At 31.2% G+C, this 246400-nt stretch overlaps 22 protein-coding genes, 8 long non-coding RNA genes and 1 other non-coding gene across 48 annotated transcripts; 12 read left to right on the top strand and 19 right to left on the bottom strand.

Moving 5' to 3' along the window:
* Window positions 1–3521: 3521 nt before the first annotated feature.
* LOC135145335 (deoxyhypusine hydroxylase-like) lies at window positions 3522–8934 on the bottom strand. Its single transcript, XM_064077442.1, has 7 exons — window positions 8808–8934; window positions 7651–7759; window positions 7359–7483; window positions 6706–6853; window positions 6335–6417; window positions 5949–6075; window positions 3522–3580 (listed from the first exon to the last, which is right to left on the bottom strand). Exons 1-7 carry the CDS (start codon window positions 8883–8885, stop codon window positions 3522–3524), a joined length of 729 nt encoding a protein of 242 aa, XP_063933512.1. The 5' UTR covers window positions 8886–8934.
* Window positions 8935–24403: 15469 nt separating this feature from the next.
* Window positions 24404–24962, bottom strand: LOC135145353 (uncharacterized). The gene is made up of 3 exons (XR_010283422.1): window positions 24893–24962; window positions 24645–24814; window positions 24404–24592 (listed from the first exon to the last, which is right to left on the bottom strand). It is a non-coding gene; the product is annotated as an uncharacterized LOC135145353 (long non-coding RNA).
* A 641-nt stretch (window positions 24963–25603) lies between these two features.
* LOC135145336 (phospholipid-transporting ATPase IA-like) lies at window positions 25604–28917 on the bottom strand. The gene is made up of 15 exons (XM_064077443.1): window positions 28771–28917; window positions 28250–28429; window positions 28082–28201; window positions 27898–27985; window positions 27593–27732; window positions 27373–27510; window positions 27190–27265; window positions 27050–27137; window positions 26926–26993; window positions 26772–26869; window positions 26625–26717; window positions 26352–26538; window positions 26040–26284; window positions 25791–25985; window positions 25604–25729 (listed from the first exon to the last, which is right to left on the bottom strand). Exons 1-15 carry the CDS (start codon window positions 28873–28875, stop codon window positions 25604–25606), a joined length of 1947 nt encoding a protein of 648 aa, XP_063933513.1. The 5' UTR covers window positions 28876–28917.
* Window positions 28918–29039: 122 nt separating this feature from the next.
* LOC135145354 (uncharacterized) lies at window positions 29040–30026 on the bottom strand. The gene is made up of 4 exons (XR_010283423.1): window positions 29970–30026; window positions 29833–29919; window positions 29700–29772; window positions 29040–29152 (listed from the first exon to the last, which is right to left on the bottom strand). It is a non-coding gene; the product is annotated as an uncharacterized LOC135145354 (long non-coding RNA).
* Window positions 30027–58905: 28879 nt separating this feature from the next.
* LOC135145350 (uncharacterized) lies at window positions 58906–61645 on the bottom strand. 3 transcript variants are annotated; one of them, XM_064077456.1, is made up of 11 exons: window positions 61578–61645; window positions 61394–61529; window positions 61138–61329; window positions 60994–61077; window positions 60350–60920; window positions 60151–60279; window positions 59784–60092; window positions 59562–59729; window positions 59394–59507; window positions 59168–59342; window positions 58906–59110 (listed from the first exon to the last, which is right to left on the bottom strand). In XM_064077456.1, the coding sequence occupies exons 5-11, from the start codon at window positions 60452–60454 to the stop codon at window positions 58914–58916; spliced, it is 1197 nt and encodes a 398-aa protein (XP_063933526.1). In that variant the 5' UTR covers window positions 60455–60920; window positions 60994–61077; window positions 61138–61329; window positions 61394–61529; window positions 61578–61645; the 3' UTR covers window positions 58906–58913. The 3 variants fall into 3 exon arrangements, with proteins under 3 accessions (XP_063933526.1, XP_063933527.1, XP_063933528.1); XM_064077457.1 differs by having other exon boundaries at window positions 61394–61483; window positions 61578–61621; XM_064077458.1 differs by lacking the exons at window positions 60350–60920; window positions 60994–61077; window positions 61138–61329; window positions 61394–61529; window positions 61578–61645 and having other exon boundaries at window positions 59784–60126; window positions 60183–60247.
* A 13658-nt stretch (window positions 61646–75303) lies between these two features.
* On the top strand, window positions 75304–76413 carry LOC135145370 (uncharacterized). The gene is made up of 4 exons (XR_010283427.1): window positions 75304–75381; window positions 75431–75672; window positions 75787–76034; window positions 76284–76413. It is a non-coding gene; the product is annotated as an uncharacterized LOC135145370 (long non-coding RNA).
* Window positions 76414–78263: 1850 nt separating this feature from the next.
* Window positions 78264–81451, bottom strand: LOC135145359 (thioredoxin-like protein 4A). The gene is made up of 5 exons (XM_064077468.1): window positions 81387–81451; window positions 81045–81176; window positions 80883–80985; window positions 80215–80357; window positions 78264–78333 (listed from the first exon to the last, which is right to left on the bottom strand). Exons 1-5 carry the CDS (start codon window positions 81432–81434, stop codon window positions 78331–78333), a joined length of 429 nt encoding a protein of 142 aa, XP_063933538.1. The 5' UTR covers window positions 81435–81451; the 3' UTR covers window positions 78264–78330.
* Window positions 81452–84536: 3085 nt separating this feature from the next.
* On the bottom strand, window positions 84537–98315 carry LOC135145337 (uncharacterized). Its single transcript, XM_064077444.1, has 7 exons — window positions 98241–98315; window positions 98060–98131; window positions 95258–95327; window positions 92513–92569; window positions 91604–91781; window positions 91380–91549; window positions 84537–84767 (listed from the first exon to the last, which is right to left on the bottom strand). Exons 1-7 carry the CDS (start codon window positions 98306–98308, stop codon window positions 84537–84539), a joined length of 846 nt encoding a protein of 281 aa, XP_063933514.1. The 5' UTR covers window positions 98309–98315.
* Window positions 98316–103660: 5345 nt separating this feature from the next.
* Window positions 103661–107812, bottom strand: LOC135145351 (flavohemoprotein-like). 5 transcript variants are annotated; one of them, XM_064077461.1, is made up of 16 exons: window positions 107680–107812; window positions 107571–107583; window positions 107452–107502; window positions 107309–107397; window positions 107147–107248; window positions 106960–107099; window positions 106821–106900; window positions 106314–106379; window positions 105735–105808; window positions 105566–105671; window positions 105443–105510; window positions 105278–105372; window positions 105134–105194; window positions 104447–104585; window positions 103829–103930; window positions 103661–103780 (listed from the first exon to the last, which is right to left on the bottom strand). In XM_064077461.1, the coding sequence occupies exons 2-16, from the start codon at window positions 107581–107583 to the stop codon at window positions 103686–103688; spliced, it is 1281 nt and encodes a 426-aa protein (XP_063933531.1). In that variant the 5' UTR covers window positions 107680–107812; the 3' UTR covers window positions 103661–103685. The 5 variants fall into 5 exon arrangements, 4 of the variants coding, with proteins under 4 accessions (XP_063933531.1, XP_063933529.1, XP_063933530.1 ...); XM_064077459.1 differs by having other exon boundaries at window positions 105434–105510; XM_064077460.1 differs by having other exon boundaries at window positions 105434–105510; window positions 107571–107619.
* Window positions 107813–110846: 3034 nt separating this feature from the next.
* LOC135145367 (uncharacterized) lies at window positions 110847–112153 on the bottom strand. 2 transcript variants are annotated; one of them, XM_064077475.1, is made up of 6 exons: window positions 112076–112153; window positions 111661–111822; window positions 111538–111603; window positions 111372–111435; window positions 111080–111319; window positions 110847–111025 (listed from the first exon to the last, which is right to left on the bottom strand). In XM_064077475.1, the coding sequence occupies exons 2-6, from the start codon at window positions 111818–111820 to the stop codon at window positions 110941–110943; spliced, it is 615 nt and encodes a 204-aa protein (XP_063933545.1). In that variant the 5' UTR covers window positions 111821–111822; window positions 112076–112153; the 3' UTR covers window positions 110847–110940. The 2 variants fall into 2 exon arrangements, 1 of the variants encoding a protein (XP_063933545.1); XR_010283426.1 differs by having other exon boundaries at window positions 111372–111603; window positions 111672–111822.
* Window positions 112154–116628: 4475 nt separating this feature from the next.
* LOC135145371 (PRKR-interacting protein 1-like) lies at window positions 116629–117483 on the top strand. The gene is made up of 4 exons (XM_064077481.1): window positions 116629–116877; window positions 116949–117049; window positions 117114–117215; window positions 117281–117483. The coding sequence occupies exons 1-4, from the start codon at window positions 116679–116681 to the stop codon at window positions 117383–117385; spliced, it is 507 nt and encodes a 168-aa protein (XP_063933551.1). The 5' UTR covers window positions 116629–116678; the 3' UTR covers window positions 117386–117483.
* A 1179-nt stretch (window positions 117484–118662) lies between these two features.
* LOC135145372 (uncharacterized) lies at window positions 118663–119163 on the top strand. Its single transcript, XR_010283428.1, has 3 exons — window positions 118663–118734; window positions 118799–118924; window positions 119011–119163. It is a non-coding gene; the product is annotated as an uncharacterized LOC135145372 (long non-coding RNA).
* A 176-nt stretch (window positions 119164–119339) lies between these two features.
* On the top strand, window positions 119340–119976 carry LOC135145319 (uncharacterized). The gene is made up of 5 exons (XR_010283409.1): window positions 119340–119426; window positions 119480–119592; window positions 119652–119737; window positions 119798–119846; window positions 119905–119976. It is a non-coding gene; the product is annotated as an uncharacterized LOC135145319 (long non-coding RNA).
* A 491-nt stretch (window positions 119977–120467) lies between these two features.
* On the bottom strand, window positions 120468–122701 carry LOC135145338 (ubiquitin carboxyl-terminal hydrolase 39-like). The gene is made up of 13 exons (XM_064077445.1): window positions 122566–122701; window positions 122403–122504; window positions 122205–122277; window positions 122010–122104; window positions 121837–121916; window positions 121729–121785; window positions 121577–121673; window positions 121385–121516; window positions 121231–121313; window positions 121053–121173; window positions 120759–120994; window positions 120591–120694; window positions 120468–120537 (listed from the first exon to the last, which is right to left on the bottom strand). The coding sequence occupies exons 1-12, from the start codon at window positions 122699–122701 to the stop codon at window positions 120647–120649; spliced, it is 1260 nt and encodes a 419-aa protein (XP_063933515.1). The 3' UTR covers window positions 120468–120537; window positions 120591–120646.
* Window positions 122702–129856: 7155 nt separating this feature from the next.
* Window positions 129857–130302, bottom strand: LOC135145324 (uncharacterized). Its single transcript, XR_010283411.1, has 3 exons — window positions 130144–130302; window positions 130005–130079; window positions 129857–129952 (listed from the first exon to the last, which is right to left on the bottom strand). It is a non-coding gene; the product is annotated as an uncharacterized LOC135145324 (long non-coding RNA).
* Window positions 130303–135127: 4825 nt separating this feature from the next.
* On the bottom strand, window positions 135128–138860 carry LOC135145332 (uncharacterized). Its single transcript, XR_010283419.1, has 4 exons — window positions 138774–138860; window positions 137001–137079; window positions 135323–135399; window positions 135128–135205 (listed from the first exon to the last, which is right to left on the bottom strand). It is a non-coding gene; the product is annotated as an uncharacterized LOC135145332 (long non-coding RNA).
* A 2734-nt stretch (window positions 138861–141594) lies between these two features.
* Window positions 141595–146525, top strand: LOC135145360 (corepressor interacting with RBPJ 1-like). The gene is made up of 11 exons (XM_064077469.1): window positions 141595–141641; window positions 141719–141754; window positions 141856–141950; window positions 142554–142728; window positions 144074–144153; window positions 144525–144576; window positions 144899–144980; window positions 145301–145368; window positions 145793–145871; window positions 145921–145990; window positions 146057–146525. Exons 1-11 carry the CDS (start codon window positions 141612–141614, stop codon window positions 146430–146432), a joined length of 1143 nt encoding a protein of 380 aa, XP_063933539.1. The 5' UTR covers window positions 141595–141611; the 3' UTR covers window positions 146433–146525.
* A 12949-nt stretch (window positions 146526–159474) lies between these two features.
* LOC135145347 (dynein light chain 1, cytoplasmic-like) lies at window positions 159475–159958 on the top strand. The gene is made up of 2 exons (XM_064077453.1): window positions 159475–159513; window positions 159606–159958. Exon 2 carries the CDS (start codon window positions 159632–159634, stop codon window positions 159899–159901), a length of 270 nt encoding a protein of 89 aa, XP_063933523.1. The 5' UTR covers window positions 159475–159513; window positions 159606–159631; the 3' UTR covers window positions 159902–159958.
* A 5401-nt stretch (window positions 159959–165359) lies between these two features.
* LOC135145325 (uncharacterized) lies at window positions 165360–165836 on the bottom strand. The gene is made up of 3 exons (XR_010283412.1): window positions 165675–165836; window positions 165553–165585; window positions 165360–165493 (listed from the first exon to the last, which is right to left on the bottom strand). It is a non-coding gene; the product is annotated as an uncharacterized LOC135145325 (long non-coding RNA).
* Window positions 165837–170883: 5047 nt separating this feature from the next.
* LOC135145355 (uncharacterized) lies at window positions 170884–176087 on the top strand. The gene is made up of 30 exons (XM_064077464.1): window positions 170884–170991; window positions 171040–171091; window positions 171148–171280; window positions 171494–171541; window positions 171612–171700; window positions 171755–171856; window positions 171911–171973; window positions 172040–172157; window positions 172225–172328; window positions 172385–172465; window positions 172521–172646; window positions 172713–172865; window positions 172918–172988; window positions 173043–173244; window positions 173300–173411; window positions 173464–173562; window positions 173615–173751; window positions 173807–173843; window positions 173893–173978; window positions 174040–174097; window positions 174154–174269; window positions 174335–174457; window positions 174516–174736; window positions 174794–174948; window positions 175014–175141; window positions 175198–175381; window positions 175475–175574; window positions 175629–175729; window positions 175777–175915; window positions 175963–176087. The coding sequence occupies exons 3-30, from the start codon at window positions 171268–171270 to the stop codon at window positions 176048–176050; spliced, it is 3054 nt and encodes a 1017-aa protein (XP_063933534.1). The 5' UTR covers window positions 170884–170991; window positions 171040–171091; window positions 171148–171267; the 3' UTR covers window positions 176051–176087.
* Window positions 176088–176096: 9 nt separating this feature from the next.
* LOC135145356 (mediator of RNA polymerase II transcription subunit 23-like) lies at window positions 176097–177778 on the top strand. The gene is made up of 11 exons (XM_064077465.1): window positions 176097–176350; window positions 176407–176490; window positions 176545–176626; window positions 176686–176747; window positions 176801–176909; window positions 176962–177077; window positions 177129–177201; window positions 177257–177344; window positions 177403–177467; window positions 177531–177591; window positions 177642–177778. The coding sequence occupies exons 1-11, from the start codon at window positions 176293–176295 to the stop codon at window positions 177699–177701; spliced, it is 858 nt and encodes a 285-aa protein (XP_063933535.1). The 5' UTR covers window positions 176097–176292; the 3' UTR covers window positions 177702–177778.
* On the bottom strand, window positions 177700–179202 carry LOC135145357 (5-amino-6-(5-phospho-D-ribitylamino)uracil phosphatase YcsE-like). The gene is made up of 8 exons (XM_064077466.1): window positions 179144–179202; window positions 178931–179003; window positions 178718–178871; window positions 178589–178666; window positions 178270–178373; window positions 178097–178214; window positions 177954–178028; window positions 177700–177843 (listed from the first exon to the last, which is right to left on the bottom strand). The coding sequence occupies exons 3-8, from the start codon at window positions 178860–178862 to the stop codon at window positions 177773–177775; spliced, it is 591 nt and encodes a 196-aa protein (XP_063933536.1). The 5' UTR covers window positions 178863–178871; window positions 178931–179003; window positions 179144–179202; the 3' UTR covers window positions 177700–177772.
* Window positions 179203–190930: 11728 nt separating this feature from the next.
* On the top strand, window positions 190931–192262 carry LOC135145369 (serum response factor homolog A-like). 4 transcript variants are annotated; one of them, XM_064077478.1, is made up of 5 exons: window positions 190931–190972; window positions 191302–191436; window positions 191500–191617; window positions 191667–191824; window positions 192135–192262. In XM_064077478.1, the coding sequence occupies exons 2-5, from the start codon at window positions 191305–191307 to the stop codon at window positions 192180–192182; spliced, it is 456 nt and encodes a 151-aa protein (XP_063933548.1). In that variant the 5' UTR covers window positions 190931–190972; window positions 191302–191304; the 3' UTR covers window positions 192183–192262. The 4 variants fall into 4 exon arrangements, with proteins under 4 accessions (XP_063933548.1, XP_063933549.1, XP_063933547.1 ...); XM_064077479.1 differs by having other exon boundaries at window positions 190936–190972; window positions 191299–191436; XM_064077477.1 differs by lacking the exon at window positions 190931–190972 and adding an exon at window positions 190993–191088.
* A 1087-nt stretch (window positions 192263–193349) lies between these two features.
* Trnaf-gaa (transfer RNA phenylalanine (anticodon GAA)) lies at window positions 193350–193423 on the bottom strand. Its single transcript has one exon. It is a non-coding gene; the product is annotated as a tRNA-Phe (tRNA).
* A 2946-nt stretch (window positions 193424–196369) lies between these two features.
* Window positions 196370–201422, top strand: LOC135145334 (methionine synthase reductase-like). Of its 5 annotated transcripts, none has more exons than XM_064077437.1 (21): window positions 196370–196440; window positions 196500–196577; window positions 196630–196710; window positions 196788–196851; window positions 197000–197117; window positions 197647–197764; window positions 197999–198088; window positions 198431–198529; window positions 198576–198655; window positions 198712–198800; window positions 198855–198943; window positions 199000–199078; window positions 199756–199931; window positions 200189–200285; window positions 200337–200382; window positions 200445–200494; window positions 200587–200764; window positions 200868–200978; window positions 201027–201107; window positions 201181–201245; window positions 201301–201422. In XM_064077437.1, the coding sequence occupies exons 1-21, from the start codon at window positions 196375–196377 to the stop codon at window positions 201378–201380; spliced, it is 1935 nt and encodes a 644-aa protein (XP_063933507.1). In that variant the 5' UTR covers window positions 196370–196374; the 3' UTR covers window positions 201381–201422. The 5 variants fall into 5 exon arrangements, with proteins under 5 accessions (XP_063933507.1, XP_063933508.1, XP_063933509.1 ...); XM_064077438.1 differs by having other exon boundaries at window positions 199765–199931; XM_064077439.1 differs by having other exon boundaries at window positions 198594–198655.
* Window positions 201423–203926: 2504 nt separating this feature from the next.
* LOC135145349 (uncharacterized) lies at window positions 203927–205777 on the top strand. Its single transcript, XM_064077455.1, has 4 exons — window positions 203927–204140; window positions 204409–204560; window positions 204627–204867; window positions 204924–205777. The coding sequence occupies exons 1-4, from the start codon at window positions 204035–204037 to the stop codon at window positions 205775–205777; spliced, it is 1353 nt and encodes a 450-aa protein (XP_063933525.1). The 5' UTR covers window positions 203927–204034.
* Window positions 205778–205924: 147 nt separating this feature from the next.
* On the bottom strand, window positions 205925–209260 carry LOC135145322 (uncharacterized). 4 transcript variants are annotated; one of them, XM_064077431.1, is made up of 17 exons: window positions 209202–209260; window positions 208711–208827; window positions 208262–208360; window positions 208113–208208; window positions 207911–208058; window positions 207745–207854; window positions 207565–207659; window positions 207179–207266; window positions 207028–207100; window positions 206866–206972; window positions 206763–206816; window positions 206637–206716; window positions 206438–206573; window positions 206312–206386; window positions 206200–206253; window positions 206084–206130; window positions 205925–206033 (listed from the first exon to the last, which is right to left on the bottom strand). In XM_064077431.1, exons 5-17 carry the CDS (start codon window positions 207914–207916, stop codon window positions 205957–205959), a joined length of 1002 nt encoding a protein of 333 aa, XP_063933501.1. In that variant the 5' UTR covers window positions 207917–208058; window positions 208113–208208; window positions 208262–208360; window positions 208711–208827; window positions 209202–209260; the 3' UTR covers window positions 205925–205956. The 4 variants fall into 4 exon arrangements, with proteins under 4 accessions (XP_063933501.1, XP_063933503.1, XP_063933502.1 ...); XM_064077433.1 differs by lacking the exons at window positions 208711–208827; window positions 209202–209260 and adding an exon at window positions 208497–208515; XM_064077434.1 differs by lacking the exons at window positions 208711–208827; window positions 209202–209260 and having other exon boundaries at window positions 205946–206033; window positions 206205–206253; window positions 208262–208437.
* A 301-nt stretch (window positions 209261–209561) lies between these two features.
* LOC135145321 (endoplasmic reticulum chaperone BiP-like) lies at window positions 209562–211811 on the top strand. The gene is made up of 3 exons (XM_064077430.1): window positions 209562–209644; window positions 209816–210572; window positions 210629–211811. Exons 1-3 carry the CDS (start codon window positions 209598–209600, stop codon window positions 211763–211765), a joined length of 1941 nt encoding a protein of 646 aa, XP_063933500.1. The 5' UTR covers window positions 209562–209597; the 3' UTR covers window positions 211766–211811.
* A 1619-nt stretch (window positions 211812–213430) lies between these two features.
* LOC135145368 (choline-phosphate cytidylyltransferase B-like) lies at window positions 213431–215063 on the bottom strand. Its single transcript, XM_064077476.1, has 10 exons — window positions 214981–215063; window positions 214855–214918; window positions 214686–214796; window positions 214466–214526; window positions 214242–214332; window positions 214081–214189; window positions 213912–214024; window positions 213765–213854; window positions 213636–213701; window positions 213431–213574 (listed from the first exon to the last, which is right to left on the bottom strand). Exons 1-10 carry the CDS (start codon window positions 215056–215058, stop codon window positions 213446–213448), a joined length of 912 nt encoding a protein of 303 aa, XP_063933546.1. The 5' UTR covers window positions 215059–215063; the 3' UTR covers window positions 213431–213445.
* A 4274-nt stretch (window positions 215064–219337) lies between these two features.
* On the bottom strand, window positions 219338–221669 carry LOC135145362 (programmed cell death protein 6-like). Its single transcript, XM_064077471.1, has 8 exons — window positions 221531–221669; window positions 220879–221213; window positions 220740–220814; window positions 220362–220438; window positions 220090–220230; window positions 219826–220029; window positions 219702–219769; window positions 219338–219423 (listed from the first exon to the last, which is right to left on the bottom strand). Exons 2-8 carry the CDS (start codon window positions 221192–221194, stop codon window positions 219411–219413), a joined length of 894 nt encoding a protein of 297 aa, XP_063933541.1. The 5' UTR covers window positions 221195–221213; window positions 221531–221669; the 3' UTR covers window positions 219338–219410.
* A 9355-nt stretch (window positions 221670–231024) lies between these two features.
* LOC135145339 (polypyrimidine tract-binding protein 3-like) lies at window positions 231025–234886 on the bottom strand. Its single transcript, XM_064077446.1, has 8 exons — window positions 234860–234886; window positions 234146–234288; window positions 233923–234042; window positions 233729–233875; window positions 233563–233643; window positions 232788–232988; window positions 231245–231350; window positions 231025–231172 (listed from the first exon to the last, which is right to left on the bottom strand). The coding sequence occupies exons 3-8, from the start codon at window positions 234038–234040 to the stop codon at window positions 231025–231027; spliced, it is 801 nt and encodes a 266-aa protein (XP_063933516.1). The 5' UTR covers window positions 234041–234042; window positions 234146–234288; window positions 234860–234886.
* Between the last annotated feature and the right edge of the window lie 11514 nt (window positions 234887–246400).

Genomic DNA, 246400 nt, shown 5'->3' on the forward strand with positions numbered 1-246400 from the left:
AAAGCAAAACGTCGGAACCTTCGACTGTCCCATTTTCATTTCACTTTTAAGACATAGATTCAGATAGTAACTTATAAAAATAGCTTATGTATCTATAAGGAAAAGTAAAATGTTGATTTTTTTAAAAAAGATAAATTTTTACTATTTGCGTAGCGTATTCTTAATATCTCTCTCAAAAGATAATATTGTCGAGAATAAATTATCCCACTTCGATCTATTTTTACAAACTAATCGCTCAAAATTTTTTAAATGTCTATCCCGTAAAGAAGTCGGAAATCAGTTTTAAATTAAGATCCTTATTTTAAAATCACTTTGAAAACTTTCAGTTTGAATAAGAAGCATATACCTATATAAGACAAAGTTAATTGTAATAAAATCTTAACATATTTGTAATTTCAACCTTTAGGTTCCTACCCTAATTAAAGTTCAATTTTATAGTTTATCTTTTTACACATTTCGATCTAATTTTGACCATAACTTCTTCCTAGTAACATTTTATGCCGGAAAAATGTTTTCCTTCTTAATATCTTAACTGTTTATTATTATAGCCTTCAACTTCAGGTACTAATTCTTACTAAAAGCTATATGTAACCTTAACAATTACCTTACAATTAAAGTTGCTTTTCTTAAGTTTTTAAGTTTCATTAAATGTGTAGTGTATATTCACAGTCCACCTAAAGAGTTATGAAGCTTTCAAAAAAAATTTTATCTAAAGTAAAGTCGATTTAATACTGAAAGCCTAGAGCAACCTTGATGTCTCCTTTAAAATAACGCCCGGAAATGTTAACGCTCAGTTAAGATCAGCGCCTACCTAAATTATAATTTTTAAAAAAACCTCTTTCTCTTAAGACTCTCCAAAGTACCATTCCAACTACATTTTAAAAATTTTAGACGCTACTTTACATTTAATAATTAAAGCATCCTAAATTTTTACCATAGTGTCAATAATAACTTTTTATAGATCCAAAAATATACAATATGGGTAGCGCCCCCCCCCCTTTCTAATTTACAATATCAGAAAGGTATTTTTCGCCTGAGAATCTTTTTGTTTCACTCTTATTGCTCTCTTCACTTTTATTAATACTGGATACCTAAGACATCTTCCTGAAAGTGAAATGTTAAAAAAAAATTATCTTTAGATCCTAATTTTTACTAAATTCTCGTGCCGCTTGAAAGTTTAATACTAAGTAAAAAGTTGATAAATAAATTTTAATACTTTTAAAATACGAGATGCAGTTCGTGCCCTTATTGTTCACCTCAAATATATTAAATATAAATTGCTATAAAAAATTTACAATGTCTCTACTTTCTTTAAACTAATCAGAACGGATAGCTAACGCATCTAAAATATTTCTACCTCGCCTTAAAATATCATATAAGTAAATTATAAAAAAAATAATTTTACTAAACTTAGTGATTACTTGATTTTCTACGAAATTTAACTGTACTTATTGCGTAGTAAATCTTTAAGTACTTCATTAAAGTAAACCGTCAAACATAAGCTTATGATTTAGTTTTATTTTACAACTCATCTTCACTCATACTAATACTGATTGCTTGAAGCAACCTATTTTTCTACCTCAATTTAGATCCAAATTTATACATTGTTGAAAGCATTCAAAGTTTTTACTTCTATGTAAGGCGTGAGATGTAATTTTTTTTAAGTTTTTAAAAAATTAGTACGCAAATTTTCAGAAAAAAGACAACTTTTAGTAAATGATTAATGTACCTTTATATTATCCCTCAACTCTCTCTAAAAAAAATTTTTTGTAGAAAAAGTTTTCAAGGATATTAATAATAAATGATTAACGGATCTTCAAAGTCTCCTTTGTTATAAGAATCTAATTAATACGGGATGTTTACAATATTGCTAAAGTTCATCTCAATTTTAAAAGTAAGAAATAAATTTTATTACTGAAGGCTTAAAATTTTTTTAGTGTGTATCTCAACTTAAATTTTAAAATTTAATTTTTTATAGAATAATCTAATTAACGATTTAAACAAAATCAACCGTTCTCAATTTTGACTGTAAATAATAATTTTTTCTGTATATTTTATTACTAACCAGAAATATTTTCAGTTTCTCTCTTTTTATAAAATATAAATACCTTGCTTATAAGAATTTCGTTTTTCTTCTCAAAATAAAAGATGAGAATGAAATTTTCTACAGATTTATCCTCTAAAGGGAATGCGATAAATGTTTCTTTTATAATTTCTTTCTGAATGCTAAAAAAGTTTTGTTGATCATCTCAAATTAAGTTATGAGAAACAAAACTTATTACAGATTTTAGTACTGAATGCTTAAAACATTTTTATTGTTCCTCTTAAAATATAAAATAAGAAGTACATTTGTTGCAGAATATATACAAGAATGTTATTGTTCATCTTAATTTTCTTGTAAGAAAAAAAATTAATCATTGAGTGCTTATATAAATTCAATGTGAATCTTAAAATTAAATTTAACTAGTAAAAGTAAAAAAAGTATATGTGAAATCTAATGATTAAAAAAATAAGAATTATAATTTTTTTTAAAAAAGTATGAAAAAAAAAATTACAGAAAAATAAATTCAGACTTTTTTGATTTACCATTCAAAATTATTTATAACAAATTTATTTTTTATAAATTTATTTTCAAATCTTCTATGAAAATTAGAGGTAATAAAAAAAATTTTCAAAAACTTTTTTAAATAAAATATTATGAAAGAAAAAAAAAACTTTATACAAAAATAAAATAAAATTTCAAAACATTAAAAAGTTTAAAAGAAATTTAATTAAAATAACAAAAATTAAATAAAAAAAACGTTCATCATTTTTGTCACCAAAAAATAATAAAACTCAAAAGAAAAACTATAATTGTATAAAAGAATTAAAAAAAAACTTAACAAATTTTTATATGAAATTTAATATAAAGCAAAACAAGAAAATAATATTATAAACCCGAAAAAAATAAAAATTATTAAAAGAAAACTTTTAATAATTTTTTTACTAAAGTATTGTAGAGTCCAAAGGGACGAAGGAAAAACTGTGGGGTTATTTACACCTTTACTGACGAGTATCTAAACCTTTATGCCCTTTAGAATTAATTGTAAACAAATGTATATATATATATATAGAGAGAGAGAGAGATGTACAGACGTGACTAAACAAAAAAAGCACTAAAAAATTAACACGACTGCCGGTTTATTTTTTGTGAACCTTCACTATATACTAACCACTAAGCAATGAAATAATCAATAATAATAATCATAAAATTGCCTAAAATGGTAATTTCCGTTAAAACTTATGAACTGGGATCTTGTTCTCAACAAAAACTGTCAACAAAATTTTCACGAATAATACTGAAAAGTTCATTAAAAGAAAAAATATTAAATAAAAATTAAAATTTCTTCACCAAAAATATTTAAAACTTCAGGAAAAATGTAAAAAAAACTTTTATTACCGAATAAAAAGTAAAACTCAAAAGTTTTTATGATAAATAAAATATTCATAGTATTTTTTATACATAAAAACAACGTAAAAAGTTAAGAAAAGTGGTTCAAAGTATATTCAAACTCTTCAGACTTCCCATATTCATACATATCTACTCGTGAAGGATAAAAAAAGTTAATAAAAAAGTAAAACTATAATAATAAGAAATAAAAAAAATAATAAATATAAAAATAAATAAATAAACTTATAGAAAATATAAAAAAATATTATAAAAAATAAAAAACTTTAAAAAATTTATTAATGATAAATAAGAAAAAAATTAAATACTTTAAATAATAATAAGTATTATATTTTTTAATATAAATAAACAAAAACTGTAAAAATATAAAACTAAAAATATTAAATTTTTATTATAAATTTTGGTATAAACATAAAAAGCCCAAAAGTTTATACAAAATTAATACAAATATAATAACATAATAAATAAAATATAAATAAAATATAAACTTAACAAATTCAAAAATATTATTTTACATATAAAAAGTAAAGATAATAAAAAAATAAACAAAAAAAATATAAAAATTTTATATAAAATTAATATATATATATGATAATATAATAAAAAAATATAAGAGTGTAACACTTATATTAAAAAATATTAAATTATATATAAACAGTAAAAAAAATCAAAAATATTAAAATTTTTATAATAAATTTTATCATAAATTTAAAAAAAAAACTCAAAAGTTTATAAGAAACTAATAAATAATATAATTAATAAAGAGAAAATTTAAAAACTTTAATTAAAAATAAATTATAAATTATAAAATAAAAAATCAAATGTTTTAATAAAAATATAAACTAAAATATAATAAAAATAATAAAACAATATTTATAATATAAACCATCAAAACAAATATTTTAATAAAAATAGTTTACTATCAAATTGTTATTAAAAAAATAAAATGTATATATTATTAAATATAACGAAAAAAAAAGGTGATCCAGTTATTTTCCCGTTCAGGGAAGAAATACCAAAAAAAAGGTGGTACATAAAAGCATGTGCAATGGCACGCGGGTTGTGATACGGACATGTGGTAAATAACAAAGGGCTATGTACCACGTGGTTTAGGGGATATATTAAAGTTTACTAAGAAAAGTAAATTGCAGTATTAAAAATTGTTAAAATTATATTCAAATTATTTTATAACTTCTCTTTAAATCAATTTGCATAACAGAAAAAAAAAAATTTTTATAATAAAGCAAAATTTCTTATAATAAAAAGCTTAAAAAAATTAACACCAGAAAAATATAAAGACTAAAGACTAAATATTTTCAATTTTAAAAAAATAGAAAGTCAAAGATTTCTGATAATAAAATTAAAAATATTTACTAGAAATAAATTGATAAACGCAAAACTACTTTATAATAAAATATATAAAATGTATTAAAAAGTACTTCACCCACAAAGTGATATGATATGACTATTCCAAATTTCAATCAAATTAGTAAAAAATATACTAAAAAATATATTTTTCATAATAAAAAAATTACAATGTATGAAAATGATTAAATTTAAAAAAATAAAAATAAATAATAATACAAATTATTCTAAATTTCAATAAACAATATAAACTTTAAATAAATACATTTTATAATAAATATACAAAAAAATATGAAAAATAATAAAATATTCTTAATTTCAATAAACAATAATATATAAAAAATATTAATGATGCTGTTGTTAAAAATTAATATAAAAAATAAAACTTTATTCTAATTAATTACTCACCAGAAAATAATAAAATGTAAATTATTCTACATTTCAGTATTCATTAATAAAAGTTAATAAATATAAAAATTTGTATCAAAAATAAAAAATTATAGAAAATTAATATAAATTTTTAAAAAAGCTTAAAAATATATTTTAATATTGAAATATAAAAAAAAGTATTAAAAAATTTTTCACTACAATATAAATTCTAATCCATATAAATATTAATAAAATATAATAGAAATAAAGTTTTAACGATATAAAATTTTAATATAAATTTAAAAAGCTTTTTATTAATATAATAACAATAAATAAGTATTATAGAACAATAAAAAAAATAATATAAATTTATGGATAATGAATTAATATTTCAAAATATTAAAAAGTAAATTTTTTTATTTACGATAGTATTCAGTAAAAAAAATATTACACCCGAAAAGTAATAAGAAAAAAATCTAATAAAAAAAATCTTCTGGATATAATTACTACTAAAAAGAAAATATAAAATAAATATTAAATTCAAACAAAAAAACCACAATTAGGAATTAATTAAAAATATAGTCTTAAAATTCAATAAGAATATAAAAAATTATAAAATACATAAAAAAAACTTCAAATTTTTATTAATAATATCAGTTTTGACTAGAAAAATTCAATAAAGAAATTAAATAAAGATTAATAAATTTAGTTTTACAATTTCATTAAATTAAATAATAATAAAAAAGTAAAAAAAAAATGTTCTCACCCAAAGCCACGTGGCAACTTTCTCTAATAATGCGTGGATGGTGCGATGCAGAAAATTCCTTTAGTAAAGTATATATCTCTTTACGGGAAGCAATAGCGCCAAGCGCTTCAGCAGCCTCGTGTCGCACCTCATTTTTAATAATAATAATAATAATAATGAAGAAAAGTAAAAAAACAAGTATATATAACAATAATAATAAAAGCATGTGATTTAAAGCGGATCCATTTTATTAAATGTCGCAATGAAAAGACAAATAAAGCCCTCGAAACAAAAAGGGGCCAATAATAATAATAAAGGCTTGCGGCTTATAAATAGACCCGATTTCAAAACGGATGCCAGTAAGAAATAAATAGTGCTCATTAAACAAAATGGCGACGATGGCACACCATAGGATGCTCGGTGTCGTCGCGTAACACATTCATTAGCGACTGGACGGCGTACTCGCTTTGAAGTTGCCCAAATACAAAAGCTATTATTATTTTTATTATTATTATTATTATTATTATTATTATTATTATTATTATTATTATTATTATTATTATTAGTATTAGTATTATTATTATTATTGTTGTTGTTGCTGTTGTTGTTATAATTAATACTAATTAATATCAAATGTTTTATTAGTATAGTTGTTATTATAATTATTAATTCTTAATATTATTTCTATTATCGTTTACTATTTATTTATTAGTATTATTACTATTTATTATTTATTACTACTACTGTTATTACCGTTTTATTTGTTCATTATTAATACCAATCTCATGTTTAAATAAGGCGCTGGAATCTTTGAAACCCTCAATAAGAACCTCAACAGCTTCACGAGTGCCGATATTCCTTAAAGAAAACATCGCTCGGTAGCGGCTAAACAGCGGTTGGTTGGTATCCATGAAAATACGAGCAATCTGAATAGTTGATTGGTCAATATTATTGTTTTTTTTATTTATATTACTATTTATTAACTATTATTACTATTGTTATCATGTTATCAATATTACATATAAATATTTTATATATACATGTAAACTTTATATAATAAAGACAAAAATAAACAATATAAATAATACACTGCACAAAAGTTCAAAGTCACCAAAACTATAAATACTTTATACTTATACTTTATGTAGTATTATTATTATATTTATTACTACTTTTCATAATTACTAACTTTTTAATTGTACGTTAGTACTAGTATATTTATTACTACTTTTCATAATAAATAGCATCATATCCTCATTTTCACTTCAAAAAAAATATAAATCTTCAAAAAAATTTAAAAATATAAATAAACAATGACCTCAAGTTCGTTAGAAAATTATGATTTCCAATTTTCTAACTTTTTATTATCAAAGTGTTAATATTTTCATTACTACTATATAAAACATTAATACTAAAAAAAAAAATAACAACCTCATCAAGACCGGCAGCATTATCAATTTTATTATCAAGAGGAGGAGCGGGATCGAGCGTCCCAAAGACACTCACACTTGACTTTTCTTGGTCGCTTTGTAAATCCGAAATCCATTTTAAATAATCTAAAATAGTTTTTTATTAGAAAAATTGGCAGAAATTAGATTAGATAAAAAAAAAAATTAAAATTTAAATAATAAATTTTAAAGAAAATACAAAAATTTGAAAGTTTAGTAAAATTTTTTTAAAAAAAAATCACAACTAAATAATTCAAAATGATTAAATTTCATACCGACTGCAATCTTGCAAGTTTCCGCCAATTCCACGCATTCGCTACTCGTAAATCTTCTTAAAACCTCTATAAATTTCGGATCGCGAAATGCAGCGAGCGCCTCGGCTGCCTTTAAATAATAAAATTAAGAAAAAAAATTATAAACTTTAGTAAATCTCTAAAAGATTTAAAAATTCTTAAAAAAAGAAAGTTTATTAGATTTAGTAAAACTAAGAAAACTTAAACAAATTTAAAAAAATTTGATTAGTAAATTTCTAAATTATTAAATAAAGTCTTCAAAATTTTAAAATAAAAAATATAGCAAACCTATAAAAGAGAAAATTGGAATCTAAAATTTCTTAGTAAAAAGATCAGTAAATCTCTATAAACAAATATATAATTCCCGTCTGAAAACAGCCTCTTCATTAGTATCAAAGTTTATTTTTCTTTACATTTTAATCTCTAAAAAATCCAGTTACAATCTTTTAAACTTTTTGAGAAAAATAAAAATAAGTATTATATTAATAATTAAATAAAATCTTACAAACTTTTTTTTAAAAAAAGTATTAAATCTCTAGGGGTGCTTTATATATTTCGCGCCCAACAATAATTTTCCTTAAAATATATTTTTTTTTGTTAAACAAAATTTATTAAAATCATAAATTTTATAAAAAAACACTCAAAAATAAAAAAAAAATTTAGTAAATCTCAAAAACTTCAGTATAGTCTAAAAAATTTTGTTAATTTTAAGTAAATTCCCAAATAGATTTACAACAGCCTCGTGATTATAATCTTAAAAATCCAGTTAAGATTTATATTTTATATAATAAAATCAATTAATCTCTAAAAATTTAAGTAATTAAAAAAAAATTAAAAAGATTAGTAATTCTCTAAAATTTAATGACATCTAGAAATTTATAAATAAAAATATATTTAAAGTTTAAATAAAACTTTAATAACTTTTAAAAAAGATAAAAAATCTCTTTAAAGTTTAAATAAAATCCTTAAAACTAAAAATAAAAATAAAATAAATTATTATCTACATCATGTCTAAGCACAGCTTCATAAATAAAAACTCTAAGAAAATGAATTAAAGGTTTAAAATTTTTATAAAATATCCCTTAAAAGTCTACATGAAATCTCTAAAATCTTTAAAATCTCTAAAAAAAATCAACAACTTCATGTCGGACAACAGCTTCTTGAGTGCAATCTTCAATAATCTTAATGAGGGTCGGAATGGCGGAAAAATGCTGCATTTGCCCCAAACAATAAGCAATTTCGTGTTTAAATAATTCTGAAGAATCTGAAAAGCCTAATAAAAAAAATTATTTCGTAATTGTTTTCAACCAAAAAAAAAAAATTATTTTCCTTTTGATATACACTTAACGGCCTCCTCAGTTTTTATATTTTTCAAAGTAAACAAAGCGCGAAACCTTGGATTTATCCGTAGAGTATATTATAAGAAACAATAGAAAAATATAAAAAACATTTCCGTTATATCAAAAATAATATTAAATAAATAAATAAAATAAAACTTATTTAAAGCGAATTACAACATTAATATTTATTTAAAGAAAAAGTAATTATAAAATTTCAAATCTAAAAACCAGATCAAAATAAATCAAATGTATAAATTCTTTTTTTTCAAAAGAAATACAAATTTGTAAAAAAAAAATAAAAAATATGAAATATTTAAAAAATCACAGTTGAATTAAGTATAAAATTTCAATTCAAATTTTAAAATTAAATTTATTTTTTTAGAAAATCGTATATATCAAATATTTAATTAAAAGAATCTAATTTATTACTAACAAAATTGAACAAAAAACATTTAATAAAAAAATTAAAGTAATTATAAAATTTCCAATCATAATTAATAATAATAAAATGAACACTAATTAACATTTTCTTAATAAAATCTTCAATAGACGTGTTAATACTGAAGCTAAACAATTATAATAAAATAATTAGAAAAAATTACTGATAATTAATAAAACAAATTTATACTTGATAAATTATGTTATCAAACCAACTAATATTGATAAAAGTTATAATTATGTTTTAGATTATAACTAAAAATGTAAATAGAAGGTGAAAAGTAATAGGAAATAGTAAGTTATAATAAAAATCTAAAAAAAAATTCACTTTTTTAAAGTTGACTAAAAATTTAAAAGAAAAATATATTAATTGTAAATCATGAAACAAGAAAAAAACAAATTAATACTTAAAGGCACGATTATCAAAATAACAAATTTTTACAAAAAAAAAAGTTATTTAAACTTTAAGGTATAAAATAAAAGGTAAAAATAATTATAAATAAAAATTAAAGTTTTTTAAATCTAAAAGAGAAAGCATTATCACAAAATAAATTTATACTTAAAGGCACAACTAGAAAAATTTCAAAGCTAAATTTTAAAAAAAATTAGAGAATTATATTTATTAAATAAACCAAATATTAATAAAAATTAAAAAAAAAAATTTATACTAAACAATAAAGATGAAAATAACAATTACACAATATAAATTATTATTAATTATTATAAAAAATTATACTGAAAGACGTAATTAGTTACGTAACAAAATTCCTAAAAAAAGTCAAAAATTATAAATATAAAATCATCCAATATTGATAATAGTTATAATAAAATGAAAAAAATTAAACTTGTTATAACTTATACTTATAATAATTTTACTCTTAACTTAGATAATGAAGAAACAATAATAAAACGAAGCATTAATAAATAGGTAAATAATAATACTTAACGAAATAAAAATTTGTTTTAAATAAACCTAAGTTTAAGTAAATTATAAATTATAATAAACATAACAAATTATACTAGAAGACAATTATTATATTTAAATAGAAATTTTTATAAAAAGGTTAAAGACTAATTGGTAATAAATACAATTTTATGTGCAAACTAAATTTTTATAATATACTTTTAAACCAGTAAAAAATTATTTAAGTGAAGAAGTCTATAAAAATTTAAAAAAAAAAAATGAGTTTACTATAACCTAATTAATATAACTTGCCTTAAATAAAGAGGATAATTCTCATCAAGAAGTACATGAGATAAATGTTCCAACGAACTATATTTACTTTCGCCATCCATTCCACTATAAACCATCTTTAGACTGGAAAAGTGATTTTATATGAATACAAGTAAACGTCAAACACGTGAGGACTTTATACTATCAGAAACGCCTCCTTTGTCCCAACTTAGAGTAAATGTAAGCTTAAGTAGAATTTTTATATATAAAGCGTATATTAGTTAAGTAATATTTGTTAGTTATTTATCATTATTATATACCAATACGTCATACAGTTTGGGTAAATAAAATTTTCCAACTATTTTATTAAAGAATCACCGTAAGGTAGAATTTTTTCAAGTAAAGCAAATATTAGTTAAGAGCCGATTAATAAGGGATTATTTATTATGTACCAATATATCATACAGTTCGAGTATATTAAATTTGCTTGCTAAACAGTTAAAGAACCACTTTTACCAAATAAAAATCCCTTTCAATATATTTTAAACCAAATACTACTAAATTTTTAACTATCTTTGTCCTAAGCAACGATTAGTCAAGTAATATCTGCTAGCCAAATTTATAAGAATTATGTATTATACAAAAATATTATATTAATTTCTTTATAGTTAGCAGTACAAGCTAAAGGAGAATTTATTATTATAAATTGTAAACTACAAATAGTTCATTAATATTTGCTGGCCAAAGTACTAGAAGAATACCTTTATAAAAAAAATAGATAGTCTCTATAGTTTAAACTATAAAAACAAATCTTGTACAATTGGTAGTACAAATTGAAGTTGAGCTGGTTATATCTTAACCATTATTCTTAAGCAAAAATGTTAACTCGACAGTTCATATTAATACTACAAAGTATAATATCCTTAATTTTTTGCATAATTTTATTAGTATTACCGTTGTATGAAAGTTCATGAACCCCTTTGTATATGCTACTATAAATTTTAGATATAGCAGTTGTGTATAAATAGACTTAATCTATCCTCTATACAATTCTTAAAAAAGTTTTACAGGTTTATTATTTGCATAAAAAAAAAGTTAAATTAAAATTGGTTGACTTTTTTTAAGTCATGGACAAAACTTTACTACATTTAGCTTTCATATGCTGTTATTTTTCTCAGGAATTAAAAAAAACTTTTTGATATTTTCCGCTATTACCAAACTTGTGGATAGGCCTATATTTCTTCATCAATAACAATTACTTTCTTTTATATATTATTATATTTCTTATAAAGGTATATCATTACTACTCAACCTATATAAACTTTTCACTCTATAGCAAATAGATGGGCCTTCCTTTTAATAAAAGTTTACCACTTTTTATAAGCGGGGCGAAACATTCTAAATTGTTGAAAGTACAAAATTATTTTATTAGATGTCTCCTTAAATAAAACTTCAAATTTAGTAAATTTTATAAAGCCAAAAATCTTAGGCACCGATGGCATTTATATAGGGAAGAAACTATTTACAGATGACTTTTTATGGTGATCGTTAGCCCTCGGTCAGAAGTTCAGAAGAAGTTGAAAAGTAAATTAAAGCTAAAGTTCAATTCGTTGGTATGAGTACCATAACGAAAGGTTTTTGTTCTATTAAAAGTTACCTTATAAAACTTAACTACAAATAAAACAATAGTAATAAAATAATAAAAATATTAAAATTATAAAATTACTTAATATAAAATTTAGTATATACATATAAATATTTTAAATAGAAGTAAATTAGAAAGTTTAATGTAAATTTATATATACTTACTAATAAAAATAAAAATGTTATATAATTAATATTTACAATATAAAAAGAGCCTTTCCAACCCTCTGAAATATAAAAACCACCTTAAACGAGGATTTAATAATAATAAATATAACTAATGTTGTATAGTTTAAAAAGTGCGCTAATATAAATAGCGAAAAGTTTAAAGATTGCAACGTCTCCTGATCTCAAAGTTATGTTTGTACGAGGTAATTATTGGGAGAGCAACTGCAAAAGAAATTTTAATGCTGCAACACCACTTTATCACTAACTCCGCCGCTCGGTACCAGTATAAAAATTTTAATAAGCTAACCTCTCACCAACCAGTTTTATTTTAATGTTTAAAATTTACTCAATCTACATGCTATTTGAAACATAAACGTAAAGACCTCTTGATATTGGTTAAACTTGAAATTTTGCATTGTCATTTTTTGTTTATCTGAAGTATATATAGAGAGATTAGCAGTAGTAAATACTCACAAGTTTTTCCTCCGTTGTTATCTTTCTTTTTATTTTTCTATCGCTTGTTTTGCTTGCCTTCTTATTAAGCGCCGCAGTGCAGTTCCTCGACGCGAAGGGCTAAGTGTTTGATATCTATTGTGCGGTTTCCTCCGAAGGTCACAGGTTTACCCTCCGTGCCTTGGTTTGCCTTGTTTTGCCGTTGCAATGGCGACATTATAGGCCACTATTGCACCTATAACTCAGACGAGCGCCGCCAGAGGACCAGCTGTATGACCTAGTTTTTACGATCCTTTACCTGATGCTTTACTGACAACTGCTAGTCTTGAGAAACCGTTAAACGAGCTAAATTTGTTGACATTAAAAGCCAGCAATACCTCCTTTAGATTGTCGCCATACTTTTTTTCTGGCGCTACAACTTCACTTATTTATAGTTGAAGCTTGACTTACTTGCACCTTTGGTAAACTGCTAAAATTTTTGTTGTCAGTAGAGAGAGGCTTTACGACTTCACACTTTCCATCCTTGACATGGGGGTTACACAATACCAAGAAACTTATTAAAACCACTAGCTCTCCGTAATGGTTACAGGTGTACTTCATATAATTAGGAAATTAGTACCGCGAGCGTGAGCAGCAGAGGAAAGTGTGATCGAAAGTATCCGTCCTGCGAAGTCTTGAGTAGCCAGAACAAAGCTCGAGCAAAGTAAAAAGACAAAAAGATACTCAGTTGAGAAGTGAGCTGGAAGCTCCAAACCCGGATGTGAGCGGATTCTTAAAGAGAAATCTAAAGTAAACAAGAACTTACTGTAGTTCCAGCGGCACGCAAAAGTCCCGTAAGCCAAAAACTAAGTCAAGCGGTAAACTTAAAACGCAGTCTACTTTTTGAGGGGAAAATGAGCCTGCTGGAACTAACCGAATTGGGTTAAAGCCATATATAAGATGTACGCATTAAGCGAAAGGTACTCAAAAAAAAAGTAGACTACATTCGTTAAAATAATTATTAGCCTCTATATGTAAAAGTGTAAGGAAGTTGCAATAAAGGTAGCTACGTTGAGAGATACTCAACAAAGAGTAGTTCACTGAAAAAAAATGTCAAACTACGCGTTTGTGAAATAGTGAAGTCGGGAGCGCGTATATAAAGGTTGAGAAGCCAGGTAAACTTCCTGCATGCTTACAAGTCTCTAAGTTAGAAAACCCCGTGAACCAGCCTGGATCAATAATAGAAAACCGATTTCTTAAATTTAAAGTGAAATAGATTTTAGAACAGCATAAAAAAGTTTATCATCCTCCACAAGATGTAGTACAAAATTGGGTTTCTTATAAAAGAGTTAACGCTTGCGGCCCCATATAAAGCTCCTGGTGCTATCAAATCATGAGTTGTCATACAGGTACCTTTTCAGAACTAAATTTTAGAAGGAAGATCTCGAGTATACACAATGACTACAAAAGGGAATTAAGCCTAATACTTTTGAAGAGAGGAAGTCGGAGTAAATTTAATTTTAATTGTAACTATTACAAATACCAGACTACAAAACAGACAAGAGATTTATCACTGCGAGATGCCAAAAGTGGAAATCCCCAAGGGATTGCTATGCTGTCCTCTTCACCGTAAAGATAATATAAAATCTATAAACACCAAAAAACAATACTTTTACAGCCTCAGTTTAATAAAATAGTAATAAAGGGCAGCAGAAAACCCACTTTTGCTTAATACAAAACGAACTAAAATATAAAGATAAGAGAAAATGCAGTCATAAATTTTTCTACAAAAACAGCGATTATAAAAAATCTACAAAATTTATTGATTTTCACTCCATTGATTCTATGCTATAATAAAATTGTTAAAAGGATTTAAGGTAAAACTTCAGAATATTCTCTCTTGGTAATGAAAATTATTATTGTTAAGAAAAAAATTATATAAAAGATTACTATCTTGTAAAGAGTTACGTGTAAAATTTTTTAATTAAAAAAAAATTTATTTTTTATTGGAAGAGTTATAATTAAAAATAAAGTCAAAATTGCTTGTAAACAAGTTCCTTGTCTTACTACAAATATAATAAAACCTTATAAAAAAAGACCAATCTATTTTAATATCAGATAAATACCAAACGCTATGTGCAAAAATATAAAAACTTATAAAACTTTCAATTCACCAAAAACTTTTACGAATTATTAGCCAACGGAAATCTGGTTGCTTTCCAAGTTCTGTAGAAGAAAAAGAAGTAATTGAAATTTTCTAACTAACGCCGCAATAAAAACAAGCACGTCTGAAAAAAATTCTTGAGGAAAGTAAAGCGAGAATCCATGCAAAATTTTCACTTGCAATAGTTAACTAAACTTTAAATCGAACAGGTAGCGGGATCATTCAAGCGCATGACCTTATAATATGCCCAATGCTACTGCTTCACTACAAAAAAAAAAAAAAATTTATATACAGTATATAAATTTGCTCAATTCGAAAACGAATTAAAGTTAGTCAAGCTACAAGCAAAGTAAAAATAATTTCATGGCAATCTTTTCAAAGGAATATAGAAACAAAATAAATGTTATATCTTTAAAAAGCTTAACTTCGAAGTGTAAGAGAAAGATTTAATGTTATTTCTATGCAAAAACCTATAAAATATTTAAAGTAAAAAAAAATTAATAAGAATTTTTTAAAGTCAAAAATTTTATAAACTTTGTCAATTTTTTGTGGGCTCAAAAAATATAATAAGTAGTCTTACTTAAAAACTTTTAGAAAAAAAGAATAAAAGTAACAAGTGTGCAGCCGAAAAAGAACCTTAAAAAAAGGTCAAAGTTGAATGAAGCCGATTGTTACTCAATTCTCTAATAGAGTAGGACGCTTTTAAACATAAAGAGACTGACTAAGAAGTAAACTAGTTATTACTAGAATAACTTATTAAGACACCTATTATTATAACTCTGTAATAAAAATATGATTACCATATAGGAAGCTTAGCAATAGCTTAAAGGGTTGAAAAATCAACTAACACCTATATACATAGAATTCTAAAGAGTATAGCAATAAAAAAAAAAATAATAAAGGTTTTAAAGAAGTACAATTTTTAAGCAAACCTCCACAACTATAAAAAGGGAAAGAGCTAACTATTTTAATTCAGAAGTTTATTAAATAAGTAAATATGAGTTCCTTCTACTGCAGTCTGTGGCAAACAATGTGACTAGAAACGAACATTAATTAACAATGAGGCCCAAGGCTAACATAATGTCAGCACAAGGTATAAACGTAATGATAGTTCCATATATATTAACAACTACGAAAGTTAAAAGTATGTTACTAAACGAAATATTATGAGCTAAATGTTAAGTTACAAGGTTATAAGTTCCTAAAGGCCTGTACGTGATCTCTTCCCCAAAAAGTGAACTAATTGTAACTCAATTCTCCATCCAACGAAAGCAGAATAATAGTTAAGTAACATAAAAGTGCAGCACTGAGTGTCAAGAAAGTCTTATTCATTATGAAAAATCAAAAAACTTGCAAATTTTTAAAATTTTTAAAAAAATCACATCGTTGTTAATTAAGTCCCTTATAACATTAAAAAAATTTTAATAAGAATCGACACCCTAAGCGCCATAATCACTAAATTAAAAACACTAACACACGAAATCAACGTGTTACCATGAATTTCATATGCTTTTTTCTTTGTTTACTCAATCCTTCTTTAAAGAAATGAACTTACTGGATACTGCTTAACCATTTATGTCATTCAAGTTTGTGTCACCACCAATGTTCTCTCCTGTTTTACGTTGGTTAAAAAACACTTTTTTAAATTATGAGTCAAGTGACCAATCAAAGGATCTGGTTAAGCTTTGAAGTATGCAATAAGATTATTTATATTTTGCGAGGAACCGCTTTTAGTTAGTTTATATTGTGTTTAAGTAGTTGCACTCGCCCTAAGCCGTTCTCGGGTGCGTTGTGAAGCAATTCAAGAAACCAATTTTCGTCTACCTTATATAACCGCCCTAGTTATGGGTACTACAATATAACTTCAAGACTACGCACTGGGAGAGCCAGAATTAAAACTTTTTAAAATGTGGAAAATGTTTGTATAGACCATAAGCTAATAATGTTTCTCCCCTTTAGGATCGGGGCTACTACAATAATATATTTACTACTTCATTCAAATTTTCTGTTAATAACTTGGCTCATATTTAATACTTTATTATTTTAACTAAGTACAGTGGGACCTCTGCCTTCCTATTATAATTTTGAAAACTTTACAGTAAAGAATAATAAATAATTAATAATTCGTCTAACAGTATCTGCAAATGCAGAGACAATGAATAGAAGGCTAATATAACTAAAAATAAAAAGTTCACAACTTTTTTGGAAAGTTAAATCATAAATACACACGTATAGAAAAAATGTTCTATAAGATTTCAATTAATGAGAATGCTTTAAATGAATAAATTAAATTATTAATTAATTAAAGATAAACAAATAAATATTAAACTGGGTGGTTTATTATAACTTGCCCGTGTATGAAGAGCTCAGCACATGGTCACTTAGGTTTTTATCCTTTTTTTTTAAAAAAAAAGAAAAAATAGTAGCTTCATAGAGCTTATTTAATTCATTTCATAACATTCAAACAATATAAAATTATCTGTGTACTGTTATCATTAATATTAAAATCTCTAAATAACGCCTTAATTTAAAACGGCTTGATGAAAGAAAGAAAAAATTACATATATCTACATTTATCTTTGAAATTGTAAACGCTCCTATACTTTACGTTGTAATTTTGCAAGGTTAAGACTTATAATCTTCAAACTATTTCATATAAAAAAAGTTCTGTTGCACACAAATTTCGTGTAGATATTTTTTGATTCTAAAATTTAATATTAAATAATGCTCAAAATATAATTTGTGTAAAGTCAAAAAGGATGCAAAGAGTCTAGTTTTCATCATGATCTATAATTATATTAAAGTTGAACTGTTTGCGCAATTTGGTACCTTACCATTTGCTGCCTACGTAATGGGTTGAAAGTTTCTATTGTGTTTTTAATGTCCTTTGTTGTTATGGTTTCTTTTTAACCTTTAATCCTACTATCCTTACACTTTCTAAGTTTTTTTTTAAACATAAAAACTTCTAACTATTTGGAGTTTCTACTACATTTTGAAAGAAAACTAATAACGCAAATACTAAAATTTACCTTAACGCGATACCTATGATGAGGAAAACGCTTATTATTTTCTCTTGAATTAAAAATTTTTTTTATCTCACATCCCATAAGTAATCCATTAAAAAATTATTCTGTTCTGCATATTTCTTAATATATTGCAACTTTCGTTTTTTTAACTTTTAAAAAATTACTTTTAGCAATATTTTTATTGGATGTATTATTATTAAAAATTTTTCATTACTTTGATGAATATAGTTACTATTACAGTACTATTAAAGAAACCATCATATTACCGTTTTTTATATTAATTACATGTATGTTTTATTTTAAATATGATCACGTTGTACTTTATAAGAAAATTTTAATAGATAATTGACCTTGATTAGATTAACTTTCTAAACTCTGCGTTTTTTAAAAGTATATCTAAAATGGTTACATGGTGTCTATCTCTCCACGCATTGAAAAGAGAAGGTAAAAAAATGTTTTTATAAATTTGACATCATTAAGTCTTAGTATTTACTCAAAAAACTTAAGAGCATATTTAAAAATTTTGATGTGATATTAATATAAAGGTTTTCCTCTATTAAAAATAAGGCAGAGCTAATAGTAGAATCCTTAATTTAATAGAATCCATAATTATAATATTTAAAATCTTAAATTAAATAAACTCTAACTTCTTAAATATCCTTCTCTCTATTTCATTAAGTTTTCAAACATATGCCTTTCAGAAGATGACCAGCCTAGAATTAACTAACTTAAAATAATTATTATAACTTAACTGTATGTAGGTGAGTCACTGCAACATTATTAATTTTAAAATCTGTAAAACAGCTACTCCAGATTTACTAAAAGCTACTAACAACCACCACTAAAATAAAATGTAATTATAATATTATAAGTTTTGCACTTCATTATAAGTTAAAATCTGATATAGAAAATCATAAACTCAAAAATACAGAGAACAATTTTAATTTCTCTACTATAAAAAAACGGATAACGTCTAGTAACTAAATACAAATTAGGTAAGTTTTCAAATTTAAACGCGCTTCCAAAAGTAAAAAATTTAAATATTATACAAAATTTTTTTTGCTTAAAGTAGCAACGTTATTAAAAATTTTAATGAGCAACAAAATTAGTTACCATATTGATAAATTTAAAAAAAAATTTTAACTTAATCAAAAATTATTGGCTATAATTAATGACTCTTTACAGGTATTATTTAAAATATTAAGATATGCTGGATTCTATAAAGTAACAAGTTGTAAGAACTTTCCGAATAGATTACAATCAAAAAAATATAAATAGACACCACACACTACTATTCCGCTAGGCATTACTATCAGAATGGATCGTCAAAACCAGTCACACCAGTCACACCAGTCCAACCCATCTTCTGCTCGAAACCAGCAAAGCAGCAACACTATGGGCGATAAATTGTCGAAAGCTGGTCAGGTTAGTGAACTTTGTATGATGTAAAACAGCGTTAGTCATGCTTTAAATACTTTTACGAAACAGAACCTGAAGGAAGGCAATTATCAAGGCGCTAAAGAAGATATTAAGGGCGCTTTCCATAGTCAAGGCAGCGATCAAAGCCACCCTTCTAACTAAATGGCTATTTAGCTTGCTTCCTATACAATAAAGTTAGCAAATATTACGTTTCTTTTTTTTTTTTTAATTAAGCTCTTAATTTTATGCCATTAAAAGATGAATATTTTTGTAAAGGCCGAAAGTTTTAACTTTTGTTTTGAAGACTCCTCAACTAAAATTCTCAAAGTGCGTTACATAAGTACCGCCTTTTAGTTATGTATTCAAATTACATCTCAATACTGCGTGAGTGCATAACTACCGATGTCTACCAATGCTATAGTTTGTAAGCCTTGGCCTGTATCCTACGATTTTTTAAAAAATATTGACGGCGAGCCTGCAAAGCTGAGCTCTTCTAATAACTATAGTCCAACTTTTTGGCGTAAGGTACAGTTAAGCTCATGCTAGCGCTTATAAAAAATTATATTAGCTATTCTAAAAAGCAAAGCTCGTTTGATAACTATACTCTTTAACTTTTTTGAGGTGCATTTAAAACAAAAAAGTTTAAGACTCAACCCGCTTCCGTAATATTTCACTGCGAAGGCTTAGAATGTCTCTCGATTTGCTTTTGCCTTCATTCAAAGGTGTTCATATTGAATCAATTCATAAAGAACTTAGATTGTTCCAATGTTGGTTGAAACAGTCGAATACGCAATCCAATCTTTGTACCTGAAAAATTAAAAGTGTAAAATTTAATTGAACGAAAATAATTTAAAAGAACTATTGTATCTAGTTAAGTCTTAGCTCAGCACCCGAGAAGTTCATTGTGGCGAGATAAATAGCGCTTGCTTCCTATAAATGATGCAGTACCGTATCTACTTATTGTACAGCAGAACTATTATCAGGAAGCTCTCTTTCGAGCTTATATAATATTGTAGTTTCATTATCTACTTTTGAGACAGATGTTAACAAAACTTTTCCTCAAAACAGTGCGAAAATGAAAAACCTTAATTATTCTCTACTTTTTAAAAATCTAAACAGCTGGTCGAAATCTAAAATAGATCCTAATTTACTACATCACACATAATGCTGTAAACTTTATTTCAGCTTTCCTTTTTCATAAGTTGACTTTAAGGTGTACGACACTGATATAAGATGAGAAATAAAAACAGGAAACTGATTACACTTACCTCCAAACCCTCCAGTATATTGCATTAAGGAGATACTTAAGTTTGTTTCTATCTCATTATATGTAATAAACTTATTTATTACTGCCATTTAATAATATATATCTAACTTTACATTGAAATCAGTGACTTTCCAAATCTTTCTTTAGTTTTACCAAATAATTATGTTTTTACTTTGGACAGAGTTATTATTTTACTGCTGTTAACTTTCTTAAGGTTCTAGATTGTTCAGTATTTTATTGCTTTTATTACTTTCTTAGAAAATACTGTAGTTTATTTGACAATTTGTATAAATTTTATATAATATTTTTTTAATTCATTAGTAACAAAGTTTATATAGTGCTAATCATATAAAATTAACAATTGTATTATTTAAAAAATTATAGTTGTTATAAGTAAGATTTTCACTACAGCTAAACCCCTTAAACGTTTTCTTGATCTAAATTTTCTTTACTTTTATGTATATCCATTTTGGTTATTATATTTTAATTATATATTACATAGCTGTTTTGCCATAATTGTTAAAGTATCCGTTTAATAGGCGAAACCACTTAGTATTTAACGAACAAAAATTCGAAATTATTATAAAAGCTATTAACGAACGAAAAATTTACTGTAAAATAAATTAATTTTTCGTTCTTGATAAAATTGAATTATTATAAACTACAGTTTTCGAATTTTTACAATTTTTTAAGGAAACTTGATCTATTAACTAAATTTTGTTAAAATTTAACTTTATTTTGGCCTTTAGCTTAGCTTTTACCAAAGTTTGAAACTCCAATTTCCTTTCTTTATATACAATCTCTAAAGGCTCTTTGCTCTGATACGAATTTTGTTTAGAGTATTTTACATTTAATATTACTAGACTTATTTAGAGAGATTGTATTTCAACAAAAAAAGTTCGCGTATACTTCTTTTTGTTTTTAAAAAAATTGGGATCATATTTTTTAATTTTTAATTTTTCACTATATAACTTGTTACCTTTAAGCGCTTTGGTCTTAATTTCAGTATTTAATATATAAGCTTCCACTCAAATTACTTAATTGCTTTTTTAACATAAACTTTTAGGTGTTTCAAAGTTGTGTAATTTTGATATTTTGTGAATTCTCGAATTTTATTAAAAATTGAGCCTTTACACAACTTTTGTAGTTGTTTATTGACACTATAACTAGTTTAAACATATTTTAGCGTAAAGCCGACTTTTGGTTAAAAGTGATTTTGAAACTGCCAGAGTAGAGCACTGCACCCTCTTTTTAAGCTCAGTATTTTTATGCTAAGGGACATTTCTGTTTTAAATTCTTTCCACGCCTAACTTCAATTTAAATTATTTTCAATATACAAACTAAATTTATATAATTTTCTTTTAAAATTATTGCTAAAGATTTAATAATTATTTTTAAGGATTATCCAGACCAGCATTTGGAATTCCACCTTTTGATTAACATAAGAATTTGTCCGCTCATCCTTTTTTATATTTGCTCAAGAATTTGTTTAGAGTACGTAAATAAATTTGGCAATTGTATTATCAGTTAATCCAAAATTAACTTATCCTTTTAATCTTAAACATACTAGCAAAAACTTATAATGCAATAACACGGTGTTATAATGACGCTCCTACGAAACTTCCAAACTTTGTGTTAAATAAACGCAAAATTAACTTTAATCAAAAACTGCGTAGTTCTTACTATATTAATCAGCAAACTAGGTTATAAATTATTTATTTTTTGACACTTTAAGGTCAATTAAAAAAAATTTACTCTTGAAATTTAGTGTTTCAATAACAGTAAAACTTTATTTTAATCTTACAATGTAAGTTATTAAACTTTAAATAATTTAGATTTTTTATATAAAATTTTTTCAATATTTTACTATGAGTTAATAAATTTGTACTGTTCTTCTGTTTCTACTAAAATTATAATTGCTATTGATATTTTACTAACACTAAAGATTTTTGCTCTGTAGCTTAGAAGCGAAAATCTTCTGTGCTTTACTCTATAACTAAATATTACCAATACTTTAAAATAAAAAACTTGGAAATTAAATACTACTAATGCCTCAATCACCTTTTAGATTAACATGTGCATTATAACCTTTACAAAGTTTATCACTTACAAAGTATGGGCTTATTATTTTTGTTAGTATTCGATACTTTAACAATAGTATTATTGTCCCTCTAAAATCCACCTTTACCTTTATAAAGTGCTATTAGTTACAAAACTTAAAGTTTTACTTTTTATATATATTCATTAAAAAAAAACGTTTGAAAAAAATGTTTTATTCGGAAAAGTGCTTATTCAATTCAGTAGGGTGAAAGAAAACCATTTATAATTCTTATTAAATATTATGTTTATATAGAAGATAAACATTTGCCTAAATAAAATTCGTTTATACTTAACGTTGAATCATAGTAAAATTGCAGTAGATTAAAAAAAAAAATTATGTATTATTTTCGCCTGTAACCTTATTTCAGACTTTTTTTTGAAGGGACAATACGAATAGCGTACAGCAATTACATATTTAATAAAACATTATCACTAGCCGTTCATTCAATAGAAAAACTAAATTTTTGAAAAATCTGTTACCGCTATAAATTTTTAAAATTTTTACTTAGATATAAAATCTTTTTAAATTGTAAAGGCTAGAATATTCCCCTTCTAGCTTTCTTCTACTATGTTACTTTTTATTAAAAACTCTTCCAGTATTAATAAAGTAGTAACTCCTTAATTATAACCCTTTTAAGGTTTCCGTTTTGCTTTAAAGTTGTAACTTGAAAAAACAGAGTATCCCCCCTTAGGAAATCACAATTCTACAAAGATTTTTATATTTCTATAATATATATTCTATTTTAAAAAAGGAGCTTAAGATTTTAAAACACAGAATGCTTATTTGCTGTAAGAGAATTTTTTATTCCAGATATGCCCTTCCTTTCACTATATAAAAGAAAATTAAAATCGGTAAAAAAGTGTGTGGTACACGCTACTCCCCATCTACTTTTTTGTTTATTATAGTAGACAATTTTTTTTGGCATATCTAAGAAAGCTAAGAGTAAATTAACAAAGTTTTAAAAAAACGAAAAGCCTTTTTAAAAATATGAGGTAAGGCCAGCCTTAACTTATAATATAAAAAGTATAATAAAAGCAGAACTATTATTTGAATAAGTGTATAGGCCCAATTAAAAATTTACCAGAAGAAATTAATCGACGGAAAAATTTAAAATAAGCTTGACTTTCCTACTTTGCAAAAGCAGGGCATAAATTTTTAATATCTTTAGTAATATAAACAGTCTCCTACTTGAAAACAAGGATTTCAGGTTTATAGGCCCAAATACAGAAGTTAGTATGAGAAAACAATTGTAAAGAATTAAAAAAAACTTGCATATTTTGCAATTGCAGAGCGTATAAACTCTAAAATCTTGGAAAATATATATTTATTTATTTGTATTAAACAGCTATTCCAGATTTATAAGTCAAAATAAAAAGTTAGTATAAAAAAAAAAAAACAAAGAACCCTAAAACAAGCACAAACTTCCTATTGTGCAAAGACAGTAAAAAAAACTTAATTTTGACAAAAATTTATTTAAATTTTTCAAGAAAAACATCAATTCATAAATCTACAAAGCACGCGAGAAATAGGTAAAAAATATATACTTTTTTATGTTAACATCCTGTTGGCTTTTCTTTAGTAGTATCGTACGCGCGTATGATATCCGCTTGCCCAAAACTTTTCCCTTCGCGTTCTTCCTGGGAAAAAGCGTAGCCCCGCCAAGCACGTGTCTTCAAAAGAGGCAATTTTTTCAAGGCGCGCTGGAACGAAAAAGCAAAACTTTGCAGTGCGGGATCTCGATGCAACCTTTCCTATGAAAAAAAATTAAAGAGAATAAATAATAAAAAACGTCACGTGTTCAACCATTTCTTGTATCACGTGGTAGTCAGAAGGGAAGAAAAGCCGCTGGATAACTTTCCACACAAAATCGCGAGTGAGAGCAATACAGGTGACCAGAATAATAGTATAGTAAAATAAAGCACTTCCGAATAACTTATACTGGGCTCCGTGAATACCGCTGGCCACAGTATAACCTACCAATAGAGAGGTGGCGTTACAAATGTTTTAGCAAGCAGGACCAATTAAAAGGATGTATGCAAATATGCAAATACCGAAGCTGGGAAAAGCCGCGCAGTAGATAAATAGAAACGCGACGTACACAAGAACACTCACCCAAATGCTGATAAATTATTTTGTTTAAAAACGAACAACAAAAACTTTAACAGAAATATTATTATTCAAGTAATTATTTATACTTGTATACATAAAACAAATTTTTTATTATATAAAAATTTATGGAAAAATGTTTTTTATACCTTTAAAGTGAATATTAAATTTATATAAAAGGGAATAGGAAAACCTAATATGGGTGTAAACAGTCCACGAGTTGAATATTAGCGCAGCTTTTAACGTTACCTAAAAAATAGTGTTACAAATATAATAATTATGATAATAGTAATAATGATATTATAAATTTTATACGGTGAAAAAAACTGAAGTGTATACAGCGGTGGCCACAGTCCAGTGATCGGCCACGTGCCCGTTTTTTTGTATAATTTGGTTCTGATAAATACTAAAAGTCAGTAAATATATTAAAGCGGACTGACAGATGGCGTTGGTGCACCTGTTAAAGTAGATTTATTATTATTTTATTATTATTATACATAAAAACTCACCATTGCCAAAAAACATATGAATTAAAAAAGTGCGAGTGGATGCCACTTTGGTATAGTTGGGGAATTTTCATTAAAGTTGATGCTCTCAAAGTTCTTCGCCGTGTAAGTTTATATGAAATGTAAATAAACACAAGTGTTGAAGCCAAATTAACCAATAAAAAGTTTTAATTTCACGTGGGATAACCTATCAAATATCCCCATACAGAGCGGAGGAAGCGCTGTAAAGAGAACGTTGTAGAAGGCCAGCATCCACTCATCAAACAGGATTTGGCCCTGCAACAATGCAGAGTTATAGTGAAGTAACTCGCATACGAAAAAGCAGTCGAGCGAATACCGAGAAGCCATTGGCCATAGCAAACCAGAACTGGATTATGTATAAACAGATGTTCTTGTAAAAGGTGTACAAAACCACGTGAGCGATCCTACGGTACGACAGGTTCCCGTGCACGAGCAAAAGGCGCTTCAAAAAGCGGAACTGCGCAAATGAGTAGTCCGAGGCGCGCGCTGCTTGCAGACCCTCTTTGCCGCTCTAGATAGCTAGGGCATGAAAGAGCAGCACTAGATATACAATCGGCTAACGCACAATGCCTACGCCCACGTGGGCAGTCTGGAGCATGGTGACGTCATTGGCTCCATCTCCGATGGCCAACGTAATGGCATTGGTGGCTCCCCGGACAAGCTGGACGACGTGCGCTTTTTGAAGGGGAGACACGCGGCAGGCAACCACCGAATGGCACTTCAGCGCGAGCGTCACAAAAAAGTATTGAAGGCTCCCTTCCATGGAATATGCCAAAGAAACGCCATCAATGACAAGAGCGAGACAAGATTCTGACAAACAGGAGAAAAGGTATTTAGTAGCCCCGTGCCCTAGCAAATTACAAACGCAAGAAAGAACCTGGATTGGGCCGTTGGCGGTTACGCATCATCTGACGCGCATAATTAATATGATTAATCAGCCATTGATGGGTTTCCTCCCGGGTGCGGGTGTTGCATATCAGTAGGTCTGATTGGTGATTGAAGAGCTGGCTGGCGTATCCAATGTTGATGGCCGTCTCTTGTTTATCTCCGGTGAGCACCCATACCTTTTAAAAAAAAAGGGGCGATGAAAACTAGAAGAGCACTAATAGAATAGCGAATAAATCAAATATATTTCATTAAAAAAAAGAACTTTTATTCCCGCCGACAGAAGAGCCGAGAGTGTTTCTGGTATCTCTTCCTGGAGCTTATCCTCAATAGCAGTGCAGCCAAGAAGAAACATTTCCTAATATAAGGATTTCGATTTTTTCATTATTTTAATCAACCAATCAGATAATACCTTTTCTATCTTTTCGCAGGTCTGAGCAACCTCTTGTTCTCTATCGCCCAATGACCGACAAGCACTGTCAAAGTCTTCACTCCATTGGGCATACTCGTCTAACGTGGAAAATCAGGTGATAGCAGGATTATTAGTGAAACGGCCTTAGAAAAACCTTCTGAAAGTTCCGCCACGGCAATGCAGAGAGTTCGCAGTCCTTGACTAGCGAAGTACTCTAAGTGGCTGCATTATTCATTATAGTTAGTGTTACTCTTTATTATTGTTATCATTATTATTACTTTGCTGTAGCTTCTAAATATGGCTGGTCAGGCCCGAGCCTTTCAAATATAACATTATCGGCGCCTTTGCACATCAAAAGTATTCTATCTAATAAGTTTTATAATAATATAGTAATAGTAACATAATAGTTGTAACAAACTTTGCGGAGTGCGAACTATCACGGACATCCTCTTACGCGCAGAAGTAAATTCACATACTTTTAAAATTTCGTAAACCTTCAAGTAATAATAATAATAATAATAATAATAATAATAATAATAATAATAATAATAATAATAATAATAATAATAATAATAATAATAATAATAATAATAATGAAGACTTCGTCGTGGCCAAGAACGTTGATGATGACGTCCTTAGAAGTTCGCACGTTAAAGGAGAAGCCCAAACTTTTAACGCCGGAAACTAACGCGCCTTCGTCGGGAGACTGAGCTTGGTAACCAATTGTACCCGTATCATTCTAATAATATAGAGATTCAGTAAAAATAATGAAAAAAAGGGAATAATTAAGGCGACAAATAGGGGTATTTATAGAGATATACACGATGAACTTCGGGAATGACAGTATGGCAGACGGCAAGATTAGTAAGGAACTGGCGAATCACAGAAGCGTTGGGCGCTGTACTGCAGAGATCGTTAAGGAGTCGGGGATCAACAAAGTCGTGAATATCAGAGCGCAGCGCTATTTGACAACAAAAAATTACGTCCATGGGCAAGTAAGTACAATAGTTAATAAACCAGTCGTATTACATTAAAAACTAATAATAAAATGAAGCATAAATTGATTAACAACCGATCATCTAATACTTAGATAGGAAGAAATCGAATAAGAAGCGAGAAGAGGCACCTCCTTCTTGATCAAGGTATTCTGTTGGGACTCCCTCCGGAACTTTTTCGCCAGGAAGTATGCCATACATTTCTCCTCCAATGGAACACTACGAATCACGTTGTCATACACATATATCAATTTTTTTAATAAGTCGGAATAAATTATTATAATACGCATTATTATAAAAACAAAATTTACTTACTTTCCTGAAAACCATAACGTTCCTGGTTAGCGTCCCCGTCTTATCAGTAAATATATACTGCACTTGTCCAAGTTCCCCATTCAAACTCGAGGTCCTGACCGAGGCAGGCGTATCGGTTTCCTATAAGTGTGTTATTATTGACCTTATCATTATTATTATGAGTCGCACCGCATCGTATAATTCTAAATCCTTAGCGATCAACCACGTGGCCTGTACGTACTTCACGAACTCGAGGATAACTATCAGCGAAATGGGAACCATATTGTGGTACAGCACAATAAACGAGAGAAAGCGAAGGAAAAAGTTCCCCCCGTTTACACGCCCAAAGCCGAGATAGTAATGCTTATCCTGTATGGAAAAAAGCAGTACTGAGAAAACTTCTTTTTACTATTTATATAAAGTTTTTATATTTTTTAATGCTTATTATTATTAAGTTTCAATATTTTTATAAGCTTTTTAAAATAATTTCAATGAATGCTTATTCTGCAATAGCAACTTACAAATTATATTATTGTACAATTTCTACTATAAGGCAGTACTAGCAAAGTTATATAACATTTAAAGTTTTTACAGTTTTCTATGCTTCTTATTAACAAATCAAGTACTGTTTTTTGTACGAAAAAAGTAATATTAAGCAAAATCTCAAGTTTCTACAGTTTATCTACACTTTTTATATTTATAAGGAAAACCCAATTTTTTTTTATCCACGTTTCCGAAAAAATAAACGAGATGAGCGCCATTAGAAAAAGCATCAGCGTAATAAACAAAATTTGCTTGTTAGTAGCGTCGCCCATTTTGGACCGCTTTGAGGAATAATGTTTTGTATTTCGTATCAATTTAGAGTCTTTTCCGGTATAAATAACAGCGCCGTAAGCCCACTAAAGAAAGGTTTCTTTATTATAGACGAATAGCAGCGGCTGTAGAGACGAATTTCAGTCAATGCCTGTGTGTTGCGGAGTTGGCAGCCACGCAGCAAAAGTTGCTCGAAGCGGAGGGGCGCACTCACCAAGTCACCTCCAGAGCCTTTACACTTAAAAACGCCTTTGAAACTGTTCAAGTGGTGGTTCGGTTCTGCATTGTAATAGCAAATATAGATAATAATAGTAGTAATAGTTTAAAAAGATAATAAATAATATTATTAGACTTAAAAATAATATGTAATAAAAATAAAGTCAACTAATAAGAATAATAATAAAACAGTTTATAATAATAAGCATTAGTAATAGTCTTATGCGATAATAATGATATAATTAACAATATAAATAAGAAGTCAAGTGTCTATAATAATAACGAATAAGCATTAATACTAGTATTAGACGGCTTAATACTGAATAAGAGTAATAACAATAGTCTTAGGAAAATATATTAAATAATAAACATAATAATAATAGTCTTAAATAATAATAATAGCCAAAATAAATATAAATAACAATTTCTAATAATCTTAAATGATAGTAATACATATAATAATAACCTAATGATAATAATAAATATTACAAAAATTGTAACTTTTATAAATCAAAAAAAAACTTATTTATAATAAAAAAAGAAGTTTTATATAATTTTTTCTAATATTTCTAAAAAAAATAATTCTAAATAGAAATAATAATAATAAAACCTTCACAATCTATTAATCCACGAAAAAATCGTACGTCCCCCGAAGTCACTAAGTGAGTTGTAAGCGCACAACCCTATTGGATAATAAACAAAAATAATAATTATAAGTACTACATAAATGTAGTAAGTCAGACTTGCTTATATTTCAAGTTGGTTTCGCCGTCTATATTGGAGGTTTCCACGTAACAAGCGCCATTGGGTTCTGAAGATGACAAGAGAACCTGGAAAACGATTGGTGGAAAACAAAAAAACGTGAAATCACGTGCGCTACCAAGTCCGCTGGAAACAACTCATCGGTAATCACACGAACGATATCTCCCACTCGAACCTGCACAAAACGCAATAAATAATATAATTCCTAACTACTTATTAATGTTTCCTATAATTTTTTATATTATAAATACTTACTATTATTTTATATTTTTAAATTTTATTTACTTTTTTATTTATTTATTTTTTAAATCAACTAAATTTGGTTAATTCAAACAATTATTTATTTAAAAATCTAAAGGATGAGTTTCAACTTATGAATCCTCGATGTACTACTAGTAATTTATCTAACTTATTTCATACTAATTTTATACAAAAGTATTTCCTTATAATTGCTATAAAAGATTTGAGTACTGTAGTAATATCCAAATTCACTTACTTTGCTCCAAGCAATTGTCTGAAATGCTCCATTTCGAAAAGTTCGTATAAGCCGCTTATCGACTTCCTTATCTGCCTGATGCCGTTTCTTTTTTTAATAAATGTATAAATTAATTATTATTTTAAAAAACTTTTACATAAATTTATTAAAAATATATATTTTATTACGTAATCTTCCAAAATTTCTTTAATTGCTGTAATACCCAAAACGACTAGTAGAGGAATAAGAGTGGACCAACGGCCGGTAGGAGAAAGATCGGGAATTTGCTATTATATAAATTTATTAATAGCCCAATTTTTATTTAATTAATATTTAAAGCTAAATTTTATAAAAAAATTTAAAGAAAGACCTGGATTATGATTATAAAGGCAAAGAATAAGTTAACATATAGTGAAAACTGTTGAAATAAGAACAACGGAAGAAAAGTTGAAATTGAATATTTAGATGTTTTAACAGAGTTGTTAGGAAACTTGAAATTATCGTTGAGATCCTTAAAAAGTATTATTATATTAATTTGAAATTCTAGTTTTATAGTTAGAGTAAATAAATACGGGTTCGTTAAGGTAAACAGTACGGTGCGCCGCAGAGGGTTTAGAGTAATACGAGTCGCTTTCAAAACTTTCTGGATTTAAAATTTTTTTAATAACTTAATTATATCGTAATTCCAATGAAAACTTACCACCACTCTGGAAGCGCTGATATTGTTTAGACGTCATATGACACAAGATTTAATACTAATATGAAGAATGGCGAAAGGTAAAACATTACTCTTAAACGCGTTTTTTTTTAGCCTTTAAGATTTTTTATTACAAATAACAACCTTTAAACTTTTCAGTTGTTTCCAAATATGACAGGCCTTTAGCGAATAGTGGGAAATAACCAAATAAAGGCTTAACCTACAATTAAATAAGTCATGTTGCCTTCTTGAATTTGAAGGCAATAGGCATTGTCTTTCTATTAGTATAAATGGCACGCTATAACTCCATAAGAATTTTTGGGGGCAACGAGTAAACCATCAAAATCGGGGAGAAAAAGGAGCCACCTCGGTGTAAAAATGCTCGTATGCTGAACGATAGGTTTTTTCAGTTTCTCTGCTAACAATTTTGTTGTCGCTCTTTAAAATGTACCCACTTACTATTTGGCCTTAACCTGCTGGTTTTGCAAATTTTTGCGAACCGCTTTCCCTCTTGTTATTTTACAACGTACTTAAAGCTTACTATTAATGTCTCATCTTTAGTTACGTTTAAGCAGTATGTTTCTTCTATTATTCATGCTCTTTGCACTTTATGTGTGCGACGTACCCCAGCCCGGTCATCTTCACACGCAGGTCGCATTGTAAGGAAATACGGCAATTCGCTCCTCGGCAACGTCGCCCCTCTCTAGTTACGATCGCTAAGTTGCGTCGTCGTTGGAAACTCACTATTAAAAGTCAAGCCCTTTTCACCATTGACAATGTTATAATGACGACCGCCACAATATCTTTGTATTAAAACTTTGAACCTTTTACTTTGTTGCGCAACAAGCAACACATATATGTTTAGTGTATATGACCAATCATGATCTACACCTCTGCGTTTAATGGTCCGTTAAAATACTATACATACACGCATATATAAAACACGATAAAATTTTTTCTAACTCCCAGTATTTTTTTTATTACATTTTTAATACTTTACATCAAAAGTTCCAGCTTGAATCTTTGACCACCGTTTTCCGATGCACTGCTATAATCAATTTACGAACAAAACAGGCGGAAGAGCTCAGTTAAGAGTCATGGGACGACGCACACTATTCGCGTCAGCCAGTGCGGTTCGAATATTTGTTGTATTATCATAGGGGTTAGTGCTGAAGGTTAAAAAAAACCAGGTGAGTTTCTCTAATCCATGCTCAAATTTATTTGTACTTATCATTAGGTTTATAGTTTAAAACTTCGATAATCATTGACCAGATTGAGTATATGTAAATAGCACATATTTTATAAAACTGTAAAAGAAATAAATATTATGATGAAAAGCTTACAAGTTTGTATTACTATTTCTTTTAAAATCCTAGGCCTCCTTGTAATAAACTACTAATAAGTCCTTTACAATATGTACATATATTAATTAATTTTGGCAAATTAAATAATTAACTCGACACAAACACGTCCGGAAGTGCTAAGTTTAGGAAAGTAACGGTACGCGAAACCCTACAAAAAAATGTTAATTTAGAAAATTTTAGGGCAAAAATTATTACCAAAAAGGAAGCTCATCAATTAGCAGAACCGAAAACTTAGGGTTTAGTGTACAAATCTGTTAATAAAGTAACCCTTAATAGCTTAAATTTGTTTTTTCCTAACTATCACGTTATAAGCATGAACTTGTGCTCAACGGAAAAGTACAAGCGGGCAAGCTCCCACATCATTGAGTTAAAGACCTAAAACTAGTTATTACCGCACGTGAATTAAGGGGAAGCTTTTACTATGCATTAAGCGAAGACCGTTTGTGTTGTACGATAATGACTTCAAACCAGCTGCCTGGGCCTACTTCTCTTTAGCAATATCGTTTATGTTACGATACCACAGAATGAATGGTTGCTCCTAATTAACGAGCTTTGGTTTGGTGCAGTGATACTATACATCGCGGACTACAGGATGAGCCGTTGCCCCACAATCTTTAAAGCAATGTCGTCGCCTTTTAGGAATGCATAGCCGGGCACATTATTATATCTTAGCGGAAGGACTTACTTACAATCGTGGAACGGTGTACAATAACAACCTTCGCTTGATGCGGTAAAGTGAGAGTTGAATAAATGAGAAGGGCACATGAAAAAGTATAAAATTCAAACTTAATATTTTTTGTGGGGAGACAAATTTTTTATCAGCTCTAGTAATCGAAGTTGTTAACTCATTTAAGTACTAGAAAACTTTATATCACAATCAATAAACTTGTTATGCTAAGGTGCTTTTCTATCTTGATAATTTATTCTTTGTTTTTATGTATATATAAAGGAAAGTTAGGATTTAAATAAACTACAGCCGCCCTCGTCCTAAAATACATTCTACATTTGTTAATTATGAAACCTTGTAGGGCAATAGAGCTATTATACTGTACTTAAACAACTTTTTGATATATATATATATATATATGTGTAGTATAAGGCTTTTGGATAAAACTTGATACGCTAAAATATTTTACTTAGGTAAAATAAGCGCTTTTTAAGATTTGGCACATAAAAACCATAAGGGTATAGAAAAAAATAGATTTGTTATATGTGAACTTTTACGTTTCGAAGAAATTTTTATTGGCCGTAACAATGAGCTACTTATCCGAATAACACTACAATATATGTAGTGTTAGGGAACTTGAGCAGAGCCCGTAATTCTTTCCTTCTTTAAGTGTGCGTAAACAAAACTTTAGAAGATTTAAAAACCCTTAAATAACTCAAATGTTTTTTTTACTTCATTAACTTATCTAAATCATACATAAATATAAATTTTATAATATACTAGTTCTATAAGCAAATGGTTTAAATCAACAGGATTCAACGCAATGCAAAACATAAACATAAACTCATCAAAAACGGTTTTATTTAAAACAAAAACTGGCGTTATTAACTTGCATAGCGACACTTTCCATAAATGCATTTATTTGAAAGAGCTATAGTGAAAAGTAACGAAAGTTAATGCACGCCCAAATGAAAATAAGTTTTTAGTATTGCGTAAGTGCCAACTCTATTAGTTATAAATATTAATAGTATGCAGGCATGTGAGCGGCGTATACTACCTCAAAGACGACGTACCCGTTCGAAAGATTAAAAACTATAGGGTATAGTGACTAGTTCTGCCTTTCCCTTTATCGTAACAAATTACGCAAAGCGGGCTTCAGAACTAACAATATATAATGAACAATCTTTTCACTTCTGTACCGGATGGAAGATTAACAAATGTGAAGATTATTAAGCTAATGGCAACGGGTTTTATTAAGATAAATTGCATATTAAAAAGAAAATGTACTTTGCAGAAACCTTTTAGATGAGCGCAGAGTTCAATGGACAGTTTTTCCATTGAGCTATGTTAATGATTTCTTTGAATATCAATAATAAATAGACGTGGAGGCCGCTGGTCGTAAAGATAATGATATATGGGAGCGAGTACTTGAACACGAAAGTTAGGTCATGGCTCTCTTAAAGTTTAGTAAAATGTCGGTAAAGAAAGTTAGTAAAGGAAAAGAACGATAAAGTGAGAAGCTAACGCCGGTTTTAAAGCACATGAAACCGTCTTAAAAAAAAAAAAGGAAGGGAAGAGCAGCCTTCTTCAATTGATAATTATTAATTTATGTTATATACCTAAAATGCGATTCTTTTTAAACCATTTGATATTCTTTATAAAAGAATTTAAAAATGAGTGGGTAATAACTTGTAGTAAACTTGCTTAGTAGAGAAATTTTAGGTACGTTCGTACACAGTTTTTGGACTCAAGATTTAGTTTAAAGGCTTGCAATCGCTAGAAAGTCCCTCATTTTTCTGAATCCTTCCGTTTTCTTTATAAATAATTTTATTAATTTTTTACTTATGTTTATATTTGTTTCTTTTATATATATTATATAATTTTTTCTAGTTTTGTTATCATTAAGAACTTATAAAACTTTAAGGCTTTTCATTATAATAAGAACATAATAAGGACCTAACTACTTTTAATATATATATATATATATATTGTTTGTGAGAAAAATATTAATTTGAACTTTACATGAGAAAAAATAATTCAACTTTTAGAAGAGACAGTTTTTAAAAAATTAATTATACAAATTAAAACATTGAGAAGGATTTTTACTGTTAGATTTTAAGGGAAATAACTATTAATGCTATTAGTAATAGACAGTGCATTTTTTTTGCCTTGTGTTCCTTTATTTTTTTATCTTTAGTGTTTTATTATTCTCTTTTACTTATACTTCTATATATTTTTTTATATCACCAATCCTTTACCATTTTTTATTAGAATGCTTGTTAGGTAATCATTTTGGATACTAATAATGCTACATCATTTACTTAAGAAAGTTTGAAAAAACTTACCTCTAGTAGTTCTCTATCAAAACGTTCTTTCAATGCATTAATCTCCATAAAAAAATATATAAATATGCAATTTTTTTCAAATTAGACTATAAAATATTCAATATTAGTGTTATTTTGATATACTTATACTTCTTTAGTTTACTGTCTAATTTTTCTCTTTAATGTTTATACTTTTAATAAATACTTTTTAATATTCTGTTAATAAAAGTTTAATTCCTTTCAGCTTTAGCCCTATAGACCAATACAATTGACAGCTGACGAAGAAGCACAATGCAAAAACCGAGCTGGCTGATTTTATTCAAAAAACATACAGATATATACAGTATGAAAATAATGTGAAAACTTTAAGAATTGGATATCTATGCTTATAATCTAATAGTTGACAGCTTATCTGTTCAGGGACTGTTATATATTAATTACCATTTAATATAAAATAAACAATCAAAATAAGCTATCAAGCAACAGAGTGCAATTCCAAAAACTTCTCCGCTTGACTTTTTTTTTTAGCACTGCATACTACGGCCGGTCTTTTTGAGACCTTAAGCTGCTTAATCTGAATTCCCCTCTTCTGCAGGGGTTGGAGCACGTGTGCCCACTAGTGTAGGCTCTTTAGAGAGCTATAATGACTACCTCGAAGGACTGAGTAAGCGGAAAATATCGTGCTTGGACTCTCGCCTTTCGACCTAGTGTAGTGGAAAACCGCTAAAACACCACCGAGAGAGGCGGCCGTAGGTACAAGACCCGAGGCCACCTGGAGACACCTGCCAACAGCACTAGAAGCTAGGCCTCCCCGACTATGAGCTCCTCATCAGAAGGGAAGAGCTCTTTTTTCCGCTTTATTATAAGAACCTTACACTATATGTAAACAAGAATTAAGATTAAATAGATTCTTATGGTTATTATCTTTCTGTAAGATCTCTAAGTTAAACCACCCAGTTTTTATATATGAGATCATAGGGCTTATAAATGCGGTGCTAGGCGTAGTATTATTCAAATAAGCTCACAAGACGCCATGGTGGGTGATTTTTCAATAAATAATAATGTTTAGGAGCAATGTTGGTTCCATTTTTTAATCTGGCGGAATCTAAAATTATGTTGCCCGAAACAATAACGAGGAGACTTGACAAGACTATTAAGAGAGAAAAAAAAGTTATACGTGAACATATCTTTAAAAAACTCTTAATGATATTCACCAATGAGTAACATGAAATGAATCTACAAAGAATTTTTGTCCATAAGTTTTTAGGGATCATTAAAGCTACCATATTCAGGAGTGTTAGATTTAAGGTCCTTTTGAGGGCGATATATACGTAATGCGCGCTTTGAATACAGCTTTAATTTTTAAAAGAGAGTGCTGGGCAGTTGGGTAAGCCTGTTCTACTTCTTTTACTGTACAGCGCTATAAATTAATCGCAAGTTTTACACGAGGTTAAAACTAACAATTTATAGAAAAACTCAGTGAAGACCTGGACTTCCCAGCATGGTCGAGCTTTTAAAGTATTAAACCTTTCTATAAATTTCGGACTTTGTCCACCTATAGAATTTAATCAATGCCGTTATCCCGATGAGCCATTAAAATAGCTTATTCAACTATATTTAATAATAAGGAAAGAGTTGAATATAAGGAAGGCCATCGTATAAAATTAAATAGTATTTTCTTTAAATGTGTACTCCATGAAGATATTCTTTAATTTGTGTCATAGTCGAAAATTAAGAATACTCTATTTAATTTTAAACAATAATTAAAATAATTACTTTATGGATAATAAAAATATAATATTTAGTAACTTCTCTGCTATGTGCGAACAAAGATTATGCAACAGCCTCATGGGAACTAATTATGTGTTAATATAATTCCAGTACGAGTCAGCCGCAGTTACTATTTTTTTTTTTTTGACTTTGTGTTAGTGCACCTGAGAGTTTAATTTAATAATATATTATAATGCATTTTAACTTATTTATAATTCTACCTTATATTGCTCTGGGATCTACAAAATACTAATGTATATCAACTCCCTTTGTAAAGGATTTACCACCTCTTGAAGTCTATTACTGTTTTTAACAAAAATTTTATCGGGCATACCTAAAATTTTTTAAGTTGATCAGACCTAAGCTTTTTCTAAGCTTTTTGTAATGTAGTTTTATTGCTTTAAAACTTTAAGAAATGGACGTAATAATGATTATAACCCGCTTTTAACTAAATTTAAAGCATTAATAAATTAATGATAACTTACACGTTTGGTCGTAGATGTTCCTTAGACCTGCCTAAGTTTATTCTAGTACTGTTTAAAATTTAAAAACAAGTGGCAGTAAGAGCCTAAAGTAATAACTGAAAACTAAAAATTATGATTAATTCTTTTTTTATAAAGGAATAAGTATATTTACGGTGGTTGAGAAAGCTTCTCAGCTACGATTTGAAGGTTCACGGTAATGGGAAAAAGGATTACAAAGTTTTCTTGAAGTCTTTGTATTGTCATTTTGACGTATATAAGCGACTATAAGTATAATGGAGGGCGAATTCTCTATAAAAAAATATTTTTCATAGGAAGTATTTATCCCCATCGCATTATCCAAAGAAAAAGGTGTCTCCTTTGAATGGTTAGGCAGTAGAAATAAACCAAAAATTCATCATCTTTAATTAAGGCGTTTAATATCCTGTTATTAAGTTTTTCATGCAATTTATTATGTGTAGCGCAACAATAAATGTAGTTTAGTAATTTTGTCCTCTTTAATAATAGATTGTACTTTGTAAGGTTATTCTGTTAACAAGTTATTTTCATCTACAAATAAAGCTTGCTTAATTAAATACGAAGAACTTAATATTTACAAATTAGTTATCGTACTACTTATCTTATACATTATTTTATATATACCTAGTTAAAAGGCATCCTTGGCATTTCCTACAATATTTCCTAAACTAGATTTTAAGTAATCTTGAAAAAATTGCTCATTTCTTACATTTTTAAATAATAATTGCTTCACTTCGAGTTTGCTAAGTTGAAATTTATATTTTTTTCAGAAGTCGTGACTTTATATTGTGACATAATATCGCCTTATATTTCTTATAAACGACATGTGCGTTCGTTACTATTTTATTAAAGTTTTAAGCAACTTCGCATCTTGCACCAAAAAAACTAGAAACTTTGGTACACGTTTTCGTTGGTGACTTGTGTGTTTATTTTTGGCAAAGTCGGAACAATTCCTCTTTCGAGCTATTGCCTAGAGAAAAGGGAATCTTTTTTTTGTTAAAAGCATTGAATATTGTTAATTTTTTTTTAGGTATAGGATTCTCTACGTTCATTCCCCCCTCATGTCAACTGTATTTCTCCAATTTTTAATTTAAATGGCATTTTGTCGATTTTCTTTGCATAACAACCAAACTCCGAAATTACAGTAGAAGGACTTACATGGTCGTTATCCATAGGCACCTCAACCGAGTACAAGAATACATATTTATTAGGAACATTTATACCGTTACATTCTTAATATTTCCCATAGTCTTCATTTAAAACCAAATCCAATTTTTTAAGTTCTTCCATGTCTTCTTTAGAACTTCTGTAGAAATACAGTTCCCTTACTTATTTTTAGTGGGATATAAAAGGATTTATCCTCAGTAGATTTGGCGATTAATACATTATACTTTTCCATAACTATTTGTTTTTAAAAACCTTTACTAAAGGGAAAAAAGAAGAAGCTTGCAAAGTTATATTTATATTTTTTTCGATAATCCAGTAGCACGGAGAAAGCCGAAGTAGCCCATAATATTATCTTCTACCTCCCTTTTAAATTTGTAATACTTCAAGCATTCCTTGTCTTTGGGAAAGGAATTCGTGATGATGCTACTAAAAGATTTTCGTAATTAGTTTGGGACTTTATTTTTTCTATTCTTTCCAGACAATCCTTTAATATTTTAGCAAACCCTAAGCCAGTTGCTATAGTAAAAGCAAATATTTCTGAAGTATATATATAAACTAACTATTTCTTATTAAAAATGAGAGGAAAAAATAAGGTCCTATCCTTAACTGGTCATAAATACCTTTCAAAGATGTCTGAGAGTATTTTGAAATTTGCTTCTAAAAATGGCCTTCATAAAGCCTACTTAACTTTAAACGGACTAGCAAAGAGGTCATTTCGTAATTTTCAATAATTAACTAAGAAGGCCCGATAAAACTCTTAAAAGATTGTAAACTCCATCAACAACCTTGATACCTGTATATTTAGAAATAATGTTTTTTTACCTTTATAAAGCCTATTCCCTGTTTTTATTTTAAAACAAAATAGCCTCTTAAACAATATTTCCATTATATACGCATTTATACGCTCTTTATGTCTTTCTTCTATGTTAAGTTTGGTGTTTCTCATTACAACGTAGTTAAACCAAATTGGATCACGTACGATTTTACGTGGAGTTGAATAAGTTGAGTTTCCGTGAACACTTGATCTTGAGTTATAAATTGAATATATTCGTTTTAAATTTATATCGTCAAGCTCTACCCATTCTTTGCCAACAATAAAATGTAAATGATTATCAACTGGTATTTTCCATACACTCTATGGGTGATAATTTACAGTTCTCATTTCTTTTTGGTAAAGATAAGTTTATTTTGGAATATAATGCCACTTGTTCCCTTAATTTCTGATAACATTCCAAGTCATCGGATGGGGCATCCCTTTGAAGTACAGAAAAGGGAAATAAAATTTTCATGGGGCTTAGTCACCGATACATCCTTGGAAAGCTCTACCCACTGCCCTTCGGTGGTTCATACTAAAGGTGAAATAAAATCCTCACTTTCGAAATACTTCTAGCATCCTTTTCTATTGTCAAAAATTAGTTGACGTGTCTCACCTCTTAAGTTTTCTATAGAAAAAGTTTTATTCACTGAGCATATGCTTACTTGCAACCTAATTTCCTTTACTATAAAAATACCTCCTTCTTCAACTATAATACTATTTGATAGAAGATGACTCTACTATCTTCATTAAATAACCATCTATGATACTATTGTGGTTGAGTAATTGCTTTTATTTGTAACCTGTGCTATTTTCTTTTTTTTTAAAAATAAGTATTCCACCATCTTTTCTCTGATTATAAGGGATAAATGAAGCCCCAGAGGTACTTGTTTCACTACTTGAAACATTCTCCGTTTTTCACCATATTTTCTCCCTTTATAAGGTATATGAATAATTTCTACCACCTTTCAAAAAGACCTATTTTTTCCCTTTACCCTTTGTAATTTTATAATAAACTTGGCTTCGGGTTCTTTGTATGTTTCCAGCTTTCCCTTCCTTTATACTAAAAGTATATAAAGCCGATATCGGTTGTTGCGTCTTATCAACAAAAAATTCTATAATTCCTAATTTTATATTTTTTTTGTCCTCTCTTTAAGGCCTGCCTTTCTAGCAATAAAAACTTTTTCTTACGATTAGCGTCAATATTTAGTCTATTATTATTATCGTACTAATAGGAAATACTTATTGCAACTGCTTTACTAACCTCACTTTCTTCTAGTGTACCACATTTTGATTCCAAAGTAGTTAATTCAAAGTTTTTTTCATTGAAACATAAACTTTTGAGGATTTTTAAATTATCTTTTGTTATTTTTAATAATCCAGACATACTAGGAAGCAGAGAAATTGGGATAAGTAAACCAAAATTAAATCTATTACCAAAAGTCGCTTCGTGGGGTGTTAGGTCATCGATACCCACCCCATTTTCAAATCAGAATTACTCAGAAATTTTACATAAAACAGAACACATTCAGGACATATGAGAGCATACGGAAAGAATAAACCTAAAAAAGTTGTGGACCCAAGATAGTATCGCCCTTACTTTTTTACTAAACGTTTTCTGTAAGCTTAAAAATAAAACTTGTCCTTTACTGACGAGTGCACTAAGAACAATTAATCGCTTAGAGCAATTGTACTTAGCTGTTTGAGTCGGCATGAAGATTGTCATTAACTTCTCCAGTATAGAAGTAGTTGAAAAGTGCAGTCTTATTTTGCTTAGCCAACCATAAAAAAATTGGGAGCAAAGCTTTTTTCTGTTTAAATTTACTCTTTGTACGGATAACTAACCATGTTTACAGGTTAGTCAAGTTAGTAATTTTGTGAATAAGAGAAGAATTACTCAGTATATAAAGAAGGGTTATGTTCACCTTGTGACTCAATCAAACACGCGATATCAAAACTATAGGCACCGTGTTTATGAGGAGTGGTATATGAGGTCCTCAAGCCAAAATTCCATTTAGCATAGCAAAGCTCAAAAAGTAGCCACTCCCTGAGCTAGCTGGTGGAGAGGGGCCACTTTTAGACTCGAACTTTCTTCCTTGACTTGAGAAAGTAGTTTATGTACAAAAAAGATACGTAAATGTTTTAAAAAAGGCAAGGTACTTTCATAGCAATACTTTTCAAGATATTTTTAATATTTCATCGAAGTCAAAACTTTTTGCAGATTTTTAACAGCAGCAGGAGGTGTACTGAAAAGAAATTTGGTAAAGGCATTATCTTTATCGAGGTAAAAATTGCTGAATAGGTTGATGTAGAAAAATTGTTGCATCAGTAAAAACTGAGTAGTCAAGAGATTCTAAAGGAAAAATCATAACGTGTTTAACAAGTTTGCTAAGACTTCACACGCTTTCTTACAAATAAGTCGCTCAACCGTTTTATATAATTTAATTAAAGGAAGACCTCCACTTTCATAAAAAACAACCTCCGTAATAGACACAGAGGAGTTACATCGAAGAACCAATTTTTTTTCTTTTCTACGCTAATCACTTTTTAAATAACGGCTAGGCTTAGCTCTTGCGCTTTTAAATCTACTCTCTGTGAGGGAGTTTTTCAAACCATTTTCTACGTCTATTTGAAAAATAGCTGGATAATAAATAAAGTAATGTACTTGGACTTAAACCTGTGAATGTTCTAATTTAAGTTTATTGTATTTCATATTCCAAAACGTTCTTTGCCTTTTGTAAAGGGGACTGGAACACTACAAAGAAATGAACTATATAATAATAATAATAATTGTAGATAGTAGGATAAAGCTTTTTTGACTTCATGAAATATTATCAATAACAGCATTAAAATGGATTCAAGGGGACAAGCCCCAATAAAGTTTAGCTATAGTTAACATTACAAAATTGAACAAATAAGGCAGGAAACTCTAGAATGCTAAAGATTAAATGTCTACAATCTCGGGATGTTAAGTCTAAAATAACATACTGTTTTTATTTACTGCTGGTAGTTTTATCCTCTTTAATAAAGGTTTATCGTTTTTTTTCTCTTTGTTTTTAATACATAATCAAACAGCTCCCAATTTTTCGTTTTGACAATTAAATAGCTCTTGGCGAGACATTTTTATAAAATTAGCCATAAATTAGAAGTAGCAAAAATATGCCAAATATATATAAAAAAGAATCTTCACACGTCCCAGTTGAAAACTCGGCTGATCAGATAAATTTTTAAGGGTTATACACGAGCTTTACAGTGAATAACTAACTTACGCAAACTTAACATTATATGAGCTATTTATAGGGCTTGGAGATATAATTTTTAACTTAATATTGTGCAAAAGAACTTGAAGACCTAAGCGATATCTTAATTTAATCTTCCATTTCCTTCTATAATATCCCATCAACACAATGGTATAAACTTTTGTTTATGCCTTGAACCCCGATTATAGACGACTGACTAGGGTAAAATAGGAACTACAACTTAGCTAAAAAAAAATTTAAGTCATAACAATGGGGTCTTAAGTGTAAGTGAACTCAATAACTTCAAACACCAGCTAAATAGGGAAATCATTAAAGTATAGTTTTTGAGTTAAATCTAGCTTAATTCAACAACTCGAACAACTGCAGAAGACTTGCACAACGCCTAAAAGTTCATTGAGTGCAATAATGATTTGATCATAATTTTAATCCTATTTACTTAATAATAGCAGGAGCCCACACTAGCGTAATATCCCCTAAGAAGTTGTTATTACTGTTATCTCATTCGCTAATTTAAATACTTATAAATTTAATAATGGCTTGATTCAGGGCCTCAAAAAAAGGAATACAGTAGTAAGATTCTTAGCATTATGTTCTATTAGTATAAATAAATATGGCATAGATAAAACCGAGGCTTGTTACTTGAGTAAGCATTGGTTTTTATATCCTGATCTAGCTTAATGGTGAAGAGCGCGCTAGAATTTAGCTTTAAGTCCGGCTTCAGCTTCTACCTTACGAAATATTTGATAATAACCATCTAATTTTAGAACTTATACAATAATATCACTAAGTCAGTTTGGAAAAATATGTTAAAAGTGTCCGCGTTATATTGGACAATCAATGACTTAACAGATAACTGATTTAAGATAGTTAATTTAAACACTAAAAACCTGTAAGTGGTGTACTACTATAATTTTAAAAGATTTTTTTTTACTACTTTTTTTATTGGCCTAGCTGTATGTGCAAATTGCAAACTGAAAAAAAGAATATTAGTTTTACCGTCTCCTCTTAAAAAGGCAATATTGGCCAAGTTAGTACGATAAAGGATCGTTCCTTGAGAGTAGCAAGGGCGAAAGCAGACGATACAACTGTTGTAATAATGTGATGGTTAATGATACTCTGCTTCGCCCCTGGGCTGCTGATACAGTTATACCTTAGCTATAGTAAGAGGCTAAATAACCTTGAACTTTAGTAATATCTGGCTAAGTAAATGGCTGCATTAGTGTTAATTTCTTACACTTAAGATCTGCCTAGATAATCGAAATTGGATACGAGGAGCTAAATAGTGTTCTTAACCAGTATACTTATATATATGTGAAGGGTTTTCAAGTACTCAAATATCGTAATGCACCAGAGCGCACAAGTTATCTAACACAATGAAAAGAAACTTAGAAACTACCGGCAAACGTATAACCTACTATGTAATATTTATATTGTCAATATCACTAAGTTACACTTCATGACTTTTGAGATTGTTAAGGTACTGGAAAAACAAATATAAATGATACCTTTTCGATCAAACTCTTAGTGCTTTTTCATGTCTAGACGCTCTGGCATCCTATATTTGTTAGTGATAACATAAATACTTAGAGCTGTAATCCGAGATTTTTGGATATGTGAATTAATGCCAAATTACAAAAAAAAAAAACCGAATTAAGATAATAACGAAATAGTAAAAGAATAATAAATCAAATTAAAATTTTTAATAATGCTAAGAAATTTTAATTTCTAGGTATTATATAACTGAGAATAAATATATTAATAGCTAGGGCAGAAAAGTCTTAATTAAGACAATTATAAAGCGCGCTAACAACCACATTACAAGTGGAAAAGTTAAATTTCAAAATGTTCCTTTTTTATGCTTGCAATTTAAATTACTTTTTAGATAGCCAGTTAAATAGCGTATTCTCGAGGTTTACATCAGAAAGAATTAATATATATTGATATATTAAAAAGAAATGGCGAAATTAAGTTCTCTGCGCAATCTTCTTTCCATTTTTTAACGTGGTTTGTGTGTTACGATATTTTTAATTTACTTATTACTATTGATGATGCGCTAGTTTACTATTTTACTTCATAAAATATCCTTGAATGGATATATTCTTTTCCTCTTACCAAGCTAGCTATATATTTTACCTAAATATATCATGTTGGTAGAAGTAATCCCCTCTCCTTTATACTCTACACCCTTATATAGGTATGCACAGCTATATAACCCAAACAATTCTAATTATAAACTATAAATATATGCGGTCCCTCTTAGTGCTTCTATCTTTTGTCCTCCGCCCGTTTATAGCTTTCAGATACTCCACCCTGTAGGACTGTCTTGGCCTATAGTCCAAAGCAGAACAATAGGTAATATTTTTAACGCATTCTACTAAACGCATTCGGCGCACAACCAAAGGCTTAAGTAGCGAAACTTACTTCAAAAAAACCATATATATAACCCCACTCGATAACAAAAAAAAAGTTGGGTAATGCATGTGTTGGCTGCTTGAGTAAACCGTGCCTTTATGATATCATAGCAGTTAAATATATTTAGCAAATTACCGTTGAAGGAGGGTGTCAATGTTTTCGAGGCTAGTTCTCTTATAAAATAACATCTCAAAGATTTGTGATTTTTTGTTACTATGTTTTATCTATACGGCGGACTTATTTATGCATAGCGATTAATGAAATGAAGATACTCGCAATCGCTGTAGCACTATTCTTGTTATAACCTGAGCTAAGCTTATAAGGTTTCATGAGGATAAAAGCGCGCTATAAAAATTTGAAACGTAATAATAATTAAACTCAAGGCTAAAGAATAAACGATAGGCATAAAATATTAAAAGAACGATTGTGGGTAAAACTAATTATCAAAACGCATACAGAACAACTAAGAGTTAAAGCATAAAAATTAAGGACAAAAGTAAGGAGGTGATTTATTATAAAGAATATTAAAAACTAACTATTTATTTATCTTAATAAAAATGCTGGTGTCTGCCATATTAAGTATAAACTACTGATCCCTTAGGACTATAAAAGTTCTCTATTTAAACTTTTTGCTAGAATATTACATCTACAGTTTTGGGAAAAATTAGTATAAAAATAAGTTAAGAATATGTGCATAATAAAAAAAAAAATACTAAATATCACAGTATACAGAAAAACACTTAAAATACAGTCCAATACACAAAACCCCTAAATTTTCACAAGAAAAAAACGACCCGTGAATAACCCATTCAACTAACCTGAGAATTATCCAATAAAAAATACAAGAAAAAGGGAAATAATTTTTCTACCATATACAAAATAATTTGACCCACTTTATCAAATAGACACAAACTAAACAGAAAAATTTTATAAAAACTAATCTGGGTTCAATTAATTTATTATAAAAATATGGAGGCAATTTTTGATCTTTGTAAAGGTATATATATATAGACCAAAAACTAGTTAATAAAGTATTCTTTCCTTGCTCTCGTTTTACTTCTTTGATTTGTATCTATGTATTTATTTTATCCGCTACCTTATTTTACTTAATTATATACAATACAATACGTTTATTTAATTAACTCTTTTAATTTATTTTTTAATAACATTTTCTATAAAATTTTGACACTTACAGTTATCCAAAGGTTTGGTAATGACTGGCCGCCAAAAGAGGCCGCCCCCATTTGAAGGCAATTAATCTGTTATAAGGGTACACAAGTTTGACGCACCCCAAGCTCTTATAGCCAGGCGTAAAGCGATTCAGTAAGCCTTTTTCCTTTTTTTATTCCACATTCTAGTTAGGCACCAGTAGATTTAAGAAATTCCATTGAAATGTGTGCCTTTGAGAATCGAACTCGTGTCCCTCACAGAACATTGCACTCTTCACCTGTAGAATTTAACCGCAACTACAAAAGTGAGATTAACTCGTTGATAGGGTATATGAGTTCTACAAACACTTCAAGGTATCTTACTAACCAACAATTGCACAGAAAATTGTGTACTTAGGGAAAACCGTTTTACAAATAACGGTTAGTCTAAAAATTTTTAGTTACATTTTAGTTTTTGCAATCTTTGCGGCTTTACGCGTTATTTACAACTAGGCTATAATAAAAACTATCGTTAACTAAGTTAGCAATAAACTTCTAGGTGGTTTAGTAAGTAAGAGAGCTCCAAAATTTTATAAAAGGCTATGATATAAAGTTTTTAATGATAAAGATTATGATGGGGTATGCTTAATTATCGTGCTCTTTAGCCTGCCAGTTTATAGATGAAGTTCGAGAATTGCAAAATTAAGAGATGAAATATACAAGAGAAAATTCGATGATATATTAGAAGGAAGGAGGAAGAGTGACTGGTGTTGAGTTTAGTTAAAATTTTTAGTTGTAAACTTTGCTCTTCCTATATGCGCTTTATTATTACCAGAATGATACTACTGTTATCAGCCTAAAGATCCTATAATAAAAATTAAGAAAAGAGTTAAAATCCTGTTTGGAATATACATGTTCTCATGGATGTATTGTAGCGTTTAAGATCAGCAAGAAAACTAACATCATAGGCAAGTTGAATTAGCTAAACTACTTAGGAATGCGCTAAAAAAGGGAGAAAATTAAAGAGTTAAAATTTATTAAAGGGTGAGTGATGACTTTAGCAAAGTAAATTTCCTAATAATAATTAATCAAACAGTCATAAACAGCAGCTACTTTTTAAATGTTTAAGGAAAAAGAAGACGTTACTTTATTTATAAAGCTATATTGTAATAGAGTGATAGGTTGACCCAGTATTCAACGCTTTGCATCATGGTGTGAATTTGTGCCCGCTGGGCACAAAGATACTTATATTTGTGTACACTGATAGCCAGATCTAAGTTTATAATTTTTCATTAGAGAAAAAGGTAATTTCGTAAAGTTTTCCATGATGTGAGAGAGTAAGGTGCTAGAATGCACAAAAAGTAGATTCGAACCTGTAAGGAAATAAAACCTTTCAAGAATTAGAGAAAACGGAGATTTTTTTTTCTGTATTTGCTAAATTATTCCAAGTGTTCATCTTAATGCTATTTTTTACTATTTATAAGCAGCCTGGTTAAAAAGTATGAGATTTAATCGGGACACTGAGCTAAGATTGACGTAGATCAAAGTATTAATGATTTTAAAAAGCAGAGTTTGTGTTGCGCACGTTAAAGCGAGTGAGTTAATTTTACATGACACCAAGTAATTAAAAGGGGAGAAAACCCAACGCAGCGTTATAATGGGAAAAACGATTATGTTTAACCTTCGTAAGTTTTTAATTTAACAAAGCGAAAGGGAATACAATACTACTAATCGAGAAGCGTAAGCTGTTGTCTAATGTGCTGGTAGATGGAGTGGGATAGGTTAGTGGTTGAATCGGACAGTAATAGACTAAAATCTACCAAAATCTCAAATAATATGAATATTCCCGAACATTTTACCGAAATTTCATAGATTTTGTGTATAAAAGCGATACAAACCCAAAATAAATTCAACCCCTATTCTTTATTTCTTTGTTTCATTCTTTACGTTATCAGGGCCTAACCGTCACAAGATTAAGGGTCTTCAGCTACATTTATACGGTTCCTTTTTAATCTTTTCTTTCAATTTTTGACTATATATATTATATTTGCATATAAATCTTATTTCTCTTTTCATATATATAAGGTTTCCTAAATTAATTTTCTTCAGATTTTTTATTTATCCGCTAACTTAATCTTTTATTATCCGCTGGCACTATATATTATATTTATAATTATACGTTACCAACTCAATTCTTTTCAACCCGCAACAGCAAGTGGATAAATTCTACAGGGTTCTTCACAATTAAGACAGTGGCTAACAGACATGCAGTTAGCATTAACTACTCAAGGGATCCAGACATGTTCTTTTTCTCTAACGAAAAATTGGAAACCTGAATTCATTTAATTCAAGCTAATTAATTTGATTCATAAGGCTTAACAATGAGTATTAGCATTTCCAGCTGAATCAAGTTTTAAACCTAATTTGCCTAGGCTGAGCAGTCGTAGTCAGTTTATTCACTTTATTAACAAATACTGACGAAAGCTGCTAAGTTGCATAGTACACTATTCTGGTTGACGGTGAGTACCAAAGATGAAAGCCGCTAGAGCAAGAACTTGTAATGAGTGATGTTTACTTTACACTACTTCCTTTGTTCCGAAGGATGCATGCTTAGTGAACTTTCGGAGCTATGTATGTAGTATAGTACTAGTATCATACTAGTGCACTAGTGTCGCGGCTCTGGCATAGCGTACTGCTTTGTCTTGGCTACGGTGCCGGTGCAATGAGTGCTTCTCACTCATTGGTACTAGTACTATTAGTAGTGTATAGTACTAATGTTATATATATAACCGCGCCGCTCCCTAGCGACTGTTGGGATACCACAGTCTATCCTAAGATTAAGTCAAGAAATGAAGAGTTGCGAGTGACCGCTCCTAAAGAAGTGATTCCAAACGTTAAAAATGCAGTTGGAAGGAAGTCACTCGTAGCATTCATGAGCAAAATACATGAACTATGGCATGCAAGGAAGAGGGATGACTAGTCCGGACAAGCCAACCTTTTGGACCACATTTAAAGTCAAATAGAAGAATAGTGCACAATCAAGAGGTTTTACCTCGTTGAAATTACAAACTTACATAGAATCATAGCTCTTGCCCAAAGAGTTGGAGAAAAATTTAAATACGATGTTATATCACTAGAACAATATTAGAGTAATAATCCATAAAACTAGGATTATCGTTATGCACTAAATGCTTTATTACAAACGGAAAACAGATGTAAAGTTGAAAACTACCCGTATGCTCTTCCCTAAATAAATCCAGTAATCAACATACTTACATGGGAAAAACAGACTTAAAAAGTTTTTTAAAGACGAGCGCCATCCTTCAGAAGTTTTCATGTTCAACAAGGTCTCAATGTCCATATATTAAACAAATTTTGTTAAAAAATAGGTCACATTGAAGAGGCATGTCTTAATAAAAAATTATAGCACAGTGAATTATAACTCTCCGAATTAATACGAACTAAAGGATAAAGTTGGTTGTTAATATTGAAGCCAATCTTCATTTTAGAAAAGATAGAAAATTAGTAAATGATGTCCGATAATATAAAGACGTTATTAATACAATAAACCATAGTACTGAGGCTTACCAAGTCGACTTTTTGAGATTTTTAGATCGTGGTAAAGCTATTAATGACAAAAATTTTAAACATAACCTGATCTCTGCAGGTAAAATAAAAGAAAAAAAATAAGGGTATGATATCTGTTATAAAAAATTATAGAGTCTTTACTAATAAGAAAGGCAAGGTTATTACTTAAGGTGGAAAAGAGAATGACTTATTTTTTATAAACGGTCATGGCTACAATAATACAGCAACGACCACGACGTTTGATACCATGAAGTCTAAGTCCATTATCCCTAGAGAACACTTCAGATAAGGGTATGTCAGCTATCCTTAAAAAGAATTTTTTCTGGTATATCATATTTTAAAAATCAAGACAGTGAAATTTGCCAAAAAAGTAAGATGAAGAAAAAAAAGTTAATAAAATAAGCGAAACTGGAAACCAACTTTCAGGACAATTAATGTATGTTAACAGACCTTATATATTGGGATATACCATCATATGAGGGATAAAAGTATGTTATAGTCGCACCGGAAGCTAGTTCTAAACGAGTCACCATTATCTATGCGTAGTCTAAACATAATAAACTATCTAATTACGCAATAGGTTAAAAGATGCAAAAAAAATAAATGGAACTACCACAGCTTCTGTAATTGAGAAAATAAGAACCGACAAGGGCAGGTGAATTCATATAAATTTGTCCAAGAACTACAATATGGAGGTGTTAAATTGTCAATAGTATCTAAAGGCACACCGCAATACATGCTGAGTGAAAGAAGTATTCAGACTTTGTGTAACATGACTCGTTGCATACTAAAACAGCCTAAATTACCAAAAGTTTCCTGGAGCGAAGCTTTATGTGACGCAGTCTACATATTAAACAATCTGCCAAAAAGAAGGAAAGAAAGTCGCCTAATGAAATTTTTGTATTTAGAATCAGTGGACTACGTTACTATACACCTCTAGATTGTAAATCCTGTTTTATGATCCTGGTTTTAAAAAAAAAATCTCAAGATCGGGCTCTTGATGGCCTTCTTCTTTCCAAACCGATAGATTTTACTAAGGATGGATACACTATACCTAATTTAACATCGGGGAAAATCGTAAGATCTAGATAATATGTTTTGAAGGCAGCTTTCCCTTTGATATTGCTAAATACCCCCTTCATTCTTTCTTAAAGTATTGTGAAGATTTTATTTAAGGACAACAACTTTCCTGGCTACTATTGACACTACGATGCAACATCAAGCAAATAATACAACTAGGGAAGATATATCGCATCCTGTACAAGCAATTTGCGATAAAAGTATTTTAGGAGATATTAATGAAAAGACAATTCATAATTTCAACTCTAACATCAACAACTTAAACAAAAGTAATAATAAAGATTATAGTAAAATTATAATAGTAATAATACTGACAATCATAATAATATTAATAATAATAATATTGTTAATAGTAATAATTATACTAATAATAGGGATAATAATAATATAAACGATAGACATTACAATACTTATCCCAATGAAACAGGGACAAACAGGGAGATAAGCAAAGGAAAAGGAAAAGGAAAATCTCTGGAAAATAATGACCATAAGTTCCTCAACCAGGTATATACTCTTGTAATAATAAACCTTAAGATCATCTAAAACATGAAAACAAATATAAAATGGATATCATTAAAATTAAACAGGAAGTTTAACTTAAAAACAAACAAACCCTGAAAAATATCAAATTGACGACATAAAATGTTGCAATCATGAAGATCACTCATTTTTAAAGAGATAGAGGGTAAATCAAATAAAAGAGCTTCTGAAAATATCGACACTCAAACTAAAAAACAAAAAACTAGTAATAACTTTTCGGCACAAGCTTTTATTTAACATACAATGAAGGCATGCAATCGGAGAATAGAGATAATTATCTAGAAGCAGCTAATAAAGAGCTTGAATCCTTGCTTTCTCATGATGGATTTGATCTTTGATATAAAGCTTAAACAATGATATTTTTCATTACATCTATGTGGAGGTTTCATGTTAAGTCAAGCAATCAGTTCAAAGTGAGCTGATCGCATGCGGATAGCAACAAGTGCCTGGTACCGGCTATAAAGAGGTTTTTACCCCCGTCCTTTTCAACTCATCATTTCGATTACTTATTACCACGGCTAAAATTTACAAAAACCTATCCACAGAAGTTGATATGGCCACAGCCTTTTACATACTAAATAATTACAAAAACAGGTCTATGTACACATACCGCAAAGTCTACATATGATATTAAACAAAATAAATTGTCAACTAAAGAACCCCTTCTTAAAGAACACTATAATAAAAAGGGAGTGCGCGTTAAAAGGATTAATGTTCTTTGTATGGTTTAAGAGAGCTAGCTAGACTGTTTAAAAAAGACTTAGCCTGCACACCAAGAAATATGGTTTTTATCAAAATAAAATTGATGAATGCATTTTCTACTCCAGCAGTTTTGAATAAACAATTATAAGTATTTAAATTGATGACTGCATATTAGTTGGAGATTGTGAAAAATTTCTTTCTGATTTGAAAAAGGAGTATAATATAAAAGCATAGAGAAAAATTTTTAAAATTCTGGGGATTAATAAAATAGATAAAAAAGATTGTTGCTTAATAGAGCAAACGTATAACATAGAAGAACTTCTCAAAATTCTTAATTAACAAAAAATATAAATATACATTACCCTTACCCACCTGTACTAAAATTAAACTCCCTACTGGTGAAGCAATAACACTGAATATTATGGTTTAATCAGATCTTTACGTAATATTGCTGACAGTACTAGGCCTAATATCTCTTTTATGCGACATCTATGCTGACCGATTCCTCCATTGCAACAATGAAGTACATATGAAATTGGCACTTAAAATTCTTAATTACTTATATCAAGCAAGAAACCTTTCGCTTCATATAAGTGTAATAACTATTTTGATGACAGTATCTTAATTGAGTGCTATTGTGATTCCTCTTCCCCTTGCGCTGACTCCTACGACTATAAATCACCAAAAGTTATATTATTTTAGTTAACGGATCCTATGATATGATTTTCTAATTGAACCTAAAAAATATACTTTAAGAACTATTTCCAAACTATGAATTAAAAGTAAAATTTTATACTAACAACGAACCAGTAAAAGATATAGTAAAAGTTGATGATTCAAACAAGAGGGTAAGACATATTGACATAGCTTATTACTACATTAAGAAAGAAGTTCAACAAGAAAGTACTTACATAGGATATAGGCCCTTAGGACTAAATCTGGAAGACATATTTACAAAGTCACTCTCATCTCAAAAAAATAATTTCTTGATAACTGCTTTGTTGGAAACTAATATATGATATGGAGCTATAATAGACTAAAAGCTACCTAAACCTCAAATAATATGTAATTAAGAATACCCCTGACTATTTTTAATTTCCATTCCCCCCGAAAATTTCATGTATAAAAGCGCTACAAACTCAAAATAAAGTTAGCCCGACACCGTAGACATAGAGGTGGGCAGCGCTTCTGATATTGTTCCTCTATTAACGGAACGATCATCTACTGCAGAGTTTCCCCCTGCTAATTGGTAAAGAGAAAGTGTTCCTCCTAATACCAATACCCTTTGCGAAAAATAAAAATGGCCTCTTCTTATACCAGTCGGCGATCCAACGGTGCCATGCTCCCGAGTTCAAGAGATACCCGGCTTGTAATTATATATTTCCGAAAACAGCTCAAGAATACCGTGGGGTCACAGCGATAATGCGCAAGCAAGAATTACAACATTTTATTTTCAATTACCCGAAGACAAGCCACACAAATTTGTTAATCGTGAAACTTTTTGCGAGCTACATATCTCCACCGTCGAGACGGAATCTGCGCGCGCAAGGCATCACACTCCTCCAGTGGCACGGATGTACACGAACACTGTCAATGGCGAGTGGAAGAAGTGTCCATTACCACTAGTACTGGCGCATATACTAAGAACGGTGCAAAAAAAACTTTTAGAGGTGAAGACTAGTTCCCATCTTCAGAACAAAATAGAACTTCGAAAAAGCAGTCGCGCTGCCATTGCTGCCAAACCTTTGGTCATCTTGCAAACTTTTGCTCTGCGGCACCTCAATGCGTTAAATGCGGGGAGGGTCATTTAGCCGCAGAGTGTACCGAATCACGAGGCACATACCGCTAAATTATCAAAGCTGCAAATATTATTCGCGTAAGAAAGCCAACCCTCAGCAAAGTTTACTTCGTCGGCACCAACTACAAACAATACTGTTTCCCTGGGTGTCTCTTACGCTTCTTGTTCGAATACAAAACCTCATCAAGTTTTGACAATGCCCCGTTAGGTTCTAAAGCCCTTGGCCGCCCTTCTGCTGCGAAAGCTGAACAGTCGCTGCCAATAATACTGCGGAATTTAGAAATTTTAACGACGAATTTATCCAGCATAGAATCTGTGAAAGGACTGTAATATGTTGCAATGGTATCTAAGCCAATGACGCGCCGCCACATTCGACTCCTATTCTGAAATGCTAATGGTGTTCAGAGTAAGAAGCACGAGCTTCAGGAGCTGTTACCACGAGAAAGTATTTAATGAGTTCGCCATCCACGAGACGCACCTTCTTCCTAATGTCGTAATAAATTTTTGTAACTTTGTTACTTATCGCCAAGGCAGAATTGGTGGCTGCGGCGGGGGTGTGACTGTCTTGGTGAAACGGAGTGTGGTACCTATGTCAGCTCCACAAAGTGTCAAGGCAGTGGGAAGTCCCCTATGTATGGCCGACCAGGGGTCCGTGTCTGTAATTACTCTCTACAAATCCCCTTGGAAGCTACTTCCCCCTCCGATTTGGACGCCATTCTTGTGCGGGCCTCTTCTGCTGTTTTGTGCGGAGATCTTAATTGCAAGCACCTTTTATGGAACAGCCGAGCCGATAACTCTAATGGCCACAACCCTGAGGCCAATGTTAATGAGCACGGGCTGTGCGTGCTAGGGCTTCAGCAAGCAACACACTTGGCGGCACAGACACAATGATCGTACTGGATATTGCCATACTTAGAGATATAACATCTCTCTACGGCAATTGAAGCGCTCCACGTTTCTCCGACCCACACCCCTAGTTATTCACGATTTATGGGAGGAGAACGCACCAAAGACCATTACCCATATTTTTACGGACTGGGGCAAATATGCCAATGGATTAGGAACCACGCTGCCGCCACGTCCGCCAATACCATCCACCCCGCCCTGCCGGATGATGCTGTTGCCCTTTTCGAAACAGCATTGTTCATGACTCTCACTATTGCCACGGCCGCCTGACGATCTAAAGAGACTTTCCTCTTGACTTCGACGTCTTATCCGAGTGGCCATGTTGCAGAGCGCCGAAGACAAACTTGCGCTTAATCGACTGCACTGGTGCATAAGAAAGAAGTTAATGACCATTTTAATAATAAAAGGGGGCCAACCTTCACCATATGCCAGAATTAGGTGCTCCTTTTGGAAATTTGATAAATGGATTTAAAATCGGGGGCTTGTACTACTTTCGCCCCTTAGTGAAGGAAATATGATGACCGAGAGTGATGGAGACAAAGCTTCGCTTTTCGCTAATCTCTTTGCTTCCCAAAATTCGCCAGCTGCTCACTTAACTGCCAATAATGCGCTTTCTCAGCTGAGTTTACCCCCTTTCCGATGTCTACAAACCACTTAAGCTAGTTTCTGCTCGCAAGGTTCAAGCGATTGTCGAAGCGCTATCCAAATGAAAGCTTCTGACCCCGCTGGCATCATTAGTAAGATGCCTAAGAAACTGCCATTAATAGGGAGGAATTATCTGTACCTCTGGTGCCGACTTTTCTGATGCTGCCAGACACTTAAATGGAAAAAGTCACTAGCAAATAAGGACCCAACAGCCTCTTGAAAGAGGTCGTAAAAGTGGGTTAGACCGTCTTACTGCGCGTCTTAAAGAAGTTCGTTGGCATTGAAAAGCCTTGCCGGAGTTTCAGTTTAATTTTCGGCAAAGGCACTCAACGTCCCAGCAGCTCTTCCGATTAACTGTATTATCACTCGCGCTTTCAACTTTAAAAAGGCAACGGGCGCCGTCTCCCTCGACGTTGAAAAAACATTTGATAAATTTGGCATGAAGGTCTGCTGCACCAACTGCGCTCGTTACCCGTCCATCATGGCCTTTACAACGTGCTGAAGTCATATCTATATGGTCGCGTCTTCAGCGTGCGAGTGGGAGATACACAGTCATCGCTGCGATTTCTGACAGCAGGGACCCTACCTCTCTCGCCTTTTTTATTTGCAATTAATTGAGCAACATGGTCAGGCCGTCCAATCCACACGCACGAATCGACCTCCACGCCGATGAAACGGCCGTTTTCTCATCTTTGAAGTCTCCGGCCTTGCTATGCAAGCCTATAGCATTATCTTGCCACCCTTGCTGTCTGGTGCCGTAACTGGAAAGTTTATATAAACGCGATGAAGAGCAAAGCTAAATTAATTTGAGTAAAACGCGTCTCTTGTTTGTGCCCTTTACCTTTGATGGTGTGAAGATTCCGCGTTGTTCCCAAGCGAAATACTTGGGAATCATCATCGACAACAAAATTTCCTGGCTGTTTTACGTGAACTATGATGTGTGGCTAAGGATAAGGCAGTAACCAAGGGCTTTACCCTTTACTTTGCGGCAAGAGTAAGCTTTTCTGCGAAACAAAGGGCAATTGCATTTGTCTTACATCCAGCCAATAATGGCATACCCTCTGCTGCTCGGACCTACGGCTCCATGTGATAATGTCGGCACTCCAAGTGCGAAGAAAAAAATTGCTTCGTGTTTTGACCAAGGTGCCGCGTCTTGGGAGAAATGGTGCTCTTCACTGGGGCCTTCATCTGGATCCTTTAAACAATCTCTTCCAACGCCATGTCGTGGTCCTACGACAGGTTCACCAGACACACTAATCCCCTGCTGGTGAGCGAAGTTGTTTACGAGTCATGAGACGGGGCACGTTATCGCCGTCCATGTGACGAGCTTAAGCGCTAGTTTTTATATTTTTGTTAATATAAAAAAATAATGACACACTGGGTGCTATTTGTGATATGTCTGCGATCACTTCTGTTTGAGAGCTCCAGTAATCGAAGTTTTTAACTCGATCGAGCACTAGGAACTGTCATTAATAAATAAATGATAAAATAAAGTCAATCCCTATTCTTTGTTTTTTGTTTCAATCTATTAGACTTTAACGGTTTAGTGTGGCTCTGTAAATAAATTCATTGCTAAGTGTGAGAAAGCACACTGCTTCTGGACTAATATAAGCAGGTAATTAGTCTTATAAGTCTAAGGCAAAGAAAGTTGTGGCGTTTAAACAAAGAATTACAGCAAGATACAAGTGAAAATTTTAAAAAGGAGTAAAGAAACTTAAAGAAGATTTTTTGAAATTCATAAAGGATAAATACTATAACAGATAAAGCGGTTAACATTTAATTTTATATAATAAAATTTATAAATAATTCCATCCTCAAATAAAGCTCAAACATATTATTGATAAGCGGAGATATCTTTTTAGTGACTAGAGATGGCCTTATTCAAAGAGGATCTTATATGTTGTTTAAGAAGCCTCCCACCAGACTTATACCTCTTATTCCACTAGGATTTACTCCAAAAGATCTTAAGTGTCTCCTGAATTTCGGATTAAAAAAAATAAGATAAATATCTGATAAGCCTGAGACTTTTCTTTAACCGTGATACGTTGAAATCTCGATAGGGTTAAGGGCGGGGTTGTGGACTTTATTAGATAATTCTCCCTTTTTTATTAATAGCATCGACTCTGCTGACGTTTTCCATTGCCTCCCTAACCAAGTTGAAAAGAATATAACCGTGAAGGTTAGAAGCAAGAGGTTTTACAATACTTTAAACAGTGCAAGTTTTAATCAAAAAGAAACCCATAAGGGTTTAGAAAATACTTTTTGTTACGGTCTAATAAAGGATGCAATAAACAATCTAGACGTGTTCATGCTCCATTTAAAAACCAAAATAGAAATTTTTAGGGTAGAATTAAGGGATATTTAATTAAATTATTTTTTTTTTATAAAGTAAAAAAACCTCTTCTAAATATGAGAAGGAATTTTTTTAGTCTCTAATTGATCACTACCCTTAAATTTTTGGCGGTAGCCGCTAGTGGTCGGAGCCTTGTTACGAAGATTGAAGGGCGGTTTCGTGCTAACCCCCCCCCCCCCCCCGGGTTGTGAAGGGCCTAAAAGAATTAAATCATGTTCATAAACTAGTTTCTAGTTCTCTTTTTAACAGTGCTCAATAGAAACGGAGAGCTTTAATAAGACACTTTATAGGGTCATTAGTACATTTCTTGTCAACTTTATTAATCATAAGTAAATTTTAAATCTTTTAAACTGCAACTGATATCTTTAGTTATTTATAGCTAACCTAATTATTGTAAGGTATTATAAACGAATAAATTTCAGCAGTTATGCTATGGTAGATACTTGCAATTAAAAATTTTAATTATAATAAAAATTATTTTTTAATTAAAAGCTTTGTAAAGTTATCATTTCAAATTTAATCTATTTAAAATGTTGAAAGAAATCTTCCGTTACTACTAAACAATATAGGAGTATAAATAATGGGATGGCGTGGTTACGTGTAAATAAATTCTTTTTATTAAAAAAAAAACAATTGTGAGCACAATAGTTTCTTAAGTACAATATTAGTATAAGATTATAACAAACTATCTATTAGTGATCAACGCATTTTCTTTATTCTAAATTTTTACAAAAAAACCGTCAATCGCAAATTAAAGGGAAATGTCATTATTTGAAAGTAGTAAAAAATTCTCGTAGCCTTAAAAATATTCAAAGTGACTTAAGTTCAACCTTTATTAGTATTTACTGATTATTATTGATTATTAGTAAAACTGTTATTGCTACTGTTAGATTTGAGAGCAAGTCTTTCACCAACGTATCTAAGATACTCTTGCACGGGAAATTCTTTATAACTAACTGCCTCGATAGACCCAAGAACTAAATTATCTAGGGTGGATGCCTGAGCAGCTTCTGAGAAATCGGTTTCTAAAGATCCTCCAAACTTTTTTTCTATTATATATGATGTTATTATTGTTAAATTAATTGCTATAGGAAATCCATAAGTACCGAGGTTGCCTTTATCCACAAACTCGAAAATCTTATCCGATTCGTCCTTTTCCAAAAAATGTATTTTCTCAACCGTTTTAGGACCCAAACTCCCTTTAATAAAATTCCACACTTTCCTCATAGCGTATGGCGTATTTAAAAGAAACACTCTAGCAAGAATCTCGGGCATGCAAACCTTGCAATAGCCAGTAGCAAAATGCAATATAAAAAAATAATACGAAAATACATTTACAATAGGAATTATGGCTGGGATCATCTGGTACTCTACATTTTTAAATATACTAAAATTACTGCAATCAACCAACACAGTAACTTTCTCACTAGGTATGCAATAGGAAACCTTATAGTAACAATAATAATAACATTAGTAGTAATATAAATAACAATACGAAACCAAATCGGTGGCGAACGTTAACAAAAAAGCAATAGTAGTAGAGTCTGTTTGACGAGGAATAAAACGGGAAACATCTGCAACTAAGCACATAGTCTTGTCTTTAGCAAGCCCGTTAAAGTGGATGCATCCCATCCGGACAAACTTCAATATATCTTCGACTTTAACTTTCTTCATACAATTCGTAAATAAATACTTAAAAACGTTAAAGGAAATTCAGCGCACCTTTTTTAATGTTTGTCTTATTGAATAGTTTTCCTTATATAGATTTAGAGCTACCGCGTAGTTGAAAGATCGGGCTTTTAAGAACCGCAATGCCGTCACAGCACTAATTGAAGGACACAATAAAGTGGCTCTGGAAGTGGGACTTCCGTTGTTTGAGTTCTGACGCATGCGGAAAAAACTCGCTGGAAGAAGTTCATCTTGATGACCATTCTCCTGATGAAAGCGGTTCACCTCATCGACGAACGAGGCCACCATCTCCTTTTGCTCGTAACTCAGATCCTCCGGCTCAATAACGGTGTCGTCAAAGACCTTCATTGGGGTGCTAGTCAACTCAAAGTTGCTCCTTTTTAAAAGGAAAGGCAAAGACCTGCTGCAACACTTTCCATTTGGAGGCTCTACCTTTATTAGATTCCCCTCCAGAAACTTGTCTTCTTAAAAGTCGCTCAAAATGGAACTTGTAAACCACCTCACCCTTCGCTACTTCACTCCTTACCATCTTTTAGGCGTAACATGAAAAAATAAGCAATAAAATGCAGCTAAGGAAGATTAAAAACTAAGTAAACTACCGTTTCTTCTTCAACGCGTCTTAGGCCGAATGGGAGGTAGCTGGCTACTAACTGGTAGAAACGTCCAAAGCGGCCCTCATAGCAACAAAGACCGCTCGAGTTCATCCACCACTGGAAGAGTGCGCACCCAGCGAGCGTGAGGCAAGCACCACTCAAGCTAGCAGAGAATGTTTGAGCAGCGTAGCGCCACAAGAGGCAGAGCACCAGCAAAACGCCTGCACACGCGCACAACAACCACAGCAGGGAACTCCAATGCCGCCATGCTTCGGGAGAAAACCACGTGACACGGAAAGTTGCGGACCTCAGTCGCTCGATAGTGCACTCAATGGAAAGTCCCGTTTGCGACGCGACTTCACTGGCAGATGTAAGGGAGGAATGCTTTTCTTTTTAGAAAACTTCATGCACGAATGTATTTTTTTAAGCCCCTGTCTGAAATTATGGGAGGAGGAAAGGGCAGCTCGATGCTCGGAGTTATTATCTTTAGCCTCTGAGTCAAAAGACGTAAGTGGCTTTAATAGGCCATTCCCTATAACGGCGTACACTTTTTCAAGCAAGAGTTCGTTATCGGATTCTTAAAATTAATTATTATAAAAAAGGTATAATTATAATTTTAATACAAAAAATAATTTTTTAAAAAAAAGCACTAAGAATTAAAGAGTGCACTGTGTTGTTGCTAAGCCACACTCTTATTTTGCTTTGTGGCCGTAATTTTAAAAGAATACAAGAACCTGCAGTAAAAGTGTTTGTGAAAATACGTATATGAAAAAAAAAAAAAATTAAAGGGATACCCCAAGGAACGAAAGAGGCAGCCAAGATTTCTTCCTCACCTTCGTTTTCCACAGGGTTGAGGACAGTCACAGAGTTAATGTTGATGTATTTTACGGTTTGAAGCGTTCCTGCCTCTTTAAGGAGAACACTGAGCTTGCTTAGCCAAGTTTCACAGGTAAACCAGTCAGAAGCACTGTACTGCCACACCTTGCCTTTTATTATTATAAAGATCTTCAATTAAGTAGGCGACGTGGTAGAAAGAAGTAGCCTGTCTACCATTTTTTAATACCACTTCAAAAGAAGTCACAGTTTCATCTGATTCACTTACAAAACTCTCCAAACTCGAGAATTTTAAAAACTTAGTTTCTTCAGATTTAGTCGAATCCGAGGTAAAAGGTAGGGTTTTAAATAACTAAAATAACAATTTAAAACAAGAAGCTTAAAAATTGAGAGAAACTACACGATCGATTTGGTTTAAAGGTATACATTTGAAATCGTAAACAGAGGAAAAGTTGCACAAATAGAGGCTTGTTAAAACAACAATTTGTTGCCTTCAAAGTTACAATATTTAAAATAAAAGTTATAGTAAAAAATCTATAAAAAAGGATAATACTTCCATATTTTAGAGTTTACTTTTGTAACCACAAAATAGTTAACAAGATATACTTCAATGTCATCATTATAGTGGAGTATAACATCAGGAATTACTGGTTTTCGTTGGTTGTGTCTTATTGGTGATAGTAAATAATATAAGTCAGTTATTAGCCAAGGTAAAATTAAGCATCTAGCCTTATATTTTCTTCAGTAGGCGCCTTAGAGGCTATGCTAGAGAAGAAATGCGGTTTTTTTAACTTAATGCTTCCTGCAAAAATCTTTTCAAAAGAAGGGTTCTTTAAAGACTTATCTTGTTCGTTCGTCGGGGAAGAGTTAGTTTTTTTAACTAAATTTAAATTTCCTAAAAAAAAGGGTATGGTTAGTGATCATTCCTATAAGATTAATAGAAAAGCAGAAAATAGTTTTGTAAAAGTGCGAAGATCTAAAAATAATAAGCTATTCAAGGAAAAGAAAATTTATAAAAAAAAACCATTTAAAAATGCCATAGTTATAAAGCGCCTTTTTTAACCTATAAAGTTTTGCTTATAAAATACTATAAAATTAATACAAAGTATTACTGTACAAAAACATGCGCTATCGTATATATAACTAAAATTATAAATAATAAGGATCAGTAATTTATTTATATATAAATGGAGTCTCCTGATGCTCGATCGAGTTTGAATAATCGAGCTCTTAAACAGGTTTTTAGCCGTCCACGAGTGCAAGGAGTGAAATATATTTTGCAATCTGATGCTAAGGCGTATAGCTTTGTAAATTATTAAATTTAGGAGTTTCTATTCTCATGCCAATTTCCCCAACCTAGCTATTAAATTTCCTAGTTATTCTTTTATCAAGGGCAACTCTTTAAAGGAACGAGGCGTTCATACTAAGTTGATATACTACGGTGATGTTACGAACAAACAATCGTCTTTAAGTTTGAATTCAAAGTTTTAATACTGGTTATCAGCACTTTTAAATCTTTAGGTAATAAAACTAATTTTTCATAGTATTATTCTATTAGGGAACAGTACTAATATACTTATTGTTCCTTCAAAACGTTATATAAGACTAGCCATAACGCTCGGTTTTCCATGCGAGGTTTCTTTAAACGTCATATAAAGATTCAAACGCAACTTAGGTACTTCGATGTGTTTAATATAGTGAGATAAGCATTTTTGTGTCCTTTAAAGGTTCATTATTGGCAACTGTGTTGGGTGTAGGCGTAGTCGAAGTGCATCTGGGGCTTATAGCTTTTTCCTTACGCCTAAAAATTATAGAATAAAATCTTTAGCAGTGTGGAGACTGCTTTAATTCCCTAGAGTTATATCGTAAAGTGACCTAAAAGATCGTTTCATCCGCGGTCTAAAGTTAGTGTTTTTCCTGAGTAAATCTGTGGTTGGCAATATGTAAGGTGACCAACAGGGCGCCCCAAAGATGATTAGCTTTTGGACGTAGGGTTATCTTCACTTGGTCAAGTTACCCTCTACGATCCCAGGTATTGTTGGGTGTCTTTTCTAGGGCTCTCTAGATTTCGTTACTCTAACTAGTGTAACTGCTAACACTCGAAAGCACTTTTTACTAGTAAGTGGACGGGTAGAGAAAATAGTATATTTCCTCAAACTCCACGTTACTTCGGAAAGTTCTTTGTGTTCTTTGTGGCTCTAATATTCACGTTCAGAAATGATTGCTCTTAAATTTTATAGTAAACTCAACGCCAGCTGAAGTCCTTTGGAAATAGCTAGCTTCCTGTGACGGGACGGTCTCAACTCTCCGTTAATAGCTTACTTAGACTTGCCTCGCTAGACGACTTTCCTCTAACTCTCTAACCTTCATTGACTTTTTGTAATATCTAAATTTATTCTCGATGCTTAGGCGTCGTTTGATTACTAGAGTTAATATTTCTCGAATCAAAAGCTCTTACATACGGGCAGGGGACAGCTATTAAAATAACTGAAACTTAGTCGAACTTGCTAAGTTAGTAATTTAGACGAGATTATAGGAGTCCTTAGTTAGGAGTGATACCTGATGAAATGTTTTCTATTCCTTTTACTTAAGATGGGCGTCCGTCGCTTTTTTCTTTTTTAGGTTTACTGCTTGTGCTTGTTCTTTTGATAATTAATAAAATGGGCTTTTCTCTTCTGGAAGCCGACTTGCGAAGGACAAATGCTAATTTATTAGGTATTACTGAACAGCTGCTTAAAGAGCTTACAGCTGTGAAATTAAAGTTAGGAATTATTAAAAACGAGATTAAACGACGTGAAGAGCCAATATAAAATTCTATATTAAAGTTAATAAAGCTAATCCTTATTTTTCTCTCTAAAAAACGAGCCTTAGAAAGAAGAATTTTTTTTTAAGAAAGTGAAGAAAATACTTTTATAAAAAATGTCAATAAAAAAATATATAACAATAATTATAACAACAACTAATAATACATAAAACGTATATAGTAGTAAAGGTGAAGAAATTTAGTAATAATATTTTTGCAAATAACCTTAAATAGTAAAATATTAGTAATACACAAAAAACTTTATATTTAGTAAGAGTAACGAAGACACAGTCATGCCTTCCAGAAAGCACGAGGTTAACCTTGACTTAGGGATGGACAACACCTCTCAACGCCCGAATACCTCCAGCAACTCCAAGCCACCTCCCGCGGTTGCATGTCTATTCAGGCGAAAAATAACATGTAATTCTCTGCGAAAAACACAAGTGGAGGTATCTACGGTACCGTTTGCAACGGCGCCAACAACATTCCAAAATCCAGGGACACAAGACGAGGAATTATAATATTTTTAGCAACAGCAGAAGAGTATCAAGTTATCACAAAGCTTATGCGTGATGAAGCGCTATCTCATTTTACTTACCAACTACTAGAGGAGAAGCCTTTGAAGTTTGCCCTTAGCGGACGCCCAAACTGGCGAGGGGGGCTTACGCACGCAAAGCTTCTCACCCCTCCGCATGGCAAGAAGGCACCCGGTGTACACTGCCAATGGTAAACATACGAAGCGACCTGGTGTTAGTGCATAGAGGTGTGATCGACAGAGTTGTTTATCTTCAGGTTAGCGTGGGCTCTCCGAGAGAGTAAGCGAGCCACACAGTGCCACCGTTGGCAGGTCTTTTATAAAGCGCAAGATTATTCTCTGCGGCCATACAATGCGTTAAATTTGGAGAGGGTCAACTGACTGCCCAGTGCACAAAGCACTAGCAAGTCTTCCAGTTGTGGTAATTGCGATGAAGTGCACGAGACCAACTATTGTGGCCACCCCCGAAGATCTACACCATCCAGTCAAACTGCTCTATCAACGCACCTCTGCAACGTTTTAAGGTAATCTCCAGGACTGTAGTGTGATATAAATGCCATATCTGCAAAGCAATGGGGCGGTTGGATTTTCCTTCTAATTAGCTAGCCGATGAATCGCGTTGATAATTGCAGCTTACAAGTCCCCTGAAAGGCGTCACTTAATATCTCAATTCTTGAGGCACTTTTTATAAGGTTCCCTCATTTGTTGTATTTGGGAGCCTTGACTGCAAGCATGCCTCCTGGAAGAGCCAAGTTGATAATCCAAACAACCGAATCCACGAATCTTATACTGACGAGCGCGGAATGGGACAGATTTATAAAATATAGCCTTCCTATATATATTATAGATCAACGGCAATGGAAGTTCTTTAAGAACTCTCCTCGGACCATCTGCTAGTTCTGCTCGATTTGGGCGACAAAAAGGAGTTCCCGAGGTCATATATCAGAATTTTTACGGGCTGGCTCAATTCTCAGAGCTCTATATATAACCTTTATAACATCTTTCGCCTTACTCTGGACTTCCGCCCTACTGACTTTGCTGTTGCTGAATTTGAAAGTGCTTTTACCTCGGCGTACCATACCGCCACGAGAACACGCGAAGTTGAGTTCGCCCTAACCGCTTGCCAGGTGAATTAACGGCCCTTATCTGTGAGTGAGTGTCCACGGTGTTACAACCCCCTGAAGTTGAATTATCCTTAATACACTAGACCGGCGCATTAAGAAAGTGCTGTTGGCGCACCACACTCGATTGTGGGAGACAAAAATTAAGTAATATATCGGAATATAATGGTAACCGTAGCTTATAATGAATTTAAAAACCGAGCGCGTTTACTACTACCCACAATGCGAGACGGTAGTTTTGCGGTGGAAATTAATGCTGACGTAGCGACACTTGTTGCTGACCGCCTCGCTAGTTAGTTTGTGCCACTTGCTTATATAGTTGCTGATGAAGTGCTTTCTAAATTCAAACTTCCGCTGATCTCGAAGAAAATAAGCCAATCACCATAGTCAAATTATGGAGGTTTTAGATGCTCTCCCGAGGTTGAAGGCCTCTGGCCCTCACGGTTTTACCAACGTGATGTTAAAGCAATTAGCAATGGTGGTGTTAGAACGTCTACGCTGCATCATCAACTCTACGATAGCTCTTAGCATCTTCCCATTGCTCTGAAAGACGGCAACTGTAGTGATGCTTTCTTAGACACAACTTATATTTAGGACAGATGCACATTCTGCACAAGTAACAATCATTTTCGCTAAAAAGAATCATGAAAATAGAGAAAAATTGATAAATCTCGGTTATATACCACAACAGCTTAGCAGTAGAGGATCGCCCAAACAAAGGAAGTGAATTTATTATTTTGAGTTTAAAACAAAATTAATAATATACTTCTTAGCTCAGTTTTCAAGGACACACCTCAATACATCTGAGTGAAAGAAGTATACAACCTATTTTGAACATGACATTGTCTCTACTCAGACGGTCTAAACTTTCATTAAATACTGGTGTGAGGCTTTGGGTGACTCTCCATATTTATAATTAATAACATCCCTGAACAACATATTCATGACTTCAAACACCGAAAATCAGAATCGTACAAGCCTCTAATATGCAAGGTTCTAGTATACGACAATAGGTTCAAGCGAAAGTTCGAAAATCTAGAGTTTGAAGCTATACTGATAATGAGTACATGATACTAAATATACTTAAAAATGTATTATTAGATCAAAGGACATCTTTTTTTCTCTAAAAAAAATCTGTTCGGTACAACGCTTCGACAGCCTGGAATCAACAAATAATAACTACTACGTCATAACTTAAAGAAAATTCTGGATTGACGGGCCTTCAATAATACAGTCTATCGAGGTCGCCTCAAACACTCGGGATCAAAACAGAAAGCGTGTAAACCGAGAAACGAAAGAAATAGATAAAATTGACACGACAAACCAATTCTTTAGCACACCCAGCTCTTATGATTCAAATACAAAACATTTACACTCGAAAGCATATGGTATTGGAATAGATACTATAACGAATAATAAACATTTCTATCCCCTATTATGACCATAATACAAGACCTATACATTCAAAGTTGAGTAAGAGGAAACTGAACCCCTCTTACGATTACAATACGAAACTTTTACACCCTCAAATAAATGATAAAGTAAACGCCTCGATAAACACACCTATCCCTTTTACACAAAAGGTAGATACAAATGATTATAATTAACAATTGGATAAAACAAAAACAATCCTCTACCCCGGAAAAGTAACTATTAATTTCTTCCTTACAAAGGTGATAAAGAGTATGCGACTGGCAAAAGAATACTTGAAAGAGCACGATAGCATCCAGAAACGGATTCCCATGTGGGTACATATAACTTTAAGGCTACGTCAACCAAGGCTTCATTCATTTGGTGTTGGCGCAAGCTAATTCAATATAAAAACTTTTTCTCTTATTTTCTCTTTAATGTTACGTCAACGCTATAAGCTAACCCTAAGAACTAAAGGTATAAGAGCTAGAAATAACACTTGGTTAAAAGAGAAAACATCAAAATTTTAAGAGTAAAAGATGTCAGACATGGCGTATACTAACCTCATCTACGAATGACTTCCGCATTTCACCGTTGTCTTGAACCGAGACGAATACAATTACTACACTATTCTCCTCCCTGAGGATAAGAATCTTGAAGTTCTGAAAGGGGTGCTTTTACTGAAATGAGCACTGACGTAGTCAAGACCTGGTGGGAGTTTCATCTTTTCATCCCAAAGATGTAATTCGCTAGCAAAGTTACAAAAACAAAAGTTCTTTAGCTTTAATTTTCATTAAATTGCCTGAAACCGAGTCAACCATCTATGACCCTAAATATCATCGTGTACCCCCTTACAAAATAGTGGTCTAATTGGGCATTAGGTCCGCTGCCAACTATTGGGCGCATGCCTAAGTACCGCATATCAGAATTTTTGTGTAAAATGCGAAGACAATCAACGACTTTAAACTTGGGGAAAAGTCAAATCTGTTAAACCTCTCTGTGCAAATTGCCAAGGAGAATACACAGCCAACTACAAGGACTGTCTATCCTACCCTGAAAATGTACCACTTCCTAAAGTAAAGAAAAAGGAAGAACCCAGAGGTTCAATCAAATATCATAATTTAAAGTTGCTGGTTCTAGAATACTTAGAGGGGGCCAGGCCTCATTGCAAATTTAAAAGGCACAAACTTAATCAATGAAGTGATGAATAACTTTGTTCCTCATTAACAACAGAATTACGTGCTCAAATTGTAAAATATATTAATGAACTGTTAAAAAATTTGAACTATAACCCATGACTCTACCTAGAGCACACAACTTGAGGATCTTAGCCTGGAGTGCTGATGGCCTTCGCACCAAATTGCGCGAACTCCAAGGGCTGGCCATGAGGTTAGAAAATAAGAAATGCATGTTAAGCAGGACCACAAATAAACGCTGCCAACTTATTATTGCATAGTAAAGATAGGCCCAACTCTGGGCATGGCGGAGTAGCTTTATTCATAAAAAAACTTTTCGGTTTTAAGACTGCAAGAGTTAAATTAAAACTTAACAACCATAGTGTGATTCATATTCTTTCAGCCTATAAACCTCCCTACAAAGGGTTAGAAGGAGGTATATCGATACTGTATCCTCTGGCTCAAAAACAGTAATTGATGGCGGAGACCTTAATTGTGAATATCCTCTTTGGAGCTGACTTGCCCGAACTCAAATGGAGTCGTTATTGTAAAACTGGCAGAAGAAAGGAATCCTTGTGATAGGTCCCAATGGCCCAACTCGTTATACCACAAATTACACAGCCGAGGTGCTCGATAATGGCCCGATGAAGAACATATTATACTTCACTTTCCTATAACAACGTTGTTGAAATTCTATGCTGACACAACCCTGTTTTAATCACTCTTAAATATATTCCCTACTATTTACTAAAAACGGTGCAAATAACGAATTTGTCTATCTTTGAGGGATATTTGTGAGGACGACCTTTTCTTTTTCCTTGTTCTTTCATCAAACTATAACCTTAATGATGCACTAACGCAGATGAAGTTCCGTAATTTTTGAGCCACACAAGCGTGCAAACATTACAAAACCCTATCTTCGTTTCACCTCTGATACTACCGGAAAAATTGCCGCACAATTATCAGCAGGAAGCGTATGAAAAAAAGTACGCACTTACTAAATCCCAGAACGACGAATGCCTTTTGAACGAATTGATTTATAGGGTTAAAAGAGATATGCTTATTTTTTTACTACAAAAAAAAAACTAGGGAAGACAAGCTTAAAAAAATTTAAAAGCCTCCGACAATATGGAAATTAGCAAAGGGGTTGTAGAACAAAAATAACCTCCGCCCAAACTCATAAACTACTACGAATGCCACACCGTTTATTCCTCGTTAGACCAGGCTATGTTTAGAAAATCCCTCAACACCCACTCCGGTTCCTCTTTTCAAAGTGTTAACTGCGCTAACTTCTCCGTTTTACCTACTCTTCCCTACACCGGTGTAGAATAGAGGCCCGATGACCTGCTAGCGCTTACCACATTGGGAGAAATTACTTGAGTGATAAGAACACTTTCCACCAAAAAAGCGAGCGGTCTAGATGGTTTAACTAATCTAATGCTTAAACATCTTTCATTAAGTGCACTCACTTACCTTAATAAATTGATAAACATGTTTCTTAAATGTGTCCAGAACGCTACCATGTTAACATGGTCCTAGAGACAACCGCCCTTAGTCATTCAGTTTAAGATATTGCCCTGTAATCCTACTATCTTGTTTCCGAAAAATCGCAGACCGCTTATGTTAAAAAGGTTACAGAGTTTTGGGGAGGAGTTCTAAGTTCACCAATGTACAGTTTAACTTTCAAAAGGATCATTCCACCACTCAAAAGGTCTTGAGACTTTCTGAGCACGTTCCTAAAGAGTTGAAAAAGCTACAATTCTTGTACTCTTAGATGTCGGAGGAACCTTTGATAATATGGCGCAAAGGATTAATTTTGAAGGACAAACTATAATATTCTTTCGTACCTGCTTTTTTAACTGAATCCTTTTTTAAAAGATAGGAAAAATTTAAAGTCATGATAGAAACCCTAACCGCCGATTCGCACTCTCTCGTTGCAGGCCCCCCACAGGGCTCTTGTTTTTCCCCCTCTACTATTTTCTATCTTTACTTCTGACAAATCCTACAAAATAATTTTCTTCGGCAGTATACCAACGCCCCGTGCTTTCTAAGGGATTTGCATCTGCACTGAGACTGTAAAATTGAATTAATCACGAAATCGATGAATAACTTCCAGAAAAATGCTTTAGCAAATTGTTATCTACATTAATAATTTCCTACGATACTCGGTATTATACCAAACGTAGAAACCCATGCACCTGTTAGCCCCCCATTTTAGCTGACAAACTGAATACTTAATACTTTATTCTCTACTACTACCAATAATATAATGTTAATAATAGTAATAATAATTTTAGTAGTAATTAATAATAATAATACATGATAAATTAAGGTGTTTAATAAATAATAATAAAAATACGTGACGACCGCAAGTAAACTATATTAGGGCGAAGGTCAAGGAGACGATTCAAACTCTTTACCCTTTACTTTGTACCCATAGCAAACCCTCGTTGTACAATAGATGATGCTTGGATGTGTGATGTATCCGGCCAATCATGACATACGCGTCTACTGCTTGGGCCTACAATTCATTGGCGATAATCTCTTCGGTTCAAGTAAGACAAACCAAGCTGCTACGCCTTACGACGGGTGCGCCAAGGAAAAATGCTTTAACTTAAGTGGCACCAACTAGTTTAAAATAATATCAGAGTATAGCAAAGATTTAGTAAAATTTAAACGACAACCTGGTGAAACCAAAGTCTAGGATCTCGAGCCCTGGTGTAAAGTATCTCAGATAAACCGATTTTTCTTCGACCTAATTCTCATTAATAGTTGTAAGCTTAGTTAAACCTTAAAAACCACAAGCAAATAAGCCTAAAATTAATCACAGTGGCTAAAAGGGGGATATAATTACAGAAATAGCTTGGAAAGTAACCATCAAACAGCAAGAAGGGTTTTTATAAAGTTTTTCGGCCGATAAATAATTGTAAGCTCGGTATGTAAAGCCTTTCCATCAAAAATAAAAGTAAAAGTAAATTTTCCAAAGGAAAAAATATGTTATAAAAACCTCTACTGCGGTAAACAAAGCCATGTTTGCTAACTCTAAGAGATCACAAATTAGGACCTTAGATGCGAGTGGACGACATGCAAACCTCAACACGGATATTGGGGGTGCAATTCCGCGCGGGATTGGGTTTTGAGGGAACCGCGAGCTCAACAAAATTTACTCGTTTCGTTACAGCCTGTAATTAACAGGAATAAAAAATTAAGTCCTATTTTGTATTTTGAAGGTTCCCTTTAAATTATGCACACCTTTCAAGAGGAAAAATTATAAATAAATAATTTAGCTGAAAAATCCTATCCTAGTTGGATGCTTTCCATTCCTTACAAGGTAGCAACATTTCATAAAACTTCAAGAAAAATTTTGAAATAAAAAGTAAAAAAAAAATCGAAAGGTTACGGTGCTAAAATTAATCATTTGGTAAATAGGACTTCAAAAAACTAATATGACTAAGGCGTCGTCATTCGTACTAAAGTTTTCTGCCGTTGAAAACGCTCGTTCTGTCTCGATGCTCGACGGTGGAATTGTAAGAGGGATGGGTAACCATTAAATTTTTTTTTCCCCTTGATGGTGATCTGCCCCCATGATATTATTTCCCTTATGAGTGCATCCGAATTTTTCGGAGGGCTTTTATTTTCTGGTTTAAAGAAGTTTCGACAATAGCCATGTCAAGCTGTTTCTTAATCGACAAATCCTCTATTTGTGGAATTTTTCCTGGCTTCATTCTCAGCATTCTGTTGGCTTTAAGATAAACGTCAACAAATATTTCTATTGTTTTCCAAATATTATATTTGATGGACAAGTAAAAACCTTAGGGTCAACAGATTTTCTTTCGAACGCTTTCGGATTATGAAGAAATATTAAGACCAGCGTCATTACAGTCCTTCGTTCAGTTATTCCTTTTTTAATCGTTGTAGATAATTAATTACTCAATTTATTCATTTGTTGGTCCAACTTTTTTTTACTCCAAACTTCAGGTTGGGTTCGGCTGTTAATAAATTCGCGCCGCGCCGGAGAACCTCGACGCTCCGAGTTGAGAAATTTAAACGCGCTAGGGATATTTTGGAGTAATTGCCACTCCAATTCACCAAAACTTATATTCGGATGCAACTCTAACAAAGCTAATGTAACACAGGTCTTTAGCTTTAAAAATCTTTCTACCATATCGTATAGACTACACCATCTAGTCTCACAATTCAATTTCAAACTTATTTCTCTTCCAAACTGATCTTTTACATCAATATGCAAATAAATATCATTTTTTTAAAGGAGATTTTCTGATCAAATTTACAACTTTACGGAGTATTATTTATTTTTTTACAATATTCTACCAATTCCGTTAAAGAAACTTCTTTGTTTCAAATTCGGTGAATGCTTCGTTGTCCGAATCATCCGACGAAGAATCCTCCTTTAAGCTTTCAGTCTCGGTTTCAATTTATTCTTCCACTTTATCGTTTTCTTTTATTTTTATTGTAAAGAACATCTAAGACTGCTAACTGAAGAACTGGAGATGACACAACTGCTGTTCTACAAGAAAGACACAACCATTCATTTAAGCAAAGTGAAAATTTTTTTAAGAACTTCTAAACTTTTAACTCATCGAGAGCTGGCTCTGCAATTAGCAGTTTACCCATTCCTATCACTACACTAGCACCATCATTACAAATGGCTACTGTATCTTTTTCGAACGACAATTAAATTGCGATAATATCCTCTGCTGGCATTTTCCATCCGAGTGAGTCCTAAGTTAACAAATATGAATTGAATTTTTGATATAGCAATGAACGTTAACATTTGAAGAGCGACAACGTTGATGAAAACCTACGATAAAGGTTATAAAAACAATTTTAAAAAAAAGGGAGGGGAAGAAATACCTATGGTTTTGGCGATGCAAAGCAAGAATTTCCTCAAACATTCCATTTTTAACGGAATTTCTAAGAGTACGCGCTGTATCCGGTGAGCTATGCCCCTATTTAACGTATAATTTTATTAAATCTATCGAAGTAATAAAAGATCTACGTAGAAAACCACCTAGTGCAACCATTCGGGATATCATCTCAGTGCTTTCGTTTTTTATAAGATGGAAAAAATCCTCCAATTTTTTTTTTTTGGATTAGTGAGTGATGTCGGCTCAACAAAATTGTCCTCCGTATTTCTAGTTCGGTCCCTTTTCAATACTACTGGAAGATGTTATTTTTCTTGTAATTTTTAAATTGTACTTATGAACGGTTTTCAAACGAGTATATAATCCTTTTGCCCATCCAGCACTCAATTTAACAACTCCGAACATTCCTTGCACTTAGCAGATTTTTTATTTGTACTTTATAAAAAATAATTCCAGGAGGATGCTGGGCTCATGAAATGAGTGCACCGACAGGTTTCTAGTGACAAATAAGTAGAAAATTTCTACTTTCTTTTCTCCCTTCTAACGAAGGGGGAAATATCGCCAACTCGTTTTGACGATGTTGTAGTATATTACAACTACTAAATTTAATACAAACCCCTGACGTTGTTGAAATTACGGCGTTGGGGGTTTGTGGAAGTAATTATTTTCTTTTTTTTTTCACTCAACGTAATAAAAAAAAAAATAAGTAACGCATCCAATATGGGTTAAAAGTTTAATTTTTAATTCGAAAATTAACCAAAGTGTAGGTTTATTTCGCATAGTAGGCTATTATTAAAAACACGTGGCGGACGATACTGAAAAGAACACGGTGTTATGAGTCATGAGCGCGTCTAAGGAGAAAACCATTTAAATTCACGATAGAAGAAATCTAAAATTGTTTTGTGAGAATTCTGCAAAAATTGATTAATATAATAAAACATCACAACTTTATTTTCATTCCTGCAAAGCGCGGGATCCCGTTTGCATTTCCTATGGGAAATGGAACAATATTAACTCTAAACAAAAGATTTAGAAGTAATTTATTATAATAAATAACTAGAAAATCAGTAAAAAATATGTCGAAGAAATAAAAAATTATATATTATTTAGTTCAGTAGTTCTGAGTATTTTACGCGTAGGAAAATCAATGTAACGGGTCGAAATTTTCATCACCGTAGCTTATACTCTAAAAAACATAATAAACTGTTAAAAAAAAAGTAGACAAGAAGTATGTCAGTACATTTTTTGCTTTGCATATATTGAAGTTAAAAAGGAGTGCAAATAAAAATCTAAATAGTAATAAAAATAAAATAGTAAAAGAAGAGTTGCATAAATCCGCGTCGGGGTTTGCAGTCTATTAATCTCTGTTCCTGCATTTGTAGTTACTGTTAGTATGTTTAAAAAACTGCTTATAATAAGTTGAAAAGACCTCTTTAGGTAAGTATTTATTATAAAATGGTCATCTGTTTTAGAGCATTTTTTTCTTAATTTTCTTATATATGCCCGTTCGGTCTTTAAATAATCTTTAGGTTTAGTAACAAAGCAGACGGCTAATTTAAGTTCGTTTTAAAAAATTTCACTAAAGCAACCTCCTCTTGGTTTTTCATGTATTTTTTAATGTTTATTGCACCCGAACACAAAGTTTTGAACGTTTCTAACAAAATTACTTATGCTAATATTAATCAATCCTATTTTGTTTTTAGCTCTGCTCTACTTAGAAATTTAGAAGTCTTACTTAGATCTAAATAACGTTTCTAATTTTTGTATTTATTACAATATCGACTCCATACAAACATTGCTAGTTCATCTGCTCGTTTTACTATATTTTAAGTTTTATTATAAAATTAAGTGGATTGCTGAAAATCGAAAAAATAATATTAAAAAATTATTTTTTATTTCTATGCGTATGCAGTTTTTTATATAAAATTATAAATTTATTTATTTAAACGTAATGTCGAACACAAAAATTAAGAAAGATATAATTAAAATTTTTTAATATATGCATTTCCTTTTATTTTCATTAGGGAAATTTTTTTGTCAAGCTGGCTTTCCAAAGTACTAAAGTAAAAAATCTAAGATTCCCTTCGAAAATAAATTCCTTTTTCAAAAAAGTGCGTATTTTAATTAAATATAGAATTTGCAAAATTCCTGTTTATTGGTAACTCTAATGGAATTAAAAAAGCAAAGAAACAAAGAATGGGGGGAGGGGAGTCCAAATTCAACACACGCATTGACGCAAGAGGGCCCTGGCCCGCCTTCGTGAGAGACCTTTTTGTAAGCCACGACCTGAGTATACTTACCACCACCAACTACTATTCTTAAGAGTGTCGCGGCGTCGTGCAGTGCCACCTTGTAGAGCAGTAATATAGCGTCCGACCCAAGAGGACTGAGAAAGCGGAAGACTAAACTAAGTTCCGAACACCCGCCGCTACCACCAACCAATGGGGGAGGTGGCAATCTCAGGCACAAAGACCCGAGAAGTCACTTGGAGATACCGGCAAACCGCTACTCCCCGACTCAAGCCCCCCAGAAGCGAGGCACTCCCGGGGCCCCACCTCGGTTTAGGTTTGTATCGCTTTTATATAAGAATATATGAAAGTTTCGTGAAAATTAAAATGTTCTGTTATATTCATAGTATTCGAGCTTTTGGTAGTTTTAGTCTATTAAACCTAAACAAAGTTAGGTTTTATCGCCTTGCTAAAAAGTCCAACTTTCCACGTGTTGTATGTAAGTGTAATACAAATTTGTTACGTTTTAACATTAATTCGTCTCCAATAATTTTATATTTTTTAACCTTGCAAATCACGCGGCCACTTCTATTTGTTGTTGTTTCTCAACCCTCTTGTGTCCGACGTGTTTTTTTTCAGCGCTGACGCATTTTTTGCTTTTTTCAGATATTTTAGTCTGTTTTGCCCTTAGACTTTCCGGTAAAGTTTTTATTATTTAGCTAAAGTCTTTTTTGTTACTTCTTTGCTCATGTTTATATTTTCATAGATTTTGTTGCGCATAGTTTATATATTTTTATTCATAATTGTTTTTTCACTTATGATGTAAACCGTCTTATTTCCTCCTTATCACCGTGAAGGGGATATACCATCTTTCGGGACTGAATATTTATTTTAACATAGAGTTTTTTGTGCATATGCTTCTCGCTCTCTACTTGACTTATTTTTTAGGTTGCTACTTTTTTTTGAAGGCTTTTCGACTGCCGAGGAAAGTTCTTTACACCTGGACACTAGTTTAACGGATTTAGATACTATTAGCCTTTCAATCAGATTAATGTTCTTTTTGGTTTTTAAATTTTTAATAAAGCGACATTATCAAATTTCAATTTTTTAGTGTTACTTGACTTCTGTGTGACTTTTTAATTCTTTAAGGCATGTTATAGTTTTTAGTCTACTTAATTTTTTTTTTTTGGAGACCACTAATTGTAAGGTTATATTTAATTTATTTGGTGCAAGTTAAAATAATATTTTTTTAGCCCTTTTTAATAGTAACAGAATTCTTTTAGCTTTTATGTATATGCTTTGTCATATATAGTTTCAGTTTATTTTATAAAGGAAATTGATAGCTATACATCCCATAATAAATAGGTTAAGCGATACTTCTGCATTTTTTATTCTATAAGTCATTAACTTGATAAAAATAATTAAAGATCTGTTGTATTTCTGATCTCAGTATTCTTTACCTTTTAAGACGTTTAAAATTTTTAAAGCTACAAAAAAGTTTCATATCACTTAAAGACAATAAATTATAGTAAAAGGTAATAAAACTACGAATATTTACTTTTAGTTAACCCCTTTTTAGTATGTACAGCTAAGTGTAGCGTAGCCTTTTTAACTAAGTTTTAAAGGTGAAACTTGTTATGCCGCCTTTTGACGGTTTCAGGCTTATGTTAATGAAATGTAAAATTAAAAAAAAAAATATAATTTTTATAAAATAAATTCAGAAGGAAAGTCTAGATTAGCTAAGTTATAAAGAAATTATTATTCTCGTGTCGGCCTTATGGATTCTGTCCGGTGTTAGTTGTGCGTAAAACCTTAAAAGAGTATAAAAATAAAAATAAGTTTTCTATTTCTTTTAAAAACTATGGGAATTTTATAGCTGGGCTTTATAGATAAAATTAACGATCTCGTGCTAGGCTCTGTGCATTATGGCTTTTGCCACATAAGTGCGTTTAATAAAGACTGAAATAATTTTTAATATAAATTAAAAGAACGCGAAGAAACTATCAATTTTTTGCCAGCTTCTTAAAAGTTCTGGATTGTGGGGATTAAACCTGCTAATCGCATAATTAAAACTGAAATTAATTATAAATTTTCTTTAAAAGATTTAATTTTTACAGGCTTCATAAGTATTAAATTTTACCTAATATATTTTTATAAAATTGAAAAAGGTTGCGATCCTGCTTATGGTCACTGAAAATATGAGAACAAGGTGTAATAAAATATAGAAGTTTTTATTGAAAATAATTTAGAAAGAGATCCGTTAGAGTCTTTCGGTTTTATTTTTTAATTTAATTTATTTTTCATTTCAAAAATTGTTCATGTATAATTAATTCTGCTACTCGAACGATGTGGGGAGTACATAAATTTATTATTAAATAAGGAGTAACAAAAAAAATAAAAATAAAAATAAATTAACTACTTAGAAAAATGTTCAAACATTAAAAATTTAGAAAAAATAAATTATTAATACTAACAAAAAGTGAAGTTAAAATAATTAAAATAAATTGAATCAAAATAAAATTCCGCTTAATTTCGATTTCATAAAAAAAATTTATATAGAGTTAAAGATAGAGTAAAATTTACTTTCCTGCTCGTTCTAAAAAAAAATAACACCGAGTTATGTAAAATTTTATATATTGTTTAGTAATGGTCTCCTTCGTTTTACTGAGAAATATGTGCATAAATATGTAAAACGGTTAATATTAATTAAAATCTTACATACTATATTTACAATAGAAGGCTTTAAATTTTTTTTAGGAGCTTCACTTTGTTTATTATATTATGAAATCTTGCAACTTTAATTGATTTTTAAAAAAGTATAAAATCATTTATAAGCTACTATTCATGATAAATTTATAAAAAAAAATTGTATAATTTACATATAAGCAAAAAAAAGTAATCTTTACTATAAATTTTAAATAAATTTCCGTGTAAATGAATGCAGTTGTGTAGCTTCCACTATGTTAGCGTGATTTAGAGAAGGCCTCGTTAAATTTTACTAATTTATTAAAAAATATTAGTCATTATAGAAATTAATTTTATAAATATATTTAAATAAATCTTTTAAATAACAAAATTTTAAGTATAATATAAAACAAAAAAAAATATATTTTAATCTACAGAACATATCCAATAAGAAATTGAAAAGAAAATCGATAAATTGTGTAAAATAAAAATCTAACTTATTTATTACTAAACAATATTAATTTAGTATAAATAGCAAAATTTCAATAAATAAAAATTAATAAAAAATAAAAAAAATAAGTAAAGTCAAAATCATAATATTATAATTCCAGCAATAAAAATGAAAAGGAAAAAAATTTATAAAAATCTAAAAAATAAAAAATAAACTAAAACAAAAGTAGTAATGCACTGGTCAACCGGTAAAAAAATTATACATGCATAGTAAATAAAATATTGTGCAAAATTTAAACTGTAAAAAATGAAATACTTATAAAAAATTTTATTTCCATTTTTTTAATAAGTAAAGAAAACAAATTATAAGCATGAATAAATTATAGATCAGCTCTGATAAAATTTATTTACAAGAGTTCAAAGTAAAAATTATAAATAACAAAAAATCTATATATCTGTAACTAAAAAAAAATATATTAAATCAAAATCTTATATAAATTAATTCTATGAAAATAACCAAATTATTTTTACGGAAATAAAAATTATTTTTTATAAAAAATTTAAATAAAATATTTAATTATTTATACAATTCAATATAAATTCAAAAAAAATTATTAAACAAATATAAATATTTTCTAAAAATTAATACTTTCCAAGTATTTATTCAAGTAAGTTTTGAGTAATTATAAAGACAACAAAGTAAAAAAAAAAATTATTGATCAGCACTTATTCATACCCCGGTTCATAATGAAAAATATTTTAATAAATTTTACCTTCAAAAAGGAACTACCGAAATTAAGATTAATTTAAAAACAAAATTATATTTAACAAAAAATAATTTACGTTAAAAAAATTTCAAACTAATAAAAGTAAATGTAATTTAATAACAATTAACTTGATAAACCAATTTCTAATAAAATTAAAAATTTCCAAAATTTTAAATATTTTAACGCAAGTATGCGGAAGTGCAAAACTATTTATGTAAAAAAAAATATAAATTTAAAAATAATGAATTGAGCCAACAAAAGAAAATTCATACTACCCATAAAGTAAAAAAATCTGAACCAAAGGGAGTAAAAAAAACAAAATATTTCTATAATTCCCAAATTATATATAATTATATTAAAATTTAGAAGCTAAAACTAACTTTTAACAAAAATCCTTAAAATACTACAAGCTAACAACTTTTTAAATACAAACTTATTTCCTATACAAATATATCTTTATTTAAATTACCCCTTTCTTTAAAAAAATTTCCTCAGCGAATAAATTATAACTTAATTTTTACATAGAAATATTATTTATAACTTTCAAAACAATACGTTCCAATGCAACCGACAAAAACTAAATCTATACTTAAAATCTTTATAAAAAAATTTCTGAACAAATTAAAATTTGCTCTTCACGAAAATAGTAAAACTTGTATATTAATAATACCAAAAAGTACAATTAATAAAATTCTCAAGAAATTCCATCTAAAACTTCCAACAAAAACCAAAATTTTAATTAAAATCAATGATGCTTTAATGAGAATTCCTTAAACAAACTAAAATTTCCATATAAACCTTATAAAATAAAAATTCTAAATTAAATTAATTCCAAAACATTCAAAAACTAAAATTTTGAGTGAAATGTTTATAAAAAATTTAAATTTTCCTAAGCAGACTAAAATTTTCTCAAGAAATTTCAATCCCAAACATCCAACAAAAAGTAAATTTCCGAAAAATAACAAGTGGCGTCGTACATATCGATATTTAGTTGAATAGTCTTTTGGACTAATCACGAGGCCTCTACCCTTCCGAGCGCCGCGATACACGACTTCAATGATGTCGATCATTTCTTGTTTGTCTTGAATCGCCCAATTGATTTTATTATTATTTCCAGTACCTTATAAAAATGTTAAAAAAAATAAAAGTAAAAAAGTAAAAAATATATAAGAAACGAGGAAACCTGTGGAAATTATTTATATAAATTTATATACAAATATGTCTAATAAGTATGATTATTTAAAGGCTATAAATAGGCTTAAAAAAATTCAAATAAACATAAAGTATCATATAGATGTTAAGAAAACAAACTCTACAGTAAATTTTTTATTTAAAAAAAATATATTTATTAAAAGGGATAATGATAGCTAAAAATTACAATAATATATTTTAATAATTAAAAACTTTACTGTAAAATGGTAATAAAAAAGTTAATAAAAAAATAATAAATATTAAGTAATAACTGAAATAATAAGGGAAAATACTATATAATATATAAGTAGTTTATAAAATTTAATAACATAAATATTTAAAAAAAAATAAAGGATAGAAGGAATCAGTTTTAGAGAAATATAAAAAAATTTATGGAAACATGAAAAAATACATAAGAATTTTAATTATACTTTCTCGTATAATAAGTAAAGACCTAAATCAATCATCATATGTTTGTTCCTATAGAAAAACATTACAGTGCATGGATCGTAAAGTTCGTACATTTTATTAAAATCCGGCGTTTCCGTAATATCAACCTATTATAAATAATTTCAGACAGAAAAAGTAAAATTGTTAATCAAATAAAAGACAATACCACATAAATAACAGCAAAGTTTTTAACTTTATGGGCAATACCGTATAAAGTTTCGTCCATCTTCATGCATTCGGGATCCCAATCGTGACCGAAACGAACCACAACAACTCTTTCCTCTTCGGACAATACGGCCTATTACATATATAATATATGGGGCATTAACTTCCTTATTACTATTAGATTATAGTAACTATAATATAATAGCTTTTAATAAAGATCTTTCCCCATCCGTAATGGTCTTTAATGTTTACGTACAAAACTTACATAAAAAAAATAACCACTACCTATAAAAAAGTGGAAAATCTTTTTTTACAAATAAAAACAATAACCATTATACTTAACCTGGTCTACTTGCCAACCGTTTTTTAAATGAGGGAGCATAAAAGACATGGCGAACGTACAGTCTTTAAAAAGAAAAAGTTAAATTATTTAACTATCAGTAGAAGACTTAAGGCCGCACGTATTTAAATATTTCATATAACATGTGATACTCATTTGTTAATTTGAAAATCCCGGTTCCTGGTGCTCGGATCTCAAAAAACTTCGAATACTCGAGCTCTCAATCAGGAGTGATCGCAAACTCATTACAAAGTAGCTTTCTCGAAAAGGTGGCCTTATTTTCTTGACATTGAGAAACAAAAACTAAAGCTTAAGAGAGTCACGTAGAGGGTGATAAACGAGCCCCGTCACATGACTTGTAAATAAGTTCACTAACTAGCAGGGATTAGTGTGCCTGGGTAGCCTGCCGTAAAGGGCATTGCCATTCCGTTGGAAGACGGCATTTAAAGGGTCCAGCTGAAGGTCCCGACGAAGAAATTAATTTCGCAAAGACCATGGCGCGTTTCTCATCACGCGCAATTTGTTCTGTCGCACTTGAAGTGCCGACGCTATTGCAGTGGAGTCGTAGGTCAAAGCGCCAGTCGCGTACGTCAGTAATGGCTGGATGGAAGACATGTACAATTGCCGTTTGTTTCGCAGAGAAAGCTTGCCATTGCCGCATAGTAAAGAGTATAGCGCCTTAGTTGCTGCTTGACCTTCGCTACTAGATAGTCCATGTGTGATTGCCAGGAAAACTTGTTTTCAATGAAGGCTCCCAAGTATTTTGCTTGAAATCACAAAGGAATCTTCACGTTACAAAAGGTTAAGGGCGCCTACAAAGGGATGCTTTTTTTTAGTAATTAAAAGCGCTTTGCTCTTCAACGGTTTTACATAAACTTTCCAGTTACGGCACGCCAGTCAGAAAGGCGTCAAGGTGGCGCTGTAGATGCTTGCCTAGCAGGTAGGAGACTTCGCCGATGGGTAAATGACCATACCATCGGCGTAGAGGCGATCAGTGTGTGTAAATCTGATGACAAGAACGCGTCGCTCGTGTATTGCAAATAAAAGGGACAGAAGAAGGGATCGCAGCGGTGTGTGTATCTCCCACGCGCATAGGCTGAAGACGCCGTCATCTAGATATGACTTCAGCACGTTGTAAAGGCCATAAGAATTAATAACGAGCGCAGCTCGTGCAGGAGACTTTAATGCTAGACTTGATCAAATGCATTTTCAACGTCAAGGAAGACATGCCCCATTGCCTTCGTAAAGTTAAGAGCGCAAGTGGTTCGTTCAGTTAAGCGGAGGAGCTGCTGGGTCGTTGGGAACCCTTGCCGACATCCAAACTGAAACTAAGAGAAGGCTCCCCGAGCGGCAACGACCTCTTTTAGACGGTGCAGTAAAATGGCCCTCACACACTTTGGCGATCGCTAATAGAAGAGAACAGGTCGGTACTTGCTAGTTGCTGATTCCGGTTTAAGTGCCTTTGGCAGCATCACAACGGTCGCCGTCTTCCATCAACTCGGAAAGGTACCGAGAAAGACTACAGATTTTACTCGGAGGTACAGATAAGGCATCCCTATTAATCGCAATTTCTTCAACATCTCATTAGTAATGGCGTTGGGGCCAGGCGCTTTTCGAATTGGTAGCGCTTCAACAATTGCTTGCACCTCAAAAACGTTAACTAGGTCAAGTGGTCCGTGTACCTAGGGAAGAAGGAAGCTCATCTGTTAAAACTTATCATTGGTAGTTGAGTGAGAAGCTGGCACATGTTAAGTAGGAAGGAGATTAGCGAGAAGCGTAGCTTTGTCTTCATCACCCTCAGCCACTATCATATATCCTCACGAAGAGGTAGTAGTACAAGTCCCGATTTTTGCTCTTTTTAACTAATTCCCAAAAGGAGGAGGAGCGCTACTGTCGTCTCATTCGAATATATAGGGCAGCTTGGCCTCCCATTTAATGTTAAAATGAGCCTTTAGCTTCTTTTTTATGCACCTGTGCAGTCAATTAAGGGCATGTTTGTCTTCGGCGCTCTGCAATAATAGGGCCACTCTGATAAGACGTCGACGTTGGCAGAGAAGTCTCTTTAGTTCGTCAGGCAGGCGATTGAGGCGGTACGTTAATTCACGAGTTGTTGCGGCAGAAGAGCAAGCCACGTTCATTGCACCTTCGAATAAGGCGATAGCATCATCCAGCAGGGCGGATGTAGACGGTAGTGACGCACACGGCGTGAGAATGGTTTCTAAAACTCAGCAAGTTTTTCCCAGTTGGTAAAAAAGCAGGTAATAGACTTCGGTGTGTTTTTCTCGTCGCCTGATTCGAGAATAACTGGAATGTGATCAAAGGACAGGTCGTGGAGCGCTTTAATTGCCGTTGTAAGATATATCTTTTAGTGTGGCGATATCCAGTAAGTCCATGGTGCCTGTAGTCGCCAAGTGTGTTGGTAGCTGAGAGCATAGTATGTCCAGCCCGTGCTCATTAGCATAAGCCCCAAGGGGTGTCTATTCGAAATTTCGGCTCGACTGTTCAATGAAGGGTGCTTGCATCAGAGCCGCACAAAACAGCAGAGGAGACAATCGCAAAGATGGCGTCCTAATAGGAGGGCTATAGTAGATTCCAAGGGGATTTATAAACAGCGATCACAGACAGATCCCAGGCCTCCACAGGGAAACCCCCGCTGCCTCGAGATTCTGTAGAAGTGGCAGAGATATCGAGTGAGGTTGAACGCACCGTTTCACCAAGATAGCCACGCCCCCGCCGCCTACATCAATCCGGTCTTGGCGATACTTAACAAAGTTGCAGAGGTTAAATGCGACTTTAGGAAGGAGTGCATCTCGTTGACGGCGCACACATCAATTCATTCACGTCGTAACAGCTCCTGGAGCTCATGCTTCTTACTCTGAACACCATTCGCATTCCATAATAATAGTCGAATGTAGCGGTGCGTCTCTGGTTTGAAAACAGTTGCACAAATTCTAGTCCATTCAACAGTGTCAAGCATGCAGGGTAATTTCGTCGTTAAAATTGCTAACTGCTGCTGTAATTTCTGTGGTTTTTGCTACCTTAGAAATTAACGGAATAGCGGGCTAGTCTTAATGCAGTTTTGTCCGCAAATGGGACTCGTAAGAGACCCCCGAAGTAACGGTTTTGTTTGTAATGAGCACCAACGGAGTAGACTTAGCGGACTGACTTCCGCGGATAGTATTTGCAGCCATGATAATTAGCGGTGTGCGGTCGACCGCAATTTGCACAAGTAGCAGGACTATCTCTTGCTTTCGTACCTAGGGCTATCAACCGGCCCTTGCCCCATTGAACGCATCGGGGGACCGCGATGCAAAGCTTGCGTCCCCCAAAAGGTCTGGTAACGCTGGTATTGGCCAACGCGATTACCCTTCCGAAGTTCCTCCACTCAAATTTGAAGATGAGAGATAGTCTTTAGTTCTAACACCTTTTGTCTCTCAGTTCTGTGTGTATGTACTAAAACTGGTGGTCAATAACGCTTCCTACGATCGCCATTGACGGCGTCTTTCGTGCGCCTTCGCTCAACTCGAAGGGGTGCGACGACCTGAGTGCGCAAATCCCCCTCCACAGTTGAAAGATCGAGTTCACAGTAACTCGCGGATAACAAATCTCAAAGTTTTTTCTTCAGGTAGTTGATATGTAAAGAATTGAAATTCCTGATCTCGCATGCGTGATCGCTGTTATGGGGCGGCAGTCGTTAGCTCTCATAGGAAAAATCTTGATTCTAAGTCGGGTATCTCTAGATTGTGGGATATTCACGCCGTTGGTTTCCAAAAGTTGATTTAGTTAGGGCCTCTTTTGTTTTTCGAATAGATTAACGGGAGGAATATTGCTTTTACAAGATCCCGTTTCTTTCAAATATTTATTTTCTTAGGAGCAGTGCCAGAAGCGCTACCCATCTCAATGTCTACGCTGTGCTGTAAAGCTTTTACGGGCTTTTCCAAGTCTCCGTAGATTTCACCACTTTCACTACTCTTTTTTAAGCTGTTATTAGTTGTTACCATAGAAAAAACCTTATAATAATAACTTTTTTTCTAAAAACAGCCGTTTAATACCTTCAAATAAAAAACAAACATAAGTAATAGTTACTGTTTTAAGTTGTTTGTAAGTAAGCAAACAAGACAGTTAAGCACTAGTGGCTATCTTATAATAACAGTTAGTATAAAATCTTACTCTAATTAAAAGTTTAATAAATATATTCAAAGTTAATAATAAGTTGGTGTTACACTATAGTAAATCTCTTGCTACTTCAAAGGGCTTTAAACTAATTTAAAAAATACAAGTGAATAATTCAAGGTAAAATTAAAAGTTTAAAAGCCAGAAAAAATTTATTGCTTAGTAGATTAAACAAATAACAGCGTATATAAAGGACAAAACTTTCAGATCTTTAATAAACTTTCCAAGTTTACTTGTTGATAATTGTCGGGTGTATAATTGAAATTAGAGCCTTCCATAAACATAATAACTTTAGCCAAAGGAGTTTCCCTGAAACCATCGACTGTTACAAACATGTGGTAACTTACCCAAACCCAGGAAGTTAACAGAAAACCCATAAAAACATCAATGGTGTAATGAAATTGTACAATCAACAAAAGAATCATCGAAAAAAAGCTTAAAAACGTTGTGCAGAGTTGAGTTGAGATATTATAACGGTAGGTAGTCCATAACCAAAAACAAACAGTAAAAATAATAGTATGTCCGCTAAAGAAGGTATCCCCACAAGTAGTTCTAAATCCTAACAAAGCTAGTAAAGCTTCATAAAATATGTTACTTTCCTTTTCCCGCCGGGAGCAAAAAGGTTGTGGATTCGGGAGAAACGTTAATAATATAGTAATAGAGCGTAATATATAAAGTGTTCCAATAATCAGGAGTACTCTACGCAAAACAACAATTTTCTCCTTGAGTTGTTTAAACAAGAAAAAACGAAACGCAATCAGCAAGAAATTCATCAACACGCATAAATCCGCAAAATAAGGACGAAATCTAAAAAACTTTGTGTTTTCACGAAAGAATTTCAACACGGGATCCCTCAAAGTCAAAAAAAGTTTTACGCTTCCAAAGAATTTTTGAGAAGAATCGGAGTTAAAGCTAGCAGCCGAAGAAAGATCTATAGGGTAAAGGTCTCTGTGTATAGGATCGCTGAGAGGTAAATCTGTAAAAAGCAAAGGTTTATAAATTTCATGCTCAGCATTAACCACTGACTCTACGGAGTTATTCATCAAACCATTTTCCATAAGGTAAAAGGTTATGATATTTTTATTATAACGGTCGGCCAGTACATTACTTATACATACTATGTAACAACATAAAAGGGTGTATAAACCAGCTACAAAAAGAAGCTTCACATCTCGAAAAGTAACCTTGTCCTCATCGTTAAAAAGCATAGCCAATAATGCAAAATAGCTCGGCCTGCTCTGAAAAAGCCAAAAAGGCGCCGCTGAAAACTACAGGCGTGACCCAACTTTGAAACGAAAGTGGCTGACTATATATAAAATGCAGCCACACTGATGATGCATCAAAGGGAGACCGAGAGTTTCCATAGTCAACCCCTCAGTCTCATATTTCCTCAGCCAATCCCACTTAGGCGCTCGGGCACTGTTGTCTTTTTACTTTTAAGGCCAAAAAAGATATATAAAAAGGCTTATAGGTAAAAAATATTTATTTAAAAATCATATAAAACCTAAAGAACTCATTTTACATGGTTAAAACAGGATATTTTTACTTATGCCTAGAAATTTGCGACGTTTATTATCAAATTTGTCTTTTTTAAAGAAATAATTTTTTGCCCAGTTAAAGTTAAGCATATTCCGCTTTTGGCTTAAGAAAACTTTAGATTCTTTAATTGGTGTTCAAAAAGCTTATAAGATTATTACACGTGGAAAAGTGATACAAAAGGAAGGTTTTAAATAAAAATATTCTACTTATAGACTTTATCATATATTGGCCTTAATTTTAATAAACTACTTTCGACTTTTTGAGAGAAGCAGTATATGAGCAACGTAATATGGTGCTGGACTTTAATTTTTCATGTTTGTGACATCTATAATTATAATCTTGCTGTGGTTTTAAAGGATTTTTGAGTAGTTTGTATATATTCTTCTCTATTTATTAAATACTGAGCTGTCATTTTATTTTATTTTTTTTAATTTGAATTAAAGACACCAAATGTAATTTAACACCACTGACTCTTTGCTAATAAGTTAATATAATACTTTACTCTTTCCTGATTTTTATTATCCAAGGTTAACCACAATTTTTAAAAGGGGCGTTTTATGCTTTAGTGTAATCATTGACCCACTGCACGCATTGTGGGCGTGAAATAATCACTAAAGGAGAAAATTTACAATACAATGGAACCATTAAAAACTAGCGCCATTTCTGACAAAAGTAGGAATAATTTTTTTTGGTACGGATTGTATACTTTAGCTTATATGGAAAATTTATAGTTTTGCCGTATATACGTCAATTTTGGAAATTATATGAACTACGCCAAATAGTATTGGTTATTAAGGAAACTAAGCATACTGCGCTTAATTTTACCTTGCATTTGCACAGATCTTAACATTAAAAACTGCCTGCTTTATGTCTAGCTGCAATTTTTTGTATCTTACTAAGTTTAAATCTATAGGGTTGTTAAACCACTAGATGAGAAATTATTTTTAAAGCATTAAAGGTACTTCTAAACAAATTATAAATGAAAAAATAAAGAATACTAAAATTAAGAAATATAAAATTGTTATGGGGAAACGGTTACTTTAAATACTCACCGGATATAATACAGAAAGCAAGGATATACAGTAAAATATGCATACAAAGGAAGAGCATGTAATGCCAAGTATACTTCTTTTTGTTTTAAGTATTATTTATGCTTACCGCTCTCCTCATTACTTTCGAAAAGAGCGCTTGGTTGTTCAGAAATGATTGTACTTCCGTGACTTTGCTCAGTATCTGACTGTAAACTTCAGTAACATTATAAAATTATTACCTTGAGATACTTGTTTTACTGCAGGGTATCACCCTACGGATTAATTCTTTTTTTAAACAGTTAAATAAAGAACCAATATATAAACCATGATAAAAAAATTTTATGCTTACAAAAAAGAACTTAATTGGAAAAATACTAAACAAAAACTATTCTTAACATACTATATATGTATCTTCAGGATCAGAGGTTAATTTAGAATTATTTAAAAAACTAACTTCACAATTATTTTATTTTTTACTTCGATATCATGAAAACTTAAAATTTTTCCAAGTTATGATTTTTATGCGGCTAATGATTTTTATTAAATATCTGCTAATTAAAGAATTTCAGTTCTGTTAAGAAAAGCTTTTTATTCTTTCGCTTTAAAATATAAGCTTAAAAAAATTACTTGTACTTTAGATTATACACACAACTCTTATAAACCGCATAACCCAAATATTATTTATTGCACTTCGCCATCGTACATATATGTAGTTCATTCCTTATTTGGTTTATAAATTTAAATTGAACCTGTTATATTATAAAAAGGTTTTTTTTTGCTTTGTTTTCTTAAAAATATAGCATTATGGCCGTCTATTCTAGAACTTGCCCATGACTTTAGCTTTCTATTAATAAGTTATATTCTTATCTCTTCATTAAATTGCAACTTTCTAATTCTTTCCTTTTTTACTTTAGTGTGAAGTCTGCTTTTTCTATATCCCGTTTCTGTATTTAGTTAATTTCATCAGTACTTAATTAATCTAGTTAACGCTCCTCTTTTTGCAAAGAAGACAGAAATAGTTAATAATAGAATATTAGTATAACTTTTGCAGGCTCGCAACGAGGATAAATAAAAGTATCATAATAAAATGCTGGATTCAAGTATTTATAATCACTTCATATAGTTTTTAACTCTTAAGGTTATAATTTTATACGAAGTACAAGGCGTGAGGGCCTTCTCGGTGCTGCCAGTTGAGCACTACAGGATTGTTATGGTTTTAAACTAAGTTAAGCCAATTATAATCCACGCCCCAGCATTAATTATTAGTAAAACTATTACTGATTTCCTAGCGCTTATTATGATTTTTAATAATTATATTATTATTAATTCTTTACTTTTATTACGATAACTATTAATATAATTATTTTTTTTGGAGTTAAAATCGTTTTGCCTTTATGCAGAGGAATAGAACTGTACCGGTATTAGTTATAATTAATTAAAAAAGTAAAAATTATATATATATTTATTATTTATTTTCTTATAAATGATATGAAAAAGTTTTAAGATATTTTATTGCATTAATATTTCATATGAATTAATATATAAATATAACTTATATTATTAAAATTTTATTTTTTTAATTATTTTTAAGAAATTTTAATTTTTTCCATTATAAAAAAAATTAAATGTTTATAATTTCTACTTTAATTATTAGAATTTTAGTTATATTATTACTGTATTATAGAAATTATTAAATTTTTTATTATATTATTATAAAGTACATAAATAATATATTCTACTTTTTTTAAAATTTTAATATATCTATTATTATTTTAGAAAAGTTTTAATTTTTTAATTTTATATTATTTATTATTATAAAGTAAATAAGTATCAAAAATTTTTACTTTTATTATTAAATTTTATTTTAAATTTTATTTAATGATTATTTATTATTATAAGTTAAATAAATATTTGTAATTTCTACTTTATTATTATTATTATTTAATTTATATAATTTCATAGAAGTCTAAATATATTAATTTATTATTATATATTAAAAAAAATATTCATACCTTCTACATTTAATCTATTATTTGGCAATTTTATTAAGTTTATTATGTTTTTTCTTATATATAGAGCTTTCTCGCATTATAAAGAAACACAAAAGCCCAGTAAAGAAATTTTATAGTATAAGAAATCTTCAACGTAATGAAAATTCGTATAAAATCTTTTTAAAATAATCAAAAAAGCTAAAAAAGTTTTTTTAAAAAAAAAAAATTCCTAAATTAAAAAATTTAAAATATAAATCAATAAATTAAAAACTTCCTTTAATTTTTTTTTTTGATAGTAAAATGTATAAATATTATAAACAAGTTTTTTATTATTTCTTATTTTAAGTCTAAAAATTTATATTACTTTAAAAATTATTAATTTTCTTGGAATTTATAATTTAGTAATTTTTGTAGTTCTTTATAGTAAAAATTATTTTAATATTTTTGTTGTTTGTCACGCAGAAGTTTTATTATAATAAACAAAAGATATTATGTTTAATAAAAAAGGAAATATAATTATTTTAAAATAAAAAATTTATTTCATAAATATATTAAATTAGGAATATTAGAAGAAAAAAAAGCAAAAAGAAATTAAGTTAAATTTTTTATTATAGAGATGCACTATAAAAACTAATAATAAATATATTACAATAAAATATTCGCACTTTTCCTACAGATTTTCAATGTAATTTTTTTTTGACAAAAGTAAAAGTAAGGATCTAAAAAGAGTAAACTTCTCGCGCATTTTGGCTAAATTAAAAAGATTGTATATAAAGAGAAAAAAAAATTAAAAAATTATTTTTCTACAATGTTCATTATGTTTGCCGAAGTGAATGAATTCATATATATATATTAACTTTGCAAGACTATAATATTTTATTTATTCTCCAGAATTTCATATTAAAATAAATTTTAACCTTAAAAGGAATAGATAATATTTACTCTCTTGAAGTTTAATATAACGTAAAAAATTAACTAAGAAAAAATATAAAAATTTTATTAAATATTTATTTTACCGAATTAAAAAAATATTATATTTATAAAATATAACTTTTCTTATATAAATTCTGCTGAAATATTATAATATTTTTATATAAACAAAAAAATTAATTTTTCAAATATTATAATTTATAAAATTTTTATTCTGCAAATTTAAGGAGAATATGAAGTTTTAAACAAAAAACTTAAAAAAATTTAGAAAATTAAGAAATTTATAAATTATATAAAAAATTTAAGGGCCCAAAAAGATGAACACTTTAAACAGAAAATTTATGAGATTCGTGAATTTTTGCTTTCTTCAATGGTTTGGTAGTTTTTTTCTTTCGTTTATTATTAACTTGCGAGGGCGGAGAATCGTTTACAACTTTACTTGCTTTCAAAGGTTCCTGCTTCGATTGGATTAAAAATGGAAACAGCTCTTTTTTACTTTTCCCTAAAAAAAATAATGAAACCAAAAATAAAATTTTAAAGCAAAAAAATAAAACACGTGTGCAGCAAGCGGTGCAAACATAAAGATGATCCGTCGTAAAACACGTGCAGGAAGGACACGTGGTTAACCGACAAAGCGAGCAACGTACGATCCGATGAGATGAACGCAAGGCGGAGGGCAGCAAAACTGGTGCAACTTGACTTGAATTTAGATTATTCGGAAGCGACGGATCGTACTAAAAAAATTAACAAATTTTTAAAAAAGGACTTCAGATCTGCAATAAATATTCATAAAAATAAAAATTAAAGTATTTCATTATATATAAAAAATTATTCATTATAGAAAATTTTAAAAAGGAACTTATTAAGTAAAAAATTGATCTACCATTAAAAATATTGTAAATTTTACTATTTATACATTTTATAATAAAATTATAATTAAAAAAAAAATCAAAGTGAAAAGAAAGCATATAAAAGTATATGCATTTCACTCTAAATTAGAACGAAAAATACTCAATTTCTTAATTAAAACTAAAAAAAAACTATTTATTAGTTAAACATGACCTAAAAACAATAGAAGTTATTAATAATATTTTTAAAAAAATTATTAATTAATAAAGTAATTTTATTAATAATATATGAATTCCTTAAAAAAAATTCTCCTTTTAGTAAAAATCAATTTACAAATTAAAAAATAAACTATAAAATAATAAATGATAAAATAATTTTTTATAATTTTGTTTATAAAAAATTAAATTTATAATAAAAAATGGCAATCACTAAAGATATTTTTAATATTACTTTTATTAAAACAAAATTAAACAGCTAAAAACTAAACAATTTTTCTTCTAAACTGAATAAATTTTATAATAAAATTTAATTTCAAATTTTTAAAACTAATTTTTATTTTAATTTAATACTAAAAAAAGTTTTTTTACAATTTTATTCTGCATATAAATATAAAAACCTGCAAGGAAGTATCGTAAAACAAATGCTCCGCATCCAAAACTAATGTTGCCTTCAACTAAAAAATTTAGAAATTTCTTATAAAAAAAATTATAAAAGATTATTTGTAAAAGTATAAATATAAGAGATTATTGTTAATAAAAGTGTTATTATAGAAGCCATAATTTTATAAATTTAAGAACTGGAAAAAAAATTTAAAATTAAAATTCTTTATTTAATTATTTATAATCAATAAAATAAAATTTTCATTTTCATATATTTATTATTATAAAAAATAAGAATTGAGATATAAATTTAAATAATCTTTACTCTTATATAAATTAAATTCATTACTTTCATAAAAAAATAATTATAAATATTTTTAAAAAATATTATAATTTTATTTAAATATTATGAAATTTAAATCATTAATGCATTAATAAAAAAATTTTATATTCATTATTTTCCCATATAAAAGTTATAATAAATATAATAATAAATAATATATCCCTAACATTTATCAATAATACAGGTAATGAATATTATAATAATTAATATCTTTCTTTACTTTCATATATAATAATAATTAAAAAGTAGAATGATTGTAATCAATTATGATGATTGTATTTAAAAAATAATAATATTATAATGGTTTGTATTCATTATATCCATTTACTTAAAATTATTATAATTAGAATAAAAAAGTAATAGTAGTATGATAATTTACACATTCATTACTTTTACATATAAAAATATAATAAATAAAATAGTATTAAATAATAAAGTATATATTATTTATACAACAAATAATTTTATATATAAAACTCTTTACTAATTTAAAAAAATAATAAATATACAATTTCTTTATTCTTTTCATGTATATATAATAACAATAATAATTAAAAATTTTATTATTTTTACAAAAAAATAAAAAATAAAAAATAAATAGTATTTCTTTTCTTCAATTATCCATAATAATATTCAATATTAATAACTCATTTTAAGTCATAATTTTATTAGATTTTATATATAATTTTTTGAACGATAATGATAATCCTAATTTATATTCTTTACTTTAAATAAAAAATAGTAAATAGAATAAACATTATAATTTACATGTTTTCTACTCGTGAAATAAAAATGATGATAAATAAAAATTGTTAAAAAATTTATATATTAATAACTATTAATAATAAAAAATTATATACTGGTTACTTTTAGATATAATGATAAAAACAGTAAATAAAAGTTATGCTATGCTTTTACAATTTAGATAATTATTTTGTTAATTATAAAAATGGAAATGATAAATCTTAAATAACAAAAATAAAAAATTACAAAAAACTTTTTTTTCCGTTAAAAATTTATAGCGAGTGTTTAACGGTGCGTCGCATGGGGGGGGGGGCTAACTTTTACTGCATTAGTTTTATAGTTTAACAAAATGTTTTTTTTCTGAATTTATTATGCACAATAAAATTCTTTTCTAAACAATAATTTTTAGATTAAAAAACAAATTTAAAATATAATATATTAATAATAATAATAAATTTAATTAATTGTAGAAAAATTTTTAGGTTCAGAATAATTATTCTAAAAAATTTATTAGCAATAATAATAATTATTATTTTTTATATATAATTTTTAGAATTCAAAAAGTTTATATAAAATATATAACAAACAATCATATTTAAAAATTTATGATAAATTAAAATAATAATAAATTTCTAAATTCACAATAAACTATTATAATTTATTAGATTATAATATAATAAATTTATTTTGCCATAATGAATTATTAATATATATTATAAATAACGATGATAATATTAAATTTAATATTTTAAAATTTATTTTTATATTTCAAATGATTAATTTTATAATTATTAATAGTAATAATAAATTTATTTTTTTATTTAAATGTCAGAATAAAAAATTTTAAATAATAGTTGTTTATTACTTTATGGTTTATTCATTAGTTTAGAGAAATCAGTTTTGAAATTTTAACAATAAACACATTTTTTTATAATAAATTTTAAATTTAAAATAATTTAACTTTTAATAAATAATTTATTATTGCAAAATAATTGATTTCAAAAAATTATTTTAGATAATAATTTTTTTATAAATATTATTTAGAGATTATTATAAATAATAATTAAAAAGGATAATTATAAAAATTATAATGAATGATAAAAGATTTTTTATAGTACTTTAAAAATTATTTCATATAGTAACAATAATAAGTAAAGTTCATTTAGAAATTTACTTAAAAATAATAAAATAATTTTTTTAATTTACTTCTTTATAAATAAATTTTACATTTCAGAAAAATAATTTTAATATTTATTATAAATTAGGAAAGTGATAAAAATAATAAATAGTTCGTTCAGTTTTTATAAATAATTATAGAATAATAAATTTTATAATTTACTTTAATGATAATAAACTTTTTTTTAGATTTTTAAAATAATTTTTAAAAATAACATTTATAATTTATTATGAATAATAATAATAATTTATAATATAAAAAAAAAATTAGTCTCATTTTAATATTTACTTTAAATAAAACAGGAATTTTATATTTATTTTTTAATCAATTTATAATTTCAGAATAATTAACTGTTAAATTTATTTAGATAATAATAAAATTATTTTCTTTATAATTACTCTTAAATTTCATAATAATTAACTTTAAAATTCATAAATAAAAATAAAAATAATGATTTTATTTTTTTATAAATAATTTTTAAGTTGAACAAAAATAAACCTTTTCTTTAAGGAGTTCTGAGAATCCGTACTTAAACATGAGAGCGCCTGGCCCATACAAAGAAGTGTACCTTAAAAAAATTGAAAATTTATAAAAACATAAAATATGGATTATCTTTTATTATTTAATATTAAAAAAATAAATAATGAAATTAAAAATTATCTTTTATTATTTAATATTAAAAAATTAAATAATGAAATTAATAAAATATATAAACATAAAACAATAGTATAAATTTTATGACTAAGTATTTACAAAATTATATAATAGTTAAATTTAAAGAAATAAAGAAAATATATAAAATAGAAAAGATATACTATTTTAAGTTAAAAATTATAACCAGAAGAATTAAAAAAACTTCAATAAAAATTTAAAAAGTAATTTAATAGAAAAAAGAAAAACTATAATCTGAGAATTAAAAAATTGTAATGAAAAATATACAATAAATTTGATAATATAATAAAATTTCTACTAATAATATAAAAATTATAAAATAATACATAATGAAAATAAAAAATTAAAAAAACTATAAAACATATAAAAGAATTTTTTATAAAAAACAGTAAAAATACTTCTAAAACCTTTAATATTACCAAATGAACTTTAAAACAAAATTTTAATTCGTGATGTAAAAAACTTTTTATTACTTATAAAATATATTAGTCCCCCAAAACCCTTCTTAAATATTATAAAAATATTTTGAAATTAATAAAACTTTTTAAAAAAATTCGGTGCCATAAAAAACTATGAATCTGCAAAGTAATAAAACTTTAAATAAATTTTATAATTAAAAGATTAATTTCGTAAATACACATTTATAATATTGTGCGGTGCCGCTTATATATATAGTACTAGTACCTAGTATCTACCATAGTATAGTAAATACACTAGTATCTAGAAGCCAACACCGAATAAAAGTGCTAGTTCCATAGACCACACTAAAGCCTCCAGGGAGATACTAGAAACAAGTACTAGTACTATAGAGACGATAGCACCGCCGACACAACAGAGCGAGTCCAAGTAGCAAAGCCAATAGAACCCGAACCGATTCGAGCCTAAGTAGCAAAAGCCACAAGTACCCGAACCGAGTACCGACAGCTAGTGTCTATACTATGATTAAAAAATATAATACATAGAAAGCAGTTTCACATCAAGTAGAAAAATGTAAAACGAGCATTTAAAAAAAATAGATCAAACTTTATTATATATCTGAAAACGTTTCCAACTATATAAAAGTTTATTGAGAACCAATAAAAATTTTAATACCAAAAATTTAAATCTACTAATAAATAGGACTTCAATTTATTTATAACATTCAACTCATTTACATATAAGATAAACTCACAAATATCTGTTTTAATTTTAAAAAAATTGTTAATAAACAAATCTCTTTTACATAAATTTTTAATTTATAAATAACTTTTTGCAGCATTAAGTAATTATAATTAAAAAAAGGTTCCCTGAAAAAATAAAAAATACAAATTTTTTTTAAATATAATAAAAACTTTATTAATATTAATTTATAAAAAATTCTAATATGTAAAAAAAGAAGTTAACAATAAAAATTTAAAATTTTAATTGCTAAAAACTTGAATCTACATAAAAATAAAACTTTTAACTTCGCCAACTTTTTTTAGATGAAGAAAATATAAAATTGTTTTATAATAAAAAATATTATATAATAATAAATAATTTAAGAGATAATAAATCTAAAAATTTATTTTTAAAAACTTTCTTCTTATAAGAAATATTAAAAGTTAAAAAAAATTATAGCAAGAAATTAAAAAGTACATTATATATCCATAATCTCTATTTAAAAAAAATATATTGTCAGGGTGTAGCATAATTTATAAAAGTTCTAGCATTAAAGTTTTTATGATTATTATAAAAAAACCTTTTTTATTTAATATATTTCAACTTAAAGATAATTCGAAGTTCCATCAAATTATAAAATTAAATATTATATGTAAAAGTTCGAGTTATTTATATATAACCATTATAAAAATAAAAAAAATTGTGATGTTAATCTTTTTTTGTTATAAAAAAAATTATAATTTGAAAATAACTTTAAAGTTTCATAAAGTTAAATAAATTACTTTTTATTAAAACTAATATTATTTAAAAACTTTTTCATTATTAAAAATATGAATTTAAAAAAATGGAAGTTTCATAAAATTATAAGATTTTATATATATAAAAAATTTAAGTTATTTATAAATATTCTTTATCAGAAATACAACGAATGTGTAATGTTAATCTTTTTTATGAAGAAAATATTTTAATTAAAAAAATTCAGAATTTCACTATATTATATTTTTATTTATTTAATATGAAAGTCTGAGTTATTTAAAAATATGCTAATAAATAAATAATAACTTAAAGTATTCAAAGTTTCCTATTAATGATTTATTACTTTTTATAAAAGTTGAGGAGTTCAAACTTTAATATAATAAAAAAAAATTTTAATTTAAAAATACTTTAAAATTCATAAATTGTTAAGTTAATAATTTTGTATAAAAGTTTAACTTTTATATAAATAAAAAAATTGGAATTTAAAAATAATTCGAAGTTCCATAAAAGCATAAAATTAATAAAAGATTTCAAAAATATGCTTTAAAATTTATTAATTTATGAAATAAAATTTTCATTTAAAGATTTTATTAATTTCTCAATAATCTTTAATAAAATTCAATTTATTCATTACTTTTTATACTCCTCAACTGTTTAACTTTATATCACCATTATTATTTGCGAAAAACATATATATATATATTTAAGTTTATTGCTTTTAACTTTCGTTACTTTTTAACTTGCATTTTTATATTTTTGAAGATGAGACCTTCAGCCCTACCATAAGAATCTTTTAATTCCAGCCTGCAAAGAAAAATAGTTGAATGATAACTATAATAGTTCTAATTATAATAATATTCAATTTATAACTAATGAATTTTAAAATTATAAAAATTTATTATAATAATTAGACCATCTAACTTTCTTATTATTAATACAAATCGGCTGCTCAAATAGAAGATCAGGAGAACTCAAATCCATTTTATAACTTCGAATTTGATCTTCAGAATAAAAAGGAATTTCTTTATTATAAAAAACAGAAACAACAAATTAGTATAAGAAACTATAAAGACCATAAATTATATAAACAATAAATTAAATTAAAAAATTTTATTATACGGCATTAAAATTAATTAACAAACTTAAAAAAAATTAAAATATATATAAATAAAAAATAATACTGATAAACAATTAACAGTTTTAAATTTTTATTTCATTATAATTTAAAAAAAATTAGCCTCAAATTTAGTATATAAAATTTAAAATTTTACAAATTTTTAATGGAAAGTTTATTAATAAGTAATAATTCGTAAATTTGGAATAAAATATATAAGTCGTAAATAGTGTAACTAATAGATTTCTCATTTATTCTGGCTTCACTAAACATAAATTAAAATAAAACATATATTTCTGGAATTATATTTATATAGAAGTTCAAAGGAAAGTCAAAATTCAAAAGATAAACTTTAATTCAATAAAAAAAATTTGAATAACTTACTTGAAAATTTAAGAATAATTAAAATTTAGCAAAATTTAATTGCAATTAGCACAAAAATATTAAACATAAGCGCAAAAAATAAAATAAACTTATAATAAGTTTACGTATAAATATTCCTTACGGAACCAACAAAAAAAATTCTTAAAAAAAAGCAACTCAATCAACATAACAGTTCATAATAAAAAAAGCTATTATAAAAAATCTAGAAACGAAATAAATTTAAATTACCTAGTTTATTTGAAACTATAAAAAAATAGTAATTTTAAATTTACAAAGAAATCAGTAAAAAAAAAAGTCACAATTAATATAAATTGTATAAAAGTACAAAAATTAAGTAAACTTAAAAAATTAAATAGGTATTCGTATAATTAAAAATAAATAGAAATTAAAAAACTTAAATTCCTAGAAAAAACCTAAAGATAAAAAAATAGACTGAATGGCTTTTTCAAAATGTATTGATGCTTCCAGTAAAGAAGAATCTAAAGAATTGACCTAAAAGACAAGCCTTCTAAAAAAAATCAAAAGATATCAAGTATTAAAATTTACTATATCGTTCTCGGCAGCCAAAAGAAATTGTTTTTTATCCCAATCATCAGTAAAATTCCTCAAACTAAAAAGCTAACAAAAATTAATACTAACAAATATAGAAAACTATAATAACGTTTACTCTTAAAAAGAAATATAAAAAAATACTTTTTTAACGTCCCCTTTCGAAAAACCTTTTTGTAATAAAATTAATCTTAAACAAGTTAAAGGAGGAGCGTCAAACTTTTTACTTAAAAATATTATGTCTTTTCTATATATATAAAAAATTGTTTAAAAATTACTTCTCTCTTTGAACTAAAATAAAGTAAACCTTTGCGAGTAGAGCTCTACTAAGGAAGTACGCAAAGACATTAACTTACCGTACTGAGTTATATTTTTATTAAGCAGAAATGTTTTACGTATAGACAAGGCCTATAAAAAAAGATAAAGGAAAAATGAGAAAAATTGGAAGACTGCGTTAAAAATAATTAACTCTATTGAGAGAGAATTGTATAGAACCCTTTTTAAACATATTTTCTATGTTCCGAAGCTCAGAAGCGTTAAGCCTGCCGTATCCTCCAGCCTTATAAATAAAAAAACTTTATATATTAAGAAACATAACAAACTAAAGAAAACTTGAGGAATCAAAGTCCTCAATAATACACTTTTAATCCACCTTAATTAAATGTTTAAGAACAAGACGTTCAGAACAAGGGGTAACCCCTACTTCAGAAAATGTAAAAATTTTCATAGTAGCATTATTATTTCCATAAACTTCGTATAGTAGTAAAAAATTGTATTTTTTTTAATAAAGAAATAAATTCTTTCTTAAATTTAAAAAGTTCACTCAAAGTTAAAAGAAGCACGTGAATTAGTTGTGATGGAAATGAAGGGGACGTGCCCCCTCCCAGAGAAGTAAACCAGCTATTTTAGTTCTTTTTTTTTTTATACGTTATAGTCTAGAAATATGAGATAAGAGTAGTGCATATACAAACGCAAATATTGATATTAAATAAAACTTATATTATTAATATTATTAATTCTTTATACCTTATTTATATATAAAAATACTGCAAAAGTAAAGTAACCCAACAGAATTAGAAGAAACAAAAGTTTTTAGATAAATTAAAAAATTAATTATTATATCCTCTCCGCTTTATAAACTTTATACCCTCACATTTTGCTAGTGCTGTATTTCTATATAAATTTAAGGGTAATACTATTGCGCCCATATTGAGCGTTCATTATGGTTTAGTGTGATATTGTAAGCTCTTCGACTACTCTTCAAGGCAATCACTACCTCCCTTCCCCCTCCACAAAAAAAAATTTACCGTCTCGACTTTCATTTATTTGCTCCTTCACTTCCTCTTTGTTAAAAAAGCCTTCTCACTTTAAAGCTTCTAAGAGTAAACTCAAGACAATTATAAACTTTTTAAAATTTATTATTTTAGCTACTTGCGTGACCCTACATAAACTTTTCAATTTGTACTGACTTTAACTGTATTTAGCTTAGAATCAATTTAAATAAACATAGACTATTAGCTTAGATATGACAAAATTACAAAATTTTGTGACTGGCTTTCGCCTGTAATTTTTAAAATAAACGAGAAAACTAATGTTCTTGCTTCAACGTACTTTTTATCGTCTTTAATTATTTTGGTAACTGTTTACTTTTGCGCGTGGAAGAAGGTAAAACACTAGATCTTTATTCCAGTACAAAACCTAAACTCATATTTCTCACATCGACTTTGCCTTACCCTCCGTCTGTAGGTACGCCTCCTTTAGTAGTTTTATACTTAAATAATATCACGCATGTCTTTAAAATTCGGTTCTCAATAGCCCTCGTTCGCGCATTTCAGAAATCGATAGATGCTCATCCCTAAACAATTATGTAGTTATAAAATTCGTACAAAAATTGGCTACGATTTTATACTTAGCAACAATTTTCTTTAACTCATTTAACATTAATACTTGCATATACGACTATCGTAGTACTACCGTTATAAAAAAGGGAACATTACACCTGTAAAACCCTTTTAAGAATTTGATTCTCTAATAAAAAAAAATATTAATTTTTAGTTATAAGGAAATCATTTTAAAAGTTGATCTTCCCTTTATACTACAAAGTACATCCCTCAAAAATAAGGCACCAAGTTTACAGATAATTTAAAAGGAATTTTATATAATAAAAAGTTGTCTGCTGCCAGTTTTGTTGGGGTATTTACCTATCACACAAATAAGCCATCACAAATTCACATAGTAAATCTTTAATTTTGTTCCTTCTAGAAGTCTTTATAACTACATACATAACTGCTGTAGTTATTTAGAGATACTTACAGTAACAATTTTAAATTTACTTTTCTCAGCTTACTTAGACTCTTGGTGTTAAATAGAATGCTTTAAATGTTTAAAAAAAATATTACAAATTAGTAAAATTCCAATAATTGTGGTCAAAAATTTTAGTATTAGTACGGCTTCGTTAGGCGTTTTAAAGTAGAAAAAAGATAGTCTAGCGACATTGTTAGTTTATGACATTAATTGCGTTTTATTGTCCTATATATTTTTAATTCGTTACTATAATGGACGTCGACTTTAAAAAACTTGGCAAAGGTTCTTTATAAGCTGCAGTATATAAAAAACGGTTTAATTTTTCTTCCTCCTCAAATTATTATTTTATTATTTAAATTTCAAGCAATGTAATACCGTTTATATCTATTTGATATTTTCATGCAACAGCATAAACCCACAAACTAGATGGTGATTCTATTTTGAATTCAGTTGTAAACCCAAAAATTTCTCACCTTGAAAGGCAATAACATCATAAATGGATAAAGTAACGAGTTAGCTTTTTATTCTTATAGAGCTTTCCAGCAACATTGTCATCCTTGAAAAGAGATAACTAAGATGGTGTTCGCTATAAGACAAACTAATAACAAAGAGGAGACCTCATTTTCTAATAACTTTATATAAACTTTATAACAATTTAAAATCATGTGTTTTGAAATGTCTTAAACCAGTTGCAAAGGATGGCTTCCTGTTAGCTCTATAAAGTTCGAGTTCTATTTGAGCGTAAAAAATAAAAGTTAAATTATTTAGGTGGCTTTAAAAAAATTTGCAAGGTTATAACAATTATTTTAATAAATTCAATTGAAAAAAATAAATAATTTCTTTTGTTGAAAGACAAACAAACGCCCTTAAACAAGTAGAGACCAGGCTTATTTTCTACATATGGGAGAATCCAATCTCTTTCATCCTTCGCAGGGTACTGGCCACCCGCTTTTATCTGGAACCGTGCGGACTTACGTTGATCAAAGCAGTCCATTATCACTACGACTCTCCTCGGTCAACTTCCCCCCCTGATCCCTAGTGTTTCAAGCGAGTTAATCATATTCATAACGTACTGTGTTTGTTTTTGTGTTTGATCATTCTTTTGGAGGTGAGATAGGGCTTACATTCAAATAAGAGTATACTATTAGATGGTATAACCTTAAGATTAATTATGTATTATTAATTATGTATTAGATTACTTTCTGGTTTAAGCAATAAGTAAAAGCTATAGAAAATAACCTTTTTATATAAGTAGGGATTTTTCTAACTGACTCTACTTGGTTAGGTTATTCTTTGGATAAAGGCATAAAGCAACGTATTCAAGTCATATAAGATCTAGTAATCTTGAGCCGTTACCTAGGTCTAAGAGTGATAACCTGATAAGGAAAGTATCTTCCTCTTGGCTTAACTATAAATTTAGTTCTTATAAGATAGAGTCACCTAAGAAGCGAGGACTAGCTGATAATGAACCGCCTTTTTAAATAGACGAAAGTCAGCATGCTGCAAAAACTCTGAAAATAGAGAGAACAGGGTTGTAACCCAAGATGTTTGGAAGGTTCTATCCCTTCGGGTTATGAAAAGTTATCGTATTCTTGCTGGTCTGCATCAGTACTGCTTTTCTTTAAGCGTATCTGAAGATATGTCGTTGATGTAGTAAAATTATTGCTTGCGCCTTGAACTATTTGTGTCTTATCCGCGGGTCCCACGGCGCCTCGGAACTAGGCAATGTGTGAAAATCAATAACTAAACTCAGTGGAACGTACAAAAGTGGTATCAAGCTTAGAATAAGTATTACGTAAATCGGAGGTGATAACATAAAAGTTTTTTTTCATTAATTTTTAAAGGCATTTCGCCCTCTAAAGGCCTAGTAGACTCCAAAGATTAATTATTTTGAATTTCAAGAATTTTAAAATGAGCAATACAGAACCGGGAAAGAATAACTTGATCGTCGTGAAGAATAAAGATTTATAAAAATAATTTTTTTTTATTAATAAAAGCTTTTTCGTCCTATAAAGGCCTGGTAGGCCCAAAGTATTCGTAATTAATTTGATCTTCAGGGATTTTCCATTTGAGTAGTTGTTCACAAACCATTTTCATGTATCCTATACAAATATAAATTTACAATCTTTTTATGAAAAAAAATAAAAAACCTTGTGGTCCACAAAAAAAGTAGTGGCAATCTTTATTAGGCAAAAGCTTATCTAGTTTAGAGGCATTTAAAGTTTTTGAGGAAAGTCTAAGCGGATCGTCATCTTTGAATTCACACGAGTATATGATAAAAATTAGATATATGATTTTGTATATTTTTAATATTTTATATTTTATGTAATAATTAATAAATGTTATTATTTGTTATTTCTTAATATTAATATTATACAAAAAATAAAAATAATAATAACAGAAAGAATTTTTTTAAATTTTAGTATTTTAACTATATGATTATATATTACAAATTTTAAGTTTTTATATAAAAAAATTATATTAATAAATAAAATATTTTCTTAAATATTTCAAGTTTAACACTAAAAACTTTCATTATTAATTATTAGTTAACATTATTCTCATATTATATTTATAAAAAAACTAATTTTTGAAATGAAGAATAACTATTAAAAATTATTTTGTAAAAAAAATTAAATAACATTGAAAAAGATTAAATAATAATATAAATAATAAAAAGTTAAATAACATTAATAAAGATGGATAGCAATGAAAAAAATTTATAATTTATAAAAAAAATTATAAATAGAAATCTGATTAGGATTTACACAAAAACACGACTTGAAGATTAGAATGTTTTTCTTCTGAAGCTACAAACCAATCATGCAACGCTTCTACATCCTTATTTCGGTTAGAAATAATCACCGTCACGCTTTTTTTCACGTTATTTTTTAATATAAAATCAAGCTGTAATAAAAAGATTGGCAGTAAAATTTTATTTCAATAAACATTAATAAGATAGAAATGATAATAACTTATAAATTTTTTGTATTTCTTAAATTTTTTTAAATTTGTGTTATTAAAAGCTTTTTTTAAATATCACTTAAAAAATAAAATAAGCAGAAAACTACTTTATTTTAATGCGACTGATAATATTAATAAATCTTGTGCCCTTCTTAAACGGCTAAGTTAAGTATGGCAAAAGTCATTGTTACTGTTTCGTGTGAACAAAACAATATCATAGATTATAGTTTGGTATAAAACTTTAAACTTACTAAGCGAATAGTCTCTCCAGAATTTGAATTAATAAACTTTTAAAAACGAATGCAACTGAAATAAACTATTTAAAAAAGGCCTCGTGTTTGAAATTAACTAACTTTATTTCTAAAATCAGAGTTATATATAAATTAAGAGTAAAACTCCTATGACTTTTCATTAATAACTAAGAAAAATAAATAAGACGAAGATAAATTCTTGAGCATTAAAATTTTCTTTCAAGATGAAGTAGCTCCTACCATTGCTACTATAGGCGTTAATCCAACACCAGCACTCATTAGTACAATTGGCTTCTCATCGCTTTATAATACGTAATAAATATTTTAATAACTCGTGGGAAAAAAGTTATAAATTTGCTATGATTTAATAAAACGTGAATTGACTTGGCGTGGTTGTGATTAAAAGTAAAAACTCCGCTGGGAACTCCAAGGAGTACTTCGTCATTGACATTTATGTGATCGTGAAGAAAATTAGACACCTAAAATTATATACAAAGCGAAAGTAAATTTAGTAAAGATACAAAAATAAATTAGAATGGCCTTTAATACAAGACCAGGCGGGGCCCCTTTTTCGGCTGGCTCCTGACGTCTTACACTAATGCGATATTTATTGTCGCCTTATACATTATATAACCTTAAATTAAATAATAAAATCTAACTGAAAAAGATAACCAGCCGCCTTAGAAAGAGTATAATTTCTGCAAGCTTTAACTTTTTCCGTACACAATTTAAGCGCTGTGTATTGGCCTGGCTTATAGTTAAGTACAGGCTTTCCATCCTTTAAAGGAGGCGCTGTTTAGGTTTTATAAAGATTGAAGAAAAGTGTTTAGATGCCTTTTACCTTCGATTTTAGATAAAAGGAGGTAATTACTGAACTCTCTTTGACTTTCCTGGCAACGATAAAAGATCGCCATCCTTATTTAAAAATAAAGGATAAATTTATAAGCAATAGCGAAAGACATTCACTGCTTGTATGAACTTTTAGTAGCACCTAAATTATTCCTTTTTTCATGGCACTTATTACGACTTTACTTAAGAATTTTACTCTAAAATTAAAAACTATAGCTAAAGCTTAAAAAAATAAAAAAATAAAAGTTTACAAGAATATAAACTTTTTAGAAAATACTAGTAAATAAAAAGTTTCTCTAATAAAAAAAAATAAAAATAATATAGAACAAAAACAATTTTAATATATAAATTAATATTTATAATATAATTCATATAACATTTCTAAATAAAAATAAGTTTATTAAAAATATAAACTTTTGTAGAAATTATTGAAGACTTAAAAATTATAAATTTTTTTTATGAAAAATATGAAAAACAAAACTTTATTTTATAATATTAATAAGCGAATTATTTTTTCAACTAATGATCAAAAAGCAGATACTACAAGAATTGTAACGTTACATCGCTTTACCTTCCCAACCTCCAATCTGAAGCGCCTTGTTTGTACGAATTTCGTTTTCTCTTTTAATAAAAATGCCTAAGCAATTAAAAAAAAAAAAGAAAAATTACAACTTATATATTAACAGCTACTAAAGATTCTTATTGTAAAACACTAGCACCACATTTCATTCTACTGTTCGAAAAGTATTAGCTTAGAGATGTTTAATATTAGCCAATTACTATTATAACTATACACCAGCCCCCTTTAGTTTATACTAATGAATCTTTAAAAAAAAGCATCTCTTCTTTCGTTTCATATTATGGGTTAACTTTTATACAAATATAGACGCCTTGCTCAACTTAGAAGGCCGCCCCTCTAAGTTATTGTTTTGCAAGCTATATATAAATAAAGGTAGTCAACTTAGCTACTTTGTAAAATAGGAATGAAGTTGGCATTTCACAAGAAAGACAAGAAGTCAGTTTTAATATATGTTTAAAAATTTGTTTAAAAATTTGAATGAAAACTTTTTTGTCTAACCAGCTAAGTGAAAATAAGCTTCTTTCCAAGCCTGCAAGATGGGAATGGTTGCTTTCTCTCCCAGCACTTTTTTGATTGCCCTAATAAAAAGTTCCAACTTGGATTCCCAGTCATACTTTATTCAACTGTTAAAAAAAACCACAAAAGATTTTCTCCCACAATAGTATAGTGTTCTGGGAGAACAAAAAGTGAAACATGTTTTTGTGCGACTGATTCAATTGCTTTCTCCAATAATTTTAAATTGTCAATATTTTCAGCGTAGTTATACATCATGCAAGCCTAAAAAACTTTTAATGAACCACCAAGCATCTCATCGTGAAAAGTACTAAGGCTCTTGGTTGATGGGCAATTTCGTTCTTTATTTCCAACTGATGAGAGGCATTAAATAAAAATCGCAGTTCGGCATTCTCAGATAACATTTTATTATACTATTATGTTAAAGTAAGAGTAAAAATAGGTTGCTATAACATTGGTGGTTATTTATACACCATGGTCTTCGTAATATCATAACCAGTTTTAGCTAAAACTGGCGCTGTTGATTTCACAATATTAATGGTGGTTGAGCTTAGCTCATTACCTATTGCATTAAATAATCATTTAATATGTAAAGTTTCTAAAAAAAATTCCTTACAAGATATATTCCTTTTGTTAACTCTTGTTACTAAGACAACTCTTCTTATCGCTTTTGAATTTAGTATAAAAATAATGTTGACTCGTTATTTACTTTAGTAATCAACAATATAAAGGAACCTTTGCTTAGCATCTGTAAAAAAAAAAGTTAATTTATTGCTTTTGTAAACTATTAATAATAATCACTGTATTTTATTCATTTCAACAATATAAAAATATTTTATAATACCTTCGCTTGGTAGTCGTTGATCAAATCAAGATTATTTTAGAAATGAGCCTTTATAAAGCACGGGTTAGCTTATGCGCTGGATATATTTTTTATAGTATAACTTATTTCTGTAAACTTCTTACTTACAGCTTATAAGTAATGACTTGAAATAGAAGAAATATGTTATTCTATTACTTCTCATATAGAAACCTATATATATTATTTATCCAGCTATAAATTAAACGCTTTTTTTTTTTAACTTTATAAGGATCTCGATGAACATTGGTGACTTTGCAGCTATCTAATTAGACCACATTAACCAGTTACAAGTATTAAAAAAAATAAACAGAGTCGATTTAAAACGTACTAATGAGTTATCTATCATTATAAACTATAATAATATATCCTTCAATAGTAAAAATAACTTTTAGTTTTTTTAAACAAATATAGAAAGCTAACTCTTGCAAATTTTGCATTTGAAGATTTTAAAATGTGTCCAGGAAGGGGGCACGTGGAAAGCATTGGGCAAGCATATTACCATATTTAGGTAAATATATATGTATCATACAGATGATCTGCACGCAGTCTCTTATCTAAAGAAAACGGGGAAGCCCGGTTGGCCGGTATCTCCAGGTGGCCTCGGGTTTATGCAAGACTCCCCTGGTGGTAGTTTTCAGCGTTTTCCACCCACTTGACCCAAATGGGTGGAAGTCCGGGCATTCCTCGCTCTTCCAGTATTTCCGGACAGTCATTATATCTCTATAAATAGCGCGCACTGGTGGACTCCCTTTTTTTCGGTCTTTGGTAGTCTCGTATTTAATTCGCCCTCATAAATTCCGAGAGTGGGGAAATTAGATTAAGCGGTTTAAAACTCTTTCGAAGACCGGCAGATGTCTCTCGTCTTTTCTTTTGGGTACAGCTGCAGTACAGTTAAATAAAATTGCTATCTCTCTTCATATCAATTTATTGTTATAAGTGCTACAGTTAATTGGAGAGACTACGCGAGTGGGGCTCATGACCAACAACAACAAAAGTATGTGCAGGTTTATAGTTTGTTCACTGTACTAACGTCTACAACAAGACTTTATATATGCGGTACTGCTGTCATTTGTAGTGAGAGCTGGCCAACAATTACTTATGATAAATTTTGTTCAGTACTTAAAAAAGTTTTATAACACTATAGTCACTCGATCTCTAATGTATGGGTCAGGGTTAAGCAGTACTGCGAACACTTTTGTACCTCGACTTCGTATACAAAGTTATAGTGATTCTCTTGGTAGTACTAAACTGCAAGAGAATAATCCGTAGGCTGTAGGAATACCAGAAAAATTCGTTTACTGCTTGATCAATTGATATAAATTAGCGAGATAAGTAAGGAACTGTTTTTTTACTAGATTATCCATATAAACTAAAACTGTTATATTGCGTGCCACCTAAGATAATAAATTACAATTTTAATAATAAACAGTTTTTTTTAATGTTATTCCTATAAGGTTATTACGAGAAAACTAGTGCTTAGGCAATATTTTATGAAATTTGTAAGAACTTTTAATAATATTAAGGAAGGGGTTTAAAAGTCCCAATAGCTGAGTCCCGCCAACTCCAGATTTAACTTTCTATGGAGTTGGAAGAATAAATAATTTTATAAGGAATGTTCTGTAAAGTCAAAATGCAATAATTTAGTAAGGTAAGGAAGTGTATTAGGGCTAATTCCTTAATAATTGATTTCCTGTCCCCTTATTGTGGGCGTCCAATTTTTAACGTGCTAATAAATTAACAGATAATATGCTAAAGTCCACAACTAGCTATAATTGGATTTTAAAGGGTTTGTACACAAATTTTATTTGGCTAAGTTACAACATCGCGAGTTCAAGGAGAGTCAGAGGTCAAAGTTAAAAGTGAGAGGCTGTGTTTTTAAGGTACGGTGTCCGGAAAGAAAGTTTGTAAGCTGGATGATATAATACTCAACTCACTATAGAAGCCAGGAGCCTAATTTAAGTGTTTGATTAAGAAAACTCACAAGAATATTATGCGTTCAGTACACCAAACAGGAAAAGGGTGCACTGGGCAATTTTTCTTTTTTAAATTCGTGCACTCGGGGGGGTACCACAACTTAATAAAAAAGCACGGTTTAAAACTTACAGAAGCAAAAGTAAGAAACATTAAAAATAAATTTTAAGCTTTTACGGAGATGTAAAGGGTTAAAAAATACTAAAGAATTGACAATGTATACAGACGTTAGACTTCAAGAGCGCTTTATTTGTTCTAATGAGAACTTTTAGGCAAGTTTTTGTGTAAACTGTACAACAAGAGGTGTGACCGGTTATCTATTATTATAATACAATGAAACTATAACATAATTGAAGCATGGCTAAGTCTACTAGCTAAACTTTGCTAAGAAAAACAGTTCTACTAATTTATTACGCTTTCAAACAAACAATAGTAAAACTTTTTCGAGCTTTGACCTAATTCAAAGTTAGCAGCAGCTTCTCGAAAAATAGTATATGTAATTCGGTAGGAAAACTTCCGCACAAAATTTATTTTGATGTATGCTTGAAAGTAAACTCAGATATAAGTGTAAGAAACCATCCAAACTGGCAAAAATACAGCATAGATAAAGTGCTTACCCTTTTTCCAAGTGATAAGTTTTGCTTCGGAAATAGAGCAACTTTAACTCAATATTTTGTAATATGTCCGCGTTTACAACTTTCTCGGTTTTATTACTACAAGGAGAAAGACTCGATTAGTATAACTCTTATCTCACTCTTTAATTACAGGATGCGGCAATGGCCGGCTTATCGAAGTTATCATTACAATTATCCAAGTAATTCATAAATTACATTGCTCAGAGAAGCTACATTGAAACAAAAACAAAAAATAGGACCAGAAACAGGAAGACAGTTGTAGTTAACCAGACAGTTTAGCTGTACTTACAATCTTTACCAAACAATATTGTTTACCTACTGTTCAATGCTTTAAATATTAAAAATGTACATTTCATTGGTTTCTATAAGCAGTCTTGTTTCCTCAATAAAATAGCAGTATAACTTTATATATATAATTTATATTCGTTTCTTAATTAGACCACACAATTTATATATAATTTAAAAAAAACTTTTTTAAAATAAAGCCATCAATTTAATAGTTGCTTTAATTTTGAAACAATACAGCTCTTTATTATACACAAGTTTCAACCCTACCTTGAATGGTTTACAAATCTTCCAGTAGCAACTATTCAAAGATTTATTAGTACATTCAGGCATAACACCAACCATATGAACTTCAAGAATCACTCTTTCGCCAGTCAGTAAGGAAATTACCTACATTACTTACAGTATCTTTTTCTTCCTTATTCGTTAAAGATTTTCTAAAGAACATTAAAAGAATTAAATTTAAGGACGCTTAACTTTTTTTTGTATACCTTGGTATTACCAAGCCAACAACTATTTGACAAACAGCACAAAACGCTCCTATACAACAAGGGATGACAAACAACCAATCCTTCTCTACCGCGCCCCAAGCCATCCAAAGACTCAAATCCACTAAGTTAGCAAACGCAAGAGGCAAGTAAACGTAGATGGAATTCATCTCCTTAATTATTTTAATGATGCGTGAAAAAGGAGCTGCGTAGAATATGATTGAGTGACAGATACATACGTACCTAAAATAAATTTTTCTCAAAAATAATTAGTGGTCAAAGGAGTATAGAATACTCTATAAACGGTTTTCTTCTCAAAAAAGGAAGTAGCATACAAGTGCAAGAGATGGAAAAAAGTTCTATAATGAGAAAGAAAAAAAGAGCTTCCGTCAAGATTAACAGTTTTTTAAAGGTACAAAGGGAATATACGCCTAAGAAACACCACAAGGAGGCACAAAAACCAAAAAAGGAGCAAGCTATAAGATAGAAATTAAACGGTTCCTGCGAAAACCCGTAAATTAGCCAAGCTAAATAATAAAAGAAGTATATTAATTTAAAAAAACTTAGGCCGAAAGCCAACTTACAGAATGAGTACCCGCAGAGTGAGACATATGTAAGCGGATTCATTTCATTGAATTTTTCTAATTTCCTAGCTTTATAAACACCTGGTATGGAAGACCCGTACATTATGCTGGAGGTTAAAGCTCCTAAACCAGGCAAGACATGTTTTAAAAACGTCTCCATTGCTAGAAATTTAAAAATTATTTTATCAAAAATTAATACGCCTATGTAAACAATATTACTTTTACGTAAAAATTAAAAGCTACGATGATTATAAGTATTGATGATTAGTAGACACAAAACCAATTAGACATATTATTTGAAAAAAAAAAATTAAAGAGGAGATGCAAAGTATACCCGTTCAACAGCCTGTTAACAATAACGATTAAACAAAAAAAATAAACACACACACAAAAATTATAAAAACTCTAAACTAACTTTGCGCTACGCACAACTCCTTAGAGTCAGTTTCGACCAATTATTCAGGCATAATACAAAACTTACAAGAAAAAAAAGCCTAAACAACCCAAACCCAAATATCTTTTAAGTTTGTTTATTGGTTTCATCATATAAGCAAATGCCATGCGATTTTCTTTCGTGGTGAGCAAACGAACTGATTAAATAAATAGTTGATTGGTGGACCGTGAATCGGCTAGGTGTACGTGGAAAAAAACTAATGTTGGTTCCTAAATGTTTACTTAGTTTTATATTTGAGCTTATTAACGTAAGCGCTTTATAATACAGAGAATTTATTGTTATAATTATAATAGTTTGCTTGGTACAGACAAAAATATTAAGTTTGATATTATTTTACCACTTAATTTTTTATTGATAAGCAGAAACTTTAATTTTTATTTTATATTATTCTTGATCTTTAAACTTGGACTTTTTTTAGTTTTTGTAGGCTTAAACAGGTACTGAATCCGAAAGAAAACGATTTTTGGAGTTTTTTACTTGGGTCATTTTTAATAAGTGGGAATATTAAGAGAGGGAAAAAATCAATATTTTGATAATTACTTAATAGGTGTGTTTGAAGGTCTGGTTTATTACCATATTTTGTACACATATTATTTTTTAAAAAAACATACTCTTAACTAGTAATCTTGATAATAGTTATTAACCTTTTAAAGTTTTAACTAATAGAATAACAAGTAAATAATACTTTTTTTATTAATAATAAGTACAAAAGCTGCTCATAATAAACTATAAATTTTTATTAGTTTCTTCCCGAGAAGCAATACTGTATTTGAATTTGCAAAAATCTGTATAAATTTAAATTAATTTGTTAACCTGCTTTTTAACTTTTCGATTACAACCACATATTACCGTCTGAGGTTAAAGTAATGAAGAGTATATTCGGTTGTTGTTATGTTTATATTGAAATCTAATGCCTTTAAAACTGAATATTCTAATTTGTTTAAATTTTCCACGGAAATATCCGGCATAATCTGAATTTGAAATACACAATATCACAAGAAGTGTTTAATTTGTTTATAAAAAAGATTTAAAGTTTGGTCGTTAGTTATAAATATTTTATGATAAAAAAGTCAGTTTTTTAATAAACAAAGTCCCACAGGGCAATAGTCGCTAATCCAAACGGCTTGATCTTCCCATACCTTAGAGGCGACTAACGCTGAGCCAAGAATCTACGAAACAATTTAATAAATTTGGACTTTTTCAAATTATTGGAAATCGTGCCATTCGCTTATAGCTTAAAGGATGAAGAACAAGACTGCTTGTCACAAGCCGAGTAACATATATCATCGTCACAAGTCCGATATTGGCTTTCAGAGCAGCAACTTGGAAAAAAGCTAAAAGAAATTTAAAAATTTCAAATATGGTGGGCGTGATTTCGAGTTCCTCCTTCGCATATTTCTATGCAATTAGCGAATTGTTTTTAAAAAATTATGGTGAAAACATAATATATTAAGAGTTAATTTTTAGATATTTTATGCATAATAATACTGTTATAGGGCATTTTTTTTCGTTGAAAATTTCGTCAAAAAATAGTGAATCAGCTTCATTAAAACGTAATAAATAAAAATGGCCGTAAAGGGAAACCGCTATACTAATTGTTTAAAAAATAAATAAGTAAATTTTATTCTAGGCAAGCGATAACCTTAAAAGTGTTTGTTCCAATTCCGGCTGTGTAGCTGTCTGTTTGAGGAAAGTAATATAAAAAATAATAATTTCACGACGTTCCTCTTTCTGAAGCCTATTCAAGTTAACATCACTACTGCTCCTTGTAAGGTTATTATTAACACAAAAATTTTTATTATAGTCGCAATTGTTAAATTGGTGTATATTATTTATTGAAGTAAAGTCAAGTTTGTTTGAGATAGCGCTTAAGGTTCCGGAAAAGTTAATTTTCTTTTTAAATTTGGAACTTTTCAAATTATTTATTTGTCTTAAAAATTGTAAGCAAAGGGTAAATGATTTTGAACAACTTTTAAGGAAAACGGAGTCATAAAAGGCGGTAGAAATATTCTTGTAATATGTTAGCTCTATCCAATTTTTATTTTTTGTTCCACCTTTAACTCTATCACTTATATGAGGAAGTGTTGGAGATACTCTAACTTTTGTTTTTTCCAATGTCGTAAGTTCATAAAACTGGTTATTTAAGTGAGTTTTGCAACTTTTATATGTATCCAGGCTGCCTTAAAAGGTAAATAAGTTAGCCTACTTATTAAGAGGTAAGTATTATAAAAGAAAAGTTAACTTACTGGAGGAAACTGAAGAGTTTAAAATTTTCTTTGCCCGATTCTTGCTGCTAAGATTTTTTGGTATAGGATTACTAATACTTGTTTTATTTCCGCAAGGAGCTACAATTAAGTTTTCAATACCACTGTCAAGATCAGGAGAAATCTTAAGCTCGTTATTATTATATACACACGGGTTAGTGTTATTATCTAAGCCAACAATATTACTCCTGTTTTCAAGGTTAATGCAGCTATTTTTGTGAAATTTAGAGGAAACTTCAGAAATTGGATGCAAGTAACTATTTCCACGTTGAATAATATATTTTTCATTTTTAAAACTATTAGTAGAGGAATTTTTCCCAGATGTACAGCGCTTGTTAGACTTAGAGGAGTTGCTGCCCATGCTTCAATCTTCAACTACTATTTATCGTGTTTCTATTCTAGTTTAATAATTTTTTAACTCGGTTAGGATGAGAATAAGGCCATAAGATTAACGAACGAACGGTAAAAATTTGCCAGTAGTTGAATAACAGATAAAAGTTGACCGAGCTATGCACAACTCCCCCCTATCGTTATTAAGGATTAGCCAAAAGACGGGTATGGGTAAAATTAGCCACCATTCTGCAATATACACAGGGAAACTATGTGTATACTTCTATATTTGCAAACTTTTTTTTTTAAAATTTATAAAGTAGTAAAGACGACATGACTACTGCTCTCTAGTTTAAAAAATATACTCATTTATTGGTTAATGGAGGTCAACTTGACTTATCCTATACTTTTTTTTCGCAGTGTGGAAGGTAAAATTTCGTTCGGTTGCTTGTCTATCTGGGTTTCTCACAATAGAGATTTCAGCAATTGCATGGAAGATTTATAAAGGACATCCGCGAAGAGATTAATTTCAGCGCAAACTGCAGAAAGTAAATGTCATAAGCCTGTTCGGATCTTATTTATAAGGTTGCATGTGAAACCATCATACCGGACTTGAGAGCCGCGCGTTAATGCTCTTAATTACTGTGCTAAGGCGACAGCAACTTTCAACTTCAGTATGACTTAACTTATATAACAACTTGAACTCGCCACGCCGTTGATTCGTGTATAAAAGCAAGCTTTGAAAAATAATTTTTTTATAGAAGTTTATTAACTTGAGACAGCATGAACATTTATAAGGGGCTCACTTGCTTATTTTTTACGCAAGCAACCTATCTACTAAATTTACAGCAGTTTCTAAGTATTATGGTGGCTTAGCAAAAAGAGGCAGGTCCGGCTGAGGGAAAACTTCGCTGTTTAGGTACTTATCCGGGCTTACTTGGAAGACATTTATTAGATTAGATGGATGCTGCGAAAGGTTAGATAGACTGTAAGCAGCTGAATGGGTTTTTTCCCTTCATGGTGAAAAAAGTATCATGACAATTATAAGGTCATACTAACGCTAACTTTTAAAGTAATAAGACAAAGCGCTACTGGAAAACAATTTTCACTAAATTTAATTTTTTTTTTACTAGTATATTACTGGTCATAAGCACAGCACATCTTCACTGCTCGAACTCTTTGACCCCTTTAGAAGAGTTGTAAATTTCGTAGTCCGCGTACCTGTTTATAAAGAACAAATAGTCGAATCCCACCCCAAAATAGGTAAAAATAGTGCTTATTACCCGGTTATGTTCATTATTCAGACCGAGTAAAGTCGATCGTAAGTATGGTCTTAAACTAGTTTCATTTTAGTCAACATTAATAATACTTTTAGTACATAATCCTACGAGGAAGGAAGATAACTTTAACAATGGAATGAATTAAACTCGCGCAAAGAATCGGGAAATTGCATAAATAGCGTGCCCAAATCGATCATACGAGAGATAAAATTAAAAAAAAAATTATATTAATAACTATTAGATAATGAATAAAATATATATGTGTATGTGATATTTTATATAGATATATAGACTTTTAATTATATACGATTCTCTTTAATATTTTGTATTTAGTAATTATATTATTACCTAAAAATATTAATATGCAATAATATATAAGCATTATAAAATTTTTATATATGCAAATTTAATAAATATTTCATTTATATTTATGTCATTAACAACTTTTTTGTATTAAATATATTTATTCGCCATTATTATACGTGTTATACACGTTAATACTTGAATGCTACAATTTATTCAAATTTTTGCCTCAACAGAAGCTGATTAGTAATCATTAATTTGTTTTAAAGAGCGGTGAGTTTAAGCAACCTCGTGTTGTGCCACTAAAAAGGGCTCTTTTCCATTACTTTGAAGACTACCGGAAAATGTGCGGATGCAAGGACACATAGTCTACAGTAGATGTAGATTATGACAAGCTCTCCCAGTAAAAAAAACGTTAAAGTTTGGGCCAAGTCCACGGCACCTCTTCCTAAAACTGTAACCGAGCTTCACAAATTACAAATAGAGACGATGATGAAGAACATTGACAAACCCATTCGCATTCAGAAAATATTGCCTAAAAATTTAAGTTTTTCAGAACCTAAAGAATTCTTTCGAAATGTTTCAGGTTCCTGTTGATCTCACGATTCTTTTTAATCGAAAATCAGTTCTTTATACTACAACTTTTTATATGAAAAGGCTCTAGTGCTGGTGCGGGTAGCGGTGAGTTCCATGTTTTCCGTTCTACGAGGCAAAGAGAGATGAGAAGGCAACAATTTTTTGAAAATTTACAAAAATCTGTTCGTTTTCGAAATATTTACGTCAATTATAAGAATTTTATATATCTTTATAACATTTTTTTAGGAAGATGCTGCCAAAGAATTCGAAGAAAGAGTTAGTAGAAATAAGGAACAACTAGAGAAAGCGGCCGCTAAGAAGAGAGTAAAGCGCTTAAGAGTTAAAGCTGTTAGTTTTAGTATATGATAACTTTTATTTATTTAGTATAGCTAAAATAGAGTGTTTGTTTTTAGAGAAAGCAACAAAAAGCAATTATTAAGTGCAATTCGTCTTTCACTGTTCAAGTTGCCGACGGGCAAAAACCTGTTAAACCTTCAGAAAAAGAAAACAACAGTTAGCTATCTTTATAGTCGTCCAGTTGCACAACGTTACCTCATACCGCTCGTTAAAATATCTGCTTTAATGAGCCTTCATAGGTTTTATATGCCTTTTTTATTTTGTTTCGTTACACCCGCAATTACAATAAAAGCTGTAAACTAACTTATTATACCTGTCGGGTATAGTCACACCGCTACTTTTTTGTTTAAAAGTTCTACTGTATACTGTACCTAATCGGAAATATAAAAATTTTTAAGAGAAAGGTTATTCTTAAAACTTATTACGGTTTATTGTAAAGCTTACGCCTTACTTGAGCGAGCTTATGTCAACTTTGTTTACTTTTCTCGGGTAACGTAAAATATTTGCGATGGTGTAAAGGATTTTATATTAACTTGCATGCGCTAACCATAATCTTTAAACCTTTTTTTTACATTATTTGTAAACGTTATTTTGCAGAGGTGTAATATTCTTTGGTTTAATTATACGTAATAACACTACTTTGTTTTTAACTGTAGGCCAGCAGTTTACCGTATACTATGTTAACTTATATTGAACCCCTTATTTTTGTATTGCTATGAAGAGGCGTACAACACATTGTTTGTAGAAAAAAGCAAGAAAAAAGGAAAACAGAAAGAACATTTTTAAGGTTGCGCCGCGGAGTTTTTGACAGCGTGCTTTCGTAACTTTTTCTATTTCCATAACCATTTTTACGTTCAATTTTGCCTTTACTCCACCACTCTTATACGGCTTTTAACCGTCTGAAGACGCATAAGTAAAGCAAAACTTACTATCAGGTCTAAATTCTGAGTTTGTTGTACCTTATATCCCATCAGGAGGGGCTTCATAACATTATTTTAATAAAGAAATTTTGACTTACGGTCGTTAACTCGCTTTGTTATTTATTTCGAGTCGTCTTTTGTTAGTATGATCACCTAATAGCAAATAACTTACTCTATTTTTTAAAGAAAAAATTGATCAAACAGAATCTATCAGAACTCAACTATTAACTAGTACTTAAGCTTTTCAAAGTTCAATAAATTTAAGTTAATAATATTACGCAATATATAAAATTAGTTCTATATTTATCGGAAAGTCCTTATACTGATAATTTTCAAAAAAGCAGACTAGCTGTAAAATGGCTAGAAGATGACCCACTTATCCCGTAAAAGTAAATAAAACCTACTCGATAGTATCTACTAAAAGAAGTCGCACAAAAGCCACAGTTTTCCGGCAAAGAAGCTGGCCAACCATATCGGGGTAAAGCTAATGGTCCAACGAGAAGACCAAACTTGTTTAAGAACCTCAAATTTTGCTTAGCAAGCTCTAGTGTAACATGCTCGTCGGTGAAGATATTGAAGTAGGACCTGGAGTGAATACTTCCTTTCTATTTTTATTCTCGAGCGGATTATTCTTATCTTTTTACTTTGTTTCAGTTGTTTATGGAAGAAAGCTCCCAAGGTAAAGTCGATGCCGAAGTTCATCTCGGAGCTGTATCTGCTCAAATATCAAGTTTTGAAAAATATTCAAAAGGTGAGGCTCAATTGGTCGGCAAAACTCTGGTAACATTAACTGCTTTTCTAATGTCGTTTAGTTTTATAGATTAAAGAAAGCCCTTGAAAACATCTCATTGTTTCTCCCAACTTAGATTGAAAGACAGTTTCTTTTGGCGGCAGCTTGCGGTAACATTAATAGAATAACCAAATTTTTAGACAAAGAGCCTTATATTGTGCACACCACTGACCAGATTTGGGGTGTACGTGTTTTATTATTGATTCTTATGTAACTAAGCTAACTTAGTACTTATTTTCATACTAAAAGTTAGAAAGTTATACCATAAATTAACTTTTACTTTTAACTAACTCCTGAGTTATAATCCTTCCGGTTATTAAAGCGCGTAACTCGTCTTTGTTATAGTGTGTAAGTTTATTTTTGTGACGACTTGCGTAGTAACTAACTATAAAGCCACAGTCAGCGTTGCATTTTGCAATCAAAAGAAAAGATATAAATCTCGCAAAAATTCTTTTAGCTCGCGGGCATCCCGCAACAGTCTCAAATAAGCATGTTAGTTTAATCAGTGTGAATCTTTTTTAAACCCCTGTAACAGCCTGCGGTAGGGAATCACCCCACTCCACCTGGCCTACGAGCTTGAGAGCAAAGAGTTGATCGATCTTCTACTGGAGCATAAAGCCAGCAAAGTGGTGCCCTCCGTGGACGGCCTCAGGCCTTCGTAAGTAAGCCAGAGGAGCCTTTCATACTTATACTAATCGCAGTGAATTTTTTGTTTAGGGCGATGACACCTCTTAGCGAACAGTACAAAACTGCTGGAACGCCTGCTGGTTTTGATGGAAGCTTAATAGTCTCCTCCTCGCAAGGTATTCAGCATTCTGAAGCTTACACTGCAGACTTTCACCTACTGCTCTCCCTCCTTACAGAGGCGCTACCTATAAGGATGCTGCAGAGAGCATTGGAACCTACTAAGCGGTTTTTTATCATTTTAAAAAGCAATTAAAGTTATACAAACAGTATAAATTACAAACAGGATGGAATCACTCAAATTTAATACCAAAAGAAAATAATACTTTACTCCAAAACTTCACTTAATAAATAAATAACAGTTCACCAACGCTGGCAAACTGCATACTTTGCATTTATTAAGTGTGCACCAGCTCGTATATCTGGAGATAAGCCTCCGATATCGAGATAGCTTGAGGCGAAACTTCAGAGATGTGCAGATCTTCGATCTCATACCAGCTGCCGGTGGCCTACAAAGGACGGAGAAAGCCACGTGAGAGGGAACGCCCTCCCCTCCTCCTCAAGCTTAAATGGGTACCTTATGCAGAATTTGAACCTTATACCTTCCCCCCTCCGAGGGGGCAGCCGTCTTGTCGCCAAGCAGACTGGGCTTCCCCGTGTGAACAACATTCGCAAGAAGGTCGTATCGGGCGGGCTCCCCATCACCCACACTATAGTCTATTCACCAGTTCGAGAAGCCCAAGAAAAGTGGCAATGTATGCGGCTTACAGTCTTCCAGGTCGAGATTTTTAATCGGGAACTTTACGATGGTCGGATTCTTCTCCGTAAAAAAGTTATTCTTAGTGAAGCGCTTGATGTACAGAATTAAGTAACGGGGGATCTTCGTGATCTTGTAAGTGTGTGCAAGGCTCCCCTTTTTCTACAGTAGGTCATGTAAACTGAAGAATCTAGCGGATGGCCAGAAAAAGGCACCTGCTCAGTCACACCATCAAACTTTCTGAAGAGATCCAATAGCGGGACTTGTGGAATTATGTCGTCCTTTTCAATGTCCACGTAGAGAGGAGGTGGAGGGACGTCTATAGGATAACGATAAGTAAAGTAAAATGAGCTGAATGGAAGGCGCTTCGGAAAGTAAAGCACCCAAAGTAAGATACAAAAACGGTATCTTCTCAAGTTTCGTGTCAAAGACCTCGTGGGCATCCTCGGCTGCCTGCGCCTTCTCCTGCTCGACCTGCCGGTGTAGAAAAGTTCAAGTCGACCCTTCCCAGGCGCGAGGATGCTTAAGGTGAGCTTTACTGCATCGTTTAGGAGTTCTTTCGAGCCCATCCGCCGAGATGACATCACCATCTTTCCTTGGAAGCACTCAGCAACGATATCTAGCAGCCATGCAGGGTTAGATCTAATAACGAACGAGCGACGGTATAAAAAATGCACCTGGTGTGTTTTTTTTTCTAGAGAGCTGTTGACTGAGCGTGTTAAGGTACCAAACTAGAAAGTCGACCGCCTCACTCTGCTTGGTTATTTGGAAGCGTTTCTGGCTGGTGTTGACGACGGCCTTCGTTAATTGGAGGGTTTAAAGTAGGAAAAAAAAAACAGAAAGGAAAGAAAATACCTGTAGAAGCTCGTGCGGACTAATGTGTGATTTATAGTTGTCCGTGCACCAAAGTTTACGTGCCAACTCGCCTGTCCGCAGCACTGCAGCGGATAGTTTCAGTAAGGCCGAGCGGCACAGCGTGACAACTCCCCGTAGGAAGCATAAGGGTTACCGAGAGGATGAGTGCAGGTTTGATAATGCGCAGGAAAGAGAAAGAAGTCTCTAAATCTCTTGCACCTCATAATCGCTTGCACTACAACATTAACATAGTCATTCGCTTTTATATTATTCAGTCCCATCACCCCTTAAAAAAAACCGCATCACCAATCTAGAGGCAGATTTGCCCAAACGGTATGTGCCATACCGCACGTGTATGTTGACCCATCTAGACAACGGATGGTTCTACTAAAGCTGTCGAGAATCTTGACATCCTTCTTTTCAAATTTAGGATTGATAACTCGCTAATGTTTAAAAAAATAGCAAAAACTAAAAAAAAAGAAGACGCCAAGGACTAACCTTGATGTCTTGTAGGGAATTGTCGATAACTTCATAATTATCAGGAAGACAGTAGAACTACGTTTAAACTTTGTAGAAAACACTACTAAAATATGAAAACTGACGCACCCGCAACGTTTGTAAATTAATAAAAACGTGGTGGTCTGCCGTAACGCTGTGATTGTAGGCGTGTGTACCCTTTCCTCGCCCTAAAGAAAAATTAATGAGGACAGAACGGAACACAGACAAGTTTATACTAAGTGAACTTCTATATATTCTTTATATAATAACTTCCTTATAACCTTGAAAGTACTTTCCGCAAACTAGACAAGCATAAACGTTTTGAGTCATCATCGACACAGAACACACCTTTTCAAAATCGAAGTCCAAGCGAGCTCTACACCAGATAAAAATTTTTTAAATAATAATATATAATTATTTTAAAGTATTATATTAGGCTTAAAAATTATAAATAAATTATTAGCTAATTAAAAAACCTATCAATGGTGTCCAGGTAAGGACAAGAATGACTGCGATCCTGAGTTACATAACCCGTCCAAGAGATTGAAGCTAAAACATATAATATTATAACAAAAATAGGCTTTGTTAGAAAGCGTTTCAAAAATAGTATAACTGTATATATAAGATGTATACTGGTGATTATATTAAACATAATTTCGGGGAAAAAATTGGACCATTCTCTTCAAAGTTAGGTGAGTTAAGCCCTTCCTCTGTTGTATTTTGAGTACTAGTTGCGTTAAATGGATCTTTTTGAACTTCATTTTCTTCAGAGCCACCTATAAGTAACAAAAGTTCCTTCAGCTTTTGAACTGGAAATAAAAATTACACAGTTTTCACCAACTGCTTTAGTAGTATCATCGGTTTTGTGTTCTTCTACAACTTCGTCTGTGTCTGTAAGCCTAGATACCTTAGCTTTTTTTATGGGTGAACTAGACGAGCGATAAGAAGAAGAAACTAGTCTTTTTTTACTCATTAACTCTCCTATTTATAATACTGGAATTTTCAGTACAAGAAATATATAATACAAATCTAGAACGGGCCCATGTGGTGCGGTATACATTTTTTAGTCCCAATGTTTCATTTGGCTGTTCGATAGCTACTCAACCTTTGCTATTCACTGGTAATTTTTTGCTAACAAGAGCGAACCTTAACATTAATGAAGCACGCTTTATTTAAAAAGGATCAACTAGATTAGGTTACGTGGTATATGTTTTAACCAGTTGTACCCCCTTAAAAAGGAATTAGTAATGCTTTAACTTTAACAATAAAATCATTTAAAAGGCCTAAGAAGTAGTAGACATTAGCAGATATCCTGAGAAACAATTTCCCATGTTAATCGTCAATTGTGGGCGTAAAGCAACTCTGTATACCGAGTTTCCATCAGCACAAGAATATTCACATTTATTTGTTAATGCTCTAGTTTAAGAATGAAGGTAAAATGAAGGGTCGATATTACTTAGGTCCGTTTTTTACCACGCCAAAAGTGAACGCCTACTTGAAGGGGAAGATAAATCAATTATATGGCATTAATTTAACAAGATCAGAGTTATTTATAATTTCAGAAAAATTAAAAAAATTAACCTAATAGAATATTAATAAAACTAAAAAGAGTGAGGTTAGCTTTTATATAAGTATGTCTACGTTTCTTTTTAAAAGGTTATAATAGTTAAAATTACGTACTCATTATTGGCTATAAAAATAATCGTTTAATAACTGAATAAAAAATTAAGTAGGGGGCTCGTTTTGTAGAGTAAAGATCAGAAATGACAAAAGTGACATTTTAATTACCAATAACTTATAAACCTCTGGTTGTAATAACAAAATAACTTAAAGATTTAAGAAGCAGGTAGCAGTAATTATATCAGAATTATCTGGGGCGAAGTTTCTTACAAAACCATTAAAGACCAAAAAAAGAGAGCCATGCAAATAGCCATTAACCTCCGAGTTTACGCCAGCGCAAAGCAACGACGACCAAGTATGAACCCACTGAATTCTTAGTGATTTCGCTTTCTTCCTCCTCCTTGCATAATAGAGACTTTAAAATTTTTCGTGTTAGAAGTTGTAATAATTTTAAATATAGTTTAATTATCATTTTTTTAATTTATGTTATAGTTTTGCATATGTGTTTATTGCTTTATTTAATAATGCCATACCTGGTGCTCAATAGTATGAAATTAAATACTTTAATTATTACAAGAAACTCAGCACATTACGCCATCAATTTTCGTAACTAAAATTGCATGCCAGCGGTTGGTTGGTGTATTCGGATAGCTATTTCAAAATAAATGGTAATCAGCGGTTCTATCCAGGCAGCTTGACTTAAATTATCGCGTCGAACACAACACGTTCGTTATGGTGTCACGGCTTATTTTGTTTCACATGAAGCGAGGACGCTATTACAGGCGTCCCAAAAGCAGTTTCATCGACGGATTCACAACAAATGCCGTGCCGCTTGCTGCTCACGTAAGTTTACTCTTAGCGCTAATTAGAGCATATGATATAATCTCTTCCATACGTATTTAACGTGCCGCCGTCACGAGAACTTAGTGTCGAAGATGATGACCCATATGGTTGCTAAGGAACAAGAAGTTACCACGCCAATCGTAGAACAGAAGCAGTGGGGATGCAGTTAAATTCGTACTTTACCCTTCAGCTCGATAATCGTAATTTTACATCTACGGTAGCAGTCGGCAAGCGCGGAAAGATGGCAATGTAGATACTTGTGCAATAGGATTGGTGACGTTAGTTGCGAAGACTCTGCGTATGGGGGTGGGATAGGTACCCCTGCAGTGGAGTGCCTTTGCATGGTACTGCACAGTACCTTTATGTCTTTGTCGTGTAACTGACTTAATATGTATCGATGTTGGTTTTTAAAAATACTATTTTAACCTTACCAAAGCGCAAATATTATATATTTATAGTGTCAAACTCCTCTGTTAGAGAGCAACTGTAGATACAACGACTCAATTACGCTATAATTATATATTATGGGCGAGAAGCTCCTACACAAAAAAATTTAAAATACCGTCCGTAGTTTTTTATAAACTTCCCCAACTCCAAACCCATAAACAAAATTTTGCTTTATAGAACAATAATAAAGTATGAAGCCCTATGCTTCATAAATAGTAATATTTAGCTTTTCTTGAAATTAACTGCAAATCTAAAAAGGCACCTTCACTTGCGTGCGATTAATGTTATTAGAATATGCAGATCTCATCTAATATTTATATTAACTTGTAATTATCAAGTTAGTTGGTGAGTAATACAACGCGAAAATTGAGGCATTGAACTTTTAACTTGTAAATTTACCCTTCATGCCTAACTTAGACGCTCGCTTATAGGTAGCAATAATTTAGATTAGATGTAAGTTTTTTACTGTCAAATTAACTTCACTTTTGCTTTTTTTAACTAAGCAAGTCATTGTAGATGGTCTTATTGAATAAAGGCCTGTCTTTTATAGCTATCATCTTGTTTTAAAGGGTGAAGAGTAAATATAAAACTTTGGGCCTTTACTTATAGACTATCAGTGATTATTTGATAAAATTAGATGACTTTATTAATGATTAATATCATTTTTAAAATTATTAATAGCTAAAAATATTGCAGGAGTTAAATATTTCGGCTCGCTTAATCGTTAAGAATTAAATTGTAAAAATCTATCTCGTTTTACTATTAACAATAAGGTTCATGACTGCCTCTATTAATGCTTATCGTAACTCTGTTGTTATTAACTTCGTCTACTATTTGTTCTATTGCTGTGGGGTATGTTACTTTTTTAGTGTTCTCTTTACCAGGGAATCTGTCGAAATTTTCGTTTTGTTCAAAGTTTTCGTTATTATAGACTATATAATAAGGTGATTTTTGATGTGGAAGCTCTGTGCAGCAGTTTCCATGGAATGATGATAACGTTTTTTGCTTATTTAAGTCTCTTTTTTCGCAAGAGTTGGAGATTGACTTCCCGTTGACCAATTCTCGAAGGCGGTTAATATACTCGATAGTTAAGATGACCACGTCTTCGGGCGAGTTAGTTTCGCAGTTCGGCAGGAATGCAGCAAGTTGTAACAGGCGTTCATGTATACCTCCACTGCAATAGCAACAAGCTTCGCCGTTAGCTATAGATTTGTGGTTACTGTAATTCACTTGGTCCAAATAGCAGCCATTGCTAAAGCCATTGCTCTCTTTGTTTTCAGCGTACCCCGAGCAATATGCATTATGGGAAATGGGCCTTCTCCGGTCCTCCTTCTTTTTCTGTAGCTTACTTTCCCACCACTTGTGATGGTCTTCTTCAATACCTCGCTGACACAAATTTTTATCTGAATATTTGTCACTTATACGATTTAGGCTCCAATAAGACCAGCGATCGTTGTTAGCATAGTCCTTCTCTTTCGTAGGGCTATATCGCTTTTTTAAGTACGTAATATCTGCGAGAGCTTTCGGTCCTGCGCAATTGTCATAGCAATAATGTGGATCAAAGCAAAACTCTCGCGCGCTTGCTCGGAAACGTGGCGTCGGCTGAATTCTATAGCAATGAGTATCCGTTATTTCTTTCTTTAATTCCATTAAAGAGAAAAAATCTATTGTAATATGTAAAAAGATAAAAGTTTATAAAAATATTTTTAAGGTAGAATTTTTCATTTAGTTCCATTATACTTGTCATTTTATAAATTACGACTTAGAAAATAAGCTGATTTAAAATTTTTATAAAACCACGTTAAATATTATAATTATCATGTAAGTCTTTATAAGAATAGAGCAGGAACATACGAACTCATAACTACCAAGCTCGTCTATATTTAAGCTTTCACCACTATCCTCTAGTATTTTTTTTTATTTCAAAGTGGAATTAAGCGGACAGTTGAAAGACAATTTAAAAATTGGGCCAAGGAGCTCAGCAGGTTAGTAGAAAATTCTATATAGAAAAGCTAGCAGTTTGAACACATAAATGCAGCAAATATGGTAACTACTATAAAATAATTTTTAAACCTATTAATGAAAAGGTAGTAGTTTAAAAGTCAAGACCAAGATCTTAACGTATATATTCGAAACGGCTTCTTAGTCACCTAAGCAGTAAAAATTTGTTTTTAGGATTAATTAATTAATAATAAAAAGGATCTTAATAAAAAGATCTCATAGAGCAATAACTTAAGAAAATGTTTAAGCAATTTATTATGGCGTTATAAATCACAACTATATTATCAGCTAGGATATATTATTTAGCTTAGCTTGTAAATCCCCAAAGTAGCTCATTCTTAAAATTTTTTTCTAATTACTTACAAGCCTGCATTAAAATAATTTACTTAATAATATACTGTAACTGGTATGAATATTTTTTCATTAAAAAAATTAGGGCCCAGATTTAAAATTAAAAATAAAAGCTCAGAGTACTAAATTTTATACATTTTTAAACGCCACTCGTATATCATTTTTATAAACGCCTACGGAATTATATATAATCTGGTTTTTGTCTCAGTTTCATTAAATTCAGTATATTAGTTACCTTACAAGGTTTACTTTGTAAACTATACTTAAATATGCGTGCCAGACATTTTTGTTAAAAGTAAATATTTGCCAAAACTATCATAATGAATTATCCTTTTAAGGTAAACCTCCTTTATCTTGGCTCCTCTTAACTTTAATTAAAAAATTAATTTATAATATACTAAAAGTTATAATATTAAGTTAAAATAGGCATTACTTAATTATAAAAAAATTCAGTTATCCCTAAAAGCCAGGATACTGTTTCGTAGTTAATATATACACGAATAGTGACCAGCAAAAAGGGATATTTCGCTCTACTGCTGCAAGAAGATAAGTTTAATCTTTGTATACTTCTTAAACCGCTAATTATTATGTTCACAGTGTACACGGTGTTTCAAAGCAGACATTAAATAATTTTATTAAATCAATATAAAAAAAGGTTTTCTGGGGCTATCTCTTTCAATAGTTTTCCCTCCTATAGAAGACTGAGTAAATTTTTTTATTAAGAAAATCACTTAGTCAATTCAGAGTTTTTCAATAGTTATTTTACTTCCTCCAATAGTAGCAGTCACTTGCCTCGTTGTGTCTAATGGTTTTCATGATAACTTACTAAACTGCAGTTAAAGACGTTTAGTCCGTCTGTACGATTTTATTTGCATTTCTACAAAAATTGAAATTTTCAAGAATAACTATAAGTATTATTGCATATATATTACATTATATTTCAAAGGAGCACAATAAAGTTAAGCTGATTATAAACTTCTCTTCCTTAACCCTAATTTAACATTTTAAAGCCTTGTTTACCTTCTCGACCGTTACTCTACCTTTTTTTTATAGGAAACCTCGCCTGTAATAAACTCGCTTAAATCGAGCCCTCGGTTATCGAACCAAACCTTTCGGTCCCGAATTGAAAAAATGTTTACCAAAAATACTTTATTGACTGGATAATCAGCAAAAGAAAATTTTTAGTTGACCTTATTTTTTGCAAATATTTCCCACTCCTTGGTGGCCTTGGATTTAACGAGCCTTGGTTACAGTTCGTTATAAGCGAGGTCGGGACTTTAGCTATCAATATCTATAAAGTACTTTAGTACGACTAACTTAAAACAAACGTTTTCCTCTCACCACTTCTTTCCTTCAGAACATATATTTCATTTTAATAAGTAAACCACATTCTCGGGAGAATTTTAATGTTTTTAAATAAAAAAAAAAGCTGAAATCTTGTATATACCGGCACGCAAGAAAATTGGGAATATATCTTATAGAAAGGCTCGCTCAAGGTTATTTTTAAGGACAACTCTCGTACTTAATACAATAAAAATAAAAATAAATTTTTTAGATACCGTTAGTTTTGTGATTCCGTTCTATCTCATTATACTTTTATTTCAAGTTTTTTATATTATAAAAGAACACCGATAAGTCAAGAATTTTTTTTTTAAACTTTACTATAATATTTAGTGCACCGAGCTAAGGTAATATGGAATTTAGGGAGTTATTTTTTAAAATAAACTCTTCCATTTCTGTAAGTTGAATATATTGTACTTAGCAATTGTAAGCACTGCAGCTACGGAAAAACCTAAACACAAAACTATTACCGGATTATGAGACATGAAGAAATCGATCATAAATAAAAGCCTCCTACAGGCACATAAATGTTAGCTCCTGAGAAACAACCCCTTAACTAGACAAAAAAGCTCTACTACACCAGCGTATACCAGTATCTTCACTCCATTTCTTGATAAAATATATTTTTAATAATTTTTAAGGATAACCAACCATTTATAAGCAGCACTTATGTACTAGACGAAGCAGTAGTGTAGAATTCTTTCAACTATAAAAGTTATAGTTATTAGCAACCAAAACTCAACTTTCAATAACTTTCTTTAGAATACACGCGCCCGTGTCTCAGCTTAACGGCTCTAATTATTCCATAACGAACGTAATGGAGTAGGTAGTCAAAAATAATAAGTTAATAAATTTAAAAATTATAAGAGTTGTACAAAAATAAGATTAACTATATAAACTCTGGAGAGGTTGTTACAAAGTAACCATGGCTCAATACACTAAATTGGGGGCGGTAAAGTTCAAAAACAAGTTATTTTTTGAAAGCTTTTAGTACTAATTATACACCAACACCAGAAAAGACCTCACAGATATGATGTTAAAAAATTAATCTCAAGTGGAGGTTTAAAAACCGTTGGAAGCTGTATAAATTAAACAGCTTACAAGAATTTACTGTTGATATTATTTAATCTTACTCCGTAAATTCGAAAGTAGGGAGTGAAAAATAAATATTTGCAACAAAACCTAGAAGTATTATAGTTTCCTTTTAATGAAAATCAGCATAATGGGAATGCTCAGCAAGAAAGAACTCGAATAAAAATTAAACAGTCCACCAATACCTGGCCTAGTAAAAGTTTTAAGAAAAACAAGCAAGGCTTCAACTGACCCAAAAGTTAGTAAAGATAAAACAAAGAACTGGTTTAACTACTCTAAGAAATCCAGAAAAGTAAGCCATTTTGATACAAAAAAAAAGTTATTAAAAAAGTATTCAACCAAAGGCCAAAAAAGGAAAAGAACAAATTTAACTAAACCTAATGAGAAAAAAGTAGTTAGTTTATTTTAAAATACTTTGCAAAACAGACTAAAGCTAAACTATAATTGTATATATAAACCTTGTTTAACTTTTAAGTTAAGTAACTATAGGCGATTTACCAAATTCCTGTTCCCTAGGAAATACGTAATCCTTTCAAAGGGGTAGAGTGAGGGTAAAATATGTAAAAGAAACAATATAAAACCTCTGGGAGTATTACGCGTATTACAAGAGAACAACTAGGGCAGTAAGCACAATCTTCTCCATCTAAAAGTTCTTCCTGTAAATTTATAAAACCTTTTTTAACTTTTAAAAAATTAATAAAAACAAATGTATGAATATACCAAAGTTATCTCAAATTGATCACCGCAAGGGCAAGGATAGTAATAAGTTTGTAGTTTAGTGTCAAAAATGAAAAGTCCGATGTCTACTTCCTCGTGAAAAGTTAGCATGATCAATATTTCCCATTCAGAGGCTACTTACACTTTATAAATCTTATCGTGCCCGCAAGACAAACATACGAAGTCTCAAGCCTGCACGTGAAGGAGGTTTTGTAATCAAAATAAAGCACGTGTTAGAGGCAGACCTTCTCATACCGTTTAGGGACCCTGAAGTAACTATAAACAACTGACAGGACAAAAAAATACAAATAACATTCTATTCAAGGAAAAAGGGGACGTAGGTACTATATTCTTGAGGAAAAGATTGTTTAAATAAGAAAAGATTGACAATATATAACTTGAAACGTCCTAAGTTAACCTTTGCTTTTGCTTAGGTTCACTTCTAAACTCGAAAGGGTATCACAATAAATTAGTGAATAAGTTTACTAAAACTTTGAGGTAATTACGAGAGAAAAACTTTAAACATTTCAACTTTTCAAGAAAACTACAAGAGAGTATAGCAAAGTATTATCCACAAATATCTTTAACAAACGGGAAAGGACACTTACAAATACGAAAACTAATAATTCACACAAACCAGAGAAAAAAACAAATTTTGGGATAGCGAATCTATTATGGTAAGTTTAAAGAAAGTACAAAACAATAAGAACCATGAAACACGAAATTAGACATAACTTGAAAATGACCCAAAATTCGCCTGTTAAACTTGTCTTCATCAATCAGAGCAATAAACAGATAATACAAACTTTATTTATAAATACTTCTTTATAACACCAACTAAGGTTTAATAAAAAATTTTAAGCATTCTGTATTAACTTAATGACTAAAAAAAAAATTTTCTGTGTGAATATTTAACTTTCCTTAAGGTATGACCTAATTGACTAACGAATACGCACTTGCGTTTTACTTTACAAGTCAGTTTTTTTTTATTAATCAATCTCATTGTTAGATCATCTATTATGTGTAAAACAAAGGATTACATACCCTAAACCAAAACATGCTCTTGTTGAGGAGATAGAAATGGTATAAGATCCTACAAAAAAATATTTTTAACAGGTTATGCGTAAGACCAGCATTTCGGAATTTAAGAGTTTCGTAGCTCGGAGGTTAGGAGCATTGACGCGTATACCCAAGGCGCGTATAATCAAAGCCGTGGATTTCAATATAACCGACGCGAGTATCTTTTTCGGTTTTTGATGGTTGCGTATATAATCTCGCTCCCATATATTATGGTAATTTTTATTACTACCTTATAACAATAGATCAAATCAATAACGAATTGGGAATGTTGCCCAAATTATTACATAACTTTTTTCTCCTGCGATTGCCAGGCTGCCTAGTGGACACCATTTGGCGGAGTACCTCCGAGGTCAAGTCAATGGCAGCTGATGTTTTTAGCAGAGCTTACATTGTAGGTTCCTTTACTTAAATTTTCTATAAACTTGCTTCTTAGAAAAGTGGTTATGCTATTCTTTTAGAGCTCATTTAATAAATTTTACGACCTGCTTATTAAGCACACTAATCGAATTTTGGCAGAAAAGCTCAATTGCTATTGTAATCCCACCGTAGAATGCGGGCGCCCTCCTTGATGAATTAAGAAACTATTTATGAAAAAATTAGGAATGAAGAATTAAAAATAATATTCTGATTTGAAACAAACGTCAATCTTAGTTATACGCTATTACCTTGTTGAAAGCTTGAAAATTTGGTGTTTTTTTTTATGGTCGAGCGCTAAGAACTAAAAAAAATTAGTAAAATTAATTTTTCAATTTTTCTAGTTGTATGTTTCTTGCTCTGCGGTGTATCTTCTGGTTAAGAGTATTTATATATATTACTATAACCACCCTCTTAATCAAATATTTTTCTCTACACCTCCGACAATCACAGTGAGCACCTGCTTAGTTAGCAAAAATCTTTCACATATGCCTTTTTTTTTACCCTGCCTTACGCATATTTACATACTCTCAAAATTATACAGTATTCTGCATATATATGAACTTTTGAACTCATTAGACTAAGCGCCCGGAGATACAACCGTGAATGCTAGGCGTTCTCAAGGGGTCTATAAGCTTTGACTAAGGCCTCCAGTTTTTAGTTATCTATATTTTTTAAAGCGGTTATGGAGGTAAATAAAAACTGAGGCCAAAAATTTACTTTTACAACCGCGCGAAAATCTTAGAAGCTGTGACAGTAACACTATCGTTGAGGCATAGGTTACCCACTTGGTTGGTTAAATAAACAAGGAAGGGATTTCTCTTCTCATTGTTCAAGAAATATTCTTTTTGTGAACAGCTAATTTGGATTTTAAACTCTAAAGAAAGGCAAAGTAAAAACGGTTGTTTTATTTTGCATTTTCCTCAGTCTAAACTCGAGAATTGACTAACACCTTGTTTTAAAGGAAGAGGTAAAGGAGAATCAGTTATCAACGGAGTAGTAAGTGCACCCTTCTGGTTTATTAAGATTGAGTACATCTCTTCAGCTTCTCTTTATAGCTCCAATATTTATATATTGTAAAGACTCTAGAACATTCGATGATTTGGAAGGAGACACAAAGTTGGACAAGGAACTTGCCACTTTTATTCAAAGCTAAAAGTAAAAAAGAGTATCCACAATAAATTTATTACAGTATCCTGACCTTAGTTTTTACTAAAGTTGCAAATAATTATGGGATTATTCTTTTTATTAAGGCCTATTAATAAAAGAATTTAGATAAAAAAATGAATAGGAAAGACGGGCTCAAGGGACGCAGTTATAGCAGTGGATGGCACCATTAGTGCCTGAAAAGCAAAGTTTTCTTATAGTTTTCCTTCGAATAACAAATTATTATAAACTTTTGCGCTTTCCCCCTTAATAGTTAGAGAATTAAAATGGGGGCTAATAACAACTTAATAATTCTATTTCGTAATTAAAAACTGAATTTTTGTATAATTATAAAAATACCTAAAAAAAAAACACTAATACCAGATTATTGGTTAAGTCGTTTCAATCCTCGCTGAAATTCTAATTTACTATAATTTTTTTCTCCTAAAAAGTTTTTTTAACAAAATTCTATTACTCCATGAAATACAGATTCCATTTTGAATTTTTAAAATGACTTCAACTTCTGATTTTTCTTTCTTTTTGTGACATGTAACATGTTATAACGTTTCCACTTATATTTTCGTAAAAGCTGCAAAGCCGGCGCTGTAATAAGGTTTGTCTAAACCGCAATTGTTGATCTTAAAAATTACAGCATCCTTCCACCTTTTAAAATTTCTTCACTTTGTAGCCTTACTAAAGCCATTTAACAGGTACCTATGGCGTTTACTAGTTTTGCGCTTTTTTATAATAATCTAATTAATTTTCTTACTCCATACACCAAAAAAAATTAAGATTACTGCAGCATTAAACTTATTAGTCATTAAGTTAAACAGTTGTTATATATTTATAATACAATATGTAATAAACGCTTATTCATGAATTTCAAATAATAATCTTAATATACTTTCATTTTTTTTAACAGTACGTTAATATTTCGTTACAATTACATTTTCTAATTTATTTTCCTCTTTCTGATGAATACTGGACTTGATGGAATATAGTAAACTAAATCTTCCGAATCTTTAAATAAATTTATAAAGAAATAATTAACTTTCTTTAAGTTAAATAAAAATATATTGATATGAAGAAAGTTAGAATAAAAAGTTATAAAAAGTAAATATTAAAGATAATAAAACCGTTAACAGTTTGAACTGAAGCTCCTCTTGATTTAAAAATATCAAAAAGAAATTTAAGAAAAGAAACATTTCCTTCTTTTCGATAAAAAAGTTTTCTGTTACAAAAAAATATAAAAGAGACATATAAATATAATAAATGTACAATTTTTCTACATTACTTTATTACAAAGTACGAAGTAAAACAGACATTAAAATAGAATATAAAAATTTAAGGTAAAAAAGTTCAAAGAAACATAAAACTTAAAAAGGTTTTACTGGTGATTAAAAATAATAACAATAAATAAATAAAAAAGACAGAAGTATTTACCTTAAAAAATACTAATAAAAATATAAATTTAAAATTCTTAAAAGTAATAATTTAAAAAATAATAAGTGGCGAATCAACTTTATATATAAGAAATTTGGAGGAAAACAACAAAAGGAACAAACGAACGCGGCGGAAAAATTATTATTACCGAAACTTTACTTAGAGAAATCCCTTAAAAATAATTTAGAAGCCAATAGCGTTTATTATAGAAAAATAGCGAATAGAATATCTCTCGAATAGCAAAAAGCAGTCGTGCCCCTATTGGTAGTGCGTATGCTTAGATGGCCACGATTGAGCCGTGGAAAAACACCAGGGAGCGGAAAAGGCGACGACCACCAACAAATTTTTTTGACTAGTAACTGAGCATTTAAGAGCTTTTTGCATCAATTTAAATATTAAATTGGGGCTGTAAAAATGCGCACGTGACAGAACAGCTACACTTTACCATTAGTATAATAATTTATTTCGTTTTATTATTACTATTATTAAAAAAACAAGTACCGCTTCTGGATAAGTTTTGTATTAAAAGCAAATGATGCCCAATTCAAAAAAGTATTAAGAGGCTTCTTTATTTTTATCTAAAAGACATTTACAAAAAGTTTAAACGACAGTAACGAGTATAAGAAAGTGTTATACCAATAAAAAGCAATAATATGATATGATGACCATAATAGACAAAATGCTACTATTCTTATAGAAAATACTTAACAAAATAATAATAATAGCTACAGTTTGCTCGTATTTTGGATCAATAAATTTAACCGGCCAAATTAAAATGGATTCTACGTCGCGGATTAGTGAAAATAACCTGAACTAAAATAATAATAATAATAAATAATAACTAATAATAATAGTAATTATAATAATAAATATTAATAAGAGCCTCATAAGCGTGTTCTTCATGCAAAAATATTACAACACCATTTTTATTATATTTACTAATAAAATTTAGTGCCGAGTTGTACTGTGCAACTGTTCCAAGCTAATATAATAAGAAATAATTATTATAATAAATAAAAGTTGATATAAATAAAAATATATAATAAAATAATTATATGAAATAATATACATAATATATATATTTTATATATTAATAAACCTGAAAACTTTTCTTTGTGTTGGAAGTAAAAAGTTCTTTAGGTGCATGAGCAGCGAGATGGACAGTTTTAGTTGCTTCTTTAAAAAAAAATAAAAGCATAGTTACAAAAATTATAATAGAAAAGTAAATATTTTGTTCAATAATACTAATAAATAAGTTAATTATTAAAAGTTAATATTAGAAACTTAAGAAAAATAAATAATAATAGTAAGTAGTAAAAAGAAGAAAATATTATTAATAATAATTTATAAAAAATATTAAGAAATATAGCAATATTAAAAGTAATAATTCAATAATTAAGAGAAAATAAATTCATTATAAATGTAATAACATAAATTTACCATTAAAAAAAACAATGAAAATAAATATAAAAGTATAAATTAATAAATAATAATACGAAGAGTTGATCAAGTTAATAATTATATTAAATATGAAATATTATAGGAGATATAATAAATTATACTATAAAATTATTATGTTTATAAAAACTATCAAAATTATATAAATAGATTTTTATAAAGCAATCTTTTTTTAAAATACTTTTGCATGTCTTAATTATTATATATTATTTATATTATACTGCGCTTATAGCCAATACTGCTAAAAAAATATATTAAAAAAAGCATTAATATAAAAAATAATATATAAACATTCAAAATTAAACACAAAATTGAAATAATAATACAAGTTGTCTCACAGTAATACATTAAAGTTTAGTATTTATTAATAAATTGTTGTAATTTCCTGAAAAATATAATATTTTCCTTATCAAGAATAATAGAAACTCATTAAATTTATAAATAAAGCAAAAGTATTATTATAACTTTAATGTTTTCTATTAAAAATATAAAGTAATACAAATAATATTTAATTTTATTTCTTTAAAAAAAATTTAATACTTTTTATAAGTAATAATAATAGCAAACAAATAACTATAAAAAGATAAATAGGCAAATTTTGTCAAAACATATAACTATAAAAAATGTCTTTTTTTTTCTTAACTGAAAGAATAAAAGGCAGTAATATATATAAAAAATAAAGAAAAAAAAGTAAAATGCTAATAATAATAATAATAAAATGGAATTATAATGAGAAAATGCAATATAAAAGTTTTTTTTTAATTACATATAAAGTAAAACTTAAAAACAAGAAAAAACTTTTACTTTAACTTTTTTTATAAACAATAAAACATTGAAAAAAAATAACTACACAAATAAAAACACAGAAAATATAATAAACTTTAACTAGTAACAAACTTCATTGAAACTTATATAACAATTAATAATAAAAATTAAATAACAGTCATATTAAGCAATAAAATATATAATAAACTACAGTTTTCGAAGTTTTTTCTAATCATAAAAATAAAAGTAAATATAAATATAATATAAAAAGAAATAGTAAAGTAAACAATAACAACAAAAAAAAATATTTATAATAAAACTAAAAATTAAACCTTTTTAATAAACTAAAAAATATAATTTAGTAAATAAGTAAACTTAAAGAAATTTAAGTATTAAATACAGTAACATAATAATATAAAGCTTATTGACTATATAGAAATATTATATAAAAATTAAATTATTATTAAAATAAATAAATTGTAATTACTTAGAAATATAAAAATTCATACAACAAAGTAAATAAATAAAAGTTTTTATTGTTTATAATAATAAACTTGTGTGTTGCAGAATTTCTTTGACGGCCGAAGTAATGGATTTGCCTTCTTCTATAACAATCCAATAAATATTTGGAATCTTCAAAGTTAATAAAAAATAATGTAAACAGCCTTTTACATAAAAATAGAGAAATATTAAATATAAAGCATAATTGTTTTCTGGGATTCCAATGGATTTTTATAAATAGCAAATTCACAAAAAAAAATTAATAAACATATAGAAATATATACAAATATTTACTGGAAAATATAATTTTCTTTAATATTATCCGATAAAATTACAAACTTAATAAAAACCATGAAAAAGAATAAGAACGAATATACCAAAAAATTGTAAAGCTTATGATATATGTTATAAAAATTCCTAAACTTCTGAAATTATAAAACTACCCAATTAGCAATGGGTATCAAAGTTGATAAGGAAGTTGTGAAATTTTTTATTATAACAGTTCTATAAACGTAAAGTGCTCAGCTTAACAAAAACTAAATACGTCCCTAACAAACTTTTTCGCGCTTATTCAACTTCCACGTAAACATATAACGCTTAAAGTGATCAACTGAAAATACTAAATGGTGTTGTCAACTACGCCCTGCTTAAGAACAATTTTTCAACTTTTAAGCGCCCTCATATTTTTAGAATCTTCTTCAAATACTTAATTTGAATGATAAACTTGTAAATTAGCTTTCGACTAAATTTTTTTAAATTAATCACAATGTTTAAAGCTTGATCAAATGTATTACAGGAGGAAGAAAAACTTAAGATTTTCATTAATTAAAAATCGTACGAGTACTTTTTAAATATTTAAAAGTGCAAGTGTTGTTACGCAAAGTTTAACTTTTTAAAAGTTACTAAATTTTTTTATAAATAAATTATTGAAAAGTTTAGCTGGATTCCTTTTTATTTAAGACAAGCGTTTTGTTGTTCTCATAATTATTTAAAACCGAATTATTAATAATAAAAATTTTTCATTGTAACGGAAGTGCACCTCATACTAATAACATAATAACAAAGTTGCCTACTGATAATGTACAAATTTATCTGCTGTCCCAATGTTTGTGAAGTTTACTAGCAATAAGGTAAAAAATATTCCTGAAGCGCGACAAGAAATGTTTAATAATAACACGCAATCAAAGGTCACAAAACCAACCATATGGATAAACTGAGACTAATTTAGTAAAAAGCATGACAGATAACTAATTCGTCACTGCACTAAATTTAGTAAAATTAAAAAAAAAGAGACCCAAATAGATATTAACTTTATATACAATGGGGTTAACCCTAAAAAATGGTGAATTTAAAGTTGCTTAAATTCAAATAGGTTGTTGTTAAGCAATATTTGTTATTAGTATACTTATACAAAAATTTTATTAAAACATCAATTAAGAGAGTTAAAAAACATTTTATACTATAGAACATATTAAGCACATATTTAATTATTGAAAGAAGCTATAATAGCATATAACAGTCGTCATCTAATATATTACTGTTTATAGTAACGAAACAGTTTTCGTGTCAAAAGCGGTAATAATGTTAAAATTATAAAAATGGAATGTTATTATACAAAAAAAAAGAAATGTTAATTATTGACTAATTTAGAAAAAAATAATTTTGGCATTTCCTTAACTAAGTTAAAATAAATTAAAAACTTTTAATAAAATATAATATATTATTGTAATAGAAAAAAATATATATTCGAAAAAAGAGTAAGTAAAAATTATAAAATATATTCCAAGTTTAATCCATTATTACAAAATAATAAAAAAGAAACGCACCGAACTCACTAAGTTGCTTATACGAGTTAACTCCGCTCTCTGCGTGAGACGTGCGCGGGTTGGAGTTACGGCGAACACCAAAGTAGCCTTAGTAGGAGATAAAGTTCATTAGTAGTATATTAAAATGCACCCCGAGTAATAGTTGGATAAAAGGTTTCATCAACAGCAAAATGTTATAACATTATTATCACTAACTTTTATATAATATAATTATTCACATAAAAACATTTCTAATTAAAGCAAAAAGGCTCTCAAAACCAAGTATTTTAGCGTTACTACAGATATTTACGTACACAAAATAGCTACTTAAAAAATGAAACACCAACAATATACGTGATGAGTTCTTCATTACTATATAAATGATATAAAGTTTTATAATTAAACTTTTTTAGAAGTTCGTAAAAATTAACTTTGTTTGGTTAGTTTGCAGAAGAAGGCAAATCCTTGACCATTTGTTATTCTAGCTCTTATACTCTTAAATGTCACTAATCAACTACAGCAACTCTAAACGTAACACTGAATGGAAAAGCGAAATAAAGTTTATTGAGTTAGCCTGCGCCAGGCCAAATGCTGTAGCCTCAAGAGGAAGTAGTCAAGTAGTTACGTGTATACAGTCAGGCTTTCATTTTTATAATATTAGCGTGCTCTTCAAGATGATTCTTTTGCCAAAAAAATATACCCCCTTTATAACTCCATTTTGAAATCCTTCTTATCGAGTTATTCTAATAATAAAGGTTGTTAAATTCGTTACCTTTTTTTTCGGTGGTATGGGCCAGTCCCCCACACATTACCAGATGTGTAAAGCAAGTTGCCAAACAAAAGTATATTGTAACATCACTTTTACCACAAAATGAAAAGAATTCAGGTTATAACTAAATTGTAAGTTTACAGTTTGTTGCCTACTACAATATTATTTATTTACTGTTAACTAGATTTAATTCATAAGCATCTACTGTAACGTTTACCTTTTTAAGGTGAAAGCACAAATTGTAGGAGATATAAAATATTTAGAAGTTTTAAATTTATAAAGCAACAAGAAAAATTAATATATTGAATTAATGCGAGCGGTGACTACAGCCTAATTTCAGAACTAGCAACCAAATTATTAAGCTCTTGTGGGAATTAACCGCGCGTACTTCAGTTAAGATTTTACTTAAGCCTTCAGTATTCGTAAATTTACAAATATAAATTAAAAGTTAACTTCAAATGTGTAATTAACAACAAAATAGGAGAGATAGCTAAAGTTCTCGAACTTGAGATTAATAAATTAACACTTATAAAAACGTTAAAAATTGAGGTTTGAAATTTCCCCCTACTTGCAAAACTTGCTTCTGCTGTGGCTTAAACTTTTAAGCGCAAGTTACTCACTTAATTATATGTTTTAATAACTTTACTTTAAAACAGGTTTCAATATGCTTACTATTAAATTTTTAAAAAAAAACACTAAAGTTCTTTAAATAAATTAAAAATAAACAAATAACACTTATCTAAATTTTGTGGCTAACATTCTAAAATATACTTCATAAACACATAAAAAAATTAATTAAAGCTAATGTAAATAGTGTAACCTTAATTTATATTTTTAATAAGGTAACAAAAAATTATTAGAGTTAAAATAAACAAATATAAAAGTGCTGTACAAAAAATAAAAAACCTGAAAATCGCGGTGAAAATAAGATTGAAAGCCCCGAAAAGAAGTAAAAACGAGAAGAACAGAGAAGAACCCCAAAAAGAAGCCAGTCAAAAACCGTTTTACTTTATAATATCCAAAATAAAAAAAAGCTAGTGCAATTTTTTCTTGAGAACTTACAACTTTAGAACTAATAAATAAGTTAATGGATAACGCCGTTAATAGTTTATAAACCTTGAATTTTAAACTTTAATTCCGAAACTCTTGCAACACACCAATAATGTAAAAAGTTCATAGTTTTGACTAAAACTATAATACCATTTTACTAAAGTAAAAAAAAGAAAAAAATTGTATTCATTTATAAAAATTGAAATAAGTGCTTACTATATAACAGGTTAGAAGCCTTCAATCTCGGATAAAATTATATTAATACTGTAACTATATATTTTTACTTAAATTTTACAATTACTCTTAAAAAAAACAAAAATTATATCCTCAGAAATATATATGAGTATTATTATTCTAGTTGCCTGCGACAAGCACTCATGGAAGCTTCTTACTGTAGACAGGTCATCAATTGCATTTTTTAACTGGCCATACAGAGCAGTTTGTTTTGATTCTGGCCATATTGCTTGCACTTTAAAGTTACCAGGTCGTCTGGGCTTTTGAAACGCTGAGAAGTTTGTTTTCCATTATTTTTGAGTATCGTATTAGAGATATAGTAATTATAATTTTATTCTTTGAATCATTTTATGTTTTTTTGCATAATACGGCTTATTCCTGCTTACATATACCTGTGTTAGCAGCCTTAGTAGCTTTTTACACTTGTATAGTTTTTTTTTAAAGTTTCATTTATGCTATTTCTATCAGTTTGAAGCATAGTTTGATAGTTATATTGACAATTAGCGCTATATATCGAAAGTTTTGCATTTTTTTCTAAATTAAAAGATTTTTAAGGTTACTTTTTTAAGTTTTTATAATCTGTTTTTTTATTTTTTTAACCATTCTAAATATATGTAAAATAATACTATGACGCGAAATATTAATTAATGAAGAAATTATTTTTGAAGTTCTTTTTTTATAATTTTTATACAGTTGACTTTATAATAGTTTCTTTGTTTATAAAATGATTTGACTCTTGGACCTTTTTTTCTGCGACTTAATTTATTTTTATATAAACTTTAGATTATTATTATAAATTAAAAAAAATGTCTATCAGTCATTTTATGAACTTAAAGGTTTTTTTCCATATCGTTCTTATTCTGAATTCTCTTCTTAACTAAAATAAAAATAATATATTTTACATAAATATTAGTCCTTCCATCCTGGAAACTTTTATAACATTAAAAAGGTTTATAAAATATATTTACATTTCTTTTATAAAATATACTTTTTTTTGTACTAATTACATTAACTGGAGTTGTTTACTTTGCTACCCAATTAAATTTTAAGGTTTGGATTAAGGAACAAGAAGCAGCCAAGAAAGCAAAAAGACAGGAAGAAATTGAAAAAGAATATCAGCAAGAACAAAATGAACTTACTAACAGGTTTGTCTTTTCAGCGCGTAGTAGTTTTTTTTTAATTTTTTAAAAATAGTTTGTGTGAGATTTTTACTTCGTTGTCTCTAGAATTTTAAGCTATTTTTTTTAGTGATGTAGGTTTAGTAGTTAAATAATACATTTCATAATTGTTATATATTTTTAAGGAAAATTTTTATATTATTCAGTATTTTTAATTTATATAAATTGTCTAATGAAACTTAGTCTTTACTTTAATCGATTTGCTGTGTGCAATTCATGTTTTAAAGCTTTTAAGAAAATATTTGTTCTATTTAAATTACCTTTTACTTATTTTGAAAAATTCTTATACAAATTAATTATATGACAGTTACAGTGTTATTGGTTATTTACTTTATTATATTATTATTGTACTTAAAGTTTACTCCTTTTTTTTTTCAATTTGCTTTTTATTTTACAATAAAGTTCGATTTGGGTTTATGATTTTGTTTTAAGTTTAAGTTTAAGTTTTTTCTAAGTTTTTGTTTTTTCTTTTAATCATTTTTTTTTTACTACTATAAAAAATATATTTTTAAAATATTTATAGATAATATTCTATATTCAGTTCTTGAAGTTTTTTTTTTAAACTTTTAGAGCCAATTTACCTCGAATTACAGCTGATGAAAAAAAGAAGTTGGAAATTAATTTTGCTTATAAGGCACCTCCCGGCCTGCAGAGCCTTTCGGATCCGAATAAGTTGGAATTGAAAGGCTTTAGAGAATACGCCATAAAAAATGAAGAAAAGTTGGAAGTTGAAACAGGCGATTTAGTAAAATAATATTAAATATTTTCATTATAATTAGTTTCCATGGATAATATTTTTTAAAAAATCTGATTGGTAGTTACGACATTTGGTTGTATCTGTTTTCTAAAATTCTATTGGTCGATGTTTGTTGGGCATCTTTATTTGATAAATTTTTTATTTTTTATCAAAAATTTGATTGGTTTATTTTTATAAGTTTTATAATATTGCATTTTAATTTTTTTAACAAATAATTATTTGGAAAAATAATGGCCTACAAAAGTTTTAATATAATTATGTTATTGAATTGTAAAAATTTTTATTTTGTTAAAATATTTTTTGGTTTTTATTTTTATAAAATTTTGAACTGATTAGTTTTTTTTGCTGATGAATAAATAATATGCAATTTATTCCAAAAACTTACTGTCCACGTGTTTATAAATAATTTATTATTATTGTATATATATCTGAACAACAATGATTGGTTTGCTTTTTTAACTACTTTATCATTTTCTAACATTTTCTAGTACGTTTATTAAAAAAAATTTATAACTGATTTTTTTAAAATATATTAAAATTTTTTATATGATTATTTTTCAATTTTTTTATATATTTATTTATGAAGAATTTTTTTTTGTTTATAAAAATTTTTTACAGTTCGTTTTTTATGTTTACTTTTATATTTTACAAATTTATAATTAATATCATTTCTTAAACTTATTAAACTCAATATAATATTATTCTTTAGATTTTTATATATTTTTAATATTTTTTATTTGGTTTCCTAAACAACTTTTTTTAATTTTTTTTGTTATTATTAAATGAATTGTTTGTTAATATTTATAATTTCGTGGTGTTTCATAATATTATTTTTATTTAACTTTTCTTTTACTGATTATTATTTTAATTATATTTTTTTATTGTTGCTTTATTTACTTTTTATACAGCAATGATTTGTTTTTTTGAGACCAACATAGGTTTTCTTATTTTTTAGGTTTTGCTTGATTGTATACATAAAAGTATTTTGTATTGGATTTTTTAACAATATATAAATAATAATATTTAACTAACCGGTTAATTAGTAACATATAAGTACTTTAAGATCTGCAATTTTTTTCTATTTTTTACTTATATAATATTATGTTAAAAATATTATACTTATTTTATGAAATATATTGAAGAAATTTTTAATTTTTTTTATAATTAAAAAGTGGGTTAATAGAATTTTTATTTTATCATATTATATTTTTTTTTATTTAATGCTACTAACCCTTTAGTTATAGTTATTCTTATTGGCTGTTCGTTAAACTATTTTATATTATATAGCTTGTCATTGGTTAGAAATAATAATAAATATTCTTTATACTTTAAGCCTGTTGTTGATGGAAACAAGAAACGGTTAACTCTGAACGATAAGTTTGAAATTTTGAAGGGAGCGCCGAGAGAAGCATCGTTGACTCTCATTATTATTATTATTATTATTATTATTATTATTATTATTATTATTATTATTATTATTATTATTATTATTATTATTATTATTATTATTATTATTAATTAGTGCTGCTCTTCTTTATGCAGTATTTGGTTCCTATTAAATCTTTTAGTTGGAATTTTCTGATTGGTTTTAGTTTGCTACAGTTTAAGTCGCTTACCGGTTTAGCAAATTAAATACTTAATTCCAACCAGTTATTTATATCACCATATAAGATATAATATTAGTATTTATTTGGTTCCTTTATAATTATTGACTATTTATTTTTGGATACTAAATAATATAACCGACCTAATTTACTAATAATCTTACATTTTTATTTTTTAAGTTATTCAGTAGAAAATGTGAGAACCGTTCGCGATAGACCATTGGGTATTGAGGTACCTTATCAACTTATGCTAATTTTTTTTGGTCATAGTATATATTTCTAAAAACAACCTTTTTAGGTATTATTATTTTCGTATATAACATTATATGATCAACTGTTCATTATAACTTTAGTATATATGTATTCAAGTTTTTATGATTTCTTATTTTTTTTTAAAAACTCGAAATATATTGAACTCATGACTTTTTAACGTTTATTTTTATTTTATACAGTACTTTTACATTTTTATAATAACTTTATCTACAAAATTTTTCATATATTTTATATCTTCTACAGTTTTGTTTACCATTTACTGTTATAAATATATATTGTAGCTTCGGAATGTGCGATGCTTGAAGTGCGGAGTGTGGGGACATCTCAATACGGACCGCTTGTGCCCTAAATATTTTGAAAAAAGTTTTTAATGATTGTTACGCGATAATTTGATAACAATTTAATTGTTTTATTATATTATTATTTTATATAATTTTATTATCATTTATAACCTCTAATTATAAATTTTAACTTTATGAATATTATTATAAACTTATACTTCCAATTTATTTTTTTATTACTCTCACTTTTTTTTTATGATAACTGTTTTTTATGTTTTTATTACTTAATAATATTATTTATATTTTTTTATTATTAATTTTGCTTTTATCTATCATATTTCGTATTACTATTATTACATATATTATTATTATAAATTATTAATATTATTATTTACTTTTTAGGTGAAGGACAAGAAATAAAGAGGCCTTCTTTTGAAGATCCGATTGGTCTAATGAAACAAATGAAAAAAGTAGTAGTGCCACTTTTTTTTATTTTTGATATGATTAGTAAAATTAATTCTTATTGGTGAGTGGAAAAAGTTTTGGGTCTAAAAAGGTTATAATGAACATAAAAAGTATTCGATATCTAATAAAATAAAAGTTTTTTAGCGAAATGAATTTTTTAGCAGTAGTTCCATTAATATTTCGAAGGTTGTAGTAACCAATTATTAAAAATTGTACTTGTTAGTTACGTGGTTCGTCATGGATAATTGGCCCATTTACCTTTTAGTCACTATTATTATTCCTATTTTAATCAAAATTTACTTTATGCTTTATGATTCCTTTTAGTTTGTTATGGATTCATCGCTTATTCTTTTAAACACTTTTTAGATGTGTATACTATTTTTTGAGAATTTGTTATGATAAAAATATATAAATTATATAAAACTTTAGAGTGGACTCGCCTTTAAGCAGGGAATCTGCAGAGGCCATTACGATTTGCTATACGAATTAGAGCAGCACGAGTCACGCGGTATGTTATCATGATTATTATAATTACTATTGTTTTTACTGTTCTGAAGAGGATGCTATAGACGACGATATTTCTTTTTTGAACTCTCTAACTAAAGAAGAGAAACTTGCACTTCTTGCGTAGTTTTTATATTAATTATTATTTTGTGTATTGTTTTGTTTCTATTGAGGATAATACTACTTCAGAGAGTTATCTGTAGATAGCGAATTGCTACACGAAAAGAAGAAAAAGAAAAAGAAAAAGAAAAAGAAGTCGCAAAAAGAGTCTCGACATTCTTCTGAAAGATCCGACTCTGAAAGTTCCATTCGCTCAAGGAAAAAAAAGGATAGAAAATCACGTGAAATAAGTAAAAATAAAAGAACGCGGAAAGATCATGTGGACAATCGAACACAGTATAACCATGTGGAAAAACCATGTTCACGTTACAACTCTTTAGAAGGGACAAGCAAGTGTAAGAGTGGCACGTCTCAGTCATGTGATTGCGAGCCTAAGAAAAGTCGAGTACACGACCATCACGTAAAGAAGCTAATTTCTAAAAGTAATTCTAGTAGGAAACATTAAGGGTATTCAGCTCAACATATCTAAGCGCTTCGATCCTAATAAGCTTTTTATCGCTTGTAACAATACATCAATAAATAATATATAACTAAAATGTTCCGGTAATTAAACGGTTTGTAATAAAAAATATATGCCTTTCGCCTTTCAGCTCTTAAAATATTTAAAATATTTGGAAAATAAAAGAAATATTAAATATTAAATTAAGTTTCTCATACAAATAGGTAATAATATGTTAGTAAAAGAAATCGGCTTCTGAATGTATAGATCAATATTGTGTTAGAAAGAGTGTTGTTACGATAAAAATAGAAGTATAGTTGTGCAACATAAAGGTAGTTTTTTGTCTTTCAAATCTTTTGCTTTCGTTAAAAGTCTGAAGAGTTGTCGCGTGTTAACCCCCTTAGTTTTTTAACATTTTATTAGTCTCATCCAAGTAGTAAAACTTCTTTTATTAGTTTAAGGTAAAGCCTATTTGGCAGTTGTGCAGAAGCAACTACCTGAAGGTTGTATCTGATAAGTTTAAATATATATTCTACATACCTGTATTACCAACCCATTAATTTAATAAAGAGTATGAGGTGTCGTTAAAAGTGTTTCGGGGGTTAAAGTTGATTAAAGTGTCAGATTTTAAATTTACTTTATATTATCAATTTCTAGGTTTTAGCAATTATTTTAATGATTTAATTGTTTCTGAATAAATAAAATCTGAGTTGGTTAGTATTATATTCTCCTGGAATATAAAAAATATTTAATTAGGTTCTGATATTATATTTTTGGTTATATCTGTTATTTCAGATTCCACAGTGTATATGTTTTCCCAAATTTGTTGTTGTCACTCAAAATTGTAGAAGTTTTTTAATTTATCCTCACACCTACACTATCGCCACGGAAAAATGGGCAACGGGTAAAAGTAAATAAACGCTGTAAAATTGGTGCAAGTCATTCAAGTCGGATAAAGTAGTACTTTCTGGCATACTCACTAGTAAACATACACATACTACAGCAGAATCGTATTTACATAACAACGTGCTAATGCAAAATTTATTAAATTCTAGTCTCATTAAAGAGTCCCCTTCGGATGCAGACCCGCACGCACTTTTTCCTGCATAATATTTTTCCACTTTCTATGGAGCACAGGTTTTATTTTATTGTCACACATTCTTTCCTAACTTTTTTTCCTATCGAGTTCTGCCCGTAGTTAATGGATTAGATTCTAGACCTGGCTTTTGGGGGGGGGGGGGATACGCCAAGATCCGAAGGGAGCCTTGCTTCTTGCCGATCGGTAAGTTTTGCACACTCAAGCGATGTTTCAGGGTCCTTGTCCCGCGTAAAGGTAAAGTATTAAATAATTGTACTTTCGAGGGCACCGCGTTGTTTTCAAGACTTTGGGGGTAATTTTCTTTGTGCATGATCCCAGCAAATCTCCTACGTCCGCAAAACAGAAATAACCCCAAGCTAACGAAGAGCCACCTCCGGTGTTACCTTGTTGGAGCTCACATGCCAGGAACGTTTTCAAGTCCTTGTTTCTTCTGACAAAAATTCTACGATTTGGCCGAATAACTCGCAATAAAACTCGTCAATTTACAACGTGCTTTTCCAGTCTTCCAGTGTCCATATCTTCTGGCCCACTGAAAGACCTTTGTTTTTGTTCCTTTCTTGAAGTACCGACAAAAACTTCGCTTTGACGTCCCAATTAAATTTGCGGTAATTTCAAGGGCTGTAAATGTCTATTACGCTTATTGATTAGTTTAATTATAGTCATCGGCTGCAGAGGTGATCTGAAATCGACAATAGTTAGATGGACAGTAAATTGTTTCAGACACGCACTTTTTCGGTGAAATACCGCACTGATAAACCTTCCCGGTATAGAGTTACAATCTCTAAACGTTTTGCAATACCGAAGGCTTACCATGAACCATTTTCAATAAAGGAATCACCTATAAGTCCTTCAAATAACCACCACTCAAATAAAACTGTTGGGTTCATGCGACATCTGCAATATAAAAAAGAATGAAATAGGATTGATTGATACATACCCCACGTAAAGAGCACTTCTGAGAACTCGGTTACTACCCAGCGGTTCCCGTCTTAAGATTTCTGGAAAATAACAGTCCAGATTAAGAACATTGGACATTGGTCAGGTTTAAAACAATTGAACCCTAACATATATTTTTAAGAGTTAATTTTACATTTGCGGTACAAACAGTGAGACATATTTGAGTTCGTTAAGTTGGTCACCGGAACATATTAAAGCTTTTACGTAGTTTTTTATAATTTTTTATCTGTCTATTTTCCATGTGCTATAGTATACGTACCTTGTCGGTAGCTTTTAGTAGTAAGATGTTTTTGGCAGTTTCTCAAAATAAAATTAACTCATTTTACTATTCATGAAGATTTGTTTATTTTGTAAAAATGTGTATTTATAACTGATATACTGTACCTCTATTTAAAGTATAGCTAAGTACTGCAGTTTAAGATGACGTGAGACCTACTGCTTATTGGTTAGGGACCCTTTCTTGTTCTTTTCTAGATATTTACTGTACGCTCTAGACCATAAAAAAAACTTAGCAACTCAAAGGCGAGCAGATTTTTTTGTTAATAGCATCAAGGGACTCGGTATGAAAATATTATATTCATAGTCGTCCGATTTGGCCACTGAATATAAGCTATGATTGGTTGACTTTAATATACTAAAAAATATTGGGCGACCAAATCGGAAACCACTCGTAGAATCTTCTGTTATATTAACTGTCAACTATCCTTCTTTATACCTCGCTGAGAGGGTCGATAATTAAGTTCTTAATACCTATTTCTTAATGTGTTCCACATCCCTTGCATATGTGAAAGTATATGTACCCTCGTGTTTCCCTTGTCCCTTTCTGTTATTTACGAAGTTATAATATATTTCTCTTCAAACTTTCTCTTGACAGCTTCGTTTAAAATGTTTATTCGGGTCCTAATAGAGTTTTCTAGCTATTTTTACATGGATAAAGGGTTCTAATTCTCAGCACTCGAATAGGTTATTGTAGTGGTTGGGGATGCCAACATTTTGTGATGTAGTGTGTTTGATAACTTGAATTTAGCATTGGTTAAATGGAAATAAAAGACGGTGGCATAAAAGGTAATAAAAAAAAAATACTAAATTAATATTGTTAGGCCTTGAGACCTTAAAAAATGATCCCTGCCTTTTAAAGTGGGCATCTACTTTTAATTGGTGGGTAAGCTAACAAAGGTATAACACCAACTTAAAGCTAACCAGAACTATCGATGATCGTAGTGTACATTTAGTTGAGTTAAGTATACTATATAAAATGATTGAAAATATGTCGCCTCTCAATTGTTTTCGATCTGATCACTTGTGTAAATGGCATTTTATTTTTACTGAATTAATTATATGAAATTTTGTTTGATAGTCTAGAAATTTACTTATGAGCAGAGGAAGTTGTCTAGCTTCTTTATAATAAGAGAGCTAAAGAACATTAATAAACACATAATATATATCCTAGTGATGGTTAATTTTTACTCTACTTTATCTGTCACTTATTTGCTAGTGTTTACACTAAAAACTAACATATGTCGAAAAATTTTCTCCATTAACTCTATGGCACATTGCCATGTGTTAAAAGTTTATGGCGTCGGCAATATAGAACTGCTTACTCACTTTAGTTAGGCTTAAGTTTCTTATCTCTTTACGTGTTTATACACTACTTTGAGACAACATTGCGGCCTTCAAAGTTAGTGCAGTAAATTTGTGGATCTAAGAGTTAAAATTCTAATTATATCGTTATGAAGCTTTTATTTAACTTAAGGATAGTATACTATACATATCTGGTAATAGCTTGCTAGGAGGCTTGGCCATATAAAAGTATATATTTTTGATTTATCTAATCACCTCTTCTTTTTATTAACATGTGAGCACAGATAATATACAGCTTTAAAAAAAAGTTGTGCGCAATATAACGACCAGATTATATGCCTCAAGCTTTTATTCTAAATAATAGTCTATTTTAATTTTGTATATAGTTAATTAATTTTAAAAGAAAACTGTAGTTAGCAATAATAATAGAAGCTACAAAATTTACCGAATTTTCTAACGTTTTAAAGTATGCTACTATTTTCATTTAGTTATTTACCGAAGTAAACTAATTACAATTTTTACGTCTAATTTAATTATTGCCGAATAATTAAAAAATAAAACTCAAGTAAATAGTTCATATGTGAGTCCTAAGTAAAGTTTACTAGTTTTATTGTTATTTACTTGAATATGTTCTACTTTCTATTCAAAGCTTAAGAGACACAGCGTTAATTTTTTTAAAAAAAGTGTATTGTGATAACAATTCAAATTACCTATGACAATATATTACGAAATCCTTTCAACGTTTTATTTGTAAGTTAACAGGAATTATTGAACAAGAATTACCTTGCTAAATTATTTTAAATAGCGTTCATGAGTAGGCAATGCATCCCTAAGTATTTAATTTAGTTGGATCTATCAATTTAATAGGGGTGGGTCTTTTATTTAATACGTTTAGAAAAAAGACTTTTGGGAACAACAATAATATTGACCTGCAGTTGATGTTTTACAAGATTGGATGAGGTTATATTTACCTAACACTAGCATCATGGAGCCCACTCACGTTTAATCCGCAGATACTTATCTATTAGCTTAATTGTTTGCCTGCTAAACCTATTTAACTATTTTTAAAAAATAAGGTTAGGTTTACGTATCTTCCCAAATTTTGGGTATAAGCCGATAAGTTTACAAACATTTTAGAACCTCGCTTGGTACCCTACTTTGGCAAGCCTTTAACTTATTTTGTTGACCAAATATATATTCAAGTTATAAAAATTGATATTAGTTTTATAGCTCCAAATTAAACAGTCAAAAGTCAAATAATATTGAATAAAGTATTTATTTTAGTATTACCATATAAAACCCATTCTAAAACCGTAAAAAAAAGTTTTTTTATTCAGATCCTAACTGCACTGGTTAGGTAAACAAGAACAATATATGCATCAGTGGCAACTTAAAACATATTATCTAGATAAGTCAATCTAAGTGGCAGTTACTCATCATCTGAATAACAGACAAAATCCTCTGCGACATAAACATTCCTTTAAATATAATATCTATTTCGAGGGCAACAATACTGTGTTTTAGGTTTTCCGTTAATAAAGACTTTTCGTTTCCTTTGTTATCAAAAACAGGGATCTGAGCTCTAGACACGTAATCTGTTTTCGGTAAGCCTTCGCTTCGAAGGCCTCTATCTCTTTTTTCTTGGGGTTGGTGAAGTAAACTAACTTGATACATCAAGTTATGATAAGTTTCTGACAGTTTTTTTGTATGATGAATCGGAAAAATGTTATAGATATTACAACCAGTCTGGTAAAAGTTACAGTTAACAGGAGGTTGTACCAAGTTAAGAAATAAATTTAGTTTATTTATCTCAATAGCTGGGGTTTTCAAATTATTACGTAAAAAAAATAAATCTATTTTTTCTTTTGGTGTGTATGTTTTTTTCAAAAAGTTGAATTGTAAACCACGTAACCACTTTAAGTATCTTGTGCATTCTTGACCCAAAAAAAATTGATTTTTTATGTTCTCAGGCCCTGTAGTACCCTTGAATGCTTGAGACAGAGATGAAAGGAAAAGTTTCTTATGTATTGTTTTCTTAACCTTCCCCTTTTTCGTAACAGATTCAGACGACAAAGTTCCAGAAGAATTACAATTTGACAGGTTAGTAGTAATGCAGCTATTGACGAAAAAAAAACAAGTAATATGACGAAGACCTGTTAAAAAGTTTTTCCCATAAGAAATTTTATGGTGTGTAGCTTTATTATATACAGCACTAAAATTAACTTCTGAAAGATCAAAGTTTTTAAAATAAAATGGATGCCTCCTTGCCAATTCTTGAGAGGAACGAATTTTACAAAGGGTGTCAGTCTTACACCTTTTTTCGTTCGAAGATTCACAGTCATCATCTATGGAGTGCAATATCATATATAAGTAATATATTTTTCCAAAATGAAACTGCAGTTTGCCTAAGAGAGTGCTACAAATAAAATATATCTGCGCCCGAAGTGTTAAAAAACTAAAACATACGCAAAATTTAAGATTAACACATGACTACGAATCAATAAGATTATGCATATAATGTATGTCCGATTTAATAACAAAATTTATAACTTTCGTGAATGAGTTCGTTAAATTTTTCACTACGCGAACTCACAACAAGGGGGCAGGAAACCATTTATTAAGGTCGGGTCTTAACAGAATCTACTTAAAAAAAAAATGTTCATAATAGCAGATTCATACTATCTAAAAACTACCTGTGAATTTATTATATTTATGTTAATTTGTATGTTATGATAACGTTTAGAACTTTCTAAAAATTAAAGGTTTTTATGTCTAAAGTGCTCATTTTATAAAATTAGAATTAACCTTTTGGCATTAATACTAAAAGAAATCATCAATTAAAGAGTATACAAATTTTTTAACTCTTATCACAAAAATTTTCTAACCGGTAAAGCCATTTTTAAATAAAGTTTTTATTATATACAGCTGTTTGATATCTCCTATATACCCGTTTAAACTATTTATATAAATAAAGTTTTATCTTTTTCCATAATATTTGTTTACTTTACTTTTATTAGCATTACTTTAACTTAACATTAACTTTAAGTAAAATCTACCTTTGGATCATGTGACAACTAGTGTCTGTTTAACTGAGCAGCAATTTACCACTGTACACTAGTTGGCGCTCAGTTTACGTCATTTATATATTACATCCTTACCATTTGAGCGATACTAAGTCTTTAAAAGGATTAAAACGCTTAATCTAAATTCTAATAGTTTTGGACTCCTACCAATAGCATGGTTTTCTGGAATGCTAAAAACTTCCTGGTTGGTTACAAGTACAAAAATCCTAGGTCTCCTAGTAACCTGCTAGCTCTGTCTCCAGCTAGTTCTCTCTTTGTTAGATCTTAAATTACTCGCTATTTAAAACGTATATCTTGCTTACCGGTGCCGTAGAAGCATATCTTAATTGAACTTTACTTTTTCTTCTACCTATAAATTTATAATATGTGGATAAATTTAATTCGTACTCATCTTAATTGTCTTACATTATTGCTCCCCAGTTAATGAAACTGCATATTAGAACGTTGGTTTTTATACTATTAAAGTTATTTGGACAAACAGCTTGCTTTTTAAGTGACAGCTAATATATGTGGAAGACGAATCAACTACACGAAAATAGGTGCTATATAGTCATCAACACTTAAAAATTGTAGGACGACAAAGATAAAATTTGGCCTTAACGATTTGATGTTACCAACTTTCTTAGGCACACTGTCTACATTTAAACAGTACACGTATTAGAGCTTACTTACTAAACTACCGGGATCAAAGATATTTTATAGTACAGGACACCCTGTCATAATATATTGGTTGGATTAGCTGAATATTAAAACCTGTTTAAGGGGTCATACTTGTGATAACTGTGTTAAATAACAAGTGAATCCCCTTAAAAATATTTTTTAAGACGAACTATTATATGTACCAAGGTACAATAATCATCCTATGAGCTCTTCTATTTACTAAGGTAGCTTTATCTAAATAATAATTACAACTTCTACTAAGTTTTAGTATTAACAAATAATTGGTCACTAAGGTATAGTATCAGGCAAATGTGTTCAAACAATAAACGTCAGGAAAAGTTTTAAAATATGATAGTAATAAATTTAGCTATAGTGATTAGCCTCACCAATGACCATGTGTGTTGCCAAGGGTTAAGGAAGTCAGCAAGAGACTAGAGTATAAGGCCAGTAAGCTACCATTACATATAAGTTTTAGTCTTACAAAGTTCCCTATACGGGAAGTGTGCAAAGGTCTGGAAACCGGAGTCGGACGAGCAGTTTTTATTAAACCTAGTTTATCGCCTTCCACTACTATTTGCATAGTTATTTAATAGAAGAAGTCGTACTGTTCTTTAATTGCTACTGTCAAACCTTTTAGGACAAGTACAGCTAATAAATCGCTGTTATATACTCTGAACTTTGTGGTAAAAGGCAAAAACCCCGAAGGCTTTACAAACTACATGACAAATAAGGGACAGCAGATGGCGATGACACAGTAACTTCTTACACACCGTTAAGTGGATAACGGAGGCTTCAATTTTATACATGCTACCTTTATTATTTTTCTCGCCTTTGCAAAAACGTCGACTACGTTTGTCACGAGAATTCTATAAATAATTAGGCGTACTATGCTCTCCTTCAGTTCTCTGAAACGTCTTTTTAATGAAGAAGCACGTTTTAAGTAAGAATTTGCACTACACTGTCTTTCTGCCGACTAAGCAGACAATATTCCACAAGGCTCTCTGTTTCCACAACTATTCACTCATTACGTGCTATTCATCCCAAAATGTTCTCAAATCCTCACAGTTTTGACGCTCTTGATGCCGATGACACTGCAGTCTACGCCACACCTACCTGCAAGACCCCTTAAAAACATTTTTATAACATTCCTATACTAACGCTGGCCTAGTAAAGTGATCCAAAAGAAAAGCGGTGTCTTGACCTCACAACCTACGAGTGGCTATTTATAATTAGACTATCTTGGTAGAAGCACTGAATCCTGACCAAAAGGGAGCGCGCATTCTCTTCGCTGCTATGCGCAAAGTGCGGCGTGTGTTCTTTTATGATCTACGTCAACTACTTATACCTATGACAAACAATTCATGAATGCGCTCTTGCAGATGCAGTCTTAGTTTGAATGCAGTCGCTGCTGCTTTTAAAAATGTTATACTTATCCAAACCACTCTTGGAATCCAAATTAACTCGTGAACCTCTGCAGAAACGCGCTTCAAGCACGTACTCCCCATATATACATATAAATGATGCTCGCAGAAATTGAAAATGAAAAACGTATATTATTTAACTGATTATTAAGACCAAATTTTAGTGATGGCGTCTATTGAAAAATTATATAAAATAAGTGATACAAATTTTCTTCCCACGAAAATTCTGTTGTTTACCACCTTGCCAAGAACAAATGTCCGCCAGAAACAGAAACTATTGAAGACACAAACTCTGTCAAAGCCTTAAAAAGGAAATATACATTGGCGAGACTGAAATTTACTACCTTAAGTATGTGTCAGAATTTATTTTAATTAAGTTATTATTCGCTTACTTCCCTTAAGAAGTTATCTACTATTGTAATTCTTTTAGAAATCAAGCCTTGAGAAGCGTTAGGTGAAGGCTTCATCTTAATTTCGCTAAATTTTACCTACTCTTAGTTATTATATTATAATATATCAAAAAAATTTTATTCAGGGTTTTAAAGAAGCATTACATAATCGCAACTGTGTTCGGGATAATACAAATGAAAAATAACAGACCATATTAGATTATAAGGCTAGAGAGAGATTGTACAAGGTTGTGACACACCGCTACAAACCATTTTTGTGATTTTCATCTCAAAAGGTTATTGATCTTCAAACCCTTCCTTTACCTGTAAATTTTTTTATGGTGTGGTTTAATTCAGTGATCCTTTCTATTTTTTAACTAGTTACCTTTATAAACTTATAATCTCCTCTTATTAAATTTAAAAAAAAGGTAACTATAAATCACATAGTAAGCCTACAACAAAAGCTTTATATTTAGCTTACAAGTTTTTTTAAATAACTAAACATATAGGGTGATTTAGTAACATTTAAAATAATGAAAGAGAGTTTAGGTACAACTTTATAATTCATCTTGTCTCAACTAATATAAAAGACAGAGAGTTACATACGTGGAGACATAAAAAGAAAGCTTTTTATATATCTATCTCCACTGTTCTATTATCCTCTGAAGAGACTACACCATTTCTGTATATTCGAGAGCGGATCTCAATTCTATGTTGTCCGGCATAAAGATTGCCTAATTCATGTACTTCAAACTGGCGTGAATACACAATCCGATCTTGGTCCACAAGTTCGCTATAAGTTTTTATCAAAAGTCCACCATGGTCATCCCCCTCTTCCGCGGGAGGGGGGCAGTTCACTAAAGTATGACCATCATCCAACATAAGGTGTTCCGAATTGCGAACGTAACGTACTATTTCGTAGGTGTGACATCTTAAAAAATCTACAACCTTTTCAAAATTACTTAAGTTTTTATCATCAGCTCGCACTATCTTCATAAAATTTGAGACTATGTTTCCTTTAGCTAAGTCAACATAAGAAGAACCAGGCACACGAGACTCTGAACGCACCTCTACCATCTTTAACTATAAACCAAAAGTAAAGCAGAAGGAACAAATGTAACTACAATGAAAAAGGGTTTGTAACTTAGTGAGGGCTAGTTATAAAAATTCGTGCAGGTCAAAGCTAAATAGTTGTTGTCGTATCTGTAGCCGCCTCCACCCGTATGGTTTACAACGGTTTTCTACTACACTAGACAGAATGGCGGACGTGCGAGTCTAATCTATCTTTACAAATCCTCTGTCCTCAGGAACAGTCATAATACCTGTTAGGGGAATGTATGTGTGTCCACCGGTAGAATTTTATTAGCAGTTTACTTAAGTAGTGAAGTGGTATTCAGATCAATAGTTCAATTTTATTCATAAGCAAGCTGACTTATTACCCTTGTAGCAGATAGCTGTTTACGCACCAAAGATAAAAGGGAGCAAAGTGCATGCAGTATGTACGCGTACACGAGAGGACCGTAGAAACGCGTATCGATTTAAATAGTTTTTGGGGGCCTTTATACGCCAATATGGCTCTGAAATGGTTTAAATAGTGCACGCAGCTAAGCGCTCAATAGTATAAAAGGTAGGTAAGACTTGTTAACGTCTCTTCTCATGTTGCAAACTGCTTTAATTCAACATTAAGTAAAGCTGGTTCACCCTTTTCAAGGAAACTTTAAACTAAGCTGAGTTACTCCCAAGGCAAGTCGGAAGTAAGGATTCTTCTTTGAAGTACTAATCTTTTCGTGTCAACCAACTAAAGGAAACAGATAGAAAAGCTTTAACTCAGCAGTCAGGCATGAACTATTATCTAACAAGGTATACTTAAAAGAGCCTTCAGAGTTTGAGCATAGTTTTCAAGTTGATTTTCACACCATGAATTAAGTTCTATTTTTGTAGAACAAAAATAACTAATTACCACTGTAGAAGTGTTGGCTAATAGGATTTTTTCTTTAGATATGAGAATAGCTAACATCAGAAGGGAACACCAGAGGCGCAAGCATCAACTTAAAATGGTTCTTTATTTTAGTTAAGTCTTAGAAATTAGCCACGTTATCGATGATTTGATCATACCTAAAACTATCAGAAAAACCGCGCACACAATACGAAAGAGTTTAGCATATGCTTTTTGCACTCAAGCTGAAAGATAAAAAAGTGTATGCAGCACATGCTAAAACTAGAGAGCGACGAAATTCTGCTTTCTTATACATACGTTTTAAAGAGTTAAATAGGCTACTATGTTGTTACCCTGTAAGAAACAAAAGAGTGTTATTACCTAGCTAAGGTTAATGGTAGGGTTAAGGTTAAGCTTTTCCTTTTAAGTACATCCGTCGCATTTGTTTTCAACTATTTACTAAAGATGTAATACTAAGCCTAGCTAAAAAAGTGCATGCAACACAAGCTGCAACTCGATAGCCCCCGTAGAGGGGCGGCTTATACAAGGTTTTTGCGGAGCTTATTTAGGCGAAACGACCCTTCTTTTGGGTCCCTGACATCACTTAAAATAATTTACCTATTAATTGCAGGATCGTTTACGACCCCACAAGTACTACGTTTACTGAACATATAACTTAATACACTGTCGATTTAAGGAAGTCGTACTTTAGATGTAAGGCTGTCGTAGCCCCCTTTTATACAACCTTTTTTCGTCAAAAAGTTCCTTACTCTCTATTACCTTTTCAGTCGCATTCTTATAACTATTAAGTAGGTGAAACCAATGTTTTAATACTCAGAGCAGGTATTTATATAGGTTGTCTCCTAACACAAATCTATTCATTCCAAGTGTCCTATTACCTACACTTATAACACTTTTCTTGCTCAGTCATCTAGGAACATTGCCTTGTTTCGCAACTGCAAATCTTCCTATTGGTAAATTAAAACTTAGCAGGCATTTAAAGAGTAACGTAGCTAGTAATATATTATTTTTAAACCCTCCAAATCGAAAGCAATTTCTTTTCTTTTAGATCTAATTTAATATCTGAAACGCTTTCTAATTGGACTTCAAGAATTATATATCTGTACATAATGATTAAAAAAAATAATTTAAATTACACCGCTTATATAGCCTATCGAGTTTATGACACATTAATGCACTTATAAAGTGTGGTTAATATTAATAGAGGCTATTTTAAAAAAAGCTCAAAAAGTTATTTTTTAATGAATACGTTAAGGCTCTGCGAGCATTATAAAGAAAGGCCTTTTAGAACATCTCACCAATGTTTGTTGTACCATTCTCCATTTAATTTACAAAATAACAGAACTACATACACGTAGGACAGTTACAACCGAAGTCCTCTGAATGAAGAATGGTAGATAAACGTACTATAAGGTAATGCACTTGCAGTTGTTGTAAAATCTACTACATCGATAAGTTTTTAAAAATATAGAAGAATATTAAACTTTTAACGTAGTATTTTTTATTAAAAACTTTTTAAAGAGCTTTATAAATAAAAAATAAGCTGGCAATTAGATGTTGCCTTCTTTTAGAGCGCTCTTTGTATACTCAACTTCTGCAAACGAGAAAGTTAATTAAAAAGCATGTTTTAATTGAATTAGTTATAGTCAATCTAATACATCAATAAGTAAATCACGATTTCTTATAATGCGTGAGCTTCATGTTCAAGAGACCATGGAACCTTTTTTATAACTATAAGATTCACTTTCGTCTTAAAAGAGTGTAAAATTGTTGTCTACCTTTTACACGATCGCAAGTTTGTATTTTAATGCCAGTACTTAACGAGTGACGAAACACCCCTCGCCTGGTATATGGCTCGCTCTTTCCACCTATACGTAAGACGCATTAGTTGTGTTTCAAATGTTTAAGAAAAACATACTCATTTTCAGCCTTGTCTCTACGTACACTTCCCATATTGTCTTTATAACCACTTTTATTCTTCGTAATGCTAACTTTATATATATTATTAAATTTAAACTTTAAATATTTTTAGTTATTTCACATAAAAAGTAAAGAACCATGAGCGAGAGGAAAGCTGTTGTTAAGGCGGTTGACATGGAAGAAACATTGCAACAAAGTGCTATTGATTGCGCTATTCATGCTTTAGAAACCTATCCTACTGAAAGGGAAATGGCCGTTTACATTAAAGAAGAATTTGATCGTAAATATTCTTTTTCTTGGCATTGTGTTGTTGGAAGAAATTTCGGCTCTTACGTTACTCATGAGGCAAGGTATTTTATATACTTCTACGTAGGACAAATGGCTTTTTTACTTTTCCGTACGGCCTGAAAATAAAATCTTTCATACATATAGTCCGAACACCTTAACTTTTTAGGTTTCTTAATCTTTATTAGTAACCCTGCCAGTATAAGTTATTAGATAATAATAATAAAAGTTGTAGTTGTTTACAATAGTATTATTTTTCTCTATACCAAATAAATAACTTTTTTTACTTACTGACCTTTCGATTTCTTTTTTTTGTAATATGACGTGTAAAGCTTAATTAGCATTGGGGTATCTGCATAAGTTAGCTTTTTTAAAAGAAAGACAGTAATTTTTTTTAGTTCTCAAGAATTTAATATTAAAGATAATATATTAATTTTTACGTTGACTTTTTAAGGTTTATTTTCTTTTCTAGTATTCGAATTTTTTTGGTTTTTTATGAAGCAGCAAGTTTGCCTTTAAATATTGCTTTATATATAAGCCAAGAGATTAACTATGTAGACTTCGCTAAAATAGAGATATTAGCTATTATATGTTATCGGACAAAACGAATGTTTCATAAATAGAGCCCTTAGGATAAGGTTTACCTTGGGCTTAGTAAATTTTTAGCATTTTTTAGAAACAGGTTATAATTTTTTATAAGCATTTCAACATATATGTACAAGATTGTTCAAATATAAATATTATTAGTTCATATTTTTTTACCCTGTTTTAAAAGCCAGGAGGACTAATAGCGTACGTTAAAACACATCTTAGACGTTTTAAAACTTCGTTTTATTTATAGAATTAAGCGCTTTCACTTGGTCAACTCTCTCCGTATTTTACTATTTTTTTTTAAAGGCCCTAGTAGTTAAGTAATCTCATAAAACAACCCGCTTTATTTTAAGAAACTTCCATGATAATGTACAAATAGATATTAAATTTCGTTAACTAGTAAAAATAATAGAGTTAACTTTTTTTTAGATCCTTAATAACGTTTGGTAATTGACTTAAAACTTTTATATACGTATTAACTAAAGTCGAATGGAAGCGCGCTAAGTAGCGCTTTAAAGTGGTGAAATATTATGATTTTAACTGATAAATTCATATTGGTGCGAGATTTTATTTAATAACTTTAATAATTTTGACTATGTAGAGCTAAAACAAAGTTGCAACGTGAATATTAATAATTTTTTGGCGAAGTTTGTATTGGTTCGGTATAGATTAAGTGTAAAGCAGTTTTTCAAGTTAATGCTTAAAAGGGTAACTCTCACGAAAAAAACTTAAATTATAAAATTTAAATATATTAATATAAAATTCCAACTAGTATTCTGTTTTTAAGCTAGCGATTCTTCGAGATGTAAGAAAATTTACATACTTTTAAGTTTTAAGGTTGAAGTATTTCTGATAAATAGATGATAGTTAAATAGTTCTACCAGCTATACATATAAACCCTAATGGTTTTGCAAGGGCTGCTAAAGGCCATACCACGATCAACTAAGAAGTGAGCAAAAAAAAAAATTTTTAAAAGCAATGTACCGCACTTGACGCCCTGAAAGTAAAAACTGCCAAAACTAATTTCTCAAATCCTGACGTCCAGTGAACTTGGAGACCTTAGTTAATAAGCTTCTGTGGGCTATATAAATATTTCTCTAATAAAAATTTCGCCTCCTTGGCTCTTATTTTAGTTTGCGTTTTTGTGTCAACAAATTTTTAATTATATTAAAGGTCATCTGTGGGCTCTAACCAATATAATTTTGAATTATTTGAGTTTTAACTAATAAGTTAAAACCAATTTTCTAAGACCAGAAGAGCACCATTTATATAACGAAATTTATGATATACTTTACCAAAAACTGTTCTTTTCCACTAGTTTAGCCCGTAATTACATACTTGCCATATGGTATATGTGCGCAGAATTATTGTGTAATTTGTCGTGAAAAGGTTTATTGTAAATTTTTTAGTAAGGTAAGAAGTAGTCGGAGGAATAACATAAGAACTGAAAGAAGAGAATTGGACTGGCGTCTTGTACCTGAACGCGAAACTAGTCTTAATTGTTTCGTTTTTATTAACACATTATCAGCTATAGTTCAAGACACTGTTAAGTATTTTCTAACTTATTTTGAACCACTGAATCTCAGATTTTAAATTAATAAAATTATAAATTTATTAAAGTGTAGGCTTTGGCATTCGTAGGCGACGTAAATATACGCTTTATGAACCTCCCTTTAAATGATTTTATTATAATTTTTTACACAAATATTCTAGGAACCAGTATAGTTTCCAAATTAAACTGGAAGACTTATATAAGCTATGTCCTTAGAAAAGGCCCTTCCGTTGCTTCGCGCAATAAGGAATTTTCCCTATCCAACAAATTGCTCTTTTACAAAACTTGTATACGACCAATATAAGAGTTACTCAGCTAAGAACCATTTAAAAAGGTTTTAAGTATTTTATAATAAACTCTTGAAAATAGATATTGAGGAAAGGAAGGGTGGTTAATAACAAAGCCACCACGAAGATTGTTAACTGGAATTTATTAAAAACTTTTTTTATTAAAGTGCAAAATTTAAGCACCTTAAAGTTACAAAAAAATTGTTTGAACTTTGACCGACGATTATGCCCTAACTTCCGAAAATATTAATGGCCCCAGGGTGTGCCCACCATTAATCTTTGTGTTAGGACTCAACGGCAATTTATTGATTGAAATGTTACCCGTACTAAAAGGATTACTTAGGCTTCCTCCCTGGACGAGATATCAAGTGGTTCTTGGTTAATAATGTAGTATAGCACATTAATATTAATAAGAAAGAAGCAATTCCCGCGGGCACGCGGTACCTTCTATCCCCGTTCTCCACTCACTTCAGTGACATACACACCAGCGGATCGAAATAAATTTAAAGTAAAAAATTTTCCTATTATTCTTTTCAGATGAAGTAGTAAGTCAGGGTACATATGCAATATTTTTCAGAAGAATGAATAAGGAATGAAAGAGTCGGATTCTAGGACAAAAAGGTTTGCCACCGTTGTTTTTGACCATTGTTTTTAGTAAAAGGGCAAGGTTCAAAGGCAGTGCACATGTAATTATATTAGTTTGACTCGCCCACCCACTGCAGACTTTTTTTTCTGTTCGTGCGGTGCTCTTTAATACTCCTACTTTCCTATATTATATCACTTTATTGAAGTCATACTTTATACTATCTATATTATATTACTTTACTGACTATAATATACAAGTTTTGAAGAATTACAGTCTGTAAACAAACGCTTACGGAAAAAAAAAATTGTGTATATTCTCCGCCGGGCCAAGAAGCGGATGCTTACCTTAGGGGGACAAAAATTCTTTTGAACATAAGCTTTCCTTTACGAATTTTTTTTTTGAGGTTGATGTTCTTTAATATTTACTAAGTAGTGAAGCCCCGTGTTTTAAAGGAGATGACGTTCTATTACTTGGCACATGATTTTCGGCGTCTTGGTAACACACTCCCTTAACTTACTGAATGATTTTCATTTTACTTTCTTTTTATGACTACAATTCATTTACATTCCTTAAATTTTAGGGCTAATTATTTTTGCTAGGTATGGCTCTTACCTCCTTAAATGATGCCTGATTTTTTCTTTCGGGCTACACGACATTAATATTAATAAAAGTATCATGGGTTTTATGTAGGAACGTTTTTTTAAATAACATTTGTATTATAATTCTCAGCAAGATTTAGCTTGAGTGACGCAGAACCGCTCAAGGAGCATTGTAATAACGTTGCTATCTTTTTATAAAGCCCTTTCGAAAAAGGCGATCTATATACCCAGACCAGAAATCTTTTTCCTGGGCGTAATACTGTACTGATTTTAAATAGATGTTTTTAACGGGTTACCAACCACTTAATAAATTAATTTGTCAGCAAATTTCTTAGTTGGTCAGAGCTATCTAGCAGTATCTTCCCATTTTTTTGTTTAAATTAAATGTGTTGACCCCTAGTGTTGATAACGCAATAAAAGTAGAAATAAAATAGATGAATGTAGGAGTTCTCGGTATAAAGTATTAAAACGTTGAACATGTTGCGGTTAAGGACCCCACATAAAGCAGTTGAGAGACTGTTTTTAATAGTCACCACCGATTCGATTCCTGCAAGGCTTAGCAGAGGGGAACCTTAACCTCATTGCTTTGATGGGCGGCAGAGATATTACGTTAAGTTTAAAATTACGTCTGACTAAAAGAGCTGTGCTACTACACCCCCATCTAGGTGTTTCTGGTTATACGTTGGAAGTTGCAAAATTTTAAGAAGACCCTGGAAAAAATGAGTAGCGCTAAAGACACAATGGTCCATTCTCGCGTTGCATCAACTCCTCCAAAAAAGTTTACTGGGTAAAAGACTATCTGCGTTCAAAAACAGAAGCAGGGTATGACGTGGTGCCCGTGGCCTAAAAATCTTTGCAAACGGATTCTAGACTTTAAGTATCTCAAGCACTGTTGACAGGTTTGTTTCTGTCAATACAGCAAGCAGTTGCAGTGGTGTCGGTCGCTGCCACTGTTGTTTTAATAGCCAACTAAGCGAGCGTCGTTTAAGTGTTACGCTGGAAGTGGACTTTTATTTTGATGGTAGAGCGGTTTCATTGAGTTGTTGTAGACCTTCGCGGATAATGTTTGCAGCCACGATAGTTGGCGGTGACGATTCACCGCAAATTACACGATCGGCAAAACTGTCTTGCGCTTTTGTGCACTGCGCCCGAAGAACTAACAATGGTGGTACTGTCCAAAGCGCTCACACAATCGTAACTTCTCCACTTTAACCTAGAGACAGAAAACTGTCTTCAAATATAAAAACTTTTGTCTATCACAGTCGATCCGTGTGCAAGTCTTCCTCGGCTATTGAGAGGTCGTGAACGCAATAGATTCCGCAAAGGACAAACGTAAAAGGCTTGTCCTCGGGAATTGTAAGTTAAAATGTTAAAAACGCTTCATCTCGCATAAGCGATGTGAGGTCGGCAAATGTCTGCTGCTACCGAAAATATCTGAATCCCTACACGTGTATCTCTGCACTTCGAAATCTCAGCGCCGTTACCTTGCAAAAGTTTTACAAATTGGTGCCTTATCTATTCTCATAGGGAAAGCAGGTGAACACGGGTGTTAGTTGGAAAACAGTTCATTTCCGAGTTTAGACTGTCTTCATGTTTTCTCAAGAACATACCCGAACTTTTGTTTCGCTACATAATCATTTCTAATTTTTCTAGAAAATAATTTTCAGTGTCATTACTAGTAATTTTCCTATTATTGTTGTTGCAGTTATCTTTATTGTTTTTACATATTATTACTATATTTTTTACTACTAATATTAATAAAAATATTAATATTAATATTGTGGTTGTTATTATTATATCACAAATACAAGTATTATCAATATAATTATTACTGTTAATGTTGCTTTTTTACTGCTTTTTATGACGTCAGAGTAGTGCAATATGCTGTTTCTATGACTTCTTTTTTACCGCTCCATGGTTCGTTAAATATAGTGTTACTAACTTTTGAAGGAATATTTCTGAGCGGTTAAGTTTTTTATTTTCAATTTCCACAGAAGACCATATTTCGAGGTCCTTTGCTTTCGACTTTACAGTCATTAGCTCTTTTCGAAGTTCCTCAATAGTGGCCAGTAGATTAAATTGTCTCCCGCAGCTCGATTACTAAAAAAAAGTTTACTGTACCCAAGTATTATTTATATTAGAAGTTAAAAAAAAAATACAAGTTTGCCAAAAGTGAACTGTTTCAAGCACTCCTGCATTAAAATAGTGGGGGAGAATATATATGTGGACAAAGTAAAAAGTTATGGTGAAGTTTATCAAAAATAAAAAGAGGTTCACAGACCATATTAAGGACGGCAAGCTCAGTTGATACATTCGGCATTTACATTCTTTTATTTAAAGTCGTATATAGTTTAATTCTTGTGTAAAGTTTATTAACAATACAACTTTCCTCTTCAAAACAATTTTTTTAAGTAATAAACTGAAACCCTTATTTAAGTTTACAAAATGTTTAACGGCACAAACTCTTCTCCTACTTACTTATTAACTTTATATTTTAGTTATTAATAAAAAAAAGGCGTCAGTACAATTAACTAGAATTTAAATGTGCCTAACGAACTAATAATGTAAATATTATTTATATACTAATATAAAAGACAGAATGCAGTTGTAATAGTAGCAGAACTACAACCTAAAAAAAAAATAGAATTTCAAAAGATTGCACAAAAATAAATTTGAATTCTATGTGAAGCAATTGTAAAAATATTGTTACTTTCTTTTAGAGATTTACTAATTTCTACTAATAAAAAATTTTATTAAAAATGATAACAAAAAAAATAAAACGTACAGGTGAATAAATACTCGTAATAAATATTCAATAATACACTGCGCATATACAAAAGCACAATGAAAGTATATAAAAAGTAAAGATATTAAACAGTGGTATGCACTACAAGTAAACAAAAAGTGCTTATAAATACAACAGAACTTACTATAATATCTTAATTACTTGCAAAGAAGGAGGAGGGATAACTAAGGTCAGCAGTGCACCGCAGTGATAGAAGTTGTCTCCCCTTATAGCGTTGTTACTTCTTTTTAAGTCATGTGGCAGTTTATGGGCTATACTCGGAATTGCTTTAGAATTGTTAAAACCTGAAACCTTAATAATGGCCTACGCATCCACTTTTGGCGCGAGAGGGGAACTCTAGAAAGGTTTAAAGCAAAACTTGTTGTCAAATATTTTATGCACCCTATCGCACAAAATGTTAAGAATTTTAAGTTTTTGTTAATTTTTTTTTCTTTAAAAAGATAGGATATTGTAAAAGTAAAATGACCATAACTCGTTTGGCTAAACGTGTATGTTTGTAACAAATACCAGGTGTTAACTAAGTAGGAGGGCAGGATGTTGTTATAAGTAAAAGCGGATCATATATAAAAATTATATACAATTAACTAGTCAAACAATTTATTTAATAAAAATAACAGTAAAATTTTATATTTATTATATACATAACCGTATGAATCTTGATTCTACAAATACAGTAAAATTCATAGAGCTTAAGTTTTTAACTTAATTACTTTACTGCACAAGATTTTTCTACTTCTTCTAGCAATAAATTAATATTTTCTAGTTTAGGTTCTTCTTCCCTTGCCAAATTTTCTAAAGTTTCCAAATATTTTTTAAGTGTGCCCCACTCGCTATTTTCCTCATCTTTAGTAAAGATGTATTCTATAACATTACCCCTTCCATTTGAAGAACTCTTGGACTCCTTTTCTGGTGAATTGTTGTCGATGAAGGCAGGATCTGAATTAACCTTTATGTCTGAGTTTTCTTTTAATTCTGGATTTAATTCTTGAGGAGCTTTTTCATCAGAATAAAGTGAAGTCTGTATTTGATCAGCTTCTTTAAATAAGGCAGCACTGTTTTTAGAGCTCTTTCTTCGAACTTTAAAACTTAAACCCCTCTTGACTTTACTAAAAGTGTTATCTAACTTCATACCAATTAGTCAACCGCGAGCTTGTACTAAAAAAAGGTTAAATAGCTGGCTTTCGGGGTAGAGGCGAAGTAAGGTAATAATTGGGTAGTTTAAAAAATAAATTGCTTTGCATTAGATTTTATTAAAATATAAATCAGCAAAAGTTTCTGTGGCTGACGAATATAGTAAGTTGCTATGGAATAAGAAATAGTAATTAAAGGTAGTCATTGGAGTTTTTTCCTCCACCTCTTTCTAAATGTATTAATATTTGGTAAATTAACTACTTACCCATAAATGGTACACCAAAATTAAAAACCATTAAAATGCTTGTAAAGCTATTTGTTAACGAGTGGCTTGGGTGTTGTTAGGTAGTCTGGCCTGATGAACTTTTTTAGTTTTTCGCTGAACCTTACCGATATGTCAGTATTTTTTTTTTGCTTTACGGAGATGTGGAATGAACTTAAAACTTAAGTAAGAGTAATCAAGTTTTACTTCAGCTTAACATAAAGCGTATATAATAAGATTATAAAAAGGATTAAGCATAGTATTTCGCCCCTAGCTTTTTTAAAAAAAATTCATAGCTTGTGACAATTTTTTAATACGCAAAAAAGTAATGGTATTTTAACTTTATACCAATTTAACAAGACTTACTTTTTGGCTGTTAGTAAGTCGATCAGATGTGTTGGATAAAACATTTCATATTTACGGTTAGGGCCTTGACAACTTTTCGTTAATAAACCTAGGGTGTCCGTGCTTCTTAAAATTTATGGTATCTTTAGTCTCTGCCATATTTTAAGGGACGATGAGGTCTAATTGTTAGATTAATCTACCATATTCCCTTAAGTATTTATGATTATTACTCTTACTTTGCTATTTTAGTGATTCTCGTAAGTACAGCATATTTTCTTATATGAGCAACTAATGCATATGTAAGAGCCATATAAATTATGTTAACCACAAGAAACTGGTTGGCTTAATAATCAAGAAATCGAAATCTATCAACATATTTTAATTCTTGTAAGATATTTATCTATATACAGCTATAATATAACATAAAAGTTTTATATAGCAATAATTTTTTAATAGTAATTCAGTTCCATGTTATTTATAGCTTTATAGTAATGAAAAAAACAGGTCCGTTTTTTTTTTGATTTTTTAGATTTTTAGTGTCTTTTTTTTTTTAGTATAATGTCGACAAGCTTGCGCTCAAAGCTTTGTCTCCAGGGCTCACTTTTTTATTAGGCGGTGTTCCCCCGGCTTCAGCCAGTTAACTTCTAATCTAACAACTTGTGATGTTCTGTTTGAAGGAAGTCCAAATGATGTTATTGGGTAGCGCCCCGGGAACTTAGCGTCATTTTCTCACTCCTCCTTGCAATACTGTTTTGACTTTAACACTAAGCTTATGACAATGGCTTAATGTTCTTAAGTCCGTAGACTTCCCTATAAAGCAAAAAAAATGCTTTCTGAAACAACATTAATCTTGTATATGACGACTCATAATGGCAATGGGCTAGAGAGCTGCCCTCACTGCAAAAACCAAACTGTAACTTGTTATATTTTTTTAACGAGCCCTCAAGAGCCATAGCTACACACCCAGTAAAAGGTATCTTATTAACGTAACAGTGAGGTTAGTTTATTTATGAATGGCTGGAGGTGGCCATTAGAATTTATTAGAGCGAGGTTAAATACGCAACCACCAAAGACCGAAAAAGAGGGAGAGCCACGTGGGTGGGAATCGAACACGCGGCCTTTAGTATGCCCGTCAATGCCCTTAACCGCAGAGCTACGACAACAACTCTTGATCCGGAATGATGGTTTTACGTATTTAACCTGCTAGAGGCCTATGCAGTCGTAGGGAGACGCGTTAAAACTAAAAAACTAAATACTCAAAGCGAGTTTCTACTACTACCGGTCATAGTACAGATAACAAGTACTTTGGCTAGCTTCCCTCCACTACAATTGAAAGCAAAATCCGCACTATCCAAAGTCTTGGTGCAGGCAGTCATAAAATCTGCCATTACTTTGCGTTACTACGGTGAATGAGCTATAAACCTTCCTATACTTTTAATTATCTGAAACTTCCGAAAACGTCATCTGTTAATGCTCTGAACGCTAAAATAACGCGAATTACTTGTTTTCCCCTCATAAAGCTATTTTTCTTTGGTTGGGATTCTAATTATGTTTGGTGTAATTTCTAATATTTTTAATAAAAATTGTTTTGAGTTTTTGTGTTATAGTCCAAAATAAAATTCTTAAAGTCTGTAGCTGTTATAGGATTTTACTGAAAAATATTCTGCTCTTTTTGTTATTTTTACTCTTACTCGAAAACTGGTTGCTCTTTGGCAGGACTATTCCTTATTAATAGAGTCAGTCCTTTGTTTGCCAGCGCATGAGAATCCTTTATATAGATTTATTAATGAGTTTAGTATAACCTCGCATGTAGGGTATTGACGATAAATAAAATTCATGTCAAGTATTTCATCGTTGTTATATTATCATTTGTATCTATATATAATCAATTAAATCTTATATAATTTCGTCGACTGAACCTAGGCCATTACAAACATCCTTAAAGGATTTTTTTTTGAAAAAGGTATAAGGCTTAAGCAATTTTATAATAAAAATAAAGCATGGGTGGCTCGTCCACTTCTCTCCGTCCTTCGGATTTCTAAGGGTTTGCGTCCTCAGTACTGTTAATTAATATCGATCTAGTGGCCCAGTGTTGTTGTTTAAGTATTGTAATATGACACCTAAATTTCTAGACTTGTAAGATAAAGTGGACTTAATAACTTTTAAAGTTTTATAATAATTTTTTAAACAATTGCACTTCTTATTGTTTCTATATGAGATAAATTAGTTACTTTGTTGCCGACCACCCAAGTTTCAGGAAAAATAGATTAGTTACACAAAGGCCTAATACTATCTCAGACTGCAGCGCTCATTAAAGAGTCGTCGATTTGATACTACACATCAGATGAGTGGACATGCATACCCTTAGCAGGTGCGACCAGGAGATGGTCATGTGTTTTTCTCTTAACTAAACATGGAGAAGCAATGCCCTCTAACTTAAAAAATGAACAAATTTCTGGAAATTTAATAATTAAGATGCCGCTAAAAACACATTTTCAAGAACGATTTAACCAAGCAACGATGCCAAGTGCTGAAGGACTTCCAAAATAAAATTCACAGGGTTCGAGATGATTAATAAATCAATATAACAATATTGTTGAAATATGAAAAGTTTAGTGCGCCAATAGCTTCAATATCTTACATGCCAACAAGCACCAAGTAATTCAAATAGAACAAGAAAATGTTTGTTCTGCCTGTAATTTATTTAGTTTAATTTAGTTATAATAAAAATTAAATAAAAAATAATAACACAATTCCCGAGAATAATGCCTTTGGTCTAATTTCACGATAAGTATGGTACATTCAGAGAAATAAACAGTGTAAATTTTGCGTTGGAATGAAAGGGTTTACATAACCTTCAGCCTACATTTGAAGTTTAAAATTTTAGTAGAAACACTTTTTATGGGGGCGAGAGTGTATCCTCCGTACAACCTCGAAGTTAATGACTAAATCTCGTTGTCTTCGTACCTTAAACGTTGATGTCGTTCACCCTTTTGAAGAAGTTTTGTTAGATAGTCTGCAAAAGCACCAAGACTCCTTGGCAACCCCGTTACGGTTGCTATTTTACTTTTAAAATTACCTTACATTCTTTTTATATCTTAGGCTTCCAACACATTCAAAAGAATGGGTAGAAACTATCTGGAGTAATATCGAGGTACACTTTAAGTTCAAAAAAAAACTTTTTTAGAGGGATTTAACAATATTAAAAAGGGTTTTTTAAATACTACGGATAATCTGCCTCCTACTTCAATAAAAACAAGTGAAATTTGGGACATTCTTCTCAAATTATGTGGATTGTATAATCGAAATGATTGTGAGCTTGAGCTAATTATGTCTATTATTGGTTATAACAGTTTATTACTACCTTACATTAAAAGTTTAATGCTGAACCGTTCTCATAACTTACAAGTTATAACTTTTAATTTTAAACAATAGTTATACTTTCCTGTACTAGTTATATGTAAAGTTTTACGTTTTTAAGTGAAGTTATTATTAGAAGGCTATATACATCCTATTTTTTACTTATATTGAAAATTGTTAAAAGTAAAATCTATAGAGAAGGGACTAAAACTTGGAAAACTTTCTTTTTCTATTTTGCACAGCGGTTTTATTATTCGCTATCTTTTCTACTTATATCCACTTATTTCAATTTTGCTGTTCTCCTCTATTTCAAGGCAAGTATTTTATAAAAGCCTTTAAAGAATATTCTGTATTGAACAAATTTTGTGACCTATTTTATCGGACGGTCACTCTTTCAGATAAGGTTTTTATTTTTTTAAGTTCATTGAATACATACTTTACTATGGATATACTGAAGACGTGGTCTGATGTTTTACGGCTCGTAAGGCTCATTGTTAACAGCAACTTTCACACTGGGGCATCTTTGTTCCCCGAGATCCTTCCCAAGCTGGACCATTTGGTCTCTTTTACTTTACTGTGCTTTCCACTCAACAATGATTTCTGTGCCTCCAAGGTCCAAAAACTTTTAGCAGGAAACGAATGCATTCCTCTTTTCTGGGTTCTTGCGGAAGTTATGGTGATTCCAGGCGTGCTTCAACATCGCCGTGGCCTTTGTATATTTATAATCTTCTCTTGATTTCAGCAAGGAAAAGAGATTGGGGCCCATCTATCACCTTTTTTTACGGTATGCGCTCTTGAACGTCGAGTGAGTGATTTATTCGAACGATTCCGGTACTTCAGTAGCATTCTGGTCTTTAAAGGTTTTTTACGCGCAAGCGACTTTTTGTACTCGTTTTTATGCCTTGAGCTTCCTTTTTTATTTTTTAGTTAGATTTGAGCTGGTCCCTTACCTGAGCACCATAAGTTACTGGGAGCTCACTTTTGGCGGAGCCACCAATTACAAGATGCTTAAATATTTGCCAGCAGAACATGTTCGACGCCGGACTTTTTACTTTTATACCTCCCATGACGACTTTTGATACTGCAGGACGATAGCGAATTTCGCGAACACTTTTTTTATCGGATGCTCCACCAGCAACGGGCAGATGAGTATTTTAAGAAATTGACGGTATTTTGGTGCAACGGATGTCTTGATATTGAAAGCTTCTAATGAGTGCCTGAAGGATAGCGACCACAAACGTCTGCAGGCCGCCATGGCTAAGTGGATTGCCGATTTAGCGCGACAAGGGGATAATGCAGTCGCGGAGAAGGCTGCTGTCGAGAGAAAATGGAAGTTGGTAGCCGACCAGGTGACTTCCCTCTAATCAATGCTTTGCTAAACGAGCGAACTGTGGGGCCTTGTGGCACTTAAAAAGTTGTGCTCGTGGGCGATTGCTGGGAAGTTGGATTTGCTTTTACTGTTGAAAAAAATAAGAGAAGAATATAGGAGAGCCGCACGGTCTGAACTTCGGAGTAACAGAGTTGTGTGGCTTGTGGCCAGCGTCATTGTTTCCGACAAAATCCAGCAGGCGCAACCTTTTCCTCCCTCCTTTTTTCTTGTCTTACTTGGAAGGCCTTCAGGTTTTCAGACAGTCACTCGACCATGCGTTGGGTGTAATGAAAGAAGTTCTATTTGACAAGACTAGCAATAGGTCTTCTTAAGCAGCAAGACCGCTCTTTTAGTGTTTTGACAATTTTTTATAAAGGGAGAAGGTCGTGGACGAACCAGTAACCGACTGTTATCTGGAAAGCTGTGCTGAGGTTGAAACAATCTTTGACATGTTATTTAGTCTTCAAGAGAGTCACGCTGGAAGTCACCTGGACGTTCCTCTCAGCGACACCTCTACAGACGTCAAGGATCTCGCGATGGCCTGTTTGCTTAGAAGATTGAAGAGCATTTATCAAAATGTGTTACGTTATGATTCATCGCTTCCAACTTTATTTTCTTAAGAACAATTTGCAGTGGCGGTTAGCCTTTGAAAGACTCTACCCGGTTATCAAAAGCCCTCCGCTTGTATTGCAGCAAAGAATGGTTAGCACAATGGTGGACTGGTTTCGCGCGGTGTTCTCACACGGTAGCACGTACTTTTCTTCTGCTTGTGTTTTTAGGGCTTACGTTTACACAAGGGGGCATGTCTGACGATGATTGGTCCACGATTTGCGTCTTGAGCTTCTGCCCCGCCACCGAAAACCTCATTAGGTTTATCTACAGAAAACTCTCTGCAGGTTTCTTGTTCGCGCTGGTGCTTTCCGTTTCCGCTTGTTCCACTTTCGGCAGATGACAGCAAGGGGGAGTTGTGCTTTGGCCTGAGATTCGAGGGGACTAAGACGCCTGTGTCTATTCGTTGTTTGGACAACCTGTCCATTTATGTTATACTGAAGTTTCTCGACATGTTTATAGTCGACGTACTTCCCGTACGTACATACTGCTGTATTCTTTTCCAGCTGAGCTGTACTAGTGCTTGCTTAGCTCAATGGACAGGACTTCCCCAAAGTTTTGTCGCCTGGTAAAACTTTCCCCTTCCCCCCTTTAGAATCGTTTTTATGATCTCCCAGGAGCCCTGGAGACCTTCGCGAGATGTTTCTACATTGTGCCGTGCGCTGTCAACACGGCTACCCACTGCCCCGAGGCCCCCACAAAAGTATTAGTGGTTTTTTTGTTTACGAAGTGTTGCTGCTGATTGGTGGGATTTTTCCACATAGAGCTACAATGAAAAGTTCATGTCTACTGCGCGTCAATCCCTTTACCAGCCCAAAACATGTTTTGCTTTTTACTATAAATTGCTAATTCTCTTTACTCTTATGAATATGGAATAGTGCCAAACTTACGGAGCGCCCACATGTTACTGGAGCTCGCGTCCTCTCGATTAATATGCCACTTTCTAAGGCTTGCTGGCCTTACGCACGCCGTCCTGTACACCGTTAAGCGAGAGGTGTCTTGAGAGTCTGTTGGGAGTTTTTTCTTCTCACTGCGTTTCGTCTCATTGGCTAATTACAGAAAGCTCCTCTATTAAAAAATCGCCAGCTCGCTTTCCAGTATGAGACGCTCATTATCAAGTATCTCCTGTTGCACGAAATGCCTTTCAAGTATTATGGAATACTCCTGAACACCATCCTCGAGGTAGCCTAACAGAGCCCGCTAGTATGCTGCCTTGCCCGTACGGTGCATATATTTCCAGCATCATCGGAGTGTCAACATCCGCCGTGCAGCCCTTCATCACGGTGCCCTTCTACTTTCGTGCGGCTCATCCTTGTTTTCGATGGACACCCTCGCTGCTTCTTTTCCTTATGTTTGGGTGGATGCCAAATGTAAATACCACCAACCCGACCCAGTAGAGGAAACCCTCGCCGCCTGCTTCTCCAAATGTTTTGAAGAAAGCGCCATTTTTTTTTCTGAAAGGCAAAAGACTTGCTTCTATATATGGTTTATACTACTTTCTGAGTGGCAGCGATACAGATCCGCTTCCCATTTACCTGGTTACTTTACCTTTTTCAAAGAAGCAAGGCGGCAGGCCTGGTCGCCTCGCATGCATCCTGCGCGAGTACAAGTCGAGCTTTCACGGACTCTTCCCTCCGGAAGGACTGTATATGAGTTTTTGTCGGAAGGCAAAAGTATCAGTATCTGTTTTTTTAAGTCCAAAGCCCTTCGACTACTTCCCTTTTAACTTTTGCTTTAGAAAAGGACAAAAAAAAAGCGCAGCACTCTAAAGCCGCTGATTTTGCTGCCTTTTCGACTCATTTCCAGGATCCTGGCCATTCTCACGCGTTTCTATGTGTTCTTTGGCTGGTGTGCGAGGGTGTACCTGTAGACCCTTTTTATCTCTTATTTATGTTCGTAAATTACTATTGGGTCGCTTTAAGGGAAGCGCCCTCGCTACTCCGCTTCAAACGGCGAAGACTATTCTTCAACTTTGGGATTACGAATCGTTTTCTTTTCTTGTTAAGAGCCTCGTGGATTTTATTATCGAAGAGATCTACACCTCCACCTGCCCGTCGCATGCAACCCTTGAAGGGGATATCGAGGTCGCTATCAAGGAGAAAGCTGGTGAGTATTAACAAGACGTATTGTTAGCATGGCCCTGTGGGGTTCTTATACCAGCACGCGTTGTCTACATGCGCGACCTTTCTTTTGTTATAGCTTTGCTAGAAGCGTTGATTTGGGAATGGCAGATTTTTACTATGAACGATGTATTGTTTTCCTTATGCGCAGGGGACGTGGACGCCGTCAGAGAAGACATGTAAAAACACTCCCACCGACTGTCATTATCACTTTTGTATACTATACTCTTTAGCTGCTTGGGACTCATCGAAGAACTTTTGCATGGTTCCGGGTTCATGAGGCGCTATGAACACTTTCTAGCGCTCGGCTATAACCCAAATTTTGAAGTCGATGGTCCCTTATTTTCCTCCTGTAAAAACGTATATATTAATTTTTATTAGAGTGGGAATGGACGGACAGACTTGTGAAGTTTCAGACGGAATTTCCGGAATACTTCCACTTCGAAAAACTGGCGGTTAAGCGTAGCGACGTTAAACCAGTCGAGCCCCTGCCACTCTACTACGACCATCCCGTTATACGGTAGCGGTTTTTCTGCTGTTAAACATGGTGGTTGAGACTTGTGGTAGCACTATACCATGTTTTGAGCTTCTTATTCACCGGCTTATTGAGTACGACCAGACGCATCTGTTAGTAAAAGTAATAACCAATTTTTAAAAGGTACTTCTCTCGAGTTTTACGAAAATTCCTGCTTATCCGTGTCATTGCACGATAGTTTGTTAGCTTACCATCCTTTCATCCACCGATTCGTGCGAAGAGTCTTAACTTATTTTTATGAACAAGAAAGTTTCACCCCCGCAGCTCGATTGAAACTTCTCAGCCTCGTAACCTTGCGCACCCGCGCCGCGCTAGAAGAATTCTTAAGAGGGTCACCGGATGGTAATGAGGTTGTCGGGGCTATGAAAGATCGCTTCACCCTCAAGTATGTGCAAGTCCAGTTCTGTGCGCTCTCCATAGGTACATCTCGACGAGTCCCTCCCAGCTGGTTTCACACAATGATGGACATTTTCCAGCGCTTGAGGCCGAGTCGGAAGGCGATCACCGCTTTGTCGAATACCGGAGCTTCCAAGAACAGCTGCTTTCCGAGTTTGTCATGGGTGCTTCGGCTTCTTTCATAGTTCTGACCTTCCCAAAATCTTTTTATGGAATAGAACTGCTGGTTCTACCTTATAGTGCCGCTGAGCTTTCTCGCCTTCTGCTGAACTGCGTGCTCTACCCTTCCTTAGCACAGCCGTAACCCACCGTTGGTGTATGGTTTACAGAACTGGTTAAGCTTTGTTTTTTGTCTGCAGACATGAGGGAAGCATGGCAGGCAGGATCAACGCGTTAACGCATATCTACCGCTTAACGCCAGGTGTGTTCGTGTTCATCATTACTCTTCGATCTGTCTAGCACTTCTGTTTGAAGAGGGTTTCAGAACTGAACTGTTTGTAACGATGGCGCAGTTATTGGGGGCCAACTTCGATGCACCGCTACAGGACTACGCCTTTTCCAAGACGCTGGGTTTTGACATGAGGTTAAAAATGCACTTGCCTTTTCTGGTGGCAAACTTTACACCTTCCCGGTAGCGCCTCGCATATAACTCTTGTGGTGGCACAGAGTCTTCTAGCGCACGCTCAAGTTACTTGGCAGACCGACATCCCCCGCTTTTTGGAATTTCTACAACGTTGCAAGTCGCCGAAAGGTACTTGATGCACCGTCAAGCTCTAAGCATGCATCACGTGACTTTGCGCAGAAGACAGGAGCCTCATCACCACCTTTGAGCAAGTCTTGTATATATGCCACATGGTTGGGCCTTTCCTTGAAAGGTAGATCTCCTGATCCCTTCGCGCCTTCCCCGCCTTGCTTAGCGATCTTGGTCAGCATGGACGACTTCGCCTTAAAGAACGAAGCCAAGGAACGACCGATCCTGGAACAAGTTTTCTTGGCCCTCCTTGAATTAATCCTTCAAGTTGCTCTTTTTTACTTAATTCTTATTCTTATTTTTTTCTAAGCCTCATTGATTTCAGGTGTCCATAAACTATGCAGAAGATAGCAATTTGATCCCGGCTGAGGACGCCGTCGTCGATTTCTTGTGAGAGTCAATATTCCTACAGCGAAGCCAGCTTTTTTTTTTTTTACTTGAAAACTCTAACAGGTATTATGTGAGTGACCGATATGCATTACGCGGAGATGTGTACAAACGGGCTGAGTCGCTAGTAAGTTACCGTCTTTATTAGACTCATCTTTCCTTTTTAACTCCGTAAAGATTCTTAAAATGAGCGAACGACTAAAAAGAAGATTCCAGTTCTTGGTCTCGCTGCCTTGAGTTCCTTGCAACCTCAAGCAATTATGTATAAGAAAAAATTTCCTTTTTCAGATTTAACAAATTTATTGATATCAACACAAAGCATTTTCTTCAGTAAACTTTTTTTTTATTGAGATCAACGTCTTTAAAACGTAGTAGACGCCTAAAGAAAGATTATATATTATACATTCAAAAGCGTTATAGTTTATAAATACAAAACGAAAAAATGTGGGATGGTATGTTTTTTAAAGGCGTAAGGTGACAAAGTAATACCGTTTATTTCGTGCCCGTTCGCATTTGTCACAGCACAGGACACTCTCTTAACCTCGTCGGTAGCGTTGCCCATCGCTACGCTCGTCAGATAGAAAAGTGCAGTGGAAAAGCCGGGGCGCCGATCCTGACAAAAACGGTGTTACCGATGCTTACGGCGGCTTTCTGCAGCATTGGCAGGTCGTTTGGACTGTCTCCCAGCGCAAGAACGTCTGTTCCAGGGTCAACCCCGAGATGCCTGCAGAGCAGTTCAAGACCTTGACCCTATTAGTGAGCGCCAGTTCGAACAAGGCAGACAGCACAGCGCCCTTCTCCCGACCTTAGTGGCTACAGCGCAAGTGATCGAGACATCCGTAGGCAAACTCTTGGCAAGAGCAACATCGTACCGAGAGCAAATCCCATAAATTTCCGGCAGAATTTCATCTAAGCATACAGCAAAAATAGAAAATATATTTTCAAAACATATAGTATCGCGTAGAGAATTTTCTATGGTAAAAAACAATTGGCTTCACACAACAGCAGTACTAGAAGGGCGAATACCGAGAGATAACTACTTCCACAATACCCGATCTTATTAACTATTTTATCTGACTTACTGGCTACCACTATCATCTGTAAAGTTCTAAAGAAAAATTAACCCAGATACTTCGGGGATGACACAATGTGAAGCAAATGACACGCGGGAAGATCCTCTTCCTGAGTGTCGTAGCCAAGCTCTAGAATAGCTAAGTTGGCACAAACCACAAAGTTAAGAATAAAAGAACAACTCAACGGCAACGGGCAAGGGTCTCCATATTCGCGGTGAAGGTAAGTAGACCATGAGGACTCCGAAGGATCTGGAGCATAAAATTTGTCTCCACAAGATATGTTAATAGCGGCTCTCCCTTGGCAGCCCTGCACGAAAGCCATCATTTCTAAGACCTGAATAAAATTGTACTGGATAATAAATATATTAAAAAAGCAATTTAAAAAGGAAGGACCAAGTGCGAAGGGCAGGTACTCTCGCTAAGAAGGACACCACCCGGGCCGAAGACAAGCGCTCCGTTCAGATAACTGAAAGCACCGAAAAAAGCAGCAAGTCAGTATGCGTAGTATAACATAAAGAAATGACCCAACTCCCTAGTGAAGCACTGTGGGCAGATATTAAAGGAAATAACTTCAATGCCACGAATAAGAAAAACTTAAAAAACTACATTCCGGGGCGTTGATATAAATCAAAGGAGGTAACCAATTTTTTAGCTGATTGTAGACTGCGCCCTTAGGTGAAAAAGTTAAAAGCGGAAAAAAGTTAAATCAGCTAAACTTATGGCTAAAGTGTTATAAATAAATATCAGACATAAGGCAATATTATTGCAATAAAACTTTGTAGTGGTGTGCAACGACAAGGTTTATAATAAAAAATAGATATTTTTCATATAATTAGTAAAAAGATACCGGTAGCAAAATAAAATCTACTTGATATATGCTCCTAAGAGTTTTAATAGCTTCAATGGAATTTTTTGGAGCCTAAAAGGGGCGGTTATTCAAATTTAAGGAAGTTATACACAATCCTGATGGGCGTTTAGAAGTTATAACAAAAACGTTTTTTAACTTTAAACCCAATCCTTGATTAAGCACCTCAAGACTAGGAGTCAAAAAAGTGCCGTCCATATCACAGCTGACCAGCTTTACACCAGGGAAGTGCTCGTTGGAGAGAGCCCACTCCTGAGAAAATAAGTCACTAGCGCCCATCTTACATAAGAGCTCAGATAATGCTCGCCAGTTCTTCTTATAACTTAAAAAGGTTATAAGTAAAGTGACGCCTTCTCGTATGGGAAGAACCGAGTTTTTAATTATAGCTGTTAATTTGCCTGGTGCTCGGTCAAGTCCGCAGGTTTTACACGAGATTTTAAGTTTTTCACAAACGATTAAGAAAGATTTTTCTTTACCAGTGGACTAAAGAAAACCACTCAAGATGTTACATTGAAGGTTTTCGTAAATTTTTATTTATAGCACTGGACTACAGGTTTGCTATAAATAAATTACTGCTTAACCTACTTACTAATTGAGGGTGCGGACACACTTCCCAAGGGATTCATTGCCGTCAACGAGAAGAATGGATGCGCTCTTTTGTCACCACTAAATAGTATATAAATAAGACGTAATAGAAAAGTAATAATAATATTACATTTATTGGGATAGTTAAGTTTAATACCTTTATATTATTAAAAAGTATATATTAATGTTAATAAAATCAGCTATAATCTTAGCCATACTTCCCCTCAAATGGAGCTAAGAAATGTTTTGGCCACGAGTACTTGGTGTATAAGCGTGTCATAACTAAGTGCCTGCAGAATTAGTTTGTGGTAGTGAATACTGGTTTTCGTGAAGTTTTATAAAGATATTCAACAGGCTCGAGGTGAGGTTATACTCTCTATGTTGGCTGTTGCTCACAAACCAAGGGGCGTCCACCACCATTCTTAAAACGCGATTTTGTAGTATTTGTAGTCGATGATATGTTTTCTTAAAGAATAGGTCCAGGCAATAGAGGCATAGATCATCAGGGGGCGTATAACCGATGGCTTGACAGAAGTACGATTTGCTTTTCCTGCATATTAAAAAATATATAAAAGCTATAGCCTTTCTGGTTTTAAAATGAAGTATGAATGCTGCGGAGTCCATATTTTTCTTTTGTCAAGTATAATAATCCCGAGATATTTAAACCTTACTTCGAGGCATTACAGTTTGGTATAACGAGAGACAAAAGGGTCTGGGGGAGTAACCTTTTATTTTTTATAATCATAAAGCTACTTTTCAACTCATTACTTATAACCTCTATTTTGAAAGTCACGCCTCAAGAAGTTCCGCCGAATAAGACTATGTTCTTAAACACCAGCCAGGCAATTTAAACTATAAGACTGTGCCCTCAGCATACTGTACTAAGTTTATTTCTGACAATTGTGGCGAGTTGGCATGTAGATAGACAAAAGGTAAAGGGCCTAGTGTAAGGAACCTTGTGGGACACCCATCTTTGGTTGTCATATAGCGGAAAAGTAAAGGGTCCATCCGTTAGGTATAAGGTGACCGCACTCAAAAGAGAGGGGGGCTAAGGTAATCATTTTAAAGACTAGGCCATAGTGCATTTTATCACAGGTCTTCTCAATATCTAAAAAGACCGTCCTGTTACTTTTCTATTGTTAAAAGTTTTCGTAGCTTCTTCCGTTGGCTTGAATATCTCTAAATTGTGAGTAATTCTTCCGAAAAAAGATGAAAAAGTAGGCAAGCTTACTATTCGATATTCTTCTATAGAACGGCTAGAGGGCCTAGTTTTAGAAAAAATAATCACTTCTGCTAATATTTACCGTTTGAGAGATAGACAGTGGTAAGTAGTTTATTAATTAACCATGAAACCAGAGATAGCTCGTGGAGGTAAGTTTTTAAGCATTAAATTAGAAATATCGTCGGAACCCGAGACTTTCCTTGTCGCGCTGGTGGTAAGCTCAACCTTGTTACATATGTTAGGTCCTAAAAGGTAAGCAGTAACTATGGTAAATACGTGCTTAAATGGTGTTCATTTTCGTCAGTCTCTAACATAGAAGAATGGGCTTCCAATGAGTCGGCAAATGCTCTATTATTTTGGAGGGCGTCCAGCGCCATGGATAGAAGGTATTTTATCCCTAATCTCAATAGGTCAAAAAGTCTTTTTTAAATTCCATATGGAAGTATTCCTTGGCCAAGAAGATTCTGATTTATTCTGCCGGCTCTCTCTTTACTAAGAGTCCGTTTCCTTCTTAAGTTGAAGCTGATCTTGTTGTAAAGTATTCTATCGCCTGAAAATAAGCATTCATATACGTTGCCTTCAACTTTCATCTTCTTTTAACAAGAAATCTGATATGGTTTGGTAGCTAATATTGCTAGCTTTTGCATTATGCAACAGCCGTGTATAAATCAGGGACTTTCTTGGGCGTACATCATGGTATCTATGCTTTTGTCTAAATGATCCCAAAATGTTGGCCAAATAGTTACCTTTTTTAACCCAAGTACTCCGGGCAGATTTATCTCCCATCTCTATGAGGATAAGGTTATGATCAGATTAGTGTTTAAATAGTGTATTAATGATGAAAGGTACGTATATATATTTTGTATTACCGTGATATCAAAAACGTTACCAGCCCCTTTGCCTGGGCGATGCGTTGAGCCTTAGTATCAATAACGCGTTCCCTGCCTGCTATTCCTCAAAGGGCTTTTACAGTTATTTCTCCAGCCACTATGCTGCTGGCAAAAACCTTATAAACATGCAATTGGTGAAAACTTGGGGGGACGGGGTGAATTGTAAGCGGCACTTATATCGCTTTCTCCACTGTAATAAATTTCACGCCGACATCTTCTAAATTGCCAGATGGGTAAAATAGAGCGCTTGGTGGGAAATGTGTCTTTCAACTAAGACAGCTATGCCTTCTAAACAGAATAGTTCGTACTCCAAATTAGTTTTACCTTCTACAGATGTGTTTTAAGATGAGAATCATGTTCTGACCATTCAGGCAATTACTTCCAAAAGTTCAGGCTGCTTGCAAGGGACGCCTTAAGTATTTTATGCCAAAAGCCTTTAAGGAACTAAGAGTCGACCTTCCGTTACTAAACTTTGTAACTATACAAATTTTAAAAAGCTCCATTATAGCCTTTGCTAGTGAGAGCTGATCGCATGGGTAAGTGTAAATTTATCCCTAATGGCGTTTAAGGGAGTCTTATTAGTTTCTTCGGGTGACGTTCATTTTAGTACGATGTGCATAGCTTATATCTTCTTCTACGATACTTTTAGGATTCCTAAGAGCTTTAGTTGAAATTTTTTATTTTTATTCATAGGTGCAACTTTTAAGTGGTATACGCGTTCTCTATAATTCGAAGGATGTTTCCCTTGGCAATTGGCGCAGGTAGACCATTTATTTCCGCTTTTTAGTCCAGGACCTCGATATTCGTGAGGGCCACCGCGTTTAGCGCATTTGTAGCTTACCTTACAGTAATCTTTTGTATGACCAAATAGCTGACATCTATAACTCTGGCAAATCCTTCTGCTTCTTTTTGGGGGTTCAATCGACACGGCGATATACCTTATATTTATTTACAATTTATATCCTTGATTCGCATCTAGACAATTTGACATGTAGAAGAAGGCAGAGTCCTTTCTAAATTAGCGCATTATAATCACTTCAGACGGCTTAAATCCTTGAAACATAAGATATGCACTTAAAGTTTCTGTAGTCTTCTCTGCGAAAATATTTAGGATGACCAATTTAAGCTCTTTCTTGCGAGGCGGTATAATATTCACTACGGTTTTTGTCAAAAAAATGTTTCCGTTTTCGCTATTTGTCCTCAGAGACTACAGACGCACGAAATCCTTGTTTTAGGCCTTTGGCGCTTTTTATTATTTTTTTGGTCGGTAAGTTGTTGCTTAACAAATTTAGCTTGTTTGGTACAAACTTTAATTGTAAGTGAGTTATTATTATAAACATTGTTATCACTGCTGTCATTATAATTTTAGTGTTATCAATACCATAAGTAGCATCACTATAATTAATAGTATTGTTACCATGACTAGCATAGTTATTTCCAACTACTTGTTTTTTCCTTTAATAACGATTTAACGACTTAATTAGGCTTTTTGTTATTAAAAAAAAGATTTTCTATTTATATTAAATTGTTACTATTAGTAAGGTTACTTTTATCAGCACTAGTGTTTTTGTAGCTTTTTATCTCGTCTTTTTAACTCTGTTTACAGCTATTTCTATCTATAGTGTTATTGTTATGGTAAGTGCTACGCTGTGATCTCTACCATAACGATGTCTTTGATAATCTTTTCCTTATAGAAACATGGTCCATCTAGCAGCTGGAGGTGGCAACAAAGGATTGTTATCATTCATCTTCTTGACCCAGAAGGTCCCCGGTATTTTTTAAATTACTTTGGCGCAACTTACTTTCTTTAAGTGAGTTAATTCCGTTTTTAAAAACTTTGGTCCTTTTTAAGCTCAGCATTTTCAGCTAAGGTTAGTAGTATTATCTCGCTAACTAACAGTGCCTGCTGAGTGGCGTCCATGGCATTAGAATACCAATAGTTTAAGGTATAAATTGTCAGTATTTATAGATTTAAGACCTAATTTTTCAAATATATTTAAATTTATATCGCTGTACGCAAAGCTTTAAAATTAATGTTAATCTGAGGTAAGTCGAGGTGCACCGGCCTCATCCAGAAATGGCAAGAAGCCTGCATGAGCTATAATAATTTTCGATCAGAAATTTAACCAAAAAAAAATATATCTATTTTCAATGAGGTGAAAGCAACTACTTCCATTAAACCTCTTATACCATCCAATTTCGAAGTTTTATTTACATCCTAAAACAAAGTTAGAATATGCTCATAAAGAATCGAAAGCAATGATAACTTTGCCCGTTCTTTCAACATAACTGCGATCAGGCCTTGAATGCAAACCACCTAAAGATGGCGAATATTCTCACTACCCAGATGTAATTTCACTACAAAGCTAATACACTGCCAACCTACATAGTCTGCCTTTTTTAATAAAATAATTTTTTTTAGAAAAAATCTGTTTTAAGACGATATAATGCGTTTCACTCTAAATCCTAACATCTTATGCAGACCTTCTAAGCATTATTAAAAGTCGCTGAGTTCCAGCTTCGAACATTAGCATTTATTAAAAAAATTGGGAGCAATTGTTTATATAAGCACAAGCATAAACTACTTTTAGTGTTTCTGCACAATAAAGGCCTCCATGGGAAATTTATGTGCTAAACTAAAAAAAGGATGTGGGGTTAATAATGTGCAAGTAACGCCAGTAGCTAAGGCAGTTGGAATACACTCACTAAAAAAAAAAAACTACTAAAGGAAAGAAATAAGTAACTACTAATATCCAAAGAAATATTTTTCAAATTAGGAATAACTGGTAAATGCATATATATATATGATTTTGAACTTAAGATAAAAATTGGAATTGGGCAGTCTTCAAACCTGAGGAAAGAGAAACCTTAATAGTACCTAATAATTTATTACACGAAGAAATCTACTCTAATTAATATAAAAATTGCAAATGAAACCGCTGGACCTTCTCGAGGTGCTCTGGTTTGGCGGAGATCGGATCATAGTAAAGCCCTTTACGCGATTATTCACAAACTAAAAGTATTTAGCAATTATCAAAAATACGCTCTCTTGCCTTTTTATATTTTATAGGTTTTTTGATCCCTCTCCCTACTAGATGATACAGTCGAGACCTTTAAAGCAGTACTGGTTGCTGTAAGCTTTAGACTAGAAAGTGCTCGTCTGTCAGGATAACTAATAGATTTTATCTGCGATCACCGCCGAATGCTAGCTTTGGTCGTTGCTACGCGGTGCCCCTACGATTATTTGAAGTTGAAAAGATTTCACAGGCTCACCATCAAAAGCTAATAGCTATCATACAGGTCGTGGAAGCTAAACTCAATATATTTTTAATCATATAAATGAAGATGGCCATTATCGGGAAACCTTGTCAGGCGCATTAAGTACCCTTGCTATACACCACTTCCACCCTAACCTAATTGCGTAGCTCTTGCCGGAAACGATTGTGGTAAACGGCGCTCTTTGCCGATTAGTTCGTGCCACCTAACCGAGATACTGTAAAAAGTGATGATGAGACTGCCGAGCCAAAAATTTTTTTAATTAATGTTACCGGACCGATCGAGCCAATTAACAGCTTAGGGAAATTACCAAAATAAACGGTGGTTGTTCCAAAGAAAACAAATTTCGCCGATGACGGTAAGCTTACTGAGCTCTATCGCAAACTTTACAGCTGGGCTTATTTCCAATGTCTTAGAAAACAATCGCTGTTTAAAAAAAAAATCTGCATTTGACATTTTCATTAATTTGGAGCAGCTGAACAAAAGAGGAATTATTCGGCCTACTTTTACTGTTTGAATTGTATTATATCACGGCAAGTAGTAAGGTAATGTAATTATACCAGTAAAACATTTTCCAAAACTTTTCCTATTGCTTAAAGTAAACAAATAGACTTTTAGTCAGCCACACGGGGTGAAGGTACTGTTTTTGAAGCAAGTATAATTGGTGAACATATGAACTTTAAATCATAGAGCAGAATTAATTATAGTTATAAAATAAAGACCAACCTAGGTAGACACTTAAAAATGATATAAGAAATTTTATAACATGTCGCCTTAGAATCCCGGGATTAACTAAGTAAAAAAACCTTTTTTTGTAAAATTTAACCTTTTAGTTCAACATGGTCTCCTTAAGAGCTATACAATCAGTCGAAAGCTTTCCCTGCGTTTCTACACCTTTTCTATAGAACGATTTGCCTAGGCTCCAGGATAGATCTCTGTTTCGGCGATAACTTCTTTGTTTGATCCAAATCTCTTCCCTGAAGCGTTTTTTTAAGGTCTGCAAGTAGATAAAAGCCACTGGGGGGCAGACCTGAATAGGAGAATGCGGAATTACACTAAACTTCAGCTCATGCAATTTTGCCGTGTCAACCCGCATTTTTCTGTTTCGGTGTTGACGAGTACAACTTATCTATAAACAAAATTCTGAAAGCATTGTCTTAATGAAAGAACACTTTTTCCTCCCATTTGATGCCGTTTGACTTTATAAACCACAAATCCTCCTAGCAGGCCTTAAAAATAAATTCATTTATCCACATAGTATATAAAAGACAATTTTAGCTTTTATAAAGTATCAAAGACTGGGCATAAAAAATTCCTTCGAATGGCCGTGTAATATTAAGCACAATGGAAAATGACAATTTAAGAAAGGACGATCGATAGAAAGTTATGACGTACTCAAACTTATAAACAAAGGTGTTGTAAAAGAAGTGTCAAATATAAAATTGAGTAGTGAAAAAGGCCATTTGTTATATGCTGTTAAACATTTTGAGCACTTAGCAGATTTCTATAGGCATATAATGGCTCTGATAGCTGGATTCACATAACTAACAATTTTGGAAGATTAGTTTGGTTATAAAAATTAAAAAGCCAGGTATAACATCGACACTGTCTTCATCATTTTATTCTTTGGTGTAATGAAAATTTAAAAATTATAAATTTCAACACATTTTCGGTTGTAATTAATTAATTCTCTAGTAAGGAACCACCGTTAAAATTTCTGTCATACATAGGAAGGACTAAGTTATAGTGTTAATCAATCTGGACACAAAAATTTAACTTCTTTTTGTGGAAATAGTCAATTTTTCTTTTTTAAAATATACAGTGATAACGAACAGAAGATTAGACGAGTAAAGAAGGCTTTAAAAAATAAGTTGATGAAATTCTAAAATAGTCAAGAACAGAGATCAACATTATTATTAGGCAACAAAAACAGAAATTAGAATAGAAAAAAAGGAAGGCATTTTATGATTAAAAGAACTGAAATTCTACGCCTTCTTCAAAAGACTTGGCAACAGATTGTCAAATAATTACTAGCGACTTAATGTTAGTAATAAACCCATATTTTATTACTTTATGGTCTCCTATGCTGTTACGCTTAAAAAAGTTGTTAGGGTTCTGTGAAGATCATAAAGCGCGCCAAAATTTATATATAAAGATTTAAATGGATATAAAGGTATAAAATAGGTTATTAAGTACAAAATTATTATAAATGAAACAATAATATTGAAAGAAAAAAGGAAGAGTCAATAAAACTGAAAAAAAAACAAAAAGCAAGAAGGTTAAAACAGATCCAAGATCATATAAAAAAGACGCAAGTCACACTTCACTACAAAGAGTAAACTTGAGGCAAGAAGCTTTCCTACAAGGCGCGAGCCTTTTACCTAAGAGTTGACACCAGGTAAAGTGAAAATGAGGTTTTCGAGGAAATAACGTGCATCGTAAAATATAGTATATTGTTTAATGTTAAAATAACCACCAACCATGGCGTCTGTTGAGCTCAGTTAGATGAAACTACATTTAGCACTGGATTAATAAACCACGGGAATAAGAGACCAATGACCACATATATAAAAACTGGGTGATTTTAACTTAGAGGTCTTACAGAGAGGTAATGATTGTAAGAATCTTTTTAATCTGAACACTTGAATATATATATAGGGCACGATTCTTACAGTTAATGCGGGAAGGTTTTGGAATAGTACTCTGTTACATAATAGCTCTTTTTGACTGTTTTATTTTAAACGGTAATTAGTATATAGTGGCCCCAAGGCAAATAAGCTGTTAAACTGTTAATTTATAAGCGTAGATAGCTCGCTCAGTCTTAAAATTTTCACACTTAGTATATAGCACCTATACTATATTAATTCGTCCAATATTTTATAATTAGATTCTGTAATAGTGGGTGCAGTTATTTTGTTATGATAGTAAAGTGGGTCATCGGACTGAAAAAAACCAAACTATATTCGTAATGTTTACTCAGTTGAAAATGACAAAATCCCTGGTGTTCTTTATGAAGTTGGAGAAACTTTGACTATATGACTCTTAGCCTCTCTGAGAATAATAAAACTGTTTGAATGTTGATATTATTTTTGGCTTCAGCAAAGGTTTTTATCATTCGCTGAAATGTTTTTGTCTGTCACACTCAGTTAATTTTGCTTTTTATAAAAATTTTTATTTAAAATTTATATTTTCATTATTTAGAATATCATTATAAATTAAGTGGAAGTTACACGCATAAATGATCTATAACTAATACTGTTTTACAGACTCAGTATATTAAGAAATATTAAAATTACAAGTAAAACATTAAACAGCTAATTTGTTTCTAGAAGGAAATGCTAAGCCTTAGCCAATGGACTGTGTGTATTATACTAAATATAGTATACCCAACTAACATATACTATAGCCTACAAAATTTCAACAGAAATCTTTACTTTTAAACCTTCTATATAAAATATAGGAAAGAGAGAGGTAAAAGTTACTTTTATAAAAATACTTTTGTGTTTAATATAATGAGGAATGTTATTATAAAAAGTGTATATTAAACTTTTTTAAGGTAAAAACAAGAACAGGACAAATTAATTGAAAAGAGCACCGCTAGAGAATAACACATGACCATATAGAATAACTCACTAAAGACAAAATATTTAACATTAAAAAGAATACTCAATGAACTATTACGCAGCTAAGCTCTTTATAATTATAGGTATCGCCACTTAACATAGGTAATCGTTATTATAAGCTATTTGAAAACACGTTTTAGGGCCAGGTCCCTCTTAAAATTTAATTAAAGAAAAAAGAAAAAACCTGTTTTTACAAAGATAACCGGATACCTTAGAGAAAAAGAAAAAAATTAATTCTACTATAACTTGTTAGATTCCCAAAAATTAGTTAAGATAACATCTGGTCTGCCACACGTTATTGTGTAAAAGTTGTATTATGCTTTAGTTAAATTCAAAAATAAAAGAGGGGTCGCATAAAGCGTTGGATTTGTCTTCTCCTTTTGTTATGTTAAAATGTCTTGACAGCTTTGTTTTATTCATCCATAGCCGCATATTTCCTTTCAAAACTTCTTATCTTTTGTTACGATGTAGACATAAATATTGATTGCTTATTTAGGATTTTATGTTTGTCAACTGATGTTAACTACTAACGATACGTCAGTAATAAATTATTATATGCCTATTTTAGAATAAGTTTAAAAAGGGGCTTAAGCCAAAAAAAATATTTCAGAAGAGCATATAAAGAAATAGTTCATGTACTTTGTAGGAAACGAGGTTCTCTTTTTGGATATCAGGTACGAGTTAACTTTATATTACATGTGAGAAATTAAGACTATCTTATCACTCATTATTCTACCAGTAACTAATATATCGGCGGCCTTGATTTAAGTTAGATACCATTCTTTACTTGCTTATAACCCTCAAAGAAAAGCAGTATATGACCATTAAGTACAATTAATGGTAAGCTTATGAACTAGTTTCTTTTAAATTCTTAAACAAATTTTGAATATCGTTTTTTATGTTATATGTATAAGATCAATAACAAAAGACATCTTTAATAGTTTTAAGCAACTACATTATACACTTCTATTACTAAAATGTTCCGTTTTTAGTTGATCGAAAAAGGATAAATTTACTATGTAAAGACAGTCATTCATTCATTTGTTGTCTCTTTAATGTATTAAGTGAATATTAAAAAGTTCACTGTGGTTGCTTAAACTATATTATTTGGTTTATAGGTCTAATAGTGGGTTTGAACTGGCTGGTTTGGTAATCGTGGTGAAAGGAAGTATAATTATGAATCGAACTTAGCTTGTTGAAGAAAATTATTTTTAATGTATAATGATTTACAAGCTCCTTCGTTTTTACTAGTTACTAGCAATTTTACACCATTATCAATGAGCAATAATACCTGGAGCTTTAAGTTTCGTATTAACATGAACAAAAATCAAAAACTTTGAAAGAAATGCTTTATAATAAAATTTAGGCTATAGAGTAAAATGCTACTATGAAAAGGGACAACGTGATGTTTAATACAATTTTTGTTTACTACAAATACATCAACTCTGCAGAGAACGCAAGCTATTAATCTAATTTTATCTGCAGCTAATAACTTTTTTAAGATTAAAAGGAGCTATTTAAAGTATTATAATGTTGCTATAGTAGAGTTATATAAATTGATACCTTTTATTTAAAAGGGCCCACGTTGCGTTTACTTAAGCAAGACCAACCACTCAACTTCTTCTTTTTAAATTTCCTTAAAATTATAATTTTACACTTTTTTTTTCTATTTATGGACTTTTTTTACAAAGACGGTTTTTGCAAAAAGCAGGTGAACAGTTTTTTTGTTTTGCTCTGCTTATTTTTTTCAACCTTCATTTATTATAACCAACGTATACTCAAAATTAAATTTTTTTTTGCGCTAAGCTGTCTGCGGTTATTCGTATTTCACCACAAAATTTTAAACGCTCTCTTTACTGGTCCTATTTCTCCCTTCTCCCGCCAGATTATATAAATATAGATTTTGCAAATTTGGTGCGCCCTCCTCTTTATCGGAATTGTTCCCTTTTTTATTAGCTTTCCTTTATAGGAGTGGTAAGACTGGAACGCTCTTTCCTATTGAATAGCGGGGCTCTGTATTTTTAAAGACTTTCTGCCTTTACCAAATACACCTCTTTTCAATAATAGCAGTTTAAAATTATGATAATATCGTACACTACACATATTTGCGTACATTCTTACATTTACTTTATTCAACAATAAATCGCAAGCGCTATTCGTGCTCTGACAAACTGTCCTGTATGAGCGTGTCTAGTAGTTACGTAGGAGATTTTGAGTAAATTGAGGCTTGGCATTCTATAATTAACTTGACATTAATCCCCATTTAGTTTTGCAGCTTTAACTAAATTTTCATAAACCAGCAGATCATGTCTGACAGTGACAGCCCTGTTATGCGTAAGTCCACTGGTGGGCGCAGAAAAATACCAATTGAATTTATTGAGGACAAAAGCCGTCGAACAATAACTTTTAGTAAAAGAAAAGCAGGAATAATGAAAAAGGTTATATCACCAGTTTTCTTGTAAAAATGATATATTTTAATTTTTAAATTAAACTCTCGTTAGGCTTTTGAGCTCAGCACTTTAACTGGCACTCAAGTTCTCCTTCTTGTTGCCTCGGAAACTGGCCATGTTTACACTTTTGCAACTCCTAAGCTCCAGCCAATGATTACCAAACCCGAAGGTAATATCTAATATTATGACTATTTTTATTCTGAATGTTTTTTTTACAGGGAAAAATTTGATTCAATCTTGTTTGAATGCGCCTGATCAAATTGCACTTCAACCCACTCAGCAGCCCCAACAACCGCAACCTTCGCAGCCGCAGCATTCATATCGCCACGGCACTTATCCCGATGTTGGCGCTATTTGTTATCCTACAGATATGGACGTAACTAACTATTATAATTTATTTTCTACTTTATAGAGTTGTGCTTTCTCTGTGTAGTCTTTAGTATTAATTTTATCTTAAAATACTTCTCTATTTCTTTAAACGGAGAGAATTGGCATTAAATTTAATTCTAAGTTAACACACGGCTTTATTAATAAAAGAGATGCCACTTATAATTTCGGACGAAATAATTATTAAAGTAAATGTTAATTTTTTTTTAAGCTTTATCTCTTGTCTTTGTAAGTGATTAATTTGAAAATTAATTTTGTTTACTTGCTTAGCGCTAATTATATTTTTAATTATTTTACAGAATATTAGCTACCCACCCTTTCAAAACTATTCCAGCGTTTACCCATAGCTCGGAAAAATTTACAATTATTTATTTTTTATGGATTCCTTTCTTTAACTAATTAATTCTTCTATAAAAGTTGAAAATATGCTTTTCTACTTTGCTAAGTGCCTTTCGAATTGAACTCGTATTGTGTAACTTTTGTTAAAGGGCTGTAAAATAAATCTATAAATTATAATATTATTACTTATATTTTCAAATAGTGGACTTTACTTTTTTTTTAAAAAAAAATAAAAATTATTTCGATTTTCTTATGTACAATGTAGCTCGATTACACTGAACTAAATCAATAGTAGGACTTCATTATACCGCTAAACAATTGCTTTAGAGAAAACTCCACAAAGTATAACATCGACTTTTATGAACTTTTTATCATTTGAGTACGTATGAAACTTTTATACAGTAAGCAAAAGTTTAGGAACAGCTCATAATAGGGGTGCTGAGTCAAAAATAAGCAGTTAGTGATTACTAGCGACATAAGCAGTAAACACGTATACGACATGGATAACGCTGAAAAACTTGAGACTGGTGTAAGTGGTAATGTCGAGAACTAACTTGAAGAGTTAAATTTTATGTTACGAAACTAAGAATGTAGAGTTTTTAACCTAAAAAATGTATCATTAAAGTGCTTCATATTGTCTAAAGAACAATCAATTATTTAAAAACTGCTTAGCGAAAGATGTAGGGTTTTTGATATGAAATATTAAAAAAAAGCAGTTGTAGTGGACACGAACTTTACCATTGCGTCATGCTCCACTAAATTTAAAAAAAGAACTTCGCCGAACTATTTGAGACGCTGTATAAATACTTTGAAGAAGTTTATTTCGAGTGGTGTTATGCGAATAAAATCTCTAACTTTTAGCTCAAGAAGCTTACCAAGTTACACTTGAAAAGCATACCCACGCCATCCAAAACCTTTATTTGTTGTTTTACGCATTGAATGTATATACATGGATTAAGAAAATTGTTTGTCTGAGCATTAAAGAAATTTTTTTTAGGTTACTGAAAAAAAAAGTTATCTAGAGTTAAAAATTTCTGCTCTGACTATCGTTGTGGTAAAATTTTTAGTTGTATGAAAAGTACTTTAATCTTTTTTTAATATAAGTATTTCTAAAACCGTTACAAATTCTACTTGACTGAACAAACACAAAACATACTAAAAGTTTCAAAAACAAGTGCCGGGGGCCGGAATCGAACCAGCGATCTTTAGATCTTCAGTCTAACGCCTTAACCTACTAGGCCACCCTGGCCGGATGCAGTGGGGAGGCCATATTTTATAGGAAAGTTAATGCATGTGGATGTTACTGTCGGTTTATTGTAAGTGCCCTCTACTTTAACAAATATTTTTCGTTAATTACTTCTTTTACTTTTCTAAAAAGCTTATAACTAAAAATTTCAATGCGAGAAACTTTATTTACAGCAAATTTTAGATTTAATATGAAAATATTTAAGGGGCTTCCATTGTAATCAGATTTTTTTTGAGATGGTGTGGGAATCGTTTAAATAAAAATAATTTTATGTGTTTATAAAGAGTCTTCATTTTTTACAACAGAAAAAATAGTAGAAGAAAGAGGTTGCATAAGCGTTTAAGTATTTAAACGGATACCTGTAGAACCATGAACCAAATTTGGAATATATTACTGATATAAAGTGCCCTGAATGTTGTTATCTTGCTTCCTGCCAATTCCGAGTCTCGAATCTAATTCTTGTCTATTCATTAGCTCTTGCAACGTTGCGCCGATTAAATTTTAGAGCACTTTATTTATCCATATTGAATTTATGATCTTCTTTAGCCGTAACAGGTATAGCAGAGACTGCAATAAAATGTCTTTTAGCGCACTTACAAAATGTTCAACTGTTATTACCAGATCTGTTCATATTGAAGAAGCAGCTCATAAATTTTTATTTTAGCGTAATTGAAAGTAAAGGTAACAGAACATGAAATAAGTATTTACAATAATAAAATGTATAAAACAATTAGTTTAAAATAAAAAGTGAAATATACAGTATACATCTATAAATTACTTCAATAAAATAAATAATATCAGAGCGATAAAATACTACTGAAAATTATTGGTATCATGAGAGCAATAAATTTTTTTATATACTAATTATTGCTTTAAAGTAAAGAAGTATTAAATAAACATGCAGTGCATTGAGACAAAGATAGTAAAATTTTACTGCATAGCCATTATCCCTCTTACTAGGCTCTTTATAGACTGTTAGCTAAGTAAAAGTCATTTAATGCTCTGATTATAACCAACATTAAATTTTTATTGTGCAACTAATAAATTAAAATACAATTTTTTATTTTGCCTGTTAAATACTTTTAATTGCAAGTAACTAAGAAATAGAAAGAAAATGCGCGTCAAAGCCGAGGCCCGTTACAAATTTTGCTATTAACCGCTAAACTACGATGGCGACACCCGACCTCGGAACGATAGCCCTATGTATTTTACTCTCAATTCGGGTAAGGGGGGTTACATACTTAAACTAAGCAGCCCGCGCTCGAAAATGCTGAGCGTCTTGCAGCAGTCATTAGTTATACATAAAAAAGCGCAGAGAAGAGCACCGTGTATAAAACAGACAAGTTCTTGAGAGGCCATTCTAAACTGTCTGATGTTGAAAAAGCTGATCCAGCATTTTAGCCTGACCTTAAAATTAATTAGTAAATAAAAAAACACCAGTTAAGAATTTCTCTTTTTTCCCTAAAAACTAAAGTATATCGTTAATTTAAGTTATTTAAATAAGGTTCAAGGTAAACAAAATAATTTTTGATGCTTGCTAATTTTAAGGTTAGTTTTTCATAAATGTTAAATCTTTATATTTAATTAAGTAAAATAAAGAGATGAAAAACTAACTGATATACCATTTAAAACTCTACTTAAGTATTTTTATAGGGTATAAATATTGTTACACTAAATGAACAAGTTCAAAATTCTTATTTAAACCATGAGCTCTAGACATCTAACTTTTTTACTGCAAGTGCACTAGGGGCTGCCAAAGTATCGTATTTGTAAATAGTTCACACAAAATCAGCTTGCTTTACCTAAAACAAGATTTTTTTAATGTAGAACCAAACAAATAACTTCCTCCGACTGATGTTTCTTGTTTACTTATGAACAATTATTCTAAGACCAATAACCTGATTTAAAATAACAAGTAAATATACATAAATAGATTTATAGGCTTTCAATCTGTAAAGGCTAACTTAATTTAAAAGGAAAAGTATATATATATAGTGCTTTTAGATAATAAACGATGTGATTTGTAACTAAGAGCCGGTTGTTTGCAAGTCGCCGTGCCCGGTTTTTAGGTAAATTCTGCAGCAAGCTAAGAACGTGACAAAATACGGTGTCAAGCAGCAGCCAGTGGTGTACGGCGCACATACTTTTTTCACTCATCCTATAATTTCTGCGTAAATTGTTTGCAATCCATTTTAATACCTCATCTTCGCTTGTTAGTAAACTAGTGGTATGGGTGACTGATAGTCTGCACTCTTTACTGTAAAAAATGTTATAAGTAAAACACTACTCTAGGCGTTCTATATACCTCTGAAATAGGTCAGCTTGCGATGGTATGTAATTTTTTACTGGTTAGTTTTTTAATATTTCGCTTAACCGCTTTTACAACCGACTAAAGATTGTTCATATCTGTGTTTCATCTCTTTCTTCCCACTCAGACGTAAAAATGACATTTAAATATATCGGCGCTTTTTGGCAATAATATTGAATTTATAACTTTTAGTGTTATTTAAAATAATATGCATCGCAATTCCTTATACCGCTATAAACTTACGAAAAGCAATAGTTAACTGAAACTGGGATAAAGTACATATTTCTAATTTTGCAGGTAAACTATATTGCAACATAATGTATAAAAATTTTATATAATTTAAGATAGGTTGAATTGTTCTCAAAGTTTAATGGTAAGTGCAAATAAATTTCTATTTACGGTTTTTTTTTTACTAAATATACCAAGAAGGGGTTTAGTGTCAGCATACGCCTACAAACTAATACTTTTAACTTTTACACAGCAGTGGAAAAATTAAGATAAGTAATTCTTTACAAAAGATTTTTGCGTTGCTCTCATTTAATGCATCTTGACTAAACTACTAAATGTGGGAAGGTTTTTTCATGAAAATTTACCATTTGCTTGCTACTCTATTTTAAGGCGATATTCGCTGAGAACAATGTTAGCGATGGCCCCCTTAAACCTTACACTCATATATGCCTCTCAAACAGGAACTGCGGAATCCGTAGCTAAGGCTACCAATTGCTTTTAAATAAAATCTACTTGTAACTTTTGTTTACGAACTTTTATTAGGGAGTATACCACTTTTTATTGGAAAATGAACTCTTTGACAGAGTCCGACTTTTTTGCGCTAGCGAACTGAACAAGAAGGTAGTTATCTTTTTTACTAAAAAATATATGTATGATTCTTATATTATTTTAGTTTTTCCTAGAAGATTTGCATTACACTATCTTCGTTATTTCTACTACGGGAGATGGTGATCCTCCCGACAGTGCAGAAGAAGTATTGCAACTTTTTCTTTTCTTCTTTTTTTTTTATCAACTTATGATTGTCTGAATAAATTTTTTTTTCTTTCTAAGTTGTGGAAGGCAATAAGTAGAGTTGAAAAGAATATTTTCTCCAATGTACATTATGCAATACTAGGTTTGTTTGTCGTTTGCTTTAGTAAATGCTCTAACAATTAAATTTTTCATCCCATCTCTGAATAATAAAATTAACTTTGATTATTTTATTATTAAATTCTTTGGTCAGGCTATTGGTTAAGTATTGTTATAATTCCTTTTAATGCAAGGCCTCGGAAATAGTACATATAGTACATTTTGTGGAGCTGCCAAGTTTTTAGAGCAACAACTAAGTAGAGGAGGTGCCGTCTGTTTCTTATCGACTTGTATGGCAGATGATGCGGTCGGGTGATTATTTTTTTTAGTCCGTGAAGTGTTCCTTTTCTTTTGTGTGTAAATAATAAAACTCTTTCCTATCCCTATTTTGTAATGGTAGCATAAAACAGTTGAAGATTCTTAATTTTCTAGCCTCTATTTAGCTTCACAGCGACCATTATTTGAATCCCACCCGTTTTTTATATTTTTATTAATTTTTATTTAATTTATTTTACTAAAGATCTGTTTTTACTCTTGTCTTTTTTCTCAATTTCTTGTACCAATTTACAGTATTTTTACTTTTATTAAAATTTTTTTTATAACATATATATAAATTTGGTGTAAATAAAAACTTATAATCGTTTTATCTTTGCTATAAATTCGTTTAACAAATTTTTTACTAAAATAATCTATACCAAGTCATAAGACTCACTTACCTGTGTAAACATTTAAGTTACTAATGAATCCTTATATTATCGCCCCGAAACTTTTAAATAACTATTAATATTGTGTGACTACTTTATAAGAAATTATACTTTTTCTTTGCATTTTTTTTCAAAAGGATAGAAATTTCGATCTATCCGTGGCTTGACCGTTTAATTTACGAACTGAACAAAGTTTCTCAAGGAGAAAGCCAAAGTCTCGACATCCCCACTCTCGCGCTTACTCGGGATTTGGTGGTAAATTATTTTGTAAAGTTTAACGTGGTCTTATTTTTGGCTTGTAAATTTCATTGCGTCTATATATATCACATATGTTTGTCGAATCTTTTATAGAAATTTTTGTACAATAGTGTATAGCAAAATATATTTTGTTTAAATTTAATAAGTAATTGAGTTGGTTTTCTCCGTTAATTTTAATTATAAATAACAAGATTTTTAAAAACTGACATTATCTTCTTTTACTATTATAAGAACTTGCAAATTACTGATCTTCAAGTTCCGAAGTTTCCATCTCCCTTTCTTTCTCTTAAATTTGATTTAAATACTTCTGTTGAGGGGGATGTAATTTATTTTCTTTATTTATTTTAATTTTGTTAAATATTATACACTCACTAGATTTTCGTTGGTATTAATTTTTTTTCAAGTTTGCATAATTGTTTTAGTAATCTAATAAGATTTACATGGTTATCGTGTTATTATTAATTTATATAATTAACTTTAATAACAAATATTTATCTAGAAAAGTTTACATTCTTTTATTGTAAATTTAATTTTTTTATAAACGTCAATAAATTTATTTTTCAAATTGTTATTTACGAGTAAATTAATTTAATTATTTACAACACATTTAATAAGAAATATCTCTAACGCGTATAAATTACTCGATAAATATGCGCTTATCAGTCCACCGAGTGGCCACGCCAAAAAAAAAATTTCTTTAAAGCTTTTATTAAAGAAGTGAAGACGATCACATCAAAGTCTGCAGTAAAAGTTGTGAAAAAGGTTTTTCTCAATTATAATTTAAAAAAATTATTTCTAAATTTTTAAGATGGTCGTTTCCGTTGAGGATCTACCTTGCCGCTATAAACCCGGCGATGCTTTTGGCTTTGTTTGTCGCAATAATAAAGAGTATCATTGTTTTTGTCTTCTTTGATGACTGCAGTGTTTTTATTTTATATATAAAGTGAAGTGAATGCACTGCTGAGTCGTTTAAATTTGACTTCGCTTGCGGATCAAACTTTTACACTGCAGATTCGCCCTAAAGCTTACCGAAGTTGGCGTTCTTGCTGAAAATTTCTAAGCTGTACTGCTTTAATTTTTTTATAAGGCGAACTTCCGAAGCATCTACCACCGAGCGGGCACTCTCCCCGGTCGATCCTGACAAACTTTGTGGATATTCGGCGACCCCCCAGGAGAGTCTCTAATTATAATTGGTGCTCGATACGATTTTTATGCCTGTTTTACTTGTTTAGACGACCTTGCGGGCGTTTGCGGAGTGTTGCGCAGATCTACATGAGAGAAGTCAGTGTTTGCTCCTTAGCAGTCCTCAAGGTTACAATTTTTTTTTTGAAATTTCTTCACTCTCCTCGCTTGAGGGATCATTACTTGTTATGGGTTAAGGCAGTAGCAATTTTGGTAATAAATTCCGCTTCAGTTTCAGCAATCTTATTAAAAATAGTAATTATTAAATAGGAATTATTACTTGAAGACTTACAGTTTTGTTAGGCCAACTCTAAGATTTTATGATAAAACTTTGCTGAGAGTGGCAGTTTTCAGTAAAGGGCTTATGATACTGCGTTTAAAGTAGTCAGTTAGCTTCTTTTCCGACCTACTCTGCATTATAGGAAACTTAAATATTTTCTGATAAAAGCGGTGACGTACTCAATTTCATGTCGTTTGCGTTAGTCTTCGTCACAGATTTATTAAAAGCCTTCTAGCATATCCCCACCGGGCAACTCTAAGTGCCCTTAAACTTTGTATATCTCCGTGTGAAATATTCAGTGCTAACGGAGTTTAAAATTTTTCTGCTATTTTTAGGTAGACGTCATATTTAAATATTCTACCTGAAAAAGTTTGCTTGCATTGCTTACTAGGAAACTATTGTATTTCTAAAAACATACTATGCAGTGCGCCCGATAACAAAGATATTCAACTCGTTGTAGGAGCGGTGTCCACCAAAATACTTCAGAGTTGTCCTATTGAGTGTGCTGCCTATTATATACTTATAGGTCTTTTAGAGTATTCCAGCTTGTGCCAGAGCTCTGGCGGAAGTTTGTTGTCTCTGTTAAGCAAGTGGCCGAGTATGAACATTCCGTTTGAGAGACTTTTGGAACTTTTACCTCCTTTAAATCCGCGTTACTATTCTGCCTGTAGTTCGCCATTGGTCAATCCTTATCTTATAGAGGTCGCTTCTTTCGTTTGATAATAAATACCTATTTTATGTCAATTCTTTGTCGTTGTATTCCCTCTAGAAAAATTTAAAATATATCGCTAGATTGGTAGATCTTGTAATGCTATTTGTCGAGATAAGTATTGCGTTAAACTATTATATATACCTGTGAGGGTGATATGTAAAGGGTTATAATTAAGTTTTTACTAAATTCCTAAGACTAGTTTTTAACCTGTTATGCTTTACTAGTTTCTCTTATTGTGTCATTATAGTTTGTCTTTAGTGTTGTTGAGTTTCCTAACACTTGTCCGCCTTTAAACAAAGGCGTCTGCACTGGTTGGCTTGAGCAATTTGGAAAAACAATTTCTAGTACTTTCCTGCACATAAATGTTTCTTATTTTTTAAGTAACCACAATGTAGTTTCTAGACCTCTAACGGTTTTTTTAAGGCCTTCCAGATATTTTTGGTTTATTATTTAAAATAAGTTTAACTAAATTAGAAATATACTATATTGTAATCCACAATTAGTTTGCCTGATAATTTGCGGACACCCATAATAATGGTCTGCACCGGAACTGGTAGCTAATTCTTAACGCATATCTAGTAGACCTGTTTAATTTACATCTATTATCCTTTAAATATTATGAAAACTTTAATTTATAACATTAAGGGGTGGCCCCTTTTATCAGTTTTCTACGTCATCGCTACAGACAGCTCGTCAATAGCGACCCCAACTGGGCGCACTCACAGTTGGCCCAGCAGGGGCACCACCAGTTTTCTTGGAGAGCACCTCCCTTGGCACCTCGCTTCGCTAAGAGACTGGGTCCCACATGGCTTTTTTTTGGATGGTACTGCTCCTTTAAGCTGTGCTATATATTTTCTACAGTCGACTTCTTCTTCAAAACTTCAAGTTTACAGTAATTAAGTTTTTGTAATTAACTTAATCCTCAGCCGCACTTCCAAAGATGACTTCTTATTCAAAGCTGAACTGAAATATTTTCTGGAATTGGAAATTCTTACTAAGTTGACAACCGCGTTTTCAAGAGAAACCTCTGAAAAAATGTTATTTTTCGTTTGATATTAAAAAACATGTGCCTGAGTTGTGTGAAGATACGTACAACATAAACTGAGGGAGTATGGGAAAGAAATTGTTCAACTAATGGAGCAGGAGGCTGTACTTTACATATGTGGGTAGGTATAAGATTGTTAATGTAGATTGTTAATATTAGTATTTTTAAAAATATACTGATGGTGCTATTGAAAGAGATGCGTCTCGGATGATTAAGGAAGTGGAGATTGCTATTATTGAAATTCTCATGCAATATAAAGGTTTATAATATATTTTTATCTGTTAAAGAGTATTTTTCATGTTAACTAATTGCAGAAGTTACCAAGGAAGAGGCCATGGAACAGTTGCTAAAGTGGAATAGCACACATAAAGTTATTAGAGATGTGTGGATTTAGCTCGTTTTTATTGATTCTGCATCTTTACACTTACGAACTTTAAGGTTATTCTTACCTTTGAAGCATTTTCAATAATACATTAAAAGAAAATATAGACAAACTTTTGCAATTGACTTGAACTATCTACGTAAGCAGAGCAAAACCTTTTAATTTAAAGTGGGATATCTAGTATAGGGAAGAGATATTATTACCAGCGTGTTGACTAGTCCTTTCAGAGTAGTTATTTCTCAAGTATAGCATTCTGGAGCTGTTTACTCGCAGGGGTCTTCTCTCTTGGTAAAGCTAACCAACTTATATAAACCGATTTAACTGTTAAAGCTATAAAGGCTTAATATACGCCGTTGCGGTTTCTTTAAAGTACCGGAAGGCATTATGAGACGCTCTCAACTCTAAGTTTTATATAAGGTAAGTGAGTGGCGAATACTTTTTTATCAAAGAATTGTTAGGGTAATTTTGCAGGGGAAGTGAAAAGGGGTTTTCAACAACATTTTGTAAGTTTTACAGGTCTTAGTTCCAAGGATTTCTGGTACATACTTTCGTCTCAGTCTTTCGAAGGATTAGAGAATAATGAGGTGGAGGCGTTTTAAGCTATATAGATGTTTTAAAAACTGATTTTATAATATATATTTAGTGCAGCGTGAGATCGCTTTCAAAATTTTTAGAACTGTAAACTTCGTAATTGTAAAGTGGCTAAGTCTTTAGAGCACACAAGGTGCTACCGCTTAAAAAAGTTTAAAAATTATTAAGTGTGGTCTCCACTAACATAATAAAGGCAATATTAACTTGAAACTTTGTTTGCAAAGTTTTTTTTTAGTATAAATTAAATGAGCTTATGGGTAAAAATAAGCTTTACTTTCCTATTATTGTTACTAGCACTAATGTTAAATAAATGGGAAACTAAAAAGTTGTAAAAAGGGGTTAGTGATGTACATTTAATTTGTAACACGGAGGCACCAATCTCGCTCTAATAATATTTACAAATAAAAATAATTTAGTTTTGACTTGTTGTCTTAACAAGAGTGTTTCTTTTTCAAGTTTATAACTTGTAAGCATATATCGCCCCATTAGCCTCTTATAGCAGTAAGTAAAACGGTGGAGTCTATCTACTACCTCGGCTGGAAAATTTTGTAGAAAAAGCTATTTCCAGGTCTGAACGTAGTTCACTAGCATTAAACTATAGCGCCTCTTTAGCAAAATAGGAAGAGAAAGAGTAAGCAAGTAGCCCGCGCTTCCACCAGAGCTTGAAAAGTGCCTCACTGAGAAGACAAAAAGACAAGACCAAAGCGTGCCCCACAAAGAGATTAAATTTCAAGATTGAAGGGTGTCTACAGACTCTTCACAGTTGGCTACAATTTATACAAGGTCTCCTACTGGCTACATTTGCTCGCAAAATCTCTAAGACGGTAAAAAGATGCTCTCTTTCATTTACTTTTAAAGACAATTACACGTTTATAATAAAATATTGTCTGTAAAGGATCAGCATTTATAGGGCTAACCCAAAACCTTTGGATATATAATCGTTAAAAAGAAATAACCTGGTTTCAAAGCTATAATAACGATATTAAAAAACATAACTTGAACTTCTTTATTTTTACATTATCTAACAAAAAGTATGCTTGTTAATGCTGAATTACAAATGCAAAAAAAAAATCTTATCCAGTTGCTCCCGTTAATCGGAAGAGAGCACGGTAAGACACCGGGCTGGCTTTTTTCTTTTCAACCTTGTCTACACTACGATTGGTAGTGACCTAGTGACCCTTTGAGAAACCCATCTACCGGTACTGTAGCACCATCCAGCTGTTAAGATAATTTTGTCCTAATCTTTAGCATAAATTATACTACTAAATAGTTTTATTTTAGTTGAATCTTATAAAGGTCGAATGTTTTCTGGTCTGCATAACATTTTTTTAAACGCGAAAAAGTCTCAATTTAAAGAAACTTTAAAATTGGAGTAAGTAACTATTAATTTAACTAGCTTAACGATTTTTCTTCTATAAATAATTTAGTAGAATTAAACAAATAATTATATGTCACCTAGCCTTTGTGGTTATTACATTTTGCAATTTTCCTGGAATTTAGTTTATATCGTTTATGCATTTATAAAAATTTCGTAATAATCAATTAAAAAACCAATAGCCGAATTTTCATATTTAAATATCTGTTAACCATCCACAACTTCAACATATATGAATACTCAAATGGTGTTAGGTTTAAAAATATAAGCGAACAAGAAGATTACATATTTTTTAAAGTTTTAAGCTATAGCTAAGGTACAAATCAATCTTTAATTCGAAATGTCTTAAGAGCTTGGCGAATCTTTTCAATAAAAAAAATTTTCAATGTAATGTATGAGATGGAAGTTAATTGGTCTAAATTACTTTTTCTTAAAGCATGCATGTCGCTGGGTCGTGTTATTTACATAACGAATACGAAAACAGATTTCTTTTGGTTCAGTTTACCCAATAGACGGCTAGCTTTAAAATAAGTATGTTATAAATCTTCTGAAGCCGTCCTCCATATCTAGAGATTAGTGAACCTGGGTGAAATTTGGATTGCTGCTCCTTGCTTGCCAATATATATACATTAACCCTAAAGGGAGTGTGGCCCGAATTATACTTAATCTTTAATCCAAATTTGTTGGTGTTTACTACGACATGACTCTCTCGAGGAAAACCAATCGCGAAAACATTGGTATCATAGGGATGGAACTCTATTATCCCAGAAAGTGCGTAAAGCAACATGCTTTGGAAAAATATGATGGTAATACTTGAATGCTTGTACACACTGTAAAGAGAGTTTTTGCTCTTTTAAGGAGTTATTTAACGTAAGAGTGGTGGTACTTGCCTTAATGATTTTTTTTTTGTAGAAGGTTGCCTCCCTATTATGTAATTAGTAAGTAGTTGTATTTTTACTTAAAAAAATATATAATTAGATTATGTTTTTGTGCTAACTTTAAGCGTAAGTAGTCCCTTTTCACGCTAACTATATTAATAGTAAGCTTATAAATTTCCTGTTTAACTTTCTACAGGTGTCAGTCAGGGTAAGTACACTGTGGGCCTTGGCCAAACAACTATGAGTTTCTGTGATGACAGAGAAGACATTATTTCTATATGCTTGACAGTATTAGCAAAACTTGTTAAAAACTATAAAATAGACTACACTCAAATAGGTCGACTAGAGGTTAAAAAGTTTTTCTAGCTAATATCTTTTTTACTAACTTTCATAATTAATATATCATTTTATCAGGTAGGGACAGAGACAATTTTAGATCACTCAAAGTCGGTAAAGACAAACCTCATGCAACTTTTTGAAGAAAGCGGAAATACTGACGTAGAAGGCCTTGACACCACTAACGCATGCTACGGGGGGACGCAGGCTCTCTTCAATTCGTTGGCTTGGATCGAAAGCTCTGCTTATGACGGCCGCTATGCCGTAGTAATATGCGCTGACATTGCAGTGTATGCCGCCGGCCCCGCACGCCCCACTGGTATCCATCTTCTCTACAAGGATCCAACACCGCTCAACTCCTATTTTTTACTGTAGGCGGTGTCGCGGGGTGCGCCATGCTAGTCGGACCGGGTGCACCCATTGTAGTCCATTCCACTGCTAGGGTCAGTCATTTTCGGCACGCTTATGATTTTTACAAGGCTGAGATGTGCTCCGAATATCCTACGGTAGACGGATCGCTATCCATTAACTGTTATTTCGAGGCCATAGAGGTGAACTATAGTCGTTACGTGGCCAAGCAAAGGCATCTCTCCGCCAGCGCCGAGAGCCACCGAGATGTATCTTGCTCTGGTAGCCCGCTTGACTGGATCGCCGATTTTTATTGCTTCCACTCGCCCTTTACCAAACTGGTGAGGAAGTCCTTTGCTCGAATGCTTCATAGCGACTTCAAGGTTGACCCCAACTGCTTCAAATTTGAGGGTGTTCAGGAGAGTGCAGACAGAGATAAAACGTTTCTTGCATTGTCTGAAAAGCAGTTCTGTGAAAAAGTCGAGCCGTCACTGCTGCTTGCCAAAGAACTGGGAAATACCTACACGGCTTCGTTATACTGCGGGCTGATCTCGCTTATAGCAGCGCGGGGGAGAAACCTTTGCGGAAAGAAAGCTTGCATGTTTTCCTACGGCTCTGGCTTCGCCTCCTCGATGTTTCCCATAGAATTTTGTGACCCTGAAGCACAAGTGTATCGCCATTTCGAGGGGTTAGCCAAGGAATTAGAACACCGCTTAGTCTTGTCCCCGGAAGTTTTCGTAGATACTTTGAAAAAAAGGGAGGAGGCGCATGGCATGGCACCGTATAGACCCACCGGCTCTGTAGATGACCTTGCTTCCGGCTCTTACTATCTGGAGGCTGTGGACGAGAAGCGAAGAAGGACTTATTGTTTAAAGCAATAAAGCGCTATAGCCAGAGTATTTATAAATCCCATTTCTATATCACGTGCTTTACGCCATACCGAAGTGGGATAGCATTATTATAACAAGCGGATTCACTCCACAAAGCTGGTGACGCCACCAATATACAAGAGACTGGCGCAGCCGTGGGTATCGCTTTTATTAACAATAGTGGCGACCGTTTAAAAATCTTCATAAAAATTCCTGGAAAGCATACTTGATGCAGTTTTGGTGGCCATCAACGACTCCAAACATTTTTCTGGTGTTTATGAAATGTAGTCATGTAGTTATTATATAGAAAAAACAAACTTTTAAGTGGTTTGCGAGTAGAGTGACACTTCCTTGCGCCCCAGAACCTAAACACGGACACAAATCCACTCAGCGCAAGCAGCTTAATAAATAAATACACCCAGGGGGAAAGAAACCTCACGGTGCAGTCGTGTGAGCATGAAGCCAAAAGCTCCCGATCTTCCGAAAGACTTTGGTAGACAATGTTACTACGTCTGTGCGTATGCAAAGCGGTCAAAAAAAAAGGACCAAAGTTTTTCCACCGGAAGATCTTCGTGTTTTCCCAAAACGCACAGAAACTTGTGGGGTTGCACCGTAATTATTCTAAATAGGATTTATTTTGAGTCGCTTAGTGTTTCTATTTTGCCTATTAACCTTATAAAGCCGTCCGATGAACCGGTAGCAAGGGTTTCCTCGTCCACAGCGAGCAGGCAATCAACAGCTTCCGGGTGGCCCACTAACCGGTCACTAATATCACGCCACTCCCCCCAAGAGAAAATGTCCAAGGAGCCTTATTAGGAAACCATTTAAGCTAACATATTTACGAAAATACTTGTAGACGAAGAGTAAAAACCGTTCTGAGTGCCGCAGACTACCTTTGTGCCATTTTTTATAATAGCCACTGAAGAAAGCTCTTCGTCCAGTCCAATAGATCTAGCGAAGATAAGGTTTTATAAAAAAAGTCAAAAAAAATTATTACCTTTCTATTAAAATTCTCTTACGCATATTGACTGCAGAGAGGGTGCCATCGCCACTTTTAGTATAATTAAATTACTAATTATTCAAATAAAAGCACTAAAAACCTAGTCGCTAATAAAGTCTTGGTGGGATAATGAAAGGAAAAGGCAGATATATAATCAGCACAGTGACACAGCTCCATGATACTTCTGTCTGTTCTGGTATCCCAGGACTTAGCAGTAATGTTTTATTGAATGTTAATTTACGTTATGAAAAAGGGCAAGCACCTTTATTATTCCGTTATCGTCCCCTGTCACAAGCAAGTGCTCGTTTAGGACTTGAAGTGCATTGATGGGGTGTCTGAAATTTTCGGAAGGAGAGTAGAATATTTAATTGCGTCTTTAGAAAGAGAAGAGCGGAGAGTTAAAAAAAAATTACAGATGAGCGCGCTTCTTTTTACTAATAACGTTGCCGGTGGAGAGATCGAGTAGAGCAAGACTGCGATCTCGAGAGGCAGCGAAGAGCGCTATCCAAGTGGATGAAATGAGAAGAAAAGTTTAAAAAAAGGGTAAAAGCTCTCGCGTGAAGTGTGTAGCACAAACTGTACTAAATAGGACCTCTGGTGAAACTTTTAATTCAAACTTTTGTTTCATCTTCATAACTGAAACGAAGTGTACTTTTGTTTTATTATCTTAAGATAAACTTTTTTTGAACTAAATTATTTAAAAGTAAAAGTTGTTTGTTTTCATGTTTGTAAAAACTTAACTTGTTAGAAACGATAATAGTGTAATTATAAAAAAAAATGGATGCGACTATAAAAATACCACTCCCGTCCTGGGAAAAGTGCAAAGCTCGACATGACTTTTTAAAAGCCTTCCAATGACATTTTAATTCGTGTGCATCCTTCTCATAGCTATGTCTAGTGGGTTTTTATATAGCAAATGGACAAAACGGACGTACTGATAAAAATATAAAGGAAACCAATATGAAAAATAGAAAAATACACATAAACTCCCCCGTTAATAAGTCCTGAAGCGATATATTTGGCGTAGGGAGCAAAGGTAACGTCAAGAACTTGAAACTTAAAATTTATAGGAGGCGGAACAAAGCTTTCCTAAAGATTCAATAAAATACTAAAGATCAAAAACATTAAATTAATCACCGACTGACCTCCATACAAGGCGGATAACTAAGTAGACGACCACTAATCAAACTGCAACGAGCCAAAATAAAGTGTTTATATAGTAGAACACTTCAAATATATTTTTATTCCTCAAGAAACGCAGGCAGACCAAAAGGTGTGCCCTAGGGGGCTCTCCTTTTCAAAGAGTCCCAATCACACTCATAATACTTTTTACTGTACACGTACTACCCGGCCAAGTTTCGGCAGACCGTCCAATTCACCTTCAACTTCGGGGAAAAGCTAAACTGTAAGGTGGTGCGTTTGGTGCATTACGTTTTATAAAACCTCAGAAATTAGAAAAGCATAAAAATTAAAGTGGGCTGTCATTATATTTCTACATTTTCATCCGTTAAATTAGGGCCTGTGGTCGTTAGTTTAGAAGCAAGAGTGCCCAAATCGCATGAGTCCAATAATAAATGTAACAAAAGTACCGTGCACTAGCATATATTAATGAAAGAAACAAACACTTAAGTACGTCTAGATATGTTAAGGATAACACTACAAAGATGTATTAAAGGACTTTTTCCTATACGAGAACAATAGGAGATAAAGGAAACTAGCGAATCTGATTACGCTAAATACATTCGCTCATGGTCAATTGCTTGTGGGCAAAGTTAGCACTGGTGGGCACCCTAACTTTTGTCATTTGTTCAAAACAAATGTTCTTTTTGCTTCTAAATTTTTCAGAGTTCTAAAAAATTAACCGTTGTGTATAAAACCTTACAGAGACGAATTCCCTTAGTAAGGGTGAGGGTGTGGCCACAATTTATTAGATTTCAGGAAGTACCTATTTGCGTTTATGTTAAATATAAAAAAATATTCGCTTGGCTGCATGTTGAGACTGTTGAAGGGATGGGCGACTTCTGTACAACACCCTGTGTCAGTCTGCTTCGATGCACTCTCTCTAAAATTTTGCGTAAGGAAAGCATTAAAGCCAGTATTTATAGCCAATTTTTAAAAAATACTATAAAACTACAGTGCACCATAAAATAAAAGAAAACACAAGTTTTTAAAAATATTAATAATAGATAGAGCACACAAACAACTATTAAACTTTTCAGGCTTTGTCAACTCTAAGGAAAATAGAGTCTAAAGAAAGTTACCCTTACCTTTATAAATATTTACTCTATATATATTGTAATAAGTATAGTAATATAAAACCATTTAAGTGTGTCTATTGTTTGGAGACACTTTACTAAAAAAGCACGGCAAGTTTCTGGTAACAAATAGGTAAATATATACAAACAAGAACTTAGTTTCTAAGTTCTTGAAAATTACCCTTAACTAGAATTTCAATCTTACACGAAATAGTATTGTTTACTATAACAGTCAAACTATCAGATTTTTTGCAAATGGTAACTTTAAGAATTATAGCCTGGGATACATCTCAGCTCATATGTTAAGCTTGTAATATATAATTGATTTAAATTAGCAAATAACGAGTATACAGCTACAATAGAGCTTTTCGTGGCTTCCTCTTCATTTATACTTTTGTTCGTACTGAAGTTGCAAAGAGAGGCACATTATTCTAAATTCCTTAAGATTAACTGATGAATTATCGGGAACATATACGATCCAGTGGCCGAGGGTTATTCGCCATATGAAAAAAAATTATTTAAAGCAGGCGTTAATCTTCTGTCGAAAGGCTACTGCCGACGTCCCGTTTTTTTGGTCATGTGGGCTTTTCTTTTTCTTTTTTATGTGTTCCGCCTGGTACACGGGTAATTTTTTTTTCTTGTTTAACTTAAATTTTTTTTTTTTAATGCGTGTTTCTGTTATGATACTTTTAGCGCTGTTTATTTGTTATTTTCTTATTTAATAAAATGATAAGAATTTGCCTGTGATTTATTTTGTATAAAACTTCTTGTTTATCTTTACTTGTTTTGGGACAGTACTACATCGGATGATGGCCAGAATGGGGATGATGGGCTTGGAATAGTGGGAATTGACTTGGGAACCACTTATTCTTGCGTTGGGATTTACGAAAATAAAAGAGTGCAAATCATACCTAACGATCAGGGTAACCGAATAACTCCGTCTTACGTGGCGTTTGCCCCGGACGGCACTCTTTTAGTTGGTGATGCAGCCAAGAACCAGTTGGCTGCTAATCCTACTAATACTATTTTTGATTCCAAGCGCATTATTGGGCGTGAGTGGTCCGACAAATCGCTCCAGTCAGACATTAAATATTTTCCGTTTAAAGTTGTTAACAAAGGCAATAAACCTCACATTGAAGTCACAACTTCCTCTGGGCCTACACGACTCTCCCCCGAAGAAGTATCGGCCATGATCTTGAGGAAAATGAAAGAGATTTCAGAGGCCTATTTAAATAGAACAGTTACTAAAGCTGTTGTTACTGTACCGGCTTACTTCAACGATGCTCAGAGAAGGGCTACTAAAGATGCAGGCACCATAGCTGGCCTCAACGTCGTTCGTATAATTAACGAGCCCACGGCGGCTGCTATTGCATATGGTCTCAACAAGCAGGACTCTGAGAAAAATATTTTGGTGTACGATCTCGGCGGCGGGACCTTCGACGTTTCCCTTCTGACCATCGACAACGGAGTGTTTGAAGTTATTGCTACGTCGGGTGATACGCATCTGGGCGGTCAAGATTTTGATCAAAGGGTCATGGAACATTTTTTAAAGGTATTTTATTTTCTTAACTTCAAGATTATAAATTGTTATTTTAAATTTGTGTGCAGTTGTGGAAAAAAAAGTATCCCACCAAAGCAGATGTCGAAAAGGATCAGGCTGCCGTGCAAAAGTTACGTCGCGAAGTAGAGAAGGCCAAGCGCAGTCTGTCCTCGTTACCTGAAGCAAAAGTCGAGGTCGAATCCTTTTACCAAGGAGTCGATTTTTCTGAAACACTTACTCGGACTAAGTTTGAGGATTTGAATGCCGACTTGTTTAAAAGCACTTTGAAAACGGTTCAAAAAGTTTTAGATGATGCGAGTTTTAGCATCAAGGATGTCCACGAGGTAATCCTTGTGGGCGGCTCCACTCGCATCCCAAAAATCCATAGTTTGGTGAAGGATTTTTTTGGTGGTAAAGAGCTTAATTTGGGGCTTAACCCTGACGAGGCCGTGGCTTACGGCGCCGCCGTACAAGGAGGCATTCTTGGAGGTACTGCACAGGATGTTGTGCTCCTCGATGTCACTCCTTTGACTCTTGGCATTGAGACGGTCGGGGGAGTGTTTACTAAGCTGATCCCTCTGAATTCTTTGATCCCCGCACAGCATACACAGACTTTTTCCACTGCTCAGGATAACCAGGCTACAGTTACTATAAAAGTTTATGAGGGAGAGCGCCCGCTCACGCGCGATAACCATCTGTTGGGCCAATTCGACCTTACGGGGATCCCCCCGGCCCCCCGCGGAGTCCCGCAGATTGAGGTCACCTTTGCCGTAGATAACAACGGTATCCTCCGAGTTAAGGCAGAAGAGAAGGGCACGGGAAAAAAACAAGAGATCACTATTACTAATGATGATAACCGGCTTAGTGAAGCTGAGATTAAAAAGATGATTGATGATGCTAAGAAGTATGCGGAGACGGATAAAGAAAGAAGGAAAGTGGTCGACGCTCGGCAAGATCTTGAAAATCTTGCTTACCGGTATAAAAGGCTTTCCTCTCCTGCTGAGAAAGAAAACCGGCTTAGTGAAGCTGATAAGGACACTTTGACCAAAGCTGCTGAGGAGGCCATCTCCTTTCTCGATAATAATCCTTCTGCCACCCTCGACGAGTTGAGGCAACAGAAGGACGAGTTGGAAAAGGTGTGCAATCCTATCATCGCATCCCTTAACCGAAACGACGACAGCGCACAAGACCACTCGGAGTTGTAAGCTTTTCTTCTATACAGTAGTTAAATAAAATAATTTATATGGCTTAGTGACGTTAGCATTGCTCTCCTGCGCAGTAAAAAGCATTTGCTTATTTACGTGGTCTTTCTAGAACCTACAAGTGGTTAGTTAAGTTATATTATAGGATTGCACTAGAGATGTATTAGGAGTGGTATAACACTTAACTCAAAGTAACCGTTATAAAGACAATCACAATATTAGTTTTAATAGATCTGCTGTAATAAAGATGTTAATTTATATGGAACAAACATTTCATAAAAAGTAAAGCTAGAGGAGGAGCATTGTAGTTATAGTGAGTTATTAGCTTGACCTGTTTCGAATCTAAAGGCTAAACTAATGGGGCTTTATACAACTTAGCTAAAGCTACAACATGAAAACTGAAAACTGACCAAAAAATCTCGTTTTTTTGTAGTCTAAAACCTAGTTTTTTGCGTGAGGAAAAAAATTAAAAGAAAGCGCGACACCCTTGCGTAGGTGAAGTTTAAACTCTTGCAGGTTATTGCTTAAAATTTCCACTTAAAGCCTTATCCTCGTCTTAAGGGAGTGAAACTGGCTATTTAAATTTTTCAAACAATCCAAATTAACTATTAATTTAAGTAACGTGTAAGCTATTTTTTGTATGTAAGCATGAAAATTCTGCTGTCGCAAATATTTTATGCATCGTTATTACTTTAATCTACTTTTTCTGGTATCGGTAGCCGGTAACTATATTTAATATTTGTGACATGGACACAATTATTAAAAATGCCTATGCGAATTAAACTAAAACTTGATGGCAGTTGCTAAAGAAGATAAAGTCGGGACTTTACTTCACTATACAAGGCAACATTAAAAGTTTCTAAACTCACTTCTTGACTAAATTCGTCTAATCCTAGAGGTATCTTAAAAGCATTTCTTAGACTTATGATGAGCTGGACCTCTAAAAGGGTATGTTCGAGTATTAGCTCTATTAAAACATTATCTTCGACTGGAACAATCGTTTCGCAGAAAAACAAATAAAGAAGTCAAAGGATGGAAAACTACCACTCTATGTCGCACTCTCCAAGACGGTTCAACATCTTACAGTAGCCAAAGCTAACCAAAATGTATGAGAAGTAGACTGGTCCCTAGCAGCGGCGATTAATTTATTAACCGTATAAAGTTTCTGCACCTCAAATGAACCTTTAAATTTATTTTTAAGACTTGATTCAGAAATTTATCTTACTGAACGCAAATTTATGATTTTGTATACTTTAACAAATTTGTCTAATCTATTGCAGCAACGAAGTGTTCTCGCTCAACCCAAATACCTAAACGCTGCGAGTATATAAGCTCTCCTATATAGCCTATATATGAAGCTTACTTATTCTTTCATCAAAGGATCAATCCACTGTTTATGTTAGAAAATTAAGTTGAAAAACTAATTTTTTATAGAACTTAATCAAAAATAGTCGTTAAATAACGCCCAACAATCCTTTATTCGCAATAACTTTATACGCAAGAAGATTGTGTAGCCGGATAGAAATAAACATGAACCTAGTTATCTAAAGCGGTTTTTCAGTCTAATGCTTTGTAAAAATTTCAAAAAACATCATAGGTTAGAGATTTAAAGCTCGAGAACTGAACTAAAGTATATATAAAAAATTCATAATAACTAAACTTTTATTTACTAGTGAGGCTATCTTAAGACGGTGCTTCCAAGGAATCATCAAAACTTTCACTTTCATGGAGCCCACTCCCATTATTACTGTCTAACTCGGAAGAAGAATCAGATGCAGGTAACGTCTTTAAGGAAGTTTTCGGGTAAGGAGGCTTGTTTATAAACAAGCATAGTAAAGTTGTGTAAAGTATGAGTAGTTATATGCAAGTTAACTGTGAGTTTTGACATAGTAAAGAATTTAACAAAGTCGTTAATCAGCTTCTGAGAGTTGGATTCCCACTATGTAAATTTATTTATACTTTTTCAAGTGAAACAGAGATATGCTGAACTGAAATGGATCACCTTTTCAACTATTTGTTCGAGTTTGCTTCGCCCGCTGTTGACGCGCTGCCTCAGCTCGTTAGTTAACTTTGCAATTTGCGCTCTCTTCTCCTTTTCAAGTATTATAGAGTCACGTGGCGACAAAGGAGGGTAAGAGAAAAGATATACCCGAACAAAACTGACGTTGAGATCCTTTCTTGTGAATCCTCTGGCTAAGTTTCGCCGGATATATACATCATAGTTACGCACCACACGGCATATGATATCCGAAGTGGAGATTCCTGAGGGAGAAGTCAAGTAAACAAAATAACCCAAAAAAGCTTGTGTGCAGGAAAGCCTTCAGTTCTTTGGGTAGCAATGAACTTTCCAGCAGACTTAAGATGCCCGTAGATATCGGTAGCTTCCTCGCTGCCGTAGGGAAGATCATCGTGCGCAACATAGTCAATCTATGCAAACAATTAAAAAGATTCAAAGCTTGTACAGTGAGGCGCTGTATACATCATGGTCTTCTAAAAACTCGCTGGTAATAACCCAGGGCGCATATTCAAGCACTTCGTCCACATACCTACAGTGTCTCACAGCCTCAAATCTTAGTTTTAGAAAAAAATTAAGGCTAGAGGCAAAGTGCAAGAGTATTTATAAAGATATAATTACCTATTTTTTTCTTAAAACCAAAATAATATAAAATATAAAACTATTTTTTATTTTACTTAAAAGTAAACCTTTCTTTTTCATTCATAACAGTATCACCTTTTATTTTATGTGTAAGCTCATCTCCGCAAACTAAGAATAGTAAAAAAAAAAGTGGGATAAAGAGAGCTATAATAAGATGGTTCCTATACATAAAAGGTAAATAGTTATTAAGCTAAAAAACAATCTGTTAAAAGTTAAAAGTTCAAAACCTACTTAGGCTCAATTTTTATAACAAAAGTAAAAGTAAACCTCCAACTATAAGATAGCAGTTAGAAAAGGTATTTTTAGCTTGTTGAAGAGCGCGTGCGTGGCCAAAGTGGAAACAGTCAAAAATCCCGTCCGAATAGACTCTAACAGTACCTAGTTAGATATAATAAAAATAACTAGATCGACTAACAACTAGAGTTATTAAACACACCAGGCTTCTTTTTAATGCCTTGTTCCCTCAGTTCCCTAGTAAAAGGAGCAGCCTTAAAAAGGGCCTATTAAAATTACATGTTAAACCTAATATTTAAAAAACTGTTAAATATAATAAAAAACTTACAGAAGAAACTAAGTTTTCTTTATTGCCATTAACCTTTTTAGAAGATTCGGGCACTTCTCGAGCCTTCCGCTTACTCATTAACACAAAACTGAAAGAGGGCGACCTCTAAACCTTCCCCCGTGCGCAATGGGTCTCAGCAACCTCTAGAAAAGCCCCTACATACAGGGCTCCCTTCAAGCACTTAACCGAGTTAATAAAATATCGCATTAATTAACCGTAACCATAAAAATTAATTTATTATAATTTATAAGTTATTTGCCTTCGCAGCTTAATGCTATGAAGGGTTCTGGTTCAAAATAGTATTGTAAAAAGTGTCTACTAGATAGTTAAAACAAATTAATCAATTATAACTTGCAATGAGGTTATGAAGCTTTTCTGCGAGTAATTAATGACATAACTATTATTAAAACGTCATGAGATTCTTTTGTAAACTATATAAAAGTTAAAATTTTGAATATTTTAGTATTAAATATCAAAAATAAATGAAACACTTTACATTTACGTCGTGTACATTCGAAAGCTCAAAGCCGACACCTAAGAAGCGACCAGTATTGGATTCAGCTTATTGGATTGGACGGCAGTAAATTTTATAATTTGAAGTTCTGTGTAGATAAACTGCTGGATAAAAATTGGAATAAAGCCATATTTTGAGTTTATATATAGCTTGCAGAGCTTCTCTATCTCCTAACGTTAAAACACGAAGAAATTCAACAGCTCTTTGATATACCTTTTCATCTTAATCATAAGTTCACTGTTTACAAATACAACAGTGTCATTTGACCATATTGTTATTTTTCCTAACAGTTATTCCCCACGGAAGGGTTACAACTTATCGAAATTTTTAATAAACCAACATTGAATATAAAATAAAATTATCGCCTTATGTAGTGTATGTCAAAAGGTTAAATTTTTTGGATAAAAACTCCATGACTTTTTGAAATTTTTAGTCATCTCTGATAGCCTTGAAAGGGCGAAACTACTGATTTTCCCAGTATTCTTCCTCTGTGAATGACTGACTAGATGTTTTTGATGGAATCAACTTTTTCTAAATGTGCACTAATAGCGGGTCGTTTGTTCAGGAAACTTTAATTTTTTAGTAAAAGTTCCCAATTTTTATTAAATTGTATAAGACACTTCTGTAAAATTACCCTGTCAAAATGTTTTTTTCCCAATAGTTCATCTTGAACGGTTCAAATGAAGTTGCTTAAAAATTATTTTTAAGTATATGGTAAACTCAAATAACGTAGCATTTTCGTAAAACAGTTCAGTCAACCTTTTCTTGGTCATAACAACCATTTATGCCCTGTATTATTTAAATCCTTATTTTGATTTATTCTCTTGTGTATGGTAGCAGAATGTTCCTGAATGTTCCCGAAAGGTTGTAGGGTTTAAATGCTTCTTCGAAGGATTCGGAGGGAGTTCTTCCTTGTGGGCGTTGAAGCTTGTGCGAGGGTGGAGTCTGGTGTGGTAGTTAGTTCTTTGGCGTGTTCGTTAGTAAATCTGGCGGGCAACCCCATTAAACTGTTAAATAAATAATTCTTGTTGCCCTTCGCTACATTGTATAGGCGCTTTAGTTGGGCACTAGGGGAGAAGAGTGTGTTTTGGGCTAACACTTGTCCATGGATACCTGGAGTAGTTGCCTACGCAAATTAAGAGTGCACGCCAACCTAGAGATAATAAAAATTTTATGGCTAGGCAAAAACCTATTTTTAAGATCTTTAATAATATTTGCAAATAACAATTAATGCCTTATATGCGAACTTTGTATAATACAACTTAATCGCTTTTTCTGTTAAAATTAGTGAGAAGTTTATATAAACGGAATGAGCCGAGGACGTGCTAAAAGATTGAACATAAAAGGTTTCCTAACTTGGTCAGTACCCTAATAAATGTATTCAAGTGGAATTTAACTGGCAAGAAACTAAAGCCTCACATAAATGTTACCGTAATATGTTATATACGAGTTCAGAGCGATCACTTTTATTTATTACCAGCATAGACCACCGCTGCCAAAGGTAATATTGTTGAAAGGAAGTTACAGTATTCTATCCCTCTGGGTCTATCAAAAATAAAGTATGCGAGTTCTCGTTTTTGGACAAATATGCATTAAATAACTTTTAAATATGTTGTAACTTTAGAATGAAAGTTCTCGTAGAATAGCATCTTATTTACGTATGAAAGTGCAGGCTGGCGCGCTTTAAATTAAAGTCTAAAACTTGTACTATGTTGCGTTAAAACAGATCCCTTATTACCGATAAGCTTTTTTAGCATTATTTTTTTAAGAAGACATCACTCTAGACCAAAGCTATCTGGTAGCAACCTTAAAACATTGACAGACTTAAGATAATCTCAAAGAACTTATGAATTTAACTTTTAGAAGTTCTGTTGTTGTCTTTAAGATAAGGAACTAATGTATTACCTTATAAACTCCACATTTTGCTTTGCTCGGAATACTTCCGTTTAATTTCTTATTGCCTATAATGACACGAAACCATATATAATCCAATTATGTGTTTGGCTGCGTAACTCCTGCACATTAGACTAGCGGTTTCACGGTATATACACTTTAGAATTTAAACTGATCAAAGTAAACCTTAGTTTTTTACCTTAAGGTAAGTCCACTAACATAGCTTTCAGTCTTTTCTCTTAGTAAAATAAACATTTATTACAGTTTCAATTTGGTAAGAGCTAGTGTTATTGCTTGGATGTTATTTAAAATAATTTTCTACAAATATATTTCTATGTGTGTTACCATAAATCTTTAAATTATACAATTTAATATGATTTATCTACCATTAAAAAATTTATTTTCTTCGTGAACAGTATGGCTATAGATTGTAACAGTTACTGACTTTAAGAGGTTGATCTTAAAATAAAACTTAAATTTTGGCGCACTTTAGTCCTAATTAAACATCTTATTAAGGAATTAGCTTCAAGGCATATGTGGATAGAAGATAAATAACTATCATTATCCGATAAGTTTGAGTACATGCGGGAGCAATTGAAGGCACAAGAGTAACAGCCCTCAACTCTCTTTTTTTTTCAGTGGTTTTGTGGAGCTCCATTATGCAACTGAAATTTAGGTGTTGATTTCACAGATTGTAAGTCTTCGAGAGCTTGCATTATATTATAGACAGCAAAGTAATATAAAACAGATATAAAGTATATTATAGACAATAGACAATGAAGTAATATAGTACAAGGAAGCACTGTATTTTTATTTTGATTATTATACGCTCCCAGACGCACTAAACCCAACCGTACAACAAACGAAGAAAAAAATCTGCGAGTGCGCGAGCCAACCTTATATGCATGTGCACTTCCCTTGAACACTGTCCTCATACTATAAACAAGTGATAAAAGTGTAGCACTTTTTGGAAAACCATGAACGTAAGTCAATTTATCTTTTAAATGTAGGCGTACAAGCCCTACATCGCGTTGAGAAACGCTAGACGACTTTAATTAGCTAGCATTTCTAGTGTTATTTACATTATTTTAAAGTAAATCTATTTTTCTATCCAAGTAATCTTATAAAGTAAGAAACCAGTTACGGACATTAAAACTCTGACTTCAAGTCTCAGTTACTTGATTTGACTTTCTTGGATTAAAAGTAATTAGTTTAATGGTAAAACTCCAAGTTCTGACCTTGTGTTAAATTGCCTTCTTCAATTGGATTCTAAGTTAAAAGCAGTCGCCCACTGACCTTGAGGTAAAGCTATTAAGTCAACGACAACTATTTTACCTCTTCTTAGTAATCCTTTAGTTTCAATTCATTATGTAGGCGACAGCCTATGTTTTTTTAAAGGATCGAAGGGATGTAGCCAAGGGTGTATGAGTATAACCTTTTGCGTACTTGCAATATAATAACTATAACTTTGTACATTTATTCTGTGTTGCAGTTGCTTAGAATGCAAAGTACAACGTATTCAATAATTAATTTAACTTATCCATGCGGCACTAACACAGTGCGATACTCAGAGTAGCTGCTAAACTATCACCTAACCATCTTGAACTAAAAAATATAAAGATTTCTTTTTTAATTTCCAGACGATCTGAACAAACTATCGCTTTAAATTCTTTCTAGTAAGATAATCTAAAGGTATAGTTAACTCCACTGGTAAAAGGTGTAAAGGCTTACTGCGTCTAAGAAATCACAATTAAATTGCTTGCAGTTGTAATTGAAAAATATATAAATGAGTCGCTCTTATAACCAGGCTCATTTACTAGTACAAGGTGCAAAAATTCTTGATTACTTTTAATAAAATTATTAAAATGTATAGTCACGTCAGAATCTGAGGCTGACTGCACCAATTATTTTATAACGATATTATAAATTTGAAAAATAAGGTTAAGGTAAATTTATTTATTATAAGAGACATTTTGCATTTTAAAAAAATTTCCAACTAGCGGTAGTCCTACAGGATTCAAGTCTATAGCTTAACACTGGGCAGTAAAAAAAATAAAAACTTAAAAAAAATAATAAAAGTATAGTGAAGAAAAGGTCCCGCCACAAACACTTCAGAAGATTAGCCATTTACAATAACGAATTCTTATAAGTTACAAAAGTTATATGTAGTTTTTTTTTTAATATGAACTCGCTTCAACACTGGAATTCATAAACTTTAAAAAAAAATCTTTTATGGGGCCTTCTGCAATTATCGTTGGCGCTCACAAGTGCATAAGTAATAAAAATAATTATGATAAAAAAGTTTATCGTGAACCTAAAAGCCATATGGAGAAACTTTTCGTAGGGCACCTGAATTATACCAGTTTGATTAACGTCCTCGGCCTTCCAAAAATCCAATTATAATAATAACTTACTATTCCGTGAGAAAAGTAAGCTACCTTAAAGGCGTTAGTGAGCAGCTGAAGCATCACGCAGCACTGTATAAAGTCGTCAAAGGCCATCGAGTGAGTGCCGTAACGATCAAACTTCCTAATCAGCATGGCGACGATAGACGGGGAAAGATTGAAGCCGGACGCCTGCAACGTGGCTGACAACTCCTGATGGTCGACGGAACCGGACCGGTTGTGATCAGCTCGCAGAAACTGGAATTCGTTAAAGGTGTCAACAGGCGGCAAGACGCACACACGCTTCGTGACGTATACCGAATGTTTCCAGTCTTCCACATACTTCCATACGTTTTTGAACTCCTCAAATTCCAACTCTCCACTTTGATTTCGGTCAAACATGTTGATCATGAGTCGTACTGTTTCGGGGTTGAAAGAGTGCTGCATCCCGCTGGCAAGCTGCGTGGAATCCAAAAATCAGAAGTCGTTGAACGTGCGCGAAAAGTTGTACACGTATTAATTAAGCATTTTATTATTCATGTTGAAATGGAAAAAAACTACAATATAAAATACACCACTTATGAACTTACGGCTGATTGAAGTTCACTGGAAGAGATTCTACCACTTCCGTTACGATCAACTTTGCGAAATAACTCCATCAAATTAACTTTACCCGATAAGAGTAAGAAATCAGTAAATTGCTAACTTTGCAACAGACATTAGCACATAAATAAAATAATTCATCGATGAGCCAGAAAAAAAGCACGACGCTGTTTAAAGAACCGGGTGAGTAGCCAGACAAAGTGGTGAAAAGAACAGGAAACTATAAGCATTCGGAAGAAAAAAAATACTAGATTCTATACTTTTCCCCACCATTTTTAAGAAATTAGTCTTTAGCAAAAACTAGGGGAAACAACAGCGTACCGCTGGCAGCAAATATAATTATAATAAATAAAAAAGTGCGAAACCGGCGGAAGTTGACACGTTAATTACAGGGAGAGTAGGCGGATAGCCCTGAGTCAAGCCTGGAGTATTGTAAGCTCCTAAACAGTGCATGGCATAGATACTCGGTAAACTTTAGATAAATTTATTTTACATAAATCTTACCTTGTGGAGGATAAGACGGCTGAGAATAAGTTGTCTGCCCGTAGCCAGGCTGGCCATAAGACGGTGAGGACGTATTAGATTGACTAAAATTTGAACTGTAACCGGGCTGACCAAACTGCGGAGAATGACCTGTTTGGCTCATAGACGAACTAAAGCCGGGCTGGCCAAACTGCGAAGTATGGCCAGCTTGGCCCATGGATGAACTGTAGCCGGGCTGGCCGAACTGTGGAGAATGGCCTGTTTGACTCATAGAGGAACTGTGGCCGGGCTGGCCATAAGTGGATGGATTTGTGCCAGGATAGCGGTGGGGTAGCATTAATAAGTAAAATAGAGATCTGCAAAAAAATATATAGGTATTATAGAGAAACAAATAAAGATATAAAACTATTATTTTAAAAAATAAAAAAAAACAAAATTACTCTATATGACAAAGGGAGTAACGAAAAAACTTTAATAAGATAAAAAATATAGTAGCACAATAGGATAACTCTCCATCTACACATAATAGTTTGAACGTATTTTATATAAAAAATATGCGCAGCATTCATACAGCAAGAAATCGAGAAATTATTAAACACGTAATTATAAATCAGTGTTTAACCCACAGATAATAAAAAGTTATGGGCACATCTCTATTATTTTTATATAGAACCTTTTTATATAATACACAATATATAAAGCCGACGACTTTATCAGGAGGTCTAGAGGCGAAAGCTGCAAATCCTTAAAGAAGCAGAAAGACGGGATCTATAAAATTAATTTTCCATGGAAAGCTTAGTGGAATGTTTTTGGTGCTTTTTCATTAGTTTTTAAAAGGGCACACGAGAGATTTTGAGATATTTCGAACAATTTTTTAGATTCTATAGTACAGAAGCGTCGTTATTACACTAAGGCTTCTGCATTTGAAAATAGTTTATTCGTTTTCATAAAACTTAAATCTGGTGGTACTACACCGCCCACCAAACACTTAGGCATAAGGAAATAACATATGTGGCTTTTTAAATATGACGCTATTTACTTAATTACGGTAGGACTTTTATACCTTACGGATAGTACCTTTATTGCTAGGGCAAATTTAATGAAATTAAAACCATAAATCTTTAGGCGAGCGGTTCCGAAGTCTTTCCATTATCTCTTTTATACACCTTTAGGGAAAAAAAACATATACTGGCTCATTATGCCTATTATAATGCTTTATATCATAATTCACGATCCGCTTGGCACTGTCGCTTTAATGTGGCAGGCATGTTTTCCAACTTGATAGTTGGTAAATTACATTAAAAAGAGGTTTTTGTTAAATAAATTGAATGTATGTCTGCTGCTGGTCTAAGCCTCTTGCTTGTGCAGCTCTTACTTAAAACTCCCGCTGGTGCACCAAGTACACGCGGCCTGGATAATGGTATTAAAACTTAATTATGCTAATATTGTATCCAGTGCTGCTGTTTCTTTCTTAATATGTAATAGTTATCTGTAATAATAATACGCATCCGTGTTTGTTGAGTCGCAATGACTTGTTAAGTAGGTCATGGTTTTGCACCCTCGCTTAATGAGTAGTAGGGTTGAGCAGTTATAGATTGTATCTCACGCCTGAATAATAGTATGCGTTTGTAAAACAACCCCACTGCGATTTTGTATATCTGATAGTCCTACCTACTGGTAGTCACTGAGAGAGAGAGCCTCTAACCGCCCAGCTGTGATTTTGGCCGCGCACCTAACTTCTTACTTGGAATTTGCGATATTTAACCTACTTTTTTAGTAATTTATTCAAAATATACTTATACATATTAAAAAACTTAAAACTACGTAAATTATTTCTCCTGACCTTATATTACAGACCTTATATACATTATATACTTATTATTATTTTCTTTAATTATTATTATTTTTTCTTCCTTTTAACCTCTATTTTTTAAAAAAATACATAATTATCTTAATATTAATTATGAGTCCGTCCTCTGAAGAAAAACTTCGAGCATTCATTGCTAACTTGTTGGCTATTAAAGAAGAACTCAGAAAAGAGTTAGGTTCTCCAAAGGTAAAACTTCTTGAAGTTACTAAAAACACTCAGGACAAGAATAAGTCTAAAGGGCGAAAGGTGCCAATTGATAATACAACTAACAGTAATGTATTTTCATCCTTATTCTAAATCAACCAGATGCTTCGGAAGTGGTACTGGAAGACGGCGAGACTCTAAAGGTTACAAAAAGCGGGTCTTTTCACGGGGAAATAGCTAATATTAGGGGTAATAGTAGTAGTAGCAATAACTTTATGGCTAATAGTTCCCAAACTGGCGTCCTTAATAATAATATAATAGTTAGCAAAATACTAGTAGCAATAAAAATAGATTTATTAATAGTAAAGACTAGTAAGTTTCCCCCTTTTAAAGTAACGGCAACCCGAAAATCATTAGAGACCCAGAGAAACTCAAAAGCTTTACAAAACACCGTGGGCATAGAGCTGGGCAGCGCTTCTGACTCGGTCCCTCTATATAATGAACGACCACCTACTGCGGAACCCTCCTGCGAACTTGCAAAGAGGAAAACAAAAGTGATCCCTTGTAAATTTTTTGCAATCCAACGGCGTCATGATCCCGAGTCGAGAGATACCCGTCTTGGATTTTAAATATTTCCGACAGCAGCTCAAGAATACCGTGCGACCAGAGCGATAATGCGCAAGCAAGATTTACTAAATTTTACCTATCAATTACCTGAAGAAAAGCTACGAGTTTTTTATTCGTGGAATTTATAGCGAACTCGATATATCCACCGTGGAGGCGCGCGCAAGGCTTCACACCCCTCCAATGCCACGGATGCACACGGAGGACTGTCAATGGTGTGCGGACGAAGAGTCCGTACCATTAGTGCTGGTGCATATACCCAGAACGGAGGGACAAAAACTTTTAGAGATGGACTATTTCCTATCAAATCAAAATAGAACTTCGAAAAAGCAGTCGCGTTGGTCATTGCCACCGCTGCAAGCTTTTGCCTGCACCTCGATGCGTTAAATGCGATGAGGGGTCATTTGACCACAGAGTGGGCTAAACCAAGAAATCCACCTGCTAGATGTGCGAAATGCGGCGAGACACGTACCGCTAATTATTATCCGCGTAAGGCAGGCAGCCAACCCGCAAAGTTTACTTCGTCGGCACCAACTACAAACAATACTGTTACCCTGGGGGTTTCTTACGCGTCTCGTTTGAGGAAAAAACATCGAGATTTGCCCAATATCCCGTTAGGTTCTAAGGCCCTTGGTTATGCTTCTACTGCAAAAGCTGAACAGTCGCATCCGACAATACGGCAGCTGTTAGTAGTTTTAAGGTCGAATTTACCCAGCATTGAAATTGTGAAAGGACTGGGGTCTATTTGCAATGCTTTCTAAACCAAAGACGCGCCGCCACATTCGACTCCTATTCTGGAGCGCAACTGGTGTTCAGAGTAAGAAGCACGAGCTTCATGAGCTGTTACAACGACAAAGAATTTTCGTGTGCGCCATCAACGAGAATTTGTGCAACTTTGCTGCGTATCGTCAAGGCAGAATTGATGCACCCGGCTGGGGTGTGGCTGTCTCGGTGAAATGGAGTATTCACATCATCCGATGTCTATGCCAGCCAGCCCTCCAAAGTGTCGAGGCAGTGGGGGTTTCCCTTTGTGCGGCCAACCAGGGGCACGTGCCTGTACTTACTGTCTACAAGCCCCCTTGGAAGCTATTTCCGCCCTTTTTGGGTGTGTTTCTTCTGCTTTTTTGTGCGAGGATCGTAATTACAAGCATCCTACATGGAACAGCCGAGCCGATAACTCGAATGGTCACATCCTTGAGGCCTATACTGATGAGCACGGGCTCTGCGTGCTAGGTCCCCAGCAACCAACACACCTGGCGACTACAGGCACAATGGACGTACTGGATATTACCATACATAAAGATATACGTCTCACAACGGTATTTGAAGACCTTCACGAGCTTTTCTCCGAATTCCTCTCCCCCCAGTTATTCACGATTTGTGAGAGGGGAACACACCAAAGACAATTACCTGTATTTTTTACGGGCTGGGACAAATATGCCGACGTATTAGGAACCACGCTGCCGCCGTGTTCGTCATTATCGTCCACGCCCGCCTTACTGGATGATGCTATTGCCCTTTTCGAACCGCACTGAACAAGGCTCATTACCATTGCCAGGCCAGGACAACTCGTGGAGTAACGTATAGCTCTGACTGCCTGTCTGACGAGCTAAAGACGCCGAATAGCCAACGTCGACGTCTAATTCGAGTAGCCATATTGTCACAGAGCGCCGAAGAGAAACTTGCGCTTAATCGACTTCACAAATGCATTAGAAAAAAACTAGTGGCCCATTTTAACAATGAATGAGAGGAAAAATTGCATCTCATGTCAGTATCAGGCAGCAGCAGCCGCTCCGCCTTGGGAAATTTGTTAAAAGGATCAAAAATTGCGGGTTTGCACCACTACCACCCCTTCGTGAAGGAAATATAACGGCCGAGCTTTATGGAGATAAAGCTACGCTTTTCGCCAATGTTCTTGCTATCCAAAAAGTGCCATCTGCTCATAATGACGCGTTCCATCAGCTTAGCTTACCCCTCCCCGTCAACTACGAGCCACTTGAATCTAGCTAATGTTGACAAGGTGCAAGCAATTGTCGTAGCGCTATCTAAACGAAAAACGCCTGGTCCTGAGGGCATCACTAATGGGATGCTGGAGAAAATGCCATTAATAGGGATGTACTATCTTTGCCTATTTATAAAATCTTCGATGCTCCTTGGCGCCTTTCCGATTCGATGGAAGGCGGCGACCGTTGTGATGCTACCAAAAACACTTAAACCAGAAACAGCCTCTAGCAAGTACCGACCCATCAGCCTACTGTTAGCGTCCGGCGAAGTGAGTGAGGCCGTTTTACTGCACCGTCTTAAAGAGGTCGTTGACTCTCGGAAAGATTTACAGGAGTTTCAGTTTAAATTTCGGCAAGGACGTTCATCGATCCAGCAGCTCCTCCGCTTAACTGAATGAACTCCTCCCACTTTTAACCATAAGAGGGCGACAGGCTCTGTCTTCCTTGACGTTGAAAAGGCATTTGATCAAGTTTGGCATGAAGATCTACTGCACAACTGCGCTCATTATCCGTCCCTCATGGCCTTTATAACGTGCTGAAGTCATATTTGAATAGTCTCGTCTTCAGCTTGCGCGTAGGAGATACACGGTCCCTCGATCTCTGACAGCAGGGAACCCTCAGGTACTACTCTTCTCTCCCCTCTTATTTGCAATTTACATAAGCTACTTTCCCTTTCCGTCCGATCCACACACACTAATCACCCTCCACGCTGATGATTCTATCGTATATCTCTCTTCGAAGTCTCCCCCCTTGCTATGCAAGCATCTACAGTGCTATCTTGACGCCCTCGCTGCCTGGAGCCGTGATTAGAAGGTTACCATAAATGTGACGAAGAGCACAGCTATATTCATTTCAAAGAAAAGCGTAACTTCGTGGGTGCCCTTCATCTTTAATGCCGTGAAGATTCCAAGATCTTCTCAAGCGAAATACTTGGGAGTCACCGACAAGTTTTCTGGCAGCCTCACATGGGCTATGTAGTGGCGAAGGTCAAGGCAGCAACCAAGGCACTTTGTCCTTTACTTTGCGGCAAGAGTAAGCTTTGCGAAACAAACGGCAATTGTATTTTTCTTACATCTAACCAATAATGACACACGCTTCTGCTGTTTGAACTTACGACTCCATTGCGATAGCATTGGCACTTCAAGTGCGACAGAACAAATTGCTGCATGTTGGCGCTGTGGTTTTTGCGGTCCTTCATTGGGTCCTTCAGCTGGACCTTCTAAACATTGTCTTCCAACGCCATGTCGTGGTCCTTTACGACAGTCTCACCAGGCACATTAACCGCCTGCTGGTGAGTGAACTTATTTTCGAGCCATGGGACATGAACGTTTTTGCCGCCAACGAGACGTGCTTAAAGCGCTATTTTTTTTTTTGTCAATGTAAAAAAAGAATGACAAAGCTGCGATCACTCCTAAGTGAGAGCTCGATCGAATTTTTAACCCGGTCGAGCACCAGGAACTCTCTTTAATAAATAAATAAATGCTGATTGTTGCGGAGGTGGAGGAAGAGGGGGAGGTTTTTAGAATTTTTAGTTAATTCAACAAAAGTAGTGGATCTAAAATTAAGTTTCAACTTTACTTGCATTTAACTTTAACATATATCTTAGCGGTGTACTAGTGTGAACTTGTTCAGTGCCACAAGTTTTTAGCCTTTTAGAAATGGATCACACAATCTTGACTTATTTTTATAATTTTTTAGTGTTGAGATTTTTTCACATTTAAGGCTTATTAACAACCTTTTTCCGAGTCTACTCTGTGAAAGCTATTTTTCAAGTGTTCAACGTTAAACGTTGCATATACACATTGACGTAACTGCAGAGAATTCTAATATAATATAAAGGAATTTTTTTATCCTACTATAAAGGAGACCTTCCTTCTTACAATTTACTAGCGCAGTCTTTTAATGTCATAGCAGATTTAATTTAAATTTCTGTTTTTCAATAATTGAGAAAAAAAATGAAATCGAAAGTAAAGTTGCGGAGCGACGTCAGTAAAAAGTTTCAATCTGTTTGTTTGTCAATTAGATTTTGAAATCTATTGCAGCTACGGTATAATCTGTTAATAAGTTGACTCAGGTACGCTTTAAATTCCACGAAAGTTGTTTAGTTTATGTAAAGTATTCGTTTAGACTTTTTAGATTTGGTTTAAAATCAAACCTTGTAAGAGTGAATCTATTCGGTTTTTCTTATCTCCCTCCTTCTACCTTCTCTAAGCAATGCTGCTTCGCTTTGGGATCGTTACCTTTTAATAACACCTACCCTGAAGCATCACATAAAATATAAAATTATGCACCCCCCCCCCCTCACATAGTACGAGCAAATCAAGCAAATCAACCATAAATATCGACTGCTGTCTTTTGTACCGTTCATAGTAAAGACTGCTCGTGAGAAAATTACTTTAATATCGAGCAATAATCCTAGTTGTTTCTTTGAGGATGAAAAGTTTTGTAAAAACTTTTAACACTAAATAGTTTTTATAAATGGAAACAAAAAATATCTAACCAGAATTTCTGTGACAACGAAGGGAATCGATGTAGTAATTATCTTGGTCTTACGTAGTAGAAGGTTAAAGTTAGTGAGAATTAAATCTGACTAGTAAGTTTTGATAACAATATCTATAATTAAGCGGAGTATTTAGAAAAGTATAAATTTGCTGCTATGAAAGTAATTAAGATAAATAAATGCTATTAAGTCTAAAAAGGTATAATTAAACGTTGCGTAGCTGTAGCCCATATTACATAATGCGGATGTAGTATTATTAGACTCTTCGTCTACTCATTCACATTTTGCTTAAAATACATAATTAGCTTAAATATCCTCAAATTAAAGTCCTTCTTTATTCCATTAAACTTTCTTGCCACTAGGTCTACTTTTCCTTTAAATTATCTGTTGATCTAACCTGAAAACTTTTAAATAGAGAAGTTAGGACCATATAGTTCACGACTTATGTTTTTTTAAGGTACTTCAAAATAATATTGCACTGTTGTTACAACACAAAGCAGTGTTAATAAAAAATAATTTCGTATTAATACTAAGCAAAAGTTAACTCTACTTGCTGGGCATACACCATTTCGTGCATCTGTAAGATAGTGAAGGCTTCGCAGTTGTTTGTAATAATAGGAATCGGAGTTTGCATGCGCATATATAGCTATGACCCATGCAAGCTCTGCTATTTTTTTTTCTCCCTGTTATCCGTTAGATCGTTTGGTGCTCCTAGAGAGCCCGGTATTATCAAATAAATTTTCTACAGTGCTTTAGTCCTTTGACTTCGTAACTATATTACGTTAAAGTCTATAATATATCTAATTATTATATTATAAAAAGTGTTGTTTTATATCTATTTCTCAAAGACTTGCGGTCTGTAAAATCAACATAATTTAAAAAGTGTAATATAAAAATTAAGTTTTCTTTTCATGATCGTTAGCCTTTTCGTCTTAATACTTTTCTTTCCTTGCGCAGAAGTTGCGCTACAAATACTTCATCTGTTGTTTTTTCAACTCAGCTATTTTCTATAGTTTTCACTAAGAAAAATGTAAAAGTCAAGATGAAGATAAGCTGTTAGCCAGAAATATTTATGCTAAGCAAAAAAGCTTGGTAATACTAGGCAAAAGTTATTCCTCGCCTGATTAAAGATACCAAGAAGAACTATCCTTTGATTGTTCAGGTTTAACAAGGCCTTAAAAATTTTGTAATCCCCGCTGGTCCCTTTCCACCCTAACTTAATAAAGTGGCAATACAGGGATTAACAGTATAGGCAAGTTCTTCAAGCAGGTCATAGTATAGAGTCACAAATCACGCTATCCTTAATAAATTGCATTACCTGACATCCATTTCTTTTTCTTTCAGTAGGATTATTATGTTGACGAAGTGATCTCACACAGCAAATGACAGTACGCAAATCAAGAAGAAGTGCAGTATTAGCAAATTTCTACAGAAAAAGCCCTTTTGTGGGTTTTTTAGAGATGCCAGAAAATTTAATTTTTATTGTATGAAACGATATGCAAATGGGCACATATAGAATGTTCAGGCTTATTCTAAAAAGTACCATTAACTAACTATGTAACGCTACTATTGTAATAAAAAAAAAGGAAGTGTTTAGAAAAGATCCAGTTCATAAGTTTTAACGCAAATTTCCATTTTTAGACAGTTTTTATGATTGTTATTTAGATTGTTTCATTGCTTAGTAGTTAGTATATAATGAAGGTTCACGAAAAAACGGCGGTTGTGTTAATTTTTTTCAGTGCTTTTTTTGTTTTAGTCACTTTTGTACTTCTCCACTGTATATATACATTTGTTTACAATTAATTTTAAAAGGTTTAAAGGTTTAAATACCCTAACAGGAAGCTATCGGGGAGGCCGGGTTGGCAGTGGTGCTGTCTAGTGTCTCCAAGTGGGCTCTGGTCTTGTGTCTAGAGCTGCTTCTCCGGTGGTGGCTTTTAACGGTTCTCCAATATACTATGCCCGAATGGCGGGAGTCTGGACAGATATTTTCCGCTTTTTTACACTTCGAGGAAATCGTTATAGCTCTCCAAAGTGCGTGCACTAGCGGGCACCCGTGCCTTACCCTTGCAGAGGAGGGGAATTCAGATTTTTAACCCCTAATAGGTTACTGGTTATTATGTTTACCACTTTGTCGCCTAAGTTCAATTTTTGAGAGTAAGTCTATGGAAAATGAACCTAAATGACAACCTCGGTATCTGAAACAATCTCTGGTAAGTTGAGTACCATGTTCTAAACGGATTAGACAGTAACCCACAAAACCTCAAAAAAGTGGTAAATTTAGTAACCAGTGAACGTTTAGTTGAGCATGTGTTGCGCGAAAAATTTTCATTCTGGATGTAAAAAGTTTATTTTTGGTTAGAGGTAAGTAATCACTTGTTTTTCTGTTTTATTTTGAATTAATTAGGATATATAATCAAATTTTAAAAACAAATAATAAACTTTAAAGTATAATTTCAACATAGGAAGTAATTTCCAAGAAATAAACATTTATTTTAACCCCAGATTTATCCGTAAGAGAGTTAAGCGGGTTAAGGTCTTAGTAAGAAGACGGCCGTAGTATGACAGTACTAAAAAAAAAAAATTATTTCTAGCTTCAATCTCGCGTTCGTGATTTATTTCTTCTTACTGTAAGCCCCAGTCTATAAGCCTGAACTGATCTTAATAGAGTTAATAGAGTTATTCTTATTAATTCTAGTATATAGGGCTAGAACACAAAGATATATAAATCATATATAAGGTGATCGTATAAGTAATTAATAGTTTGATTTAGTTTATAGTAATTTATTTTTGTAGATAGAATTAACATTAGTTGGAGGCTTAGTTTTCTACAAATTAATGAAATGTTGATATACTCATCAAATATATGAATCGCTTCAACTTTCATATACGTTATGCAATTCTAACTCTTAGCTTGAAAAGCAAACCGCACAAATATATACTTTATTTTATAAAACTAATTGTTAAGCATATTTAAAAAAAAATCTTTATTTTTTAAATATGTATAATATTTTTTAAAAAAAATCATATCAGCAATCCAGCTTGGAAAAGGAGACTCTGAGATTCAATTTATCGTCAATCTTATAATCGTGCATGAAGATGAGTGAGTAGACTGCATCCTCAATGCTGCCAAACTGGGCAAGCGCCATTTTCCTTCCTTCTTTTGGCTCTTTTGGACTGCATACGAATAAATGGTACAAGATGATCATGAAATAGTGCAAATTAATATAATAAATATAAATAAATTACTTTAGAAACCGAAAGGAAAGGATTTCCGGCATCTTCTGCTTCATGAAGATTTCCTTTATTCGGTCTTCAGACACGTCGTCTGGTATGTTCGATAAATGAAGAGTCGCTAAAAAAAATACACCATAAATTTACTAACATAATTTTATATAACTTTTAGAAGTCAATAAAAAGTTTTTTAAAGAAGCTGTAATTAAAAAAAGTTCGATAGTATAAATAATAAATAGTCAAATTTCACACCAAATATTTCTAAAAAATTATAAAAATTATAAAAAAATGAAAATACTTCAAAAATTATAAAAGCAGTGGTCGTATAGGATATTTTTGCAATAAAATTTAAACAAGTATTGATTATCTTGGCTCGTTCTGTTAAAAGAATTCAATAATACTATTATTTCTATAATAACAAATTTTAAAATAAAAAGTCAATACTTATTGTAAAAAAAATTTATATAAAATTGATTAAATAATTATAAAATTAAAATTAATTTAAAGTTTCATAAAATTTTAAATGTCAAAAAGAAACTAACTTCCATTGGCTCGTTTCAATAAAAGTGACTTAAAAAAATACGAATTCCTTAAAAAAATTTTAAAGAAGCGTAAATAAACAAAATGCCAAAAGAATATAAAAGCTTTCATAATACTAATAATTTTATCTTTTTAAAAAACTTTAACCTGAAAAAGAAACAATCGCCTTATTATTATAAAACCAAAAGATATATTCATTATTGTTCATAAATATTATTTACAAACTCAATTTGTGCAAAAAATGTTTTTTAGTAAAATCTAAATGGACGTTGCATATAAGCATATCACAACCGAATTATAGTTTTTATATTTATTAATTAGGCTCGAATAATGGGGAAAAAATTAAACTTTCTTATAATTCAATTTCCGTTATACTATATATTGAATAAAACAAAAAATAAAGCAAGTAAAGAGTTATTATAATAAGTATATTTATGGTCTAATTACTATTATTATATAAAAGAAGTAAATATTCAAGACAGCAGAGGCGGGTATAGTTTTTAATGTTATAAAAATCAAAAAAAAATAAAAAAAAATATATATTTTATTAATAACTTCATGATTTAATATAGTATTAATATTTGTATATATATATTAAGTTTAAAAGTATAATAAAATTATTACCAAAAGAAGTTGTTACTATATAAAAAACGTGCAAAAATTACATTTCCGAAAATGATAAATATTATAAATTAAATACCAATAAATAACACAAAAACTATGATAAAGTAATATTAACTTCAAAGAAAAGATTCAAGAGGAGATACAAAATTATAATAAGTAATAAAAAAAATACCCGAAAGTTATTATGTGTAATTAAGTATTGAGTTAAAACTGTTATTATAAGAATTACTTACAAGTTAGTTTATTTGTAAATCGCTAGAAAAATTAAAAAAAAAAATAATTACTAATAAATAATATTAATGACTGGAAAAAAATTCGCTCAAAAGTCATTAATTATTATAAAGAAAATTTTAAAAATATTAAAAAATTGAGTTTTATTAGAAAAAGTTGCTACCGGAGGGGGCTACGATATTGCGGAAGTTTCGGGAGCCCGGCTTACGAAAGCGGTGCAAATTACTATCGGAAAAGTCCTTATTAAGGATGCGCCCTTCAACTGGCCCGCCAGAATCCTTCGGCAGCTGGACGGACTTGTGCCTGGAAAGCATGAGGTGGAGCGGACGGCCGTAAAGTGGAACACCCTCAAGATGAGAAACGGCTAAAAAAATAGAAAAGCAAAAATTATTTCTAAGTTTAATAAAAATGAAGTATATTTTTAAAGTAAACCGATAAAAATAATGAATTTATAATAAAAATAATATAGATTCATAATAATCTTTTTTAAAAAAAATACAAGAGGAAATGGCTAGTAAACGCGATAAATAGGCACGCGGACTGGTAATAGTTTACTTCGAGACAATTTAGATAGTGAAAAAAATTTACCGTTTATATACTATTAATTATAATGAATGCTTTCGTATATAAATAATTACAAAGAATTAATTATTAGGAATAAAAAGATATATAAATTGAAGTGTCTGAATAAAATTTTAATGTCAATATTCGTGAATTTTAGTGAATTATTTTGCCAAAAATTTATTATAAACTATATAGTAATAAAAATGGTTTATATATCATTTCATTAAAAAAACATTAATAGTAGGGTATAACGATTTTATATGGAACTTCAATAAAAATACATATTTATTAGTGATGCTGGTGAAAAAGTTTTCACCACTCCACTTTATAAAAATAACTCATCCAAATGAAAACAACCGCAAAGAAAAAATAACCAATGGACGCTTGCTGGGGATCCATCACTTCAACTAGCGCCGATTCTTTTTTATTGAATAGAATTTTTACTTTCGCAACATCTAAAAAAATATGAATAATATTTTATATATTAATGAATATATTAAACTCAATAAATGATAATAAAAATAATAATAACGCAGAGACCGGCATATACGCCGAAGAGAGTAAAGAGAACATCGGGAGTCACTTTGGTTTCGTCCAGGTTATTCACTAAAATGACGCAACCATCTCGTGGAAAGGAAGAAAGAGCGCCCGGCATGTGCTGAGTAGCAAAATCAAAGGAGGCGCCGCCTAAAAAAAATTAATAATAATGATGATGACAATAATTGTAATGATACCGAGAGAAAACGGAGGTCGCGCTGGATAGGCCAGGGGATAGGCGAAGGCGGCTGAGGGGCCATAGGGAAATGGAGAGAAGGCAGGAAAACCAATAAGGCCGGGCATGGTGGGCAACATGCCTAAGAATAAATCGGGGTTGGTCAAAAGAAGAAAAAAAAGTTCAAGGTTATTGGTCCAAAGACTTGTCATTAAAAAAGACAGTTCAACAATTATTAACACTACCGACGGACGGGTCGGCGGGCAAAACTTGTTGGGAAAAATCGCGAGATTTATCATTATTAAACTTGACGTTCAATTTTTCTAATTTCGACGGTTGTATTTTTAAAGTACAACAGTGCGCGTAAATATTTTGTCCGTTCAAAACTCTATAAAAATAAAGTGTATAATTAAATCAAAATGGACAAGTGGTTGCCTTGCATAGTGACTATAAGCCAAGCTGAGCGACTACAAAAGCGGTCGACCTGAAGGCAGCCACTATTGGGTCTGTAATTGCCTCCTTCGCCCGTAAAAAACACCGATAATTGTATACCAAAGAACGGGTACAAAAAAACACAAGCCACGTGACAATAATGTAAGCAGAAAAAAGACGCGAATTTTTATGTCGCGCTGAAAAAAACAAATACTTTTCTTAAGCAGAAGAACAAGATATCAAGTCCTCCACACCAATAACAAAACTTTATTATAAAAAACCTTCACAATAAAAATATTATATATAAAAAAAGCATTTACTAGAACATAATAAACCTATTTAAGTAAAACAATACTTTTTTATAAAAATAAAGTTTATAATAAAAGGAAGTGTATAATACTATTACCGTCATAAAAGTAAAATAATTTCTTTTTTTCTATTTACAAAAGTAGTAAATAAAAAAATTATTGTACGATTCTACTTTTGATAATAAAAAGAATTTTTTGTAGAGTTTATTAGTAGTATACTTTGCAGCATTCGCAGAAGTGAAGTCGGTGAACTCAATAAGCGCCTGAAAAACATCTGAACAAACAAAAATTTAGTATATAATAAACTTCGATAAGTGTGATTTATAAAAAATATAATAAATATAAAGTAAAAAAATAATATAAATCTCAAAATATTAATATTTTGAAAAACCTTTTTTAGTAAACATTTATATTATAAAGAAAAAAAAGAAAAAAATATAAATATAAACAGAATAAAGTGAAAATAATAATAATAAATATAAATATAATTCTCTACTACTTTAATAAAAAAAGTATTATTGTATAAAAAAAATAATTATAAATAATATTAATAATAAATACTTCAAGCGAAAAGTAATAGAAACAATAAATTATAGTATTAGTACTAATGAACAATTTAGTATAAAGTTACCATGTATAAAGTTGAGAGAGGGAAAATAATAAATATGTTTTTATTATAAAAACTCTACAAAAGTTATTAATATATAAATAAAGAAATAATGTTTTATAAATAAAAGGAAAAAAAATAGAATAATACAAATATTAATACAATAATTACTATTTTTTTAAAAATAATTCAATAGCAAAAGTTTATAAAAAAGAATAAAGATATATAAATAGTAATTAATACCAGAAAACAAAATTTTTAGTAAAAAATATATTTCAACAAAAAAGATAAAGTAAAAAAAGGTGATTCGCTTCAATAACAAATAATAACTTTGATAGTCATTAATAAAAAATATTAACAAAAAAAGTAAAAATATAATTATTAATAATAACAAAAAAATAGTATAATATTAAATAATAATAAAAAATAATAAGGAAATAAAAAAATAATAAGCAATATTAGTAATAAATAATAACAGTATTCAAAATATATAACAATTATTAAAATTAAAAAGGAATAAAATTAATAATAAATAAGAAATATAAATAATAACGAGCCATTAAAGTATTTTAAAAATAGTAGATAATAATTTAAACTATTTATTAAATATATTTAGCAAAATATAGAAATTTATTATTAAAAACTTTTATAAAATAAAAGTATTCTTTTTTTTATAGAACTATAAAAAAAGTTTTAAAAGTTTTAAGAAAAAATAACTTCTCAGCAAACATAAATATTATAAAGTGTCGACTTTACAAAACTTATATAACTTAAAACTCAGAAATAAAAAATAAAGCCTTCTTAATAATAAATGAATACATAAAAAAAATTGAAAAGATGTTTCACATTTATAAAAAAAAAGTTTCATCCAATATAATATAAAAATAATAAACTTTTCAACACTATATTAAATATATGTAAAACTTTTACTTTTAGAAAAAGTCACGATACGTGCAATAGCTCCAAACTTTACGAAGATATGGTAAAGCGTGTCGAGTGTCACCTAAAAAAAAAGAATACAAAGGTTTCTTTAAAACAAAAAAACCCTAAAAAAACGTATAAAAACCGGATAAAAAAGATTTTCAATAGTCACGTGCAACACGCGGCCGATGCCGCCCTCAGAAGTTTCCGCCTTAAAAATCGTATTTTTTTTATTAATAATACCACAAAGTTTTCAGTAAAATGTAAATTGTTTAAAAAAAATAAGCAAAAAATTGTTTTTCATAAAAAATAAAAATATAAATTTTTAAGTCCAACATGAGTTTTTTTTATACATAAAAAAATAAAATCATATGAAGTTTACTATAAATATATAAATATTCACAACAATTTTTGATATTTCGTATAAAATATATTAACACAAAATAAACTTTACTGCGCTCAAAATTTTTTTTCTTTAATAAAATTTACTTATAACGATTATTAAGTACAAGTTATATAAAAATTTATAAATAAAAAGGAAAACTATAAAATAATTTAAAAATATTAAATCCAGTAAAAAAATTTTACTATAATTTAATATAAATAAAAGTTTATCAGAAGTTTATATATAACTAATTATGAATGATTTTAAAAAAATGTAAGTTTATTAAAGTTTTTATATAAAACTTTTATTACTATTGTCAACACCATAGTATTATTAAGAGTTTCCATTAATACATGTTTTAATAATATGTAAGTTTTTATATTCAACTTTTATGACTAATTCTAAATGTTCTATAAATTATTAAAGTTTATTAAAGTTTTCTAACAATATAAACATTTTAAACAGTACTATAAAAAAAAAATGATAAAAGTATATAAAACGTATATATAACTATAAATTTCATGTGAATGAATAAATCCATAAAACTTTAACTCAAAAAAAAGTATAAATTTATATGATTGAACAAAGTTTTCTTAAAGTTTTTATATATAATAAACAAATCTTTCATATAATTTTTGTTTCTTTAAAAAAAGTATATATATTAAAAAGTAAAAAGTATAGATATAAACTTTTTCATACAATTGAAAATAAATATAATAAAAACGGTAAAAGTTCTTATATTTATAATTTTCTTAAAAAAAAATGAAACTTTTTGTATAAATAAAAGTTTAATAAGAAAATCTAAAAATAAATGTTTACTTTCTTTTCTAATAAATAAAAAAAACACACACATAATATTTATTACTAAAACTTTTAATGTATTAGCGATTTTCTTACTATGTCTTAAGGTTATTACTATAACTGCGAATGACTATTTGCTTAAGTTTATGACCCCAACAATTGAGGGTCATTTGGTTCCAATAAGCTCGAATTATTAAAAAAAAACAGTTTTTTTTTTTTTGAAAAGTTTCACTATTAAAATATTATTTTTTCTCCGTTTTATATGTTATATTTATTAATTGTTTATGATAAATAATTTTTTATCCAATAACTACAAAATCTTTTACACATTTAATAGAAATAAAAAATATATATTAAAAGCATAAACTAAAATTCATTATTTTTAGTGAATAGATTTTATAACAAATTTTAATGAATAGAATAAATTTTTATCTTATTTTATAATAAAACTTTACTTCTTCTTTCTCACTTTTTATCTTGAGTCATTTACTCTTTACTATATATTGATAAGTTTGCAAAGTACACATTATTTATTACTAATTAATATTTTATAATATTAACAATTTCATTATTATATTTATTACTAAAAACTCGTAGATCAGTATATTTCCATAATCATATGAAAAGTTTCTACGTATTTTCTTAAAATTTACTATTTTTTTATTTCTTATATATAATTATTATTTATAAGTGTTCATAATATATATTTTTCTGTTATATATTATTACTTTTTTAATAGTTGTTCATAACATATTTTTCTATTAATACTATTACTATATATATTATCCTTTTTAAAGTTATTTATAATATATTTTTCTATTGAACAAGTTATTATTGTTATATAAAATTTTCTATTTACTATTATAATTAATTTTCATTTATAAAACATTTTTCTTAAAAACGTAATATATGACTGATTAACGTAATAAACATGTTATAAGCATTTACAATTCATGTATTATTAAAGTTTTTATTCAGTTTTTTCTTTTTCAAAAAATTATATATTATAAACTTTTACTTGTTATTTTTTTTCTATTTTCTATTGTTCGTGTATATAGATATAAAAACTATACACTTAAAGGTTCAGAATTAGACTTTTGAATATGCTGATGAGAGGAGAATTGAAAGTATATAGGGCGAGTTCTGATTGGAGAAAAGAAGGCAAGAAGCGAATAGCAGAGGACGAAGCAGAAAGAAACAAGAGCATGTTAGCAAAGTAAAAAAAAAGGGAAACCTATACAAAAATAAGAGAAACGAAGAAGTTGCTAATAAGCTATTGATGTTTGTTATAAACTTTCGATAAATATCAAAAGTATATTAATTTAAATTTAATAAAATATTATACTTAGTTTTTAAATTTTCCTAAATATAATAATTTCTATTAGAAAAAAATAAAAGTTTAATGCACGTTTAAAAATATTTTAAAATAAAAGAAAAAAACATATTATATAAAGTTCACTAAAAAATAATACAAAACTGCTAGTGAAAAGTAAAATATTTAATAAAATATTAAATAATGATAACCTAAAAAAATTATAATAGTCTAGCACCAATGGTACGCGTAGGCCATGTTATTGGCCAATAATACGAGGCTGCCAATAAATTCTAGGTGTTATGTATCACTGAAAGCATGCTAAACTAATTATTTTATTTTTTTTCGAAATATTTATAAAAGAAGTGCTAATGAACCGATAAAAAATAAATATAAATAGTAAGAAAATATTAAACATATAATTGTAATAGTTTTAAAAATATAACAATATTAATAAAAAATTATGAAAAGTTACTGTAAAATCCGTAAAAGTATTGAAACGAGTATTCATTTTTTCATATAAATAAAAAAATTCAATATAATATTATAAAAGTATAATCGAGTCTAAAGATTGACTAAATATTAAATCAGTCAACATTGTTTCATATAAAAATAACAAAATAATAAACTAAATAAATAAATAAAAAAATAAAAACTTTTATTAATACTAAATTTGTTGCTATCATCAAAAATAAATTTTTAAAAAAAAAAGGTAAATACTAAAAAAATTAATTATATAAATACAAATATATATATATACTTCTTACGAAATTTATATAATAGATATAAATATATTAAAAGTAAAAAGTTGTTTAAAACAAAAATAGAAAATAAAATAAAGATCTTAATAAAAATAAAAAAATATATATAAAAGAAAATTCGTTTTCTTATGAATTATAAAAATTTCAATATAAATTAAAGTTAAAAGTATTAATAACGAGCAAAACTTTAAATATTTATAATACATAAAATTTCCTAGATTATAATAATAGTGTTTATGATATATGATTTTATTATCTTTTGTAATAATAAATAATTGTATTAATTATAGTAAAATTTTATTCAATATTATAAATAATACTTCAGAAAAAGTTTAATACATAATAAATATAAAAGACCGTTATAATAAATATACAAAATAAATAATTATAGTTAAGAAATATTTAACTAAACTATAATAATAATGGTAATAAAACCTGATAAAAGTAATATATATAAATTATATTATATTTTGTGAAAAAAAATATTATATTAATAATAATAAATCTTTATATAAGCGGTTCATAATATAAATAAAGCTCAGTTAAGTAAAAAAACAACATAAAATAAATTCTTAAACATTTAGTAATGATAATAAAAAGTAAAAAAAAAATAACAATCATTTTTATAAAAAAAACCGAATATGAGGAGGACTCTGAGAATAAAAGGAGAGCAACTGAGAAGCGGCTGCGGGAGAATCGAGTTCAATAAACGCTTGTGACTTACCTAATAAAATTTATATTTTCAAAAAAAAAGTCAAAAAAATATTTTTAATAAACATTTTTAAATTAAAAAAAAAGAGCTGGAAAAAATAAGTAAAAAGTAATAAAATAAGAAAAAAAATTCTCAAAGTTTTTATTAAAATGAGAGAAATAATATAATTTTTATAACTTTCTACAAAAATAATAATATTTTTAATATTTTTACTTTAGAATTAATTAACAAAATAATAAAGAAACAAATATATTTTAAAAAAACATGAGATATTATACGATCAATAATAATTATTAAATTCCAAAATCTTAACATAATTTATTTATTATGCACTTATTATGAAAAATTTAATACAAAATTACTAATAAATACAAAAATTAAAAAAAAACTTACTATTATTATAAAAATAAAGTTATTAACGGGTAATAAAAAGTTCAAATTATAAAAAATCTAAATTCGCCACAAAAATTAAGAAGGCTTTATCAAAAAAGTATATTAATATTTTTTACAATAAAAATAATTTCAAGAGCACTTAAATTATAATTATTAAAAATAAAAATAATCTTTTTAAAAAAAATTTCTTCAATGTGAAGGAAATTTATTTTCATAATACTAAGGCAATTCGACATTTAAATGGTTTTATATTTTATTGAAACATATAAAACAATTTTTCATTTTCTAATAAATGTTAGCCTTTTGCGTTTAAACTATAGTTGACCAATGGCCCATTACGGATAAATGCGCGTCAATAAAAAGTTAGATTAAAAGATTGCATTTACAAGACATGCGAAAACCAATGACGTCGGTTATAACGTGTTTACATGCGCAGAGCTTTGTAGTTTACTAAAAAATTCACCTCCAAGCACTAGCCAAGCCAGTAAAGAGTTCAACTCACTTTTATAATTTCAAAACTATATCACGTTTCCACGACTATGTTAACTGGTTTCCACTTGACGTTCTTTTACGCACAATTCGAAAGAACTTTAAACATTTGAAACAGGAGAAAAAGTAAGCAGCATTGTCGAGTCCATTAAGGAAAATCATTGACAAGCCAAATCACAAAGGATGCGGAACCAACCCTCGCACTAAAATACAAGTATTTTCCCTCATGGCACTACTAGCAGAAAAAATTTCTACACCTACGCAAGTTAATGAAAAACGAATTTGCTTGAGATAATAATAATTCAGGTGTACTATTAGCCACGTGCGTCTATTAATTAGCATGTCTATGAATATAAATAAGAATTGCACACCTCCGTAGAAGGGGATTTACTTTTCTGCTCTTGTTTCCCGCGGGAAACGTGTTGTAGTGTTGAGGAAATATATACACTTTGTCGGATATATTTATTATGTATTTTTCCCTACTTTGAGTATACATATACTACGCCTTTATAGCTGTTACCAGGCATTCTAGGAAAACAGTAGTGCATAGTTGTTATTTAACAGAGTGCTACTCTTACCTTTTTTTATTATATAGAATAAGGGCGCTATAATGAAATCATAACTATGCGAAATGGAGCTTCAGAAGAACATAAATTTAAAGATAATAATATGATAAACAAAAACACAAATTTTTATTATGTAAATCATAAACAAAAAGATATATAAAATATATTATCATTATTTTAACAAAATTAATAAGCAAATAACAGCAAAACTTTTACAGTTGTAGTAAAAATTTCTGAAACCTCAACCAAAAAAAATTTCTATTCAATTTATAAAATCTACAGAAGTTAATTTATTTTCTTATATTCAATAATTTTTATTAACTTTTTACAAAACTTTAAAATAAAAAAAAAATAGCTATTTCAGTTTACCCAATGAAATTTAAGTTTTTTCTTAAAAATGTTCCATTATAATACAAAATAAAATAATTTTATCCATAAATTTAATAAAATCACAAAATTTTTCATATAATTTTAATTTGCATTTTTAGAATGTAAAACTTATAAAACTCCCACAATTATCTTAATAAAATTTTTACATATAAATTATATTAATTTCTTAAAATCTAATTTACTTGTAAAACACAAAAAGGTAAAAGAAAGATTTCTATTTTCAATAATTTTGAACTTTAAATAGTAATTACAAGTAATAAAAATAAAAATAATTTAAATTTACAAGAATTAATTATAAAATATAATAAAATATAATTTAAGAAATTAACTTTTTAATTTATAATTATTTTATAATAATTAAAACTTATAAATGAACTCTAATTATATAATATATAGTATAGCTATATTATAACCCTTCAAAATAAGAATATTGACAATTTTCCCAAACGACTGGCCAAGTGTATTGAGTTCGTCTTCCTGATTTGTTATATAAAAAACGAATTAATTCCAATTATAACTAAACTGTATACAAAAAATTAATAATTATAAAATGAAGAATTATAAAAATATATATTACTGCGAAAACTTTACTTTAAAATTAGAAAGATTTTGAAGTAAACTTAGTAAAAGTAAAAAAAACAATCTTGGCAAGTAAGGTATTTAGCCAATTATAAAGTTCCCTTTTTTATAAAATAATATATAAAAAAATTATATATAACAATAGTAGTGAATACAGTGCAATCAACAGGAAGATTACGAGCATGAACTACAGCAGACTCACCTTCATACTTTAACTTTTTACAATCTGTTCCTCCTTCTGTGATAAATTAAGACATATAGCACAAAGTTTAAAGAGTTATATAACTAAATTCATATAATAAACCAAGGCCCTGTTCAGGCTCAGCAACTCTTTTTTCAAGTGACATAGGTAGCTGTTTTAGAATATAAATAAAACAAGGTTAATAAAGTTAATATTATCAAGAAATGAGCTTATTTCAAAAAATAACAAAAGTGTTTATATAAATAATGCTTTGCTTTACTTTCTTTAAAGTTCCTAGCTTACTTTGCTAGTTTTAATAAAATAATATATTACCTCTATGAAATATGAATTATAAATATATTTGAGGAACTAAAGGTATATAATAATTTTAAAAAAAAGGAAAGTATAATAAATTACACGTAAGAAATATTATTAAAAAAAAAGGGTAAATTAATAACAATATAGCACTTCTACTATTTCCTATCTACTAAGCAATACTTGCAAAGCAAATGAGTTTAGAAATTAACTTTTATTAGCATAGAGACTGTAAATTTTTTGAACTTTAAAGATAAAAAGTTATTAAGATTATGGTAATTACCTTTTAAAAAAGTAAAGCAGTGTTCAAAGCGAATTTTAATAATGAAAATATAGAAATTGCAATAGAGAATTTAAAAATAAAAAAGTTACGAGCAAAACTAAAAAACAAAAATTATTAAGAAACTCCACGAGTGGAGCGCATGTGTTTGCGATACTCTAATCTCTTTTAGCTAACTTTGTATAACATAACTGATAAGTTAGAAATCAATATGGAAAATCCAAGGAAACGTTATTCTTATAATAACACATTTAAAAGAAAAGAAGTCTTAAAGGAACACAAAACTAAGTTTCACCAAATAGTGTTGGGTGATCTTACACATTAATGATTTTGCATTTAAAAGTAATATTGATAGGTAACGATGACGATGGTAGATGTTAGTAGAAGACTGGGAACAGTGGCGGTGTTTCCACCGCTTCATGTCTTGAGAAATTTGCTTGTTTATTCAACCAACTCAATCATCAAAGACATCATTTCATCGCTTACTCAATTTCTCTTCTTAAATGAAACAAAACAAATAGTTGATCCTTCAAAAAATACTTCCAGTACTACCAGTGAAAGGGTCATACATTTTTTCCTCGAGTCATAGCATAATAATTAGAAAGCGGCTACTTGCTTGGACGGAGCCTAAAAATTATAGTAAGGGAGGTACAGCGTATTATAAAATTTCCGCATTAGTATTTAGCACTTAGCATGGAGCTATAACCTGAATGTTAAATATGAAGGCTACCACTCAGGGCTCTCCCTACTATTAAATACTTTTTAAAACGAGGTTTCATTATTAAGGGCAGTTTTTTTGGGAGCCGGGAATGAATTACCACTTTCGTCACCCCTCCTTGGGTTACCAAAAATGTATGCCAACATTTTCTCGTATTCTAAAGGCAACACATATTTGTATCAGATTTTGTTTAAAGGAAAGTTGTATGTATAACCACCAAACACCAGAAATCTGTGTTGTACCGCCTGGAATCGAACCCGCGATCTTTTAATAGCGCGACAATGCTCTAATCACTGAACTACGGTGACAACTAACATTTTTTCGGTAGATAACACGTATACAACTTATGTTACATCGTGCCTTGCCCTTAGACGCAGCATGACATTACGTGGACAAATGTAAAATTAGTTTTATCTCGAAATGAGGATGCCCCAATTCGTAATCCTTTTATACGCGTTACATAGCAGTCTTCATTAGTTTACAGTGTGTAAATATATATTACGTTTAAATTGTTACCTCCAAGTATATAATTTTTTTTATAATATATGTATAGTGTCTTGCGTCCCTCACCAAGTTGGCATAAAAGTAAACGATTTTTGTCGTACCCTTAGGGGTGCTCTTAATTCTTACCTGGTAAAATTAACGATTCGGAAGTTTCAAGCCACACTAAAAGTTACTCTAATTAATTAAAACTAGTCAATTTCAAATGCAAATGTAAATTCATAGCTTTATATATCTCATATATCTTACAGAACTAGTTGGTTACCTCTCCGCTATCGCAGTCTTAAAGCTAATTATGATTCTATACTAATGATCAAAAAGAATAGACTGTCTCTGGTAGACACCCAAATTATTTTAACATCAACCAAGTTTTACCTCATAAAGTATTTTTTTCCTTCGCTTTCTAAGTTTTTAACCGACTGTTGTTTCAGGCTCTGTAAATATTGATTTAATCATGAGAAGAGCTGCTTTACATAAATTTAATTTAATAATAGCTCATATCATCGATGCAATTAACAAATAAGTCAAGTAAAAGCTTTTGGGGGTTGAAGGCATCAAGCGTTTTTAAAATAAGTTCATATTCTAAAAGATCCATACAACTATTCACTTGTGCCTATAATAAAACTTTTTTGCTATTCTTCATCTGAGAAATAGCCCTATATTTAATAATACTGGAAACGTTGCGTGGGATTAAGCCTTAAACTTTTTTGCAAAATTTAGAGTGGTTTGTTCCTGTATATGGACATACTCAGTTTTTCTATTTAAAAAAAATATTATTTACCCTCCCTTAGCTCACTAAACATCTCATGCTAATTTATATTTTCGACCTCAATTATAGCTTTCCCGATGCTGAACTATTATCTTTAAACCTGTTTACTTTCAGTAGAGGCTGTATTTTTAATGATCTTTATTATTTCAAAAGATATCCTAATTAGCCCTATTAACTGTATTATGCACGAGCGGATAAGTTTTGAGTCATAAATTACAACAGATTTCATTACTGGCATCCAAACGATTACTACCTAGTCTTTCTTGGTTGTTAATTATAGAACCAACTCTTGAGAAAGTCTTAAGTATTTAATTGTTTATAACATGTGATGTTTCTATTAGATGCTTTACGCCTTTAAGTCAAGAAAATATAAAATAGAATGTATCCTATTCCAATGCTTCTCGTTGAGCTTAAGTACCTTTAAAACAGATTTACTTACCTTTTTAAAAACACTAAATTAGTTGTTACTTTAATTACAATATTTTAAAGCTAATATTTATTAGTGCATAAAAATTTTAATTAATAAGTTTATAATTTAACAAAAAATGTGATTTTTTGTTCTGCAAATGCTCTTATGTAAGTTATGCTAACTTAAAAAAGTACATAGAACAAGGACTTATAAGTAGAGAAAAATTAGTCCTTTTTTAACTAAGAATTTTAAAATTAAGTCTAATCTAATATTGATCATTGTTTCATACAATATTTACTTTTTTGTATTACCTAAAGATTATATTAGTTAAGTTAACATATCCTGTTTTAATTTGCTGATCCGTCATGGCTTAATACTAAGTAATTTTTTGCCTTATTTGGGCAAAAGCGATTTTCTTGTTAATCTATACTTTAGTACTCCATTTATGATATATATACATATGTTTTACTATCTTTAGTTTTACTATGGGCTTAAAAAAATAGCTTTAAGATAGTAAAGCAAAGATACGCTATGGCATTAGCCTTGTGAAAATAAACTTCAGGATCTAAGGAATTTAAATTTTGAACAACTAATAAATTAGGCATAAAATCATAAAAGTAATATGTTTGAGATACTAATTTAATGATTAAAAAAATAGATAGATTAAAAAT

Source organism: Zophobas morio, unplaced genomic scaffold (genome assembly GCF_036711695.1).
Source record: "Zophobas morio isolate AGI-343-1 ecotype UQ-CSIRO unplaced genomic scaffold, CSIRO_AGI_Zmor_V1 ptg000144l, whole genome shotgun sequence".
NCBI classification, from domain to species: domain Eukaryota; kingdom Metazoa; phylum Arthropoda; class Insecta; order Coleoptera; family Tenebrionidae; genus Zophobas; species Zophobas morio.

Coding starts and splice junctions, on each gene's coding strand:
- LOC135145335 (XM_064077442.1), bottom strand. CDS start 8,885: ATGCAGCATTTTTCCGCCATTCCGACCCTCATTAAGATTATTGAAGAT. Junction 6,854..7,358: donor ATGCTGCCGGTCTTGATGAG/GTTGTTATTTTT, acceptor TCAACTATTCAG/ATTGCTCGTATTTTCATGGA. Junction 6,076..6,334: donor ACGACACCGAGCATCCTATG/GTGTGCCATCGT, acceptor ATTAAAAATGAG/GTGCGACACGAGGCTGCTGA.
- LOC135145336 (XM_064077443.1), bottom strand. CDS start 28,875: ATGGGCGACGCTACTAACAAGCAAATTTTGTTTATTACGCTGATGCTT. Junction 28,430..28,770: donor CGTGGATAAAAAAAAATTGG/GTTTTCCTTATA, acceptor TTTTCCATACAG/GATAAGCATTACTATCTCGG. Junction 25,986..26,039: donor CCCACGTGGGCGTAGGCATT/GTGCGTTAGCCG, acceptor CTAGCTATCTAG/AGCGGCAAAGAGGGTCTGCA.
- LOC135145350 (XM_064077456.1), bottom strand. CDS start 60,454: ATGAACTCGAGCGGTCTTTGTTGCTATGAGGGCCGCTTTGGACGTTTC. Junction 59,508..59,561: donor TAACGTTCGCCACCGATTTG/GTTTCGTATTGT, acceptor TGTTACTATAAG/GTTTCCTATTGCATACCTAG. Junction 59,111..59,167: donor TGTGGATAAAGGCAACCTCG/GTACTTATGGAT, acceptor CATATATAATAG/AAAAAAAGTTTGGAGGATCT.
- LOC135145359 (XM_064077468.1), bottom strand. CDS start 81,434: ATGTCTTTTATGCTCCCTCATTTAAAAAACGGTTGGCAAGTAGACCAG. Junction 81,177..81,386: donor ACGGTTGGCAAGTAGACCAG/GTTAAGTATAAT, acceptor TATATGTAATAG/GCCGTATTGTCCGAAGAGGA. Junction 80,986..81,044: donor ACTTTGCTGTTATTTATGTG/GTATTGTCTTTT, acceptor TATTTATAATAG/GTTGATATTACGGAAACGCC.
- LOC135145337 (XM_064077444.1), bottom strand. CDS start 98,308: ATGGATTTGAGTTCTCCTGATCTTCTATTTGAGCAGCCGATTTGTATT. Junction 92,570..95,257: donor CAGAACTCCTTAAAGAAAAG/GTTTATTTTTGT, acceptor TAAATTTTTTAG/TTGAAGGCAACATTAGTTTT. Junction 91,550..91,603: donor TTGCACCGCTTGCTGCACAC/GTGTTTTATTTT, acceptor TATTTTTTTTAG/GGAAAAGTAAAAAAGAGCTG.
- LOC135145351 (XM_064077459.1), bottom strand. Junction 105,809..106,313: donor TCAGATTGGAGGTTGGGAAG/GTAAAGCGATGT, acceptor TTTTTAAATAAG/GATGGCGATCTTTTATCGTT. Junction 105,373..105,433: donor CGCCTGGTCTTGTATTAAAG/GCCATTCTAATT, acceptor ATATAATTTTAG/GTGTCTAATTTTCTTCACGA.
- LOC135145367 (XM_064077475.1), bottom strand. CDS start 111,820: ATGGAGACGTTTTTAAAACATGTCTTGCCTGGTTTAGGAGCTTTAACC. Junction 111,604..111,660: donor ACTCTGCGGGTACTCATTCT/GTAAGTTGGCTT, acceptor TTTATTATTTAG/CTTGGCTAATTTACGGGTTT. Junction 111,026..111,079: donor GTTGGCTTGGTAATACCAAG/GTATACAAAAAA, acceptor AATGTTCTTTAG/AAAATCTTTAACGAATAAGG.
- LOC135145371 (XM_064077481.1), top strand. CDS start 116,679: ATGACAAGCTCTCCCAGTAAAAAAAACGTTAAAGTTTGGGCCAAGTCC. Junction 117,050..117,113: donor TTGAAAATTTACAAAAATCT/GTTCGTTTTCGA, acceptor ACATTTTTTTAG/GAAGATGCTGCCAAAGAATT. Junction 117,216..117,280: donor AGCGCTTAAGAGTTAAAGCT/GTTAGTTTTAGT, acceptor GTTTGTTTTTAG/AGAAAGCAACAAAAAGCAAT.
- LOC135145338 (XM_064077445.1), bottom strand. CDS start 122,701: ATGAGTAAAAAAAGACTAGTTTCTTCTTCTTATCGCTCGTCTAGTTCA. Junction 122,505..122,565: donor TGATACTACTAAAGCAGTTG/GTGAAAACTGTG, acceptor TGTTACTTATAG/GTGGCTCTGAAGAAAATGAA. Junction 121,314..121,384: donor AACCTGCACTCATCCTCTCG/GTAACCCTTATG, acceptor TATCCGCTGCAG/TGCTGCGGACAGGCGAGTTG.
- LOC135145360 (XM_064077469.1), top strand. CDS start 141,612: ATGTCTATCAGTCATTTTATGAACTTAAAG. Junction 145,369..145,792: donor TAATGAAACAAATGAAAAAA/GTAGTAGTGCCA, acceptor ATAAAACTTTAG/AGTGGACTCGCCTTTAAGCA. Junction 145,872..145,920: donor AGAGCAGCACGAGTCACGCG/GTATGTTATCAT, acceptor ACTGTTCTGAAG/AGGATGCTATAGACGACGAT.
- LOC135145347 (XM_064077453.1), top strand. CDS start 159,632: ATGAGCGAGAGGAAAGCTGTTGTTAAGGCGGTTGACATGGAAGAAACA.
- LOC135145355 (XM_064077464.1), top strand. Junction 171,701..171,754: donor CGGTCACTCTTTCAGATAAG/GTTTTTATTTTT, acceptor GATATACTGAAG/ACGTGGTCTGATGTTTTACG. Junction 174,949..175,013: donor GTTTTTGTCGGAAGGCAAAA/GTATCAGTATCT, acceptor CTTTTGCTTTAG/AAAAGGACAAAAAAAAAGCG.
- LOC135145356 (XM_064077465.1), top strand. CDS start 176,293: ATGAAAGATCGCTTCACCCTCAAGTATGTGCAAGTCCAGTTCTGTGCG. Junction 176,351..176,406: donor GTTCTGTGCGCTCTCCATAG/GTACATCTCGAC, acceptor GACATTTTCCAG/CGCTTGAGGCCGAGTCGGAA. Junction 176,910..176,961: donor ACGCTGGGTTTTGACATGAG/GTTAAAAATGCA, acceptor CCTTCCCGGTAG/CGCCTCGCATATAACTCTTG.
- LOC135145357 (XM_064077466.1), bottom strand. CDS start 178,862: ATGATGGCTTTCGTGCAGGGCTGCCAAGGGAGAGCCGCTATTAACATA. Junction 178,667..178,717: donor CCCTTGCCCGTTGCCGTTGA/GTTGTTCTTTTA, acceptor TAGCTATTCTAG/AGCTTGGCTACGACACTCAG. Junction 177,844..177,953: donor GAACGGGCACGAAATAAACG/GTATTACTTTGT, acceptor ATCTTTCTTTAG/GCGTCTACTACGTTTTAAAG.
- LOC135145369 (XM_064077478.1), top strand. CDS start 191,305: ATGTCTGACAGTGACAGCCCTGTTATGCGTAAGTCCACTGGTGGGCGC. Junction 191,437..191,499: donor AAGCAGGAATAATGAAAAAG/GTTATATCACCA, acceptor AACTCTCGTTAG/GCTTTTGAGCTCAGCACTTT. Junction 191,618..191,666: donor AATGATTACCAAACCCGAAG/GTAATATCTAAT, acceptor TTTTTTTTACAG/GGAAAAATTTGATTCAATCT.
- LOC135145334 (XM_064077437.1), top strand. CDS start 196,375: ATGGCCCCCTTAAACCTTACACTCATATATGCCTCTCAAACAGGAACT. Junction 198,656..198,711: donor GTTTGTCGCAATAATAAAGA/GTATCATTGTTT, acceptor TTATATATAAAG/TGAAGTGAATGCACTGCTGA. Junction 200,383..200,444: donor AGGCCTTCCAGATATTTTTG/GTTTATTATTTA, acceptor ATCCACAATTAG/TTTGCCTGATAATTTGCGGA.
- LOC135145349 (XM_064077455.1), top strand. CDS start 204,035: ATGACTCTCTCGAGGAAAACCAATCGCGAAAACATTGGTATCATAGGG. Junction 204,141..204,408: donor TGCTTTGGAAAAATATGATG/GTAATACTTGAA, acceptor AACTTTCTACAG/GTGTCAGTCAGGGTAAGTAC. Junction 204,868..204,923: donor CGGCCCCGCACGCCCCACTG/GTATCCATCTTC, acceptor TTTTTACTGTAG/GCGGTGTCGCGGGGTGCGCC.
- LOC135145322 (XM_064077431.1), bottom strand. Junction 206,717..206,762: donor AAGAGAATTTTAATAGAAAG/GTAATAATTTTT, acceptor TATCTTCGCTAG/ATCTATTGGACTGGACGAAG. Junction 206,574..206,636: donor AGTCTGCGGCACTCAGAACG/GTTTTTACTCTT, acceptor TTTCCTAATAAG/GCTCCTTGGACATTTTCTCT.
- LOC135145321 (XM_064077430.1), top strand. CDS start 209,598: ATGTGGGCTTTTCTTTTTCTTTTTTATGTGTTCCGCCTGGTACACGG. Junction 209,645..209,815: donor GTGTTCCGCCTGGTACACGG/GTAATTTTTTTT, acceptor GTTTTGGGACAG/TACTACATCGGATGATGGCC. Junction 210,573..210,628: donor TCATGGAACATTTTTTAAAG/GTATTTTATTTT, acceptor ATTTGTGTGCAG/TTGTGGAAAAAAAAGTATCC.
- LOC135145368 (XM_064077476.1), bottom strand. CDS start 215,058: ATGAGTAAGCGGAAGGCTCGAGAAGTGCCCGAATCTTCTAAAAAGGTT. Junction 213,855..213,911: donor TCAACGTCAGTTTTGTTCGG/GTATATCTTTTC, acceptor ATACTTGAAAAG/GAGAAGAGAGCGCAAATTGC. Junction 213,702..213,764: donor TCGAACAAATAGTTGAAAAG/GTGATCCATTTC, acceptor AAATTTACATAG/TGGGAATCCAACTCTCAGAA.
- LOC135145362 (XM_064077471.1), bottom strand. CDS start 221,194: ATGCTACCCCACCGCTATCCTGGCACAAATCCATCCACTTATGGCCAG. Junction 220,439..220,739: donor TAACGTGTCAACTTCCGCCG/GTTTCGCACTTT, acceptor TATCGGGTAAAG/TTAATTTGATGGAGTTATTT. Junction 220,231..220,361: donor CCAGTGAACTTCAATCAGCC/GTAAGTTCATAA, acceptor GATTCCACGCAG/CTTGCCAGCGGGATGCAGCA.
- LOC135145339 (XM_064077446.1), bottom strand. CDS start 234,040: ATGTTGCCCACCATGCCCGGCCTTATTGGTTTTCCTGCCTTCTCTCCA. Junction 233,644..233,728: donor TCTCTTCGGCGTATATGCCG/GTCTCTGCGTTA, acceptor ATATTTTTTTAG/ATGTTGCGAAAGTAAAAATT. Junction 231,173..231,244: donor CTTTCCTTTCGGTTTCTAAA/GTAATTTATTTA, acceptor ATTCGTATGCAG/TCCAAAAGAGCCAAAAGAAG.